The sequence below is a fragment of the Drosophila tropicalis genome, unplaced genomic scaffold (genome assembly GCF_018151085.1).
Source record: "Drosophila tropicalis isolate 14030-0801.00 unplaced genomic scaffold, ASM1815108v1 contig_593, whole genome shotgun sequence".
Classification (NCBI taxonomy): domain Eukaryota; kingdom Metazoa; phylum Arthropoda; class Insecta; order Diptera; family Drosophilidae; genus Drosophila; species Drosophila tropicalis.
In genome coordinates, this window is record NW_027173070.1 from 13,759,995 (window position 1) to 14,022,387 (window position 262,393).

Here is a 262,393-nt window from a genome sequence, read left to right on the forward strand (position 1 = left end):
TCAGAGAAATATTCTGTTTTTGGCAATTTTCAAAAAGATTCCAGTTTGCATTTGGTTTTCAGAATTTTACGCCAAAGCTTAGCAAAAATTTAGAAAAAAGTTTACAAAGTTTCTCCAATAAATTGAACTACATCCAAGATGAAATTGTTCAATGTTTTTTTTTTTTTTTGTAATATAGTGTTTTTATTTCAAAATCGTATTTCATATCCAACAAATTTTCAATGAACATTACACATTATTTCATCGCTTCATTACGATTAAATAAAGTAACTCGGAAATCATCCTCGACACATTATCGTTTAATTTTTTTTTTTTTTGCTTTACATACAAACACATCTCGATTTTCTCTGTATATAAGTATAATATAGTATGTACGTATATATTTTTGTTGTTTGTATATATAATCGTATTTATCGTTTATGTATAATATAGTATACATTATGCAAAAAACAATGTTTCTTTTTTTTTTATTTTGTTTTGTTTTGTTTACTTTTGGTTTAATGCTTTGCTCTAGATATACAATTTTTAAAACGGTTTATGGAAAAGAAAAACAATATATTTATATTATTCAAGTAATATTTGTTTTTCCCTTCCCCAGCTGTGACATTTTTTTTTTTTTTTTTTTTTTTTGTTTTACATGTAAATGTTACAAATATATAGAAATGAGTAATTGAAATCAAATGTGTATATATATTCATAGAATTTGAAACTTGGTTTCGTATATAAAATAAAAAAGAAAATCAAAACAAAAATTATGGAAATAAAATGTTTTATATGCCAGGCATTTTATGGGAAATCAAATAATAAGAAAAAACATATGAATATTGTACTTTAAGTTTTAGCTAAATAAATATTGTGTTTTGTTTTCGTTTTTTTTTTTTTTTATAAATAATGCAAAGTCAATTGGTTACAAAGAAAAATCGTCATTGGCGTTTTAGAAAAAATTGCCTTTAAAATAAATTACAGAAAAACTAATTAAATGGAATTAAGAACTTATATATGTATGTATAAAGTTGTTCAACTTTTCTTTTCAAACTTAGTGCCATTGATATGGCAAAACTATTGTAGATATCGGTATATATATGTATGTATATATATATATATATGAGTGTATATAGCTTAAAGTAATGCTCGTTCGATATATATAGAAATGTTGTTTTTTTTTATATAAAGTAATCTTTAGGCTTATGTCTATAGTGCGTTTTGTGTGTGAATCAATTTTGAAAATTAGTTCTTGGGCGAAACTGTTATGAGTTTGTGTGGCGTCACTGGGGAAATCTATAACGAGAGAGAATGAGATAGAGAAAGGTAAACTATTAAAATCAATCTGAATGCAAAAAAGGTGTTTGTTGTTTGTACTGACCCACAGGGATCGACCCATATAGGTATCATCGTCGTCCTCAATCAGTCCCGATGTATGATGGTGACTCTGCTGATCGATAAATAGCAGCGTATCCTTGCTGCAAGTATTGGCCGAGTTGCGCAACAGCGAGGACAATGTCTCGCTGCATTCGCGCAACTTGTAATTGGAGCTGGTGGAGAAAGAGTGACGCAAACTAATGCTGGCGGCTGCTGCCTGCTGCTGCTGATGTTGAGTGGCATTTTCGACAGCCGACACACTGCTGCGAGATCCATGCCAGTTGTGATTACTGTTGCAGTGATTATGCAAAACCTGGCGTGACAATTGCAGGCTAGACGATAGCTGAGGTGTGGCTTGGCCATTTAAGAGGGCGGCGGCAGTTGGGCCATATGAGCCATTGAATTTATTCTGCAATGTGGATGCCGCCGTCACTGATGTGCTCAACGAACGTGGCGATGAACTGGATGATAACGATGCCACCGATGAGGCTGAACTGGATGAGGATGTGGGTGAAGCACTCGCATGGCCATTGGTCTTGATCTCGGCAATCGGAGATACAAGCTGGCTAACAACAGATGGTTCCTTTGGTATCACAAGTTCCTCTAATGCCTCCGATTTTAGCTCTGTGCAATCGTCCTCGTCCATGGCAAATATTTGTGTCGCCTCCTCTATGGCAAGTTCAGGCTCTTGAGGAGCAGTTGGTGGGGTGTCAACTGGCAGAGGATTGGATTCAGTTTTAGTCTTGTCCACATCAACATCAGCATCGGCGAAAGCCAAATCTTCTACATTGAGGGCCACCTGTTTGGGCTCCACCACAACGGTTTCCTCCACTTCCATGGGGGTAACTATAAGATGCAGAGTATTAACTATAAAAGTATTAGAAGGACACTCAATCAACTCACCTTCATCAGTATCCTGACAAACTTTGGGTATATCTACTGGTTTGGATTGAGCTTTCTCTGTAGGCGCCGCTGCTGCCTCTATCTCAGCAGCAGCAGGAATCGCCACCTCATTGGAAGGAGTTGAAGCATCTGCTTTCTCCTTTCCACTGTTGGTGGTGGTGCTAACACTTGTCGCTGGGGTTATCTTTGATACCCAGTGATCACCCGAATTCGAACTAGAACCCGAGCATTCACCGGCATCAACACTGCGCCGCTGATAGAACAACATGTAGGCCTCATTGTTGATAATGTCCTCTTCGATAGCATCTTCGGGCACTTTGCTTACACGTTGGTCATCGAACTTGTACCACTGGCGATCGTAGGGATTCTTACAAGCAGCCGTGTAATGTCCCGTTTCCAAAGTGTCACCCTGGTGGTAGCACACGGCATACAGATCGTAACGTGTATCCTTGGGCTCATTGCGAGAATTGAGCGTGGAGGAGCGTGAATCGCCCGAAGAGCGTGCCTTCTTCCAGAGATTTCCGCTATTACTCCTGGCATCTAAGCCCAAGGAGTTGCTATTGCTCTCATGGAAACCGCGCGCCAAGTGCGGCGACATATCAAAAGCATTCAGCGGAAATTTGACCATTGTGGTTAACTTGGCCGCCTGCGGACCCTTCGACTGATGCTGCCGGAAGCGTTTGAAATGCACTACCAAAATATCAGGCAATGACCACAGGCCCAAAGTCTTTACCACTGGCAAATATTGCTGGCAATGTGGACAACGCCATGCGTCCTCGGCACTAAGCGTCTCCGCCTTGGTATAGTGTTCCAGACACTGCTCCAAAGTCAGCGATGCCGTATCCTTTGGTTTGCTGGCACTCAGCCGAGCGACGCTCTCGTGCTCGACCAACTCTTCGTCGAGATCTTGCTGGAGCTTCACGAAATGATCCTCAGGGGAGCTCCATTCGAGCAGGAGCTTAATGTGCGGCGGCCCTGCCTCCGTGGAGAGAACCGACAAGGCCATATCAATCATTTCGGTGAGCAGAGGATGCTCCACCTGCTCTAGATAAGTGTCCGGATCGGCTGACGGATCCTGTAGTCGTATTCTGAACATATCGGTGAGAGGTGTGGCATAGGAGAAAACCTCCGGCTTGAGCAGCGTGGAAATTTCACGTAACATGCGTTTCTGCAGCTCCTGATAGGAGCAATCCCTTGGAGCTTTCATACTGAACGGGGCTCCGAAGCGTAAACACTCTTTGGCATCCTTGGCATTCTTATCCCTCTTAACATTGGCCACAAGGAGAAGCAGATCCGGCGATGGAGCCGCCTGACCTCCCGCCGAAACACTGGCTTTCTCTGCCCCATCTTTGGCCGGAGCCGGTGTTGTGTTGACCGACTTTGGCACTGGAGTTGCCTCGGGCACTTCAATGCAATAAATAGTCTCAATGCTGCTTAGCGTCTCCACCGGCTGCGTGTCATAGAAGACGCGCGTGAATCCCTCAGCATTCAGATCCACCAGAACCATGCGAGATGCCGATATGCCCGTGTCCGTTTGCAGTTGTTCACGGAGTGCGACAATTGGAGAACCTGCCGGCACACGCAGACCCATCTTGATCTGACGTGGCTGCTGTTTCATATAGACAACGGTAACGAATATCGTTTGCTGTGTCAATTGGGGCAATTGCACCGAAATGCAATGGAAGGGATCAAAGGTATTCGATTGCTTCTTGCAACGCGGACAAGTCAGCGAAGAGCGAAACTGAGCCTGAAACACAGCCTGAACGAAGCTATTATTGCAGCGTATATGATTGGCCAATGTCTCGGCGGCAATTATCTCATCGGAACGGCCATAGGAATTCTGAAAGCAACAAACGACATGTTGGATTAAGAAACTTTATTGGTTTCCATCTACTCACTTTTATGCTCTTATAACGACGCTTGCTGGCCGTATTTAAATCCTCATGCACCTTGTCCAGCAACCAGAATAGAAACTCCTGGGCATCATGCTGTGTGGAACTGCGAAATTGTGAACCATAACGGTCGACCACAGCCTTGAAGCCCGTGCTATGATCACTCTCATTGCGGCAGGTCCACAGAGCTTTTAACACATTGGCCAATTGTTCTGTTAGTTCACCCTTGGTGCCAAATTTACGCGAATTGATTTTATTTCGACGCTTCAAATCGGCCTGCAAAATAATGAATAGTGGAGAAAGTCAAAAGTAGTTCAAGTCGATGAGAAAAACTAATTTCAAACTCACCTTATACTGATCCAATACAAAATACTCGGCCAATATATCCGTATGACTGAGACACTGCAGTACTGCATTCATGAAACAGGTGTTTCCATGATTTTTAAGACCCATAACACCTGGCGTTTGATCAGCCGGCCATTGATAGCCACCAATGGGGGGCACACGTTCGGCACCACCAACCCCACCGCCAGCAGCTTCATTTCCCGTTGTCGTCGTACCCAGGCCAACAGCAGTTTGTCCATTTTTATTAGCCTGCAAGAAATGTGTAGAGATTTTCGTGGATTAATTGGATTGCAAGCCAGTTTCTAGCGGTTCACACTGCCAAATACATATATCTCTCCGCAGTCTAGACCTCTTATCATTATAACCTTGTTAGTAGTGTTAAGTAAATATTTAAAAACCAAATTACAGATACAGATATACACGTTCAGTTTATCTAAAGGTCGCTAATCAACTGGGTAAAGGGAGGCAATTGAGCGGAAAGTTTTGTAAATAAATAATTCAAAGAATGGAAGTTTTCATTCAACTTTAAAAAACAACAAAAAATGAAAATGAAATCAAATCAATTTCTCACCAAATTTTAAATGATTTTTAGGCTAAAAGTCTACCCTAAAGTAGACTTGGTCTAATAATATTATATATTACTAAACAATTGAGAATTTTTACTTAAGTTTTGCCCAGATTATTAATAAATTTTGATCGATTTATTACTCTGACAAGTGCTTATTAATTAATTGATTCCTACAACAATTTTTCTAAGGAAAATTTTTAAGTTTTTTTTTTCAAAAATCTATTTAAATATTCAAAAAGTTTTCGCTTTGTTTTTGTTCATGGTTAAATGTAACTTTTTTGACTGTAAATAGAGCACAGTCAAATAAGATATAAAATTTTTAGACAATTGCAAAACATTTTCCCTTTGGCTGACTTTTTAAACAGTTAACATTTTAAGTAACTGGGCTAACTAAATGGACTGGACTGGAAAGTGGAATGAGTTTGGTTTTATGTTAAATTATGAAACGGTTAAAGGTCATTTCGGTGTATGCGGTGTTGCATATGCATTAACCCCAAGGCTATTGGGGGTCAATGCTAAGTGGGTTTTATTTGCTGCCCATAGGAAATGCAAGATAATGACGAAAGCAATACTAACAAAAGAAGAAGGAAGAGCTGTTAAACGGGGCACAGATGTGCTTAAAAACAAAGCGTCATCAATCGATTTGGCAGAAGAAACCAAACAAAACAACTGAATAGACCGAAAAAACAAAGGGATGTTCGGGAGGGGAGGACCAGAAAAAGAGGCAAACAATGAATAGAGTTAGAAGCGCAAATCACAGATACAAAAGCCGGTTTCTACTCTACCAAAATACACTTACATACATACAAATATATATGTATATACATATAATAAATACTTATTTGTTGAAAGCGAAAACCCACGCAACAAACAAAGCAACACAAAAAGAAACAAAAAATCAACAGAAAAGAAAAGAAATCAACGGCATAATAGTCAATTGGCCAGACCTAAGTCAAACCTAAAAAAAAAAAAGGCAAACGATGGGCGTGGGCGATGAGTGTGTGGTTGTGTGTGTGTATGTGTGTGTAGGCGTCTTTAGGTCTCGCAGCAGAAGAATTGGCGTGTTTTGGTGTTTGGTACTTGAAAAGTTTTTTTTCCTCTTTATTTTTGGCATGGCATGATCATGACATTTAACCAAACATGCGATTACAACAACAACAACAACAACAAAAATAAAGTTGAAGGAAAAGCCATTTATTTACCTCTTTTCTGCGCCAGCATCCGGTATAGAATGGCACGATTTCTATAAGTGTTATACGATTACAGCCGGCAGAGTTATTATCCTCTGCAGACTAATAGACAAAACCAAATTGAAACGAAATAGACACAGGAAAAGAAGAAGAAAAGAGATGAAAATGTGTGGAAATTTAGTAAGTTAGTAATAATAAGCATAAGAGGGAGATAAAACATATACAATTGGCTAGACTTCGTGGACTCTAGAGTTTAGAATTGTTAACAAGAATAGATGATGGAGGCGAATCCAAATTTGATTGTGGCAGACGAGTCGAACTTATAAGCGTTTAAAGGACTAAGAAAGACTACAAATTCGTTAGTGAAAGGATATTGCTAAAATCCATCCAGAGACAAAACGTTTCTTTCCACAGGTTGATTTTAAATCTTAATTCCTCACGGGTATGGGTGATGTTAGCCCAATCAGGCATAATAATTGGCCTTTAAGTTTGTTCTTAAAAGTTTCTACTAAAGCTAAGGACCAAAGATTTACCTTTTCACTCAACATTTTCTCTCTAAATTTGCCATTTTGTTTGAGTTGTTTTTTGATGAATTCTAAAAGGCACCTATTATTATGTCCGGATTAACTTTTGGGTTAACCGACTATACTAATCTGTCATTGCTGGGACTTACTTATTTTACTTCATCATAGTACTCCCAATCTTTAAGAATACGTTTTCTGATCGTTAAACTGGAAATATAACGTTCTAACCTTCTGTGTAGTTACTGACTCTGACTTGGTCTTGATTAGATTCAAATACTTAAAATTTTTGGAAGCAACATGTAAATTAAAGATTTCAGATGCCTTAAACGTGTCCTCAATCAGCTCAATAACTTAAATATTTCGGTGTCCTACAATTTTTCTGTTAAATCTGGAATCTATGTAAATTTTCACTTTCCGTCAGTAGTCACATCATCAGCAATCATTCGAATCGTCAATGTTATTATTTGAGCTGTCACACTGTGCGTATACTTTATTGTGGACTAAACAATGACCTAGTGCGACCAGCGAAAGATTAGATTTTAGTAAAAGTTGAAGCTAACAAATGGGAAGCAAAGGATGTGTCCTGCTAAAGTCTATGACTAATATTTATTCAAATGGCAACAAATCTCTTGAAACTCTAGACGAAAGACGATTATTGTCCAAACATATGTATGTATGTATGTATGTATGTATACATATAGTCGACGTCATTAAAAGCTAAATGTCTAATTTTAAGAATAAAGCTAAAGATAAAACAAAAACCAAAACCAGATGCACACTTGAAAATTATGATTAATTTTCATATAGATCTTAAAACTTTGAACTTGTTATTCTGTGAATCACGTCATTGGCAATTTTCTGTGATTTTGCCTCAATGTGTGTGTGTATGTGTGTGTTTGTATTTGTTTTTTTCTTCTATTTCTTTGCAAATTGACATTCAATTGATGCAGCAAATAAGTGGCCTGATACTGCCAAGTTTTGCGTTTTTGAAAAGGGCATGAACTTGGCTTTTTAGAGTGCAAACAAGGCCAAAAGCAATGCAATGCAGAACAATTGGTCAAATGTGACAAAAGACATGATTTCATAATATGAATTATTGTTTGCATCTGCTTTAATTATATAATCTTTTGCGAATAATAAGCCGATTTTCTCAATAAACAAAAAAAAAAAAGCAACGACGGAACGCCAGAGCAGCCGGGTTTGAATTTAAGCCGTTGAGCTTAGTTCATTAGACAAACCCAATTAAAACAAGACAAAAACAAAAACCACGACGACGAACAAAACCTAAACACTGAAATCCTAATGATGTAAACCGAACCTAAGCTCTATAGCTTAAAGTGGCCAAGTGTTAGGTAGGTAGCGAGGTAGAGAGGAAAGAAATTAAAATATATATTTTTTTTTTTTTGCTACGATAACGAACCGAATTGAACTGAACTGAACGGAACGGAACGTCAAGCCTCAAATAAATAAGTAAATTGAGTGGAATTTTTACTTTTTTTCTTCGAACAGTCTCTGCTGACCTAATCGCGGCCAATATGTAAAGTATTTCTCACACACAGCTGGAGATGGAACGCAGAAAATGTATGTATGTATGTACATATATACATATTACCCATACGCCGCATATACCGGCTAAAGTTGAATCCCTCATCTTCTTACTTTTTGCTCTGTTCTGTTTTTTTTTTTTTTTGTTAATTGAGCTCTCTGCCTTGAGACTGGGCCCCGGTAATAGAAGTCTAACATCGTCGTTTGCTTTTGCCACTTGTCTCAATTTACTGTGGCAATTTTATCATCATCATTATTATTATTATTTATAAATTTAAGCACATTTCTCTCTTTCTCTATTTTTGTTTGTATTAAAGTCACATATATACATATACAGACTGCAAAAACTGAACAAGCAACAGGAGCATATAGAGAAGAAGCCAAGGGGCGGAAAGAGGAGACGACGCTTGGTTCGCCTCAAGTGGCAAGTTTATTGTTTATACTATACGATATGTGCTGCTGTTTTATTTTTTTTAGAAAGGGTATTATATGGGGGCTTTAGATTATTTGGCTAGGGACATTCGATATTTATATTCATTTTGGTCTATCTCTGAAAGATTGCTGAACATTTCCAAGGGACCGTCTGAAATTATTTTTAAGTATCCTTTTCAGACTGCAGGCCTGTAAATAGAATCAAACTCCCCTGCCTTCAGGTGAAATCCATAAAAGTGGAAGATAATACTAAATTTTATTTATGCTAGAAATCAAAATATAATTTTTCGAAACCAATTTAATTAGTTTAAGGCAAAAGTATGTGAAATATATTTCACTGTCATCATAACAAGTTAGTTAAAGTTATTAGACTAGTTTGCAAGTTGCAGCCAGCTTTGCCAATATCGTTTCACTCAGTTAAGATTCCCAACTAGTTTTCGCATTAAAGTTGTTTCGAAAATCAAGCGCATAATTTTGTGACAAATGGAAAAACTAATAAAATATTTAAGCATCCTAAGTTATTGTTCTATGTAATATTTGATATTAATTCTTTTGTCTTCAAGTTATTGAAATGAAAAGTATTTGTTGACTAAGAGTATTGCAATCAACTAAGAAACCCTGAAACTAATGAAACTTGGTTGACAAAATGAATTCGTTCAATTAATGTTAAGATTAAGACTTATTACAAATTTCTCCTAATTTTTTAGAGTATATTTTGATTCGTTCGTAATATTTTTTATCTTTGTTTACGTTTTGTGAAAATGTTTATTATTCCATTTAAACTGGAGTATTGAATTATTATATGATTACTTATACTGAAGTGTCGATTTTTGTCTGGCATCGAAAGAATTTCAATTGGTTGGTTAAAGCAAAATGGCTTGATAAGCCAGCCAGGCAAGTTTTTCGATACGCTTCGATACGATTAAAAACCGGAGGGGTATTGAATTGAGTATATGTGTTTAGCTTTACGTAACCCAAATACAAGAGGAGAAAAAAACAACAACAACAACAGCAAAAAAGTGCCACTAGATGCAGTTACGTTTTTAGTTTGCCTTTTTCTTTGTTTGTTTGTTTATTAAATAATTGTAAATAATTGAAGATAATTGTTGTTGCGGCTGCCGTGACGTTGTTATTTCTATATACAATCAGTGCTGACTTTAGCATGAATGAAAATTGGCTTAGCTCACTCGATCTCTATCAGCTCTCTCAGAGCTTTGGGACTGGTTCGACGGCATTTCATTTAAGCCCCCCAAAAAAAAAAAACTATTATTAGAGTCACCAGGCGACAGTCGCCTTATCGTTCGTTTTTTGTTCTTTGTCATTCGTCATGCCAAATCAAGCGAATTTCATATTCAGTTATTCTCGATTTGGTGCTAAGTTCAGGTGGCTGCCGTCGGATCACGTGACATATTCTATTGATACCGATTCACGTATTTTAGTCTTAATTGACATGAAAATATATTAACAAAATTCACTCACTGACAGACTGATGATTGACTAACCAACCGATCGGCGAAACTTGAAATGTGTTTTATTTTATTTTTGCACTGATTTTTCGTTATGTCAGACAACAGAGATAAGAAGCTCGCTCAATTGATTAGGACAGGCCTTGGAATGGATGGGACACCCGTTCTAGACTAGTTTAATAAATTTTACTCATGTCTGAAATCGATAAAATCATTTTTCGAAACTAATTAAATCGCTTTAAGCCAAAAGTATGCTAAATATATTTCACCAAGACTTTATCAAGTTAGTTTGGTTATTTCAATTTAATGATATAATTTATTTGACTAGTTTCCAACTTTGTTTTTTGATTTGCAAGTTTGTACACTTTCTTCATCTTTTTTTCGCTTCACTCAGTTACAATTCTCAACTAGTTTTAGCATTAAACATATGGTATGGGCTTTGCAGTTTTGAAGTCTGATGATAAGACTTGATTTTTGATAAGATTTATTGTCCTCAAGCCGTCTAAAAGCCATTTATTGAATGAATTGTACCAAAAAACTTTAAAAATAAAGATCAAAAAGTGTCATAAACGTTCCGAAATATACTAAACTTGTTAGAATATATTTCCTATATTCATATCTACAGCAACTAGTCTTATTTCCACAGACAGTTTAAGTTACGTCACTGCCTATCATTAGTTATAGATCTAGTTAGTTAACGATATAATTGCTTATTAATTTACATGCATTCAATTAAAGTGCCTCTTAATAGAGTTCCAATCAAAAACTTTACTCACGCATAGTTAAAACTATTTTAAACACAAATCTAACAAGTTATTCAGCTAAAAAACACTATTTATAACTTTTACTCTGCTTATTAAGCCATCAGTTAAGATTAAATATTGGCATATACGTACATCTATATGTACATATATAGTTTGAAGTGATTTTTTTTTTGATTAGAGAGAGAGAATTGACAAACAGATTTTGACACACTATCTAACAAGTGCGATCTAATAATTAGCGCATTGTTTGCCCACTGCTTTTACGCGGTTGGTTTACGTAAATGATTCTCACACGTGGTGTGAGTGGGGCAGGTGGGGGCTGGGCCACGCCTTCTTGTTGTTACGTTAAGAGAGCAAAGTAAAATGCTTTGTCAAGGTTGTGTCTACAAAAAAAAAATTGCCATGCGAGTGCTGGAAGTGGAAATGGAATTGAAATTGGTGGCTTCTCTAATCAGACCACCTTGCTTATCATTTTTTCGTGTACTATGTTGTTTTTTGTTGTTGTTGTTGTTGGTTGTGGGGGTGCGATATTATTATTATTAAGTACACACACTCTATAAATACGTGTATGTATGGAGAGGGAGGATGGTAAAAAGACCACGCGACGTTGGTCTATCTGGTATGTAGAGGACAAACGGTTGAATCATTATTAAATAAGTTAGTTGGGGACGGGCCCCGTTAACCGTAAATTTAAGTCTACGAGACAAGTTTATAAATCATGCCAGAGGGTGGGTGGTTGCTTGGGTTGAGATTTATATCTAAATATATATACATATATATGCTTAATTAAGTTAGACAATGACGTGTGCCTCGGTACCCTATCTATATACTATGTCTGAAAATATGAAAAGTTCATGGCCATTTGAATACACTATTTTTATAAGAAAGAGAACGAAATGTACGAAAAAAAATATTCGAAAATTTTTATTGTTTATGAGAGGCAAACGAAACGGGCAGCACCGCACAGCAAAAACATTTTTCAATTAGTTTGATCTCAATTGATTTTACCTTGAATGAGAATTATGAGAGAGAAAGCGACCACCGTGAGAGAAAGAGAGAGATTGTGCAAAAACGTGCAAAAACCGAAAACATTACGTATTTAGCCACTGGGCGGAAATACATACGCCACACGTCCTTCCTCCATAGGTGCCCCACCTCTTCTCCCACACTCACACGGCCATAGAAAATCAGCGAACACAAACAGAAACAGAAACTAGAAGGTAGCTGCAAATGCGAGATAAAGTGCGAGAAGGAGCAGAGATATTGCTGCCCCTCTGTGCCCTGTTACGTACTAATCTCTCATGCTCATCAACAAGTACAACAAACGACACGAGCCACGCTTAACTCTCTCTCTCTCTCTCTCGCTCGCTCGGTCTCTCTTTCTTTAGTTTACGGAAATATCTAGGAGAAGGTAGTCTCGAGGTAACCATCCATCCACCCTCCCCCACATTTCACGTGTTTTGAGAGATCTTCATAGTCGCCTCATGCAACTACAAATGGCATATTAATAAGTCATTTTTCCACTTGTCTTTTCAACTTGTTTTGAACATGCTTACAGCATGAATCATAAATCAAAAAGGCCAACCTATTGCAGTCAATGAATGAAGTAATTCTTCTCCGGCCACACGGTAGCAGCAACTGCCTCAACTTACACTTCAACACAAAAAGAGCAGAAACAAAAAAACAATGGACCCCTATTGCAACATTATGTTATTAACAACAACAATAAGTAGGTAGGTTTTTTTCCCCCTTTGTTTTGCTTTTTGCGGCTGGGAAAGGTGGTGAAAGGTGTCAAAAGACAGCAACAAAAACTAGGCGCAAAATATGAAGTAATACACTCGATTTGAATTTATGCATCAATGGTAAGGAAAAACTTGGAACAACTTTGGGTAATTTGAATATTAAGCAAATGCTTATATTAGAGTCTAATACTTATTTGATTTGGTTGTTATCTACAAAGATCTTATTGTTAGATTATTATAACGTTCAGGGGATTCGTAGTCTATCATAAATCCATATCTTATTATGGAAACTCAAATTTTAAAAGATCAGAGACTAGAAAGAGGCAAGTCTATTATTTTTTCTTTTTTAGTTTTTGTTTCAACCAACCAACTTTCTACAAACTAAATCCAGATCATATATTCATCTTATTTTTATAAAATGTGATCGAATTACAGCCTAAAGTGAGTTTAGTTAAGATTAATTATTTTCATGGAATAGATATTCCTTTCCTCTTAGCTTAAATACTAATGCAATGACTATAATTGTATATGTAACTGCACACAAAAAATATAGTGACCGAGATGAATCCCTTTCAATATAACAAACAGGACAAATTTTGCAAAATCAGAAGTATTTTTATAAAGATTTACTTCTCTGATTTATTCCAAATAGATGTAAACTCCAAAATTTTCACACAATTCGAAGAGCTTTCCGATTATTGTCAAGGATGTCTTAGCCATGTCAATTTAAAGTCGAGTGAATAAAAAGTGTCGAAAATTTAGTTTTGTTTGCTTTATTTATAAGTAACTTCATGACAATCGTTAAAAAAAAACCATGAGTTGAAATGAAAAGATCAAAACTTCGAACTCCTACTAAATTTTTGTAAGCAAAAAAAAGTCTGCAAAGTTTAGAAAAACCTTTAACTTTAACCTCATTGAATTGTTCTTTGTTTTCAAGAAAATACTCAATCCTAGTTTGATTGGACCAACTCTATAAATTAAACACTTTATATTTCTAAACACCCAAACACCCATACATATAAAAACAATTGGATTAATGGCTTAAAAGTTAACATTGTTGATAAACTTTATTAGAATTTCCAAGAAATCGAAAATTAACAGGAAAATCCCATTATTTTTTTTTTTATATTTTATTTGTTTTTGTTTTGTTTTGCATAATCTGTAAAAAGTATTTAATGAGCGTTTCAAATTGATTTTACTGTATTCTGATATCAACAATCAAGAAGTTTACTTATTTCTTTTTTATTTTGTTTTTATTTAGTTTCGTTTTTTTGCTGCTGTCTCGATTTCATTGAACCTCTTGGCTGTCTCGCTCCACTTGCACCCCCGCATTTGCCTTACCTCGCCTTTGCATTGCATTTCATTTAATTTTAATTTGGAATTCAGTTTTTGTTCGTTGATGACGACTAACGACTGGTTAGGTTATCATTCAGTCTGGGTGCGGGAGGGGGAAATTTGGAATTCAAAGCGTTAAAAAGGTCAAATAGTAAAATGTTTTCTAAGGTCTTGCCCTCTACAATTAATCAACAACAAAACAAGAACAATAACAACAATAGGCACAAGTTTATACATATATGTATACAATTTATTATTAGATCAAATTCAATTGCAATGATCTGCTGCTGAGTTGCCACTGGAATGCCATCATCTTCATATTATTCCACAATCGGAGGCACATCAACAACAACAACAACTATTACTGGCAACTGTATCTGTTGTCTGTTTGCCTTTTGGATTGTATGTGCGTCTATGTTTGTGTGTGTGGGTGTCATTGCGCCCTGCACTTGTCTTCATCTGATGGATAGATACCCTGCACCGTCACAATATAAAAAGGGTATATACAATTGTCCGGCAAGTTCTAGAATGTTAAACGTTTTCTCCTTCATCGGAATAAAGGGAAAGGCTACCAAAAAACTCTTTCTTTGCTTTTGTATAAAGAAACGTTTAAAACATCTCAAATAATTAGCTTTTTTCCTACAGGGTATCCGACAGTTCATTTCTTGTCATTACATTTTACGACTGGTTTTTCTTTTTCGGTGAAAATGGTTAGTAGGAGGAGATTTTGTCTTGTTTTTCTTTGTTGTTATTTTTCTTGACAAAAGCGTGGCACACATTTGTCAGTACAGGAATGAAGAGAAAGAAAGTAAGAGAACGAGATAGGGGGGAAACTACTCCCTCTCTCTCTCTCTGTTCCCTTTTCTTATTGTTCGGCAACTTCGCGCTCCAACAGCGCACGACCTGAAAAAATAAATTTTTTTCTTGTTGTTGTTGTTATTATTATTTGTTTATTATATCGCGAGCGAGCAACAAATGTTGCCAACATTTACACAAAAAAGCCCAAAAAAAAAAGGAAAAAAAAACTAGGGAAGCTAAAAAACACAATTTTATTTGAACAATTGTTGTCTGCGAAACAAAAGAGTTACCCTCACTATCCCCCTCAACACCTAGTTACACTTGCTAACTGCTCTTCCCTCAGTCCACTACCATTCTGTCTCTTCTATCTCTCTCTCTCTCTCTCTTGTAGAATAAAACAACGAAAATACATAATAATAATAATGAGACAGCAATTGTTTAAAAATAACATTAATTTCCATAGACTGTCCTCGAGCAATGATCATTTTGAATGTCGGAGAATTTGTATACATTTTCCATTCCCCCCTGTCTCTGCCTCTCTCACTCTCTCTATTGACCAATTAAAAATTGACTAATATAATTTTTATTAGAGGCCGTTAATGGCTCACAAAGAAAATCAGTAGCGGATCTACGAAAATGTCCTATATTTGCTTATCAATTGATCAAGGTGCAGACTTTGGGATGAGAAATCTAACATTTTCCCTTATTCTCTCCCTAGAGGATCTGCCACTTGTTCAAATTTGGGAAATTCCCTAAAATATTGATCAAAAACATTCGAAGGCCAACAGCAGGATTGGTTGAAGACTTAAAGTAATGCAGTTTTCTTTATGTTTCTTATTTTCTGATTAACTTTAAAGAAGGAAGGAAAGATCGATTTAAATGGTTTTTTGTCGGACTAAAAGATGATCGAAATCTATTGGGAAAACAAAAAATGACTAAAACCTTTTTACATTTTCATGCATCGACTTAGGGCCGGCCAACAAAGGGTTCGGTTTTTGTCTATCCAAAAACAGTTTTCACTGTACTTGGGTACTTTTTCAAAAAGTTGAATGCAACTGTACTTTGATCAGTTTATGGCATGATAATAAATATTTAAATTGCTATTTTTATACGTTGTTTTTTTCGGACAAAGAATTGTAAAACACATAATCAGCTCACTTTTCATAATGAAAGGTGATTTAATAATAAACAAATTTTAATGTCAAGGAGATTTACAAATGTACGAAAGGAATGAAAAAGTAAAATTTTAAAATCTAATTATTTGATTTGCCAATTACATCTCAATAATACCCTTAGAATATACTAATAAATATTTTGAATACCAGTTTCCATTTTCGAAATCAAATACAAAAATTAATGCACCTATTTAATATTAAAATAGATCAATCCATTATCACAGTTCATTAATAAGGACTTTAAAGCTAATTAACCGAATGAGTGGTGTACCCTTTCATAGGAGAGGGTATGGGATAAGACTCACAACAAAAGCGGCATTTGGGGTACGGTTAAGCTTGTCTCTTTGCTCTGTTATCATCGACAAGCCAAAAATATGACTCAGCAAAGTAGAAGACAACAACAAAAGCAAATGAAAAAGACAACAAAACCAAAAAAAAGAAACAAAAAAGAAAGAGGAAACAGAAAAAAAAAACGTACATGAAAACGTGGCAAAAGTTGATTTGAGGCCTCCTCTTCTATCCCAGTGGGTGGGCCGGCCATGCCGACACGCACATAACTCAGTCTCAGGAGTAAATTTCTTTCTTCCATCACACACATACAAACTCTCTCTCCCTTTCTTTGGGTGTGTGCGTTGCACAAAAAAATAACACACACAACTGGCGGGAGACGAAGATGAAGACAAAGAGATGCAGTAGACGAGCAAAACAAAGTCAACGATAAGACAGGCGACTAAACGATGCTGCCTGACCGAGCAGAGGCGTAGTTTGTAGGAGGGATTTCCTGCACTCTCCCCTAATTCGTATCGTATAAGATTCTACCCTCTTAGGCTAAAACTCTGCAGCAGCTGCTGCCTCTGCTGCTGTTTGCCATTTTATAAAAATATTTGATAAGATTCGAGCAGAGGCAGCGGCAGAGGCAGTTGCAGCTGCAGTGTCTAACAAAGAACAACAACATGGTTTATATAAATTTATTTTAAGTCTATTAATGTGCATATATGTATATAATATATACATAAATTTACTATAACTAAATGAGATTTTCAAAGAGGTGATTCAACTTACACCCACATTTATGCCAGAGCTCAGATGCTGGGCAATGCGATTTAGAAATTTCCTGAAGGACGAACGACGTAGAGCACGTGACCGTTTCTGGTTATTGTTGTTGTTGTTGCTGCTGTTAGTAGCAGTAGTATTGCTGCTTGTATTATTATTATTGTTGTTGTTGTTGTTGCTGGTGGTGACTCTTTCGGAGGCTGCTTCATAGCTATTGAGAGATACAATGCTGCCGCTGCGACCACGTCCGCCACTAACGCAAAAAGAAATGGCTGAATTGCTGCCATTATTATCCTTGCCGGCTGCAGCGACGCCTCCACCAGGTCCACCTCCTCCACCCACGCCTATTCCTCCACCTCCCTGTGCTGTGGTCTTGAATTTGCGGGACCAACGAAATGGATTGCGTGGCATTGAGAAGGCTCGGCGTATTTTTTTGGCGGCATTTGTGGCCAATGTGGAGGCCTGTGTGGCAGGAATGATTAAAACCTCTGACGTCGGCGCTGGCGCCGTCGTCGACTGCGACTGCGAAGTGTGGGTGGTGCTAGCGTCGGCATCGCCTTCATTTTGTTGTTGCTGGTGCTGCTGCTCTTTTGTTGTGCCCATATTCTTGCGCTCTCTCGCTCTTTCTCTCAGTATTCGTCACATATAACAACAAAAAAAAGGAGGAAAATTGCACTGTAAACTAACTAAACTAATTCCTCTTAATTGACGCCTTTTTCAGCAGTGATTGATGATTCCTATTTTCACGGAATTTTCTTTTTAAAGCACTTTAATTTCTCATTAATATTCTGATTTTTTCGCTTTGCTTTTCTGCTTCTTCTTCCTCCTTTTTGGTTGACCCAATACTTTCACTTTTTGTTGTTGTTGTTGCTGCTGCTGCCGCCGCAATTTCTATGTATATTTTTTTCTTTTCTCTGCGCGTTTTCGAAACTGTAGCACTTTGCGGGTTTTTAGTTAATATTAGTTATTAACGCGGATGCCGTCGATATTACACTTTGTTTTACGATTTCGCGTTTGCAATCTGTATTGCAGAGATTTATGCGGGTTTCACTTTGCGTTTCTTGTACAATCGAATTTATGCTGATTTTTTCTTGGCTCTAGATGCACGCTTCTTTTTTCAGTTAACAAAATATTTAATATTTAAACAAATTTGACATCCGCCCGCACAACCTTCCTATGTTACAAAACAACAACAACAAACCGATAGATCGATATTTTCCATCGCTTTTATCGAGTGGAGCCACTATCTATCTCGGGATGAAAATAGTGGGATTTCTAACCGATATGTTATCGGCTATCGATATACATAAATATGGGTAGTGTTGTGTTGTCAGTGTGACCAAATATTTAGATTTGCGAGTGTATTTTGGCGCAAAAATAGTTGGTTAATTTCTGCACAAATGAATTATTTTCCACATTACTATTCAATCGAGGACATTTTTGTGACGCAAGAAAAGGTGGAGTGCAAAGTTAACACAAGGCTGCAGCGAATGGGATTCTTAGATGCAGGAGACTCGCAAACTGACCACTTGGAACCGGGACGCATTGTCAACTTACCTCTCTGGTACATTAAAGAGCTTAAGGTAAACAATGCTTATTTCACCATCTGCATTCCGGAAATCTACAAAAATGTACACAAGGCCGTCTGCGAGGCAGAAACAACACACATTGAACTGGGGCGCTTACATCCTTATTTCTACGAATTCGGTCGCTATTTGACACCCTATGATAGCAATCATGTTATAGGGCGAATAATCTTTGAGACACTGCGTCAGCGAGTGCGTCATTTGCTGGACATATCAAAGAATGATGACCAGAGTAGGAGCAGCACGACGGAACATCGTTTGGATAACATTGAGGCCAATCTTCATATAGCGGGTATGAAAACTAATGCGCAGTATATCAAATGGCTGCAGATGTCCAACAATAATATTTGCATCTCCCAATTGGTGGAGGAGCATCAGAGAAAACGTTTGCGGGTCGATCATACCGATAGACAAATAGAAAGCCCACCTCAGTAAGGACATCATAGATATAAGAAGGTAATTTAATGTATTTTTAGTTACAATTTTATGGAAATATAACTGACAACTATGAAAAAATACAATTTAAGCCATTACAAGGACCAATTTTGTGTAAGACTTAAACTCAAAATTCCGATACATAAATTTTAAAACTGTGCTACCGGTAAAAATTATTTTATTTTTCTTGAAAACTGTTGCATATTTTCGAGCTCATGTTAAGTTTACTGGCACTTTCCAGATGGCGACAGTGGGCAAAATGTAGATAGCTATCTACTCAAAAAAAAGCCAGCTGCCCGAACACAGAGGCGCCATAAAAATATAATTTGAAAAATACTCATCATAGAAATAGACAACTGATACCCTTTAAAGAAATTTCAGTTTGGTCATTAGCTTAATAACAAAAAAAAATGGAACTTGATAAGAAATAACTGTGATACAAAACAAAAGAAAGACAACCTTTATAAAAAGAACACATGAATCCAGTTCCCTCTCCCAAGAGCCGTGCAGTGTTTTTTTTTTTTCTAAAAATTTAAGTATCTTGGAGTTGCAGCATTGCCATCACTTCATATCCCTCCTTACAGTTCATCTGCCTCATATTCTCAACTCGTAAAAACTTTTTAGTATTCATGGTTTCAGCATTAACGATGCCAATTATGGCAGCATTTTATTTTGTTTTACTTTATTAGCTTTAAGCAGAGCACGTCCCTTCCCTCAACCGTCCCATATGCCCCAGTGCCGCGACGGCAGAGATGCCACGCCCAAAATAGAAGAACAGACAAAAAAAATGGGAGCAATGGCTCCAAGAAAATTTAAACCAATCAGCAAGCGACGCTCAAAGAGTCTGCGCAAAAGAGAGAAGGAGAGAGAGCGATTGTGAGGGGGAGTGTGAGTGAGAGAGAGTTGCTTGCTCTCAAAATAACGGAAGCTGTTTGCTGTTTATGGAGTTGGTTTGGGGGAAAAGGAAGGCAATAAAAATGGCTGCTGCTGGTGCTGCTACCGTCGCCGTCGCTTTTGGCGTTAACGTTGGCGCTGACGTCGCCAATATCGTCTAAAAGTCACAATTATGGCCACTCATTCATTGCGGTGTTGGATGATGCAAAACAACCTCTAGGTAAACGCTTTGGCAGTGCCTCCCCGCCTCCCGTTCACTGGGACGGGATGAGGGAGCAGAGGAGTCTAAAAAGATTCCCCTAGCAGCGTTTCTGATGAGTGAACAGCAATTAGAGCAAGGAGGAGAAGGCCTCGTCTCGGCACAGTGTTTGACTTTATTGGAAGTTTATTGTGTGGAATGTTCGTCCTATTTATTTCCCCCACCCTCCCCGTCGTTCCTCATGTTGTTGCAGAGTGAAATCCTCTACCCCTACCCCTGACCCTCCTGTAATTGTTTTGCTCTGGTTTGCGAGGGTGTAAAATCCAGAAGGGTGGGAGATAGATAGGACGATGGGATGGGATGGTAGGGGGGATTCACCCGCTGACATTAATTGGTTGTGTACGAGCCAATTTGGTGTAAAAGGCGCAAATTGATTGCCTTGCGGTTTTAATCGATGCGCATTCATTCCAAATCACGCACATTTATCACTCACCCGTTCCAAGGACCCCCCCCGTGCACCCACACACACACACACCGACTCTTAGATCTCCTCTGCTCTTGGTTCCCGGGAAGATGCGCCACATCTGCGCTCTTTATAATTGCCAGCAATTGGCCTTTGGGTGAGTAATTAACGCTGCTTCCTCTGTCATCCATACGCTGTTCCTCGCTAAGCCAGAGGACAATGGATTTCTCTCTTCCTTTCTCTCTCCCTCTCTTTTTCTCTTTTGTATTTAGGTTGTTTGTTTTTTAAGCATTTTTCCTTCTACCCCGTTATATAACCGGACCTAACTCCTCACTAAGTTGCGTATTTATTGCGAAACATTTTCTCCTTTCGTCCTCTACCTGGCCAATTGTTGAATGTCTGTTTTTTACGCGGAAGTTCGGAAGGATTTCTGTTGGATTTTTTGTTAATTTGTTAGCCAACGGATTGGCAAGAGGTAAAAAGGATACGCGAATTTCTAGGAATGTGGGCAAAAGAATGCAAAAAAAAAAACGCATAGGGTTATGAAATTTTACGCAAGCTGCCTTAGCAGCAGCAGCTACAACTCCTGACTAATGTCCTTTTGCCTTTTGGCCAAGGTCCTGGCAGACAAAAGGGTTTCTGCAAAAGTATTTATAGCGAATTGTATATCCTTCTCAGCCAGCAGGACTTCATAATTACACGCAATCAATGCATAATCTTTGCTAAAAAGAAAAAAACAAGAAACAAGAAAAAAGGCAAAACGATATTTCTTTTCTGTTTTTTTTCTTTATTTCTCTGACTTTGTGACTTTTCGTCCTTGGATGGGCAGTTTTTGGACAGGTATGGGTAAAAGGATTTGCTTCGCACGCCCCCAAGTTGCAGTTAATTGGCAGAAATTCTCAAAACAAACGAGAATAAACAAATAAACATAGCAAACGCGGAACGCGAAACTAAATTTCGGGGCCTTTGGGAGTTCAGGCTATTTGCAATTAGGCCTGAACCAGATTGACTTTCTGCGGATCATCTGGGGTAATCGGCGATAATCCCGTTACCAGTTGTACCAGAGTCAAAGGATTAAAGGCTGACTCTGGGGCATCGTGGGCCAGCCAAGTCAGAAGTCAGTCGCAAATGCGAAAGGATTAAAATGTTGGCCCGATTCGGCTGGCGGATTAGCAGGGGCGTGGCAGCCTGCTGCTGTCGTTGGTGTCGTGGGTGCAGGTCGATCTTGCAGGTCGGTGTCCTCCTTGTTCTCTCCTTAGCAGCGGTTTCTGCTGCGGGTAACGCCCTTAATCCGTTTACGCCCCGAAATTAATGCAAAACATTTAGAAGGATTATCGCCCTAAAAGGGTGAGGAGTAAGAGTTCAGTTGAAGTCACCTTTAACTGGTCGCGAATCCTTTTTTGGTCGTAAAAGCATGATAGGATTGCTAATTCGTCTGCTACTTGTCGTTCATTCTCTTGCCATTGTCCTTACTTTGCGATTTACGGCAAAAGGATTTGCACATCTTCGCCACTTGGCTGTGGTAAACAGCGGCCAGCGGAATCTGGGCCTAACCCGAAACAGGCGAATTTTTGAAAAAATATTCACAAAATTTCACAAGGCCCAACAATTATGCATTTCGGGGAAGTGATTAGCATAGCCCAAAAAGGCAAAAGAGTTGAACTAAGAAACTGAGTCAGAGTCCTTTCTGTCTCTCTCTGTGTACCTCTCTCTCACTCTGGCCTGAGAGGAAGTGGCAGGACATTCCGTTCAAGTGGATTCCTACTACTTAAAACTCAATTAGCTAAAGGCAAAACGGAAGCAAACTAAATGGCGCCATCAAAACCCACCAACAAAGCCGCAAAAGACATAAAAAGTCTAAAGATCGATAAGGCAAAGATCTTAGAGATCAGTCCATACACATAACCAAATATATATAGACCACTCAAGACCCAAGTCGGATGTGAGGGGAAACTGTGAAGTGAAGCAGCAATTATGTTTGTCGTCGCTTTTGATCTCCATTCCACCAAAACACCCAGAAACCAAACCACTTACAAGCAGATGCAGATACAAATGTATCTCAAAAACGATGAAACTCTCAAGTTGATTTAAGCATCGTTTAATTGTATGCTAATTGATTGGCATTGTCATGGATATTGAGTGGGAAGGGAAATGGAATACATATTTATTTTTAGCTCCCCTTCCCCACTACCACCAAATAGTTCCGGGTCCAGCCAATCCAAATTGAGGGAGCAAGCGAATGCCTTTTGCTGCTTCTCATGTCAATCTCAACGGCCATTTTGAATATTTTTCATTAAAAAATCAACAGTTACAGAAAGCGCTTAGCGTTTTATTGATGCCATCATAAATGCTTAATCCCAAGTCGAATTCCGGCTAAGATCGCGCAGATTTTTTCTACAACATGCTAAAAAGGACCGCAAAAACAGGCAACACACACACACACACAGAGGGCAATGAAAACGCAAATGGCCTTTTCGAAAAAAAAAGAGAAGCAACTCACACAACTAATAATTGGAAAAAACTCAAGGCCATTACTTTTTGGTCAGACGGCTGGTTTTTGGTAGGCCAATTGCTCTGAGGCGTGACCACCTTGCCTCAATTAATCTCCATAATTTGCATGTCCGAGTCGGTGCAGTTCAAAAACGAAAAACGAAGCAAACCATGGAATTAGTTATAAGGGGGAAAATGCCGCTAATGGTGCGAAAATTCATGGGAAAATTATGCATAGCGGAAAAGCGCAAATTTGTTTTTGATCTACACAAATCATTGATTGTATCCTGCGGTTTTCCTCAAATGCAAACAACTTGGTCGAGAGTTTGTGGAAAAGGCACAGCCCATTTATAAACAATTTCTGTCAAACAAACCCTGAAAAAGTCCTTTAAAAACTTGTGAATTCTTTAATCTTGCTTTGGTTGAAAATCAATTGAAAATGTACTTGCAAGAACGAAATATTTCAAATATAAAAAGGAATTCGTGTAAAGGGAAAAAAAGATTCATAGGATTCACTTAAAACAATCGTTTATTTGCATATAATAGTGTTGAAGTAGTTTTTAGTGACAAAATTTTCTAATCAGTTCCAATGTGGTTCAAAATCTAAGGAGTTTTGAATATGGTCAAACTTCATAGTCGAAAATGTCAAAGCATTCCTATATGTATATGTTTTCTAGAGGCAAAAATACTTTTTAATAGTAAATGTTTATTTTTGTTTTTTGGGGTGGCTATAGAAAATACTTATCAAGAGGATTATATACATTTAGATAAAGCCCAAGCTAACGAAACTACAGCCAAAAGAACTTGACTTATGAAAATTTTATAAACAATTGTTAAGATATGCCTTAATATTTACATGAATCTCTGGAATCTCTCCTTGCCCTGACAGTTTCCACTGCACACTTTTTCTTAGCTTGATCCTTAAAGTTTTACCCTAGGCATGCTCCTCTTGATGTGCTGGATGTGATCCCTTCTTGTAATCAATTTCAAATCTTTTCAGGGTCAAATTTTAAATTCTAGAAGACAATGGTCTTACAAAGAGTAGCAAGTAGAGAAGTAGTAACCTGGAGTATTCTCTTGAGCAAATATGATGGAGTGGGTCAAGGAATTGTTCATCAAGATGATTTCTGTTAAAACAATCTGCCAAATGATTAGTGGGTGTTCATAATTTTAATGTATTAATATCTTGAAACATTGTCCTTAAACTAAAGTCATTGTTCTTCAATTTATCCATAGAATAGTATATCGGCATTCCAAAGGAATTGAATTACAGATTTTCTAATTTCTACAATCTTCTTTAAAAAAAAACCATTACAGACTTTATAAATCACTATATATATGTTTACAGCAGAAGAAACTAAGTTTATAAACAAAGCTATAAGTAGGTTTGACCATTTTTTATCTATATCTGAAACATTGATTGTAAAAAGAGTTTCATTATAAAGATTTACTGTATACGTGGAATACTAAACATTGATTATTCAATGAAAATGAAAGAAGATATATCTAAATATGAAGAAAAAAACACAATTCTATCACTTTCAAACTCATTTAGTTTTAAAACGTCTTTTGTCATGCTTTTTATAGTCATATTTTATAGTATAAAAAAAAGGATATTGTAGGCAATCCTTTAAAATATTCTAAAAAATTTTAACCATTTTGCACCATGGTCAAAAATTATATGAAACTGAATTTAGATATATGAAATTCAGCAATTAAATATTTAAACTTTATTTTCTCACTCATGTAAAGGGTAGAAGGATAAGAATCCTCTATCCTTTTTGTTAAAACAAATCTAAGAATATGTTTTTCATATTTTTATACCCTTGCAGAGGGTATTATAAAATTGGTCAGATGTTTGTAACGCACAGAAGGAGACGTTTCCGACCCCATAAAGTATATATATTCTTGATCAGCATGAGAAGCTAAGTCGATATAGCCATGTCCGTCTGTCCGTCTGTCCGTCTGTCCGTCGGTGCGTACGCGTTTTACTCAGCCATCTTAAGAGCTATCGGGATGAAATTTTTTTTGGGAGCTTTTTTTTTACCCGGGTGAGATAAAGTATGAAAATCTTTGGGATCGGACTACTATATCATATAGCTCTGGAACAAAATTTTTTGCAAAAATTGGAGTATCCCCATGAAATTTACCAATATAATAGAATTTGATATAAAATCTCAGATCCCAAAATTTGACCCTGATCGGATAAATAGAACACAAGTTACAGTCTATATAAATCGGTTCAATCGCTGCCGGCAGCTCTGCTTGCTGCCTACTACGTCACCATCTGTTAACAGAGCACATGCATACACACACAGACGCAACGCTACATAAACTGTATGTGTATGCGTGCGTTGCTTTGCTTAGGGAATGAGGGAAGAAGAAGAACAAATTGTACATAGTATGAAGAGTAAAATTGTTTTGTTTGTATATTAATGAATTGAGTTGCAGAAAAGAAATTTTGAACATGTGAAATTATTATTGTCAAGGACTGCAAGGGTATATAAACTTCGGCATAGCCGAATTTAACTTCTTTGATATTTTTACTTTGTGTTTGTGGCAAAAAAGTAAGACATAATCCCAATCGAATTATAAGTAGATTGAGAATGATAATATATTTATGATTTCATTACTTTTGTTGTGTGCTCTGCCAAGGAAAAGTAGGTAAAAGTAGAGGGATGGGGAAATGACACATGTTGAAGAATCCTTGATGCACCTTTGGAACTCAGCTGTGACCCTAGGTTTACTTTTTTTTTTCCTTTTATGAGATCGTCCAATAAAAAAATCATATTTTTTTGTTGATCTTTTTTTACGATTGCTTTCACTGACAATTGAAAAAATAGGAAAAAGTCATTTTCGTAAAAAAAAAAAAAACGAAACGAAATGAAACTAAAGTAAACTGAAATGAAATTTTGCACACCGCAGCGAGTCAATTTTTTTATAACCTGCCCATTGGACAAGGTCAAAAAATGATTGGCCAGATTGTTCCGCTTCCGAATTCGGCGAAATGAGATCCTTAAAAAAAAAACCTAAAAACCTAAAAACCTAAAAATCTAAAAATTTGAAACTAGAACTAGAATTCCAATGCAGTTTTTTTATGATCCTAAAAAACGGAACCAAAAAAATTATCATTTGCCAGCATTTGCCGCTTTTGTTGTCCATAAAAATGTAGGTAAAAAAAAAAAAAAAAAAAAACGGACGAAAAATTGGCAAAAATCTAAAGAAGAAAGAGGACGAAAAAACGCATCTCTTCAACATAGACAATAGGGTCAGCAAGGAAAAATGTCCTGTAAGTCACAACATGAAATTTCATAAAAACTGATTTCATTTTTTTAGAATCCAGTTCGCGAAATGAGACTGAGAGTGAGTGGGAGAGAGAGAGAGAGAGAGAGAAGGTGAGTCCTGTGGCTTTACGATGGCCATTAACGCCCTAAAAAAATAACGCGAAAAAAACGAGAGCTGTAAATCATGGTCATTTGGTGTATATGAAACCGTCATCGTTTGGACTAAGATCTAAGACTGACTTTTCAAGCAGCAAAGTCAAACCGCAATAAAGTTGACACGTTGCGCGCAGGACACAGGCGGCAAGCAGGATGAGGACTCAATCTTGGACTCTTTCGACTTTGGCGACTACATAATGTATGAGACTCTGTATATACATATATGCTCATCCCATTTGGATACATGTATACTTGGTGTATATATGTACATCCTTGACATGCGCAATGACCAAACACAGCCACAGCCCATCCCTCACCATCAGAAAGAAAGAAACGAGGGAAGGATGGAAGGAAGGACTAGTCCTGTTCGGCCACACCAGTGATTGCCGCAATCATTCTAGTTTCATTATCTCAGCTACAGATTTATGGCCATTGCTGCACAATCTCCGACGACGTCTCCGTTGACCCTAAAACTCCAACTCCAACTCCATCTCCAACTCGAAAAGTTTTTCGGACAGCCGCAGCATTCATCAAATGGCAATTGATTTCTATTTTCGATTTATTTTCGCCTCATTTTGCTACCCTTAACATAAGGAAAATCCAGTTACTCGTGTGAGGGTTGGCCCGATATGCTTATGGGATATGGAAATGTATTTTGTTGGCAAAACATTCGGCGATTCGGCAATTTGATTTTGATTGTTGCGATTATCAGTTGTTAATATCCATGAAAATGATGAGGCTGGCAAAATGTCAAAAGCAAGGCATAGAGGGAGACATTTAGTTTATGTTAATGGGGACAGCGTGCAAATTGGCCTACAGCCAGATCCAACTGATATATAGTCCAAGCGTTTTAGGTATAATATTAAGAGGGACAGAGATATGACCAATCCATTCAGACAGACGACAAACGAGAAACGAGTTTTGTTTCGGGTGAGTTGTGTGTGCGTAAAACGTGTGAAATTATTTCAATGCTGGCATCATCATTTTACAAAGATGTTTATTCATCTTCTCCACATACAGAGGCTCTTGAGGGAGATTGCCAAAGAGGAGACCTATTGGCATAATCATAAAACATTTTCAACGTCGTTTAGTGGTCTGAGTCGGCTCTCTCTCTCTCTCTACCTCTCGTTCTCTGTCCATATGTTTCTCTCTGGGATTTTGTTTGATTGTATAACACACAAGTCTCAGATCTTTGCCGTTTAAACCTCCGTGGACAGCCACGCCTCAAACTTATAACTCCCTCTGCATCTCTCTCACTCTCTCCCTGTCTGATGATCACTTTATATAGTACGTATTCAATGACAGTTAGTGTGAATTTCATACATCATAAAGAACCCAATTCCCAAAGCCATTCCCCATACAAAAGCTGCCTTTTATCGGTTTAGCTGCGATTTTGAGGCTGTACGGGAAAGTGCCATAAACCGCAGACTCTTTGAATCTTTTGGGTCTTCATCTTCAACTTTAACTTCATCTCTGGCTGAGGTGCTAATTCACTATTAAAAGAAATCAAAGACAGTATCCGAATCCATATGTCTATGAATCTGTAAACCGAATCCTTGGCTCACTCAGTCACTCACTCATCATCATCTGTCTGTTTTGTGCGCACCAATAAAACTTAATTTTGTTTGTACTAGAGTCTTCAGATTTGTTAGAAGGAGTGAGGCTAGAGAATATATTGTATGTCTATGCCTAACATGGGTGTAGGGATAGGGTTTTAACCGTAACGATACACAAATAAACCTCGTAATGCTGAGAAAATATTGTTTAAAACCAAATTTCCATTTGAATTATTTAGCAAATTCCCTTGATAACAGCTAAAGAAAATACTTCTCCTTAATATTTGACATTGTTTCCAGCTCTTTTGTTAAATGAAATGTTTTACTTTATACAAAAATATTTATATTATTGTTTAAACAACAAAATGTCTCTAAAATATGTAAATATACAATGTAATAGTTGTAATATGGCTTCAAAGTCGGAAAATTTTAAAGAAAATATGAAATTTAAATGTTTTTTTTTTTAGCTGTAATTTACGTAGTTTCAAGTTTGGTAGTAAGAAAAAAACCATTCAGATTCATAAAAAATTCAAGATTTTACCTATATCTTAACGATTAGAGCTGATGCAAATAAACTGAGTGCAGATTCGGGATAAGTACATTCAAATCAGTTAACAACTTTAGAAAAACTCCATCGAACAATAAAAAAAAGGTTCGATTTTGTTGAACTGTTCAATGAATGAAAAATAACTTCAAATTAAACAATTCAATTAATAAAGTTTCTAGGAAGTCATATAGAATATAATTTAAGACACTCTTCAGAACTAATTTGTGAAACATTTCAGTTTTACTTTTTTATATAGGTACTTATTGTTATTATTATAATAAGTAAAGAGATATATGTAGTTGTTGTAAACATCAACCTAACTATATTTAACAGGCACTGGCAACTAAGGACTTCGGCTACATCCATACACCAGCCGGGGATTAGAGCCCGGATATCCTAGTAAGTTGTTCAGTTGCCTAAATGACTGGTCCCATTTTGACAAGTCATCTAACGAGGACTGCATTTTAAATACTTAAAACTAAGCATTACTTAAAATATCATAGGAATATTCCTAAAGATAATGAACTCTTTAGAATTATTATTGCTTTATTATTATAATTATATTTTCCCTGTCATAAGTTGGTAATATTTGTTGGAACTTGCGAAGTGCAAGGTCCTGTCACGGTCGCCAATGTTTGATCTGCCCAGTTGCTCAAAAGCATGTGGAGTGGAGTAAGGAAAAATAAGTCTTCTCTTCGAATTCCAGAAAGAAGTAATTTTTATATTTCGTTTTCATGAGTTAGAAGCTCTTCATGAGCCATGTAACAGAAGCCTTTAGAACATAGATCATTAATGATTTCGTTATTTGTTTGTTGTAAACTTATAAGTAGGTACTTTTCTTAAAAACATTTTTGAATAATGAATTATAATAATTAGGTATATAATTCCCTAAAATAAAGAAATTTCTGATAAATTCTTAAAAATATGGTAACTCATTGCTAAAGTTTTAAAGTATTTCTTAGCCAATCCATTGCCTTTCTCTTAAGAAAGAAATCTCCAACTACGGCCATGGAATTTTTTGTTTTTTTTTTTTTCGAAAATCTATTGAATTATGCATTGTTTTGAGAGTGTGGGAGAAGTTCGTTCTCATGAAGTGGCAGCCATTCATGTTTATGTTCGCTTCCCCATGCCCCCGACCAATCCCATTGATTGCCCCAATAAAATCAGTTCGACAAAAGCCACCAAATTAGATACAGCCGCCTAATTGATAATAATACCACATTTAGAGCCAAAGTGTGTGAGAGAGAGAGAAGGCCTGGAAATTGTGTTAACTCTTTGTAATTCTGTTTGTTCCATTGTTTGTGGACAGCTGCATCAGCTACAGCTAAGACCAGCTGATGTCCATTCTGCGTCTATGAATCCTCCTGCTAATCCATCTCAATCTCCATGACTCCAAAGTCATCTACTTACAATTCGCTTGAGTTTTTTTGTTTTGTTTTTTGTGATTCGCATAATTTTTCAATAAACAAACTGATGATTTCTACATTTGGTGAAAAACACTGCTAATCCCCACATGATTAATTATCAACCTGCTCGACACGCCCTCCCCTGGAACACTTCTGTTTTTGCTGGCAGAGATTTTGTTTTGCCTTTTTTTGGCAGTTATTTTTTAATTTACTGTTTGCCTCGCTTTTGGTCTCGCCATTTATCTATCTATCTGTCGTTCGGTCGGTGTAACCTTTTGTTCCCCAAGGGCTCAGCTTACTGCCCCGCCCCGCCCTGCCCCGCGTCTACAGCTCTATCTTTATTATCAAATCATAAAATGTTGCCACTTGGCTGCAGCATCCCCCACGCGGAACGAAAAAAGAGCAAAGACTCTCGGGAAAGGGGTGCATCATACTTGAGGCAGTCAATTTTTTATGCCCTCCATCCATGGCAAGTGTCAAAACATGTTTTGATAGAGACCAAGCACAATTAGGTTTACGGATACGGGAGGGTTGATTGTTGATTATCCTTGCCGCTTTCCCCTCTCCTCTCCTCTGCTGGGTGTGAGTTTTTTAGAAGCAACTATTGGGAGGGGGGAGAGAAGCAATTGACACCCCTTTGAGGAGCAATTGAAACACATGTTTTGGGCACGGGCAATTACATTACAATTTCACTTCTCTCTCTCTCTGGGTGTGTTATCCTTGGGTTATCCTTGCTTATGATTTCTTAATTATGACACAAAAACAAACAGACGGCACTGACTTTACTGACTCGAGGTGACAATTAATGAGCACAAGGATAAATATTGACAGCCATTCACCAGGCAAACAGGGACACACACACACACACAAGGAGGCAACCTGCCTGACGCGTGGCAGGGAGGCCCATCATCCAAGGACAATCAGCAGGCGGCCAGGCGGAGTTCGATTTGCTTTAATCGCATTAATAAGCAATTCTTCGGGTTAGAGGGATGAGCATCGACAGGGACATGGGCTTGTGCCAATCTCCCGTCGTTGCTCCTCTCCCGGTTTCGGTCTGTGCTCTTTCCTGCACTTTCAGGTGAGTGTCCCCCGGCCAGAAGACGAAGGTCGTTCTATGGCACGCTCTCACTTCAATTTGCTGCAAGTTCCCTACAGAGCAAACCAGACTGTGAGCGGGTGAGCGAAGGGAGGGAGGGATGTTACCTATAAAGGTGCGGCAGCTGTCTTTCGGTTTCTCCACTGCTAATCCAACTCTCAGTTGGGCCATAAAAATTGAAAGAAGAAAAAACAAACTAGAATTGCTTCAGGTAAGCCAAACCCAAGAGAGGGCGGTTGGCGGTGGGTGGGCGTTTGCGTTGGGTGAGGGTGTGGCTCAGGTAAGCAAATGATAAAAACGGTTTCAAGTAATTCTTCATTTATGAGTTTTTTTCTAATTTATTTTTTTTTTGATTTTGTCGTGGCAGCTTAAAATTCTAAACTACATTATCAAATTAAATTCATAATACAATCAATCCTCAATAAATAATAGCTTAATGTGACTCTACACACTGAGAGAAAGAGGTGAAAGGGGGTGGGGGTGGAGGGGAGTAACTCTAATTTGTACAATTCTTGAGGGTAGGAAGGGAGCGAAAAGTGAGGAGGGGGTGGGCCTACGCCTCAGTCTTGTAGGGCTTGAACAGCTTTGGCTTGGGCTCAGATATCATCGTTGGAGGCGGCGACATCTCAGATGCTGGACGCTTGGCACTGGGCATAAGCAGACCAGGAGCAGGCAGTGGGCTGCTTGTTGTTGTGGTCGTCGTTGTGGCGGAGCCGGAACTGTTGTTGGCGTTCAACTGAATCGGAGCAACTGCACGCAAAGGACTCAGACTGCGATCGAAGACCTTGGTGTGATCAGAGCCGACGGGACTCAGAGACAGTGTCGAGGAATGCGGCGACGAGGACGATTGCAAATCCAAAGGCGGTGTCTGGGTCTTGGGTACTGAGAGAGCGGCATAGCAGGAGCTTGGTGGCATCACAGCAGCAGCAGCGGCGGCTCCCAACATTCCAGGATAACCCATAGGTCCAGCAGCGGCGGCTCCTGCAGCACCCATCATATGATGCGGATGCATGTGAGGAGCTGGTGGAGCTGGACGCGCTGGTATGTGATATGGAGCATAACGGTATTGACCATAGGGCGAATGTCCGGGCACTGGCATGGTGGGCATGCCGGTGGCCATCATTGGATTGGCTGCAGCAGCGGCGGCGGCAGCAGCGGCAGCTGGAGCATAAGGAGGATAGGGCATACCCACGCTATTGGCGGCGGCTTGCAGGATGGAAGCGGCGAAAGCGGGATCCGAGTAGACAGCGGCATAGGGCCAGGCGACGGCAATGCGCTGGCGTTTGTCCTTCATGCGGCGGTTCTGGAACCACACCTTGATGGTGGACTCGGGCAAATTGAGCTGGGCGGCCAACTCACAGCGACGGGGACGGGAGACATAGTTCTCCTTGTAGAACTCCTTCTCGAGACGGGCCAACTGATCGCGTGTGAATGCAGTTCGATAGCGACGAACTGATGGATCAGCGGGAATCTCGGAGTTGCGGCTACCATTCAATGAGTTATCCGGACTGGATAGGCACTCTGTAAAAGCAAAGCAAAGAGAAGCAATTGATTAGTAAATTGTCAAATGAGAAGTTTTCTTATAATTTTTAACTTACCATTTGGCGAAGGTGGCGGCGTTTGGGGTTTGCCATATTGTGCGGAAATGAGATCAACAACCAACGGTTTCTGATCCACCGCGGTGTTGTCGTGTTGATGTGCGTGATGATTCTCCATGTTGTAGGTTCTATATCCGTGCATGGTGATGGTGATAGCGAGAGAGTAAAATTCTTCTTCTGGGCGTTGGCTCAATGGAAGCCAAAGACGAAACTTAATGAGAAACGTTCCTTAAACTGTGTGTGTGTGCGATGTTCACTCTGCGATGGTTACAGCTCAAGTGTGCCTCTCTCAGTCAACCCCGCAACCTTTTATACCTCCATGCTCGCTGTTCGCTCGTCGCTGGCAATGGCTGTCTTCTCGCACTCGGCCAATGAGAGGGCAGGTCGCTGAGACTCTGGTGTGTGAGCGAGATGGAAGATAGCAGCGGTGCTAATGTTGCGGTGCTGACTGAGGATGCTGGGCTGGCAATTATGCGACGATGAAGGCAATTACGATGCCGGAACAATGGACCAGAAAAAAAACACACACAGAAAACAGAGAAATGCAGACCTAAAAAGCTCAAGGCGGGTGGGAGCTACCCCAGAGAGAAAAAGAGCTATACAGAACGAGTGGGCGTTCTTTCTCTCTCACAGAGAGAGGGACTACTTCTTTTGCTGCTGCTGCTGCTGCATGGCTCGTCTTGTATTCATAGCGTATGAGCGAATCTTTTGTTTCACTTGAACGCCAGCGGGCAACTCCACAGGAGCGAATGAGACGTGAGTGCCCCCTTAATAATGGGATTTTATCAGCTTCATCAAGAATGATATGGCATAATGCCTTCTCTGCCAGAGTCAAAGTCATAGCTGGTGGTTGCTCTTGGTCTTGGTTTGGGTTGAGAGTATCGATCGTCTGTGGACCAAATTATTTGCGCCTTTTATGAAGTCTTAATATTCCGCACGTTTAACAGACTCACACTTGATGAAGTCGCAGTCCCAGGGATGAACCCAAAGTTTTTGCCCCTCTCCCCCTCAAAGTGTAACCATTTTTGTGTATGTCCATTATAATGAAATATTTACTTGGCTTCTCTTTTCTGTTTTTGGGTAGCTAGAAAACTTAATTTGAAAAGTTTCCATTTTGTTTGGTTTTGTGGAAAATGGGGGGTTGCCTTTCAGGAAAAGCATTTATTATGATGATACAATCATGTGCGTCTTGATGTGGAGGCAACTGTACTTTCAGCTAAAGATGGAGCAAATGCCAACGGTCGATGGGGTTAGTCTACCTGACCCATTCCATCCCATCCCATCCGTAAAGAGAGTGAGCTCTCTAATCCCATCGACATCATTATGCATTTTTATGACTTTCTAATGAAATTGCCAAATGGGATCAGGATAGAGAGTTCAAGTCAAGCCCCTAGGACTAGTTAATCCCACAAACAAATAACAAATAAACAAAGTTGTGGAAACTCCAGAGGCAACCCGGTCAGTCGATTGCCTCTTGGTTACATTTAGTTTGCTTTTGGCTTGGCTTTGTCAAGGTAAAATTCTCTATAAATGCAAAGGATACATATCCATATACATATATATGGATTGAAAGGAAATTGAGAGCACATCGCAGCATGTTACCAAATCCAAGTTGATTGTTCAAGATGCTGCAATAAAATCTAACTCGTCGGAACGCCGCGGAAAGCGAAAGGCAACAACGACAACGGTGAGGAAAGTGAAAAACTCATCTGAAATTGACTAATAATCTTGCTGATGGCAAACGGATTAACGTAACCTTCAACCATTGCCCAGAGGACCATTGTTGCCTCAGCATTCCCAAGTAACTATAGCATCCTTCCTGCTCTAGTTTGCCCATTCCATGAGTTAGTTAAAATTATTGGGTTATATTGCGCGGCAATTTGCATTAACTCGCTGAGTCTGGCTGGATCCGACCTGAGTGAATATATATGTATATAGAAATCTACCTGGCTCAAAAACCTGGAAATTGACCTGGTAAATGCCCAAGTCCAAGCCTTCCTGACTGACCCACTGCGAACCCTACCCGCAACCTTGCCTATTGTGCATTCATGGGCTTTTTGTTTGATCTCAGTCCGTCCAACGCGACACTGCGGCAGCGACAGTAAATACCCTTTATGACAGCTCACACACACACACACAGTGAGAAGACCTTTCACTGGCGAAAGTGTCGGACATCATCAGTGTGATCTATCTACCTGATGTCATAGATCCTCAGTTCAGTTCACCTCAAAACTCAATCCGCTCTGAACACTTTCCTTGCCTTTTCTTTCCCATCCCTTCCATGCCTTTCCTTCCATTCCATTCCTTTCGTTTGTCAGTACCGGGAAGACTCTGCTCTCAGCGTTTGTTTGATTTTTATGACACATTTTGCACTTACAAAGCGCCGATCTCGCTGATTATGGTCGTCATCATCGGGAAATGTGTGTGTTTAGGAGTAGATGCAATTTGCAACATTTTTGTTTTCCTCCCGTCCCCTGCCTCCTTTTTTTTCCTTTTGCAATAAAAACCTTGAGGCCATTGGCAAATAAATGACTGAATAAATACAATTCGTTATTTGTGTGATAAAATAATAATAAGGATATTTATAATTATAAAACCAGCATGCAAATTAAAAAGAAAAGCCTAGCTAAAAGAAATTTGTTGCAAAGACTTTTTGTATCGAATTTGTTCATTGAGTTTTGTTTAATGACAATAATTTTCTTTTTAGAGCCTTTATCCGACACAATTTGTGCCAATATTCTTTCTTCATTTAAGGATGAAGAAGGAGTTAACTAATGTCAATCTTACTCTAAAAAGTTTTGCCAATGTATTCTTTTTTTATTAAGTTGTAATTCCCAACTAGTTTTGCCCTTAATATTTCATAGACAACATTTTCGTAATAAATACAAGTTCATTTTGGAACTAAAGACAAATGGAGGTTAAATATTTGAATATTAGTATATCTTTGACCATTCTATACTAATATTTTTTATTATTGGCTATATAGCATCCATTAATATACTTTTATAAGAGTTTAATAAAAATCGGAAGCAGATTTTTAAAAAAGAATTTCAAAATAAAGGCGATTTTAACAATCTATTTCAGTTTTATATGTGGGACTTCTATATTTGCATAGAAAATTCTGATTACTACATAAATTTTATTGAATACTTGGAAATTTGCAAAATTCTCTCTTACATATATTTAAATAACCAAGTTTTAAAGAGTTTCATAAGGCAAATTTGTATTTTTTATCAAAAGAAGGACTCACAATTAGATGGAGATTTCTATTAGAAATATCAGAGTTTTAGAGAATGATTAGAAGAAGAATAATATTTCCTTTATCTCTTTCCTTTGGTATCAGCCACTGTCATAACTTTATACAGTTCGTTGTGGAATATATATATTTTTTTAATTTCTTAATTTCTAAGTCATTAATTTGATTATTTACATAAAAATAAGAATAGCTTTAAGTTGTGTTATTTATTCTTTTACAATTTTTTAGCTTAATTTAAATTTAATGTCCTTAATTTTATAATTTATACAAAATAATTTATAAGAAATCATATATTTTATATAATTTTAAGTTCTTTTATGCCAAGATGATGTTATTTGGGATCTTGTTTAACACAATCTAATACGGATATAATATACTACGATTCTCTAATTTAAAAGTGGAAAAGATTCATTAAAAGAAATTATTATAGGAATATATTTAATTCAATAACTGTGCGAATAATATTTAAAGATTTATAATATTTTGATCTAGTTAATTATTTATCTTTCAAGGTAGTTCAGGATAAATCTACTTGGCCCAACACTTTGCTTATGCTAATGCCAATACAACCTTGTAAACAGCTCGAAAAGATCTCAATAAAAATATGAAAGTGTATCCTTCGAAAAAAAACAACAACAAAAATATTTGTATATATTTGTAGAAAATTTAAATTATGGCCACAATTAACAGGTAAGTAGAGCAATATCCATATAGACAACTAGCAAACAACCTTGTGGAAAAACTCTGAGACCATAAAAACCCTCGTCCTGAAGAATTGAAGAATTAAAAAATTAGAGCATTTCGTTGCGTTCGAGGAAAAAAAGTAGCGCAGCGTAAAAATCGAAACAATGGGGACCAACAGTGGAAAACAAAAAACAAACTTGATCTAGTTTCTAAATACCGTTCAACGCGACAGGATATGGATGTTACCGAGAAATGGTGCCCATAAAAATCTGCATATACCATAATTTTTCGTTGCAAAACAATGGAAAACGAGATCATAAAATATGAACGAAGACCTAAGGCAGCACAAAAATCGGAAGAAAACCGAAACAAAAAACTGATCTAGTTTTCTAATGCTGTCGAGGTCGTGGTCATCGTCGTCGTCGATGCAAAGCGATCTCCTCGCAGAGTGGCGGAGTGGCCCGCTGTGGGCCGTTGTGGTCGTTGATGTCGTTGTTCTAGTTCCGCCGAAGGTTCTGCACTAATAAAAAGGCGCGTCCAGATCACCTACCTACCGTTTGCCCGTTTTTTTTTTCTTCCTTCTTTTTCCAAAGGTTCGTTCCAATTTTTAGTGGAAATGCGAGCGCGTAATAAAATGAGACAAATACAGGACCCAGGACCTGGGTCAGGTCGTAGTAATTAGGACAATTTGTAGGTCAGCATGAGCAAAGAAAGAAAGAAGAAAAAAAAAACAAATGTTGCTGAAAAATTAGACAGACACAATGGAAAAAACTCATAAAAAGAGCACATAAAATTTAAAAATTGGCTCGCGTTTTTTCTTTCTATTTTTTGTTTGGTCTACACTACGAGCACGAGCCTCTAAAGAGGCCCTAAACAATTGTGCCAAATAATTAGGTGAGCGATTGTCCTGGCATTGTCAGGATATGATTTGGTGGTTTTCTTTTTTTAAGAATGGAAAAATGGTAACACGAAAACGCAAAGCACCGCAGATAGTACTTATGGACCAATAGGCTACAGAAAAAAACCGAAAACAGAAGTAATAGACGACAAAGAGATGAGATCATAATGAGATTGAAAAGTCTATAAAAAATTAATGAAAAAACTAATGGAATATTTGAATCTTAACATCGTTTTAATTTCTTAGCTGTGTTCTTATGTATTTTTCACTTTTCAAAACCGAAAAACCAATGAAAACCAAACGGAATCTAATCACTATTCTCTTCTTTCTGCGAAAAGCGGAAACTTTGCCCCTTAAAGTATGCAAATTCATAATTTTATGTATGCCTCATATATTAAAAATGATCTATAAACAAAATTATTATATTTTTAAAGGAAATGCGAAACTTTCTTTACATGCTCAAGCGAATTCTTGAACTTTAAAGCATACTTTTTAGGGGGCAAAGTTCACAACATTCACAGCCTCCAACTATGTATGTACATATGTATGTAAGTGTTTAACTTGATGCATTGCACAATGACCACAATTATTTGCCTGAAAGGATTATAAGATGAATTAAATGAAAAGTTAAAGTCAAAACTATTGCTAAGAATTACATTGGTCTTCTTTGATAGGACACTTGGGTGTGGACTTGGTTTGTTGGCGGGATGCCACCACAAAATGGAAAATCAATCTTTTACGTTTACTATAAATACAGCGTATTGCGGTAGGAGACCCATCAGGCGGCGGCACAGATTGTGACCTTCGGACACCGAAACAGATTCGCCAACAAACACCGCTGGAAAGCCACAGAGCACAGCAGAACCACTCCGGTATCTTTGGCAAAAGAGATATTGGGCTGTCGGTAGCCAGTAGTCTACCACATTGACGAATCACATCAAAGTGGAACACCCAAAACATCTCAGCTCATCCTTGTTTAGTTTAGTTCAGGGTCAAGCGTCCTGCCAACAGATATGTCAAATCATAAGAAAACAACGACGACAGGACCACTGAATGTGTAGAATATGCCGCCAAAGGCATAGAGAAGAAGAGAAGAAGCAATAGACCCACAAACAGCATCTTCTTACCGCAGCAAATTTGTGCTCCGACTGCGCTGGAACAGCGGGGAACACCATAATATTTTGGTTGCTCGGCATGGCTCGGTCTAGTCAACTACCAGTTTTTGGTCCTTTTCGATGGAATTCTTCACAGTGCCCAGTGACCAGTTTTTATTCATTCAGCAATTAGCCACGGTGAGTGGCGGTTTTTGTCCGAGCGTATAGATAGAGAGTCCTGTGCGCCGCAGGACGACGACCATCTTTCAACAGTGGCGGCACTGGCAACGGCAACAGCAACGGAGCACTCACTCGATGGGCTTGGCGTAAATTTGTGAAAATTAAGTCGTTCCGGTTAGGCCTATCCAAGAAATTGATGGTTGGTTTTGATATTTTTAGGTGGGACTTCTGTAGCAATTTTATTTGTATCGTAGGTGTTGTATTTGTCAACATTTAGCCAAGAAAAAAAAAGGCAACAGAAACAGAAACGGGTCAGTGGCAGTTGGATTAGGCGATTTGTGGGCATGGCATTTGAAATGCCCACTGCACGACTAATTGAGATACGCTCTAAAAGAAACTGCAGCGGGAGAGATACATAGATAGAGGTAGAGAAAAAAGGCAAACATAAATGTAGCACAGGATGCTTAAGGATGTGTTAATTTTTTACTAAGCAGAACTCACATTGACCTGACCTAAGTAGGTAAATTGAGTCTCAATTGTTTGTATATTATGAAAATATTACAAGTTTAATTGAGAGATTACAATAAATAAGGACAATTGATTTGTATTATAATGGTCGATTTTTTAAGCTTTAATTTATATATTTTGTGTGAATTGAGTTTGATCATAACTGTTATCAGTTATATAGATCAAAAACTGAAGCACAAAGAGGGTTGTCAAAAAGATACTACAATTTTTAGAACCCCTCTTCCTTGGGTCTTACCATTCTCTATTATTTTTGCGCATATTTTGGTAATTTTCCTTGCTTACCAATGGAAATTTTTTTAAAGGATAGCAACAGTCTATAAAAATAAATTTTTAAAATTTCGTTTCATATGGCGCTTCTGAGTCCTTGTTCGTGTAGATAGCTATCTACATTTGGCCCACTGTCGCCCTCTCGAGTCATATACTCAGTAATTCAGCATAAAAGTATGCAACAATTTGTAAATGTACTCAGAATTTCTGTTTCCCGGTAGCACAGTTTCAAAATTTAGTATTAAATTTATTATTCAGTGGGATACGATATCATTAACAAATTCACTATGGAATATGTACTATTCATCAAATTTTATAAAATGTATAGATTCTGTAATAAAATAACAAGGCGTCCTTGAGTTTGGAAAAGGAACTTCGTAATCCATTCAATTTCCAACATGTTTTCGAATATTCCAAATTCAAATAACTTATTTCTCAGTAGGGTGTCATTTTATTTGATTTTGTTTTGACCTTCATCTTGCCACTGGATGTAATCGTTTGAGGCACCGCATCGCTTGTCCAGAGAGTAATAAAACCGCATTCGCCTCCGGTAAACAAAAGATTTCGTTTTGCATCAAACAAACTATCTCGAACAATTTGCTTATTGCCCGTGAAATTGGCCAAGGGCTGGAGTTTTTTCTTCATGACACCAACGGAGCGCAGAATTTCCCTATAAAAAGTAGGTGAATCAGAAACATATTCAACTTATGGAAAAATATTGGCCTACCCGTCTTTATGATTTGTGCCGGCAAGAAGAAATATACTATTATCCGTCATATTGTGCGCATTGATCAAGTTGAAGTTTCCAGGATTGATACGCCTTATGCCTGCCACTATTTCGGGGCGTTCGAAGGAGACGATCTCATCACCCTCCCCGCATTCATAGCTCTTGAAATCGTTAGTTTGTGTGATGCATGAGATGATATCTTTCTCATAGACATTCTTGTGCCAATTTAAACGATAGACGCTACTCTCTGTATTAATGGTATTTTGTAAGGCTTCATCCTCATCCGACTCTTTAATATCAAATATATTAATTAGCCCATCAACACTGCCCGAGCACAAGATATCTGGATTATTCTTGTGAAACCGCACACTGGTCACATCTTTCTCATGACTCTCAAAGAAAGCTCCCATCTGCTTGCGCGTCCTTACATCGAAGAACAGGAGAAAGACATTACTCATGTACTGTTCCGTGCCGCAGCAAATAATCCTTCCGTTGGCATTTGAATCAAAACTGGTTATAGATTTGGGCACATCAAAGGACTTTGTCTTGTACTCATATTTGGCCTGTTCCGCAGATGTACGCAAGTCGAACAGACGCACCGGGCCATCTGTGGAGCCCACCAACAGCAGATTTGGAGTATCGTCCAGGAAACGCAGTCCGCAAATGCACACTTTACTGGCCTCGCCATTATCCATCAGATTGTAGGAATTCGAAATGGACGACCCCGCCGAATTAATGTCATGAATTTGCACGGCGTTGTTTGATAGACCTACGGCCAGGCGTGTGAACATGGTATCCGCACCCAAACTAAGCACATAATCCTGTTGCAGGGATACCGCAATCTCATCTTTGAGATTAAATTGAAATGGGAACTCTGTTACCACATTTTCACAAATATCCCCATCCTCCATCAATTGCGCCTCTTCTTCCTCATCGTCAGAGTTTGGTAACTCTTTCTTGACTGCGTCTGCAATAATTAACTTATTAGATCCAATAGAAGTTTTGCAAAAATTTTGCTCACTCACCATGGCAATATTTATTAAAATTATCTGCCATTATAATAAATTAATAAATAGTAAACAATAAGAAGCACGCGTTTGCTTACTTCAGTGCTGAACAAAAACCACAAAACGACAGAGATGCCAATTCGGCGAGTATTTTTTAACCGACTCCCACTATTTTGCTCGTCCCACTATTATTTGCGATGCGGGCGCGAATGTTTCAAATTTACCTTTTTTCAGATATTTCAACCTAACTGTCGTTTTTGTAAATGAAAGGGGTAGGGTAGTACTTAAATTTTCTGCCAATCGTTGCTCAGGCTAACTTTGTGTTTAACATATCAACATAAATTGTTTGTTTTGCAGATTATAATTTTAAAATTGAGTGAATTGGTCTAGAGCTATGAGGTAAACTCATTCTTATCACTATGAAGATAGAACTATAATTAACTTTTATTATATCTTAGGTACGATAATAAAAATCAATAGCTCTATCAAAATAAACCGGATTGTCGTGCCATTGCCTTTGTGGAAAATTATTTGTGCAATGTGGCCACCAAGGTTTGGCTATTCACCGATCAAGAGCAGAACAAATTAACTTGTAGATTTTACCTTTCGGCTCAGTTAACACTTTTCTACATGGAGATCGCAAATAATAAAACTTTCTTTTATTTTCACACAATAATTATATGTTTTTCTTGTTTAATATCGTCTTATAGTTCTTTTTTTTTTTTGTTTTCTTTTTACAAAAGTAAATTTTTACAAGAAGCCATTCAGAATGTGTTTTTGTTTTCGTTTTGTTTTTTTTTATATATTTTTCGTGTTTTGTATTGGTTTTTGCTCCATAATTTAATTAATTATATGTACCTAAATATTCTGTAGTTGGTTTTCAAAATGTTCGTTGAGGTTTCTTGATTGCTTGACTTGACGACTATTATCTGCCATATACGTACATACATATATGGACATTGATTTCTATTTAAATGTAAAGGTGTGTGTATGTGGTCGTATATATGTACATATATAATTATGTATACATATATATTTATCAATTATGCTTACATAGGTCAACAAAGGATTTAAATTCCTGCGCAGTGTCTTTTAACACAAAGAACTTTTTTTTTCAACAAGCAACTTTTTTTTTTTGTATTTCAATATTTAAGAAGATATATACTCTATATATGCATACATATATGTATATGTGGGAATCCTATTCACATAAAGTCATCGTAATCATCTGTAAAATCATTGCCATACTTTTGGTAGCCATCAATATCCTGAAAAATAAAGGACGTTCAATAGATTAATTGAGTAAATTCTTAAAAAGGACTTGAGACATTATCCTACATCATTTTCAGTGCGCAGTGACACCTTGCCCTTGCCCTTGCCAATGGGTTTCTTGGTGTTTGCCTTTTCCAATTTAAGTTTTTCCGAATGTAAGACCTCCACACTTATTTTGACCTTTTTAATGTCCGCAGCACTCACTGTCAAGTGAAACAGATTAGAAAGATTACGAGAATCGTACACACTCTGGGGTGTTTAATTAGTACTTACAATTCACACATATGCTACGCACTAGATCCTCAACAAATTGTGGAAAATGTGGCGATTCCTTGAATTGTGAAATTTTCCAGCTAAGCGTATCACCGAATTCCTTAAATTCCTCTTTACTATCCGGATTGAAAGACTCCAGTCCACCACTTATACTCGTCACACCAAATGTGTCCAAGGTGTGTTTCATATCGGATTCCTCTTGTATTTTCTTTACACGCAGTTTTTCGGCATATTTCTCTTCGGGCGTTAAATTCGCTAAACGTTTCTCTTCCTCCGCTTCTTGGAGTCGCTGAAAAATTAATTAACATAATTAAATTTAAATTTCATTATTTATGCAAAATTGTGTGTTACCTCCTGTTCTTCTAGTTTGGCTTTAAGAGCTCTGCTTGGCTTAGGTTTGGCTGGCACTTCTGTTTTTGTTGGCTTCTCTTCGTCCTTTTTCTCCTCCTCATCCTCCCAGCTTTCCTGAAAAAACAAAAAAGATACAAACAATTCAGTATACAAAAAGTGAACACGTGTGCAATATGTGAAAGTGAAATCAATTAAACGAATGCAAAGCAAAACTCGTTTTGACCAACAGCAATAACAAAGACAACAACAATAATAAATAATATTTATGCTGACTGTTGGGAAAAGGAAAGGTATTTTGTTTAGCTTCATTAAGTACTTACCTTAACATCCTCATCATCATCCTCGCCCTCCCACTTGTTTATATTGTTATTGGCTGCATTTGGTCGTATGACAACTTCGCTGTCTGCTGCGGATTCTGCCAGCAAAAAGAGAATCAACAATTTTATTGGTTAGTTGGTCTAAAAATATACATCAAGGTTGGCTTGGCCAGGTAGCCTGTCCACTTTGGATCTTTCACGGGGATGACTATAAGTTTTGAAGTCGATCGTTACCTTGTTAATGGTAACAAATGAGATGAGTTTTAGGGGACTCAAGCGCCACATGCGCAGCGCCCACGTTTATTTTTGATGTCTCAGATTTGCCAGGTTTTTGATGACGCACCCGCGTGTTCCCGTTCCCAATGAATGTGCCACAAAGCACTACTCACCCCAATCGTCTGCCATGACTATTTTTGTGTGTTTGTGCTTGCAAATATGTTGACTTTTGTGCTTAATGAACGAATTACGTCCAGGTTATTTTTTTTTTTTTAATATTTTCGGGAAATTTCCAAATCTAAAAAAATCTACATTGACATTAGTGTTGGAAAATCCATCGATGGCACCATCGATATTTTATCGATTATTTCGAGTGGATTTGTTGCCCTGTGCCGCCAATTAAGTGGGCGAATTCCTTATTGCGGTGCGAATTTCATGTGGGCGAATTGGCATGGGCGAAGCAAAAGAACAATAACAAAGAAAAAGAATAAATAAAAGAAAGGAACAGTAAACAGTGTTTACAAAAAAGCATAACAAAGAAAATAAACAAAGAAAAGGATAACAATGTCCAACGGAAACTTGACCACTGCTGTGACTTCATCTCCTGTCCTTGCGATAACGGATTGTTTCGACATCGAGAAGGTTGCCGAGCTCTTTGAGAACAGTCTTTTGGATGGGGACGATGTACTTTTGGATGCCTACTTGGCTGCCTATGAGGAAATAATGAAATTTTTCCAACTAATGGGAAGCGTTTTCAGCTTTGTCAGTAGCGATGTGCGTACCAAAATTGACATTCTATACGATCTTAGACGAACGGACACGGATGAGGAGAAACCATTTGAGAGTATAAAGGCCATGCTGCTCCATGAAAAGGATAATAATTTACTTAAGAAAAAGGGTTACGTATCTGGAAGTCGCACGCTTCTGAGATTGCATCGTGGCCTGGGTTAGAAAAGACTGTTTTGTGATGTGTCACTCTTGAAGCTCATTCCTTATCTTTTTCTCTCCGTCTCTTTTAGAGTTTGTCTATGAGTTTTTGGATCGCGTTCAGGGTATCATGGATGCAGACAAAACCCATGATGTATGCAAATCGGCCTATGACGATACATTGGGTAAGCATCATCCGTTTCTAATTAGAAAAGGAGCTGCCCTGGCCATGTATGCCATGCCCACAAGAGGAGATCTTTTGAGACGTGTATGTGACGATGTTCCAAAAGCCATAGAGAAGCTTCCAGCTATGTTGCAATATACTCGCATAGCATACGATCGCACAGATGAGCTCTATACGGTTCACAACTTGCATTCTTTGCCTTAGAATAAGTGTAAAATCAATTTAAAAGCAATTTATTATATATATCATGCTTTATGTTAGTCAATGAGATTGTCATGTGTTGTTCTATTTGTTTTAGCATTCCAATTATTATTTATAATTACAAATTAATATCTATTAAACAATTAATTGCTGCCTTGCCCCATGGCTGTGCTATGTCTATCTAACAAAACCAAATATCACTCACATTACTTATGACTAAACATTAGATGGTCAATCTTATCTAAACTTGGCTAGATTTCTCAATGGGACCTAAAAATAGTCGGACGGAGGACTATGACGTGAATGCGTAACAAGCGTGTCTACCCGATAAGAAACAAAAATATGCAACTATTCAAAGTTTGTAAGGCCGACCAAACCGGAAATCTTCCAAGACTTATAATGGCTCAAGTAATTGCAATAATGGCCGACAATCATTCACAATTGTATTGCAGGCCATTTCAGCTATAGATTACGTCTATTTCAATATCTCTCATATCAGCTCTATCTGGTAACCAATCGTTTTGTTTGTACGGCTCGGCTAACATTTCGATGATGTCTTTATCAGTGGGTGCCTAGTGCAAAAGCCGTATAAGATGGTGGACTCTTTAAGTAAATACTATCAACTGGGCCCAGACACTTAAAAGCCATCGAATACGTAGTTTTTGGCTCATTCGTTGTGAGGTTTTCGTGGCATGGAGCAGCAACATGAATTCGTCGTATAAAAAAGAAAACGTTAAACGTCTAACAAATCCGTTTCTGAAAGCGAATTTCCTATCAAAATGGTTTTTTGTGTGAGTTAATCTAAACGGGTCGTTGATGAAGGTGAAGTTTAATACCCGCAAAAAAAGTGATCAAGAGTGAAATTTGTGCATAAATTAAGCGTTTAGACTTCATCGAGACGAACAAGACTAAATCAATATAACCTATAGATATTATTTTTAGACAGTTTTTGAATAGGTGTGGAAATATTTTAAAATATCATTAAAGTTATAATTATTTGAAGTGTGGTTTTCATATCCGGATTTTCCCCAGATTAGGGCAACAAATGCCAATAATCTGCAAAAATTCAGATCTCTATATACATATATATGTATAATTTTGCAAAAATGTTTTTCAAATCGCGACGACTTAATTGATTTATAACTTTTTTAAAATCAGTTAGAAATTGACGAAAATAAAGTCTGAAAAAGGTCATTAATCCGGCTTTGGTTTTATACCTAAAGATTCAAAAAGTTAAATTAACAATATAGATTCTCCACAGGAGATATTTTTTAATGTATGGTCTATAGAAATTCTGGATCTCCTCCTTGATTCAAGATAATTCTTAGTTAACCTCTGCAGGAAATGATTTACCACCAATATTTAATAGTTTTTCCCAATGACCTGTCCATGGTCACGTTTAATGGGACCAGAATTAAGTGGTGTCTTCTTTAAGCCTTGTGTCTGAGGTGTATTTGATACGGATGACTACCGCAAATATTGATAAGATAGTGGCCCTGGGAATTGACAGTTCTAATCACACTCATTTTTTTAGCTGGATGCGGTCGTTGTTTCGTAAGGGACGTCATGAACAATTGGATGCAAATGAATTGTACGAACATTTGCCCAGTTTCGATAGTGAATCTCTGGCCGAGGATTTACAACCGCATTGGGAGAAGGAGAGACAACGCAAGAAACCCAATTTGATGCATTTAATATTTAAAGTATTTGGCTGGCAATTTGTTCCAATTTGTGTCCTGTATTCCGCCCTAGAGATAGCCATACAGTGAGTGAGATGGAAATTCTGAAAAACTTTTACAATAGATTTATTATTCTATTTGTCATTTAAAGCGCCTTTCAACCTCTGTTGCTGGGAGGATTGATCTCGTATTTTGCCCAGGGTCAGACGAGCATAAGCAAAGAGAGCGCCTATATCTATGCTATGGGAATAGTGCTCTGTTCCTTGGTGACCTCACTGGTGTTCCATCCGTTTATGTTCTATGTTTTTGCGCTGGGCACAAGGATACGTCTGGCATTCGCTGGTCTGGTCTATAGGAAATGTTTGCGGGCCTCTGTGAGCAGTGGTGAGAGCTTGGGAGCTTTGGCCATTTCCGTAATGTCCATTGACCTGCCGCAGTTCGATTTGACCTTTTACTTCTTTCACGATCTGTGGAAGGGTCCAGTGGAGGCTGTGATTTTCGGTTATATAATGTTTGTGACAGTTGACTGGACAGCAATTATAGGAATAGCATTCATTGTATTGCTCATTCCGCTTCAGGCCTGGGCAGCTAAGGCGGCTACACATTTCCGTTCCCTCTCGGCGGAGCATCGCGATGAGAGAGTAAAGCGGATGAGTGAGATTATTACTGCTATTCAGGTGATCAAAATGTATGCTTGGGAGAAATCTTTTGGCCGACTCATAGCCGAGGTGAGGAAATCGGAAGTGCGAGCCATACGGGGTTCCGTGAGCATCTATGCAGGACTCCAGTGCACCAATATGATTTCCAAGATTTCTCTATTTCTCAGTCTGATTGCCTATGTGTATACGGGAGAGGTGGTCACGGCCCGCAAGGTCTTCATACTCTCCTCGTATTATAGTCTTCTTAATGATTCGCTGCTCCATTTTTGGCCCTTGGCTGTAACTACTTGGGCCCAGACTTTGGTCAGCGCTCGTCGTGTGTTGGAGTTCCTAAAGCAATCGGAAAAACCATCTACGGAAGGCTGCTGTCGAGATAATCCTGGGCTCAAATTGGACTCGGATGTGGTGAAACCTGCTCCTTATGGACGTCGTCATTGCACCAAAAGTGAGGTGAAATCCCTTAGCTTTGCCGAAGTCAGTGCCAGTTGGGATAAAGCTTCTGTTCAGCAGCGGCGTCGTTGTCACCTTGACAGGATTAGCTTTGCCATCAAAGCGGATCAATTCGTTGGCATTGTTGGCAATGTGGGATCGGGTAAGACCACCCTACTTCATGCCATATTAGGTGAATTGGAGCTACTTGAAGGACGTGTGGAGATTCATGGAAGGATTAGCTATGCCGCGCAACAGCCTTGGGTATTCCAGGCCAGCATTAGGGAAAATATTTTATTTGTGGAGACCTTCGATGAGGAACGCTACCGAGCAGTTCTTCATGCCTGCCAATTGGAACGGGATTTATCCCTACTGCCACATGGAGATGCCACCATAGTGGGTGAACGCGGCATCAGTCTAAGTGGTGGTCAAAAGGCCCGCATCAGTTTGGCTCGAGCTGTGTATAGGCAGGCGGATATCTACATCTTTGATGATCCATTAGCTGCCGTTGATGCCCAGGTGGGTAAGTTGCTAATGGACAAGTGCTTTCATCGCCTTCTCCATGGTAAAATGCGCATTCTGGTCACCCATCATGTCCAGCTGCTAAAGCATGTCGACCACTTGCTCCTGATGGAGTCGGGTAGGTTAACCCAGCAGGGTTCCTATGAGGAACTCAAAGATATCATAAGTCAACATGCTGTTCTGGATCTGGAGGCAATTGAAGCAGATAAAGTTCAAGTTAAACGAGTCCTCAGTCAAGTCGATCGCACATCCAAGCAGCTAGGTGAAGATGGAGCTAATCCCGACAATCCTAATGACGAAGCTTTTGCCGAACATCAAGAGCAGGGGGGCCGTCTCCTTTGCCACTTACATGGCCTATTTTCGGGCTATGAATGCCCCTTTGCTGGTCATCGTAGTGTTTCTGCTGTTCATTCTGGCCAGAGCCTGCCAAGCGGCCATGGATATATTCATCTCACGCTGGGCCACTTGGGAGGAGAATCGTGATAATGAATTTGTCGATGAATCCACGCGAACACAAATGGTCACCTGGTATACTGTGCTTTTGCTTTGCACCTTGGCCCTTTACTTGCTGAGGACATTTGGATTCTTTTTCATGTGCCTGCGAATCTCTTTGAGGCTTCATGATCAGCTCTATCGTGGCATTATACGCTCCTGGATGTACTTTTTCAATACGAATCCTTCGGGTCGAGTGCTGAACCGCTTCTCCAGCGATATACAAAATGTGGACGTCTCTCTGCCTCAGGCCATGATGGATTCCCTGCAATTCCTGGTGGATGTGGTCGCTGTTCTTGTGATTGTGGCCATAGCCAATTATTGGCTGCTGATACCAGCTGCCATCATGGTGATCCTCTTGTATTTGTGTCGTGCTTACTACATTGGAGCCAGTCGCAGTCTGAAGCGTATCGAGAGTTTGAGTAAGAAGATGGCATACTTCAGAATTCATTAGATCTTAATCTCCAAACTTTTTCCATTGCAGCTCGAAGTCCCATTTATACCCATACGAATCAAACGTTTCATGGCCTGACTACCATACGCTCCTTGGATGCTTCATTAGAGCTGGAAAAAACTTTCCACGGTCATCAGAATACCAACTCGACTGCCCTCTTTCTGTATACGAGTGCGAATCGTGCATTTTCCTTTTGGACAGATCTCATTTGTGTGGTCTATATAATGGCTGTGACCTTTAGTTTTCTAGTCATTCAACAGAGTTTCTATAGTGGTGATGTCGGCTTGGCCATTACCCAGTCCATGACCTTGGTCATTATGTGCCAGTGGGGCATGAGGCAAACGGCGGAAATGGAGAATAATATGACCAGTGTGGAGCGTATATTGGAGTATGCACAGACACCATCGGAGCCCGACTTGGTGACACCGGAAAGTGTGAAACTATCTGATAGTTGGCCGCAGGCAGGACATTTACGATTTCAAGATCTCAGCATGCGTTATTCACCCGACGATGCTTGCATTCTCAAGGGGTTGACTTTTGAATCACAACCCATGGAGAAAATTGGCATTGTAGGACGCACTGGAGCCGGCAAGTCATCCATTATACAAGCCTTATTCCGGCTAGCTCTCAATGAGGGCACCATTGAGATTGATGGCCTGGATATAGCCACATTGGGCCTTCATGATTTACGTAGTCGCATATCGATAATACCCCAAGATCCGGTTTTATTTTCGGGCTCGTTACGTTTCAATCTGGATCCCTTTGGGCAGAAACCGGATGATGCCTTGTGGTGTGCTCTAGACGATGTGAAATTAAAGAAATATGTAAGCAGCTTGGATGGTGGTCTCTCCCATACCATGCAGGATGGTGGCTCCAATTTCAGTATGGGCCAAAGGCAATTGGTGTGTCTGGCCAGGGCTATTCTGCGAGACAATCGAGTGCTTGTCATGGACGAGGCAACAGCTAATGTGGACCCGGAGTAAGTAGCAGAACAAAAATATCATAAATTTAATACTAAATTATCCTAATCTTTTGTAGAACGGATACATTGATACAGGAAACTATACAAGCAAAATTCAAACATTGCACGGTTCTGACCATTGCCCATAGACTTTATACGGTAATGGGCAGTGATAGTGTTTTGGTAATGGAAGCTGGCAAGATTGTGGAATTTGGTGCACCTCATCAACTATTAAAACACAAAGATGGAGCTCTATTGAAATTAGTTAACCAAAATGATGTGGTCACAGTGAAATATTTAAGAAAAATAGCAGCCGAGGCTTTCAAGCGGAGACATCAAAGTGATGCATTCCATGAATCGGATGAAAATGAAATAGAATGATTAAGGATTTCGGGTACCAAAAAGTGGTAGTTAACTGTATTTACATAGCAGTCACAGCTTAAGCCGTGAAGCTATTTTTTCTTTAGGTATTGTAACTAAACATTATATTTATATAGAGTTCGGCACTTAAAAACAAAGAGACTCTAAACACGCACACGCACTTGATGTATAAAGGTATATAAAAACATTGTAGTGAAATTCTCGTACATTTAAAATAACATTAGTTATAGGCGATGTATATATGTATATATATATATAAATGTGTATAGGATAAAACTAACTTTCAGATCCAACTCTGATATGCTCTCGAATGATAACGCAAAAAATTCATTTAAACTATTTACACCAAAGAAAAAAACATTGAAATATGAAAATAAATATGCTAAGTTAAATTGCATCCGATTCCTGTTCAGATTCCTGCTATTCAATCCGTATACGTGTAACCGAACGTCGCAGGGAGCCGCATTCCTTGATAACTAAACGCAATAGCAATACCATGGCTATAATATCGGATATTATAAGCATATAGAAGACATTCTGCCAGCCCGTGTTTGAGATAAGGCCAGCTAATAGTGGTCCAACGGCAGCACCTATTGAACCAGTGCCATCTATAATAGCTGTAACAGTCGCCAAAGCATTGGAATTGCCCTCAAGTGAACTATGCTGGCCCAGTTCAGCACTCACTGAGGTCGTAATCAGGGCATATGGACCATTCACAAAGATGCCCACTGTTATGAGCAGTAGCGAACTGATAGTGACTGACAAGGCACCATATTGTTGATACATTAGCAACTAAAAGAAAAGCAATCGAATTTTTTATCTATCAACATAAACTCAGGTCAAGAAGTTGCTTACTATGGGCGAGGCTACAAACAACATTCCTGTGCAAATTGTGGCCGACATTCCCGTCAAATCGGCCAAGTAACCAGCTGTTATAGCTCCCAAAATGCCACCAACATCGAAGAGGGTTGACAGATCAGCGGACAGCTCTGGTCCCAAGGTACCTGCAATATAATTTTACTTAACACATTAGTTTTTATTTCGAAATGTTGGAACAATTACTTACTGGAATACTGTATGTACATGGGCAACCAATACATAAAAGTATAGCTAACCAATTTGGTAAAGAATAGGCATAAGGAAAACTCCACGACACCGGGAATAAACAAAGCATCAATCAGACCAATGGGCTGTCCATGATGGTTTCTCGGTGTATTTTGTGCAGGTCTAGCCAAAATGGGAGTGCGTTCATTTGGCTGTGGTCTGTAAATAATTTCCTGCAAAATAGATCAACAAGTATTAATTGAAATATTGCTAAAAATAAAATTGAAAAACTTACACTTGCATTATGACGCGCTTCCTCCTCATCATTATCATTGTTCTCTGCATCCGACTCATTGGTCAGACGGCGCTGTTCATGCTGGCCGTTCTGTGGATAACAACCAACAATCTCCGGTTGATCGACTAGAAATAGGAACAATAAAAATCCAATGGCCGCAATTATAATGCCTGGCACCACAAATGACATGGCCCAATCGGTTTCCACATAATGAGCGGCTATCAGTGTGCCAAGGATATTGCCTATCGATGTGTGGCTGTTCCAAATGCCAAAGATCAGACCACGTTTGGATCTGCCAAACCAGCGACCCACCAATGTAACAACACCAGGCCAGCCGGTGGTTTGGAAGATGCCAGCACCGATTTGTACTAAGATGAAATATGAAAGACTATGGATATTAGAGGTTCTCGCTAAGCCAAACATATAGGTAAAGACGCCCGTTAGGATCATGCCCATAGATAGAAAATAACGCAACGAAACACGTTCGGCTACAAAGCCGGACATGAACATGGCAAGGGCATATGTGAAAAGGAAGGCCGAGTCCAGCATCCCAAATAAAGTGGAAGCATCGGGTCCATCTATTAAAATAAGAAAAATGAGAGTTAACACAACAGCAAGCGAAATCGTAAGATAATCAACTCACTAAATGGTGCATATCCGCAATCTAGAGTGGTAGAGCAATTTCCTTGTAGAACCGATTTAACCACCGATATGGGTTTACGGGTCATATGATAACAGGCATAGGCCAGGAATGTTAGCACAAATATTGACCCCTTGAAGCTGTTGTAAGCATGAAAAATATGTAATTGATTTTACTCTGAACACTTCTTTAAGGTGGAGGAGCGCTCTTGCCTCCGTACTTACAGCAAATCCTTGCGGACATGAACACGTGGACAGCATTGTCGGGCGAATTTCTGGACTAGTTTTATGCCAACGGGTATATCATTGTAGTTGTTACTCATTTTGCGCGTTCTCACTGCTGATCCCAGATGTGGTAGAGATCTCATCGACAGTTGTACCGCCACGTCCAGCGATCAGATCCTGATTGCTGTTTCCACGGCGTTCTTCAAGCTGCATTCAGGGACAGCGAAATAATACCAAGAATTAAAATAATTAACAACAGGTAGTTGTGGTTTTTCCTCAGGTAGAAGAAGTAACTGTAAACTCAACATCTGGCGGGAGGCCATAAAGTGTATTGCGATGTTTGTACTTTGTTATCGCTTTTTAGGTTTCACATTGACTCTAATTTCGCATACATCAGCAAAAAAAAAAGAAAATAAATATAGTTTGCCTCATTCCCCCTCTCTCACTCAGTCTCTCTCTGTCTTACTCACACACTCTTACGGCTCCTCCAAACAACAAAGAACGATAACGTGAATCAGACAATTTTTAAACATAATATGCGGGTTTCCGCTTTTATCAAATTGCTTTGTTGGCAAAAGTAAAGTTTTGGTTGTAAAGTTTAAATTAATATTTGTTAAACACTTTTTAAATGCATGGCATTTGTATGGAATTAAAATTCACTTAAAATTTAAGCCACATCCTTTGCCCCAACAAGTCTCTAACATCCTGCATGACTGAGAGGGAATTTCCTTAATGTCGCAGAATTACAATTCATAAAATTGTTTTTGTTTAGATTTTTTTAAAAATATTTTATTCATTACGTTTAAATTGTTCGTTTTTATATTTTACTTTATACTCGATTGAATAGTTTAATTTCATTTGCAAGAAAACAAACCTTTTGGATTTTCCGGTCTTTCCACACATTTACAGCTATCTTGACAGCTGTTGGAAGTGTTTCACAGCTGAATAAACATTAATAATGAATTCAAAATCTCTTAATAATAGGTTTTTTTCTTCTTTTTTTTGTTTTGTCCACTTCCACTTTGCTCGTTCTCTTTGCTCTCGGCTTTTGGCACCAGTGTAGTATTTTTCAGTGTTGTTTAACGTTTTACCAAGTCAGCTGTTTGGTTCGAATCGAATGTTCGGCGTTAGCATCTGTGATTGCACACTGGCGCCACACCAAAAATGGCGGGTAATTTAAATTTATCTAAATGTCTTGTAATAAATAGAATCTTAAAAGCTCGCATACCCTTGCCAATTACGCTTTCCTTATTTCTTTATCTTTATCTTTTTACGGTCTACAATTCTAAGGATTGTTTATGACAATTTATGACAGCTGTTTTTTTTTTTTTTGACAATTGCGCTAAAAAAAAGAAGTTATTGTTAAAAGTCATTGTTTTCGACCGATCGTTCCTATGGCAGTTATATGATATAGTCACCCGATGTTGAAAAGTTCGTTAACTTGCCGTTTGTATGGGAGCTGTACGGATCAGAATCCAGCTGACCGTATATAGAAGCAACAAATTTCAGCTCTGTAGCTCTTACTGTCTAGGAGGATTAACTTATTCCTAAAATATTACAACCAATAATAGGAAGTATATACATATATACAATTTTGGGCGAGAATTTCCTTAGTAACAAATTCCGTTTGTATGTTGAAAACTTTTGTGATTTACACTTAATTGCCAAACACATTTCATATTTACCTTTAGTCTCAAGTCTCTCTGTCTAGTCTCTGGTTACATCCCCTCGTTCATTCCATTGAGATCATGTGCTATTATTATTCCATGTGACACGCGACCGAATGAACAAACAATTATTACTCACAATCAGTTGGATTTACTTTTAGTTGCAGGTGCTTGCTAGTGCACATGACTGGAACTTCTTCAGCAGAGGTACTCACTCAATAGCTCTAAGTAAGACGGAAAATGCACTGATTCTTTATTATCATTTTTTTTCAGCAATGACATGCTAATTTCTTGGAAATAATGCCAAAAACAATATACAGAAAATTAGAATGAACAAGCATGTCAGTTCATATATTTGTAAGTCTATCCAAGTGCTAATTAGTAGCAATTGTATAAAATGACTTGAGTCGAAGTACTTTATCACACTTGACTAACAGCATTTGAACTGAGATCCAAAGAAATATTTTAAAACTAGCAATAATAATTGTGACACAAAATGCTGAATAACAAGGTGAGTTTGCTTGATTAAAGTGATTGATTTGGAAAGATTATAATGCAAATGAATTGTCCAAAAATATAGCAAATATTGAAATCAATGGCCATAGTGTTAACCATTAATCTGGTATTGGCCTATCCCCAGGAACAGCAGAGGCAAAGACTGATACAAAATGATGATAATAATAATAATAGTAATGAGGCAGCCAGTCAAACTCTATCGAACATCTATAGATATGAACGGACTTTAAGCCGCCTGAGAAGAGCTCTCGAGGAATTGGTCTATGAAGATGAGACAAATGATGACATGGATTTGGCTGAGATCAATGTCTTTCGACCCCTTTTCCGTTATCGTGCTGAGATAGCCAAACAAGTGAAAAATCCCCAAAGGCAATCGGGCTGAATAACGTCCATTTAGCCATATAAAAACATTATTAGACTTATTCATTCTCATTAAACACACACTTTTTGATACCAAACACTCACACACACACACACAAACAATCTCTTTTTAGTCATAATGTAATAAAAGAAAAATGTGAAAACATTTAAATATTTATTTATATACTTTATACATGTTTTAATTTTGTTTTTTGTTTTCTCTCGAAAATATCCACAAATGATTAAGCATATATACATACATACATTCAAACATACAGAGAGACACACACGAAATTTCATATAATTTCTATATAATTTTACACACACATATATATATATATATATGTAGGTGTATATATAAATAGTTATATTATTATTGTTTCATATTCATTTGGTTTGTTTCTTGTGGTTCCAAAAATTCCTTTACATTGCATTTTAAGTTTTATATATTTACTTGACCTAAGGAAGACACAAAGAATACAAAATGAAAAAAAAAAAAACCAAAAGAAACATCTAAACACTTTAACTTTTATATGTATATAATTTTTACTTTTGTCCACACAGAAATGACTGAAAAATTTATAGAAAGGGGGAAGGGTGAGGATAAGAACGTAAACGTTCCAAGAACTTCAAGGCTTTGAACCTTGGCCTATAGCAAAATTCATAGATAGTTTATAGTTTATGAAAAATATTCAAGTTTTCTTTTCTTGTTTTGTTTTAGTTTTTGCTCAGAGCTTAGAAATTACCTAGTTTTATTATTTTATTTGTTTATAGTTTTGGTTTTCTTTTTTGGTTCCATAAAGTTTCAACTGGCCTGCTGCTCCCATGTTGATGTTTTGTTCTCGATTTTTTTTGGTTTTTGTTTTTACATTAAATTTGATTTAATTTTTGATTATCAGGCTTTTTTTTTGGTTTTGGTTTTTTTTTTTTGGAAATTTTTGTTTCGAGCTAAACGAAACCTGGCTTAAGATTAATTTCATTTTCAATAGATGAGCCCATAATTGTTGGTTGTTTGGTGTTTTTTCATTGCGTTGAAATGCATTTTACATTTTGTTGTTGTTGTTGTTGTTAATTTTACAAAACTTGCAAATTTTCGCAGTGCTTGAACTTGGAGTCCTCCTTGCCAAGGATCCAGGTTAGCATTTGGCGTGCCTTCATACTGGCTAACATAACGCTGCGACTCTTATACCAATGTGCAGGAGAACTTCCATCTCGGGGGCCCTGCAAATCGTAGTGAAATAGATATATACATATAAATAAATTAAGGATATAAACTTAAGACTTAAATCAGTGAGTGGAAGTGAGAGAGATGGGGTCAATATGCATGTATCCCTTTGACAAGCTCCAATTGAATTTACATTAAACATTTACATTTTGGAGCTTGGCCAGGCATCAAAATGGAAAACATAGAGTTACATTTATTTATATGTATACATATATATATAAGTAGGATAACGGGAAACAGTTTCTAGCCAAAGAATTTCTCTATATAAAAACATGCTTTCTATTGGTTAAAAAGTTATTTCAATGTGGTTTAGTTGGAGTCAGTTCTAGTTCGGTTTGTTTGGATTTGGTTTTGGTTTCGTTTGGTTTGGGGGGCTTACGAATTACTTACCCCATCATCGGCTTTTACTTCAGTCAAAGATTTATCAGTTTCTATAGTCTCTACATTCTTTTGTTCTTGTTTAATTTTAGTCTTATCTTTGTTTTTTGGATTCAGCTGTGAAATCGATTGGATCAAACATTTATTACATAGTATACAAAAATTTCAAGTTTTGATGTAGAGAAGAATAGTAGTAGAAAGAGTAGTAGCAATACACAGATCAGTTGGAATCAGTTTTCAAATATATATCTAGATTACATTACACCAATCGAATTAAAAAAAAAAAACTAGTTGTAATCCAAAGATCTAGTCTAACCACACATCCATTTACTTAAAATCGAAAAAAAAAACACGAGCCAGTTTTCAAAATCTACATGTATTTACCTGCAAAAGATTTTGATCCTTCTTCAGACGGATCTGGGTTAGGGTTCCAGCTAAGAGCTCATCGCAATTGTGATTGATGCCAACAGAAACCTCTATGAATTTGGCTCCAAAAGTACAGGCCAAACATTTTCCATCTATATACGAGATCAAGAATATATATATATGAAACTCAAGTCTAATAAAACATTATTTCATATTGAAGGATTTAAAGTCTGTTTATGTCTGCTTTTGCTTGGAATAAGAATTTTGTTTCTTATCTATTTTCGCCTATCGACAATGAAAAGTCTATCGAAATTGTATCATCACTAGCAGAACAATTTAACCCTCGGAGTTTTTAATTACTTATCATTTAATTTAACCAATAATCAAACTTTGAAAGTAAATTAGGAATTAACAAATGGAAATTTATAACTTAAATAAACTTTTCAAATGAGGCTCTATTAAGTATTAATGAAAATGTAAAAAGGTATTTTGTTTTACATTTTGTTTTTCTTTAATAAATATTTATAAAACCTTTTTAGGATCTTCTGGAAAACTATCTTGGTTCACAAACGCAACAAAATTGTGGAAAGCAAATACGGATGGTCTCCTTGGACCGATTAAGAACATAGAAATAAAAGATTAAATTAATGATCCTTTAGGACTCTTTTGAATTCGAAACCTTGGACAAATTGTGAATCAAGTTTGTGAAATGTTTTTGGCTGTCTGAGCTTATTTAAAAAATATTTATATTTTTGGAAAACAAATTAGAATATTTATTTGTCATCTTTAAAATTTAATTATCTTATCAACAAATTCTGCAGGACTACCTATTACCAAGTACCCTAGTCTGTCCTCTGCTTGGAAAGGAAAAATGTATCTTTGCTTTCCTCTCATGGTCATTTAAAGATTTTAAAAAGATTTATTGCATTTTTGCAAGTGTATTCTAATGACTCCAAATCATGTTTAGCGGCACTTAGTTAATGGTATATATTTTTCTTACCTTGCGCTGAAACGGCTCGTGAGCGGGCCAAATCAATTTTGTTGGCCACTAAAATGGTTGGTCGATGGCGCAACAAATCCATGTCCTGCAAACGGGATAGAATTTGCTTGGCTCGCGTAAAGGACTCCTTGTCAATGCAAGAGTAAACCACCAGAAATGCATCCGCTTCCTCGAGTTGCTCCTGCAACAAAGAAAACAACAACAACAACAACAAGTTACTCAACAAGTTTTGTTTCGTTCGTGACTCGAAAAGGAGAATAATAAAAAAGATTGTATATATATTTTAATACTGAGTTTTTATGGCAGCTAAGGTGAAATTAAAAAGTTCCTACCAACAGCCTGAAGTGCACGCCATGAGAACGAGAGGAGAGAAAGTCTTTCTCTTTATTTTCGCGTTTTTTTTTTTTGCATTTTCTGCTCGTAAAAATTAAAATGATGGCCACTTGGAGCAATAACGAGGCGAGCAAAAAGGAAGTAACAGAAAGAGACCGGGGGCGAGAGAAAGATAGACAGAGAGAGGAAAAAAAGAAAAACTTTGACTTTTGGAACTTTTTATTCTGGTAAGGACGTGGCCAATTTTAATGATGTTCATTTTATCAGGCCTACTTCTGTGTCTTTCTTTCTCTCTCTCTCTCTCTGTTCACGTTCTAGGTCTACTACTTCAGCTCCAATTGGCTCCACAGACAGTACAGGATAGGACTAGGAATAGGAGAGGACATTAACAAGTGCATATTTGATGAGGTGATAGGTGGGGGGATAATGTACACTTTCAGTAGGTGGGCATAATTATTTATGGATACTATATATTTCCATTTAACACACGCAAACACACACACACATAATGACTAATAATATGAAATTGTATATTTTTATTGCTTCGGTTTGGTTAATTACTTTCCCAGGTATTTTTCCTTCTTTACTTATTATATTTCTTATCAAAATTTTTCTTTCAAGATCGTTAAAAGTTGGAATAAAAAATGATGATTTCTCGTATCATTTGATATTAAGTTTTTGTTTCTGTCATATGGCAAAGGCTTAATAAATTAAATATTCCAAATATTTCGAATTCATTGAAACAATATATGCATATTGAAGGTTTTTTGTTTTTGTTTAGAGATGTTTATATAGGAGCTAAAAAGTTTCCTATCGGCTTTAAGTAAATGCTCCAAAGCATCTCTATAATTACGTATACGCCATGTGCTCCTATATGAATAATAAGGTTGGGCGTAGACAAAACAGTTTAACTATTTCCTTCTTGTATGAATATATTGAATATAGATAAAACAGTTTAAAAAAACTACTTCTTTTAGTCGTATATACTAAGTTTTAACAACAAACAAGGCTTTATGGCAAGAATTTGGCGATTGGACTCAAAACACTTTGAGCACTTTTAATTTTTTATTACTTAATGACTTAATACTTTTCCAATTATTATTATCTTTTTATGTCATGTTTGACCAACTATTTGTTTTGTCGAAATTTACTGAAATTTTTACTTAACTTTTTGCTTTTTCAATACAATCTTTGTCGAAAAAAGGGTTATCATAGTTGGGAATTGCCTATATGACTTCTTTTTTTAGAGAAAAATGGAGACAAGTTGTAGCTGAATAAAAACAATTTCTACCTGTTCTATCAAAAAGTAACTCTAGACAGGGCTTTAAGACCCTAAAGGGAATAATTAATAGACTTTTTATTAACACTTTTTGCCAAATAAAATCTATTCTCATTATATTCCCTAAGTAAATCCCAATTTTATGTCAGAAATTCGTTTCGGTCCTACTTGTTTTTTCAAAATTGTTGAAGTGAATCATTGAATTGTTGTTTCAAAAGTATTGAATTGAGGGTAAATATCGATTATTTTCTTTTTGCATAAACATTTTCAATTAGATAACTTATTTTCCTTTCGGCCTATATATAGATTTCTTGCTTGCCAACCATTAAAATTTAAACATATAAAAATACTAAAATATGATAAATTTCGCTCATTTGTTTTTCAATTTCTCTTTGTTAGCCATGAAACGAAAGAAAACAAAATAATGAAATGAAAACACTTTCGTTTTATAAATACTCTGTCAATTACGCTATCTACTCATTCGCTTTCCTTTTTTTTATGACTCGAATTAAAAATAACACCAAATATATGTATTAAAAATATATGTACAGACGGTCATAAAACTGAATGTTGGCTTTCTAGAGATTTGGAATACATTTTTCGTGAAATATATTTTTATTAGACTATTGGAATATGGGAATTTTGGAAATTTAGTTTACGGTATTGAGAACAACCCAGAAGTTAAACTATTTAAAAAAAAATTCAAACTTTCATGCGAAAAACCTATAAATCAGAGAGGAATTAATTGAAAATTATGAGGTAACCACACACACACACACACACACACACACGCTCACAAAGACTAAGGGAAAGTTTGTTTTTGCCATATTGGCAATTGAAGCCGACAAACTACCTGGACTGGGTCTAGAAGCCTTTTTCATTTTAACTATTGGCGGATATGACGATGCAATTTTTTGTTACACTTTTTTCCTTTTTGAGGGCGTTGAATTGAATGGGTAGATGGTTTCCTTTTGTGGCCCATAAAATGCCACGCCCGAGACCAAGCACGACGGGCACATCCGGCGCACAAATTTTAACGTTTTCGTGTTTTTGTTTCTCTGTTTGTAGTTGTTGTAAAATGCACAACACGTTGGCAGCGAACTTCAAGGTGTTCATGATTGGCACTGCCCTCGATGGAGCGGAGGAAGAGGGCATCCACGTCCCATTGCTGTTTCCTGTAGCCAGGTTTCATTTTTGAGGTACTATGCTTAAGTAATTCATTATTTGCTTTTTCTTCAACTTTCAACTTTATTTTTATTTTTTTCATTTTGGGACAAACGAATTGCCTTTAATTCGTAGTCGGTTCGGTAGATTGCCGCATTCCAGAATGGGATAAATTGTTGCCATTTCCTTTTGTTTGTCAACCCAAACAGAATGGGGGGGGGGAGGGAGAAATGGGTAGATTGGGTGGGTGGACAATGTTGTGTTTGCTGTTCTCCGGGCAGTGGCAGCAGCAGCGGCAAACACAATCATCTTCTTCTTAGCCATTTCAAGCCATTATAATTATGGTGTTCATTTATATTGCCCCAGACAGGCCGCCTTTGGCCATTTGGCATTTGGCCAGCAATTTGGCATTTTGAATTCGGAATTGCATGGTCAACTTGTTGTAGTTGTTGCCATTATGTCCATTATTTGCTTTATACTCATTGTGGCTTCTTAAAACGACCAACCTCTAGATAAAGATGCTCATTTCATCTTCAAATAAATGCAGCAAACCATGAGTTGATTATTTCAAGGTAATGGCAACTGGACAATTGTCTGAATATTTATAAAACTTAGCACACAGTTTAGTTAATAGAATACTGAACTTAATGAGTAGAAGTTCTGAATGCGACCGCAGGAAACAGGACTCTATGCCTAGAAACCTATTTAAAAAGAAGCAACGAAAAAGTGATGGGGACCTAAGAAACATATCAAAGATGAATTATGTAGATAACTTTCGAGTCAAACGACTAGTATATGACAAATTAGGTGAAAGATATAAAAGAGGTGTCAAGCTTGGTTTGATTAATCTGATTAATCTTGTTCTAGAAACGCTCATCTTGGAACCTCTTCTTCTGTATTTCCCATCAGAACATAGAAATTGAATCAAAAGTCTTGAAAACTTTAAACTTTGAAGAAATTGGCTACCGATTTCCGACTCTAATACAAATTACAGATTACTTATGTATGCATAAGCTTTATAAAGAGCAGGGATAAATGGAACTCCTCGAATGTTGATCCAAAGCTAATACCGAATGATGAAAGAGTTCAATTTTACCCCTAAAGTATGCAATAATCAGTCTGAAGATGCAGGATTTTAAAAAATCTCGTAGCTAAAAACGGTTCTTATTGCAAAACGTTCCTTATAGACCAATTTTTGAAGTCCTCATTTCCTCATTGCATACTTCAAGGGGCAATTGTAAGGATTGCAATTCATTGCCACTTCTTTAGAATGATTACTAGAACTATTTATGATCTCTTTATAAGGTTGCTTTAAGAAAAAATTAAAAAAAAGTTATAGAAGTATTTAAAAAATACTTCAATATTTGTTTACTTTTTTAAATTGACTGAACTTACTTACATTAAGTAGCTAGTACATCAAACTTAGATAAGAATTTAAAAATTATTTGTCAAATATTTACTTTACTGCTGGTAAAATTAGCCGCAGAATGAAGTAGTAAAGTTTGTTGTAACTTTGTTCTATCGTTTGACATGGAAATTTTGCATTTTAATTAGACTTGCAGGTAACTGCAAGGAGTCGCATTTCCCGGAACCAATCTTCGTCCTCCAAATGCCTTTCCCGTTCCCACATTTTGGTTTGTCCTAATTAATTCACTTTGCGCAATTTATGCTCGTCCAGTTGGCAAATCACTTTGGTCAACTTGAACGCCCTCGGGGTCGAAATTCTGGTTCTAGCTGGAGCTCTGGATGTGACTCTGGCTCGGCCTTATGCTGTCTGACAAGCTCATTTGTCTTGCCTTGCTAAAGTCAGAGTGACAGGCGTCACTCCTCCCTTTCGGGAGTGAGTGTGTTTGTGTGTGTTTGTTTGGAGTTGGGCGAATTAATGTTGAAATATTTACCAACAATTACCTAACACAAATACAAGAAACAAATCAAACATTTGTGCACTCACCCTGCTCTCTGTGTTGCCAGTAAGAAATTTTAGCTCCGATTCAGTGCCGTTCAGAATAATGGATATATTCTGTTCGTTCTCATCGCATTCTGCAAACAATACGAAAAGTCATTCAGCAAAATTTGTGCGTGTGTGTGTCTTTTCCGCTTTACCTGGCCCATCGTAAGCATTGATGCAATCGGAGGTCCTGAATTGGGAAACTAATGCCTGTTTACCCACACCTGCCGAGCCCAACATTTCCACCCGATAGAATTCCACAGGCTGATGATTTTCCTGTACATCTCCATGACCGAAACCGTTGCTAGTGCTGCCTCCATTGTAGCCAGAGCCCAAATGGAGGCTACTGCCACCTCCACCGCCAGAGCCACCGCCACCGATGCCACCACCCACACCGCTGCGTGGATGCAGGGGACTGGATGGGGCCAGACTATTGCTGCGCGAACGGCGACGTCTGAAGGAGTCACCACGATTGATGATGCCTGTGGAGGAGGAGGAAAAACAGAGAGAAATATGCTTATACAAAAAACGAATGCAGAACGTGACAGTTTTAAAGAAATCATCAGTTCCCAAACAATATATAACAATCATTCTTTTTTTTTTTTCGTCTTCCTCTCTGCTACCTTTTCATTCACTCATTCATTCAGTCTTTAAATTTATTTTCTGTGTTTGCCCGAATTTGTGTGCCATTATTTTTCAATATTTTCAGAAACTGTTTCTCCCCTTTGCCATGTTTGAGGTAAATTAAGAAATTAAAATTGCATTGGCAAATTAATTGGCACAAGGTTCATATATTTCCCATACCAATTTGAATATTTTAACACTTGCTGAAATTCACGCAATACGAAACAATTGAAGGAAGTTTCGAAATTCAACTTAGAGCTACCAATAATCCATCCGAATTATCCAATTTATATATAACTTTATAGTATTTTATTTCTCTTGATATAAGGTAAATGGTTAATGGCTTTATTTTTAATAACTTTCAAACTAAACGAACATTTTGATAAGTATTTCTAGGTTTCTGAACTTAAAATATGTATAAATTGAGGTTAGAAAATATAAGCTTGATCTGGCAACACTACAAATAGATCTTTGAGAAATGCTACTTCTGAATTGTGTGAACTTCAAAGGAGTTTTTCAGAGTTTCAAAAGGATTAAGTATGTCTATACGAAATTGGCCATCCTCTAAGAAAAACGAGGCAGGAAAGTAGATAGAAACTCAATCTTAGTAGCATCTCGACAAAAGTTATCTATAGTGGATCTGGACCAGATTAGATATTAGATTTTAGACTAACTAATAGAAGATTAGGAATTACATAGGGCAAAAACTCAAACTAGTTTAGCTATAACGACACAGAAAAAGGAATTAGTAAGGCATTATATCAAGAAAGTATCCGTTTTAGTAGAAGTTTCAGAAACAAAAATACTTTAGAAAACCTTTTTCCCTAGGGAACTTAATCTCAATGTTTTCCCATTGAAAATTGTCTCGCTTTTCCACCCATTGGTCTGGCAATGGGTTAAGACATCGAGAATACATTATTTCGCATTGGTCTGATGCCTGTTTATGTAAGTATACGATTTTGTGTACATTTAAAATGTCATAAATAGACTTATGGCCTGCCTTATTGCAATATTTGAACATTTATTCGAGATTTTCTCGCACTGCATACATCCATTTCGCTCGCACGATCTCTACGCCTGTTGTCTATCTCTTTCCCACTAATAGCTTTTTGTGGTCATTAATTGTGAACATTTGAATTAATTACCGAAAAATGTATCTAAACATTTACATTTTAGGGGGAAATTTTTGTTGATGGGTAGCGGTAAATTGCGAGGGGGACGACCGAGATGGAAAAAGGGAGGCGATTTCGTCCGTCATCATTGGAAAGCCATAAAATCGGGTTCTCTGTGTGTGTGTGTGGGTAAATGAAATGGGTTAAAACAAAAGGTGCAAACTGCCTGTAATAACAAATTTTTCCTTTGGCCAACAAAATTTAGTTTACCCAAATTCCATTGGCCGTGTACAATTGTTATTTTTAGCTGGATTTATATACATACATACATACATACATATGTATTTATATATATATATACATACATATACAATATGCATAAATATATATGTTTATATATATGACTAATTGGCAACAAATAAACAAAAAGGAAAAGCAAACGAAATTTTGCAATTTCTTTTCTTTCCATCAACAGAAATCGAAAAGAAAAAGGCAAAGAAAAATCAATTGTTTTCATTTCATTTTCATCTTTGATCTGTTGCTGTTTGTTTTAATAAAGAATAACTGTTTAGGAAAATAAATGGAGCATTTTATACGACGATTGATTTAAAATTTGTTCAGATTCGAGTGTTGCAAGAAATGTTGCACATGTTCCCCAAAAATTAACATTAACATTAAGATTATCGGTGAAGTAAGCTCAAGGTTATGCATCATTTTATCTTGTATAAATATATATATACTTATATACATGAGTAGAGTCTTGAACAATGTGCTAGAATTTATGTGGGAGTGTTGAGATCCACTCACAAAATTTTGACAGAGAGCATAAAAATGATTTCCCATTTGATTATTATCCAAACAAGATGGTAATCTCTCTGTAGTTACATCTATAAAGCAGATTTCTCTTTTTCGAATAGTTAAAAATTTCGAGAAATTATATGTTCTGATAGATATATAATTAGATTTTTGCAAATACGAAATCCTTTGGCTAAAAGTTAAATAAGGATAAAAGGTCTTAAGTAAAACCGAACGTTTAAGCAGGCTATAGGTCAATCGTTTGAGGAGATTTTAAAGTAGGTTGTCAAGAATCACCAAGTTCTATTGCCACAAACTTTGTTTAAGAACTTCATAATTTCAAAGGGCCCACTAGATCTTCAATCTTAAAATTAGTTGGGAGTCATAACTAAATGAAGTAAATAAAGATTGGCTCTAGATATGGTTCAACAGACAATCTACTTACTTTGTGTTGCCTTTGAAATAATCGTAATCTAGATAGAAGTTTGAGATAAAGTTAATTAAATAACAAATCGAAGATGCTAATCAAAGATTAGCATATATAGAAGCACTTATAGTTTTAGAGCAATAAACTGACTTGACTGAGTAATTACTTTAAGTATTTACAATGATTCCCTAAAATTATAATTATAAAAGGCTTATACTTTCTGGTCCTAGTTATGGTTAGACTCAACAAATATAAAAAACATTATTAATGTAATTAATTTATTAAGTGCACTTATGAGTGAAAAGGAATTGTTTATTTATAAACTTGAAAGTGGTCCTTGAAATATATTTGTTTTTGTTTTTGCTGAAACTGCTGTAACCGATGATTAAAATCGAATGTCTGTCGTCTGTTGGTCCTCGTAATAATTATTATTTGCAATTCCAATATAATATTGGCATGTGTTTTATCTCCACATTGCTCCACTTGGCCCAGGGACTGTGTCACTGCGGACACTGCGCCTTCATTCAATTATAATTCAATTTACACAGAGTGAAGAAGAGGCCGTCCCACGCAAAACTGTTCCACATATGTATATTGGATATACGGACGTATATGTATGCCTCCTCCAGGATACGGCATTGTTCAGTTTTTAAGTGTTCGATTTTCAGCCGTTTTTTTTTTTTTTCGTTTTTTGTGCTGTTTGCGAGCTTTTCGTTTGTTGAAATAAAAATTTCATTCATGACGCTTTATTGGCTCATGCCGCTGACTGACACTCCGCCTTCGTATATGCGTATCAATTAATCACTTTTCAGTACCATCCCCTCGATCCTCGGTGGTGGTGTTACCCCTTTCGCACTGTCCCCATAAATGACCACCGAAGTGATTGAATCAATGTCCATCTGGCCTCAAAAAAGGCGAAAATTTTCAACCGTTTTCAGTGGGGGCGCAGTTCTGACGAAGTTTTTGCACTTGTACAATCCGTAAACATAATTGATGGGCTGCGGCTGGCAACCCACTGGTTTCCCCCCTTCACCACCCTGCACCTTTTGTGTGTCCTCTTGCGGGTTTTTATTCGTCAGCGTATTAAGTTTAATTAAATGTGCGCACACATGACGCCTTCGAAGGCAGCTTTTGGCTTGTATTTGAAAGCAATTTAGTTGAGTAAACGCAGACACTTCATTGAATTTTAATATGGAACTGTCTTTTAAGACATGTCCCTGGCTTGCCATCCTTACAATATAGCTCCAAGGATGAGTCCCCACAGGCCAAGGGACAGGTACAAGGACTGAGCCTGAGCCAGAGCCACAGCCCCAACCAGAGGACGAAGGCACTCTGACAATTTAGAACAGAAAACTAACTATGTTACAGGCAGACAGAACAAAACCGTACAAAACAGCTCCGAATGTCTAATACTCTATCATTAACAAGAATGCAAGCAGGGTATATCATAAATTATTTCAAAATGATTTATATGAGATAATAAATAAGATAAAGAATTCTTCTTAAAGATAAATGGGGAACAAGAATTCCATTCTATTTTCATAGATATTCTCTTTGAAATTTGGTTGGATTGCAAAATTGCAGAAGATAAATGAATTCGCATGAGAGAGATAACAGGTGAGAGATTACCTCATCTATACTGAAATAATATATTTAAAAAATCACAAAATCAACTCAAAATACGTATTCCCCCATTTTTAGGGATATACATATGTCCTTTTTATACTAAAAGACAACAGCAGTTATAAAAGTTGGTATTTCTCCAACTAAAGATCTATTTTTCTCCTTTTGCCTTTAAGTGTTGGATGAAAATTTCAATCAAAGGAGAACCTTATGTATGTCTCATTCTCTTTCCACCTCTGCCAGATAAGATTCAGAGTTTTGGTTTTTAGTTACATATAATATGTAGGTACATACATATGTAAATATATGTATGTGTTCGAGTCTAGTGAGTTGGTGAGTCTGACGTCCTGTCAGAAGAGCTGCTTCCTTCATGACTAAGTTATGACACCTTCTGTTGCTAATACATGTTCTCAGACCTCAGACTCATGCTCAGATTCTTGTCGACTGTTTGCTGTCATGTTTGTGTGAAGAGCTTCCACTGTGGGTGGGCTTAAACACGTACTTAAAGCCAACACCAATATGCATTTATGCATGCAAACACACACCACATAGTACATCCCATTAGGGCAGAAGGAGGGAGGATACTAAATATCTATCTATAGTCACCGCCTGGCTGCTTGTTATGGAGTAACAATAACAACGTGACAGAAATGTACAACAAAAGGAGGCACAAAACAGAAGTTCTCTCTTCTCACGAGGATGCCATTAAATGTCATTGATATCTGTCCCACTACCGCAATCACCCCCCTCTCTCCTTCTCTCTCCCCCCTTCTTTACATAATAATAGACTTTTTGAGATTTCAATAGATGGGATACGTTTTTGGGGCCAAAACTAACTATAATTCCAGAGCCAAAATGCCCTTTGGGTTTCAGCTTGGCCCGCATTTAGTATAATCCTTAAGATCTTGTTGGCCTTTTTGCTTGATTTTGAATTTCATTTTGAAATTAATAAAATGTCCAAGCCCCCACTCGTCACTTACCTCCCTTGGAGGCACTAAATGTGCGCAATCTGTCCACATCTTCATCATCATCGTTGACGCGCAGGTGATGCATATTCATTGTGGGTACGTCCAGGAAGGCGTTCGATTTCCTATGTCCTGGAAATGACAAAATGTTTTCAAAAATTTTAATTGAATTCATCATGATGGTTTTTTCATCAATTATTTCAATTCCATTTACAGTTCACACACTTTTGGCTCTTGGGCAACAAAATAACGAAACATTTTGATTTGTTTGCCTTGTGAACTGGGTCAATGGTTCTTTTCCTTCTCGTCTCATTGAACGTGCTTCCTGTTGATAATTAAATCAACATTATTGGTAAAGAAATATTGTAAATTAAGGGCAAATTGTTTTTTCTTTCTTTTACGTAATTAAGCTTGTAAAAATGTTCACCTTTGCACAGTGGTTTGTCGGTTAAAACATAATGAAATTTTTGTTTGAAATTCGAATCCGAATTTTGTTCTTTAATTCTTTAAAAATGTGTGTGATACTTTTGAAACTATCTTGTTATTGTATTGTTAGTTAAAGAAAAGAGAGAGATAAATGTTATGGGTTTTTTTTTTTTTTAGTTTTATAAGCAGTTAAAGTTGTTTTAGAGGTACACACACTTCTCTCACAGTTTTTTTTTTGTCTCTTCTTTTTTAAATATACTTGAAGTTTAAGAAGCTCTAGAAAAATTGCTAAAAATATAAAAGTTTCTTGCATAAATAACTACACAAAGTGCTCTTTATTGAAAAATATCAACTTTTTCATACAACTTTTGCCAAACGAATCCCTGTGCATTGGTGAATCAATGAACTTTGTGGCAAAGAGTAAGTTTTGCTCGGCCAATCAGTTGATTACTTATCCATATTAAATTTCCATTTAAGCAATAAACTAGAGGAAATCACTTAAATGTGGGAGACTAATAAATTTTAAAGAGATTGACCCCTCTTGAGTTGAGGATTTTGGGAATTTGCAGTAATTAGTAAATAAAGCACGTTTGAGTGAGGGTTTCTAATGGTATCTAATTCGTGCAGGTGCAATAATTGAATTAATTTGTATAAATTTATTATCAAGACTTGACTAAAATTTAATTTTGTTGTGTCAGAAATCTCTCTGTGGCTTAAAGTTGTCAAGTTGGTTGAACAATTGTGACAATCTTACACCTTGGACGTTGAGATAAGCTGTCGCCAAACTCCTGCTGTTAGCCACTAAACCATTTATGGTCAATTTTCCAATGTCTTGGCCAAAGCCCAATGTCCTGCTGTGAGCAATTTGGCTGAGAGCTTCCCGTGTCTTGTGTTGTATTTGGGGTTTTCGTAGTCGTTTTAATTTTTTTGTTTTTTATGTGTATGTCGTGTACATAAAATATCAGAACTCAGCACTTGGCTAATTTGTTGCCCGTCACAACATTTGATGGACCCAGTATTGATCATTAAACTGAGTCTCGTTTCTTAGCCTAACCATGGGTTTCCTTACCGTGCGGCTGTGGTCGTCGCTGCGAGAGTTTACGTCTTTGCGGTGGCGTCTCGGTTTCGCTAAGACGTGGCTCACTGGTGCAATAGGAGCGGGTCTCCTGGAGCGTGTGTTGTTGCTGTTGCTGCTGCTGTTGAGCCTGGGTGCGACGACGAACCTGCAAAATGCCAAACGCAGACAAATAAATAAACCGATAAAACTTTCTTCATCCAAACATCCAACCCACCCCCTCAAACATCCCATCCCGAACATCCATCAATGAGATCTGCATTCCCCAAGGCTATCAGGTCTTTGATTTATGGATTGCGGCAAGATTTTTTCTTCTTCTGCATTTGCCCTTTGGCAAATCGAGTGAGAAATTAAATTGCATTTGTTTTGTCACAGCAAAAAAATAAAGTCCGCATAGAAATACGGGAGTGGAGTGCAGCAAATTGTCAGAAATCTGGTCACTAAACCACTCATAAATGTTCGGAAATTTGTTTACCGTTTGGTTTGGTTCCTTTGGGGTCTGTTTTAAAAGTTTCTTGAGGCTTAAACTTTTTAGATAGATTAGATTCCATTACCACTCAAAGACATTCCCAGCCGGAAATTCTGAAAGTTCTCTGCTTTTTAATCAATAAAATAATCAATTTGTTGGGTAAGTTTTACAAGGTTTTATGCCAATGAAACTTTCGTTTCTTTGCTGTCAAATTGGCAAGCATTGATGTAATTCCTCTTTATCTGTCATCAATTCTTTTCAATAACCCTCTTTGGCTTGCAAATCCGTCCCTGTCAATATGTAATACCATAATTTATCGAATGAGTTGACATTTGGCACGCTTTGCCGTCTGCATTTGCCTTTGGCACAGCCTCTAGGCGACGTCCGATCGCCTCCACCCCCTTTGGCTGAACAACTTTTCGCTTTCGCTAAATAAATGTCAAGGTTAGCCAGGCCGGACACTTGAGTATACGTAATCGTGGATAGGGTGAGGGGGATGGGGGGCTGTCCTAGCAAAAGGGTCCACTCAAAATGCAATCAGCTAAGCATTTGTTTTGCAACACAAAAGTTTGCCTTGCTCTAAATCCTGCGAATGGGTCGAGAGCTCAGTTGACTGACTGTCTGACTGACTGACAGCCTCCAAGTGAGAGCCTGTGGCAGTGTCTCGGGACGGAAATGTGTCAGCGACACGACGAAAAACTAATTTCAACACCTGTCTCCGCTTCAGCAGTGTCTATCGATGCTTCTTTAGAAACTTTTTGGTCCATATACTATACACACATACACAACACACACACATATATACACACACTTGGATGGGCTACATGCAAAATGTCCAACTTTGTTAGCTGACTTCCGCTTCACAAGGGATACGATACGATACGATACGATACGATACGTTGGGAGTATTTCACATTGCGTTGGAATGTTGCACGCCGGAAGCGTTTGTTACCATCGCGTTAGCTGTCAAGTGGCTCATGGATTTGGGCCACGATGAGAGTTGGGTGGGTGGGAATCGGGTGGCCTAAAAGGCGGTGAGTTGGAATGGATGGCGTTGGACCGGCCATTAGGCAAGCTGTCAGTGTAAATGTTTTGCCTGTTTATTTAGTGGCCGCTTTTTGCTCTTTTTATGGCCAACAAGCACACCACAAAAATACACACACCCGGACAACCCAACGCACACACACACACACATTACTTGAGCTCTCGTGACCAGTAATTGCTCGTCTTTCTTCCTTTCATGTTTAGTTGCTCTACTTTCGCCTGTAACTCTGGCTTAATCAAATATTCCTGCATCGCCTGGACGAACGGAGTGCGCCAACGGGAGAGTTTGGGGGGCTTGGTTATGGTTAAGTATTTGGTTTTCGGTTCGAATGCAGTCAACAAGAGACTTTGCTTGAGCAAAATTAATTACTTCCTGCTTTTATTCGATTGTCCTTTCAGCTTGTCTTCAATTTTGTAGCAACTCAAACGATTTAATCCCCAATTAGTCCTTTTTGCCACAAATGGTTTTACTAGAGTTTTTATCTCCTTACCAAGGGTATTATAATTTTCCGATGATTTCTGCTAGACAAATCTAGTAAGAAGAAGACATCCAGTCCATGACAAGGATAATTGAAAACTAATGAATAAGCCTGTTTGTAAACTAATTACTATTACTATACAGGGAATACGGAACACTTAATCTGAAAGCATAAGAGCTTAAATCATTATGCAACAACCAATATTGTTACTGATCTAAGAACGTGAACGGGCCAAATGTTAGTCCTTTATTACAGGAATCTATCTCATGGCTCCTTCTGGTCATATTCGTATACCAATCCAATACCTTTAAGCCGTTTTCAATTTTAAAATATTTTTTGGCTTTGTTGTACTTTAATCTGAGCATTTTACATAAAACTTTTGCCGTTTCAGTTGTCGCCTGGTGATGATGGCAAGTGCCTCCATATGTCTGGCGGTGATGGGGTTGGGGGGGAAACGTATTATGGAATCGACAGTACTTGTACTACAAAGTTCTTAACATTTTCTTCTTTGTTTTGCTGCTTAGATCTGTGTGATTCAGTGACTCCCCTTGAAACAAACCAAAAGTCATTTCATTTCGTAGTCTTGCGGATTTTTCTTACGTTTTTTTTTCTTTTGCTTTCTGTATTTATATAGCTGAGAACTCATTACAGCCACGCCCTCACAGGTTACGCCCATATGTGGGTGTGCAAGTTGTGATGTGATGTGATGTGATGTAGTGTTGTTGTTGCTGTCGTCGACTTGGAAACTTTTTCTATATAAATTACCAGCTTGGGGCACAGGAGCATCAACATCAACGTTCCCTGTTGTCATCATGGCCATGTTTATCAGGACATTTTTAGCGCTTGCTGAGGCGCTTGCTCTCTTTTCTTTTTTGCACATTGCACATCGTTTTGTGTGTGTGCTAATAATGCCATCAGGAATAAAGAACAAGCCAGAACCAGGGACAACTCATACGCAACGTATGCCAGGACTCAAACGTGTGCTCAGCTCTCTTTGTCCTCGCAGCGGCAGCAGCAGCAGTAACAGAAATTGAATTTGGCCAGAACATAATTCAATTTACACTCCCTGTCCTGGCACAGATCACACACACACACACATGAGCATACCAATTGAATTTGAAGGAGTCATCATCATCCTTAGAAGAACTTAAATCTACTAGACTGGACTTTAATATTTCCATTAGGTCTAGACCAGATTGATAACGAGTTAGATATCTTTGAAAGAGTTGTCAGTTGGATACAAAATTGGAAATGTTATGTGGAATATTTTAAACATTCATAAACTAAACAACATCTTACATATTTTGCACAGTTGTCTCTCCGAAATGGATACCAAAAACCCACAGAAAGTTAAACATTCAGTCAGAATGGTTTTAAGTCCAAGTTCACATCAAGTGAGCCTTAAAGAAAGCGAAATTGTACCAGCTATAAGTGAACTTCAACAGGGGCAGGATCTAGAGTCCAGGGTGTTGAGAGTTTTACTCCGCATGGAGGAGGACTTCCATGCTTACTACAATATCTGGCTCAAGGAAATGGAGATTCAACGTCTGGCGGCAGACCACCTCTGGCATTTGACCCAACACTATTTGATATTCATGCAAATGGACACGAACTGCAAATGTCCCCAGAACTATGCTATTGAGAGTGAGGAGTTGATTATAAGCAAATATCATTATAATTATCAAATCATCATGCATTCGACTAAGAAGTTGGGCAATGCCGTTGCCGAGATGCGTCCGGATCTTTTGGAATTCCGTAAGAGATGCAAACAATTGGATATGAAGGCGGAGACTCCGTTCATTGTGGGCGATGCCTTTCACAAGCCAATTCAGTTTTTCATGGATTTGGTTGAGGAACTCTTCAGCTTTTTCCATGCCGGATATCTGAAAATGGATTGTGCAATACGTCAAATGGATCCATTGGAGCTGAATAGCGTGGAGACCTATCAAAAGTTGCTTGCATCTTTCGAAGAATTCGCGGAGTATATGAATCACAATTTGAGCTATTGCCGTTGCCTATGCCTGCCACCGAAATGCCACCAGTTTGTGCCCAAGGCGAGGCATACCGATCATGCTGAGTATGCCAGGCGTGCCAAGAAGAAACGTTGCGCCCATCGTTTGGTTCGCATCATGAAGAAAGGCATCGTCGTGGATGAAACTCAATCGCAGACGATGGGTAGTCACCTGGATCCCGAAACGGCCACCCAAATGGCACGCCAGGAACAACTAATGTCCAACATACTGCTGGCATTTATGCCCTCTCAAGGCAATCGCAGGACTATTGCTTCAGAGGTTCCAGTTGAACCATAATCTGCTACAAATTGCATTCTTACGTGCAGGCAACTAAATATACATATGTATACCAAAATGCTAATGATGTTATTCCGATTAGAGTTACACGCAATCTCCAGGACCTTTTGCTCTTTCCGTTTCATTAACATTATTTTAACTAGCAATGGGCAAAACTAATGCACCAGATTGACTTGCACGATTAACCGCTAACCTTTGTACTTCGCCGACGAAAGAACGTTATGTAATCGATTTTAAAACGATGGCAAATTTGCAATTACACACGCAACACTCTGTAGGCTGTCATGTGAGTGCGGGTTTTGCTGTTGCTTTTCCAATACTTTTGACAATTGACATGCTAAGATTTATACTTTGTGATTACTGTGATTACTCTTGAAGAAGTAGTTAGAGATGGGCTTGACCTTTTGCAGTGGCGGATCTTCCTCTTATAAGGAGGAATTACCCATTTGGGGGGGAGGAAATTGTTCTCTTTGAAGAGTAAATTGTTTTTAGATATGGAAATTCGACTAGTTTTAGGAGGTAAATCTTTGTTTAGTTAGAGAAGGAAATTTCCCCGATTTTTCGCCGGAGAATTCTGAATATTTTGAAAGTAATCTCAAAAATTTGGTTTGGTATGACTGACTGCGCTTAATATAGTCTTTCTTAAAATCGATGTTTTTGAATCTTTTAGAGATGAAGATAGATTCGATAGATATATTGAAATATCCGATATTATAGGTTAAGTCGAATAATCATTCTTTGGATTCGAATCTTTGGATTTTGATAGCATTTCTGTGAGTAAGACCTGATTTATATATTCAATGATGAAATACTTAAATTTGTTCAAAAAACTATTAAAAACTTTTCGAATTCTTTAGAGATAGGTAGTTATATAGGTTATGTTGAAAGTTGGAAGTATTGAAGGAAGATATACGTCATAAATATATAGGTTATGTAGAATTTAGGTAAAAGATATAAAGGTAAATGACTTTCCTGGAATTCTCATGGCTAAGTTGGCTAGGTCTGACAAAGTTCACAATAGAATTTTCGGAAATATATGAGAAAAATGGTTTTTATAGGTTATGAAGAACCTTCGCCAAACGATTCTCCACTTGGAAAAGCTAACGGTTTTGTTGGTAGAGTTTATTTTGAAAATAACAATCCTTAGTTCTAAAAAAAAAGGGTCAAACCGCTTTTTTTTTTTAGGTTATGTAGGCAAGTACCGTATAGAATTCGCCATGTTTTTAAGTTCCATAGACGATAAATCAGGTCGTCGACAAATTTGACAAACCAAACATTGGGCCTTCTGCCAAGAAACGGAAAATAAAACAAACAGAAGCAGAAACAGAAAAATAAAACAATCTGCAGATGTGGGAAAAACTCCCAAAAATACATTGTGAAATTTGTGCAAAAATACATATTACCATAAACAATTGAAAATATCTACTTTGTAAGAAAATATTTGGCCAAAATGTGGAAGCAAAGTGACAGGCGACAGGCGACAGGCGAGTAAGCATGACATTTTCTACAACTAGTTCGCTATGTATCTCTGTGTTTATATATCTGTGGGTATATAAAGTATATATGTATGCATCTATGTACTTACCGATCTGGCACCCGACGTGATGCGAGCACTTTGGGATCGCGTGGCCGGCCGGCGACGTCGATAGCCCGGAGTTCCACCCTCGGGTGTGGCGCTGCCCGAAACGGAGGGCATATTGTGAATGACCGTTTCAATGCTGGCCCCGGTGGCACAGATGGAGGCGCTGCGTGTCTTCTTTTGCATGCGATGATGCATGGGGGAGATGTCGTCGACCATTTTGCGGCTGGTTGTTCCTTTGGCTAGTTGTTGTCCTTGTGTTTGTCTCCTTGTGGCCTTTGGAGAATTTAGATTGGTCTCGTTGCGTTGTGTTTGGTCTTTGATTAAATGAAATTCTAATTGCTTGGAGCAGCTACGACTTTTCTACAATGCATTTCGTGCTGATGTTGTTGTTGTTGTTGTTGTGGTTATTCGTGGTGCATAATTCATAATCTGAGTTTTGCTTTGGTGCACATTGCTGCAAAGAAAACAACAAAACAAGAAAAAAGCCATAAAAGAAGAAGCCAAAGAAGCAAATGAAAATAACATTTAAATAAAAATTCAAATTAAAATCACAGATTTCTCTCAAGTATTTTTCCTCTTGGCCAAATTGTATAAAAATAAACCAAGACAAAGACATAAAGAGTGAATGAGAAAGAGAGAGAAAGGAATGGAAATAAAATTCTGTAGCAGAATCTAAATATTTGTAACAACATGCAACATAATTTGCTATGTGATTTTTCATTTCGCTTTCGGCCATTAAACATAAATATTTTTACTCTCTCTCTCTCTTTTTGTTCTGTTTCTTCCATCTCTATTTGTGTGAGAGCTCTAACAATTTATTTTTAAACAGGTTTCCACTTTTCACGCGTCTAAACCAAAAACTGGGTCACTCATGCAAACGGACACAGACCACACTGCACCCCTCCACCCCACATACCCCATGCCAGACTCGAGACCAGACCCCAGACCAGAGATCCGGACCACATCAGACCACACACACACACCTACAAAAACATAACAACATGGAACATGGAACTGGGAACTGGCAAATAAATGTTGATGTACTCTCCAAAAAGGCAGTCCAAAAAGGGTTGACTACTATCCTATCATCAATAAGGTTTCTGTAAAAGGTGCCCCTCTATATATTTTCTTTTTTTTGGGGATTTTCTCCTCGCAAAATCGATCAAAGCCTAAGAAGAGGGGTGTGCTTTAAGGGATGTTTACTTTTGGGATGAATATTTAACATATTTCATATTTATTTCGTTGCCAATCATTCGATTGGAATGATGCTTTGATGGGGTTTCACTATTATACCCTGGAAAATGGTGTCATAAAAGTATTTTTCAATGATGGAAGGTAGATACCACAATGAAGTTTGCCCTTCCATTATTACTAAATATAAGGTGAGAACGAAAGATAGGTAAAAAACAGAAAGGTGAGAATTTATATAATTAACTAAATAATGTATTATCAAAGTACAAGAACAAGTTAATAAAAGTTTATAAAAACTATTAAAATACAAAACAATTTCATAAATTTTCCAATACTAAATGAAATTGCGTTCTATAAGGCATCTTCTAAGAGAAAAGATAGAAAAGTTTCAAATAAAATAACAAATTTTTACTCTAAAGTTTGATAAACGCAAGAAATGTTAAACACAAAGAAGAGAAAGGGAATAAGGATGTGAAATTGACATAACTGAAAATGTCTTTTTAATTTAAATAATAGATTATTATATACATATGTCCATATATTGACCTTCTTGATGTTATTAAACCATCTTCATCGTAAACTTCTATTAAACTCGAGTCGATTTAAATGCAAGGTATAGTACAGGGTATTGACAAGTCATTATTTTTGACTCAACAAAGGCAAACAGACTTTAAATATCATGGTTGGATATAGAAAAGAATTCCGATTGCTTCATCATGATGACTCTTCTCTGGCAAACAATTTTTGGTAAGGCGTCTATGACGTCCATTCGAAATGCTTGTTCTTTCAAGTGTCCGCCGTATTTTTAATCACATAGTCTTTAAAAAACACACTCACACTCACAGAGACTAGAAAATTATAAAAATATACTAAAAATAACATTTTCCCTTTGCATCACGGAACGAACGAACATCAGAGTGAAAGAAAGAGTGAAACGAAAGGCAACGAAACTTTCTAAACATTTCACAATTAATGATGTAAATAAAGTAGTTTTTTTTTTTCTTTCATTGATGTGCAAGAATCTTTGAAAGTTGCCAGCTGAGTGGATGAGTGGATAGTGGATGATTCTGAGGGTGAGGCAACAGTTTGAGGAAGGTGGGGAGAGATGGAGAGAGTGGCTCTGCAGCAAGTGGCAAGTTGTAAGTGGCAAATGGCATACGGGTAATGGAAAATTGCAACTCGTATCGCAACATACTTCTTCCTCTCAGTCACTGAGTCACTCTCTAATTGACACTAATTGCCATTTGCAGGATCTTGGCGAAGACAGCGAAAATGAAATCCATTTCCTCAGTGGACCCCAAGGCAAATTTTCCAAAACAAATTCAATTTTCCTCCTCGAGAAGACGGTGAACGGGGGAGGAAGTAAAGAATAAGAAGATGCGGCGGATGCGCCATGCTAATCAAAACATATTTGTAATCCATTTAGAATCTCCTCAAGCTCCCCACAATGTTGACGTGCATCATTAGCTGACGAGCGACCGACCCAAAGGTGGTCCGGCTTCTCAAGTGGCTCTAATTGAATTATATTCTTGTACGGTTTAGTGTCAAGCCCAAGCACATTAGATAGTCAAATTTAATATGCCATTTTATGTTTCGAACATAATTCATTAATTTTTGTATTTCATACTAGCTAAATGGGGAAGTTAGATGAACTTAGTCTCAAGGTTTTGGTAAAACTTTAAAACTTTGAGGGGCTTTACATATTTCCTTTCCTCTGGCTCGGAAATTTAATGGCTTTCAAAGGAATTTCCAATGTGACTTTACGCTTGATTTGCTAAACCGAAAAACCCAGTGATGCAGGGAACAAGAATACAGCAAAAAAAAAAGGGTACATGGTTGATTTTGATCTCTCTCTCTCTCTCCCTCTTTGGGTAGATCCAGCTGTGCTTCTTACAGGGAGCTGACCTATTCAGTCGTGCATGAAACTGCGTGTGCCACAGATGAAGTTGTCCTCGTTGTTGTCCTCGTCGTTGCGGTCCCTTACTTTCATCCTTTTTAACCAAACGCCATTGTCAGCAAATCCTCCAGCCACCATTCACCCACCATCTACCATCGATTCAATTCTGTACTCGCATATGTGGCATTTGCCTTGTTTGCATTCAATTCATGCCACAGGCCTCTACTGACTAACAGGACCAACATACAGCCATTAGCAGAAATCTCAACTCTCTAATTGACCCCGACAGTGGTAGTAGCTCTAGATCCTCCCCTTCTCCCATTTGCTGGTTGATTAGCCATTGTAGGAGGAATTCAAGGGACATTTTTGTTGGTTTGTTTGCTTTTCGGGTTTCCAGTTACCAGTCTTTACAATTCATTTTCATAGGAGAACATTTCATTTTATTGAAGTCAGGCCACCTCAAATGATGACAGCTGTGTGGGATTCCAAGTAACTTAAGTTATCAGTGAGAGAAGTTGAGATAAACGTACAGCAACAACAAAAAAGTCGATAAATGTCGCTTGATATGGCCTGATCGACCGAACGACCAAAACGACGACCGTGGGGGAACCCACTTCCCCTCCTCACACCTGCCTCTTTTTGCAATCTAGAGCCAGCCCCATAGCTGCTCAACTGAATGGAAACTTGACAACAATTCAGCACACAGCATGGGCAGGGAGAAAACAGCTCAAAATGTGTACCAAAGAGGGCCAAAATTTAACAAGTTCTTGGCGACAGTTGCGAAAATGCTAAAGGGATATATTCTCTCCTTCGAAACATGCAAATTTAATGAACGGTTTCGGTTATCTACTTAAGTTTGCAGACAGACTTTTCACCCAAGCGCAGCTAACAACTCAGTCTAAGAGTAAACCTGTTAGTTGAATCTTAAAAACAAAACTGGCAAAAGAACTCGATAAGCAAAAAAGGATTATCAAACTTTTAATTTCTAGTATTCTTTACTCAAGTAGAAGTTTTGTTGAAGTCAGCTGAAGTTCACAATTCTCTTATTCGATTTAAACAATTTGTGTTTTTTCTGAAATAATTATTTCAACTAAGCTTCATGATTAATAACAATATTTTATAGGTATTACTATTTGAAAAATGTTTTACTTTATAGTAATAAAATAAAAGTGCCTTACTTTCTTCTTTTAGGGAAGAAAAGGCAATTTCTTTTGTTTAAGTCCTAGATTTTCCTTCTGCCAATTGCAACTCCTAAAAGTAGGCTTCCTTTTATGCCTTTAAATTAAAGTTAGAGCTAGCTCAACAATTGTCAATGCTATTAAGGCTTTAAAGCTTGATCTGCTTATTGACTGGCAAATATTTCAATTCTATTGTTCACACACACACACACACACAAATGCACACACATATTTGTGGCCAATTGTTGTTGGACTGCCATAGGTTATGTTGTCTAGAGACTGGGGCAAACATACAGACATATGTAACTACATACTTCCTACTGTTCTGTGGCCTCTGACACTGTTGCTCCTTTCTTCTATTTGTATGGATTTCCCTCTCTCTCTTTTCTTTTTCATCCATCTATCTATCTCGCTTACCCACAAACGAGTACTAACTATGTTTGGCTCTTTTGAGCCAACGTTAACATTTTTATCGCTTTTATTTTCCTTCTTTTTTTTCCAATGTCACCGTCACCTGTTGGATGCAGTCGGTGATAAAATTAATTTCAATGGGCCACAGGTTGCTGTGCCGTAGCTGCTTCGGCTTTAAAGGTCATGGACAAATGGAGAAATAGAAAATGAACAAGGAATAGAGGAAAAAAAATCAACATTTTTGTGTCATTTATCAACATAAAAATTCTCACAAAAAAAAAAAAAAACAAAATACAAAGTGAAATCAAATTAAATTGGTTTGTTTTTCTTTAGTGATTTTCTGTTTACTAATGAAAACATATTTGTGATACTCAAATAAATTATCTTGCATTTAGTTTTTTGACAAGTCGCCGCACTCTTGGCAAAGCCATAAACATCTATACCCAAGAAGTATATATATTATATATGTATTCATCATGTATATATATGTATACATTTGGGTGTATTTAGAACTTTTTGTTTCATCAAAACGAGATAAATATTTGTGATATAATCATTAAATTACCCAAAATCTCCCATTGGTCACAAAGAGCAAAACATTTGACAAAAAAAGATGTATAATATTTGGTTTGTCACTGACTTTGAAATACTCTATATCAAAATAACATAATAGACTATATGGATTTCTGCTTATCTCTACTTATTTCTTTTCCTTGTCGTATTAAAACCTATTTTGTTTACCTTTCTTCATATAATTGAAATATGAATTAAGTTTTATCAAACAATTTCTTCTAGTCTGAAGGTAAAACACTGTTAATAAGTCCAACTGCTGAAGGTAAATACAAATTCGACATGTAGATTTTCAACCTTTCCACCTTTATAATCATCATCTTCGAATGTCTAACTGGCACACTCTGCGTATACGCTATGTCTTATTTCTTCTACTCTAAAGTTGATTAATCTTCTATCTACTTATAAATAAAAAAAGTAGATATTAAAAATGCCAATATACCCCTTTACTTCGTAGGGGTAGGGTATGTAAAATGGAAAATTTAATGGCTGGGTTATTCCTAGTTCATCTCAGGGCTTATCATTCAATAAATCGATGATGAGACAAGAGGTAGGCGATGAGGCTGTGTTTCTAGATTTTATTTTTGTCAAAGATTTTCCAAATCGTTGCACAAATCGTGCTCAAGGGCAGGATTATGCCGCTTCACAGACACACACACACACACAGTCAGAAGGAGACGGATCTAAAGACAGAGATAGAGAGAGAGAGAGAGAGAGGGAGCATTGTGTCTGCTTAGTTTAAACTTAACGTCTTTTATGATGATTATGATAAGGCATATGTGTGGGTTGGTAAGTGTGTGTGTGTGTGTGTGTGAGTGTGAGTGGGTGCCTTTCACCTTTTGTGCTCCTTCTGCTTTTCTTACTTGTGAATTTCTTCTCCAGGATGAGCTCCAATTGCTTGTTATTTTCAATTTTAGATTACCGCCTGACTCTGCCTTCTCTTTTTCTCTCCTCCTCTCTCTCTCTCTTTCTGTCTGTCTTCTGCCTTTGGGGCGCAGATGTTTACACAAAAATTCACTTCATTTAGTTTTTTGACAGGGATAAACACGAGGATAATCTAAAGCTGCTTTTGATGTCCTTGTGCGTGTGTTTATATAACTGTGTGCGTCTGTGTGCCATAATTAACTAAAGTCGATGCCAAAGAAAATTGAGGAAATTTACAATTTTCTTAATATCTTATTGTTCCAATCGAAAGGCTCAGTAATCGAAAGAATCGAAACCATATGAGCGTGTGGCTTCTAAAAGAAAGTCCTTTCTTTGATTTCACATACTCGAAATACTTTGGGGGCGTTCCTTTCTTTCTTGCCTTTTTTCTGTTGGATTTTTTTTTCATTTTCTTTTTGTGGAAATTGATTTGGCTTAAAGTTAAGTAAAATCACAAGCCTTAAATGCCATAAAGAAAGAAACAGAATGGAGAAAACGAAACTGACAGAGGTTTTAGTCTAACGATTTAAGTTGTGTATCTCCTAGCATCTCATTTTCGTCCTTCTTCCACCCGTTGTCTCCATGTGTGTGTAAATATTTATGTTAGTTTTGAGGTTGTCTAGCGGAAATGTTGTTTGACATACTCTCACTTGTCCATAGACGACTATTCCCCAACTCAATTGTCACTACCAGTCCAGGACTTTAGTCACGTTCCTCATGACATACCCTTTAGTTAAACGGTTAAAGGGTTTACCATGGCTCTTTGAATTTAACTAGCCTTTAAAGGAAGACCTTTGTAGATGTGAGGACTAAGAGCTGGCTATTCTAAAAAGAAACTTTCTCAAATCTGAATTGTTCAGCATTAATTCATTAATTTCTTTCGAGATCTATTTGTTTTATTGAAAAAGTTCCTACTAGGAATCACCTCAACAATGCCGAATCATTTAATATAAAGTAATACAAATGTCGACTCTCTTCTCCAACATGTTAAATTGTCCTTTGTTCTATCCATTCTTTAGTTTTTTTTTTCCTCTCTGCATAGTTCAAAGGAACATTTTCATGTTCCGCATACAGGACACAGGACCACACACGAACGAGGGCCACAGAGGAAGGCGACAGTGTCAACTACAACTACAATATTTTGTCTCTCCTTTTTTGCATCTTTTTTTTTTTTTGTTGTTGTTGCTGGAACAGACAATGCCGCGACACGAAACCCAGCTCATCCTGCATCTGACATGACATTTTGGGACCTGTCCTGGAACTAGGGACAGCAACTACGCTGAAGGGCTTACTGGCCACATGTTCCTCTTGGTTGGATGGTTGGTTGGTTGTTTGGTAGGTAGAGTGCACCTGTGCTGCGGTTGTTCTTTATGGCCAGGACGGGCCAGGCCAGGTTTTTAATTGAATTTACAAAATTTTCGGTTCTCATGGGGCAAAAGAGATCGCCTAAAAGCATACTACGAATTTCATTATATGCGGTATATACCCTTCAATATTCCTTTTGTAATGGAATTAGTTGGAAATTTGATTTGGCCATTAAAGCCAAGGTGGCCAGTATGCTATCAGTTGCATGTACATACATACATATGTACATACATATATGGAAGGATTGTGGGCGTGGTTGCAAGTCGCGTGCCGCCACCAAAAACACACACACACACAGAGACAGAGACATTTTAGTTTAATTGGCAAACAGAGCAATGAGCAACTGGCGCACTGCAGTTAAATCAAATGTTGCTATTGCTATTGTTGTTGTTGTTGTCACTGTGTTGACTTGGTGGTTTGATGGGTGTGGTTGTAAGTGTGAGTGTGATTGTGGGTGGCTAATGTGGCAACCCATTTGAAGTGTGTGTGTGTGTGTGTGTGTGTGTTGTGTGTGCTTTGATTAGTCCCCAGGTCAATGGGGAATTGTATTACGATTTTATCGCCCATGATTGGTGGCAATGTTGTTGTTGTTGTTGTTCTTGTTGCCTTTTTATTTTTTCGTTGATTGAACTAAGAGCTCTGCAAGTGGAAAACATTTTCACTGTATCTATCCTTTTGTCTCTTCCTCTCTCTCTCTCTCTCTCTCTCTTGTTCTCTAATTGTGTTTTTATTTTTGGGGATTTCTTTGTTTGTCCACAAGTAGCTTATAAATTTATTTATTTTTGGTTTTATTAAACTATGCAAATATTTATATAAAACTTTGAATTTGACAAAACTTTTTCGGTTTTAAAAAAAATTGATATTTCATTTTGTTTTTTATATTTGTATATGCACATTAGATTCAGCTTAATTCATCATTTTAATTTATCAGAAAATCAAACATTTTTCTACCTATTTTATATAAAGTTTTTATTTAATTCCAATTGTATGACAAATAGTTTTGACATAAATATAAAAGAAATTAAAAGAAAACTTTGGCATTGTATAAAATAAATCAAGATTATTAAATAAAGTAATGAATTTGTTTATCTATTTAGGAATAAAAACAACTTTTGTCTACTTCAACTAATTGTTATTTCTGGTAAAGTTCAAACTCTATTTAAACTTTTGCTATATTTAAACTAAGGCTATATTAATGCACTTCCTTATGTTAAAAGACAAAAGTTCAATTTAATGCTATGCGAATATTTTATTTAATTTCAAACAAAAGGGGCATCAATACTCGTTTAATCCGTTTGAGATTTAATTTCGTATTCTTTCGACACTTTCCTTTATCGGCGGGGCTGAGTTTTCTTTCTTCGATGCTCTCGAAAAACCATTTATCTTGTTAGATGCCTTAAAAATTGATTGTAATTTAGCCATTTGCCCCATGAGAGGGTTTCAAATGCTTTATGGCACCCAAAAGACTTTGCTTTCCTTTCGAAATAATCATTGCAAATGCCATTCCATTGTTGTTTGTTGCCTCTTCTTTTCCTTTTTTCTTGTTGTGTATTTTTATTTGCCTTAGCTGGACACACACACACACACACTAATACACACACAGAGAGCGAATGTTGCAATAAACTCAGCTGCTACTGCCAACGGAAAAGTCAACGTTGAATATTTAATGCGCCTTTTGGCATAGGCGGTGAGGCAGCATCAGCTCGCGCCAGTGTGGCGTATGAGTGATTTTTTCTTCCACTCTCTTGCCCCGGACGGGGTTTTACGATGCGCGGACAACGACAATAGGACTAAAAGGAACAACAGCGGGTATAAAAAAAGGCCAAAAGCGATTTTCCTGATTATAATACAAAGAAAAAAACAAAAACATACCCAAAAAGAGGAAACAACAAAATCAGCGAATATATAAACAAATCGAAAGGGTAAAGTAGAGTGGGTGTGAGACGACAAAAAGAGGGATACATTAGAAGGTAGTAGGAAGGAAGGAAGTAAGCGAAGGGAAATAAAACTGGAACAGAACTCTCGAGACCTTCTGTTTTTGCTCCTTTTCTTTTTGTATGTTTTGTATATGGGTCATGACATTGCAATTAGGCCTTTAATTAATCAGAATGAAAACATTTCATTCATTCGGTTACTACTTACACCTGGTATATCCTTCCCGGTCCAAAATTTCTGAAGTGTTCCTTGGTTCCTCAGGTGATAGTTTTAGCTCTCTGTTTTCTAACGTGTTGGCCGGCAATTTACGTTCACGTTCTGTCTGTTAGCTAATGAGCTGCTTCGTTATCGTTACCGTTCTCTCTATCTTGGTCAATATCCCCAAAAAAAAAAAATACAAAACCGACATCACCCACAAAAAAATATGAGTTAATGTGTCAGCGCGGGGGACCCGCTTATGTTTTGGGCTTATATTTGGTCGATAATTTGTATCAACACATTTGCATAAAACAACACAAAAATAATGAAACTTTCGCTAGTTGGTTTTTTATTTTTTGGTATTTTGTTGGAAACAGATTTCCACTTTTGTTTTTGCGATTTCTTCCCGTTTTCTATTTACTTTTTTTTTTTGCACTTGTTCACTTATTTTTAGAACTACTTTTATTTTTGTATATAAAAATTGAATTGAATTTTCCACTAGGAAATATTGCAAAATGGTTGATTTTTTTTGTGTTTTTGATTTGAGTTTTTCAAAAATTTTGCCGTCTATTTTGGCGTACGCGTTTATTGTATTCCGTGTCCGCGTATATTGTTTTGAGGCATCCGATCCGTGCCAGCGCCGTCGAGTGTTTGGACATCAGCGACGACGACGACGACGATGTGGAGGTCGTTGGCAGTTCGTTTCCACAGGGCTTTCGCCTGTGACGACATAGAAAAGCTTTGTGTCGTCATTGTAAGCTTTTATCCCCCCCCGGCCCTCTGGGCCTTAAGATTTGCCTTTTTGTTTGTGTTTTTGCTTTTCGACTTGTTCGGCTTGTTTGTTTATTTACCCCTCTCCTGCCCGTCCCCTTTCGGCCATTCGTCCTGCTTTGTGCTGTGCTTTGCTGTGTGTGTTAACTAGAGACTTTATTTCGTTCGTTCAACATGGAGACACTGTATGGATTGCAACGTTTACAGCTTCTTCCTTTGTTTATAGCGCGTGTTCTCTCTCTTCTCTATCGGCTGGCCGTTGGTTCTTCTTTTTTGTCGGCTCTTGCTGTTTATGAGGTCCCAAAGAACAAAAATACTGACAGCCAAGCATTATTTATATTATATATTTGATATTTTATTTGACTAAGTGTGGGATTTATCCATGCGCCATTCTTTTTCGATGAGTGGGTTATATGTACTCTGTATAACTGCACGATTTTTGTATGCTGTTTATTGTACTTTGAACTTTGTGTAAACATAGCATTAGTCATAGGGAATCTGCATATTGCAAAAAATAGACTAGATTCCTTTTTTGTTTGTCAAACGCCGTTAACGCGGCGTATGAGTAATGTTTAAATACATGTAGAACTATGGCTAGGAAACACATAATTTCTATCCCACATCATATTTAGGCATCATTTAATCCACTCTCTCTCTAGAAAGTCATCACTCAGTTTTAAAGTTGTCATGATAAAATGGGTAAACATGGCGTATGAGTGCTGCCCTTAAGCTATTATTTCAAGTTGAAAGGCTGGTGTTTTAGTTTCATATAGTCATAAATACACTGGGCAGACGGAGTAATTTCATTATGTATCTATAGAAAATATCTTTCAAGAACTTGATGGAAACTTTAAAATTTGTTTTAACTATTAAGGTTTGGCTCTATTCCCGAAGTTTTAAACTGAGTAAGAAAAAATTCAAACCTGGAAAAGATTCCGTTTATAATAAAGTAGAAAATGTTTCTACAAATGCGTTTAAGGTCTGTTTTTTTTAGCCCTTTTGGGTTTGATTTAAAGTTCACTTTAACTAAAATCACATCAAAAGCTAGTAGAAACCACTAAAGGACATAAAATACCAATCTTCTTTGACCACTCCCCTAAATTATCTAAAGTTAAGCTTACTCTAAGAAGTAAACCTTTTTTCAGATTCCTTTTTTTAACCCACCAAAACTACTTAACAAATTTAACCCATCTTAAAGTTGCTCATTAAATAAAATGAAGATTCCTTTTCGAGTTTAATGATTCGCACATAATACAATTCGGTGAACAATAAAAATCTTATGGTTAACTTTCACTCGGCTCATAAAAATAGAATAAATTTTGGGCTAAAATTGAAAATTAAGTGCTCACCGTTTCGATGAAAATAATTTGAAATCTGCAAACAACAGCTGCTGGCCGATTAAAATGATGTTTACAAAGAGAAAAAAAATTACAATTTGTTTGGCTTACAAAGCAATGAAAACTCATTTAGACCAAATGCAATGGGAATGGCAACAAAATGCATTGCCAAGGCAATTAATCAATTTGCCGAAAAATGTCAGAGACCGCAAAGCAGACGAAAAACGAAAAGGGGGAAAAAAAACACTAAATATTGCGCATACGCCATGGGTTTTCGGGATTTTGAGTTCGCGACTGTTGTAACAATATGTCAAGTTTTATTATGATTGAGCATACTGTGTGTGTGCATGTGAGTGTGTGTGGGACGGCGAGGGGGAAGGAAGGGGGACTATGTCGGGATGGGTGGACTGCCGGTCGATTGGCGTGCAAACGGCAACAGAAAGTCAAATGGTGTCGCCGAGAGTTTGCCACGTGTGAACATCGGCATGGCCCATATCTTATCAAACAGGCAACTCATTGTCTGTCTCCCTCTTGCTCTCACACTCTGTTGCTGTCTCTGTCGCTGGCTAAGTATATGTATGTGTTGGGGGTTTTTATCATAAGCTATGATTTATTTATAGAGGCCAGCCAGGTGACGGCTATTGCCTTTTTTTCGCCCCTTTTCGCTTGTCCTCGCTCAAGTTCGAAAAGCTGTCAATTGATTTACTTGACCCAAATGCTTGGCTAAACCTAGTTTGCTTTTCTTTTTTTGTTGTTGTCCTCTTTGTTTTGCGGTTTTCCTTCTTCATTGTTGTTGCTATTTCCGTTGTGGCGAGGCGAAAATGCGATCAATATTTGGCAGATACAACAACAACACCCACCATCATCCTTATCGACCTCGAGTCCTTTTAACTGGTTCTTCTCTTTAAAGCATTAAGCTTGCCGCCGCCGCCTCCGCTGCCAGTTGTTAAGGACCATTTTGTTTTGGCGCCCTCAGGTGTCAGTCAATTAGAGAGAGAAATTCATTTACACAGATTTGGCGTAAATTAAATTTATGTAAATTTTTCCCGACAAAAACTTTTTAATTAACCGCAACTTCTGCCAAAAAAATGCAAAAAAAAAAAATGAAAAAAAATAAAAAAACTCTTGACTTTAATCTACCTAATCTATGCAAATGTAAATCGCACACCTGTCGACAATCCCTAACCAAAATTAATCAAAGAAGAAGAACCACAGCACCTTTAATGAGTAACAAGAAAAGATTTGCCACTTGCCACTTTCCACTTGCGATTCGGTTGCTTTCTACTTAGAACTTACAACTTTTTCTTTTTCTATTCAACTGTTTCCTGCGGCTTTCGGGGTCTTTTTGTGCTACGCTTTCAACCGCAGCGCCTAATTGCAGCCCTCCTAGAAGCCTCAAGGGGAAAATTTAATAACTACGCTCAAGTAGGGCAAAATTACCACCAGCATGTGAGCCAAAACAAAAAAAAAACCCACCAAAACAGAAAGGAGAAAAAAATTAAGAAACAAAAAGCAACCACATTTGAATCATTGCCTAATGATATTCATGAGTTTGTTTTCTAGACACACACACACAACCACACGGAAAAATTTCCATTCCAAATGAATGGAAATATCCTATGTGGGTAGATGCCTAAGGGCCAAATACATATACATAAATCAGGTGAAGATACATACAATGAATCTATGAATGTGGTTTCATTTGCGGTGGCAGACAACTTGTGGTTGGCATTACTGGGCCACAAAGCAATATAAATTTTGATCAAACAACTTGTTGTGACTATTAATTGACAACAAATTTGACTTTATTTGTGTCTAAGCTTCAGGAAACTTTGCATGGCTTGGAGGGGGTTAGGGATCCAAGAAGTTCTCATCAAATCTCTGGGGGTGGGGCATGGCATTATTAAAAAAACTCAATATGTAAACTACTCACAGAAACGTTAGAAAAGTGATTTGTATTACTTCAAATGTTAACAGTCTTGATGCCAGGTATAACCATAACTCAAATATTGCCATAAGACTTTGAAATTGATCGTAGTCCAAGTAGACTTCTAAGGGTTAGAATATGACTGTTTTTTAGACAAAATATTATTATAAGTAATCTAAATGAATACGTTTTTAAAAGAAACCTTCAAAAGAGAGATATAAAGCCCTTTCCAACGGATTAAATGATATCCTGCGGTTTATGTCCGTTTAAATGGAATGAAAATTGGGCTTCAGTTTTGCCAGAACTTTGTTTGGCCATGTATGGAAAAGGTCGATAATATATTCAGCATTTTATGTAGATATTGAATGGGAACATCTTTGACATTAAGGGATCTTTTCGCTTTAAAGAAGGTCTCATAAACTGATTAAAGTATTTGATTGTCTGATTTTATTTCAAAGAGACCTTTCAGTATTTATATATAGGGAATAGGTAATCAAACCTGAGCATCCCCATTTTGAAATCCTTTACGACTTTTGTTTGATTTAAGATTTTGGGTAACTGAAAAAGGATGTGGTTTGTAGCCAAATTACTTGTCTTGAGGTCAAGACTATATCTAATATGTACATTTAATGCGTAATGTGGTTTATTATTGATCAAATTTGCATAACTAGAAAACTTTGTAGTCGTTTGATTTGCCATATTTGTGTACTTAACGGTAATGTCCTATTTTATTTCATTATTTGAATACTTTAGGCAAAGATAAATATGCCATACGCACACAAGCACACACACACCCACACAAATACATTTTATAAATCATGGCCCAACCGTCGTTTAAGTTGAGTTTTGCGTTAGCCCCCTCAAGCAGACGCCAAATAAGAGCCAAAGATAAATTGTGGCTGTAAAAGCGAAGCACTTCACATAGCCAACAGGCACTTTATCACAAAAAGGAACACAAAAAAGAGTCGATTCAACAGGTTCTTTCCCCTTTCATCTCTTTCTCTCTTTTCGATATGTGTGTGGGTGAGTGTGAGTGTGAGGGGTGGGTGATTTGGTGGGTTGTTTGTGCGAGTGAGAGATAGTCTATCATAAAAGTCGCTGGGCGCGCGCTGATTGAATAAAAATTTCATTAAACGCACATTTTCTAGTAGCTGAAAGCATTTACCCGCCCAAAGGCAACGAAGCTGGCTAGCTGGCTAGGGGAAAACGGAAAAGGACTCTGGTTACGGTTTCACGTTCACGTTCTGTTTCTGACTTGATCTCAATCCACTCGAAAAATGCCTGACAGCAGCTTTGCTGCCGTTTATTTTAATTGCCAGCATTAGACGTTCGCTGATAGGCTATAAAAAAGCCTCACAGGAAGGCAGGCAAAAGAAAGCAAAGCCAGAAAGGAAGTCAAATGGCAAAAGATGTGGAAGTAGTAGAAGGTGGCATACAAAATAGGGAATACTGTGAGCCTGCGCAAAGTTTTTTTCGCCTCGTTCTTGTTCCTTTTTTTTGGTGCTTCTTTGTTTTACGTCGCCTCGTCGGCTTCATTTCCGCCATGCGATTTGGGCTTGGATGATGGGGTTTCGTTAGGCGGCTAATGCCAATGCCATTGAGTTTTTGCGGTTGCTTATTCGGTTGTTAAATCGTTTTTATGACGTATTCCCTGACAAATATTTTGGGGGCTGCCGTTGATGGCCCAATACATCAGGCCCACACTTTCATAGCCATCCCTTAAGAATTTTGTTTGTTTGTTTTAAGCAGCGAGTGTTTGGGCAATTTCACAGATTTATGCATCATTCAGGACTCTGGCAGGAAGTCAGCCTGAGTCTCTCGCTCTCTCTCTCTCACACATTCTGTAGATTGTTTGATTTGAAGCTTATCAATGCCGTAACATGGGATTACTTATGTATGTGTGTGGTTTTTGGGAAAAGTTTTTTAAAACTACATATTTATAAGCACACAAAACATAAGTCCATATAAATTGTTTTATGAGGATTTTGACTCACGAGTTTTTCCAACAAACTCACGAGCTTTTAGCCAATACAAGCACAGAGAGAGCTTCTGGCTTCAATAAGAGCTTTTGTTGTTGAAAAGCTATTGACCTGGCCAAGAGAAATAACGGCAGTTTGAATAGCTGAACAAAAGATCGCAAAGACAAAAGTTAGAATGGATAAGATTGTTTGATTTTTAGCTAATCTACTTTTAAATGTTTTGTCTAGGCCATTTTATTGCCATTTGTCTGCCTTAATAGAGTACTTAGAGTGAGAGACGGAGAGTCTATCTGTTGGTAGATATGGAAATATTAACACACACACACACACACACACAGAGACACAGACAGGTACATCTGTCTACCCAAAAACGACTCTCTTGAATCTTTAGCACTTTGGCTAATTTTCAAGCACTCAGCGGAGAGCGAAAGAGAGAGAGAGGGGGAAGCGCGAGATAACAACAGGTAAACAGCACACAACAAGTGAGAGCGGCTTCCTCTCCCACATAAAATGCTCTCACTCTCTCTCTCTCTCTCTCTGCTTTGCGCGCGCGTCACAGGTAAAATTCAAACGGTGCCTTGGTAACGTATTTTCAGCGATCTTCTCAGAATGGCCCTTCAGGCCAGAGAGCAACAGAGATGTCAAGTGTAAACGTGCAACTGAGCAAGAGAGACAACGCTACAAGCAGCCGGAGAGAGCAACAATGATTGTTGAGCGTGGCCCAAAACCGAAGCCATGGCTAAAATCGGCGTCAGTTGCTCAACGCGTTTACCTGTCCTCAGACGTGTTTTCCCGCTAAACACGCGCACGTATTATCCCCTCTCTCTCTCTCTCTCGCTCGCTCTCACTCACTGGATACAACCCTCTCGCTTGCACTCGGTAAATATTTTTGTGTATTTTACATGTGTGTGTGTGTGTGTGTGTATATATTCAATTTAATTGAATGGAAAGAAAGCCAAGTTATACGAATGGTATGCAAATGCAAATAGTTGCGTGATAAAAAGTGAAAAAAATAATTATAATAATTGAATAAAAGTTGAATAAGTTACTTAAATAGCAATTAAAAGGCAATAACAACAACAACAACCACAACAACAACTATAACTCATCAACTTGATCAAGGTGCACACACAACAAGGTGAGTTTGAACTTGACGAAGAAGAAGCAGAAGAAACAACCCAAAAAAAAACCCAACAAAAATTACAGCAAAAATATTTAATGAGCGTGGCCAAACAGCTGTGTATGTGTGTGTGTGTGTGTGTGTAGTGCCTGTGTGTGTGTGAGTGTTTCAAAATTGCACTTGAAATGCCAAGAACAAAAGAAAGACTAAATGGGTTGAGGGGGGCGAGAACTTAGCCAAAGAACAGAGCGGAAAAATCTCTCTACAAAACGGTATAAACGTGATTCTTTTTCCACACGTAATGGCCAATTAACCATCTCCATCCTGCTCGCACCTTATGCCCAAGAGCTCTCCGGACGGTGAGAATTTTCTTGGCCACCAATTTCAAAGAGGCTGCTGGCTCTGTGCAACTGTACACCCAGCGCAAGACTCCACAGAGACTCCAACCAACAGTCTCCTCCTTGTCAACGCATTTTAGCGACTTCTACCCGAAAAACTTGCATGAAATCAAGCGTATGGACACGATCAACCAGCCAACAACGACAAAACAGAAAACATACTATAAAAAAAAAAAAACGCAAATCTGGCGCAATTGAGCGCGAATGGCAAGCCAGAAAAATAAAAAAACAGCAAACCACATACATATATACATACATACACATACATACTTATACATACTCGTATTGCATAGATTGCCGGCCTTAGGTTTGGCTTTCGTCGTCATCGTCATCGTCATGGTGATCTTTTCACTGAATGAGCCACATTCCGGTTTGGGTTTCAACAACAAGCATCCCCCAAAACCCACACACACACACATACACATACAGAGACATAGTCACTGAGGCAGCTTCCATTCCATTTCCAATTGAAAAGCCAATCCCTCGATTGTGCCTCCATCCCATGAAGGCATTCCTCCCCCCTCCCCACACGATCTCCCCAGTGCTTGCGCGATCTCAAAAAACATGTTTACCAAGAGCCATGCTACAACGACTTTGAGCCACAATGAAAGAAGAAAAAAAAAAGCAACATAGCCAGTTTTTGTTTTTAGACGTTGTTTTTTTCCCCCCACTGTTCGCTGCATTCCAGCGATCGCTGCGACCCAAAGGAATGCCACTCGACCATCTTAGTTTTTCGTGGTTTTCGGGTACAAAACATTCCATGAGAACGAAAACGAAAAGTGTGAAAAGTGAAGCGCGAGCCAGCGAAAAAAATAAAAAACAAAAACTTTTTTTTTATAAGCCGCCAGCCACCACTTGAAGTTGAGCGCCATTTCCTTTCCCTTAACGAAAAAAACGAAAAACACAAACTTTAACTTTAAGCCAACAACCGAAACCTCTCACTGCTGGTTGGTTGGTGGTTGGCGGTGGTCACTGCTCTTTCTTGCCTGCAGTCTGGAGCTGAACTCTTTTTTTTTTGGGACTCTGAAATGACGAAAAAAAGTTACTGAACCTGCACGTTTTTTACATGTAATGTGAGGTCAGTAACACTTTTGTTTCAAACATTTAACACGCTCCGCTCCGCTCCACTCCGCTCCAATCCGCCTTTCGTGTGACTGACTGGGTGAGTGCGTGTGAGTGTCGGATTTATGACGTCAAATGTACATTTTGTTTTGCTTTTGTATTTAGTCAAAGTCGTTTAATGAACTCCCAAGTCAACTTTAACTCTTGATTGACAAGCAATTTCGTTTTCACATGATGGCTGAGGAAAATTATCGGCAAGCACTCAAAAGTAGTTTTCTAATTAAACGAAATGAATTATGTTTGGTATGACGTTTTGTAAAATTATTAAAAAAAAAAAACATCAAAGAGGAAATGCAGTAATTGCACAAACAAAACAAAAAAAAAAATGATTGGATCTTAAGGGAAAAATTTATAAGTAATTTGTTTGAGGGGTCTAGCTAGTTTGGCCAGTGCCGGATTAAGCCAGCGCCGGGGCCTGTTGTATCCAAAAATTCCAAAAAATATTAGCTTTCGGTGTCTTAATGAAAATCACTTAATAGAAAATGACTTTCCAATGTGAAAGTAAAAACATAAATGAGAATGAAATTCGCAAAGTTAATCGGATTTTTTTAATCTGACTTTTTCCTCAGACTATGTTTTGGCTAAATTCTAACCGATTTCCATAAGTTATTTGTCAATTAAGTCTGAACTTTGTATATAACTTTGAACTTGAAATAATGAGACAAAAACCCCTCAAATCGACTAAATTAAAGCATCATAAATTAACGATTATTGGTGTAATTTGCAGTTCATTGGCATTATTGCATCTTTTGAGACGATTACCTGATAATTTGCTTAATTTTTAAGCCAATTCAAATATTTATATAAGAAGTATTAAGATGAGATATCGAGAATTGGTGCAGGGCGACTGTATGACTAATCCGTGAACGTGTATAGGTTTGGAATAACAAACAGTCAGATCTAAAAGTAATCGATAGATACAATAGACTTAGGTAAAATCGATTTGGCATTTAACAAATGAAAGTTACATACAAAAATATGAGTTATTTAATATTTTTATATGTTGTATTTTAGATTTCCAGCTCTCTGTCAACAATTTTTTGCTACGATTTGAGTGAACAATGATTCTCATTTTTATCTGAACTATAATGCTAGCAGTAGCCATAGGCGGTTCTAGGACTGTAAGATGGAAATTCGTCCCTTAAAGTATGCAACATACATTACTAATTGCTATTAACAAATTTTTAACTTTTTCATATGCATCGAAGATTCTTGTTTATGCACAGTATATTCGAAAAGATCTTTGAATGCTTCAAAAGACGCTTCCCGGGGCTGCTTATTGCATACTTTAAGGGGCAACGTTCACCCATTTTACAACCCTAGATTGTTTTGTTCATAAGAAACTTAAAAAATCAAAAAACCCAATCATATTCTCTAAAAGTGGCTAAAAAGTGTCTTTAAGATCTTTCAGATTAATCCTAATTCTAAAATGTGACATTTTATGAGCTTCTTAAGTAAATCAAACACAATTTTCACAATCTTAAACTTGCTGATAATTATTATTTTGCTAATCTGCTAATTGCATAAATTAATTAAAATTGTATCAAAGTTGAGTTTTAAGTGCATTAATAATTTCCTCGTTCCGCCATAAAATAAACCGAAAAACTTCTGGCGCCGTTCAATGGTAAGAAGCAAATGAAAATGAAACTGAAAAATAACTAAAAGTCATGACGAGTTGCTGTTCGTCTCACTCCCAACTAAACAACTCCAACTTCAGTCTGCAAGTGTTGTCAAAAAGAGGAACACAAGGAGGAGCCGTCGTTTTTTTTTCGGAAACCTGTCATCAGCAGGAAGGAGAAATAAAGCTGACAGTTCTCTTTCAAAAAAGATATCCAAACGAAGCGTGCGAGATTTTATTTTATGCTTTGCGCCCTCGAGAACTGGATATATAGTAGGCAAATGTGATATCTCTGTCCCGCTCTATCTCTGTGTAACTGGCTTTAGGTTGGGGAGGGGGGTTTGGTTTCAGTTTCGGTTTCGGTTTCGGCTTGGGAATGGGCTTGACCCACCCGCAAGCCAACTAGTTGCATGGCCAACACAGAAAAACACATGCGAGCCGCACCCACACTAACACTCTTCTTCGACCACTACTCCTCCCTCTGCCCACCAAATGTACTTTGTACTATCCTGACTATTGTCCGCTTTTTTTCTTTTTTTGTAAAATTTTTTTGTTTTTTGTCTTTTTCGAGTGAGTTGCCAACTTTCATCATATGTGGACTAGGCGGCGGGGCAGATGGCCGGGGCGGGCGGGTATCAGTTGTTTGAGAGGTGTAGGCAAGTACACACACATACATGTGTAAGTACAATCATTACGCGAGTTTCCTATGTAAATATTATATGCCGTTTGTATGCTCGAAATTCGAGCCAAAATAAAAACTTTTTTCAAGACCCATCGCGAAGTTGGGATACCCTAATAAGTGAAAATTTAAATAGAATAGTTTTCAATGAAAAGCAAACGACTTGAAAGCGATTGCAGTAAAAAATTGAATTAAAGAATTAACGTTATTAAGTATATTGTTAACAATTAGGTAACTACAATGAGTTCATGGCCCATACACATTAGGAAACTGTAAGATGAAAATTCTTAAACAATTCGACGATCTGATTGATTTGGAAATATTGTGAAGACATTTCCAAACTCAAGAACTTTCAATATCCACCGAGAAGGTTTTGCCTTAACTATTAGGTATAAGTATAGTCTAGGTTCTGGGAAAGAAAGACTTTAGTATTGGCTAGGCATTAGTACTATTTATGAAAAGATTGTAAAGTCAAAGAACTTTGATTCTGTGGAAAGAAATTACTTTGTACTGTCTCAAATTATAGTGTTTATTTGCTGGAAAGTAATTTGAGCCTAACAATCGATTTCAGAATGATTTTTTCTTCCAGTTTTCACTGTAATAGACTTTTCATTCGATCTGAAGTGATATTTGAGGCGATATTTAACTTCAGGAAACTTTTGTTCATGTTTAAAGACTTTAAGAAAGAAACTTATAACTTTAAGATATTCAAATGGACAGACAGGCAATAGATCAACGAGACTTATGGTAACAGCTATTCAACGACTTGATCAAGAATATATATATATGTACATATGTAGGTATCTATTATATAGTCATTTTGCTTTGCATTGCAAACTTTTGATTAGAATGAATGTTGTTAACCTTTTGGCAAGGGCATTGTTGTTGTTGTAAAAAGAGACTAAAAAAAGGCAGAAGAGAAAATGGAAATTCATTTTCTCGTTTTTGTGGGCGCGCGAGCCTCGTGTCCTGTTTGTCATGCATATTACAAGGACCTCTAACCACCCTTTGTTTGAGTGTGCACATGTGTGTGTTTGTGTGTGTGTGTGTGTGTGTGTGCTCTATGGATGCTGTTTGTTGCTTGGGTTGAGGGGGTAAGGTGCAAAAACGTTTGGTTTTTATGTCTTTTGTAAAATTTTATTTAATTTTTGAATCTTTTATGAAAAGTTTAATATTTGTTTTTCATGCTTGCGATTTGCATAATTTGCACAAACACACAAATACTCACACACGCACATGCCCCATTATATGTGTATATACAGAGAAGTTGGCCTCCATTTTGTGGGCTAGCAAGTGCTACCTGCAGGCAGAAAAGGCGAAACAAGGTGGTTGGGTGGCTGGTTGGTTTAGGGGCAAGGAGTCAGCGGATAGAAGGAAGTCGCTTCTGCTGCTCGTCTGCGATATATTTTATGAATGCAAATCCCTGTTCATTCGGATTTGCTTTACTTACTTGCGGATGGAACATACACCCACACAGAAGCACACAGAAGCACACACACTCACATACTCACACTTTTGATATGACTCTTTTATATGGTAGCGGCGGAACGGGGGAGAAAGAGGAGATATAAGTTGCCTGCGTTTCGTTTTCTCGTTTTTTCGTTTTTTTTTTTTGGTCCATTTTCTTATTCATTCATATCGCAGTTTCATTCATGCGCTTTCTGAACTGAATATTTATTATTATTATGTCTTTCCATGCGTTACTACACCGCAGACTTACCACTACCCCGGCCCCACCCCCTCTCCCCTCTTTCAATGTTCGTCTCGCACTTTTTTGTATGTTCAACTTTTATTTTTTATTTATTGTATTTTTGGGGCTTGGCTTAAATGCGCTTTGCAGATATTTATGCCTGCCTTGAAATGGGGCGAGGGAAGGCGGCCAAAATATGTTTATTTGACATACATACTAACAGCCCTCGGGTGACATCCCCCCACCCATTCAAACCACTCCTCTCCTCTCATCCGCCCCCCCCGTCCCATTTAAATCTGCTCTTCTGGCTTCTGTCTGTCTGATTTTGCTGTTTTATTTTATTGTTTGCCTTTGGAATCAAAGTTTTTTGGTTTAGTTTTGTTGGGATTATCCAACGACATACAAAAAGAGTTGGCTTTGTGCCACGCCCACGTCCCCTTCCCTCCCTAGTAGTGTAGTTAAATATATGTATATATATGTGTGTGTGTGTGGAATTCATTTTCCCTGACAAAGCAATTTAGTTATTTCGCCGCAATCGAGTTTTCATTTTTTACGCGCTTTTTTTTTCTCTCTCTCTCTCTCCCTATCTCTGTTTCTCTACACGCAGTTGGCGCAAAAATAAAAATAAAGAAATTTATTTGAAATGGAAAACACTTTTACTAGCATATGGGGCAAACATTTCTATAGTTAAAAATTTAATTGAAAAATAACCTGGAAAATGGATTTTATTGTTTTGTAACTGTAATGAATGAAAAATTGTCTTGAAAGGTCAACAATTTCCACTTAAATGGACTTTAATTTAAAAGAAATCATTCTTTTTTCATATAGGATTACAAAATGTTAAAAAAAAATGTAAACTAAATCAATTAAAGGTAAATTTCAAAGAATTCTTTCTATTGACAAATTAAATATTTAATAAACGAATTTAAAAACTATTTTTTGCGATTTAAAAAATCAAAGAATTTAGTGAAAATATTTTATAATAACATAACACTAATATAAAAACAAATATTGAGATATGAAAAGTTCAAAAAATGCTTTTGAAATATACAAAAAATTGTATAAATTTTGAAATTTTGAACTTATAACAACAATAAAAATAAACATTCCATGCAAATGTTAAAAAGATCATTTAAAATAAATTTTTCAAAATAATAACACAATTTTTTGCAATTTTTTTTAACTTGTTTTAACTTTAACTTTTAAAATTAATAAATCAAAAAACTTTGGTTTACTTGAAAAAGGAAAAAATTGGTGACAATAAAATGTAAATTTTTGTTTAAATTGTTTCATTAAATTTATAACAAATGAATTTATTGTCGACTTTATTTAATTATCTACTTATCATCAAATTTTGTATGTTTAATTCATTTTTCGGTATAAAAATTATTACAATTAATTTTAATGAATTTTAATTTACAACTACAACAAAAAGTTACTTAACGTATAGAAATATATCCATATTAAATTTATATACAGTTTTGTTTTTCAGGGAATTTGAAAAAACCCCCTTATAAATAAAATACTTTTGGTTCTTAGCCATATTTATTGAAAATTTATATCTAGTTCGTTTTAGCCTCTATTATAGCCTCTTTGACATCACGTCGTAGAATTTTGCCATTTTTATTTTTTGGTAACGCATCTGCGAAATAAACTCCGCCATGCAATTCCATGTACTCCATGTTCAGGGTCTTGGCCACATGCGTCTTGATGTCTTCTTTTGTCAGGCGTTTGCCCGGATGAAGGACAACCAAGGCAGCAGGGGCATCGCCGAAATGTTCATCGTTGATGCCAACCACACAGACTTCCTGCACTTCGGGCAACGAGGCCACCACAGTCTCTATCTGATTGGGCCAGTAGTGGAAGCCACGACACTTATAGATATCCTTTTTGCGATCCACTATGTAGAGATTGTGATGCTCATCAAAGTAACCCAAATCGCCGGTGTGGAACCAGCCTTGTGAGTCGAATATCTTTTGCGTCTCCAGTGGATTTCCGTAATAACCATTCCACTCCTTGTGGCCATTGTGTATGAGGATTTCGCCGACTTCTTTAGGACCCAGAGACATGCCGTCGTCGGATATAATACGTCCTTGAGCTCCAGGAATTAGTTTGCCCACCGTGTTGCCAAATTTAGCAGCTGAGAAACTTGCCGAAATGGCTCCACTTTCGGTTGTGCCATAACCGTAGAAAAGGAAAGCCGATTTGGCTAGTTCTTCCATTTTCCTTAGAGCATTATCCGATATCCAGCCTCCAGATATGAAGACCACACGCAGACTAGTCAGACGTTCAGCTTTGGCAAGCGGAGAGGCAATTAACTCTGCCACATGACTAGGATCCCATGCCGACCATGTTGACTTTATATTTCTCAATGATGTCCAGAAGGTCCTCCGTGGTGTGTTCCTTGTTGGTTATGACCCGAGTGCAGCCAACGCCCACGCCAAGAAGCATTTGTTGTAGACCCGAATACCAATCCAATGCAGAATATGAAAATATGGCCATTTCACTTGTGTAGATACTGTTAGCAAAAAGGGGAAATCTATGAATCCTTTGCAAAATATACATATCTTATGATCCACTTACGGCACTTCAATTAAATGGAGTAGCAAATAATTAGCCATGCAAACCGCTTTTGGTAGACCCGTAGTTCCGGAGGAGCACAAAATGGCCATAGTTTGGCTCTCTCCCAAAGTCAAGAATTGTGGCCTAAAGAAAGGAAAAGTTGTAGGCAATCTTAGGAGTCAATTTTGAGTCAACTTACTGGAAAAACATTTCCGTTTTGGTGGGCTCGAATAGTTCCTCCACATAGACAACATCTTGTATCTTGCCATCGAGGGTTATCAATTCTCTTTCCCAACTAGAGCTGGCATCTTTGATTCTCTTATAGTCGCCCACCTCACAGAATATAACCTTTGGCTTGGTTATGCTAAGGATGTGACGCAGGATCTCTGTATTAAAGTGTGGACTAATGGCATGAAATGGTGTTGTATTGTAGAAACAAGCACAGGCAACTGCCGTCTGATAGGTGTTAGTTCTTGAGATCAAACCGATCACATCATCTCGTCCAATATAACGTTTACGCAAATGTTGAGCTATGCGCACAGACCAATTGAGCATATCCTGGTTTGTGGTGGCCTTACCATCAACTGCATTTAACTAATAATAGGATAAAGGATTACATTTAAGAAAGTTTATTAAATTTTCCCACAAGGTAATCTTACTTCGCACACATTTTTCGGAAAGGATCTGAGTGCTTTGTGTATAACACGGCCAACTGAACAATCCTGGTGATACATGGGCAAACCCTTAAAGCCACTCCACACTTTCTCTTTCTCATCGTAGGTTGATTGCATTATAGCATCCATTTTTAAATTTTCCCTGTATTATAAGTTCTTATATGTTGTCGCAACGTTGGCAAAATTAAGTATAACAGCTTTTCGAAGAGAAGCTCCCATTAAATAGATTTTGTTTCAAGGGCCCCCATTGGAGGTCTCTAATCTGCAAATGTTATACAAATGTTAATCATGATGATCGAGCAGTTTTTGGTTTTTTGTTCGATCAGGTTTGTTAGAAAGTTCAAAACCAAACAAAACACTAAAAAAAGCTCTCAACTTCTAACCGTTACGAAAACTTTGGACTGATTCGCAAGCTGATGTAATTTTTAGCCAACATTTGAAAAGAAACTTTCGGGTTTAGGCTGAACTTTGGCCTATCGAACCAGCGTTTAGTACTAAACTTCGATTAGCTGACTTTGCATTAATTAGTTTTGATGAATAAAGATGATGATAGTAAAATACTTAACAAAGCAATGATTGTGGTCTATCCTGACCTGACTCAATGAAATTGAATAACAAAATCTATATTGCCATTTTATCTAATATTTAATTACTGTGTACAAAGTTTGTTTAAAATTGACTATCAGCCGATTTGAAATCAAGTTTGCTTTTGTTTATGATACGATAAGATTGACTGTTATTGAGTTGAATGAATTCATGAGTAGTAAATTCAAGTGTGCTTAAGATAATTGTCAATTGCAAGTTATTTGGCCCTTATAAAACACTAGGCAACACAACTGAGATTCTATTTGGTCGTTTAGATATGAGTTGAGAATTTGTCAGTGTTTCTATGAGGCAAAATAGGGTTATATTTTGTGACCATATAAATATATGGTAAGCTCGGAAAATTTTCTCTCCTTTGAACCGAGGTTTTTCCTATGAAACAACAAAATAATGAGCTTAGTATGCGACTGATATTTGTATTCCAAATGTTATGGATATATCAATACGATGCCATATTTATCATATTTTTATTGTGGTCTAAGGTTCTTAATTCTTTCGAATCGCAAATTAACCTAAGTTAGCCACATAAAATGGAAGCTGGATATGTCAATCGGACATCTTAATATTGCAATCAATTAACTTAAAAACTATTGCTCCAACACTTCGTAAGACTTAGAAGTTCAAGTGACTATATACAGTTTCCCTAAATATTATATATACATATATACATACATATATAGAAATTGAAACTCTCTTCTAATTATATATGTCAGTCCAATGGGATAACAAAGTAATATTGTAACATAAAAAAGGACTAAAAGTAATTATTGGGCAAACATTCGTGAAAACATTTATCACCTTCTGGTTAAATGGAATTTCCCTGCAATCCTCATTAAAGGAGAATTAAAATTTCATTAAAAATACCAATTAAATGTAATAAAATCTCCCATGTGTGCACACTCCAGAAATACGCGAGAGTCAGAGAACCCTTTTACTGTTCCTCACCCACTGAGCCACTAAGTCACCACAAGCCGACAAATTGACCCACATTATGAACTCGTGCATATAATCCCTTTATTTTTTGGTAGCTGATGTCCTCCGATATGATATGAACAATGGTTATACGTATATATGCATATCTGACCTAAGAACCTCAACATGCCAACCTTCAACCTCCCAACCTCAACCTCAATTCCAACATTGTGACTGGGTGTCTGTTAGTCTGTCTGTCCGTATGGCTGAATGGCGATATGCAAGCTCCAATCCTCTCCTGGAAATTGCCTCGAATCCTTCACGCTTCATCAATTCGCATTATTGTTGCCATTGTTGTTGGTAGAAGGATGAGATGAAGGCACAAGTGGCAGAGGGTTTCCCCCATTGAATTGCAAATGTAAGTGTGTTGTGTGAGTGTGTGTGTATGTTTGTGTGTCTGTGGGTTGGGTGAGGGCCTCTGACGCACATGCCGGAACAGAGACCGCGAAATGCTGCCAACTCTCGAAAGCTGCGTACTTAAGCGAATTGCGTATTTATGTGTGTAATCGCAACTCATCATTTTGGTTCCAGATGGGGGCGGGAAGGGAATGTCGGCCGGAGAGGTAAAATGGGTGTGTATGTGTGTGCTCTGGTTGGTTCGTTCTGGTTGATGTCGCCTGCTCTGGCGTCCACTGATGGATTTCCGTCTGTCTGTTACCTTTTTGGGCTGCCATTACCTGGAATGTGGTTCAGTCTCGTGTTTCGGGGTTTTTCGGGCTACTCCAAAAGGTTTTGCTGCCGATTTATTTACCATGCAGCCACTTACATATTTTATTGTCACTTAATGTACAGGAGCTGTTCTCAAACTATGAGCAAGTGGCCAACCAGGCATCAGGTTCAAACCAAATGAGAGTGCCATTTATCTAGCTATTTACTCTATTTTTAGTGTCCTTACTTCATGATTTACAACACTTGATTTACCGACATGACTACAGCAATTTATATGACAGAGGAGACGCAATTGGGCGGGAGGCAGGTAGGAAATTATGCATCCCATAAATTAAACCTTCATTATCATTCATTAGCAGGGGCATGTGCAAAAGGGAGAGGTAACATTATTATAGGGGGAGCAACTCAATGAAGTCAAGCATATATTTTTATATTGCATCGATTTTTTGACTTCATTTAAGTTTAAGCTTGGCATTTTAGTGGAAAACAAAAAACAATTAGATCTAATTGTTTTTACAAATGAGTTTTTTATGGTTACTTTAAAAATTGCGTTCGCCCAATGGAATTGGCCTTAAGTTATATGAATGATAATAAACTGATGACATATCTTTCAGAGTGTATTTTGGCATTAACGATCAAACTCTTTGTCATTCTATGGCTATAGGGTATTTAAATTACAGGCAAATATTGACAAGGCAACTCATTCGTCTTTCTTTGTCAATTTTTATAAGCTTCAAATGTTGACTGAGAGGAAAAAAATGTAGAATCTAATAAAGAAAATTTGCATTATCAAGAGATTTGTCAGGTTTTCATAGATGAATTTCGTTAGTTTTAAGACAAAAGCTGAAAGAATATGTCTGAATCTTAATCCGTGACAAGGGAACACCTCCGAATTAAGTATACGCACAGTTAAACACTGAAAACATTTTTTAACTTGTACAACAGTAGTAAGTTCTTTAGTTTAAACCTTAAGCCCAACAGAAACATGTCTAAATGTTTGTTACTAATTTAGTGCGCCTCAAATATAATTATTTTTCAAAAATAATAACAAATGAAACATATCAGACGGATTTGAGTTTTTGTTAGGAAAGAGTGCCAACTTATCACATTTATCCAGTTAGTGTGAGTTAAACTAAAGCTTACATTTGATTATGGTTATCACTTATCACTTTTAATTAAGTTTTCCATTAGGCCATTGTTTGTTAATCTTTTTCCATCTCTCTCTCTCTTTCTCTCTCTCTGCCAACTGTTTTGCTATTTGCCTAGATAAAAAACAAAAATATATAAAAACACAAGCATAACTTTTTTTCATTTTGGAGAACAACAATTTACTCTTTTTTTTTTTGCTATTTGTTTAAGGCCCCCAAACGACAGCAACAAAAATGAAAACTCGATTGTTGGTGTAATTTGTTTTGCATTGTGTTTTCATTTAATTAAATTAACTTGATTTGCTTTGGCCTCTACTGGATAATGATAGCCCCACATAGTGGTGGGCGTGGCGTGGCCCTTATAGTAGTTTTTGTCTCGCTCGCTCTTTTCATTACATTTTCCCCACTCTAATTTTTTTTCTTCCGTTTTTTTTAATAAACCAAAGCGATGCTAAGGGCTTCAGTAATTGAACAAATTGCCACAAATTTGTTGGCTATATACTTACTTATTATATATACAAAATATATATGGATTTTCCATTGAAAATGTGTTGGTTTTTTTTTTGCTTTCCTTCTTTTTTTTTTGGACGAAGGGCTCAAAATTTGTGCAGAGTCTTTTCATTTTACTTTCTCTTTTGATTTTGTTGAAAGCGTTGAAACAGAAAAGCGTTTAGATGAGTGGAGGGGGGTTCATGGTGGTTCCACTTATTGATGACCTTCGACGAGCGAAACGAAGCGAATCAAATGGGAATGGGAATGTTCCACATTGCGTATACTTGATGCTTCTTATGCTCAGCTTCATTCAGCCATATTGTGATATTGATTCATTGACAAAAGCTGTCAGAGAATATTGATTGATTTATGAGCGGCCTCCAACTCATCACACACACTTACACACACACACACACACAACTACTATTACTACCTCCTTCTCTGTTCTGTCATCTTCTTTCGCTTCACTTTGCTTTACTCTTGTCTGAATGAGTTGTTTCAGTTGCCTCCAGTTGCTGCCGCCTAATGACATTTGAGTGAAGTGCTTAAAACAAATCGCTTCCTGCCAGTGTTCCATCCTTACGGTAATTAAGTAAGTTTTGTCTTTTGACTTCCCTGAACAGCCTACGACCTCCCCAACCTTCAACCTCAAAGCCCCCAACTCCTCCCACAAACCAATACTCGTAGGGCATTTTGTTGTGTTAACCGCATACTTAACACGCAAATAATTGAGATGCCCGGAGAATAATGCGAATTGTTGTTGTTTATGAGTGTGTGTGTGTATAAGTGTGTGTGTTTGTGTTTGGCCAAGCGTCTCTTGGCATCTGCCTATTCAAATGCATTCCCAGATACAAATACTGATACAGATACAGATACAGATACATTTATAATGCTCATACATTATCGAACAAAAGCATCGTACGTGCTATGCTAGTTTTCCCATGTTACGTGTACAGTCAAGACTCGCAATGAATCTCTCTTTAAATGCTTAATGACTCAATTGGTATTCTAGTTCATTCAATTCAATCTATTCTTATTAAACAGATTAGATTTTTAACAGGAAATATATTTATTTTGCTTTCTCCGATAAACAGTTTTTAGAAAGTTATTTACAAAATCTTTCTAGATCTAAGATAAGTTTAAATTTGGCATCTACTTACATACTTACATCATACTTATGCCTTTGTTGATGAACGCTAGAATATGCAGCAAATTGTAATATGAAAAAAACCGATCCCCCTTTTCAGTCTTGTAGGCATCACCTAGTCATACTAACATAAGTCCCACAGTGGATCCTCACACTACCAAGTTATCTCAGTTATCTACATTTATAAGATCCACACACATACATGTAACCATTTAGAATAAGCTAGCAATAAGATACTCAATAAATCAGTTCTTGTGCGACAATTGAAAAGTAAAGACGTGTAGCACAGTCTTCGGACAGGCCCATTATAAAAGCCATTTACAGCCCCTCAAGCTCCACACCTGAGAATGTGCTTGCCTCTAAAAACTTATTTCTAAAAAAATGATTAAATTGTTTATCAATGTTTATCACAAATAGTTAATAGTCTGGGCACCTCAAGACAGGATTTGTTTCTAAAAATGTCTGCAAACTTTGTTAAAATGTTTGACTAATTGTAAGTTTTTGACTAAGCAAACAGAGTTAAGAATAAAATCTATTTTCTCTTGTCCAAAACTATGATTCATTCAAAAAGTCACGTAGTTTATGAGTAACGTTCATTACAGCAGTTTCTTTGATTATATTTAAAGTATGGTTAAAATCATGTAGAGAAATTGCTTAACTAACTAGTTTAGATAAACCTGTGAGACATACATACATATGTATGTATGTAGGTAATTATCCCATAAAGGGTGGAGTGACTAACTTAGTCTTAAAATATATGCCATAAAAAGGCATATTTATAGGTTTAAAGAAGGGAAATGCTTCTTTCCTCTCCAAAAGAAACATTACTTTCCTCCAAAAATGTCAGATGATGAACTTTTCGAACGAAATAATCGATTTTCTCCAAGAATCAAAGCCTAGATTTGTCTATTATAAATATCATATTTATAAGGTTATCTTAGGATAATATCATTATTAATTGAAACAATTGTTTGTTTAGACTCTGCAGGGTTCCACTGTGTAAGCATTATGGTCATAGCCTTTAGGATTTGCCTCGTCTGCTCTAGAATCATAGACTCACACACAACTATTTTAATTAGCTGGCTGCCTGCAGGTGCTACACATATATGGGAAAGGGGGGACAACCAACTATCACATCATTTTGCCAACCAACTATCCCTGTGGCATTTCGGTTAAATGCAAATAGGAAGCGCATTACTGAAGAGCAACAAAAACAATTTTCAGATTCAATTCAATTTTACCATATTAGATTTTCAACATTAATTCTCATTAAAATTGCATTCATTGTGCGGTGAATGCAGTTTTTCCTTTTTGCTTTGTGCTTTTCTGCCTTTTTTGGTTTACTTTTTGGTTAATTTATGTAAAACTTTGACAACGGAAATGGAATTTGATATAACCCACATTTGGCTGGCTTCGCGATTCGCTCTCTTTCTCTTTTTGCTGTCAGCCAAATAAACACCGCAAAAGTTTTGCTTTTGTCTAAATGAAAACACACACAAAAAAAAAAAAAAACACACACACACACATTTCTGTGTAGTTAAATTAATATGCATTGCTATTTTATGCCACTCATTCCTTTGATATACTTTTGCCATTGCAGGCAATGAATGCACTTTTCAATAAAGGTTAAATAACAATTACAAATATATACATTATTATTTGGTTTTGTTTTTTGCGCTGCTTTAAATGCGGTTGTATTGAAGGGATTTCTGTGGTTTTCTGTGCCTTTTTATTACACAGTCATGAAAGGTGAGGAACGAGAGAGAGGATATATGTATATGTCTGATTGGAAATGGTTAACGGGCATTTATTTGCCTTTCCTTTTGACGGAGTTGATTGATTTCTATGGCAACCGTGTGGCTGTTTGACTACGACTAACTAAATAAGCCAAATTGTTTGTAGAATTTCCATGCAGATTAGTTGCATATTCAAATTGAGTTGAGTTTCAGTTATTGTCATGGAAATTGTACAAAATTTATGGCCAAATGTTTAAAGTTTATATTGCCCGCATAATTATCTTAAATTTAAACGACTTTCCTGACATTTAATTGATGTATTTTTCTGTTTATTATTTTCTCCATTTTTCAGCTCTTAAATATGCATAGAGAATATTCTCCATTAAAGTTTCAAAGTTGTTTGTGAAAAACTTGAATAAATAACACTTGAATTATTGACATTTGGTGCTCTGTTTGATAACAGTTTAAAAATTCATTAAAAATATTGGTGATTTCTTTAACACTCTAACCATTTAATTTGTTGTTATTAATAGACCTCTAAATTACTTGGTTTAAACAAATTGTCGTTTGTATTTTATTATTTTTCCATTTTCAAACACGGAAATTTTTAGGTAATCTGCCTTTTTTTTTTGGACTATATCTTGGCCAATTTACTAACCGATTTCCAAAATTTATGTCTCAATTAAGTTTAACTTTAGCATATTTAAAGATGGCATTAAAAATTTGTTTATTTAACAAAAAAAAAATAATTTTTTCCCAACTCCTAAAGGAAATCATGAACATCAAGATTTTTTTCAAATATTGACAAAAAATTTAGTTGTCGGAATTTTAATATTACTTAATACTAGTTAAAATAAATATACTTTATTTTAACTTGAAAATAAAGTCATGGATTTCTCAAAAAAACAAAAAAATTCACTAAATTAGAGCTTTATTTTTTTCCATTTTTTATCTCGTTCGATATGACAAGTTTTTTTTTATCTTAGATTTAGGACTAATTAAAATTAGTAAAATACTTGGCTTGATTGTGTGTGTTTTTTTCAGATTAACCTACATATTTACAAGTTACTAATTAGCGTGATTAATATTTCAAATTAACTTTGGAATATAAAAACATTAAAATGAGATTTCAGTTTCTAAAAGCGGTGCAGGTTTCGGCTGAGAATTTTCAAGAATTTTTCGAATTTAAGAAAATAAATTTATGGGTAAATGAAATGAACTTTAAATCCCCAAATAAACTTTATTTAATCAACTTGTCAGTGATAGAAAATCCTTTTCAATGCCCTGAAAGTGCAAGGTTAATCCTTTAGTCATAACTAACCCTGCACTGCTAAGGACTTAGTCACATTTAAATGTTCTATCATTGATCTAAAGAAAATTTTTATTAGTTTGATCCTTACTCTTCCAAATTAGTATTAATTTGTTGTTTAATTTTTCCTTAAAAACATTTCCTTACTCCTTTCGTTTTGACTTTGCTAATTTTCTTTTTTTAATCTTTTTTTTCACATAATTTTCCTTGATTATTTATTAATTTGATTTGTTTTTATTAAATTGTAGATTTTGTAATTTATTTTTTTGTATTGTTTCAAATTCAATTAATATTTTTGTAACAGATTATTCCACTCTAATGCCGATTTGCAATTTGACCCAATTGTTTTGTCCAGATAAACTAATTTTCTTTGTGTGGTTAATCAAATATAAATAATTATAATTTGATTTCAAATTATGCCAATCTTTTGAAGCTCTCTAAAAATGTTTATCGAATATTTTTGTGTTGATTTGCTTTGTGGACTCTTTTGCAAATTTGATGGCTTTCTTTTCAGAGCATTTCCGGTTTCGTTTTGGTCAATCGAAATTTATATTTTTGCTTCTCTTCTTTTGGCAAATTGGCATAGCTTCGTTTCGTTAAACTTTTTTTTTGCATGGTTTTTGGTAATATTCGGTTTTTCGTTTTGTGCTTGATTCTCTTTTTTTTTTTTTTTTTGTTGTCGGATTTTTATTTTGCCCCTCTGTGGGAATTTGAATTTTTGTGCATTTGACACGTTTGGCACGACTCCGATGCCCGATGCCGTTGATGTTGATGTTGCTGTTGCTGTTGCTGGTGTTTATGGCTTGTCGTATGTTGGCAGTGAAGTGAACAGAAACACCAAGTTCGTAATGGTTGATAAAACAGAGAAGAAAGGGGGCAGAGAGACAGACAGAGAGAGAGAGAGAGAGCGAGCGAGATGGTTTAACATGGGTGTGATTTTTTGGGGATAGCGAATTTTGAAGGGTGTTTGCTAGTTTCTTTTATACAGTTGGCACCGTTGAGAGGGGAAAAAAGTGAGAAAAGTGAGCGAGAAGTTGTCATCAAACATGCAAACTGCATTCAAGCAAAATTGCCAAGTGGCTCAGACAAATTGTAATAGGGTGGCCACCCTCCACCCCACCCCACCCCACACAAAATGCATTTGCATGAGTGTTTCCTTTCAAATAGAGGGAACACCCTATATGCATATATGTTGTCTGCTCAGTAAATTCAATCAAAGCCCTGGAGTGCTAGAACTTTTTTTCAAATCAATCTGAAAAAGTTTCTAGATAAATAGCTATCAATTCTCAGATAGATTAACTTCAGCTGCCTTTCTTTTATATATGTATGTATATGTTTCTCAATTCTTTCTTTCTCTATTAACAACGCAACAAAAACAGAAAATTGTCAAAAAACTTTACAAATAACCCAAATAATACACAAAGGAACAACAAAATGCGGGGATTTAGGGGAATTTGCATACACCCAAACACAGGCAAACACACCTCAACCCACACTCGCCCACACACACACACACACATACACACATACTCACATCGATCGACCTGCCCCCTGAGAGATTCCGATTCCGATCAACAAGCAGAAAATTTTCTTCTCGTCTCAAGTGAATTTTCAACTTTATTGTTTTGTTGTTTGGCCCAGACCTAAATGCTTCCTTCATCCACATATAACTTAAATACCTTCTACTCCTCTTACCTCCCCCTTCTTTAACTCACTGCTTCCTTCACTTCGTCTTGTTAGCCCACAAGCTGGACACACTTTAAGCCATGCATAAAACTTTTCACACACACAAAAATATAAAAAAAAAAGAAGAAAAAAAAAACTGAGCAGTGGATAAAACTAGAAAGAAGTTTCAACATGACGATAATTTTATACCCTTTCAGGAAATATATTTCCAATTTTAATATAGATTTACTTATCAAAAATAAAAAGAACTTTCTATTTTATTTACTTTAAAGAAGATATAGATCTGATTTTATAGGCAGTTTCGGGTTCTCCTTCAATGTCAACACTTTTCTGTATAACTGTAAGTTTTCTATGTAGACAAAACCCACCAAAATTTTAATTTCAAATGTTTTCAAAATCCTTTCTCTCTGCAAACCTAAAAATATTTTGTTAAACAAACAAAAATTTCCCACACTTTAATGTTAATTAGTTTAAAGTTAAGACAGTGAGAAAAATTAAGTCAAATCAACATAATTTGGAGAATTATTTTAAAGATTGTTGTTAAAATTTTGTTTTTCTTTCTTTTAGCTTTAAAAAAACCAAATTTGTTTATTGTTTTAACACAATTGTTTTTACATATTTCAATCATATAACGTATTTTGACATATTTTTGAAATATGTTGAAGTTTTAATTGAAAACTGATTTGATTAAATAGAGTTTAAGGTAAACAAAGTTATCATAACCCTTTACCAAGAACCCTTTCACCGATTTTCAGTTTAAGCCAATCTAAAAAAACTGGTGATTTTGAGACATTATCTAAGCATTGTAAACTTCTAAACAAAATGTATAATCTCCTTTTTAGCAAGGGTAGAAAGAGAGCCAAAATAAAAAAAAAAAAAATAAAATTGCTGACAGGAAACTTCCAATCAGAAATGAATTACTTTGAAGTGGTGAAGACTAAACGGGGCTATGGGCTATGGGGCAGGGTGAGGAGAGGAGTGGAGCGGAGTGGGGCAAAGGGAAGACCGCAGTGTCAAGTTTAAGAAGCCATGAAATAACATTAATTTGTTGCAAATTCGCTTGCCAAGTTTTAAGTTGAATTAATTTGATTAGCTTATCGCTCGTTCAAAGTTGAAACTTCATCACCACCAACAGAATTTCAACAAGAATGAACGAAATATCCCAAATATATATATAGTCTATGGCAAAGCCAAAGAAGAATGGTTGTTGAATGACTTTGAAAATTTTTGTTGATGGGTTTTTGTGTTGATGTCCTCTCTACATAGGAAAAACACAAATGCTAACTGGCAACTGGCTTGAATCCAAAGATGGAACTGAAGCTTAAGCTGGAACTGGAAGTGGAGTCATGCAACAAACAAATACCAAATAAATTCTAACTATGAAAGAAGGATGAAGGAGCAGTGTGGGTGGCAGGAAGAGGAAAGAAAGAAATTGTTGACTTCGTTGCGGCATTGGTTGGTGGCGTGAGTTGAGAGTATTTCCGTTTCCATTGCCACGAAGACGACAATTCAAATTTTATTAGATTACATGAAATTTATGTGGCAATCAACTTAGCACAACAGGAGAGAAAAAAAGGCGAAAAACCAAACGAAAAATGGCAAAAAACAAATGCCAAAAGTCCGCAAAGAAAAAAAAAATCACCCATCAACAGGGCAAACAAAAATTTGTTATTTTAGAGATGTGTAAATAAATTTTAAGTATATTATTGAATGATGGGGCAACATTATAAAGAAGAGTTTTGGAGAGTCTTAAATGAAGTTTCAACTAAATTTGGTATATGTATTTGAAGGATTTTTTGTAAAATTTGATTCAGCTTTAGGAATTACAATGATGAGTAAGAAAATTACAATGATTCTTTTTTAAATGGTCTGAAGAACGATAACTTTAATCAAAAGAACAATCAGCTAGATATAGTTTTTAAATGAAACTGGCTGAGTAGAGTCTAGTATTATACTAAGGTGGATGCTAAAAAAGGTGGAAAATCAAATGATTCTTTTGCCTTATTCAGGAGCTACTATATATGATACTAGATCCTTCTTTGGGTAGTTCAACATTAATTTCTATATATAAAAATGAAGATTATTAGTAAGATATAAAAAACTGGTCATTATCAAACTTTATCAGATTCAGGGGTTAATTTTTGGCTTTCGAGGGATTCGCCACGTGTTTTAAGTGTCCCTTAGTTTCCTGAAGTGGCCATGCTTCCAGTTTGAGATGTGTTTAAAAAGAAATCTACTACAGCCTTGGCAAATCGCAATCGTTTTACTTTTTTGAGGCTTAGATTCTAAGATGCTAAGAGTCTCAGTCAAGCATCTCTAAAAGGCGAATGAAATTGACAGACAACAGACAACAGTCATTCGGTCTGTCTCTGTTAGACAGTCGTCGTTTTAATAAGCCAAAGCAACTTTCCCATTGTGCCAAGCTCAACTAAATAAGTCAAATAAAAGAGTAAAATTATTTTTTACTTTTTGCCAGATGTAGAAGCGTATACACTCGTTCTCTCTCTCTCTCTCTCTCTCCCTCCCTCTGCTGGAACTTTTCTAGACCGAGAGAGAGAAGAGAGTTTTATATTTCATAAAGCCAAAAACCGAATTCAGTTTCTTTTATAGTATATGTACTTATGTATATGAAAGTATTGTATGGGTATCTAAGGCAAGTGCTTGAAATTGATAAGGTTGCCAGCAGGCTGCTGCTGCCAGATGGGTGGATGGTTGGCTGGATGCCTGGGTTAGGAGGCTTGTATAGAGGTTTGCGGTATTGTTAGCACGCACATACCAATTTCACTCCAACCCGCAGCCCCCTAAAACCCCGCCACACTCCATTCCCCCAACAACATTCATCTTTCAGCAAAACGAAAACGAGAACGAGAGAGAGAGACAACATTTTTTCGCATTTTTTTTTTTTTGAAAATACAAATTTAAATTGTGTGGCCTTGCTAAATGTATTTGCTCCAAACACACATCCACACCCACACACACACACACACACATGCCCCTAACCTGCTGCCATCTCTTCCTCTTTGGGTGTTTCTGATGCCTGTCTCCTGTTACTCATGTGGGGCAACCAATTCTGGTTATATCTAATGATTGTTTGTTTGTTTGCTTTCTCTCTCTTCCCTGCAGATTGGCTGAATCTCTAACGTCATGGTATGAAGGAACCGACAAACACTTTGATGAAATTTAAAGGGCCCCTAGTTCATTTTTTAACAAAAAACCCAAAGGGAAAAAAAAAAAAAAAAAAACCCAAAAAAAATTAAAAAAAAAAAAAAAAATTCCCCCCCCCAAAAAAAAAAAAATTTTTTTTAATAAAAAAAAAAAAACCCCTAAATAATTTACCCTTTTTCTTTTTTTCTTTTTTTCTTTCCTTTTTTCCTTTCTTTCTTCCTTCCTTCCCTCCCTTCTTTCCTCCCTTCCTTCCTTCCTTCCTTTTTTAAAAAAAAAAAAAAAAAAAAAAAAAAAAAAAAAAAAAAAAAAAAAAAAAAAAATGTATATGTGTAGTATGCACATGTTCAGCATTATTGGAATTTTGGCCACGCCCTTACGCCCCCAGAACATAAGTTTTTTTAAAAGTATGACATAGAGAATCAAATTTAGTTTTTATACCCGATTGTAAGTGCCAGTGCCTAGTTCATTCTTTTTTTTTAATAACTCTAAGACAAAGACACCACACTCAAACGGACGGATATACATACGTACGGAAAACTCTTAAGCTACCCGAACCACACAAAGAAAACTTGGTTACAAAAAACAACAAAAAAAAAGGGGGAAATGTCAGGACCAAAAGTCACAAGTCAAGAAAATGCAACCAAGTGGCGGTTGTTGCAATGGCAAATGTTGCAGTTGGCGGTGGAAAACAAAAAAGCAATCTAAATAAAATGTCAGGTGGCGCCATCTGTGCGTGAGTGGAGCATAGTGGGAGCTCCACTGCGAGATCTCATATAACATGTGACACAATACGAGTGGGTAGTTTTGCGAGACTTGCTAAAAATTAACTACAAATATTTTTCCCAACTCTTAAAGTTGAGAAACACCGAATTGTTGATGCTCTCTAAACTAGCAAAGACAAAAATATATATACCTAAGTTAATATCTAAACTATAAATAGAATAAATATTGATTAGAAGTCTCACCTTAATTAGCAATTCGATTAGTTTGCTTGAATAGCCTTCTTTTCCATATCATTTCACTCCTTTTGCCTCATTAACTAGACTTTGATTTAAGGAGAGAGATTTCAAATCCTTGAGATTTCTTTGATTTTTATTGATTTTTACTTTAATTATTCGTTAATTAATTAATTACCCTAACCTTTTCTCTATGCCAATTAAAATATGCGTTTTAAATATAACCTCCCAGACCCTATCATGGGTACAGGGTATACTATTTAGAGTTTTTAAAGTGACTCTTGGGGACAAGTGTGTGTTTGTTGTGTGTGTGTGTCTTGTGGGTGGGTGGGTGGGTGGTTGGGTGAGTGAGTGAGGAGAACGCCGTGTACGAGAAAATGATATTGCTATTGCTCTGAAGCAAGCGGTAATTGTTATGTAAATGAGTTTTTACAATTTTTGCTTACCCAGAAAGGTCAGAGGCGTTGTGATAGAGTCAGAGTTGAAGTCGGAGAGATGGGATGGCAGATACAGGACAGGCCCAGTCAGAGTCAGTCAGCAATTTTGCGGGCTAAATACACACATACAGACTGAAAGTCACGAGTGTCGACGGACGCAAAGCCCTCTATTTTAATTAGAACTTTGAGGTTGATTTCTTAGAGTTTTACTCAAATCAGCATCCTGGTAAAATCCAGAAATCCTTTGAAATTGGCTATGAAATTTTGTATTAAAATCTGGTAAAAAATTTTAACTTTGAATGCTGGTAAAGGTTTCAATTAATCTATTATGTCTTTAATACAAGATCTAAGTTTATTAAATTGTTTTTAAAGACCTCAGTCGTTTCTGTTTTCTGCATAAATCTCTTAGAAATGTAGTCCATCCATTTCATTTTCTGACTCCACCCCTAATATACCCATTGGATTGCTAGGTATTCAAAAGTTTTGTTCACTTTTGTCTTGGTAAGGCTTTTGGGTGCATGCAAACGGCAACTCGGACTCTACGTCCTTCCCTTAGAACCCCCTACACACATCTCCTTTCTATTTGGCTGCCCCCCTTCCACCCACTTTCTTAGTCTTTGTGCTCTTTGTGTATGTGTGCATGCCAAGTTCTTTTATAAAATTGCAAATCAGTTTGAAAGTCAACGACAGGTTGTTTTTAGTTGTTGTTGTTGTTGTTGTTGTTGTCATGGTTGTGCTTTCTACTCCTCCTAAATACATGTTGTCGTTGTTGTTGCTGTTACCATAACAAGCCAACAACTGGCCCGCCCATTTCCTTGCCCCTCTATCCCTCTACCTCTTCCTCGACCTCATCTCATCTACTATTCAACCAAACAACGTGTTCTTATTTCTGTTTTTTTTTTCTTTTTGCTGTTTTCTTGTGGTGTAAACATACGAATTTATATGACTGTATTTAGTAATAAAGTTGCTCTTATTCTTGGTTGTTGCCTCACTGTTTGGCCAGAGCTGATTCCTCCACTCTCCCTCTCTGCTCTCTCTCGTCTCTCTCTCTCTCTTTCTGTTTGTCGGTTATGCCGGTTTGTGCCGTTAACCAACGTTTCTTGGCCATCTTCGTCAGTGACTGCTTCATTGTTGTTGTCATCGTCGTGGTGGTCTGTGGCCTCCGAAAAGTTCCTTCCGCAAGAAGACACATTTGAAAGTTAATAACCGTTTAGCAACTTTCGAGTAAAGCAAATGGAATTCTTTGGCATCGGGATTACATGACAATTTTATGGCCAAAACACTAGAACACATTTTTGTGGGGATTATCAAATTGATTTCATTTTATGTGGCATACTTTCAGGGGGTGAAATTGTCAAAGAATTTCCTAATGAAAATGTTGATAAGTTCCTTGCAAAGTTGTTAAGACCAAAATAGTTTTTCTAGATTTTTAAAAACTTGACCAAAAAAAGAAATAGATTGAGAATTTTAAAAAACTCAATGGCTTACTAAGGCTTTTGGAGTCCCTTTCTTTGTTTTTATCTAAGGAAAAGTGGTTTTTGATTTTTAAAGAATATTATTCTTAACTGATAGTGAACTAAAAATTATGTTTATTAAATGTTATATTTGAACAAAGTTTATTTTCAGTTTAAAACGCTTTACAGAAAACAGATTTTTGATAGTGAACTAAAAATTATGTTTATTAAATGTTATACTTGAACAAAGTTTATTTTCAGTTTAAAACGCTTTACAGAAAACAGATTTTTGAAACCGATTTACAAGTATTTCGCAAATTACTTTTCGACCTTTAAATTCTATATTAGTAAGAGGTTTAAATGATTAGTTTACAACTATGCAAACAGTTATCATAAGAGATATACAAACATAATTAAATTCATTACTTTTATATAACTAATTCAGCCAACAACTGTTGAGTTTCACTTGGGTTTATTACACCAAAGAACTTTAACAATTTGTATTTTTTTTTTAAATGTTTTTTTCCATTGTATTTTTTATCGATTTTTTTTCAAAGTTTTTCATTTACTTTCATTTCATTTTCCTTTCATCTACTTTTTGTTTTCATAAACTTTAGCCAGAGTATGCATGAGTTTATTGCAACATGAAGAAGGCCAAATGTCTGACCATTTAAAAGAATATATATATTTTGTTTGAGCCAAGTTGACTCACTTGTTTTTCAAACAGTTGAAAGTAGTTTTTGAGAGTAAGAATCACATTTTATGTATGAAATAATTTGCTATTTATTAGATAAACCGGCGTAAAGCCAACAATAAATAAGTTGAGTTTTGCCTAAAAGTGGGCAAAGTAAGGGCATAAACTGTTTAGAAGAAGTTTATGGGTAACTTTCTTGGCAAAGTTTTGTGTTTTGTGAACAAGGTTTCTATTTATTTTTAATAAGTGTTTAACTCGAAGGCTTAACAAGTGACCCCAAAACCTAGACGTTCTGCTCATGTGTGTCTATGATCAAATATTCGAGTAAATTTCTTCGTGCCTGAAATCAATTATTTATTTGACTAATTATGACAGAATGATGTACCTAAGTGTGGCCCCTTTAACATGAGTTTTCCATTTGCCAACTGGGCAAATAACCTTGCCTACAGCTTGTGTGTGTGTGTGTCTGTCAGAGTGTTGGCCCAATGTCATAACCTATTGCCATTTGGTATATGTATACACACTTACATACATACATACATGCATATGTATAAATTGTGTTGTATGCCCTCATGTGCCTCATGCCGGACGTTTTTTGGTAAGAAGTACTACATACAATATTTGTATTAGCCTATTTCCTTAAGTGCAACGTCAGCTTGGCATGGCCAACTGTTGTTGCCTCTTCTTGGTGGTGGTGCTGCCAAACCCAGGGAAAAGACAAACAACCTACAAACACACACAAATACACAAATGAAGCCAAAGAGAGAGAGAGAGAGAGAACCAAGGGAGAGTCACGCACAGACCAACCATGCAGATGTGACTACCGAGAGGGCTTGAATTTTTAATGCAAAAGCTACCATTCTCAGCGGCATATTTACATTTGAGCTCAATGTCAATTGTGTTTATAAATTAATTTGCAAAAAGACATATGTACATACATACATGCATACATACATATACACCCTTAGCCATAATATATTGTGAATGGCAGAGGGGTCAAAGGGGGTGAGGGGAGAAAAGATGCATTGCAGCAATGGCATTGGCAGCTGGAGTCCTCCCTCGACGACAAACGAGCATAGCAAAAAAAAATATATATATATTTATATAGGGGGTCAAATCTAGCTGTGTGTGGCGGCAAAACCCAAAATTCTCCTACACTCCAATGCTCTTTCTAGGGAGCCATAAGTCATGGTAAAAATAAATAACAATTTGCTTCAATTTCCAAGGCGTCTTAACCCATTTCGATGGCCTAGGTGAGGCCTAGGTGGAAAGCCTTTCTAGGCATTGCAAACATCTCGGTTAAGCCCATATACTCCTTTTTCGAAAAGGGTAAAGAAAATTGTCAAAGCGGCAAACAAGCATGCCTTTTGTTTAGAGGCCATTATGAGGCTTGGGCTTGGGCCTCGGTTTCAGTTTTGTTTTAACTGCCACTGGCAGGCAAGCAACCAACAGGCAACATCACATATGGAGTCAGAGTCCCTCCTCAACGCCATCTTTATCTCTCCTGACCTGTAGACAACGCCAACGACAACGAGGACGAGGAGCTAATGTCGCATTGTTGTGTACATTCATTGTATGTTTTGTATGCGTGTGTGTGTGTGTCCCCGTGTCGCCATGTCCTGTGTCCTCAGCTGGCGTGACAGGTTGTTGTCGTCGTTAGACGTTAGACGCATGCTTTTGTCTCGTCTATACGGCAGCTGCCATCAGAGTTGGAGGTCCTCGTAAATATTTGCGCACAAAAGTCGGCAATGATTTGATGCACACACACACAAACGCACAAACGCACGCATACTCCACACACACACACACACATAGCCAAATAAAACTAGCTAAACAGCTCGCTGCAAATAAAAAGAATGAAGCAAAGAGAAAGAGAAAAAAAAGACAGCCTAGGCCCCAGCAGGGGATAGCTAATTTGAGCAAAAACAGAATGACAGCGACATCAGGAACAGCCACCGACACACTATCTCGTAGGAGTCCTACTGGCACAGTGGGACTTGGAATTCCTTCAAGCCATTTAAATTTGTCACTAGAAATTATTCAACATATTTGTGTCTGAATAACACAAAGAAATTATTTGAAAAGGAAGATTTGTTTCAATTTAAAAGCAAAGATCAAATTTATCCTTGGACCTATTCGAAACTTAATTAGATTTGATTTATGAAAGGATTATTCCTTTCCATAGATTGGAATTCAAGATATATTGCAATTTCTATGACAAACATTTGAACTTGTGTAGAACATCTTGGAGGGAGCAAATCCATTTAACCCATTCTTCTATCATAATTCCATTCTCCATGGAATGCTTTGTGTTGTCTCTGGGGGAAATTTTAGTTTCGTGTAACAGTAAATTATCACATATGTAAGTATTAATGGAACATAGAAATCAACTTGATAACCCAGCCCGCACCACTGCGTCCCCTGCCGCCAAAATGTGCCTCTCTCACTCTCTCCCTCTCTCTCTGAAGAAACTTTCACTTGAAATCACTGTGCCTGCCAGCCAGCCAGGCTGCCTGCTGTGAAATGGTTGAATAGGAAAAGAGACCACGATGACGACGAAAGGGAAGATGAAGAAGGAGCAGGCACGCACACAACGCACTTCCTTCTTGCAGAATTCTTTGGCGAAATGCAAGTGAGCAAGAGCAAGAGCAACCAAAACCTACCCCAATCCAGACCGCCCCCTCTCAACACACATCCAACACTGCCCTCGCCCTCGGATGCGATGCAATCGGCTTGCCTTCGTTTTGCCGGTCGTTTGGAACTTCGTGTGCCACTTCGTTTTTTGGGGGCCCAAAAGAAGGAAAGACGACGATGACGACGACGACGACCGAAAAACACGGCGACAACATTTAAAGCAGCAGCAACCGTTGCTTTCAGTTGTTGTTGGTGTGCTGCTTTTTCGGACGGTTTCAATTTCATTTTCAGTTGTGCATCGACTGTCGCCCGCGTAACACAACGTAACGGAGAGACCGTTTGAAATCGAATTCGCGAATAACGTAACGCAAGACGAGAATTTTACGTTAAAAAAGCGTAAATATTGTCGCTTTGCCGCATTGCCAGTGTGTTAGTAGATCACCACTGTATTGTGTGTGAGAGGTTTTGTGTGTGTGTGTGTCTGTGTGAGCGGCGCGCATTTTGTGAGTTATTAAAATGCGATAAAAACCAGTGAATCGGTAATAAAGCGCTTATCTTTGGCCGCAATTACGACAACATAAAGGGGAAAAAGAGGGGGGCGGAACATAGAAGCGCAGCGGGTGCCAGGCAGCCGGCTGCCAATTATGCCGGGTAACATGGTGCTGCAGAGGGGGTCAGGGGGGGCAGAGGTAGAGGTGGAAATGAAGTCAATTGTGCCCGCCCGCATCTGTTACAAATGACAGCAAACAGACAGACACACCGAGTTAGAGCGAGATGGAAATAGAACACACACAAAATACAGTTTTCTGTGTTTTCCTTCTGTTTTTTTTTTTTTTCTTTTTTTGCGCTGCTGTTGTTGTTCCCATCCGTCTCCCATTTCAACAGCAGCAGCAGCAGAGCCTAAATATATGCTGTCAGTGGCTGCTATGCTTTAGTTAATAGTTGTCTACGTGTGTGGCATATTACACACATTAAGGCATAAGCCAACTACCAACCACCTACCCAACCACCTATCACCTACTCCACTTACACCTTTTGAGTTGGGTATCCCTCACATGGCATCGCATCGCACCGCTCACACGCTCGTCCATAGACGTGGCCCAAAGTAACTGCCTCATTAGGGGGGAGTCGACTCTGCCATATTAATCTATTAACCCAAAAGTGGGTGTAAATTTGTGACTTATTATCGTAAGTGAATTGTTTTTTGTTTCCCTCTAAACTGATGGCCAAGATGACATTTCGATCAATCTCTATACTAAGTGCCCATTCAAAAGAATGATACAAATGAAAGTTGATTTACTAGCCAATTGAAGGTGTTTATAGCCATATGGGAATCAGCTGGAAAACAAAAACTTCTGGCAAATTTTAAAAAGTTTTCTTATGTGGGATTTGAAGAAAAAGATGTAGGCTATAATTGATAAAAAGTGCGATAGTGATTCATTAAAAGGGACAACTGAATTATATTGTATTCTTTTCGACAATGAATCAAAAGTAAAATTTGAGTAGTTAATCAGATATCATTGATGGTCAAGCAGTAGGTAAAAAGGTCAAAGATATAACCAAACAGTTAGGTTATGCAGAATTCTTCAACAATCTTCTCCACTTTTAAGAATATATCTTACATATAATTAGAATTAAAAAGTAGCCCATATGGTTTAAAGCATTTATGATTGTTTGACTAGAGTAAAACATTTAGTTTCTCTGTCTTTTAATTAACACAATCAACTAAACTCTTTGAGTAAGTCTCTAGCCAGTATTTACCTCTTGAACAAAACCTCTTCTCGGAGCTTTGTGGATAAAATATAAAGCATGTATGTATATATGAATGGGTATATGCCACAGATAAGATATGTGTGTTTTCTCTTTTTAAATACATATAAATAACATGACTAAGTGTCAATGTGTAAAGTGAGATCAATGACATGAACTGCCCACTAAAAGAAAGCCAACACCGTTTTAGCAAAATTTTAATAGGCAAAATAAACTTATTTAGTCTCATTGTTTTCCTTAACATGCAAAACTGATGCAAAACATCGGAATTAAAATAATAGACTTATTCAAAAAAACATTTTCTCGAATTATAGCCATGTCTATTTATCTATCAAACAAAACAAATAACAAATATGTCTCAAATAAATACTAACAATTGCATTATGTTAAATTGTACAAACCAAAAATAAACATTTTTGTCTTTAGGTTTCTGGTTAACTTTTCTTTTCTTTTTATTAAGAAATAATAACAATTTAATGATAATAACTAGAAAATGAACAAGATGAAAGTTAAACTTGTTTAACTATCTAACATTTACCTGTCTTTCGTGTAGATTACGCCACGCCCCCCTTTTAGAACCATGTCTCTGTGTTTGGTGTTTGTTTTTGTGCCTGGCTTTTGCTTCCGCTTCGAGTATCTTGAAAACATTCAAAGTATCTTTCAGATGTGCCACTTGCCGTGTGCTACTTTTTTATTATTATTACTTTTTTTTTTCGTCTGTCTCTTTCACTTTCAGTGGGTTTTTTTTTTTTTTTTTTTTTTTTGGGTGTTTATGACATTTAAATCAATAATGTCCCCCGCACTTCATGTTGCGCGTTGCAATTCGGTGCGGATTTGTAGGTTCCCCGCAGAGAGAAGGCAGATCCGCCCACTGTTTCCGCCTCCTTGTGGTCCTGATTCTAGTCCTGGTCTTGGCTTAAGTGCAATATTAGAAAAGGTGACTCTGTCGTTGCCCTGAATTTGCTTAATGAGCGCAATTTTTATACCTACTACACCTAGATATATAAAGTATATGTATATATAAATTCTTTTTGCCATGCAGCTTTTGCCGCAGATACTTGCACACACTTATTTAACGCTCATACGCCCCGTTGGCGGCTTACATTTTTCTTTCTTTCACTACGCCCCCATAGCAAGGGCAGGTTGGCGGCTTTTGTTTGGTTAGGCAGCAAGAGAATTAAGAACTGATGGCTAACAAGACGGGTAGAGCCAGATGAGGGAGAAGATGCACGCTGGCAGCAGGTCATGTGGCTGCTGCATAAATTATGTTTTGTTGGGGATGTGTTTTTTTTTCATATTTTTTTCTTATTTACCAGCATTGAAAAGGCATGCATCGTCCTCCTCATCGTGCCTGCGTAATGCCTTCTCAGTTAACTAAATTTTAATGAAGATGCAGACAGTTCCCTCTCATTTACTCTGCCTTCTTGACCAACTTTGTGGCATTTTAATTTGTTAAGTGTGCAACACACACACACACACACACTCTCTGTCTTACTCTCTATCCTCTTGACCAAAGTGTCCAAAAGCTGCCACAATTCTATTTAAATTTTTTTTGTAAGCTTCCGCTCCCTTTTTCTTCTCCTTGGCTCTAACTCTTGGCTCATCCTCAATGTTTGGTCAATGTTTTAATCGAAAGTTACATAAGAACAGCAACAACAACAAGAACGGCTACAACAAAGAAATATTTAAACATTATCTACTCGGACCATGTCCATGAATTTGTTAATTAAGCTTAATGTGCAATTTTAGCTCGAAAAGGAATGTGTGTGTGTGACCCAAGTTGTTCAACCCCAAAGAACCCCAACAAAACGAAACCGAAAACTCCTTCAAAAACTGAAACTGAAGCTGATTTAATTTAAATTTCGTGTGTAGAAAAAAAAAACGTACAAGAAAAGGTGCCAGAAAGAACAGTAAATGTCTTTCCAAATGTTTTAAGGGATTAGAGAGACAGAGAGAGAGAGTAAAAGAGAGTGAGATTTTGGAGATTTCTTAGCCATTATCTTGGCCTGATGCTCATAAATTTAAACTCATTTTTTAGTGCCTGCCACGCAAAAGGGTCGCAAACTTTTAGATTGCCAGATAATTGCATAATTTTTGAAGGTGTTTTTCCAGAAGTTTTCTTTTGTTTAACAAAAAATAACAACAAAAAACATGGCCTAATCCACAAGGCCTAACAAGTTTGTGTTTTTTCCTCTGTTTTTTAATGTATTTTAATGACTTTTTGTTGCACTTTGAAGAATATTAATCAAATCTTTGAGAAAAGCCTTCAGTTTAACTTTGAAAAACCTTGAATAACTGCCTTAAGTAAATTGAAACGAACATTTTAAATTGTTGTACATTACAATTAAAATTAATATAAGAAAACCTACAACAATAATGCTTAAACATTAATGATTATTACGCATTTTTCGAATGATGAAATGAAATAAAGTAAGTAGATTAATTTGCTTTTCATTTGTTCGAATGAGTGAACACTTCTATTTAATTATTAACTAGGAGTTGAATTTAAATTTCATCAACATTTTATTGACTGTCAGATGGAAATTGTCTTATTCCTTCGTTTTTTAACTTTTAGCCCTTAAGGATTTGAATTCAAGGGCAGAAATTGTATTTGTTTGAATAAAAAGAAATGTTGGTAAGAGTTTTCCATCACATTTATTTTTTATAAGTAGTTTAGCTGGTTTTCCTCCATTTGCCATTGACTTTGCCTGTCGATTTATTTAGCTGACAATTATAGATCCTCTTTTTGCCTAGTCAGAGAAACTTTTAAGACTAAAACATTTCATTATTCTTCTTGGATGCCTTCACTCCTCAGCTCTGTTTTCTGTTCATTGCCCTATAACAATTTGTGGTTCCTCGGCATCTCCCTCAACTGACTGCCTACCTCAATCTTTTCTTGTCCAACTCTAAGGCCATTTGCTCTTAGCACTTCACTAATCTGTCCATTGTGAGACATTGAAAGTGGGGAGGCGTGGTTGGTCTACGCCTTTTGCCTCTTTGCAGCACTTCATAACTGTTTCTCTTATGCCCTTCGGTGGATGGTGGCAATGGCGATGTGGAAGAGGTGGAAGAGTAGGAGGTTCAGTTGAGTGAATTTACGGCCACAGTCAACACTCATGGTCAGCTTTAGTCCCAATGTTCATGGTCAATGAGCGGGTTCATGAACTTCAATGCACACAGGTTGCTTGGTGAAAGGAGGGAGGAGGAGGGAAATTTGGGAGATTGGGAGGCGTATTATACACCAGAGAGCATCCTTCACGATTACTTAATATTAATGACTCCTGGCCAGGGCCCAGAAGTGTGGTCAGTGTTCAGCGCTCAATGTTCGTTCCCTTGCCAAAAAGATTCTTTGGCGCTGATGTCGCAAATCTGTCCTCGTCGATGGGAAAGTTTTTTTTTTTTTTTTTTTTTGTTGTGTGCGCCTCAAGTCTCAAGTAATGAATGCCTTTTGTGTGTAACTTGGGTAAGAAGGAGGAGGACCAGATGGATGAAGCTGGAAACTGGCAACGTTTTATCTTTGCATTGTGTGTTCGACAGCGTCAACGGCGGCGGCAGATGGAAATATTTGCTTAAGCAGATTTAACTACATTAACTTAATTAAATAAGTATTAAATAGAACAGAAACAGAAACACAGATGATTGTATGCGGGTTTCGAGAGTGAGTGGGGGATAAGAAGGGGTTTGAGGTGGGTAACTGGGGGCGTATGCGTAATATTGATTGATTTCAAATTACAATAAATGCCATTTGCCTGGCCTGGTTATTGTAATCGTTGTGTTGTGCCCTAGGCATGGTTGTTTCCACCCCTTGCCAGCCCATCAGCCCCCCACCCATCCCCATCTCTCCTCCCTTTCTCTGTTCTCTGTTTGTGCAGTAAAGAGTTCAATTGATGTCGATTGTCAAGTTTGTCGACTCTTTTACCATATCTCTGGCTCATTCAGTCATTCATTCGTTCGTTGGTTCGTTCTATTGTCTCTGCCCTTAAGCTGTTTGCCATTGGTTTTTGGTTTTTGGTTCTTTGTTCTCTGTGTGAACATTGCGTAAATGTTGTTTTAATCAAGCACTTTGTTGTTGTTGTTGTTGTTAGTACTTGATTGCTCACACATTAGTGAAACGAAAGAGAGTTTGGCGTATAACACAGAATAGATAAGAAAAGGAAAGGAAAAAGCAAAAAGCATTGCCATCATAATTAACAATCCCAGATGAAAACAGCTGCCACAACTCCGCCCATTTTCCACCCACTTTCACTTCCACAACCACTTCTATTGCCATCCCAACCCACTCAAGGCCAACTGTGATTCTGCTGGTTGGGTGACCATTTTATTATATTTGTCTGTGCATAATGTTTTACCAACTAAACCAAAACAGAAAAAAAGAGGGAAAAAACAGAAAATGCCAAATGGAAAACAACTTTGTCTCTGGATTTTCTCTGTTTTTCCTATTCCATTCTCTAGTACAGGCTCTCTCACTCATTCTGTGTCTCTAGTTTGGTTTTGTTTGTTTGACAAAATGCAATTTCAATGCGCACAAAGCTAGAATTTGACTTTTTGGGCTAAGAAATGGAGAAGAACCTAAGAGAAAATCCATTAAAATAATTTAATGCATTTCATTTTGTGGTCAGCAATCGAAGTCAACTGAAACAGAAGCTAGAAAATCTGATGAATTCATCATTGATTGACTTAACAATTTAAAGCAGAAATGTGTTGCCAAGCTGGAGAAATAAACTCAAAGATATTCATTTTACATTCATTTTTCCTCCCATTTAAAGGTCATGGGCACAACTTGTGTTTGTGTGTTTGTGTGTGTGTGTGTGGAAGAGAAAGAAAAACTGCATATGAAAATTGCAAAACGGAAATATGCAGAAATTCTCAATAAATAATAAATGTGTAAGACAATTAGGTAACTCAATCTTTTTTGTGCAATTTAATATGCCATGCTGACTAAAAATAGTTTCTTCGAATAATCTTTTGCTCGTTACCTTTAGATGCCAATCAATCTAGCTTCCTGTCTCGTTCTTTCCCCGCCCCTCTTTCACTTTGATTGCAAGCAATTGCATTTCACTTCCATGTGTATTAGTGGCCGATTGATTACTAGTTTTGAGCTTCAAATGGAAACTAATTACAAGCAATGAAAGAACTTAAATTGACTCAACTTGCGTTTCTTCTTACTCAGCTAAAATATCTTTCTCACTGCTCACTCGGCGTATACTTGATATACTCGTAAGAACCTTTTGTGGCCACAAATTGTAAAAGCAAACACTTTAAAGAGATTTTCTTCATCTCGTTTTCCTTTCGTGCGAGAACAATAAAAGTTTACTTTAAAGAGACTGCAAACATTTCTTTGTTTTTTGTTTCCCTTTACAGGAAGGGTATATACATTTTGGACATCAGTTCGTAATTGTTTTGAATGTCTTAAGAAATAGATGAAGCTGATTAGAATGTTTAGACCCTATGACGGTTCATTTACTACTTACTACAAACATTCTTTAGTTCTATTTTGAATAATAATAAAGTCAAAGTTAGCCATATCAAAACTTGGCTAAAACTTGACCATTTAAAAGTTGAACAATATAGAACACAGCCAAGACACTTTGGGAAACTAATTTTTTAGCCAGTTTTTGCAAATTTTAAGGTTCTATAGTTTTACTTTTTAGATGATAGACTTTTCTTCCCAAATTTTAACTTTTAATTGCCATAAAAACCTGGAAAAAGTGGTTCAGATTATGATCAGACTAGAGCCTTTTTATGATGAGGTTTTTTGTTACTTTTAACTTATAAGTACTTAGATTACAATTATTTGTTTTAGATAATCACTCTAAAGCCAAGCAAAAATAGAAATGATCCTAGGGTATATAATTTTCAACATTGCTGAAATGTATTTAGCTTCTGGTTTTAATTAATTTATATTGTTTTACACATTGAAAAGTTTGCTAAAACAAAAAAAAAAAAAAATGGAATCAAAACCAAATAGATGCCAAATATTTGAGTGCAGCAGAATTGAAAGAATTGTTAACAATTCTATATTAAATTGTCTAGCTTTTGGAAGAAAACCAAAATGAGATTTCCCTTTTGAGCCATGATTTAATAAAATATTTTGGCCTAAATTTCTTCAACCTGTCTTGCTTAATTCAAACTTGTGCCTATTTGATTGGGGAAAAGTGAACCAAGTCGAATCGATATTCAGTTGGAGCACGCAATAACTAAAATAGACTGAAAACGCTAAAGGTAAATTTCAGTTGTAGGTTGATCAATAATTGTCAGATGGCAAACCGAAAACAAAACAACGGCAACAACAATAACAACAAAAGGAACAAAAAAAGGATGTTTTGAAACCAATTTTGTTTGAATGTCACGCATGAGTCTCTGACAGCTGGAAAATTTTTGGGCGTCATTCAAGAGAAATAATGAAGAGTCCTTCAGTTGTACGTTCGATTCGGTTCGGTTCGGTCAGTCATGCCGTGCTACTATCTAGTCGAATTGGCGAGCAATGTCCGTGTCTTTTTGTAGGGCAATTTGGGGGGCGGGGGGTGGAAAAACATTCCCCCAAAAAGGCAAATTGCTGCTTCATTTATTTATAATAATTACAACTGTAAAAAGTTTTAACAGTCATTTGAATGGCTCGTCCTGCTGACGGTCTAAAAGTTTCCCTTCAACTCAAATATGCAGGCTAATAGAGGCCCCCGTCTTGCCCCCCCCTCCCATTTCACCATGCCATTTGCTCCTACCCAGCAGAAAGCAGCAGAACAATTCCAAGTTCCAAGACCATCTCCTTGCTATCTCATCAATAATTAAGGAAAAGAAATTGAACTATTATTCTGCAGGCAATCACAGTTGCCTACCGACCCCCTCTCCCTCTTCCGCTCCTACCCCCTTTAGTTTGGTCCTGGCGGTGTTTGTGGGTGTAATTTAAATTTAATTTTTTGAATTATTGCATCCAATTTGTTGTAACTGTTGTGTGTTTGTGCGCGTGTGTGTGTGTGTGTGTTGGCCAGTTGGCCGGCCGACTGACTGTCTGCCCTTGCGTGCATAATCCATGATTATAACAACAACAACAACAACAAATAAAAACGACTAAAGTAAAAAAAATGTGCTTAAATTTTTAATGTCCCTCCCCTTTGGAACACACTGCTCCACATTTATTACACCCTGCTCCCCGCCGATTGTTCTCCCACGTCCTCTCAGTTTTTTTACTGTGTTTATTTTGATTTCTTCTTTTTTTTTTTTGTTTTTGTTGCTCATCATATTTCTTTTTTCGTTTTTATTATTTGCATTTTTATGCTTATATTGATTCAATTGCTTTCGGCCGTGTAAATTTTATGTATCAATTTGTTTTTTTGTTATTATTTTTACGTCAATTATTTAACAACCAACCGAAGAGTGAGTGGGTGAGAGAGAGAGAGACGGATGGACGATCATTGGGTGACCATTGGCTTGATGAATTCAATAAAGCATTAAATTGAAATTAACAATTTTTATAATAGCAAATCCAATTAAGTTGCAAAACAGAAGCGACAAAACTGAAGGGAAATACTTAATTCTATGTACTTTATCTCTACATTGTGAAGTGTGTGTGTGTGTGAGGAGTGCTTGGGTGTGTGTGTAAAAAATAATAAAAGCAAAAATCCATTTCCATTAATTTTACTGGGCACTTAATTAACAAAAATCATTCCGAAATGCCAATAAGCTGCAGTCGAGAAAAAAAACACCAGCAACAAGAGAGAGAGAGAGAGGAAAGAGAGAAAGAGAGAATAATGAAAAGGATGGACGTACAATTCTGTGGGGACTCGGCCTATGCGAGGGTTATATAAAGAGTTCGTGTTTCTATTAAATGTTTCTTCGAAACGAAATTTCATTTCAAATGGGAATAATTTTTGACAATATTTATTTAGTTTTAGTTAGTTTTAGTTTATTTCAAGGACACGACAAAGTCCAAAAACAGCTCGCTCTCCTTAATATTAATCTTGGTTCCTTTCCTCCTGTATTTCGTTGGTTCTATGCCTTTTTTGGATTTGGCTAATGTTAACCCAGACCCTGAGCCATTGCTCATTCTTAAAAGACTTTTTGCAAAAATATAAAAACTTAAAATTAAAGAAAATACTTCAAGGAATTGATTGAATCCAACTTTACCCCAAACATATATTGTTTTCAGAGTCAAGTTTTTGTGACTATTTAGTTTAATTTATTTTGACATAGATTAAGGCCTAGTAGCTACTGCTAGTAAGAAGATTGGCTTTAATTTACAATCACTGCCCAATCACATTATAAATAAATAACTTATTTTGACATTATTAAAAGTGTATTTTGGAAGATAACTTTGATTAGAATTGAAGATTTCTTGCCAGCTTAGGATGGTTAGTTAAAAACGTCCGTTCACTTCAACTGTCACTTACAGAATGTCTCTTTTATTTAATTTTTCTCGTGGTTCAAGATTATCTCTCTCTCTCTGTGAGAGAGAGCTTATCTTTATCTTAAGATCTATGTATTACACAATGGGTGTTATTAGTGTTTATCATCATCCTTCTACATAGCTTAAATATTACTACACCAGGGAAGTATCCAAGGATAAGCGCCGATCTAAGTAAACGAGCTGTCTCGAGCTGTCTGAGAGAGATTTCCTAAGAGTCTAAAAAGAATCTCGAATTATTGTAATGAGTTCCCATTGTGTCCTAAATTTTATAACTTTCTGGCTGACCTGAAAGGATTCTATATACCCCTTTTAACTTTTCTAAGATGTTATTGAACTGCCCTCGTTACTAAATTCTGCAAACTTTGGCCCACAACATAAATAAATTTAGTTCAATTAAAACATTTTTGTATGTTGATATATAAATATCAAACCAATTATTTTATAAACTAAACAAATGTAGAAAATGTGGAAGAGAAATTCCATTTATAATTGATTTTTGTGTGTGGCAATTTGAATAAAATTTAATTATGATAAATTACATGGAGAATATTTAACAGTCGGTTTGTTAATTTGGTTAAGTCTGTGACCTTGAAGTGCCACGCATTTATTTATTTTTCGTCTTCTTTTTTTTTTGCGTTTTGCTCTCATTTTTGCTCATTTGAAACCAAAGAGGTCAGGTCAGGGGCGGTCGGTGGGGGTTTCGGGCCAGTTCACGTGTGTGGCACACCTGCCACCTTTTACCCTGCCTCCCCCCCCTTCACCATCCCCGTCTCTACATTGGACCCCTTTTTGCCTTCACCCGGCATTTCGCTTTAATTACTCTTGCGGAAAATTGCTTCAACTCTCAACTTTGTTGAGTGTTAAGCGTTTCGGCACGAGCAAAACGAAAAAAAAAAAACAAAAAAGAACCTAAAACAACAACAAAAAAAATGAGGGAAAAAAAAGTGTGGAAAAAGAAAAATACATCGACTCTCTAGCTCTTCTTCAATGACGGTCAGTGGGAATAACTGGACAAACTGTTGGCCAAAAAAAAAAAGAGAAGGAAAAAAGTGAGAACCGCAACCGCAATAGCCACAGTCCACCAGTCCATGGGACTTTGTTGGACATCAGCAGAACGTCACAGCAAACGACCATCGAGAAGGGGCTAACATGGAGGGGTGCGGGGGTAAACGCAACCCAAACGTGAGAAGCCTTCGCGTGAGCGACGACTTAAGCCCTTAGAGCTAGCGTTTTGTTGTGCTTAAGATTCAACCGAGCGAACCTCCCTTAGCCCCTGCGGTGGGGCATCATCACCTTGCCGCTGCCGCTGTTGCTGCTGCTGCTTGACATGAGTGTACAAAAGTTTTTTGCCCAGCCAAAAGCCACTCGCAACTGAAACCACTTGGAACAAACCGTTTGCCGAAGGAAAAGTGCCACTAATGTCTGCTCCAGTAACTGAACCAGGAAAACCCCCATACCCAAGTAGTGAGATGATGGTCGATTGAAGGAGCAGAGGATATGCAGTCAAGGTGCTGTGTCTGTGTGTGTGTGTGTGTGAGGAATCCTTGTACTGAATTCAGCATATGCTGTGAGTCTGTGTGGTTACTGTGGATTGCAGGTGTCCTAGATCTTTGGTCGTTTCACAGTTTTAGATGTCCTCGTCATTTGTCTCTCATCGTTGCACACAAATTGCCAAAGTTGCGGACATTTTCGATAGAGGCAGAGAAACTTTGTTGCCTCTGGCAAATTAATTAAAATACAAAATGCCACAAAACATGCCCATTCCATTCCCCAGGACCAAAAACCAAAAGAGCACTGACTACCAGATTGCCAACCAACCAACCAACCAGCCAACCAACCAACAAGGAGATCAGTCGTCGTCCTAGTTGCGTTTTAGATTCAGCTGCTCTGGCATGAAACATGCTTCCGCAGTGCATATCCTGTTTGTAATCGATTTGGAAAATGTGCAGCAGCAGCAAGGACACAGCAGAAGGCGACAAGGCGGAGGCGTTGGTTAAAGGAAAAATGAAGTAGGAGAAAGAAAAAAAAAAGAAAAAAATTAGCAATAAACGTGCGAGCACGCGATGTGCTGTACCCGGTGCCCATGTCGTCACGCCAAAGCTCTGCTAAAGGACCAAAAAGGACTAAAATCAATAAAATGCTTGTTGCTCACAAACCAGCCAGCCAGCCATTTGGTCGGTGAGTCGGCGAGCCAGGCCCAGTCTGTGAGCCATTTATACAATGCCAGCAACATGGTCGCAAGTCGCCGAGTCGCGACTTTTCTCGACGTCTTTCAATGTACAATTAGATTGGTTTGCCCACCACTCCCCCTCTAGTGCCCTTCGTTAGCCTTCTTCTCTAACCCACACACACACACACACACAGCGTTAACTCCTTTATCGTTGCTGTGCAACATAAATAGTTGCGTTTTCTTTACTTCACAATTTTTATACCATTTTTTTTTTTGTGTTAGCGAAAATATTTGAAATTCCAACAAACTTGGCTACATAGTCCTTAACCCCTTCTGCATTCCTCTAACCCCAACCTGCCGCCCACTCAATAGCATTCAGTCTCTCTTTAGTGCTCTGGCACCATAAATGGCTAGAAAAATGTTAAGCATTTTGCTCGTTACATGCTCCAAATGCCAGCGACTTATTATTATTATGACAAACTTTGTTAATTGGAAAATATTCAAAAGAAATTGCTTTGCTTTTTGCGAATTTGCCACATCCTTGTCTCACGATGCGAAACAATTTTCGGTGGTTTTGCCTTCCTCCGTTCCCACAGATTGGGGCGAAAAGTTTTACCTTCATTACATATACATATATATGTTTCTATATATTGAAAATATTTGGACAGTTGGTATCTAAAAAGTTGATTTTACATTGAGAAATCTTTGGAAAGGATAAAAGTTGTAATAAGTGGAAAACTTTTCCTGTTCTATATGAGTTGAGGAGGCTAAAACTTTTTAAAGTCCTAATTAGAAATATCATGAGAAGGACCTAATTGATTCACATTTGTCATATGCTCTTGCTGCACATCCATTGTTTGGAGTTGATTTGGAATAAAAAAAGTTAAGAATTGGTAAAAGAACTCGATTGTAATGTCTTTTGTTTAGAACAAAAACTCAGTCATTGGTTAAATAAAAAGCCTGATTGACTCATTCTTTTCTCTTTACATTTGCTTACAATTTCCAGCTCAGTCTAAGACCAACGAGAAGCTATCAGAAATAAAGGATCTTCTATATTAATTCATCAGCTTCTAGTTCATTGCTTTTTCCAATTGATAGCCAACTGCATGGGAAGGATAAATCACTGCAATCCTTTGATGAAATTATCATGATGTTGAAAGCTTAAGTGAAAGTTAATGTTGACCCTTGTATTCGCTTGGGATTAAGTAAAGTTTTAATTTGATTTATGTTTTTTTGTAGAGTGTATCGAATTGAATTACCCATTCGAAAGATAGAAAAGTAACTCAAAAGGGAGACCTTTCATGTTTCCATTTCTCTTGAAATGAAGCTATATACTTATTTCATGTTTATCAATTTTTTGCCCATTTTAAATATTTGTAAATTGATGTCTTCGATTTGCTGCTAGCTGGTCCAACTGAATGGACCCATTCATACATATGTCTACTCTATATTGTTGTGGCGAAACCCTTCTTGGCTTCCTTTTTTTCTTTTTTTGGTGTTGTTGTTTGCTTGGTTAATATGTATATATCAACTGATTTGTATCTCTTTTTTTATATTTTATATTACCCCATAAAAGGGTTATAAATTGACTTGGAGAGTAAGTGGCTCGGAGCGGGTATTATGGGAGGAGGGGAGAAACGGGTGGAGGAGTTTCGACTGACTGGGTTGAAGTGAAATCAGTTCATGGTCCTACTGCAAATCCAATTGCGCTCCCTCTGTCCGCTCTCTCTCTCTCTCTATCTATGTCCTTTAGCTTCTTTTATGCTTCTCTGTGTATATCCTTTTCTACTCCTTCTTCTCGGTTTTTTTTTTTCTCTTCTACTGCCATTGATCAGTGGCAAATAGAAGGCAATCCCATGCAGGCCATCAATAAGTATGGCCCTGGATATAGAAAAGTTGAGATGATGCTAAAGCTGATGCCAATGTTGATGATGATGAGCATGAGGTTGGTGGTGTCATAGTGTGCGGTGTGGTCTAGTAGTACTTTGTAGTGCTTTCTGGTGGGGCTAGTGGCTTTCGAGTACTGTGAAGGCAATTGTGAATTGTCGTCGTTGTCGTCGTCGTCGACGTAGTAAATAGTTGAAAGACATGACGACATTTTATTGTTTGCTCAATGTTTAGCTCCTTCTCCGGTTTATGTGGTCTCTGTGTGGGTGTGTCAAGTGACTGTGGGAGGAAGGGCAGCAGTTGAGTATGAGTTCGGTCAATATGCTTAGCCCACTCTCTCACTTACTGACTTTCTACCCTATTATACCCTTTCAGTGGGTTAAGTTATATAGTTCACTCATTAAAGACTCATTATAAATCATTTAACTACTACTAGTTCATAATGTTGAAAGGGAAGAACTTTCGGACTATTGGCATGGATTTTTGTCGTTTGTTAAGGAATTTCCTAACTGACAGAGAGTTGAGAGCTAACCGAAGTGAGTGTATATCCCAGTCACTACAAGCAAATTGCGTCTGCGATATTACTTTTTTCTAGTTCTACTTGACTGTAATTGTAAGTGCTAGCGATTATGTACACGCAACTACTACTACTACTACTGCTAGTATATGCCTTTAACTGGTGGTGCCTGCCAATGCCATTGGCCGGGGCATTGGGGGGACTAGGGCTAGAGTTATGGGTGGTGATGGGTTGTGAGGGTTACCCCGTTGCGTCAAGCACTGTTATTGTCACGGCTGTTGGGCGCTGCCCGTTGCCAATGACAACCCAACAAAGTACACACACCCACACACCCAAACACACACTCCCTTCAGCCTCTCCCGTTCTCTGTCAACCAACTCATACAAAGTATGCTTTCAATCAGGCAACACTGAATTGAAAATCCATTAACGAGTACAAGGCAGAGGCGTCATCTGGTTGGGTGTGGGTCCTAGCCATGCCACGGCCATTGCCACTGTCACTTCCAATGCAGCAGGAGCAAGTGGCAACAGCAGCTGGAGAAGGAGAAGGAGAAGCCATTCAAGCCTTGTTCGTTATATTTTGCGCTTGAACAATAAAAACAAATTTTGTGCTCAGTGTGTGTGCGAGTGCTGCATATGCAAAAAGGACTCCAAGGACAATATTTTCACACACACACTTGCACACACCAATATCAATAGAAGTGAATGGCAAATGCATTTTTAACTAAATATAGTTACATCAGCAATAAATTCAAAAGGTTAAAAAGTGTGACCAAAAAAAAAAAGCAAAGAAAATAAAAACAAAGAGACCAAAAAGTGACAAAGAAGTGTGTAAAAGAAAGAACAAAAGAAGGAGACAAACCCGCCATCGCCATCATCATGCTAACCTGCGTCTGTCGTCCCGTTTCTGGCAATCTGCCAAAAATGCCACACGCCTCAATGATGCCCCAAGTGCGAGGCTCTTCATCGTCATCGGCCGTATCGGCATCAACATCATCATCATCGTCATCGCCATCAGTTAGCCCCACTGCCACCAGCAGTCCCCATGTGGATCTGGTGGTGACCTGTGAGCCCAAACTGAATGTGAGTATCCCTGCCACCACCAAGACCAAGGCCAAGGGCAAGGGCAGATGCAGAGGGAGGGCGGGGGCAACAATAATCCATATTTATTCGAGCAGAGATGAAGAATGAAAGCTGTAGAAAAAGTCAACCAAATTAGCTTACATTTTTCTCACACACACGCACACACACACACACCAAGACATAGATACATATATATACGTACAGATAAAATATAACTTGATTTATGACTGACCACCAAGAGAATGAGAACCAAGAACGTTGACAACTTTGACTTTGTCTTTGACTTTCAAATTGGATTGGAGCTGGGTCTCGGTCTGTGAATTTTAACGCCTAAGATTACGATTATAAATTGTAAAATTTCATTTTCACTTTTGACAAAGACACACGCCCAAGACACATACACACATACACACAAACATACACACACTTACTGAGGACACCTTTGAGCTTATCGCCGTCTAACGATCTGTTTCACACACTAAAAAAACTAATTCCATTTTCCCCGCTTTCTCTTTTTCATTCTCGTTGGCAGGTGCCCAGCAGGCTGACGTCAGCCGAACTGAGGGCGATGGCTTTGCGACAGCAGCAGCAAATCGACAGCCAGCACCAGCTGCTGGCCACAAAGGAGCAGCGTTTGCGCTTCCTTAAATCGCAGGAGGTGCGCAGCGCCGTGGCCAGTGCCGAGGGTGAACGATTGCGTCGTCTGCGGGAGCGTGTCGAGGCGCAGGAGACCAAACTGCGACGCCTGAGAGCACTGCGGGGTCAAGTGGATCTGCAGAAGACCTACAATGTAACACTGAGTAAGTGCACTAGCTAGCCCAGTAGCAGCAGCCAAACGGAGGAGGAGGAGGACGAGGTGGATGAGTCCAATTGAGTTAAGCACCACATGCATCCTCAAGGACATGTTTGTGTAGGGCGAGATGGGGATGGGTTGGGTTTTAGCTGGATTAACATGTGTTAAAACCGTGTTGAGTGGCGATGCCGCCGCCGCCGCCATCGCCATCGCCATCGTCCTGTCTTCTGTCGTTAGTCCAACCCCTTGTGCGTGTGAGGATTTAATTTATGTATGTGTGCCACTTTGTTGTCCTTTATGATTGCCTGTGGGCGGTCGACAGTGGCCAAGAAAGCTCCCTCCCATTCAATACAACGCCCCTATTATGTTAATGAGTTTATGCCTTGGCTATGGCTGTAATTAGTTTAGAGGGATGGCGGATGGGGAGGACAGGCAGCTTCCTGTTTTTTTTTTTTTTTTTGTTACCATTTCCTCGTCCATATGTGACCAAGAAGATAGTGCTTGATGACAACTTGGCCAACGAAAAATATGCAAAACGTTTATAAAATATTCACCATAAAAAAGGGACTCTCCCTCGCACAGATTAGAGGCAGAGTGACGGAATGGCTTGGAACAGGAGCAGGAGACTAACATTTTGATTAGGGCAGCTTAACCCTTTAAAGGCCACACACGGTGAGACACACACACACACTCATATGCAGAGACATTATCCCTGACGCATATCAGACAAAAGGTTTAACGATTTATTTATACGACATTTTTGCCACTAAGCACTATGGGGATAAAAACTCAGATTTTTCGGGACGAAGCAAATGGAATGGGAATTCAAATTTTCTAGATTCTTATTCATTATTTGCTTTAAGAAACTCAAAATCTGTTGCATAGTTTTGGGCATCGTTTTCTTCTGTTTTCTTGAAAACTGCTTGAAATTTTAATTCAAAAATAAATTCTAACAATTGTCGAGCTAACAAACTGCACAATTAATTTCAATTGTGTTTTCATTTTCACTTTAAGATTGCTGAGTTTTTGTTGTATGATTTATGCTTGTTGATTGCTGTCGGGCAAAGCATCTTGTACACCTGCAACATGCATGTTCTTCAACAAATAAAACGAGAATTGGCAAGAGAAAAGAACAAAAGAGTAAAAACAGGTGCTTCTAGATAGTTTTGTTTACCACTTTTTCAACTATATTTTTGTGGTATCTCTGATTAAACCAAACTCAAGCTCAGTTGAAGGTACACGTCAGCAACAATGGCAACATCAAGTTGTTAAGTGGCCAGATAAAACGATAGATATCGAATTATATTATACATATTTTGAGGTAGTTTACTTTGATCGCGTGGGTTAATTGGAATTTAGTTCAAAAGCACTGCAATTTGACCCATAGTGCAGAAATTGTTACAGCAAAAGGTAGCTAAAGTTAAGGTAACTTAAAGAAATGGCCCCGTTTACCCCGATTGCCACTCCGTAATTCTGTGAAAGTTGCCAAAAGGCCATTAGGAAGCAGGACTCGCTTGAGTTATGGCTCCGCTAATCCGTTTAACCTTTTCTTTTTTTCTCTCTTTTTCTCTTTTTGGTACTTAGGCAATGACCTGGACTCAATTCGAGCCTTATTCAGCGAAAAGGAAAAAGAGCTAAGCCTGGCGGTGGCCAAAGTGGAAGCCCTTACAAGACAATTGGAGGAACTGCGTCGTGACCGACGATGTCCGGTCAATTTGCTGGCTGCCGCTGCCGCAGGCAATGGAGTCGCTCAAACTTTGCCGCCCCAGGCATCGCGGGAGCTAGAGAAATTGCGCAGAGAACTAATGGTAAATTGATGAGGGTGGAAGAGAAGGGAAAGGGGATTGCACTACAAAGTGACTTTTAAAACTCAATTTCCAACCGTTTCTCTTTTTGTCGCTGTATAGTACCGGAATCAATTGTCGCTGCAACAGGATGCACGTTTGCATATGCAACGCGAAGCACTGCAGCAACGTCAGGCGGAATTACGTTCGGTGGATCAGCGTATTTATGAGCTGCAAACTCGCCTGCAGCGCAAGAAACAGGCCAACAATCATCACCAGCAGCAACAGCAATTGCAGCAACAACAGCAGCAGCAACAGCAGCAACAACAACAGCAACTGCAACAGCAATTGCAACAACAGCAGCAACAACAACAACCACAGGCTAGCAAACATGTAGCTGGCAGCGTAGGTGGTGTTGGTGGTGCTCCTCCTGGTGGATCTAGTGCTGCTGCTGCTGCTGGAAGTGGTGGAGTCGCTGCCCTTAAGCAGCAATTACTACAGAAACAGGTCAACCAGCTGGCTGCTGCAGCAGCTGCCGCTGCCGCTGGTCGTGCCCGTGGAAATGTCGCCGCCGTCGAGCCATTTATTCATACACCGCAAAAGTCTACTATCACATCGACGGCCAGCTATTTGAGCGGTGGCAATATAATGAAACATGCTGCGGCAACGGCCAATACCAATCAGCAGAATCAGCTCATTCAGGACCTCACCCACATGAAAATAACACCGGGCAGTGGTTTCTTTGCCAGCTCTGTGCCAACTGCAACGGCAGCTACATCGGCGGCAGTCGCAAATAGTTCAAGCAGTGAAAGTGATGAATCCAAATTGGCCAAAAAACTACTAGCAGCCAACAATAGTAACAATGGTAACGGCAACTCCAATGCAATCAAGGTCAAAGCAACGCAGGCGGATCTAAGAAAACAGGCACAAACCGAAGCCATGGACAGTACAACGCATATTTATGCTGAAGTTGGGCCCAAGAAAAGAGATCGAGAAGCAGCAGCAGCAGCAGCGGCGGCGGCGGCTGCAGCAGCAGCAGCGGCAACAACAGCAGCGACAACGGCAACTGCCACAGAGACAACGTCAGCAACAACAGCATCTCCATCTGCCAGCACTGGAACACCCGCGATTGCTGCTCTTAAGAAACAATTGCTCCAGAAGCAGGTCAGTATAACCACAGGCGAAACTAGAGCTGTGCTTTGCCCCTTTAAGTATGCAACAGGCTGAAAAAGTTTTCATTTTCTCCATGCTTTTTCTACAACCAATCTTTGCTATGAGGATTATGTTTTATGCACAAAACATTACCGAATTTCTTTAAATAGCGACATTTTGCCCTCCTTATTGCATATTTTAGGTGGCAAAGTTCCCTCCCCAGATGAGCCACTGCCAATACAATTATAAATTGATCTCTTCAACCATTTTTATTCCTTCTCTTTCGACACAGGCTAGCACTAATAATGGAACTACCGCCTCCGCCTTGATAACCAAGCTTAATCAACAGGCGACGGGACAGCCCAAAGACTCCGCAGCGGAGCAAAAGAAAAACGAAGTTTCTGTGACCAGCGAAACATTATCCGAACGCAATCCTCAGCAGCAGTTAACCGTGCATAGCATGCCTCTGGGTGCGGTCAGTAAATCTGTGGCCATGGCTGCCAAACCGCTTCAAGTCCAAGTGGCAGTGCCACCCCGTAAACCCATAAGCAGTGTGGCGCCAACCAGTTCGACCACGAGCGCGATACCCAAAATGATAACCTACAGTCCGAAAGTGAATCGAGTGGCCCCAAATGTGGTTCAAATGGATCCCTCACGACCGGCTCTGCCCCCGAAGCCTAGCAAAATGTCACCCACTGAACAGGGATCACCAGTTGAGGCAAAGCCGAGTCAATCTCAGAGTCAGTCGCAGCCTCAGCAAACCTTTGGCCTGCAATCGTTGAACATCAATGATAATTTGCCCATCAAGGCCAAACCTCTGACCATACGAAAGCAACCGCTTTTCGAGCAACCTCGTCTCAAATCTGGTTCCAGTTCAATGGCTCCTCTGGCCAATGTGAAATTGCAATCGGGAAGAAAATCGGATGCGCCTGGCCCAGTTAGTCAAGCGACAAAGTCCTCACCAGAAATTTCACCTCAACACTCGCCCATTAGCAACTCCCAGTCGAGTTCCAGCGTCGATGAGACGGATCGAATGACGGCAGCAACATCAACGACAGGCGGTGCAACGGCAACGGCAGCTGAATCATTGGCAACATCTTCCTCCACCACATCAGCAACGAAAGCAACAAAACCCAAATTGGGCCGAAGGGTAAGCTTTGATCCTTTGGCCTTGCTATTAGATGCCAGTCTGGAGGGTGAACTAGAGCTAGTGAAGAAGACAGCCATGCAGGTGGCCAATCCCAGTGCGGCCAATGATGAAGGCATCACCGCCCTACACAATGCCATCTGTGCCGGACACTTTGACATAGTGAAGTGAGTAGAGTTAATCTCCCATCCCAGTCATCCCACAATTCCACGATTTCGTTTTCGTTCTCTTTTCCGTAGATTCCTAGTCGAGTTTGGTTGCGATGTCAATGCCCAGGATTCGGATGGTTGGACGCCTTTACATTGTGCCGCCAGTTGTAATAATCTCAATATGGTCAAGTTCCTGGTGGAGAGTGGAGCCTGTTTATTTGCCTCAACGCTATCGGATCACGAGACGCCCGCCGAGAAGTGTGAGGAGGATGAGGAGGGTTTCGACGGCTGTTCCGAGTATCTATACAGTGAGTGAGCTGGAAAATTATGCCAGAGAGAGTCTCTTATTAATTAAGTTATTGTCCTTAGGCATACAAGAGAAATTGGGCATCCTGCATAATGGGGATGTCTATGCTGTCTTCTCGTATGAGGCACAGAATGCGGATGAATTATCCTTCCATGTGAATGAGCCACTGATCGTCCTGCGGAAGGGAGACGATGCCGAGAACGAATGGTGGTGGGCACGAAATGCTGCAGGCGATGAGGGCTACGTGCCGCGCAACCTGCTAGGAGTAAGTACACACACATACATATGTACCACCAACCCACCCACCCATCCATCCATCCATTCATGGGACTGACTAATGCCTTTTGCATTCTTTTTGTAGCTTTACCCACGTGTGCCACCACAATCGCCACATTTCAGCGATTAGCAGTTAATACGCTTCACCATACTGAAGAAAAAGGCCGGACGACTTGTGCAGAAGCGTTACATATCCAAGTTTATCTAAAAAAGGCTGGCTAATTCAGAGCACGTTCTGCCCACCACCCGCCCCGCAACTCATTCGCCCACCCACCACGACGAGTCACATTTGTTATGAACGAATTATTTATTGCAGTTCATATAAAAATATTTTGTTATATTTTTGGTTTCTTTTTTTCTTTCCTGTTTACTTTTTGTTCTGCAAAAGCCACACGAAGGAATGGAATATCGACTCACACACACACACACACGATTGTCCTCCATATGGGCCTAAACATATGGTGTGGCAATTATATATATATATATAGAGTCATCTGCATGCAACGCCCAAAACACGCCTTGAATTAGCCTTGCCTTTCTCTCTGTCTCTCTCTCTCTCTATCACTCTTTCTCTCCTGCATACGTACAATAAATTAAATTCCATTTAAGCTCTGTAGGCTTAAGGTCTCCCTCCTACCCATTCCCTTATTGAAATTGTTTCAAAATTTCAAATTTTCTGTGCATAAATCTAAAAATTATTCATACATGTTCGCCATGTTAAGCAAAGCTGAAACATTTTTCATATAATAACTACAAATTATCTTTCGTCTGAATATTAAGTACTTTAAAAAAAACAAAACGAAACAATTACAAATATCTAACTGTAAGTATTTAAATACGAAAAAAAAACAAAAGAAAACGGATTCAATTTGTGATTATTTTTGTATAGAAATTACAAATTATTTAATCAGTTTTAATTCTTATCAAACAACAAAAACTGATTCGTTGAGCAAAAAGTAAAATGCCTAATGAATATAAACTTAAATTTAGTTGTACTTATATACATATATATATTTACATACTTACAAATACATATACATAAATACTTATATATTTAAAATTATAATATTATATTAACTTGCCTAATTCGTACCACTTATTGTTAGCATTAACAAACAAATACAAAAAGAGAATCAAAATCAAACACAATAAATATACAAATTCGTTGGAAAATAAGCAAACAAGAATCCAGAGCGCCTTTTGTTTTCGCAAGTACTGAAATTTCTTCAACTAAAAGGATTATTTTGTCTAAAATTACATATCCTTCAGGATCAGGACGAAACAGCTCCTCATAGCATGGATTAACATCTATGTGAATGATATTTGGCTAGTCCTGCGAGAACTCGATACATCCATGACTAGTTAATTCTTATTTTCCTTGCCAACAAAATTAAAAATATTATGTAGCATACTTTTGTGATGACATTAAATATTGCTTAATAAAGTTGGTCGACTTCGGTATATCATGCACCTAGCAAAACAACTATTTGGAATTATTAAGACCAAATATATAATATTCTATATAATGCGTATAAACATTATGACTTTTTTCCGAAAATCGTTTTTAATATTATTTATTGAGATTTCATTAGTAATCAGGTTAGTTTTCCAATGCGAAAATTAAAATATAAACTTTGAAAATTTGAAAAAAAATCCTAAGAAAATTACAGATATACAAAGCCAAGATTTTTTACTGATTTTTTAACTTTATTATTATTATTATTATAAGTATAGGATATAGTTTTAAACTATCAACCTAACTATATTTTACAAGCACTGGCAACTAAGGCCTTCGGCTTAGACGAAAACTACATCCATACACTAGCCTGGGATTCGACCCGGATCCTCGTTGTTCAGTTGCTCAAATGACTGGGTCACTTAGACACTCGTCTACCGGGACTGCAATTTTTTAACTTAACTTTTTCTGATTCTAGCAATTTCCCATAAACTAAGCGTTGACCAATTCTTAACCAAACTTAACAAGACAAATCTCGATTGAATCAGAATTTAGCGATAACATTCGAAAATTAATTTCGGCTCGTAATAATAATGATCTAGCCAAAACGATTTATTAAATTTTCATCCAAAAATTTGTTTTTGAGGTGGCAGATCTGATTCTAAGTTAACTGTTTTTGACAATTTTTGATTTTTTTGTGATTCCGCCTTCTTGGCTTCAGACTATATTTTGGGTTTATATTTATTAGTTGTTCCGATTTCAAAAAGGTAAAATGCAGTTTTATAGAAGTTTTGGCAAGGGACATCCAAGAAAATCATGTTATTTTGTCGTGCGACACAAACCAATAACCAACAACCTATAAAGTACAATTTTCTCGAGGCTATAACTCAGAAGGACCTTGACCGCCTTACCCAGGATATTCTTCAGTTGGCACTTCACTTTCCAGCACTTGGACTATCGATTTGTAGGCAAAGTCATTTGCTAATTACTCCTTAGTAGCACGCAGCAAATTTATTCGACTATTTGCAGTTAATTAAAATGGTTCAGTAATAAAAGGCTCGAACCAAACCCTCATTAGAGCCTTTTAACCCCCCTTTAACGTCCCACATATGAAAACACATTTCATATTTTTCACTCCCTAATGTTCTAGTTTTAGTGCAACGCTTTCAATTAGAGAAATGTTCACTTTTTCAGGTTTTAAACATTATTTAACCAGAATCTCATCTATGTATATTTCTAACACAAATTTAATAGCTTATTGTTAGATTCTCTTATATTTTGTCTCATATAGAGAAATCAAATGTAGGTAAGAGTCCGAGAGTACAGCTCATCATCAGCCAAGTTCAGTTTGTTGTTAGATCGGAGATTGAGAGGACTGAAAATATCGGACGCGGTTCAGATCAAACGCAAATCGAAATAGTTAATTATTAAATATATTCTCCTCCTCTAAGCAAACACGCAAAACATTAATCACAGTCTGTTTTGACATAAACTGAGTATATACCTGAATATATACAATTATAAATGATTAGGCTGTCATCTGGAACTGGTTGCGGTTTCTGCTACGCACTCAAAATTTAAATTGAAATACAGAGTATACACAGAGAGAGAGAGAGAGAAAGATTCATCTTTCCTTCAGGTTGGTTATGAAATTTCATTTGGTATGCTGTCTTTTACTGGCCATGGCCCAGCACCTTCTTCTGTCACCTGCCGAGGGGGCAAAGATATTGGCTGTGTATGCATTTCCAGGTGAATAAATGTGAAATTGAATTGAAATGAGGCAAAATGTGGAAATGGAAATCGTAATCTCGCTTCATTCTGCTCTGTTTTGTTTAGGCAAAAGTCATTATATGATGCACACAGCATTGATAAGAGAGCTGATTGAACATGGACATCAAGTGACCATGATAGCGGCCTTCTCCTTGGAACAGCATCACTTGGGTAGCAATTATACGGAAATATTGATAGAGCCAGTCTATGATTTTTGGCATGATGGTAAGCAGGGATAAAAGTATTATCTTTCAGTTCTTATCTTGGTTTGCTTGCCCACAGTGAAGCTAAATTTTGGTGCCCAGCATTTGTTTGAGTTGACCCGCATGACAAATTATGATTTCCTGCAAATGCTGGAGATAATTGGACTAAAGACCACCGAGCATGCTCTCCGCCAGCCCAGAGTGAGGGACTTGATCAATGCACAGGAGACAAAGGGAGTGTTTGATCTTTTGCTGGCCGAGCAATTCTATCAGGAGGCCTTTTTGGCCTTGGCCCAGGTTTATCAAGTACCTGTTGTGACCACCAGCACATTGGGCTATGAGAATCACATGAGCCAGATGATGGGTCTGATAACGCCCTGGTCGTTTGTGCCTCATGGCTTCATGCCATTTACCGATCGGATGAGTTTCTGGGAGCGTGTCAAGAATAGTTATGCCTCGCTCTACGAGGATTTGGATCGTCTGCTTAACTATTTTCCCAAAATGGATGCCCTAACCGAGCAACACTTTGGCACTGTCTTAGGTGAGTTGGCAAATTGGTCTTGTGTGTGTGTGTGTGTGTGTGCCATGAAGTTAACTTTAGTTATTCAGACGGCAAGGTGCCAAAGGTCAGACACATGGAGAGGCAAATCTCAGCCATGTTGCTCAACAGTCACGCACCACTGACCACGGCACGTCCAACTGTGGACACAATGATTCCAGTGGGCGGTATGCATATATATCCCCCCAAGACATTGCCCCCGGACATGCAAAGTTTTCTCGATGGGGCCACAGATGGTGTGATTTTCTTCAGCCTGGGCAGCAATGTTCAAAGCAAGGACATGCCCGAGGATATGCTGCATTTGTTTCTCGATGTCTTCGCCTCACTCAAGCAGCAGCGCGTCCTTTGGAAATTTGAGGACAAACGTTTGGGACAATTGCCAGAGAATGTGATGATAAGAAAATGGTTCCCACAAGCAGATATTCTTGCTCACAAAAATGTCAGGGTTTTTATTACCCACGGAGGACTATTTGGCACCCAAGAAGGTGTCCACTATGCTGTCCCCATGCTTGGCATACCCTTCTATTGTGATCAGGTGACTACTCAAAGCCCTCTCCCCCTTTCGCTGACCATTTTCTCTCTCTATCTCTGTGCTTTCAGCATTTGAATATGAACAAAGCGGTTTTGGGTGGCTATGCCATTAGTTTACATTTTCAATCGATTACCAAGGACATTCTCACCCAATCGCTGCTGCAACTACTCCACAATGCCACCTACAAGGCAAACGTGCAGCGTGTGTCCAATATCTTTCGCGACCGTCCAGTGGAGGCTCGCAAGAATGCCGTCTATTGGATTGAGTATGTCATCCGACATCAGGGAGCTCCCCACATGCGTTCGGCTGGTCTGGATCTCAATTGGTTCCAGTTCTATCTACTCGATGTCATTGCCTTTGTGATCAGCATCGCTTTGGTCTCTCTCTCCGGTATCTGGTTTGTCATTCGTCTTTTTAAAGGTGGTGACAAAAGGCAAAATAAGTTTAAAAAGCAATGATTTCTATATCAATTCACTCACACTTATTTCTTCAGAAAACCTCATAAGAAAAAGTCTTTGTATTACATTTCTATTCCATTACTTTGTCTAATAACTTACTTATAATCCATTTATCTATAGTTCCAAGTCTTTGATTAAGGCCTCTCCCCATTAAAGTATCAGAAATATCAATAATTTGATTTGTCCAAAATAAAACTGGTTAACGTTAAAGCTTAAATATTTTAGTTACGAATTGTCTTTGTGACGTCTTATTTGACAAAAACAATACCCAAAGTGTTCGTCTATAATGGAGTAAAAAAGTACTTTGACTCAACTCGGAATGCCCAACTAATAATGCCACTAATACTTTTTGCCCAATTTTGCCTTTCCTTTTGATATTTTGTAATTTAAGCCAAACAAACAACAAAAATTGAAATGAAAGGGCAATTTTTGACTGGAACGAAAGCTATAAACAAGTTTAGACTAAAGGTAATTTGGATTTCTGGCTATAAACCATATGTTTCTGAATCGCTTGCATACTTTGAGGCTGCCGTTTTATTTGATGGGAATTTGTTTTGTGCGCTTTATTACCAAACTCATATTCAAATCACTGTAAAAGTAGAAAAGTTAAATTGAATCTTATTCAATTCTGATACATTTGTTTCCAATTTCTTCATGCGAAACAATTAAATGCTTAACGTATGTTCGATCTTAATGGACTACCAATTATGTTTGTTAATCGACATAAAAACAATGCCCAATATAGGTTTTTTTGGTTTTCTATGTACTTGATATTCTATTGGAATTTGATAAATTAAAAAACAATCCAAAATAGATTTAAAATAACAATCGTTAAGCCAACATTTCCAAGCATTTGTTGATAGTTAATTGATAACCGTTTATAGAGGAAATCCCATTTAATCAATAGTTCGCGCATTTAACCATATATTTTACATAAATCAAACAGTTTATGTTAGATCTTGTGATCGGAATGTTACCTAAATATTTTTTCATCTCTGCTATCTCTGCTCTGTTGCTTTATGTAACTGTAAGTGTTTGTTATTACGTTCCTTTCAAAAAAACTCAACATTTAATCGACGATTTAAGATGGCAGCAAAAGTGAAGTTTACCAATGTTAAGTGCGAAACGTATAATGAAACCTGGGTTACTGTCCAACAATGCCGACTACGAGCAGTTAGTCGCTATAAGACCGTACTCAATATCGATGGCACCTTCCACTATCCGGCGACTAAAATCAATATTAGACTACAAGTTCTGAAGAAGGCAAATGGGTATAAACCTTGGCTGGTCGATGCTACCATCGATGCCTGTGCTTTCATGAGAAGACGTAATCACCCAGTGGCTAAGATTTTTCACGATTGGATCAAGAATTTCTCTTCAGCTACTCACACCTGTCCTTATGTGGTTAAGAAGAATGAATTCGAAATTTCATGGATATTTTATCTAAATAAAATAAATCTATTTCCAGGGCCATCAATATGTGAGAGATTTCTATTTGACACCCGATCAAATACCTTTACCTTTGCCCACCGGTGACTACGCTATATTTGTAACTGGGATATTTTCGGACGTACCACAATATGCCGTCCATGTATATGCCACTTTTGTAGAGGATTTGATTAAGCAATGAATAATTTATAGAGTATAAACAAAGTTTACACTAACTGACTCATATTTTGTATTGTTTTATTGATGATTATTGTGAATAGATTGTGGATTGTCCTTAACAAACATTTCGACCATTCCATTAGGATATCTAGTTAACAATATTCATTTATGAGCCATTTGTTGAAATGTGTTAAAGATATTCATATTTAGGATGGTTACTTTACTTGATTATAATGAGAGTTTACTCAGTTTAGTAAGCTTTTCGTTCTATGGTTTCTATGGCAGCTAAATGTTTTCAATTGTCATATGTCAATTTTGCCATAAATCGCTAAAAGTTAATCAGTTATAAAACCAACTTGTTTGCTATCGATTCGTCGTCTATTTTTTGTGGAAAGAACCGAATTAGACTTCATTCTTCATATTTCTTTAATAAAACATTAATACATCGTTGAGTTTGAACCACAATATGACGATATGATATCATATGATATCATATCATGATATGATATATCTTCCCAGAAAACGGTTTCGTAATATTCTTTCTAGTTTTAGTTCATTATAAACAAATTTAGCTGCAAATACTTGTTTTTCATTTCAGGTTAAACATAATTTATCAGTAGGTACATTATCAGTATAGAATATCAGATACTTACAACAACCGTTTCCACCTTTAGGAAAGGACAGATAAGCCATTAAGCTGGTTTATCAAATGATATTGGCCTTAGGTTTAAAAAAGATTTTTGAAAACTGACATGTTGATTCATTGTTCCCTCATTTACCAAAAATCTGAAGTATTTTCAAAATTTCTTAACCTTTTGAATCTTGAAAATATTTAAACAATATTCGATGGATTCCATTGATAAATTTATTTGTTATATTTGTCTAGTTTTTATCGTAAGCTGCAAAAGCATAGAAAAAGCAAAGATGGATTACTGATTTTGAAAATTTATAAATTTACTTCCACTTTTATGAGGTTCTACTGTATTACATTTTCACCTCAAATTGTTATTTCTTATCAAAAAAAAGAGATATTGAAAAGCATTCGGCATCATTTGCATTAAGGTAGGTTAAGAAGCTTTATCTGTATTTCAAATAAATTCAACCAAAAATATAACGATAAGTTGGCCACCTACTAATCTTCTCTCGAAGATTCGAATGACCAACAAACATATGTTTTTACACACGACAAAAGTTCATAGCAATAATAAGAACCGAGAAACCTGATTTACGAATTTCACAACAGATAACAAGACGAAAAAAACAAAACTACCTAATCGGACGGACTGCCCGGTAGTTCCCTCTGTTTAAAAGATCGCTTGATCAGTGCTCCGAGTGCCGCGGCATGAAACGGTTCTCTCAGTCACTCTGGAGAGTCTCGTGAATAAATTTGTTTAACTAATAAAAACAATTAATTAAAAAGTGTTTCTTTGGTTTTTGTGAGCTTTTGCTATTTGAAAGCTGTCTGCCAACTATTTGTGGAAAGTTTCACTATTTTATCAAACGAAAATTTAATAGGTCGCGTGTAAGTTAAACGAAAAACGGTTAGATTATTTACTTAAGTGTAGTAATTGTGATTATCTTATCTATTTTAATATTTGTTTTTTGTTACAGAAAATGAAAATCAGTTGGCAAGTGTTTCTGCTTGCCCTAGTGGCCCTACATCAATGTGATTTGGGAGCAGGTTCAAGGATTTTGGCGGCATTTGTTTTTCCGGGCAGAAGTCACTTTATGATGACCAATGCCATTATACGGGAATTGGTTAAACGTGGACACGAAGTGACCTTCATAACGCCGTTCTCCTTGGCCAAGGAGAATCTGGGAGCCAATTATAAGGAGGTCCTGATAGGTCAATATGACTTTTGGCCAGAATGTGAGACAAAAAACAAAACTCGTTTATTTTGGCTTCTTAGACTAACATTTGTGAATTTCAGTAATTCAAAAAACAAATGCCAAAAGTGTGTTGGATATGAATGAAGTGTCCACTCTTACCTTCATCGAAATGGTCAATACCATGGGAGTAAAGAGTACAGACTTTGCCTTTGATCAGCCCGAACTGAAGGCTCTGATCGATGAGAAGAATAAGACTGGAAAATATGATCTGCTGCTGGCTGAGCAGTTCTTCAATGAGGGAGCCCTGATATTGGGTCATCTGTATCAGATACCCACAATAACCGTTTCTACTTTTGGTTTTGCCAACTACATGAGCCAAATGGTGGGCATAGTTTCACCCTGGTCATATGTTCCTCATGGCTTTATGCCATTTACCGATCGTCTGACTCTGTGGCAACGCATTCAAAATATTCTCATCTCTGCCACGGAAGATCTAAGGCGAAAGTTCATCTATTATCCACAACACGATGAAGTTTTGAGGAAACATTTCTCTCACAGACTTGAACGAGTGCCCACGATTAAGGAATTGGAGAGTAATATATCCCTTCTGCTGCTGAACTCCTACATGCCATTGGAGACACCAAGACCCGTTTCGTACAACATGATTTCCGTGGGAGGACTTCACATACAACCAAATAAGGTGTTGCCCGAGGATTTGCAAAAGTTTTTGGATGGAGCCACCGATGGAGCCATCTATTTCAGTTTAGGATCACAGGTGCGCAGTGCGGATCTTCCGCCAGAGAAACTGAAGGTGTTCCTGGATGTATTTGGTAGCTTGAAGCAGAGAATCCTGTGGAAATTCGAGGATGACAAATTACCCAATCTGCCAGCCAATGTAAGAGTACAAAAATGGATGCCCCAAAATGAGATTTTAGCCCATCCGAATGTCAAAGTGTTCATTGCCCATGGCGGACTCTTTGGTACACAGGAGGCCATCAATTATGGTGTTCCCATCCTCGGTATGCCCGTCTATTGTGATCAGCATTTGAACATCAATAAGGGCAAGGCGAATGGTTATGCCTTGGGTTTGGATTATCGCACAGTAACCGAGGAAGAGCTAAGATCCTCGCTGAAGGAACTCATAGAGAATCCATCGTACAAGGCCAAGATGGAGCAGGCTTCACAAATTTTCCGTGATCGTCCTCTGGGTGCCATGGATACGGCCATATATTGGATCGATTATGTCATCAAGCATCGTGGAGCTCCGCACATGAAGGCAGTTGGAGCGGATTTGCCTTGGTATCATTTCTATTCATTGGATATTGTGGCCATTGCCTTGACCATCATCATCTTACCCACATTGGGATTACTTGTTCTTTGTCGTCGTCGTTCGAAATCTTCTTCTATCCCGAGTCCAAAGAGAAAGTCGAAGAAGAATTAGAACCAAAACCAAAGAAAAACGTTTAATTAAATAAAAATGATGTTACAATTAAGTACATACAAGTTCATTAAGTAGTTTGCAGTAAATTTCTCAATTTATAATTCCTAATACATTTTTCTCAACAAATTCGAACAAGGCTGACAATTAATTGAATAGTTTTTAGTTTTTTGATTTGAGCCTTCGGCTAATCATCAATCCAGCTAATACAAAAACCTTTTGCTGTGTGTGGGTGTCATGGGTGTGAGTGTGTTGGTGTGTGTGTGTGTGTGGGGTGCAATCTCTACTGGCTTATGACCATGGTCTTCTTAGTCTTCTTCTCCTTCTTCTCATGGGTGATGGTCACTTCCTCTGCAAAATGAAATGTGTTCATTGATGTGAAGGGCCTGAGGCGATGTTACTTACCCTCGAACTTGTGGGGCAATTGCTTGATGGTCTCAATTGTCTTGACATTCTTCTCGCCCGGCTCAATGATTTCCTCTTCGTATTCCTCAATGATCTCCTCTTCGTCGGTATCATCGGGATTGGCCTTGGAGCTGGGCACTGGGTCGAAGACAGTCTTAACGGCCTTCTTCACGATGCCCTCGGAGGTCACAGTGGTGTAATGATACTCAGTGCCGCCTTCAATCTTAATGGTCTCCACGGTGGTTACATCTCCAGGATTCTCGGATGGGACAATTTTCTTAGTGCCCGATTCGGACTTCAATTTCTTGGTTGAGGTAACATTCTTATGCTTCTCGGCATCCTTGAGGGTCTTCTTGTATTGCCTGATCTCCTCTTCGGTTAGCTCCACTTCCTCCTCCTCGTACACAGTCTTGCTGGTGGTGATGGTCTTGCCGGACTCGAGCTCCGTGGAATAGGTGTACTCCACACCGCCGGGCACACGCTTGGAGGCCACAGTTGTGGTATCATTCTGCACGAAATCAGCAGGTGGTGGTGGGGCCGATGACTTGGTCTTCTTCTTGGGTTTCTTGTTGCCGCCCTCCGATGAGGTCACCGCCTTGATGCTCTGCTCCTGCAGCGAGTTCTTCCTAACCGTGCGATTATTCTCGGTGATCTCAATGTTCTGGGTAACACGACGTGTCTCCTCAATGGTTGTATCCTCGCGATAGTTCGACTGCTGATCGTTGATATTCTGCACCACATTCTTCTGCTGCTGCACTTTCTGAACAACACGGCGCGAGGATTCAGTGGAGTCGGTAGAGTCCACCGATGACTTGCGCGTCACATTCTTTTTGGTCTTGTTTACCTTGGTGTTGGTATTCTCATTGACCTCTGTGGGCACCGAGTCATAGAAGGTTTTGGTGCGCATGCTGCGAGTTCCGTCCTCGTTAATGGTGGTGTAGACCTCCTCGTAGCCACCCTCAATGGCACGGGTCAACATGGTGGTACGCTCATCAATGCGTATCTCCTTGCCCAGGCGAGTCTTGATGATCTTCTTGTTGGCCTGCTCTTTGGCCAAGTCCGCTTCACTCACCGGCTTGGGATCCCAGAAGGTCTTCACCTGAGTCTTCACCGTGCCATTCGGCTGAGGAGTGGTGATGATCATCTCATAGCCTCCATCAATAAGCTTATACTGGGTGCTGGCCCCGGTGGCATTATCGTACTCGATCTTACCATCCTCAATATCGGCGGAGGTCAATAGCTCTAAATTGTGATTAAACTTGGATTGAGTGTATTGTTCTTTGTGCGTGTGAGAGTGTGTGTGTGTGTGTTTCTTGTATGTGTGTGCGGATTCTTTTAGCTGGCTTTTATAAAGCACTTAAGGCATAATTTAGTTCTAGTTACTAATTCTTTAAGCTAGGCATCTCTATTTACTTTACAGCAATTCATTTTATTGTACTTGATTTTTCGTTGTTTCTCGTTGCGTTTTGTACTTTTTTGGTTGGCCCTTTTTTCGTTGTTCCTTTAGACATGCACTGCCTCCGGCAATGTCTCTTGCTCCAGCAATTTCAGCCGATGATTGGACATCTTGGCCAGATGCGGCAGACAGCTGTAGTGCAGGAGCAGTTTAAGTAATTGCTATTTAAACTTACGCAGCGTTCGTTGACGGTTTGCCTTGGAGGTGGATGAGTTGGTCGAGGAGTTCTGGACCACAATGTGCTGGGGCTTCGCTTGTGGCTGCTGTGGTTTTGGTGGCGAGGTGTTAGCATTGGCATTAGTTGCTGTCTCCTGTGAGGAAGCTTGCTTAGCCACTGTTGGATTAGTCATAGCTAGTGGTTTGGGTGGGTTAGGGGCAACTTCTGCTGGCTGTGTCAATGTCTCGGCTTTTGGCTTTGTCTCTAACTTGTTGGCCGACAGCTGCCGTTGCAGTTCGTTTGCGGCTTTGGTTAGCAATTGATTATGGCTTAGTATTTTATCATTATCATTTAGGTTATCTGCAAAATGTTAGGTAATAGTTTAAAGGGGGTGGAAGGGGAGGGAAGAACGGTTTAGACTTCATTTTCGTAATTAATAAAGTGATGATGCTTGTGATGCTTGATGATTGATTGATTCAACTATCTATATATATATAGTATCTAACGATTTGCCCCCTTTCAGTGTTTTGTGCGTGTTTTTTTTTTAAAAATAAAAACTGAAAAATCAACTTCAAATTAATCACATGGATGGCGAGAGAGAAGTTTGGTTTTGTTTGTTGTTTGGATTGTTTGTTAATTAAACTTACATAAACTAAAATAAAAATGCACATTTATAAACAAATAAAGTTTTTTGTGTTGTTGTTGTTGTATAAATATTAAGACAATATTTGTTTTCCATGTAAATTATATAACATAAATTTGTTTTTATAGAATATAGGAAAAGAAAATATAATTAATATATAGATAAATGTTTAACAGTTTTGCTCTGAAAAACAAATATTTACGTTCAACAAGCCATGTAGAGCATAAGGAGGAGAAGAAGAAGAGGGGCACACATACGCAGACACTTACACCTCAAGCACACACACGGGCACACAGTCAGAAAAATGGCACAACAATTATGATGTTCTTTTTTTGGCAACATTTAGTTTTTCGACATTTACATTTTATTTTCAATTTTCACTTTTAGAGGGAGGAAAATGGGGAGAAGAATGGAGGAGGGGAGGTTGTATGAAGCCACAAATCTGTATATAGACACACACACAAAAAAGTAGCAAAAAGAAACTCGAAAAAAATAATAATAATAATAATTATAAAGGGCAAAAGTACAAAAATTTTCAATTAATATACAATGAAGTGTAAAAGTTTGTGGCTAGGCTAAGTGTGCGAGTGTGGGGAGGGGGATGAGTTGAGTGTGGCAAGTGTGCCAAGTGTATTGCCGACACATACACTCACATGTGTCTACACACACACACACACACATCCATCTAGACGATGTCAAGAGCAACGAGTGGAAAAAGTTTAATTTGAAAACTTAATTAAAATTTTCTGTGGTTTTTTTTTCTCACTCATTTGTAGATGTGTGTGTGTGTGTGTAGGTGTGAGTAAGTGTATGTCTAGGTGTGCGTTAGTAGGTGTGTTTATATCTTTGACACTTGAAAGCAAGTGCTTTCTAATTATTTTATTACGAGTCATGTCAATTGCAAATTCAATTTATTGTCCTTGGCCTTGACATGGCTGCTACAATTGATAGATATGTATGTGAGTGTGTGTGTCTGTGTGTACGTGTAGGTGTGTGTCTGGTTGTTGTGTGTGAACGTAAAATTAAGTGGCAAACAAAACGACGTATGACAAACGATTTGCTTTTGTTTTGTTTTGTATCTATGAACTACCAGTTTGATCAGCCTCCTTTTCTGCGGGCTTTGCCTCCAGCGTTTGCGAGATTTTCTTCCAGATATTATCAAAGGAATCGGCTCCCGAATAATCGATCTGTCCCGATTCCCAGCATTGGCGACGCATCAGATTCTCATAGGCCTCCTGTTCGGGTGAACGTTGTTGGCCAATTTGCAGCTGTGATAAGGCACCAGCCAGGCCAGCCTGAAAGTATGCAACACAAAATGAATGTAGGTCGTTTTCTTTAGAGATGGCAGTAGGCCAAACGGTGGAATGGTGGTGGGGTGCAAAAGTGCTGGGTTTTGTGAGGGGAGGCGTTGAGGGGGAATACTAAACATTAATTACATGCACTTTCCAACTACAAAACTAAATCTATAGTATGACATTCAAATGTTAGTAATTTTTTAGTATACATATATACATATCAAGACGAGACCACGTGGCGTATGATTAATGTGACACAAACAAAATGCTACTAAAGGCCATATAAATCATCTCCACTGAATGTGATAGACTCCAGGCTACTTGCTGCCGCTGCTGCTGCTGTGACTTGTCCTTGTGGCAGATTACCATGTGATATGAAAGCGGGAGCAGAAAGAGCAGAAGGAGGAGAAACTTCTCATTGTTGATGATGAGTGACTGCAACCAGAAACGATGACATGGTGTAGGGAAATGAACCAATGTGTGAGATGAGTAGAAAAGAGACGGAGATGAAGGAGAAGAAGAATGACACACTGACACTGACAATGACTATAACTATGACAATGACAATGACGCGTGTTGGAGGGAGGACACAAATTCCGAATGCGTATATGGTGCAAAAAACATGACTAGACAGACCATAGATAGACAAGGTGAAGTTGCAAGTTGTAAGGTGCAGGACCAAAGACCATTTAAATTACACACACACACACACACATACACATACACCACTAGCTAAGGGGTGGAGAGAAATGTGGATATGTGGACGATTGGAAAGGACAATTGGGTTAAGGCTGGTGTCATTCTTACTACCTCAGGCTGGGTCTCGGTAGCAGCTGCCGTGTCTGAGCTCTGTGTATCTTGTACTTTTTCATTTGTGTTTTCTGTGTTTTGTACTGTTTGTTGTTCTTGTTGTTGTTGTGACATATTGGTAGTGGGCGGGTAGGTGGGCGTGGGCATGGGCATGGCAGTAACTGGTAAAGACATTTCATTTCTATTTACATCTATCGAAATGGAGTCATCATTGAAATTGGCAAAATTGGCAGTGATATTATGTGTTGGTTCATTTTGTGGTTGAGATTGATTTTGAAATTGTGGTTCATGATAATCAGATTGTGGTTGTTGGTTACATTCCATTATCATCGTTTGCAATCGTCGGATCATCATTATGATTTTGCCACTCCTGCTGCTCGCTCTCTCTCTTCTTATCGAGATTCTCATAGTAATCTGCCCAAGGATCATGAAATTCACGCAAATATTGCATATGCTGCTCTTGCTGATGATGATATTGTTGCAGTTGCATTTGCTGTTGCCACTGCTGATGTTGCTGCTCGTGATCCGTCTCATGATTATTGCTCGAGTGCGTTATGTTTAAGCGAAGGTACTGAATGTTGTCGAATTTGTTAGCGTAACATTCGATATATATTTATATAAATATTTATATGCAAATCAAAACATGTTAAAGAAGACAGAATGCGGGAGGAAAATAAAATAGTAAAGTAAAAAGAATATATAAAAAGAAATCATAAAACAATTTAATGAAATAAAAAGGGGCAACAAGAAGGGTAAAGAATATAATAATCCAAAACGATAAAGCATTTTCCAGACCTAACCACAATATAATCTAAACAAAATGAAACTAATTGGAAAATTTACACAATTTTGAGCTTAATTAAAGAATACTATATATATTTTACAATAACTATTTGAGTCATAGAGTCAGATTCTTAAAAATCTACAATAAACCAAAAATATTTCAAGTTTTATAGAGTCTCAACATAAATATTCTTTTCTATTCTCTCCTTCAACTACTTTCTAAAAATCAATTTCAAACATTTTTGCAATTTCTTTTTACGTTTCTAAAGAAAGAACTAAATATTGTTAGTCATTATATTCCGACTTACTTTGAGAATTATTTTGAAATCTTTTAAAATCATTTAAATTTGAATACTTCTGATTGGGTCTAACGTTTCTCAAGAAAGAACTTAAATTAAGACTTTATGTTTTTAAAGCAAAATATTATAATTAATTATTTTAAAAACCTTTTAATGCGCAACTTGGTAAATAATGTCCCTACATCCTGCGGCATATGCTCATATTTTAAAGGCCTTCAAAGAATTTTTAACCGATTTCAAAGAGGTATTGAAGTTTAAGGGTAAAATGTTCAAAAAGATGTTCAAAAAAAGTACAAAATTTTGGAACTTTTGATAAAAATTCTTTTAGAAACTAATTTGACTAAATATAAGTCACTAAACCCTTTCTAAGTTAACGTTCAAATGGCCAAGAATCGTAAATTTTTGAAAAAGTTTTCGAAAATGGGCTATACAATTGATAAAGTTATAGATTTTGATGCCAGATGAAATCAGATATTCATATCTGTATCAGAGTTCCAAAGTCAAAGCTAAATCTATTTCATTTTATAAAATTTGTAACTTAACTTTTACAACGGCTAAAGTTTTATAAAAACAGACCCTAAAGATATTAAATGAGTTAATGAAATTATTAGGAATTATAATTTGAAAAACCTCCGAATCCTCTCTTCTAATTGAAACTTTTAGCTGTTCAAACATTAAAATTGTTCTCTTTGTATAGGTAAAAGTCTTTCTATAAACGTATTTGTTTTTGAGAGAAGATAAGAGGGTGGGGTGGGCGGGGAGGCCCACTCCCCTGCCCACTCGATGGGCAATTTCGATTTATTGAAACATTGCCGTGGCACTCAGCCAAATCGAAGCAAATTAGAAACAAAAACTAACACAAATAAATAAATAAAGACAGCGAACAAAAAGAAGAAAAAAAATAATGGGCAAAAAGGCCATTAAAGAGGCCAATTGAGGCGTGTCACCCGCCTCACTGCCGATCGAGAAAAATCAACAAAAAGCCGAGAAAGATAAACTAAGCAGAAAAAAAAAACAATTAAACGAAATACACGAGAGTTAAGAGGTGGGGGGAGGTAATGGGAGAAATGATGATGATAAAGAGGTCAGCTCAGAAAAATTAAATGCAAACTTTGGGATTTTTTTGTGTTATTTACTTTTAAAATTGTTCATAATGCATATTTACGAGTATTTACAGTGTGGCAAAACTAATTTGCAGTGTGCTCTAATTTGGGAATGCAAAGATCTACATATAATCATCATCATCATCATCGTCATCGAGGAGATTGGCTTACCTCATTATTAAAAGATTTATGAGTAGTAGAATTATCACTAGAAGCAGTTCCTTGCGTTTGCTTTTTGGGTATTTGCGAGCATTTTGTTTTTTTTTTGGCGGGGCGGAGGGAGGGCAGAGAAAGTTAGGCAAGCAAATCGAAGTAAACGAAGGAAGGGGTAAAATCAACAATGGTTAAAAATTGATTGATTTCAGATTTTGACTTTTTTTAGTTGAACTCAAGACAAAAACTCAATGAAAAAAATTTACTGACTGATTTCAAACATTTCTTACCATATTGTCTGAGAGAGATTGATGCACTTTATCACAGAAGATATTCCACCAGAGCTGAATCAGATCCTTGGCATGGGCATAGTCAGAGGAAACGGAAACCTGTTTGCTCTCTGAGTTGAACTGCAGGAGCCATGGTTTCAGTTTGCCAGCAAAATGCAATATCTTAATCTTATCTCTGAATCTGCAATGAGAGAGAAAGAAAAGGAGGAGAAGTTAATGATGGAACTCCGGGTTAATCCCCTTTCAAATATTACTTACTGTTTGAAAGCGGGCAGATAGCAATAGGAGGCATATGCTGTCACATTGTAGACAAATGGCAAATGCTTCTTAATGTCAGCTGTGGCCCAATCGGCAAAGTATTGATTCAATAGACCCTGATCACCGCCATCGAAGCTGCCATTTTTAATGGCAAACTCTGTGATCTGAGTGAAAGTCTCCACGCTGGGCTTATATACAAAAACGCCAGAGTTAAAGCAATCTGGCCAGCTGACATCGGGAGCAGCCGAGAGTTCCTCACGCTCGAATAGCTCATCGCAGTTTTGCAGAACCTACATAGAAACGGATGAGGTCGCTTCTCAATGATTGGAGTTTGTTATTCTCTTACCAGTGTATCAGCATCCAGGAAGACACATTTCTCGAATTGCACCAGACGCCAGCAGTGCAGCTTTGTGAAGGTCACACCCAGTTCGGGGCGAGAGAGTAATGCCAAATTGGCAGCATCCTGTGAGTCCAATACATTCACCTCTTGTACAATATTGTACACGTCCTTCAGTCTATCGCGCATTGCCTCCGAAACGGTGGGTGTGACCAGTACTGCCAGTTGATGGGCGGTGCCCGCCCTCTTTAATGAATGGGCCAGCACCAGGGCCCCCAATGAGTACGTGTCATTTGTAGTCAGTGTCACCCAAGCGAATTCTATGAGCAGAAACGGAGACATAAGATACAATTAGAAGGCTATCTATAAGATCCACACTCGCATCTGGGTGTGTGTTTAGGCGTCTTGTGTGTGTGTGTGTGAATGCAACAGCTGGCATTAGTCTGGATTTTGGACAGCAGCAAAAGTTATAGATGGATATATAAACAAGCGAATCTTTTTTCAATTTTCCTTCTCGTCTTCATTATTTCTTTCTATCGTCAGATATATATACATACATATACATAATATATTCATTAGGAAAAACATTCCTTTAGATACAGTCTGTCTGTCTGTCTCTGTGTGTGTCTCTGCGTCAGAGTTCTTAGTGGGCGGGGCCACGCGGCAGTCTCATGCAAAATAATCTGGCCGGCTCTTTTGGCATTTTCATGCCCCATTTCGGTTCTTTTTGTTTGAGAAAAATAACCAAACATTCAAGCAATGCAAAATAGAGTAAAATTTTTATTTCAAGCGCATTTTGTGTGAGTGTGTGTGTGTCTGTGTGTGTATAGCAATTATAATTTTGCGTAGTTGGCATTTAGTTTAGCTCATATTATATAGAGAACAAGAATGATTATTATGCTGTGGGTGTTGGGGATTGTCAGTGAATTATAGACATGTAAAATTTGTATATATAAATTTCAATACCTGTTGAAATTAGTTTTTAAGGTAATTATATGTACATATATTTATATATATTTAAGCATAAAGAACAAATATTTTTAAATATATATATTTTCAAATATTCACATACAATAAAATGCCTTTCTATTTAGGGCATTTGCTTATTTTGAATAAACAGTTTTAAATCAACGAGTTCATTTTAAATATTAAATTAAAAATCTGATGTAGGGGTTAACACTGTTTTAAAGTGTTGAAAAATAACTGCTTTCATAGCGCAGCCATCAATTGAGCACTGTGGTAACACTTTTCAATAGTGTTGAAAAATCACTGCTTTCATCGGGTAGCAGTTAAGTGTGGCAACACTTTTCCATGGTGTTGAAGGTGGGCGAATCTTTATTGAGTGTTTGGAATGTCAGTTTATGACAAATTTGTTTTGTTTTATATGCAAAAATTGTGTTTTTCTTTATATACACATTCCATTTTAAAATGTAAAATATCTTTGAGTCATTATACTCACAGTCAGCAGGTATGACTAAAGTATCTTAATATAGTATATAGATAAATTTGTGTTCTTTTGGCATGAATTTCAACTAGTTTATGCTAGTTTATTTCAAATTAGCTCAATAGACTGATCGTTTTCTTTAAAATAGACTGGATTATAGCTAAGATTAAAGCCACAAATGTATATTTTTACAATATATAGAATACTTTATAGAATTCTTTAGATAGTGTGTTATACGTACACATATATACACAATATATATATATACATTTTGTCAATATTTTATTTCATTAATATAAAATTAATCATGCAATTCTATTGGTTTTGGAAAGAAACAATGAAAAATTGATTAAAAAATAAAAAATAAAATTCATTAGAGTTATTATTGAGATTAAATTAAAATGGTATTTTTTTATTATTTCCAATATGATTATTGACAACAAATTTCGAACATTATTTGTGTTTATTTTTTTCTACAATTGTTTTTCTTTTATACAGTTTGTTTGAACTAACTTTAGTCGGTTGGTTGGTTAAAGATTAGTTTAGAAAAGCGCACTGAGAGAAGCAGTAGTAGAATGTACGAACTGTGGGGGGAAGGGATTTGGGGACTAGGGAATTGGCAGAGGAAAATACAGTGAATTAAGGGAATCAAGTGGAATCAAACTACCTTCTGTGTGCTACGCATGAGAACAGAGGCAAGAACAGGCGGCGGCGGCGGCGGCGGTTGCTGCTGCTGCTGCTGCTGGTGGTGGCTGATGGAGATGGGCAGAGGCTGTGGCAGAAGTTGGTTGAGTGCCTCTCATCCTCGAGTTGCATGTGTGCACTTTATGTACAGAAAATGTATCTGACGGATTGGTTTTTGGCGAGTGGCAAGTGCGTGGGTAGATGAAAGATACATATGCGACTTCTCAGCGCTTTCTTTTTCTTTTTCATTTGTTTTTTTGTTTTCTTTTTTAATTAGCTATTCTTTATGATTATTGTTTTTGGTTCCTAAAATAAAAATGAAATCATTTACTTGAGGGAAAACTAAAATGATTTGCAAATAGTAAAATGACTTACCGGATTTGGAAATACAATGGAATTAACAAAAAAAAAGATATATGTATATAACAACAACAAAAGATCACCGAAAGATAATAAAATATATAGGAATTTGTATATCGAAATCGTCAAAAAGCAAAAGTGAACCACAAAATCACAGACGTCATAAATTTCGATTTAAATTAAATAAACAACACATTCTCCGTTCTAAAATTAAACAAAACAACTGTTGAAATTGTCAAACACTTTGAAAATACGACACTTTGACGCGACATTTGTCTTCACGAATATATATATCTAGAAGTATGTTTATCTATATATATTTATCATTAAGTTAATTATCTTACAGCTGCCCAATTGTTTGCAGTGTATCTTTAGGTTACTCTTAAACTAAAGCTCTTCTCCCCAACCCCCAAGACAAGCAAAAGCTCGTAAGAGAGTCTTTGCCTTGGAGCTTGCGCAGTGAATTTCCCTTTCCTTTCCCCCACCCCCAACCCGCACTTGTTTGATGGCACAGAGAGATGCAGATTTTTATCAGCTACGAATGCCAAGAACACAATAAAGCTGATAAAAGTGGACAACAAAGAGCAGGAGACTAAAATGTTTATTCAGCCGGTCATAGCATGTTCTCTTGAATGAATGAATGAATGAATGAATAAACGATGATGGGATGAACCCCTCCCTCCTCAAAGCCCAAGACCAAAAGGACGTAAGCTACTTGAATGTGTGAAAGTTTCTATACTCTTTCGAAATTGTGATATCTCAAAAACCCTAACTAAAGACAAGAGGCACGAAATTTACTGCAAGTATATAATAACTAATTTGATCAAACTAATATAATTTCTTAACTTTAAGTAATTTTAAGCAATATACAGTGGAATCTGGTTATAACGACGCTCAAGGGACCGACGATTTTAATCGGTATATCCAGAAGACGTATCTAACCGGAGGTCCTTTCATAGAAGTTCGTATTGGGACCAACCAATCACTCATCGAACTTTTGTCGCTATAAGCGAAGTCTTTATAACCGGACTCTACTGTAAAACCTTTAACGGTATAACCTAAGGTAATAACTGTACTTTGAACAATAACATTTGAGATTTTTTAAACTTTCTTCATTTGGAACCACATAAATTATCAAAATATAAAAGAATCAACACTCATTCTCCACTAAATTTGTCGACGTATTTCCATAATTGTTTAAAACTTATCAAAAGCTTTTACGATTATACTAACTTTTGTTCCTGTGGAATCGAGATTTTGAACTCTAATTATAATTAATGGTTTAATACTATGATTTATAACAGAAATATAAAGGTATAAGTATCTATTGAGTATGGAGAGCATCGTTGCTCGTTCTTAAGAATAAAGTTGAAAACCAACTGTTAAGGTTTAAGTTTAAGAAACAAACTAGCTACCGAACACCATCTTCTAATATACATTCTGATTTTAAAAGAATTCTGAAATTCATGAAATTCTCTTGCAAAGACAATTATTTATAGTCTCAATAATATAGTGAATTATACTTATACTTATGATTAAAATCAGTCCTCTAAAGAACACATATTAACTAGTTTCGAGTAATCCTAGTTGTATAGTTGCCTGTCTATGCTCATTAACAAACTATGATGTTCTCTTCTATGAAATAGTGAAAGGACCCTTCAAGCTAGTGGTAAAAAATGCATCAAAAGGCAAGCAAAAAGTCAAACTCGTTTCAGGGTCGGAACTGGACATGCCTCATGCCTCAGATGCAGTCAAAAGACAGCAGCCGGCAACCGGCGAGATCAGCGGCGACACCAACGCAATGAAAAATCATTAAACAAAACCAAAAAAAAGGAAACGCGAAAAGAAATTGCAAAATGGCAAAACGAGTTCTGCGAACCAGAATGATATGGACGCTAATTTTTTGTGTTTTCTGTATCTGCTAGATACATTTTGTGTAAAACTAAAAATAGATTGAAAATGAAACTGTAGAGCCGGTCGAGGATGGCGATGGCAATGATGATGATGATGGTGCTGCTGATGCTGCTGGTGGATGGATGCATCAGCAGATACATTTTTAGAAATTCAATCACAGCAAGGGACCTTCTGCTGGAGCTGCAGAGAGTTATTCTTATGATTTAAAATGCGGGCGTAGCCCATTAAATTTAATGCAGAACAACGAAAGAAAATGTCAAGAAATCCCATGTGTGGGTGGGCGTTGAGCCAAAAAAAACAGAAAAAAAAAAACTGAATCGAATATTCTCGTGTGGAAAATTCTATTTAATTTTTATATTTGAGAAATATATTGTGAAAATTTGTTAGCGCCTGTCGCCAGCCAGCCAACTAGCTAGAAAGATTATGTATATATATATTTTTATATATATACAATTTTTTTTTGTGCTAAAAATAGTCTCATTTATTAATTTTTCAACAAAAAAATATATGTATGTATATATATTTTATATGTACTTCTACTTGATCTATGGGAGATGCGGAAATTGAGCTAATATATATTGATAAGCCGCATCAATTTGCCTGGCGCTAGTAGGTCATGAAATCAGAAAATCAATATACATATACAAAATAACTGACCTCCCCCTAAGAACCTCCAAGCTTAAACACAGAGAGAGAGAGAGAGCATAAATCAAAGAAACAGTCTCCCTTACCTCCTCCTCCGAAGCTCCCTGCCTAAATGGGTCTCTGCCTTTTGCTCCTCCTCTTCGTCAATCAGGCTCACATAACAGTTGGAGCTTAGGTTTTTTTTGGTTTGCTTATCAGTTTGTCAACATTTTTCGCATACTTTTTCATAAACACAAACAAACGAAATAAGAAAAAAAAATCAACTGGACTGACGTTCGAGCATTTAATGCGCTTTTTTGCGCTTTCTCAATCAAAATCAAAGAAGAAATCTAATTCAAATTGCTACTGAGCAATGTATATATGGATGTAGGTGAGCGAGAGAGAGAAGTAGGCAGAGGCGGGCAGACTAGGCAAATGTGCTATTGAAGGTCAGTAAAGGTCGTCGTTGTCGCAATTTACTAGCCACAAGTCTTAGAAAGCATTGGGTAAGGTGTTCTAGAACAACAAAAACACCAAAAACAAAGCCCCAAAACCTTTAACTTTGTCTATATTAAATGAAAGTTCACATGGAAATCTAAACCGTTTAAATGAGATATGCAATTTCGGTTAGCAAAAAAAAAACAGAAAGTAACGATGGAAAAACGCTTTCGGCAGGACTTGCATGCATAATGCTTACAGGCTCACACACACAGTGACACACACACACACTGAGTTTTCTTCTTCTTTTTCATCTTCACTTTTTGCCGAAAACTTACTGCTCATTGTGTTTGATTTTTTTTTTTTTTTTTTTGTTTAAGTTTAAACACACGCGGAACGAGTCCTTGTAGATTCTTCTTTATATATATTTTATATATATATTTATTTGGGTGGGTGGGGCGTGCCCGTTTAAGCTTTCACACAATGGGCGAGAGCGAGTCAGAGAATATATATATATGCAGAGAGAAGAAGAGTCGGGAAGAGTTCCGGTTTTCTTTTCGGGGTGGGCTGTTCTGTGTTCTGTTCTGCGTACCACGAGCGACGACGAGAAACTGAATTTGTTTCGAATGCGTTGACCAAATGAAAAGTTTTGATGCCAGTCGCAGCCGGTGGGAATTGTCTCTGTGTGTGTGTGTGCGCGCGTATGAGAGAGTGTGGGTCTATGTGAGGGTGTCGTAGAGGGGAGTCTGACGATGAGGAAGGCGCCAAAAGTGAATTTTTGCATTATGCTTGCTTGAATTTCATTTCATACATACATATATTCCATTACGCCGGCTATTTGCTGGACCGCAAAACGGTGACGAGAGAGAGAGAGATAGGTAATAAGCGAGAGAAAGAGCGTGCACAAGCAAGAGAGAGAAAGTAAAGGTGAGAGTAAAGGTAAGTGCGAAACTCAAAGCAAAGCAAGTTTTCGATTGACATTTGCAAACATTTCTCTCTTCGCGAACGAGAACACGCTCTAAGAGAGAACAAACATAAGAGCTTATAAATGCAATAAACTTGTTGCATTTCTACTACCTTTCAAACATTTTCAAGGGTAACATTTAAATGATATGATCAATCAATGAAAAATGGAAATATTGGTTACAGTTGCCATTGAAATAGCAGTAAAAATTACAGCCGAGTAAAACAAACACACAAACACATAGATTTAGATAAGAAGTTGGCCAGTAGGTAAACTATTTTAATCGAGCAAAACAAATGCAAAAATGTAGATAAAGACGCAGTGGGACATTATTGGTCATATAAATGACTTTTTCTTTTTTTTGAAAACAGACAGTGTCTTCACTTTATTTCAATAAATTTAAAGATTATTTGATATTAGTCTAGAGGCGAGTAAGTCGTGGCAAAAATAAGAAAAATCAGTAAGAATATAAACCAAAGCCTACAAAATATATTTGCTTTTAGTCAAATAATTCTTTTAATTTAGTTTACATCTTCTCAAAATTCACAAACTACGGATTGAAAAAAATATTTATTGCTTTTCATGCGTTTCTAGGTGCAGCTATTACGAGTAAAAGAAGTCGCCTAAAAGTATGCCAGCATTTATTTAGCTTATCGCATATTTAATATTGTACATATTTTATAGTAATATATGTACATACATATGCTTTAATAGATAGATTGCTATAAAATATATTACATAAACAAATATATACAAAATCAAAAAACGCACCTACCAATTATGCCAATTGTAGCATCGGATGTTTAAATTTTAAAGGAATACACAATCGACGTATAAGCATCTTACTCACAAACTCAAATCCGATTTCACCTGTTTGTGTGACGAATTTGCATAACCGTAACTCATATTCATATATTTCCAACCGTTTTTTTTTTTAATATATTTAAACCTAATATATCAACGAAACCATTCATTTACATCAGGAACTTAAATTAATAAACCAAAAAATTGAAATGTACTGTAGTGTGGTGTTCCATAATAGCAAAAAATTTTAACAAGTTGAGAGGTGGTCTTATGTTGTTCTACCGGTTTAATTGATTTGCTGCATCCAATTCATTAACGCATACCTTTATAACAACAACAATTTTACCAATCTCACAATTTTTTACATTGAATGCGGCGGCAACAATCGATTATTTCCGACTTCTTTCGATTTACTATCGACTATTTTGAAGTCTGCCACACTGTAAATAAGTGTTGAAAACTGATTCGTTCTTTGGCGGCAGATATTTTAGATTTAAAATCAAAAACAGCGTAAATAAAATGTATTTTTAAACTAATTCTGTAAATTATGAAATATTTTCAAACATTTATTGACAGTTTTTTTGATTTGTTTTAGTGGAGGGTTTTTACTTAAGCTAAAGGCACCTATGCAATAAGCTCCAAAATGCATTTCTTAAAACTTAAATTGTCTACAAAACTTATAGAAATTCTGAACTATTTGAGCTGGTCATGGTTTTAGTAGTTTTAGTTGTTTTTGGTAATCTTTTATGGCAATTCGTTTTGTTGATAGGTAGTCGATTTTCCCTAGCAAAAAGCATAATAAATAACTAACTGGCTACTAAAATAAAAATATAACTAAACTAAGTGATTAAGTGTGCTAAGGTCTGGCAATATCACAGTGCAGCGGCTCATCATCCGTTTTTGTACGATTGATGGCATTGCGTGGGGAAATAACAAATTTCTTGCGGTCCTGTACTTGGCTATGACGACGTCGTTTGGCCCGTTTCTTGCGCCACCTGTGGACACAGTACCACACCACTAGAAAGAAAGGAAAACCATTTGTCAGGGATAAGCAGGATGGAGAGCGGTGGAGAGGGGCAGATCTCACCTAACAGCACAAAGATGACACCACCAAAGCAGCCAGCCCCAAAGAGCCACAGGCTACGCGCCTCGGCCAGCTCCACACTTGTCTGGCAACTGTGGAATGTCTCCGAGTCTATGGTACGATTGTAGGGCAGTGGACACACACTACTGTCGAGTTTCTCTGCAAATGGATGCAAAATTCACACACATTTAAATTGGTCATGAGCCAAAATTAGCCAAATGGTGGCAGCTGCTTCCTCATCATCATCATCATCAAGACTACTTACCCATGCAAATGGGAACGAACTTTGGTGGGCCTGCATCATAACTAAATGATTGCCGACCTGCTGGCAACTGCACGGACTCAACTGGGTCCTTGTCAAATCGATGACACTCAAATGGCAAAAGTTTGCCAATCTATCAATGTTGAAGTTATGCAACGGATTCATTGAGGCATTCAATTGCCAGAGTTCTGCAAAATAAGCAACAATTTTACTCATTTCATCTCATGGCGAAATGAAGCTATCACTTTGAACTACTCACTTGGCAGTATGCCCAAATCGGGTATATCTTGCAATTCACAATTGGCCACATTCAAATATTCCAATGGCGCTTGTATTGGCTTCTCTAGTAGTTCCAAATCCAGAGATCTTAACTCATTACTATCTATATAGAGATTTCTCAGTCGTGGCAGTTGAAAAAGTTCCATGGGAATTGTAGTTAAACCATTATTCGATAGATCAACTTCCTGTTAATCAGACGAGAGCGAGAGAGAGAGCGAATTAACCAAGTTAGTTCAATTAATTCCAATAATTGATAATTAGTTGTTTTGTTCACTTACCTGCAACGAAGTTAAAGGGGCAAATGTGCCCGGCTCTACCGATAAGATCATATTCTCATAGAGCATTAGAAATTTAACATCTGTGTATTTGGAAAACGAACCACTTTTCAATTTCCTAATGCGATTGTAAGATAAATCTAGAACCTGTAAAAAGACACAGAAATTCACAAAAATTAATTTAGCAAAGTCATATGGAAGAATTTCTATGTAAATACATATGTATGTATATATTTATATTTTTATTTATCTGCTGATATTTGTATGTTTCCCATCATGGGTGTAGCTTGGGAGGAGCTTCAGCTTTGCCCTAAAAATTGTATTCTATGCGTGGAAAATGGGTGAGGTCTCTACTTTATCTATGACCCAAACTTTTCCCAATTCTAATGCCAAATCAATCAATATAGCCCAATTCAAGTGAAATATTTAGATTGTACTCCAAACTAAAGGCTTAGAACCAAATCAAATCGTTGTAAATTTCCATATTCTTACCCACTTTAAGCTGTTTTGAGTTACAACTTCCTGACACGATATTCATCCCTTTTCGCTACGTCCATGTATTGCAGCTGCTGTAGAACTTCTTTATTCTTTAATTAAGCTCAATTGAGGCTTGGTTTTTTTTTTTTTTTTTTTTTTTTTGTGGGGATATGAATTAAGTTACGGGTCGTGCAGTTTTATTGGGTCAAATTGACCTTTTATGCCCATTTACAGAGCTCCCCCAAGTATCTACATTTATGAAGTATTACTCACCTCGACTGAAGTTTTAAGGTTCTGTGGCACCTCCTTAAGGTCCATGTCATAGCATCGTATGCGTAAAAGTTTCTCGATTCTGGCATATTTGCATTTACGTTCCTCGTTGGTGAGAAAACCAAAGGCCAGCATGGCATTTAGGCTATATAAAGACACTATAATCAATACTATCCAAGGCAGTTCCATGCTCTGAAAGAGAAAACGAAACATTGGGTTTGGGAAGTGGGTGGTAAGGGCGGTGGAGGGGGGAGGATTAGTAAAAGTTATCCAAATAAATTTGGTTGTTTTTCTGCGTGTTTTGAGTATGTTTTTGTTTTTAGAGCGTGAAAGTGTTTATTGTGTTGCCTGTGATTGAAACTAAAATAAAAACAATAAATAAAACTAAATTAAAACTACGGGCCAACTGTTGCTTTAGAGAACGTTTATTTTCGAATTAACAAATTACAAGATCAATGCCGTGTGGATTGTCTATTCTTCTCCCCCTCTCTATGGCAGAATGTGGGGTAAGTTCTGAGGTCGGTTCAATTTCAAAAGGCATTCAATCAAGCGCATCTCCCACACCTTGCACTTAACTGACCACAACAAAACAAACACAAACAGAAACACACAACAGGTGGAACCTCTCCCTCTGTCACTGGGGGAATGGCCAACTGTAGGTCAACTGTCTGTCATAGAGGGGCAATATTACGTATACGACACTTAGTCAAGGGAATTACTGCCGCTGTCATATCATCATTTAAGGATGATTCGTCAGCACAAAACCGGAAACTCTCTTTACACAACAATAGAACCAACTGAGTCACTAGTTAATATTTCTATTCTTTCTATTGAAGAATTCTCAAAAATTTCTATGCGGCTCGTTTCTTTTGTCATGTAGTATGTACATATGTATGTATCTTATCATATAAGAAAATTATCTATTAAGTCAACATCAAACAGCAACGCCAAAGAAAGGGGGACCCACCATAAATCATATAGATATTATAGAATCATAAACTGAACATTTTCTTGTTTCTGATGTCTGCAAAATTGGGAACGTGTCTAACTAAGAAATCACAGCAAAAATAAACTGATTTATGACCACAAATCACTATACACCTTTTTGATATCATTGTATCGTGATATTTCGAAATTGCATTTACTTTACTGTATTATTTTGTGTCATGCGCCATTGAAATGCAATTTTGTGAAAAACTTTGACTTTGCTTCGGTTTCGGTGCTTATAAATAATACTTTGTTACTTATTGCGTGATTATATTGTGAAAAACAAAATGAAATCGGAACCCTAGTTCTGATGACATATATCAGATGCAACTGGAGAAGGGCAAAGACAATGGAAATACCTCCCTCTAGCATAACTGTTGACATATACATATATTTTAAGTAATTATTGTACTCAATACTCAAGTTCGAGTGAATCTAGAGATTTACATAGTATTTTGATATATAGCAATCCATATGATTTAGGCAAGATTTAAACGGAAAGTAGTTTTAAATATAAGTATACTGAACTTAAATACAAATTATATTCCAACATCCTCAATAAACATTTTTAACTTTTTGACCTAGAGGATCTATATAATAGACTTTCGATCTATAAGAAGTCTAAATATTTTGACATACAATAGCTTAAATATGTCAACAGGTTTTGAAATACATAATTACTATAATACAAATCGAATTCCATTAAGATTGTTTAATGACTAATTTTAAGATTAATCAACTCATCCAACTGAATCAAAAGATTCATGGCATCAATGTAATAGACTTGCGGCTTTTCATAAATGATCCAAATGCTTATAACAACAATTCTATGCAATATCTTGAAATGTACTCAATTTTTTAAAAAGAAAATATATTCTAATGTCTATTTGAGTTGAAATAAAGGCCGAACTTAAACACCAGTTCTAACCTATTAAGCCCTTTTGATTCTGAGACGGATCATCTCTTCCATCTATTGACTGAACCTAAAAAATTACATAGTTTTCCCCAACAATGTTATAGTATTTCGATTTATAATCAATCCATAAGATTTTAACAAGCCTTTTGTAGAATATTTTGAAAATGTAAAAATTTTTTAAAAGGAATAAAGTAAAAGTAGACTTTTTGATGACTAAATTCAACCAATTTATGGACTTTTGATCTAATAACTAGGAATGTTTTAAAATAAAAAGAGTTATGAAAAGTATTTAGGATTAAGGTAAGTTAAAACTATATATTAGTTACTATTTAATGACTTAATTAACTAAATGAACCTTAAGAATAACTTACTACAATTTCACATCAATGTTATAGACTTTTGATTGATAAATAATAAAAAATTAAAATATCTCGAATATGTCAACATTTAAAGAAAATAAACGAGTTCTTAGATGTTTTCGAAAGCTCCAAAGATCAGAATTACATTCATATTTTTGGAAGAAATGCCATAATACAAATCGTATTCCATTAAGAATATTTGATGACTGAAGATCAATCAACTCTTCTCTTCCAACTTTTGCCAAGTGTCACTACACTCTCTCTCTTTGATTTTGAAATGATATGACACCAAAAAGTTCTGCTGACTTGAACAAAAGATGGTTTAATAAAAAAAGTATATATTTATATATTTCTCTATTTACTCAATATTTATGTCGCATAAAGAATGATGAATAGGTCGCTCATATATCAGAAAATGAAATACTTTGTGGCAGAATTAAGACATATAACCGATAAGGTATTTTTTGGGCCATTGAAGCAGGAAACAAAAGCAACACACAATTGAGTGTATTAATCAATAATATGGCTAGTATTTAGTATAACAATAAAAAAGCGTAACAAAAACTCATTTTAAATTATGATTCATGAGGCCAATTATAGGAACTAAATACATATATGAATGTAAGTATATATATCAGCAAAAATAGTCGTTGTCTTTGCTTGAAAAAGGAAAATTTTGCTTCACTTAAGATTTGAATTTTTCCCACAAGTCCAGTGGCAATTCGTTGGGTGATCATGTGGGGGGGAGGTATGTACCTCTGTCATTAGAGACCTCTGCCGAATCGGCAGAAATTGAAGCACCCCAAGACCCACACACACACACACAAAGCACTCAAACACAGACACTTGTGGAACACTGACAGCGACCGCAACAATGGCTATAAATATATTTCATAAATTTGTTCTTATTTCTTTTTGTTTTTTGTTATTTTGTTGTTGGGAAAATTTTCAAATTAAAATTAACAAACACACAGACACACGTCTGTCTGTCTGTCTGTCCATGTCCATGTCCATGGAACCACCAACCAACCAGCCAACTGCAAACTTATGGCACACTCTCTTGTTCCATTTTGGTATTTTAATATTTTTCATTCTTTTTAAATTTTGTTCGAAAAGAAACATTTCACAGAAATTGCCAATAAAAAGGGCTAAATGTTACCAGTCGGAGGGGGTTGGGTTGGGGTTGGGGTTGAAGATCCAAATGGAAAATGAAAAGCTACTTTAAGCTATAAAAGAGATCAGAGGGAAATGTCTTGCGCCCAAAACCCCCCACCCAATTCGAAATGAAAAACAAATCTGTATTGTTAGACTGGAGATGATGATCTCTGGGAGGTGGGTGAGATGGGATGTGTTGGGTTGGGGATGCTTGGAACGGGTAAAATTTATGTTTCTCCACTTTTGGCCGCATTTGTTTCCCATATTTTCGATATTTATTTTTATTTATATATTACGATCCAATCAAGAGTCTCTTCTCTGTCGAACAAACAATACAAAATGCCAAAAATGAGAATGAGAATGAGGTGCCAAGAAATGGGTTACATTTGGGAAGGGGGCGGGAAGCAAACAAAGTGTCGGCCCATGGACATGGATTACAGCCGTTCGTTTTCATTCCTCACAAATGATGGATATCAATGTGAATGTGCCCCCAAATAATATTTATGCCCGAAAATTCGGATGCCAGCGATTAGGTGGGATCTAAAATAACATATAAAACAAGCCCCAAAAATATTCCAAAATCTTGTTGAAAAAAGAAAATAAAAAAAAAAAATAAAACTTTAAATTAGTTTCAAATATTTTAATAATATTCTAAACATTTGTGAATGGATTTATGGGCTCTGATGATAGTCTTTGTCACTGTTTGTGGGCGTCAGGCATAGTCGTCCCCCCCCACCGCCAAGCTCTCCCCTTGCTCCTGCCCTCCAACAGGTGGGTTTGTTTGCTGCATAGAAAGATTTATTCACATTTCTCGCACTCGTCCATGATAAAGATTTATCTGTTTGGACTTCTCGTTGAGTCCCCTCATCTCTGATGAAACACAGAAATTTTCGTGCTCTGTGAGGGGGCATTTCTTTTTACTGTTTCTACCTTCTTTTTGTTCTGTTTTTGAAAATGTTGAGTAACTCTTATCACAGCACGTCAAGTGGTAGTTCGTCAAGACCTTCTCTTATCAGTCGACCCTAATTTTTTCCTCCATTTTTGTTTTTTTTTTTCTTCTTATTGAGCTTTGTTTTTCTTCTTTTTTTCTTGTGCCTTCAACTAACAGAAATTAATTGAAATAAAACAACAGCAACAATTGTAGACCGTCTACTCATTATTTTCAATTAAATACAATCAAGAAAACAATCCACCAATATATACAGAGAGAGAGGAAGAGAAAGAGGGAGAATACAAAAACAGACGCCTGCCAAAACACTTGTTTCAAGAAGAAGATGAAAACCTCTTGCCAATTGTATACAAAAAGTCACAAGTCCGGCTTGAAAAATTGCAAATTCTTAGTAATCCAATTTCGTATTTGTTTATATGTACTTCTTTTTGTGTTATTCTAAAAATACTATGTTCTTAGAAAAAATAAAGTTTCAATTTAATAATAATAATAATCAAGAGAAGAGCTTGAACTTCTTGAAGTAAACTACTGGAATACACTTACAAATTCGGGCTCCTAGTTTCAGACATTCTTTGCTTTTATCAGCTCTATGACTATCTTATCCACTTTCGACTTATGACTCTTTTAATAACTCTTAGAATCATTATATTAGTCAGCCACATTGTGAAGATTAGTGCCACCTTCCCGAGAAGATAAGGCCATGAGTAGTAATTAAGATCAATTTGCTTTTTTCTTTTGGTCTGTGATCTTTCTCAGTGGTGCGTTACACACTTTCGGTTTCCATTTGCTTTAATTTTCTGCCTCTTTAGCCAATTGAATTCAATTTAACTGTACAATCCGATTAAACGACTTAGACCAAGGGTTACATACATATACATTTCAATGCTAAGTTACTTCTAATTAGAAAAAGCAAAAGCTAAATGCAGCTGTAATCGAAATTGTGCAATCGTGTTGCTGATAACCCTAGAGCAGACCCCTTCCATTGTTTATTCCACTTACCTCTCTTAGGTAATCCAAGTTTTGTGATATTGTATTCCCATTTAAATAGTTTATAATCCTCTGGCAGTAGTACTATATAGATGCACATATATCATTCATTCTATATAATTCATTTGATTTTTGATATAATAAATCTTCACATATAATACACAAAATATATAAATATGTTTCACACAAAAATACAATTTCAATTAACACCAAAAACTCGCGGGAATGACCACAGGCCAAGCGACGATCATTTAAAGAGCAACCGTTATAAATCGACGGCAATGGCGGCGACGACAACCGGAACCATTCAGTTCAGACTTTGTATTGAAATTTAAAATATCACGACGATCGTCGTTCGGTCTTTTCGCTGCCTTTCGGTCGTAGCCGAAAACTCTCTCTCTCTATGTGAGGCGAAAAACAAAAACATCGATAAAGAGTGTGGGAGAGGGAGGTAGGCGGTCGGAGGTGGTAAATGAAAATTGAAAATTCACTGAGAGCAAAAGATCTCGCTTTCTCTCTTGTGTTATCTCTCTCTTTTAATATTTGGTGCTAAACGGTGATAACAACGAAAACTGTTATACTAAACCACAGAATTGCTGTTGAATTCAATTGTTTGGGTTGACAACTTAATATGTTTTATATACCCTTCAGTATAACTAACAGATGGAGTTCATTTAGTCAACATAAGAGAGAAATTATTTAAAAATGTATATGTATGTATGTTTATATAACTTTTAGATAACTTTCAGATCACTTCTTCATCTAGAGGTAATACTCTCTTATACAAACCCAAATTTTACAAAACTCAACTAATCTGTCAAACAAAATGTAAAAGAATTACGGAATTAAATATAACCTCTGGTTCCTTTATAGTTGATATTAGCCTTAAATATGAATAGGTACTTGACTAATGCTACTAACGACGAGTGAAAGTTACCAAATCGTGAAAATTCTTCCTTATATCTGTTTTATCATATCATCTGAAGAGATCTCACTGAAAACAGTAGAAAAAGACTTCAAATTGTGATGAATTCCAGTTTCTACAGGGTATAAAGCTTATGGAATTCTTGCTTATATTAATTCAAAATTTACTAAACATTTAACAATTTAGTGTTAATTTAATTAATCGATGACAAGATGTCAACCGAAAAACAAATATACATTTTTTTGTTGATTAATGAAGCATCCACGTTTAGCTAGAAATATAAATTTATCATCAATGGGAAAGCCAAAAGTAGACAACATTATTATTTTCGATAATATTTGATGGCTTCTTATCGCATCAACTAAACGAAAAGTGTCATGAACTTGGCGATCCTTGAGTTTGACAAGGTTTTAAGACACTTTTGAATTTTAATCCCATTTTTGGAAATTTCTAAGTCTACTACTTATGGGTTTCTATGGCTCTCACCCATGCAGACAGTGGGCTAATTATATTTACAATTCTCCTACCTGCTACTCACTCAATCAGGTAGTCTACTTTAGGTAGGCAAATAAATATTTTCCATAGTGTGTTTTTTATTGGTTTTTATTTGTTTTCTTTCTTTTTGTTTCATTTATTTTACAACATTAAAAAGAAATGGTAGAAAAATATGACATCCTCGATAAAGGTAAATTTTTGTATATATATATTTTATATATAAACCTACATTCCATTAGTTTATTAAACTGTTTAGTCTTCGCTTCGCATTGTGTATAAATTTTTAGTATTACATTGAAAAAGTATAGAAAATTAAATGAAATCAAGTAAAAGTTATTCTTTGTTTTGTTTTCTGAAGAAGTATTTAATCAAAAGGAATAAAAAGTAAGAAAAATAAAATAAACCAAATATAAAGATGTAATAAAGAGTAAATAAATAATAATTCTCATGAAATATTGCAATATATTCTTCATCAATTGCTTCAAAATTTCCTTCATCTCGATTCTTCTCCTCTCCATCTTCATCATCTTTTTTTCGCTTGGTTAGCAAGCTTGAGCAAAAAAATTAAAATTAATAAATCGTCCCGCTAACAAATTGTTAGTCCAAAATTATCTAAATGTTCACATACCATTTTTTTTGGGTTTTGTTTTTCGTTTGTTTGTTGGTTTTTTTTTTAGGATTTTGTGTTTTTTCGTTTTTTTTTTTTGTTTGCTTTTCTTTTGTTCGTATTTTCATTCGTTTTTTGTTTAATATATATATATATTTTTTGTTTTGATTGAAATAATATTGAAGCATTCATTTTGGTTTTCCGTGAAAAATAAATGAAGCCTTTCCCTTCTTGGCTAACAACATTTTGATATTATATATGAGCCTTCTTTTTGCCATTTCCTTATAGCTTGAATAAGTTTTCAACTCATCCATCCAATGTGGAATTGGTTAATACAACGTATGCGTTTTGGTCTTGACCAAACTAATCACAATATTCTTGCAGATATATTGCAAAACATATATTCTTGAGTTGGGGGGAGAGATTTGAGATTTATCTCCCTCTTTCTATTTGTCCTGTTGACGTAACTTCTCGTTTATGCTTGTGCTCTGGTAAAAAAGCTTAACCACATGATTGTCTTTCTCCTTGATGGCCAACACTTCAACCTGGAATGTCTCGGAGAAACGCTTATCGATAAACGCTTGCAGATCACTCAGATTACACTTGGATATGGTGGCTGCATCCAGCTCACAGTGTTTGCTGTAGCGCGGCAATTTAGCCAAATCCTCGGGCAATTGGCGGAATTGTTGGGTCACAGCATTATTGCCGAAATCAATGAAATGCACTTCACACTTGCCCTCATCGAGAACTTTAACAATTTCGGCACGATAAAAGACCTCATCCTCGGGAAATTGGGCAACACACAGAGCGCCAACCTTCACATCCGTGAAGGGGAGCAAATCGTTTTCAGCATCGAGCAATTTATCAGTGATCTGCTCCAGAGCAGGCACATCCTTCTCCATTTGCACATAGAAGGATGTGGGATCGTCATATTGAACCACAATGCAATTGTGAAGTTCTGCTTCGAGTGGTTTCTGCACGCCAGCCACTGTGCTGGCCAGTTCCTGAGCAAAGTCCTTGTAGTTGATGAGCAACTTTACCGCATGAATGTTCTTCTCTGACTCATCTATTTCAGTATTAATCTCATAGACTTCACCAAAGTGTTGCTCCAACAGAGCATTGAAAGCTTCATTTAGCTTCGAGTCGGGAATATCTTGAGGCAGATCACTCAATTGACAGTGCAGAGCCAAAGCTGTAGTCAAAAGTTCATTGGGGATTTGATAAACCTGCTTCACATGAATTTTGTTACCATAATCAATTAGGAATACCTCAAAATCTTTGCCATCATCTTGGATTGATTCAATACAGCCACGGTAGTGACAGTTGTCCTCCTGCGAGTACACAATGCACAATAACTTCTCCAAAGGTTTAGGCAAAATCAGTAAATCAGAACTCTTTATGTTCTTTAGCGTCGTCACGACATGATCCAATTCCGAGGAGTTCTTCTTGAGCTGTATATAGAAACTTTTGGGTGAACTGCCATGTGATATGACGCATTCCTTGCTGTCATTTGCCTTGGCCTCGATTAACTTGAATTCACTCTCCAAAAGCTTCTGCAACTGGCCACTCAAACTGAGGCCATTCACTTCCTTGATATGGGCATTAATAACTGGAGGATCGGATGTCTTGTTGATGATTTCTATATTAACTTCACCATTACATGTATCCAAAAGGGTGTCCAGCGCCTTGCAAGTCATGGATTTATTTTTCTCAAATATGGGAGACGGCTCTAGGCTATAGGCCTCAGCCAGGGGTTTAATTTGGACTAGATCCGGGGATAATTCATATAATTCTTCTGTCACAGTCTCATTGCCATAGTCTATAAAGACAACGCGATATTTGCTATCCAATAATTCCACGATTTTAGCCCGATAAAATTCTTCATCTTCTTCGAACTGAACGGCACACATCTGGCCCACTTCTGGAGCAGTCTTTTTTAGTTCCATCTTCTCGCCATTGAGCTTCTTGGAAATATTCTCGATAAGTGCGCCATTTTCATGCAATTGCAGGTACAAACAATAGACATGATCCACATGGGTTATAATGGCATTCATGCGAGCGGCTGACAAAGTCTTTGCCGGGAATTCATCAAGTGTTTTGATGGTTTTTTTCGGGCAAAGTGCCAGCAATTGATCTATAATATTTACTTCATCGAGTAAAAGATCAATAACGACATGATCCTTGGCTGGTTTCAACAATTTCGTGGTAAATACCAATTCACCTTCTCCTGTAAATTCAAGAAATTTGGCTTCAGCCTCATTGGACCATTTGGTATAAGATTCCGGCAACTGGAGTGAGCATTTCTTTGACAATTTGGGTAATTTAGCAATCTCCTCAGAGAGTATAAGACATTTCGTTGTGATTGAAGTGTTGCCATAGTCTATAAACAGAACTTCATACTGAGTTTCATTTAATTGTCTAAGTAACTCAGCACGGTACCACAATTCATCCTCCTCGAACATAGCGGCCACTATTTCGCCCTTTTCAAAACGTTCCAGAGGCTTCAATTGCTGCTCTGCATCCCGCAAATACATCTCAATCAACTCTAGAGCCTTCGAATCACGCTCAAGCTGTATGTAGAACTCACAGATTCCATTCACATGCGAGATGTAACAACTGCAATTACTTTCCACACACTCCAAGGGTTTGGCATAGCCATCGGCAATCAGTTTCTTTGCCACATCCACATCATCTATGTAAAGTTCGACATAGCTGGGTGTCTGATAGTCACCATGTGTCAAATACTTATAGCGTAAGATTTTCGAAAAGGAATCGTTGAAAATGCCATTTGCTGCATCCACCCAATCGGATGTGCCATTGGGGGCGATGGGCAGAGCACATGGTTGACAGAAGGGACTAATGTGCGAGCACATGCTTTCCTTCACATCCGTCGTATCCGAGACGCAATCGGTGTTGCCAAAATCAATAAATTGAAGGACCATCAACTCGGCATCGATGATGCGGGCACGGTACCAATGCTTGTCCACCGAGTAAAGTGAAATGCAATCGCCTCCATTAACCGCATTCGACAATTGCGGCAGGGAGCGCGAGATAATCTGCAGATTCTCCTGCAGTTTATGCAATGAATCGAGAATATCAATGGGATGCACAAAGAAATGTGCAGGATTATCGCAGTGACTGAGGACGGCAGTTTCCATGCCCTTATAGCGATCCTCCTGGGGTTCCTCCTCCACAACAGCTGGCGGGGTAGTGGGCACTGACGAAACTATGGGCTCGGGCTGCGGCTCAGGCAGGACAATTGGCTCAGGTGATGCAATTGGTGGCTCTGGTGTGGGAGTCGGTGTTGGAATTGGTGTTTGCTGTGCTGGTTTTGGAGCTGCCTCTACCACAGGTTCAATGACTTTTTTCACTTCTGGTTTATTTTGGGGTGGAGTCTTCGCCGCTTTTGGTGAGGAGGCAGCTGAAGCCGGCTTGCTCTTCTGTTTAGTCCTCTTCTCATCATCATCATCTGTGGTTAGATCAACCATTTCAATGTATTCATAAATATGCGGCTTATCTTTCTCCAATTGTTTGCGCATATAATCCAAATCTCTGCCTGGAATAAGTTTATCCATCTTAAGGACATCTACCACGCTCTGATTGTTTTCTAACAAAATATCTGCCAGCAGATGGTTGCGACGCACTTCGATGGGTTTAACAGTGACCACTTGCTCCTCCAAAATTTCGGCCACCCTGGCCATTAATTTATTCTCATTGCTGTGCTTGCCAAGAGGTAAATTAATCTCGATCGCATAGCCACTAGCATTGACATAGAATTTATCATCCAAAATCTTGATGTCCTCACGTTTTACCTTCTCTGTGTTGCCATAGTCTATGTAAATGACCTCCACTTGAGCTCCAGTTGAATCCTTGCTCACCACACGAGCCCGATACCAATTATCATCTTCACTATGGACAGCGCATATTTGTCCAGGCTCCAATTTTTTTAGGCCTTTTCCTGAAATATTTAATAAGATAATAATAAATTGCTTTCCGCTTTGAAAATATCCTTTTAATTTTACCGCTAGATTTATAATGCTCAAACATGTCATCCAATAGTTTTTTCATTGAAGCTTCCTGAGAAATGGGCTGGACAAACACACGATAGGGCTTGGCACAGTAAACCACACGTGCCTTAAAAGTTATAAGCACCACAGGATGACCGCACACAAAAGCGCTACGATCCTCTTTGAATAAAGGCATTACAGGTCTCAGATGTACTCTAAGTAGGTAGTGAGAAATAATTATTATCAAATCGAATTGACAACTAAAATCAGACTTACATATTATTCTCACAGACCGATTTGACATTAAAAGCAAAGGATTTGCCGTCATAGAACTCTTTGAAACGTCTAGCCAAATCTGGGTTTGATTTCACAAATTTGGCATCATCATAGGAGCATAGAAAATTGACATCATTATAGAAATCCAATTGTATTTTAAAGTTGCTCATGTCACGTATCGAAGTAAATTTGCCACGAACTTGCTGACCAGCCAGCAAACTAACTTGTACCTCTGCAAGAACATGTTATATAAAGTTAATAAGAATTGAAAGTGAAATACAGTAAAAACTCATAAAGTCGAACACCCTTGCGACAAACAAAATTGTTTATCTGTGAAGGGAAAAGTTTCACTGTGTGTATATGATTTGTTACCTGGAGAAACTTCATTGAGGAATCCCGCCTTGACCAACAAATCTCGTAAAGATGCCCCATTGACCAGCATATTTACAATATAAAAACTATTTTGATTGCTTGTGTGTTTGGATAAAAATTCACATTCTAATTTGGCATTGACAGGAACAAATTTATACATGCGATCGACAATATAGAGATGATCGTAATTGCTTAGTACAGTGTGGAAACTGCAGCGATGGGCCAAACATGGTGGTTCGGCAAAACGTTGCTCCAATTGCCATACATCTTCGGATGTAACAGTCATCAGGCAACCAGTGTCGACGCAAAAGACACGATATCTACGGGTCATATGATTGCAGGCGACGACTGTGGCACGCAAAATGTTATGTTCTTTGCGCTGACGAACAACAACAGTGGATCCGACCTTTAATTGCAGGGTTCTGTGTGGCTTTTGGCGATAGAAATCTTTCATTTCACGTTGCAGTAAATGCTCATATTTGCTGGATAGAGATTTGCACACAACGTAGAACTGGAAGGGCGAGACCCACCAAGATAGGCTGGCCACATCTTTAGATGGAATTTTTAATTCTTTCAGGGCATAGGACTTGTCCAAAGGCACATATTTTTCTGCCTTAACGGCATTGGTAGATGACGATTCCGATGACCCAAAATCGCTTTCTACGCCACTCGAACGTTTTATACTACTATCCAAGGTGGACTTTTGTCTGATTGGCTTTTGAGCAAAGCCTTGAGGAGCATTTTGAGATCGTTGCTCTTGACGTTGTTGCTGCGACTGGTCTTTTTGTGGCGATTGAGTCGGACTGAAACGTCTAGAAAAAGAAAAAAAGGAGAGCAATTGACAATTTGTCCAATTTAAATAAATTAGAAAACTTACAAAATCTTATTTGAGGCTTCCTTTTGCCCATTTTGTAGACGTCCTCCTGGGTTACGGCGATTATTTTTGCGTGGCGAACTCATGCTGCTGGTATAACTGCTGGTGCTTTGCGTCTCAAAGCTGGAATCCAATTTATGGGGCACTGTGCGCTTTACCTCTTTCCTTTTATTATCCCTGGAACTATTCGAGGCGGAGCTGCGTTTCTCCCAATTGTCGTTGGTATTCTTTACCCGTTGCTCATTCTGCTGCTGCTGCTGTTGTTGCTGCTGTTGTTGTTGCTGCTGCTGCTGCTGTTGTTTTTGCTGGATTTGCTGCAACTGTTGTTGGTGTTGCTTTAGCAATTGCATGCGATCCTCGCTCTCCACTGTAGTAGAGTTCACAACGTCTCCCTTCTCCAGTTCAGTTTCGGAACGCGTGGCATTGAACTGTCCCTTCTCTAGCGACAAATACTGTTCAAATGGCATGGATAGTTTATATAGCTTCTTCATTACATTCAGATTCTTCGCCTGGAGATTGACCACATTCAGACCATCGGGTTCTATGCGAAAGACACGCACAGTAAATGTGCGTCGTCTGATATTGGATTCCTCGGCCAGCATTTCAAATTGATCGGTAATCTTTTCCAGACTCAACTCGCTGTTCTCGAATCCCTTCAAGCAACATTTCACGGCCTGACGTGGCATCTTTAGATGCTTCTCGGCAATATTGCCAATCAAGTGACGTTTCACCTTTTGCTCATAACCAAAATCCACATGTTTCACAATAATTGTCGAATCAGCCACACGTAGAATCTCTGCCCGATACCATTCCTGATCGCATTTCACTATGCAGGGGGCACCCAAGATCAACTGATCTGGCACCACCTGATGTATGTTGTAATATGCAAACATTTCATCCATTAGCTGCTCAAATTCTTTAATATTGTCCACCTTTTGCACATAGAAATTGCTGGGCGAATCAATATAACGTATTTCCACTGCATCATCGTTTTGCAGTTGCTCCGCCTTGGCATAGGATTGACGGGAATTCTTTAGTTTTTTTAACACATCCAACACGTTAATAGACTGAAAAAAATTGGTTAAACGTTAAAAAAGAATCACCGGGTTTTATCAATTACTAACATTTTGATTTAGCTGACAGGTTTGAATAGCACCCACACCCTGTGGCGCTTCGACAGTCAATTGGAAGGTCACGTATAAAACGGTGCTTCTAAAGATGCGTTTCATACTCTCATCAATTGGCTCCAGAACGAGTTTCGCTCCCGCCAAGGCAAAGCGAAAAGCAAATGGCTTAATGTTTAACAACTCAGGAGGTATTTGGAAAAGATCGGTAAGAGCTACCATCTCAGAATTGCCATAGTCCACATAGACGACACGATAACGCTGGGCATGTGTTGCGCTAACCAGAGCGCGATAGCAATGACCATCCTCCGAGAAACGTGCCACACACGCTGTGCCCACCTGGGGCAACTGAGTCAGCGGTTGCAAACGCATGCGTTCAATTTTGCCCATCAATTGGGTTAGCTCATCCACCGAACTCTTCAATTGAACCCAAAAGAGATGCGGACCATTCTCCACATAGCTCACAATGACATCGTAGGTTAAACCCACGGAAAGACTTGTTGTTCGAAAAGCCGGAATAATGCGGGTTTGCGCCGGAGCAGCAGGTTGAGGTTGTAGAGCCGCTGCCGCTGCTGCTATCAGCGCTTGTGGAGGAGGCGTAAAGCGGGCTGTAGTATAATTGAGCACCGGCTGGGATGATTTCAATTGATGCATCAAAGGTAGAGATGGCGGCTCAATCGGTTTGTTCAGGCGAACATTGTAGAAATTATTCACAGATCTCGGATTAAAATTAGCTTTGGGCACATGTGGAAGATTAGCAGCTGTCTCAATAGGTTGCTGCTGCTGATAATTGGCACGATTCTGGTAAGGGTTTATTGGCCCTGTCACGGGTTTCTGTACTGTCTGCGCCAAAGGCTGCATCACATTGGTCTACAAAAAAGAAAATATAGGTTAGTGTTTTAAGATTGTGGTTATTTCCAACTCGAATCCCTACCACATTGGCCAGTGGAGTTTGTAACTTTGGTACATAGTCGGGGGCATCAACATTTAGATGCCTTGGCGGCGTTATGGGTCCACGCTGCTGCTCCAATCGTGCGGCCAGTGAACGCCTGGCGGCCAATTGTTCTCTGGCCATATCAGTGGGGGTTTTTGAGTGTATATTATTATTGTTGAACTCCAGCACGGGCGACTGTGGCGGCCCAGCTTCTTTCCACAATTTCTTGCAATGATCCATCATTAGATTAGTGGGCACTGGAGCCCCGATTTGTTTTTGCTGCACCAGAAATTCGGTTAAATCGAAATCGTTCCAGTTGACATTTACAAATTTTTGGCCACAAATTTGTTCGCTATGCACATGGATGCGAACCATCTGATTGACAATCAATTGACGTACTGTGGCCAAATCACTAGCCTTTTCCCAATCAGAGCAAATTCCCAGTACTATATATTGTGAGCAGAGGAGGGGTATATTCTGTAGAAGCTTCGGCTGCTTCGAGAACATCAACTAGAAAAGAGATGAAAAGTCAATTTAGCATTCGATCCGCATGGGGACTTTACTTACATCATGACTATCCACAGTCTTGGTATAGCCATATTCCAGAAAATCAATCGTTACGCTCATACCACTCCCCTTATCTGGAGTAGCGCTAACCACGCGTGTTCGCATGTATTCCACATCTCCGGGAGCTGGCCCGTTGGTGCGCTTAAATACGCAAAGTGTGCTTGGCGTTAGGAGAGCTTGCTGTCGCTCCAATGACCAAGACGGATCGATGGCAAAACATGTGGGCAGCACCTGTTCAATGCGTGTGCTGACCAAAAAGGCGGCATCCCGATTCGCCTGGCCAAAGATTTTGAGATAGGGGCCAACATGATCAATATGGGTGATGAATAAGTCCGTCCCTCCTCCTCCACCATTCATTGTTGCTCCAGCACCAGCTGCAGTCGCAGTCGGCGTCTGACCGTTCATGGTCTGTGTGTGTGTTCGCTGGAAGAGAAATATGTATTTATTTAATATGCGTGGCACACACAGATGTTCAATTTTAATGAAAAATAGAAATGCCAATATGTGTCGCCATTTGGATTTAACTGCAATTTCTGTACACACACACACAAGCACACACTCGCAAACTTGCATTTTCTATGCAAATGAAGATAACCGTTAATTCTCTTTGATATACATATGTAGGTACATATCTGTATGTAATTAAAGGTTGCAACTCTACCACATAACATTCAAAAATTCCAGTGCAGTTGTGTGTGTGTGTGTGCGTATGTGATTACACTAATTAACAAATTCCAATCCACTTACGTTTTTGTCGTCGTTGTCCCAAGCAAAACTCTGAAGAAATGCGCCCTGCCCCCCTGCTAGAAAAGTGCCACTAATCCCACTCTCTCTCTTTCTTTCTCCTGTTTTCTATTTCTTCTCTCGCTATTAACTGGACGGCGTTTTTATGTTTTTCGGGGTTTCTTATGTGGCACTTTTTATTTACATGCAAATGGGGCTTCGACTTTGTTGCTTTTTGGGGCTGCTATTCTTTTTGTGGTAGAAAGTTTTGCCAGTAATTTGATTTTAATTAGATTTAATGATACGAAATCGCCATCAGGTTGACTGTGATTTCTATATCTATTTTTCGGAAAATTCAGTCTTTTGAAAATCTGCCAGTGTCAACTAAGTTGGCCACCGAGTTATGGTTTTTGGTTGTAGTTATATCATTAGAAAAAAGCAATTAATGAACGCGAAAAAGAATTAATTCCAAAATAAAATATCTTTCAGCCACTCCACAAGACAACGACGACACTATCAACCTAAAGAAAGACTACGTTCGATACATAGATTTAATCGATAGTGATGAAACTTACTGTTGATTTAACGTTTACCAACACTAAGCTTATCGATAACCCAGAAGGGCCGCGCAAGTACGGCCACTCTAATTATATTTAAAAAAAAATACTTAATTGAATAAAACAAGTCGCATTTTCAATTTCATTAATTTGTTTTTATGGTATGTTATGTATAGCCAAGCCATTTGAATTTCTTATATTTTGATTACACAAGTTTTACAATTAAAGTTATAGCTAAAAATGATTGCATTTTAAAATTGTTCATTTCGTTTACACATAGGTAAGAGATTTATGTATATATTTTGCTAAGAATCTCTGTATATATAATAGTTTTTTTCTTTTTTTTTATTGTTACTTGTATACACATATATGCATATGCATATACATAGTTAATCAACGTTTTTAATCGTATCGTTAATTAGTTGTTTTTTTGTTCATTTATCTTTCAGATCCATTTATAAGGCGCATTCCAAAATGGTTGTTCTGTAGAGCCGAACTCAATCTTGAATCTAATTGAAGAGAGAGGATTTTTTTTGTTTGTTTGATATTTGTGATACAACAAAATTGCAATTGCAATTGCTAATTGAGTTATGCATATAAATAATTGAGGAAACAATTAACTGAACGAACTAACGAACGAACGAACGAATTAAATTCAACAAATGTAAAGCAGAAGCAACGATTATGAATGAAGAGACAGAAAGAGTATTTCGATAAAGTAAAGGTATAGTATATAGCATATGTATATGTATGGTATAGAAGAGTGCTGGGAGCGATGGCGATGGGCGGCGAAATGGAAACGACAATAAACACATGCACCACAACAATTGACATCTCTTAGGAGGTTTCAACTACTAACAACTAAAAAAATGGAGACTACATTAAACTTTAATATCTAACCAAAACCCAGCAGCCCGTGGCCTCGTCGCGTCTAAAGTAGCGCGGTCGATTGTCCCTGAAGACGGTGACAGCGGGGAACTGGTTCTCCTGTATAAATCTTATCGTGGCACGCGTCTGCAAGGAAAATAAGAAAAAAGGAAACAATTCCAATTAGAGTTAGTTGGCAGGACACTAAAACATCATCGCCTACATGGAGTGCAAAGTGTGGTGGCTCTACATCGGGACTGGAGGACAAATGTTGTAGCAGAAACTCATCTGTCTGGGATAGCCATAAATCCGCTCCTCTCAAGGGATCATAGTTAAATGGACCAATACGCAGCATTCCCACTGTTGAATCATAGACATCCAAAACCTAAGAATTTAAATTGGATTAAAACAATTGAACACTCTACTTGAAGTCCTTAAACACCCACCGATTGAGCACCCATAAAAATGCGTGCATCACGTAACTCCCGGTCGGGTCCTCTGTCCGGAAAAGTGGCCGGAAAGATCTCACCAGTCTTGATATTAACACCAACGCCATAAATAATTGGGCAGTTGATCTCACCACGCAACATGGTATTCAGTTCACCCACACATGCCTGAGTCAGATCAATTTCCAGATGATGCTTGTGGAATGATTCTACATGAGAAATAATAATTACTTGCTAGTCCACTTTCTCTCTCTCTCTTTTTCTCTTCTGTCCCTTCTCTCACTTACGCATAATGCTGAAAAATACATCCTCGCCGTAACCCTGCGAATCCCGATAGCCACCAATCAACTGCAACTCGATGCGTCCCTCTGGATAACCCAACGCCAGTTCCTGTACACGTGAGACCATAGTGCATACTGCCTCATCCACGCCACTGCCATCGAAATGGGCCAAAGCCACAGCGCCAGAGCCTAGAATAAGAGGTAATCTAATTAGGATGATGCCACTTAATGAGCATATGACACTTACCCGAATGCCTTACAACAACTATAATACAGGTGGTGGCATCGTCGGCACCAATGATGTTGATATTCTTATCGTGCGGGGCAGCAGCCGCCAATTCCCTTTGACCCACATATAACAAACCGACTGGACCGACAGATTTGGCCTGTATGGAATGCAGTTGCTGGGCATAATCTCTGTACACGGGATGCTGTAGAAACAAACTGTTGGTGTCCATGGGGCAGTCATCCTGCAGCACACCATTCAATACGAGCACCATCCTCCTTCCTTGGCCTTCTAGTTGGCGGCGACGACGACGACGACGGCGACTTGAGTTTCAATTTCAATTTGTTGCCTTAAAGACAAGTAGCACGAATCTGCAAAGATATTCAAAAAAGAAAAAAGAAACCCAAAAAGGGGTTTAGAGTTTAAAAATTAAAACGAACTGAAAGTGGAGTTGGCAAGTTGGAGGACGAGGAGGAGTGAAATAAAATGTGAATATATGTATATTGGGGCTTGACATAGAATCCAAAGGTAAACTCCGGCCACAGAAGCAGCATAAAAATCAATTTACGATGCCCGCGCCAAGACCAAGTTGAAGACACACAGATTTGCATGCTTGATAATAATTTTCCTCTTGGAATCACTTGGTCTCCCTCCCTCCCTCCTCCCTCCCATTTGGCTCGTAAATATTTTCTTTGCTTTTTTTGTTGTTGTTGTGTGTATTCACAAAGTACAAGAAATACTCACGAGCGAATAAAAATGTCAAAATGTGGCCAGCCTGAGGCTGAGATCTCGGAAATTGGTTCTCTCTGTCTCTCTGTGTTGAACCAAACCAGAGGCGTTACCCCATGGGGGTCACCCTCAAATTCCCCCTGCCCGTCCTACCCATCATCATCATTAACTCTGGTAAATCTAATAAAAACAATTAGAAGACCATTTCGGGTTCATCAATTGAGCAGACTGCTAGAACCGTGGCGTCAATTGGATCTCTCACCCGGAACGCGTTCCAAAAGTCACAAATGTCACACGAAAGTTAATAACAATTAAGCATTGTGAACAAATGTTCATATATATATACAACTACGTCAAGTGCTACATTCCATAATAATTTAATTTAATTACATATTTGTTTTCACTTAACGAGGGAAATTTTCTGTAGACTTTAAGAAAATGTTGTAATCGAAACAATTTCTAAAGATTCTCAACCATAAATTGCTCAGAAAACTTGATCAAGTAAATCAACTTCAAAAGTTATCAATTTTACTTGCATTTTGTGGTTTTAAAACGTTTTCAAAATTTCAACTTTATTTCGAATTGCAATTTAAAAATCAAATTTATTACTTTATTTTCAATTGTTAATTACATATTAAAAAAATGTTGGAACATTATTACAATTTGCAATATTCAATACTCAATGTAAAGCTTTTGATCCCTTTGGAATCCTTTAAATTCATAAGGAATTGTTTCTAGATTTTGTGTATATATGAATGTTTATGTATACTTATGTGTGTTATAATTTTTTTATTTAAGACTTTACAATTAGTTGATAAACTTTTAATGAATTCAAATTTATAGTTTTAGCTTGTGTCATTATTTTAATCTACTTGCGTTATCAAAAAGCTGAATTTATTTTTAAAAAGGCAAATAATCATAATATTGCGAAACTATATAGTTTGATTTTTTTACGCCTGAAGATTTACTCTTCAAAAAAAAAACTTTGAAAACGTATTTATTTAGTCATAAGTCATAATATCATTCCCCTATTGGTTTGGGCAAGATCTCTAAAGAATCAGCTACCGATTTCAAACAAAGAACTGGATGAAGATGTTCTTCTTGACCATAGTATGACGATTTGAGGGAAAACTTCTAAGGGGAACTTTGCTAAAAATAATATCAAAGATCCGAATGAGAATGTGTCACTTTGATTGCAATCAAGTCTACAGAAGTTCTGAATAGACTTAAATAAAGAGTGCTTTGATTAAAAACATTAAGCCTCGTTATAACCAGATTCTACCAGTATAAAGCAATTGATAAATGACCAAAACATTGCCGATGTTTAGTAATAAGTTTTACCAGTAGCTACTGCTGCTGCTGCTGCTTTTGGCTGACTTGTGAGTAATTGAATTATATATCCCAATGTTGAATTGCCTCTAGTAGCAACTAAAGGGAAAAGAAAACAACAACACGGAAAATTAAGATGAGTTCACGTAGTTCAAGTGCACCAGCAACAACAACGAGCAGAGAAGATCAGAGACGAACTCATAAACATAAATGATTACATGCAAAAACCCAAAAAAAAGAGGAAAAAAACAAATGGAGTAGGGGAAAATGAATACAATTTCCCGATTCTGAATCATATTTCTGTTTGTTTCTCTTATGGTAAGTGGCTAATTCTCCATGCAGAAAACGTTTTCCACCAAAAAAAAAAAGTAAACCTCAGACAACACTATTAACTTGGGCCAAAGGGAAAACAATGCAAACCAAACAACAACAACAACAACAACAATAAAAGAAGAAGGAAAAAATAGAATTTGAAAAGTCGAATAAGCCAAACTGAAAAGCAGCCTCAAAAAAAGAACTCCAGACAGACTCCTCTTCTCAGCCAGAGCAAGTTTCCTGTTGTATCTGGTGGTGCTGCTGATGGTGGTGGTGGTGCTTAGTGGTTTGGTTTGGTTGGTTTTTTTTTTTCATTGTGGGCTCTGTAGCAATTGTTATGCTGGGTTATGTGTCTTGCCTGGAAGCAATTTAGCCGCGATCATGCATGAATCTTGATTAGATATTCAACGAGAAATAATTTGAAAATGATGACAGTTGGCGATAGGCGCGCGCGCGTAGAGAACCACGAAAACCCACGAATCTCTTTTCTTTTGCCAAGAGTTACTCGAATTCGCGATCTAGGTGAGGCATGGTAAGGATTCCGAAAAGCCTGACCGAGTTTCACTTTGAAACTAAAACCCTTTTAGTTTTTCTTCTTTACTATGCTTTCTGATTAACAATCGAACAGAACGTTTTCTATACTCTAACTAAACTAAGAGAGTATTCCAATTTGTGACACTAGTTTGCCAAGACAAAGTCGTTTCAATTGTCTCCAATTAGGATTAGCAACCTCGAAGAAGGATCACTTATATTTTCAGAGTCTGAAGGAACTATAACTCTTATTTAAAAAAAGTCTTTGAAGTTCAGATAGAAAAGACTTCAACATTTGTTTCTTTCAGAAAGTGTTCCAGTTTGCTGAAGGTTTTCAAAATATTCAGCTTGAAAGACATTATTTAGAAAAACTTCCAGTCTAAGACGGTTTTAAGTTTGATAAAGAAGAAATCCTACTTCTTATGGTTAGGGAGAATATCCGTTTTGTCTACAAAAGTTATTTAAGTTCTGTGAAAAAAGGTTGCCCAGTAAGAGATTAGGCAAGGGATTCACTTTCTTTACTTTCCTTTCTTTATCAGAGTCGATTTCCACATATTCAAGAAAGATTTCCAGCTTCTAGACTTTCAAGGGCTTTAGTGTAAAAGAGTATAATAATTTTGCTATATTTCAATGATTCGCTTTTCTTATTTGAGGTATTGTCAATCTAGACGGGCGGTCTTTTGGCAGACAGTTCGTGAAGATAGGTTCCATTTGATATGAATAGAAGTCTTTGTCCTCTCTCTCTATCTCACACTCACTGTGTCTGTCTCTGTCAATGGGAAGTCAAATATCAGAGTTCCATTTGGAAAATTCAAGGGAAATGCAGTTCCCAGCAAAGCAGCAGCAGTTGAGTGCTTTTGTGGTTGTTTGGTTTGGTTGGTGATCGATGTTAAGGCCATCAGAAACGTTTCAATTCATTACGCGTGGCGACGAGTCTATTACGAACGAACTGGCACAATGTCTACTCCGCAGTCTACTCCCGTCTCCATCACCATCAGCACACCATTGCCATCGCCATCTCAATCTCCGGCATATAGCCGTCGCCATTCGACTTTATAACAATCACAAATTATGGGTTTGAGAGCAAAAGAAAATGATCTTGTAGATTTAACACTGATAGCCAGAGCTGTGCCATAGCCATAGCCATAGCAATAGCAAACAGGTTCCATTTAACTTGGTTGGCCACATGATTGATGGCAACTTTGACGAGAGGAACACACCGCAACACACAGCCAAAACTAAAACCAAACCGGCAGCACCAACAACACAGTAGAACAGTGGAAAAACTTGGCAGTTTCAACTGCTGTTCGTTCTGTCCAGTTGTCCGTCCATCTCCTCCTGGCTGGTTGCTGGTTGTTTGCGCTAATGTAATTTACACCCCACAAACGTACACTCTCACACACCGGGGATTTGCCGTTGGGCAGCTCCATGCTCTGGCCATGCCATGCCATTCCGTCATGTCCATTTGTCCAAGAACATGCTGGCGCACATTTCAAATTCTTAGTGCTTAGTGCGGCGGCGGCGGCGGCTGTGGAGGCCCTTACACGACAATTGTCAACAAGCGCGAACAAATTTCGGCCAGGCCAACAACCAACTCGTTGTCGACCGGTTCTTACTTCACTCGGCAGAGGCTGATCTTCTCAAGAAATTTTAGCAACAACAACAACAACAACATCGGTGGGCGGTTTAGTTGGTCGAAATGAAGAAATTGCAGCAACAACAGCAAGAAATGTTGCACATGTGACACAAGACGCAAGACGAAACGTAGAAGAGAAGCGGTTGGGAGAGGGGCCCCGTCTTTAAGCCGCGTTCTTCCGGGTTCGTGATTGCTGCTTATGTTGTTGCCATTGTTGCAATTGCTGTCAGTTGTTTCTGCTTCTGCTGCTCTCCTCAAATGCGGAAATCCTTAAAGTACACAAAAAAATTGTTGCCCCCCTCCCTCTTTCCACAAACAAAAGACTTATTTAAGAAATTAATTTCAATCTTTTTTTGTTTTGTGCTTTTAATCGATAGATAGCTTGTCCACTCCCTCTTTCTCTCCGTCTTTCTTCTACCTCCTACACTAACAATTTAATTTGGCCCAAAACCCATTGTGATATTGGCTTAGATCCAAACGTGACTGCCAATTGACTTCCACACAAAATTTCGCTTTGGCACGCAAATATCGTGAGTTTTTTTTTGTCCCAAACAAAAATGGTCACCAGAAGAGCACTCGAAAAAGCAGGAAAAAAACGAAAGTTTTACATGAAGGAAGGAAGCTGTGGCTTTTCGTGTTACAACGTTTTTATAGTTGACATTTTTGGCCATGTTTTTCTTGAAGACCAAACTCCTAAGAGTGTCTGTCTATGTGAAATGTGTGTGAGAAACGTGTTTTGTAAATCGAAAGAAGAGTTTTTGTGTTTTTTGTTTTTTTTAATTCTTTTTATTTTTTTGGTGAATAAAGCTCTAATTAGAATTGTTGGTCGTGCAATTTTTAGTTAAGAAATAAAAGGGTCGATGAGTCCAATTCACAGTCCACACAAGATCAGTGTGATGATTAATGATCTTTTTGGCCATATGGGGGCCGCTCATTATACCATACACCCATAGGGTGAAATGGTATATTAAAGTCGCCAAAATGTATGTAACAGGCAGAAGGAAGCTTCTCCGACCCTATAAAGTATATATATTCTTGATCAGGATGAATAGCCGAGTCGATCTAGCCATGTCCGTCTGTCCGTCCGTCCGTCCGTCCGTCCGTCCGTCCGTCCGTCCGTCCGTCCGTCCGTCCGTCCGTATGAACACGCAGATCTCGGAGACTATAAGAGCTAGAGCCACCAAATTTGGTATGTATACTCGTGTAGTATGCACATGTTCAGAGTTAATTGGAATTTCGGCCACGCCCCCTTACGCCCCCAGGAATCACATAAAACTGTTTTTCTTAAAAAGTATAACAGCTAGAGACATCAAATTTGGTTTATATACTCGTTTAGTTGGCGCGCAGAAACTAATTGTTTAAACTTTTGCCACGCCCCCCGCCCCCCCTTCCGCCCCCGGAATTTACATAAAACTGATTTTCTTAAAAACTATGACAGCTACCGACATCAAATTTGGTATGCAGACTAGTTTAATAGACGCGCAGAAACTGGCTATTTAAAAATTTTGCCACGCCCACTTCCGCCCCCGCAAATCAAACAAAACTGATTTTATCAAAAACAAACAAAGCTAAAGTCACCAAATTTACTATGTATACTGGCTTAGTATTCGCGCAGAGTATATATATTTTCATATTTTGCCACGCCCACTTCCGCCTCCATAATTAAGAAAAAACGATTTTCTCCTGTAGTTTTTTGACTATCGCATTCAAATTCGGCAGACTAATTAATCTTATCTATTTCTACAAAACTACCAAATTTTATTGAAATCGGACTAGAAACATGCAAAATATGCGTATGAACGTATTTTACTACGCGGTCCACAAGGCCAGAATTGGCCGTTGGCTAGTAGCGGCGCTAGAGTGCTCGTGTGTTCGTAGAGTGAGCGAGATAGCACATACTATGAAACATGTAAAAACAATTTAAAAGACATACATATGTACATTTGGTTTTCGAAATTTAAAAAAATTTGTTTCACCTGGTGTATGGTATACCCGAGTCGACGAGTCGACTTACTTGCTTCATTATATATGTATATACGTCATCACTTCAATCAATTTAAAGTTCCAAATCGAAAATAGAAAATTATGCCCTATTCTAGCTTAAATTTTTCCAAGTTTTGCAACCCATTTGAGAAATGGCAAGACATTTTTTTAAACGACACATTTAAAACGCTCCAAGTATATATCTTTCCATAATAGGCTGATCGGCTGTGGTTGTTGGTGTTGTTGTCGTTGTTGGTGTTGCTGTCGTGTAGTACGAGTATTTGTTGGGTTTATTTTCTTTTTTTTTTTTTTTTTATGGCTGCTTATGCAAATTTGCGAATTCGACTGGGACTGTGACTTCGCCTGGGACTGGGACTGGGACTGGGCACTTGGTACTTGGAGTGTGCGTAAAACGTTTTGTTTTTTCGTCGTTTTCGTTGTCGTTTCATTTCCATTGCGCCTTTTGTTCACATAAGGGGGCTCTGGTCGACTCCAAAAGCATTGCTAGTTGCTGTGTTGTCATGTCCAGTAATTAGCATAGAGAGAGACCCCAAAAGTCGCCGTCGTCGTCGTCGTCGTCGTTTTTGTTGCCTTTGACAACTGCGGCGCTTTGTTTGTTCTCCTCCTAGCGGTCTTTTTGCAGCGTGGGTAGAGCTGCTAAACTGCAGTGCTGACCATCAAATAAAGTCACCTTAAGTTAGGTGAAGTGGGGTTGAATACACAGGGAAACTACGTAAACTCATCTGTATAAACAACTATCCATTACAATTGTTTTTTTTCCTTTTTTTTTGGGTTGGAATGTGTCAAATAAATGCAATACCTATAAAATTTGAGTCATTAATCAATGTGCTAAACATTATTTATAGCAATTTGACGACAAAGGCAAAGGCACATATTTATAGTAGCTATTAAGATGAGTTGCATATTAAGTACCAATTTTTAATTGTGCATGACACTGTTCTCTTTAGAACCCTATTTCGAACTTCTACGTTATACTATATAGTAATTTGACGAACGATATATCCTATAAACATAATAGAGTTGCCTTATGATGTAAAGATATTAAAACCGATTTAAGTATAAATTACAGATGGGATATTTTTTTATATTTAACATCCTTTTTTTACCTGAAATAAGGTATTTCTCATTAATGTAGATTTCTCCATGAATAGTTTTTAACTACAGTAGAATCCAGTTATAACGACGCTCAAGGGACCGACGATTTCCGTCGTTACATTCAGAAGACGTAATAACCAGGAGGTACTTTCATATAAGTTTGTATTGGGACCAACCAATCACTCATTGAACTTTAGTCGCTATAACCGGACGGATGTCATAAATGGAGTCTCTAGAACCGAATTCTACTGTATATGTTCTTGTGGTACGATCCGATGAATTGCCAAACTTTAGGTCAATTAGTTTAATACAAAGTTTTAGTTCCATATCTTTCAAGTTAAGAGGCACAGACGAACTTCGTTATATCAACTCGTCTTCTTACTCATGAGTCACATGACTAATACCCTCGTAAAAGGATATGCAAATTTCTCAAATATTCTATAAGACTCACTTTTCTTACCCTCGAACATCTCGCTATTAAGTATTACTGCCACATATAGAAATCCTTAAACTATTAAAAGAAAGTTCTTTTATAATGTGAAAATATTAAAACTGAGTTCAATATAGACAAAATTCTTTGCAGACCTTGACTTTTATGATAAAAATTCTCAAAATTGCTAACGCCTTGGTAATGCCTGTTGTCGGTGAATAAAAGTTCTTAAGGATACTTGAATGGAATTTTGGTTTTTAAAAAATGCGCCATGTTTTTCGTGGGCTCATTTTGGTTTTTATGGTCAAGTCGACATATACACAACATCAGCGGCATCCGCTGCGGCAACAGGGGCAACAACAACAACAGCATCAGCATAGCTGCAACTGCAACAGCCCCCCAAAAAAGAGAGAGAAAAAAACGACAAAACATTGGCGGCAATCGAAACGGCTGGCATTTACAACATGCCTACAACGTGGTAATGGCAACTCAAGGCACAGGCCCAGGCTTTAGCCCAGGCAAACCGAGGCGGCAACTTCTCGACATCGGCATCTCTTTTTCGTTTTGGTTTCGTATGTTTTTTTTTTTTCTTGTTTTGGAATACCAAATTTTATAGCGGTACCACTGTTAAATATATATATATAAGATTTTCCTTCAACGAAAGCAAGCTTTTTGGCTTGGCTAGTTGCCTACAGTTGGCTACGTGCGGGGGCGCAGGTTTGTTTTTATAGACGTCCCTCTCCCATCCCCTCAGTCATCCTTCTGTCCATCCATCTGTTTGTCTGTCCGTCTGTCTGTCTGTATGGTCTGTCCAAGCAATTGCAGTGCCAGTGTTGGGCTAGTGCCGAGATGCTGGCTTTGGCATTCATTCCGCATGCAGCACTATAATTTATAACAACTGCTGGAAGGCGCTCGCCAAATCTGAGCTTTGCCATACGCGTTGGCTGCTGCTGCTGCTGCTGCTGATGCCGCTGCGTTCATCCTTTTGTGCGGCTAAGAAATTGCAGGGCATTGTTTGAATTTGCTTTTGTATACCCTACATTGGGCATAGGGTTAATAGGTTTGAGTACCAAACACATTTACTTTCAAAAACCATGTATGTATAAACAAAGGGCTAAGCTTTAGCTTGTCAAAGACTTTTTCAACACTGTCTAAGTTCCAAAGGATTAAATTAGTGTTGATCAACGTGTAACAAGTTCTAAGATAGAAGAACTTCTTCTTAGGGTATTTACAAGTTGTCTCTTATTTTCATTACATCTTTTTTTGCAAGAAATACCGTGGAGTGGCGGGGCACGCCTCTATCTGCAATGTGCGATCTATTGCGATGGTCGCTTTCCTTTGAGCACGATGGGGACGACGACGATGGTGACCATCTAATGGCGGGCGGACGCAGCTTTTGGCGGGACTTGGTCTCTGTTTCACCTGAGATTGATAGCAGTTGACGTCTGTTCGGCTCTTGGGCCGACGTGAATGAGTGCACTCTGTGGCACACTGTGGCACACAAAAGACTGTGAATAACTTTTATGATTCGGCCAGGTGAAATATGACCAAAGAGAAGAAGAATGAAGAAGGTTACTCAAGCTTTCCTTGATTTATAGGAAGCGATTGAGCATTTCACAAATTACAATGTCTCTGTCCAAGGCTTTGTCCTTACTCCAACTCTGACTCCCTGCAAAATCGTCATCATCATCATCATCATTGTCATCATCGTCATCTGGTTGTGCAGTTGATTGAATCTTTTATGAGTGGATTTAGGAGCCAGCGTTGAAATTAAATATTTATTAAATCGAGACCCACACACACACACACAAACACACACACACTCTTGCACAATAGCATATAAATCAGCTTAAAAACTATTCAATGAATATTCCAATCAATAGACCAAACACCACACAACCTGGACAGACCACTAGAAGAAGAAGGAGGAGGCAGAGGAGGAGGAGGGTGGCTAAAAATCTCTGACCTCTGAAGGAAATTAAATTTTATATCATGTATATTGTATGTGTTTTTCCCCGAACGGATTAAAATGTAAGTAAAAGGCAAACGAATTTTTTATGTGGGTGGGTGGTAACGATGTTAAAGTAAGCTCTTGATTGGATAGATTAGAGCTAAATTGGATTTTCACTTTACAAAATACAAATTACATTATATACACACATACATCTACATACATAGAAGACAAACTAGATGCATGTACTTGTATGTTCAATCTTAAAGACAACCTTTCAACTCTTCATGGAAATAAGAAGGTTGATGAGAGCGATGAAGAGGAGGAGGAGGGGTAGGATGATAGGGACAACTTGATGAGTGGTGGTCAGACAGACAAGGTGGTCGGCCCTATTGTTCTCAGATTACACTGGAGACTGGACCCAAATCGAAAAGTACAAATTGGGTTGAATGGGGTTGAAAGTTTAGTTTAATTAATTCGACATTCGGCAAGGACCTACTACAGGACCTACAAAGCAGGCACAGTCCAAGCCTCCAGTCAACGACACTCTGACAGTTGACTTAAAAGAGGTGTGTGTGTCTACACACACACACACACACACACACACTTGTCGTCAACAATCGTTTAGAAAACACGACAAAGCTCTAATAAACAACAGGCAACTCACATAAAAATTTGCTAGCCAAAAGAACTTTGACTTTTAACCCAAGTGAAAAATAAAAACACACGACAGAAAAAATAGTCAGTCGGAGTCTGGGAGTCCCACTCACTCTATCTCGTAGATACTTCAATTAGCACTTTGGACACAGATATTAGTTGGAAAAACAGTTACTCCAATTTTTAATGGCACATCATAAAACCAGCAACAACACCAACAAACACACCAAATATATAAAAATGGTCTTGAGCGAGAAGAGACATCTTAGGAAATCCGCATAGCACCTAGCATCATCTTTCTAAAGGTGAACTTTAAGAAAAAAGGCTATAAAAACCAAAAAGAAAACTATAGTAAAACCCAATTACAAAAGTCGTAAAAAACTTAACATCTTCAGTCAAAAGATCGCGTCGAAAAGGAGAGAAAAAGTTCCCTCCTCTTTCTTATGCATTATCATGACTCATTGAGGAAACAAAATAAATAGCATATGTATATACAGTTGCAAATTATATAGATTATATACATACGATTTCTAAGAAATATCTCATTATATATAGATTTCCTGATAGTGCCATGCAAGTTAAAAATACGTGTTAATCTTAGACAAAACATAAACAAAAACTAGAAGGAAAGACATTCGGATTATGAGATCTGTTAAAATTGCTTTAAACTATAGTTAAATATAGGTTTTAGATCTTTTGAAACTGAATCATTATAAAATCACGTAAATGATCTCATTCAAATGAGGCAAAGATATTAAAAAAATTAGCATTAGAAATTAAGCAAACTGAAAGATCTTTCAATAAAAACCATTTTTAACGATCATTAAACTGAACAATTTGAGAGAAATAATAATAAACTTTTGTTCAATTTATGTATATAGTTTGAGTGTGATCTCATGGTAATTTTTTTAAGTAAAAGTACTTAAGATATAGGAATTATAGGATACACATACATATGTATTGAACTAAAGTTATGATCTCATGATATATTCATATACGTTTTCAAATAGACTGAAATAACAGTTAACATACCAAATGAGATAAGATAGAAAACTCATATTTATATTAAAGATCAAAGATATTATTGATTCCAATGGGATCTCAAGAAGAGATATAAAATTTAGAGCAAAGAATAGTCAACATTTGGTGATTTGAAGAAAACTCTTAAAATGACAATCATTTGTTTTTCCAAAGAAAAAAAGGAAGGAAATTTCACCTTGAGGGCAAAAATTATATCTAATTTATATTGCCCTTATGTGAATAGTGTATAAGATAATGTTTTACCTTATGATCATATGGGATGGGAGGATTGTTGAAATATCTTGATATTAAACTCGTTCTGGTAGATTGAGAAAAAGAGAGCCAGACTCATAAAAATTATTTTTAGCTGGCTAATATTGATCATTGTCCATTGGGTAACTTGATTGATCGCCAAGGATAGTTGCAAGAGACTTTGACTAAGACTAAGCCACAGAGCAAAGCCATGGGGACGACGACGACGACGACGATGATCATCATCATCGATGGGGACGGATCAACGAAATAAATTGTTGCTACATGTATAAGACATCGTGTACGACAAGTTAAGACAACGATCTGATCGCCTCTGCAGAGTCATCCACGGCACTTCCCCCCAATTCCACTCGCCTTTAACCCACTCCAGCTGCAGCTGGTTCCATTCCTTTGCTCTACCCACAAGTAGGATCTGTGTCTACAGCATCTGCATCTTTCCCTTCCTCTCTGCCTCCCTCGCTCTGTCTATCTGTGTCTCGGAGTGGACATTATTACGCGGTGTCTATATCATTAATTAATTTAATCACTTGTACATGAGTTTCAAAGAAAAACTAGCCGAGGCAATGGAAAATACTCTGTGGCCAAAAATGTTAATAATTTTCTACGCAACAGATAGAGAGAGACAGAGAGAGAGAGAGAGGGGAAACCCCTTCAGGCAAAGTCAATATTCTATAGCTTGTGATGAGACGCCAATGCAAGGGAGATAAGACCTATATATATGTACATATGGAGACTAATATATAGAGACTTCTATATAGAGATTTATGATACATATTTTCTTTTCATGTGTATAATCAAACCTTATCAGCAGCAACAGTTGAAGCAGCAGCTCATAAATATTTTACGATCAACGAATTGTGTGGAGATAAGAAAATATTCTGAATTCTGAGCCTCACTTTCTCGTTTTGGTTATCTTTCAAATGGAATCTCTGACAGGAGAACGAGGATGAGTTCTTGATGGAGGAGGAGGCGTATGGAGGATGGAGGACTTACATATTAAATTAAAAGATTCCGATTCCGATCCCCAAAATGCACTTTGGTCACTCTCTCGCTCGCAGTCTCTCTTTTTTTTTTTTTTTTGGGAAATGTTTACACTAAATTCTCACAATTTTTCACTAAGCCGTCGGTTAATTTGCAGGAATTGCGGCTATATACATATATATAATTTTCATTTGCGCACCAATAGCACTTGCTGAGAGTTGAGATAAATATACCGTAGGTATATTTATATTAGGTATTTTTTTTTTTTTTGTTTTATTTATTTTTTTTTTTTGTTTTTCTCTTGGCAGCAACACCTTCGAAAACGTCCAAATAGTAGAAACACGGAGAGAAAACCGCGAGAGACACGCGTTAGCTACTAAAACCGGACTGAGACTGAGACCGAGATGGGGCCACTGAGCCGACAGCGACTCGAGTCGACTCTAGAGTCTGGCGAATACAAAAAAGAGCAGCGCCAGCGCCAGAGCCTTAAGTCAGTCAGTCCCCAGTTTCCAGAGTTGTGGAGTATTTTGAGTGCAGCAGAAGCAGGCAGAAAGAGAGCGCATGCTTGCTGCCTAATATACACCCCCCTCTCCCTCCACCCATCCACTCATGTTGCCACATCTCAGCTATTCTGGCTATGCCATGCCGGCTAACCCAGCCAGACAGAGACAAATAGTGGAAGCAACACGTGTTCTTATCAGTTGAGTGTTTTCCAGCTTGAGTGACCGAGTAAGTGAGTGAGTCGAATGGACAATAGCTGATAGTACCTCATGGCTCACTCAACCCAATAGAGCTTTGGGTTCGTTTCGGTTTTAAGTCGTGTCTTTTTCTTCTTAATTTCATTAGATGACATACTGATGATGCTGGTCCGAGTTTGGGGTTGAATGCAGTTAATCACAATTGGTCGAATGACCAGTTGACGGTCATCCGAATGTAATACAAAGAGAGCTGACGTTGCCCCTATTTGTGGTTGGACCACAGCCAAAAAAATACACACACACAAATGGGTTTTAAATAAATGCTTGTTTGCGGCAAATATTCTAATGGATTTTACGCCCAAAAATTATGACAGGAATGACGAGAGGACGGGGATGCAGTCCATCTGATCAATCAATTGATGTGTAGACACAAAAATTTCTTTAAAATTAATTCGAACAAACTGTCATAGTTAAACATGGATCTTTTGTTTTGTATTTACAATTCAAACTGTTAACAAATTTGATATTAAAGATTCTGAATTATAGTATTTAAAGAGCTCAGCCCTTAAAATGGCTTTAAATTGGGTTATCTAATACTTAACACAGTGAGAAATATAATTGTTTGTTTTGGGCAGTGAAATTTGTCTACAATTTGGACATTTTACAAGTTAAGGAGATAAAATATTGTCCTTGTATAGAAAATTTTCCTCATATCCTCCCAGAGGATACTGACTGAACGTGGTGCTAAGATCAAATAAAGCTTTAAGCTGGAGAAATCTGCTTAAAACTTATTATCAGCTTATTGCTGATAACTGTTAACTTGGGGGTATAGAGAGGGTATAATTTTAGGCCTGACTTAGCCTTGCGATCCTTTACTATTTAAGTGGTATTTCTGATTAGATTATAGAACAGTTTTGCTGATTCGAGTTTAAGGGTGTTTTAGCAAGATTTTCCTATAGAGTGTCTAGTTTATAGAATTTAAAAAATTAAAGAGTCTTTTCAAAGGTCTCATATTATTGTTAGAAATTGAGCCCTTAATAAAACAAAAGGTACTGGAGGGAATTTGAATTAGTTTGATTAGCTTGATTAACGGACATTGGTACATAGACATACACATACAATGTATATCAAGTTTTTATTTAAGTATGTTAGAACTCGTTAAAAAAGCTTTAGAAGTCGTTAGGAAAATGGATAAACTCTGACAAACTCTTAGCAACCAAGTCTAACTTAAAGCAAATCCCCAAGTTACCCCTTCCTCGTTATGCAATGACCAGGCAAAGATAAGATACCAAACAAGAGATCTTTGGCACTACGCCAAGTCGTTTGGCATTATGAATTGAAAATTAGAATGCCTATCTAAGATAAACGTAAATGCTATCCAATGGCTAAAACCAGAGACTAGCTGTCGTTACCTTTATCTCTGTGTCTGTGTGTGTGTATTATTATCTATCTACATAGTCACCTTTATTTACCTGTCCCCTACCAGCCCACAATCCTCTCTGTAGAGTTTTGCCTGATATTACAAACCTGCAGTCAATTGCAAATACATTTGTAATTTGTCAAATTTGGTAGCCGCGCACAGCGCTGGAAGATAAATTAATTTCGGCATCGATTTGATCGCTTGTCTCCCCCTCACTACCAGTCAGAGGGGTGGGGAGAGGGGGGGGAGTTGGGCTTAAGCCGAGTGTTAGAGCCACAAGCCAACATCAACATGGACAACACTGACTCTGGCTTTGATCATTGTAAATGTGCCTTAATGACCAATGGTCAGCAAATCTCATTTTTTGTCGTCGTCGTACACGGACCGCATGCTGGCTCACACACACACACACACACACACATGGAGATAGAGATTTGCCTGAGCATGGCCAGGTTGGTCAGGCAGTCAGTCCGTCTTCCGAAAAATAATGACCACTGTCCACATGGTGCAAAATTAGACATATTTCCCCCTCTTCTTACAAACGCCTTTTGTGGCTCACCTTTTCTGCATTTTCAACACCACAAGACAAAGTTTACATTTCGATTTGGTTTTGGTTTTGGCTCTTGGAGAAATGACATTACAAATTGTGGGACATTTGTCTAATTAAATCCCCCCCATGCTCCAATAACCAGAGAAGCTTAGATTACAATCTCTCTCCCTCCAGAGCCCGGATGCGTAATGGCTTTTAGTGTGAAAAGTGCAAAAAAGTTGCAATTTGTCGCACAAAGTGATACGAAAAACTACTTAAAACATTGATGGGTAAAGGATGGCGGAAGGAAAACAAATATGTAAGTCGAGTCCTGATGGAGATTCTCGAAATAAAATTAAAAAGTGAAGAATAAATAGGAACCCATTTCATGTTGCAATTTGATGCTCAATCTTATGGGTTGTAGATTGAGATGCCTTTCCTCGTATCGATTCATCATTTATATTTTGGGATAACAAACTACTTCAAGGATGCCAAAAATAGAAAAAAGGAACAAAAAACTTACGGAGAATGGTAGTAATTTTTCAAAATAACACGTTAACTATTTTCTTTGTCTTAGGCTCAATGTTGAAGAACTAATAGTTGTATTAGTAAAATTTGGATCGGTCATTCTATATAGGCAGATTAAGTAGTAGATTTTAAGGGGTGAAATCAGTTTGAAGACAATTATACATCACCATGTGTTCCTCATAAACCTTTGAATTAAGAATCAGAAAATTTCCAAAGCTTAAATTAAAAGTGAATATTTACTTGGCTTATAGCAAATTCATCTCCAATGCCATAATTGCTGCTAAAGAACCCAATTTTATTTTTATTTCGTTAGTACCATAAACATATGTATAGGAAATTATGTTAAATAGATTATATGGAATAAGTTCTAGTGAATAAACTTAATCGTGATTTACTATTTATGTAACATGGCAAAATTATAATGCAATCTATAGGCAAAAATCTGTTTGACTAAGTTTCGTAAAAGGCATCAAATACATAAAACACAAGACAAGTTCTTTTGTTTGCAGTTAAGTCAGTTTTTAGAGATAATAGTTTAAAGAGGTAAAGGAAAATTGAAACAGCGACATTTATAATATATAAGATTTGCTTTAGCTTCCTCTACTTTATAGTTTTAACAGGCATTTAATATTTGCTCGATTTTGAATTTAAAATATTTTCATTTTATGAAAATGTGGAATTGTGTTAATATTTAAAAGATTGTTTACTTCTTTCTTTGAAGGGAAAATTATCTTAAAATGCAGCCAACCAAATCGCTCAATATTCTTCTCAAATACTATCCTAAAAACTCTTAATATTTATTAAATCAATGGATTTTGAATAAAATAATTAGATTTCTGCTCGACTAAAAGGTTCTTCAATCAAGCTATCTAATATTAAGCAAACGATTTCTAATCAATTGAGTTATTTATCTAGTGTAGAAACTATCATACTCTTAGCTAAGCCCATTACTTTTTATGGTGTCTTCTTTACCCTTACTCTATAAAAGACGTTGGGGTCTTTTTTACCCTTCCTCCATAAAAGCCAAGCATTGTCGGAGATCAATTAATCTTATCAAGTTTTGAACTTAGCTAGATTTTCTCCTACCCCACCCCCATTTCTATGTGTGTGGACAACAATTGTCTAGGCCTGGAGTGACGCTTGATTGCGCTAATTGGCTGCCATCGACCATTCGCCCATGCATAAAGTGACGATGACAAGACAAGATTCATTCATGACTTGGGACATTAAGTCACTCATTCATAAGACAAGACAATCATCATTTCGCATATTGCAAATGATGAGTGAGTGAATGAGTGTTCCTATAGACCGGAAGTTCTTATTTGATGGCAAATAATTGTAGTTGATTTTAATCAAGTTCAAAAGTGTTAATTAAACTCGGTTTGAGCAGAGAATAACAAAAAGGGGAAAAGGGAAAAATGGATTTCGATTGTCAAATGGGGCAAAGAAAAGTATTTCCGTTTTAGTTATGAGAGCCTAGACCAGCTGCTGATCCACCTACTTACTCTTTTTCTTTCGGGTTCCAGTCACATTTCAGATCAGTTCACTTGGGCTTGGGATCAGTTCAGAGTTCAAATGAAGGCAAAAATATGTAAATGCAGGGCGCTTGCGTGTTGAGATAAAGAGCAAGGGAAGGCGGAAAATAAAACAAAAAAAAAAAAAACGAGAAAAAACACAAGAAAACAGAAACGATTTCAACTTCAATTTCCAGCTCAAGTCATAAACTTGGCAAAAGGGAAGCGGGTCACGAGCATTGAGGAGGAGGCAGCAAGCTAAATGCTTGTTAAAGGGCGTGCTCGAAATTGTTGTTACTGTGTGGTTCAGGGTAAAGCCACCAGGATCGCAACCTACAGATATTGAGCCACCACATAACAAAGAGAATCCACCAAACAATTCAATAATCTATTTTGCTTTATAATAGAGTTTTCGTATACTTTTTAGATTCTCTACCATATTTTTATATCAGATAGTCAAAAACTGAAAGATTATTGGAACTAAAGGATAAAAAAGTAAAGATGAAAGAGTTAATAAGTTAAGGATCTTTCAAAATGAATTCAGTGAGATTTTCAGAAACACTTCATGGTCATATTCGTGATCCGCTCCTGGCAACCACAAAAACAAATCAGCCACATAAGAAGGAAAAGAGAAGTGTGCGAAGTGGTAAAGGGAGCCAAAGCAGCAGCAGCGGCAATTGGTAAATTCGATTTGCAATTTTACAAATGCGGCTGCCGATCTCTGCCCGATCTCAGTGGGTTGAGTAAACAATTTTTGTGAATTTTTTTTGTTGTCGAGAATGAAATGCAGCAGTCGTCAGGAGTCAGCAGCAGCAGCAGAAAAAGTTGATTTGCAATTTCATGGCAGCAACAATTTGCACCTCATCATTATCCATTATCATTATCCATCCATCCATTCCGCAGCAATCGTTCAATCAGCTTCTCAAAGGTCAACCCCGGAGCCTGGCACGTGCAGGTGGTAAATGTACCAAAAATACAACAACAGCAAAATGTTTCATCCTATCTAAGCAAACAAAACAAAAAATATTCTATGCTTGCATTTTATATCATTTTTTTAAAAGAATTTCCTCGCCCATTTCTTCTATGGGCCATAAAGTTCTTATCTGCAATCCTCTCGGACTGGGACCAGGAAGTTTCATGGCTTCAACATGGCAATGTAAACGAAAAATTTTTGTTAGATAAATAATGCATATCTCACGCACTGGCTAGTGGCTCTTTGGCCACTTTAGATCCTTGCTCAGTCCGGTTTAATGAAGGCCTAGATCCCACAAGCCCACCGACCAGACCAAGTCGACCAAGAGAGGGAGACAGACATCTTCAATAGAGCAACAATGGACAGCAGCCGCCCAGCAAAAAGAAAAAAAAGACTAGCCAATTTATGCCATGGCTTTGGGCTCGAAGATTGGGCTGGAGCTGCGTGTTGAGCGGGTTTCTTTCTATTTTTTTTTTTTTTTTCGATTTGGCGCGATTGCTGGGTTTAATTTAAGCCCGCCTGGGCTAAAAAAGATTCATTAAGTTTTTATTTTCTTTCGCTTTCGTCTTTCGAGTTTTCTATTTACTTTTTCCCAAAGATCAACTTATTTTCGGCTGCTGCAAGATTTACACCAAATTGCCCTGGTCGGGTGTAATTGAAGGCTTCTACGGATTACCGTTGGCTTACCACTTCAATACTCCTCCACTCGGTTGTGTCTTACTCCCCCACACCCACTGTGGAAATTGGTTCATTAAATCTAAACGTTTGTTTGCGCAATATATATAGAGAGATCTCTGGATCTGCCAGTTGTAAGCTTGTCTCCGATTTAGAGGCACGACTGACAAATCTGGGAACTCTTTAATTAGTTATTAAGCAAAAATAACTAACAAAAATTTATGGGTCCAAACAGAACGGGTGTTTTTGTTTTATCTACCCAAAAACTACTAATTTCATTTACTATTTAAGCTACTTTACGATTTAGTTATATTTTAAAAACAAAATTATAATGAATTTAAAGACCTACTGCTTTAATTCAGGACAGCATTAACATTTAAAAACACACTAAAATAGCCTCATTACTAGCTTCAAATCGATTCAAAACCATCCCCAGTTTCCCTTACAAACAGAACACAATTTCAAAGCTTGGCATCGATTTCATTTACCCTAATTAGGATTATGATTTAAGAGCTGGGCTTGAGCTTGTTCGCCCTTTTGTCTCGCTCAATTAACGTTCACATTTGGATCGGTTTGGTTAATTATAAATTATAAATATTTATCCACCATATAGGCAATTGTTTGTCTAAATAATTTGTTAATGAGCTCCTGCAACCAATGGGCCATCTGCACGCAAGCCACCAAATGATGATAATGATGATCCCCCACCTTACCGGCTGACATCACCCACAAGAATTTTCTCTTCATCTCAAAACAAATTGAATAATTTCCTTTATTAAACTCTTTTTAATAGTAAATACGTTTAAGCGTAGCTCAAGAACAAACCATAAGGAATAAATATTAAAACAAAATCACTGCACCTGGATTCGATTTTTTAATAAAAATTCCTAAGCATGTTGGTAAACATAAAAAATTGTTTACTTACTCAATTTCATATCAATGGTTTCCTAATAATATAATAAAGAATCACTTTTTATTGCTTTGTTTATAACTTTTAAGGAAAACAACAGCTGTTGCCAGTGTTGGTAAGCATTTTACATTGCGCTACGTTAAGCTTTACGTGACTCGCAAATGATACGTCCGTTGTCTTTTGCACTGTTGAAAAAAAAGATAGTCCCGCAAAATTTTAATTTAAAATTAAAAAGTTTTTGGTTTTAGTCGTAGTGTTTGCAATTATTTTGAAACATGTGCTTATATTTGAATTTTTGAATAGAAAGCAATAAATAATAACAACATCTTTATATAACTTAAATATGTGAAAACTTTTAAATAGGGGGGGACTATATAAATTATTTTATCAATGCAAAAATTAATTTACATGGATTGAACAAGCATAAGTAGCTCCTCTTTCAAAAAGTTAAGATCAGCTGCCGCTGGGGTTGGCATTCCAGGAACGTTGAACAGCAAAAGAATATTTGGAATGAGTCTACAAATTTAAAAATATATGTTAACGTGTTTCAAAATGGGAAAAATACAACTAAGATACTTACTTGCAGTCATATAGAGTCTTTTCCATATCTTCATCGCTAAATTTGCCCTCACTGGTGGCTATAAGATTGAATTCCAGTGTCTCATCAGCCAGGCAAGACTGTACAAATTCAAATATGTCGGAAATTTTCTCATAAACATTGAAAGTGCCCTAGAAAAAGAGTATATGAGTCATGGGCTGATTACTTAATTGAATGACTCACCTGTATATAGAGACCATTGGGAAACTTGACCCTAACGAGACTATAGCGATACATGCGCAAATTACGCTGCTCCTCACGCTCACGCATGGCCTTGGTCTTTAGAATCTGGGCACTTTCAATTGCCTCGGCTCGCATTTGCTGCTCCTTTTTAATTTCCTCCGGCGAGATCCTATAGAAATCATCGGGTAAAACGACACGTCGGGCCTGGGAAGGCAACAACACCTTAATATTACGATCCAACTCCAAGTGTATTAGCTCCGAGTTCTTTAAAGCATCTACTAAAGTGGGCAGATCGAGACCTTCCTCCAGGTTTTCTTTGTCCCACAATAGGAAGGGTTCGTCATCAATCTGCACTTCGCGAAAGCCGGCTGCCTGTAGAACATCCAAAGCTCCCTCGACATATCGCACCTTGTCACTGAAGATCTTATTTGACATGCGAATTTTGCAGAATTTTTCCTCATCCGGATTCTTGATGAGATTTTCAAAATACCTAATCAAGGTAGCTACACAATCCTCTGCTTTCTCTTTAATATTGCAATTATGTATGATCAGGCAGGCAGTAAGGCCACGATCTGTCTCCAGTTGTTGGTAAAGAAATTCCTTAATCCTCGCTTTCCATAACTTTTTCTCCAAAACCTCGTCACCAATTAGTGGGCAGCGGAAGAAGACACCTTGACAGGCCAAATTGCGATTGTCCCCGCCAGACGAAGTACTCGTAGTGGATATGCAGCCTGATGCGGCATTAGCCAAATCCTCTTTTTGACGACGTTCGGCCTCTAGTTCCCGCTTAGCTTGAGCCTTAATGGCGGCCAGTGAAGTGTTAAATTCCCGCGAGTCCTTCTTTTCAATGCGATTCAACGCTGCATTAGCAGCGGCTCGTGCCTCATTACTTAGCTCGTTCCGTTTGGGTGGGACATATGCCTCGTGCTTATGACGTGAACCGCTAGGAGCTGCCTCCGGCTTCGGAGCATTCAACTTATGGCCTGCTCCCATTGAACTGCCTCCTAACTTAAGCTGGAATTGTAAAATGATAAAGAACAACAAATCGCTGGAAGATGGTAACAATCGGGACTTACCTTAAAGGCGGCCTCCTCCTTCTTTTTCGAAAAGAAACGCTTTATCTTAGACATTGTTGTTGCTGTTGTAACGGTTTTTTTTTAGTTTAGATTCTCGGCGAATGTTCTTTGGGCAATTTCAATTTGGCCACAGATAATTTAAGCTCCTCGATTTCCTTAAGCGTGCCTTAAATGGTATAACATGATGTATCCTAATACATATTCCAAATAAGATATGTATCTAATCCAAAACTTACTTGGCTTGACAAACTTCTCGGTTATTACTTGACCGTAGGTGGCCCAGGAGTAACCAATTAATACACACGTACCAAGCACCAGAACCAACAACACTTTCAGCAATGTCGACTGCAATGGGGTAAACTCAATGGGGCTGGAAAAGTCTACAATAAAAGGTTCAGATCCCAATTTAACTGCAGCTTCTAGAGCAACGCCAGCAAACTTCTCCACTTGTTGGGCGATGGTCTGTAGGGTTGAGTTAAGGGTTTGGATATATGAATCGATACTCATTAGGGCCACTTCTTCTATCTGTTTGACTGTTTGGTTAATCTTGAATTTGACGAATCGGTAGGCTCTTTGTTTACTAGCTACGCATTTCAAGGAAAAAATATTTTTTTCTTTACACGCAGCTGTTTAGTGGGACCGTTTTACACAAAAATGCCAAATTCTTTTGATCTTTTACGTGGATGGCGCGCAATTTAAAACTTGTTAAAATTTTGTTGTGTTTTTGTACTTTACTACAAAATGTGTTTTAGATAACTTGGGTAAAATGATTTATTAGTAGAAAAGACCTTTCTCAAACACCCTAAAAAAAAGCAATTTGTTACCTTTTTAATGATTGAAACAAATTCAATTTGCGTTGGTTTTTGCAGCTGGCATATAAAATGATTTTGTTTTTCTTTATTAAGCTTACAATTTAGTCACGGTACAATTGAGCATTAATTGCGCTAAAGATGTATGAAGCGTTTTGCAATATGCAAATTGTTGATAATTTTATAAATTTATAAATGTAGTTTTAACTAATTGAATTCATTTTCTTTTCTGTGATATGTGTTTACGCGAAGCCAAAAAGCATTGATTACAATTTCGTGTGTATAAAGCGTTTTCTAAAATTTGTTTCTTAACTAAAACCTAAATTTGTTTCTCTAAATTAATCAACAATAGAGCAGTTTTAATATCTAGTATATGTGTAAATTTCTTTTGTTTGTTTGTATAATTCGTATAAAAGCGTCGGTTGCCTTGGATTTGTTTTAAAAAATTGAGCATAGACATATATAATTAATACTTAATTAAAGTTTACTTGATATGATGACTTTTCTTATACTTAATACAATAATTATCAGATAGGGGACTAAGCATAGATCAACATCGATTAAAAGCTATATCCATTGATGATGGAGAGGAGGAAGGTTGGGGGCATTAAGCGTATTACATACATTGATTAAAATAAATTAATAAAACAACTTGTTGAACAATCACAAGATAAACATAACTTTGCATTTGGACAGCACAAAAAACGGATACAACGATCCAATTTGTGTCCGTAATTAAATGATATAATACGAGTAGAGTATTAAGCGTTATACGGTGGATTATTTTCAATCTTAGTAACTAATTACTGCTGCGGCGATGGTGAGTTTCGTTGTAGAACATTATTTATTCGCATTCTCAGGGGAGAGAAATCGATTTTCTTGAAACGCGGCAATGATGCAAACTTCTTGGTATTACCAGTTGATGATGTGGCTCCTCCTGCTCCAACTACACCAGTTTCACTCGAGACCACCGATTGTGTCATAGGCGGTGCTGGTGCAAGGAGTTGCTTATCCTTTGCCACTTTACTTGGTGAATTACCAAATTTGGCCAAAGTTGCATATTTCTGAAGCAGACGTGTGGCCTGTTCGGCTGCCTGATAGCAATTCTCATAATCATCTCCCTTGTCTTCGGTGGCCACTTCAACTAGTTGCTCTTGTGGCTTAGGAGACGATCCTTTCTCTTGGCTATCATCGAATTTGAAGTCAATATTCTTGAGTAGACTTAAATTTAAGACATCTCCTCCTGCTGATCTTTCCATCATTAGATCATTTTCGTTAATATTATTATTATTGTTATTATTATTGTTGTTGCTGTTGGAGCTAGTTGGACGCTTGCCGGCATGGGTAACGGCATAAACACCCTCGGAAATTTTATGGGCGGCAGTCTTTTTGTTGTTGAAACTCTTAGTCTTATGGCGTTGTTCAATAATTTGCTGTGGCGATGATATATATAGATTCTCTTTACGCTGACGACTTAATTTAGAGCCAACCAAATGACGGAGATTCGATGATGGATGATGATGGCGCTTCGATTTGAGGGAATCACAGCTATTGGGATAATAAGAGGGTACCTTATCGTCAATACTAATAATGGATTTCCTAGGCGTTTGATAGTAATCCTCCTCGGCCTGTTCCGCCTGGCTGACACTGGACATATTTTTGGGTGTACCCTTTTGAGGCAAAGTTGGAAGCAACGGAGATTCGGTGGGTGTGCTGGAGCTTAAGCCAAATTGTACTTGACCCGTTTGCTGTTCCAGTTCTTGGGCCGCTTTGATGGCCAGCAAATTCTCATAAAGATGCTCGGCAAAACCATTGCCGGATACCAATACGTCAGTGTTATTTAAGGAGCTGGCATTATGCATGGGCTCATAGATGGCACTTTCATTAGTCAATGTTAAGGATTTATTTGTGGTAGTCGGCGGTTGAAGCACCTGCTGCTGCTGCAATTGTTGCTCCTCTGTGTTTACGTGACAACTGCTTGAAGATGAGGTATACGATTTGGTAGAGTAACCCGAAGATGTGGATGAACCGGTACTGCCTGTACTTATTTGTGGTGGAACTGCAACACCCTCCTGCTCATCTTTTTTTTTGATGGGAGCCATCACACAGTAACCGGTGAGATCGTCTACCAAAATCTTATTCTTATTCTTCACCAGACTACTATGAGGGACCGCTCCATGGGCGCCAATTAGATTAATTGTGGATGTATTACAGGCAGAGAAATTAAAGTTGTGCGGCAACTGCTCGGACACATTTAAACTCTCAAGGGAATCGGCTTTGGTGATCAAATGCCGAGCAATCTCAGCCACCAATTGCTGTCTTGTTTCCTTATCATCCACAGGCTCGATGGCCGACTCATCCAAGCTTATGTTGAGCTCCACATCGCTGACTGACTCATTGGTGGTAAGAAAAGCCTCACCAAAAGTGTCCAAAAAATTGAGCTTGGAGAGATCAGGACTGGAGAAGCTATTACGTTGTGATTTATTCAATTGATTCACACTAGAACGTTTCAATGGCGGAGTTGGGGCATTCTCATAGAGAATGACTTTCTCTTCCTCCTGTTTTTGCTTGCCACTTCCAAAGATGTTATCCAACATATTCTTATACTTCTTTTTCTTGGCCATTTCCGACTCGGGGTTGGTGGAGCAACGAGGAATCTCACTCAAACCTGGCTGATTACACTCGAAAGTGTTGATCCTCTTGCGATAGGGATGCGCTTGGGGCAAGGGCGGAGGAGTAGGTGTTTCCATTTCTTTGGACGGCTTCATCTCCTCATAGATGCCTGAGGCCAGGGAAGCTCTGGAGATGCGACTACCATCAAAGATTTCCTCATAGATTTGTGAGACGCGAGCGGAAATATTGCTCGAATCCAAATGACTGCTTTCAGGTAAATTGGGCAAGGGTCTTGGTATACGACTCAGTCGTCGTTGCTCGAGAAATACCTGGCGATAGAGTTCAAGATTTTTAATGGATTTCTTTACCCATTTCATGTGCCGACGACAAGCCAGTTCCGTTTCCAAGGCAAAGTATATAAAACAATCACGACGATTCTGCATCCAAAATAGTCCATATGAGTGCTGCTTGGTGCGCGAGGTGGCCAAACTTATACTGACGCCAGGAACGTTAACAGAAATGCTTAGCAGTTTTGCAGACTCATTAAATTTCTCGGACCGATCGGGATGTTCTTCTTGGAAACTCAGACGCAAGAAGCAGGGCACACATTTGATGGCTTCAATTTTTACCTGACATCTGGTCCATGTCTTATAGCGCAGGGCCAGCGCCCGCTTGTCGTGTGTATCCAGTTTGACATCGAGACACATGGAGATCTCATTGTGATCCATCTCGGTGGTTTTATTTGGCGGTGGTAAGTGGTGGCGACGTTGTGGTTGTGCAGGTGGATTTGGGTGGGTTGTGATGAGTGATTAAAATGAAAAGTGGTAATAAACTCCAAATCTGGGCGAGATTTTTACATCTTTTTTCTTCTAATTGCAAAAGTGAGCTACCAGATCTTGGAATTTCCTTGCGAAAAGGATTTGCGCACACTACGTCATATACTCCCTTATGCCCATATGACACGCGAATAGAAACTGCAGAAAAAAAAAACAGATTTTGTTAATGTATACTAATCGGTTACAAAGTACTAACAAATAGTTTGTGCAGACTTTAGCCTTTAACGAATTCCATTTTGAAATTTGTTACGAGCGCTAGTATAACAGACAGTAAAGCAGTGTTGGTTAGCCATCGCATCGGGTATATGTAGTGTCATATTAATGCAGTCAACAATGCTGCCAGATTGGTGGACGCTTCAGCCAACCATAACGAAAACATGGAGCTGAAGGAGGCACCTGCTCCGCCGCCTTCAAAACGGTTAAAACGTCTGGAGCCATCCATAGGAATAAAAGCTATTCTCTCCGATGACTATTCCAAGGATATACCCCTTGTGTCTGCCTACTCTTGCCAGCTGGAAAGTAAACAGCAATTGCAGATTGTAATCAAAGAGCTCTCCCAGAAACTGCCTCATTTCCAGCATTTAAAACGGGTTAATGACAGAAATGTACTGTTATGCCCTACATCCGACATAGAGGACACACTGGAGCAGCACCTGGAACGTTTTGCTTTCAGTGAGGAAGTTCTCCAGGCTGTGCTACGACAAATTCAAGTGGTGGAAGTGCCCTCCATTGGCCCACGCTTGAGAACACAATATGAGAAGATGCTTAAGTACTGGCCTTGTAAATTTCATCCCGATCACTACTACGAATCCCTGCAGAATGGTAGCAATTTCTCCGCTAATCAAAGAACTTTTCACAACCAAATGGCTCAGTTGCTCCAGAAGCTGTCCACAGAGATAAACTCAGAGCAGCCAGTGGGCATTTGTGTGGATCCTCGTGGTCCCAGTATAGTGGCCATAGCTGGTTCACAAATGGACTCTAAAAATCATGAACATTGTCCCATGTCTTTGGTGGATTTTGTGGCACGAAGTCAGAAAGGGGGAGCTCTAACTACGACTGAACAATTTGTAGAGGAGCCAGGTGAAAAATTAAGTGGCATACCCAAGAACTACTACGAGTACCTTAAAAGAAGTAACGCTTTTGTGCATTTGCTATGCGGAGCAGAGGTTAACCGACAGAGTAGTGATCCCATTGCGGGTACTGATAATCTTTCCAAATACGGACCCTATCTCTGTACTGGCTATGACGTCTATTTGCTTCAGGAACCCTGCCTCATGTGCTCCATGGCGTTGGTACACAGTCGTGCCAAGCGCATTTTTTTTCTCAAGACATCAGACAATGGAGCACTTCTCACACGCTTCCAGTTGCATACGGTAAAGGAGCTAAATCATCATTATGAAGTGTTTCAGTTTACAAGAGAACTGGACATTACTTGATAACAATCAATAATTTGTTTTTTGTTTAATAATTTGTAGATTAACATTTTTTATAGTAAACTTTCAATGTCAATTTTAGGCGTTTGTTTTGTTGTTGTTGTCGCTGTTCGTGTAGCAGGCGAATTGATCAATCCTAGTAAGTGACAATCAGCTTCCAAAATTGTGATATCCTTTGAAGAGCCCAAAAATTTTGTAGACAGCTCCAGATCCTTGACACGAAGGCGAACTCGAGCTCCACGCACATAGTCACTGCAGATAAGACCGTAATTAAAAAACCGAATACCAGATACCACTCGGTTACTTACCTGCCATTCTTAGCTGGTCGTGTGCATACACAATGAAATTTCCAACCAAAGTCTATATACAGATCATCACCCACCACATGAAAGATTTTTCCATTCACCACCTTGCCCTCAGCACTGCCCAACTGCAAATAGAAGTGTATATTATATAAACATTTTTGGAACAGTTGGAGCTGAGTTATTGGTTTTCACTTACGTCTATGAACTTGGATTGGCGTAGCAGTGAGGCAAAGGTCTGATTATCCTCTGGGGGCAGCTCTGGTGCTGCTGGAGCAGTGTACTTCTCAAATGCTTTGGCAAATCCTCCTTTTTCCGGCTGGTCAGATGTTCCACTAACATTTGCGGCTTCACTATTTAGCAGGGTTTGAGCCACCGATAATTGCCTAATTCTCATGTGGCAGGGGCAAGTCCTGCTAACGGACCGGCTTATTTTATACAGCAAGGACATGGTTTTTTTAATACTCCTAAAGAACGTTTTTTGCGATGGCACAAAAATCGATGACGAAAATCGATAGCATTTTATTAGTTTTACCAGGTGCTGCCAGATCAAGAGAAATTAGTGGGAAAACATCTGGCAACACCAACACACAAAAAATAAATTAATAAAATAGCTTAAGTTTTTTATTTTCGCCCCATATCATGGCCAACAATTACTTGCAGCCTGTTAATAATCATTTCACCGATGACTTTGATAAATTAGCTGATGTGGATGATGATTTGTTTCTCAAGAACACTCGCCCCAAGCCCAGCCAGAGCCAACGCAGCACAAATCCATTCGAGAATGATAACGACGATGGTGACGAAGACTCCCCCACTGCCTCCTCCATAGCTGCCCAGCGTCAGGCTTACGCTGAAAAGCGTAGAGCAATCGAGCAACGTACTCTGGACTCGACAAATAAAAGTTTAGGTAACGACATTGAGATTTACATAATATAAGGGGAGGATCTAACTAATTGTTTTTATTATCATTCAGGGTTGCTCTATGAAACTGAGGAAGTGGGCAAGGCCACGGCGGTGGAGCTGGCCAAGCAACGGGAACAATTGGAAAAGACCTCGCAACATTTGGATGAAATTCAGTCCACTCTACGATTTAGTCAACGTCATTTAAATGGTTTGAAAAGCGTTTTTGGTGGCCTGAAAAACTATTTATCTGGAAATCGTGATCAGCCTCCGACGGCCACCGCCTCACCAACAGGTAGTCAAACATCTTCGCAAGAAGCAAATTCCAATATAGCCAGCGGTAGCAGCAGACCTGCTCCACAGTCTCAAGCGACTTCAGCAGCGCAGCGTTATGACAATCATCCAGTAAGTCGTCTACGTAGTGAGGCCAGTTCAAGCAGTGCATCAATGCAACAGCAACGGGGCAATCCCTTCCAGGCCCAAATAGATTCCAATCTTGATGAAATGTGCGATAATCTTTCACGCTTAAAATTCTTGGCCACCGATCTGGGTACTGAGATTGAATCCCAAAATGATCTGCTCGACAATATGAACTATAAAATTGAAGATGTCGACCTTAAGATGACCAGGAATAAGGAGATAAAATGATTTGAAATTAATTAAACTTAATGTGAGAAAGATGTCGACCTTAAGATGACCAAGCAGAATAAGGAGATAAAAAAAATGCTGACAAAGTGAATTCTGAAATTAATTAAAATCTTTAATGTGCATATATAGCTATAAATAATTTATTCATATGTATGTTTGTTTAGCATTCCTCATTTATTCGTTTATTTAGTCTATTTGTATTGTTATTTTCGTTTAAGCGTCAATATCAGTTGGCATATACATATATTGATTTATACCATTATTATATTACAATTATACTTTACATATACATATGCCATAAGTGTTTGCTTTATTATCATTGTAAAAGTAAAAAAAAAGAAAAACTTTAACTTTTAATATCTTATAGTCAAATGCTGTATTCTTTGTTTTTAGAGTTTTTCTTTGTTTATTATCTACATAGATCAGCTCTTCGAATAAGACTGCAGCGTCATACAAGTACAATGAAAAGATAATAGCGACTAGACAAACATTTCCAATGTAGATAGGCGGATGTGCCTACTTCAGCTATAACATTTAATTATTCATATTAAGAATAAACTTTTTACCCGTAAATCCCTGAAAACTAAGAGCTGCTTTGGCAGACTCCTTGAACTGCTCTAGAGGCACCATATCACATTCTGGTCCCACAAATTTTCCATCCTCCATGAGTTTTAACAAGTCCTTAAACATTTGGATACGTTCAGGCTTATCATGGTTTCTTGTATGCCAATCTGAAACTGAGAATCCTCTAAATGCCAAGTCCTTAAAGATCAATGGACCAGTGGGCACCTTAATGGGCTCGCGGGACATGCCACCATAAGTGACCATAACGCCATGGTTACCGAGATGACGAGCCAGTTCGGTGGCACTTTTTCCCGCCGACACAATTAAAGGCTAGTTTGGGACGACGGAATTCACCGGATTTAAAGATAGAGGTAGTCCGAATCTCTGATTCAGTGAGTATTAGGGAAGCTCCCAAGTTTTTCATTTGATCTCTTAGCATGTCTATCTCCTTTCGATCACGAACAATCCCAATGCTTTTAAAGCCCCATGCGCGGCACAACTGATGCACAGCCTGTCCCACAGCGCTGTTGGCACCATTATGCAAGACAGTATCCCCAGGTGAGAGATGGGCAAAGTCTTTGAGCATGCGATAGGCTGTACAGGGATTAATGTATATAGTGGCTGCTTCAGCTAAACCTACTTTCTCGGACACGACTAGGAGCTGATCCTCTTCGTATATGGTGTGAGTGCTCCATGCTCCTGCGGTATTGACTAATGGAATAACATGCTGACCATTCTGCAGACCTTTGACCTCACCACCAATGTCAATAATCTTGCCTACGAATTCACTTCCTGCGACAGTCGGCAATTTCGGCTTTATGGGATACCTACCTGGGACACAGGTATTGTTATAATTACATTGGTGGTCATTGTGTGATTAGTTCTCACCCTGTATAATATTGACGTCCACCGGATTGATGGGTGAGGCGAGTATATTGACTAGAACTTGTTTATTCTTGGGTTTCTCCACCTTTCTTTCTACCAATTGCAATACGTCTAATGGTTCACCATGGTGCTCATATTGCAGGGCTTTGGCCAATACGGACATGGACCGACCCAAAGTCCGCGAATAAGGAAGCATTGCTGGGCGCAACATTTCTTATTTGTTTATTTTGATCTTGACTTTTTTTCAGCAATTGTGCTTGGCACCTCCCCACGAAACAAAAAACAACAAAAAACCAAACAATAACAAAAAAATTTGCCGCCAATTCGCTCGACTCTCAAATCCAACAACAACCATATGGCCGAGTTCGCCCGAAATGTACTATTCGCCGTAACCTTTGGCCTTTCGATAGTATCGATATCTGTCACTATCGATAGGTTTGACGATCGATATTGTCACCATCAATAGTTTATCTATCGATATCGTCACCGTCGATAGGTTTGCATATCGATATTTGTCAAAGCGGGCAAAGATTTAATTGTTGCTAAAGACGTAATTATTTGTTGAAGAAGAAGTACACTTAAGATGGAGGAAAAATACGGTGAATTTGGCACTCAACTGCTCAAGACACCTGTGTCATTTGGGTAAGATTCAAGTGGATTGCAAGTGCTTCATTAAGCACGTGTTAAACTGCATCTCTGGTTACAGGGAACTTATCGACACTGGAGCCCAGTTCGAAGTGGACCTGTCGTCTGCGAAAGATGAGTTCAACATGATGGACATTGATGACAGCGACGATGATAATGAGCTGGATGTAAACAATGAAGAGCTCGTCTCGCCTTGGACCCATTCATTTGAGGAACTAAAACGCCTTATGGTGCCCTTGACAGAGCACATTCATAAGCGCATTACACGCAAGGGTGAGAAGGAGCTTGGCTTGGTGCCGGATAAGGCTCGGGTAGCTGTGCGTTATAGTGCCTACTGGGAGGGTGAGGGTGCTCCCTTTGACTCGTCATTGCTGCGTGGAACCAAATATGAATTTGAAACTGGCCAACATATGGTCATCGAAGGTCTAGAAGCTGCTGTACGCACAATGTATCCCTTTGAGCAGGCCGAATTCATTATTTCGTATCATCTGTTGTTTCGGGACTTGGGTTGCCCGCCCAGAATCAAGCCCAAGGCGGATGGCTTATTCAAAATCGAAGTTGTGAATTTTACTCTTGTTGGCGATCGCGAAGCTTTTGAGAAGCTGCATCCTGAGGATCAGAATAAGTTCCATATTGTATATCCCAAAGCACTAGATATGCACTTGCATGGAAAAGATTGCGTAAAACGTCATAAATACCAAAGTGCAATCACAGCCTTTGAAAAAGCCATCAGTTCACTCAACTATTGCCGCCTGGCTGATGATAACGATGAAACAAAGCAAACGACTCTTCTGATTACTTTATATGTAAGTCGGTAAAATTATTTGCATTCTTAAATTTATGATTGTTACTTTTAGCAAAATCTAATGGTCTGCTACAACAAATTAAACCGACCACAACGTGTCTGCATCATGATGAAAGCCCTAAATCGCATAACAAAAGAGAATCCATCTGGAAAATCTCTTTACCATCATGGTCGTGCGCTGGCCGCCCTTGGTGAATATGATCGTGCACGTGCGGATTTTCTTCGGGCTCAAGAAAAGCATCCGAATAACAAGGAAATATCGGACGAAATACTTAAATTGGATAAACGAATTACTAACTACAATCAATCCTCACGAAATATTTGGACTCGAGCATTTGGTATCGAGACGAAGGAGACAAATACAAATTCATTATCATCAGATGATGAGGATGTCGATGAACATCATAGAAAATTCAAAACTGAATGCGATGCAATGATTAAACAATTTGCTGAGACATCAATTGAATCGCTTGGCTTATCCCGTAACTCATATACGGCCAAAGAATTTCAAATTCTGCTCAAGTTGGCTAAAAAGAACAACATGGCTTTGAATGCATCTCGCTTGAACGAAGATGTCATAACACTAGCCAAGCTAAAGATAAATTGAATGGATAGTTTAGAGTTCAATTGAATTGAAGTTGAAAGTGCCCTTAAACATTTATTTTTACTCTTAAGATGAAGCCATTTACTTTGCATCTCTTCGACTTAATATTTCACCTGTAAGCCGTACCTATATTTAAAGGGTATCAAAAATATGTAATCTCAAAACATTGCCAAACTGAAAAGTCTTAGCTATGTTAAAAACTTATGGAAAGCCAATGAAGTTTTTAAAGTTCCTATTCATAAAAATGAAATATTAGAGCCAAATATAAATATACATATGTAATGTATTATAAACCAAAAATTACCCTCAACATAGTATGTAAATTATTTTCATTTTTAAAACTTAAGTTTAGATCTGTTTTCCAATTTCACAAATATTAGATAGTAGATAAATAGGCCATCAATTAACTAAACGTTCTGTTTGGGTTTTCATTTGTAATTCTTTGGCCAGCTGTCGATGTAGGCAACACATACAGCCACAGTCACTAAAATGCTTTGGCTCTAACACATGAACATGGATTTCCTGTAGGTCCAAATTAGTTGGATTGGTGGTATATGTGGTTGTTAGGGTTTCCCTTTTTCGCATTTACAAAACAAACAACTGCATATAAAGAAGCCTAGAAAAATATACAAAAACTTGAAATGACCTGAAATCAATATAAATGAAACACATACTTACAAATGGTGATAATCCAAAGGCCTAATATTACAAATAGCCAAGACTGATGACCAGTAATGTACATGAGCAACTGATGATCGCCATCGGCATTGCTTGAATTACGATTAAACTTGGTTGTTTCTATGCCCGTATAAAAGCCCATAATATTGTGTATCATGGTGACATTTACCAAATCTGCCAGGACTCTCTGATCTTGTGCGGCTAGGAGTATAAAAGCAATTCCCATCATAATTCTTGCGACTTGTTTTGCTGTTTATCGAGTGCCTGACTATGGACAACTGTCGTTCTGAAGTCAAACTATTTCATTTTTTTTGGTGTGGCGATTAAGATAAGAAAACAGAACTTAAGTTTTGTTAAAGCATATGTTTTTAGACAAATGATTAAGATAATGTGTTGTTATTTGCATTGCTACATGTCTTTATTGCAGGAAGAAAAATGAAGAGCTAAGGAGAACTAGAGTTAATGCATATCCATGGGACTGCTTAAAAATGTATCCACTGGATTCTGTACGACCAGGACAGTGATTTTACCATCAGGCAATATCATGACCTCATGTAATTTAGTTCGCACCCGCAGCAAAGTCAATTTCTGTGGCGGATCCAACCTAGTGAGAAATGCCGAACACTTTTCACGCAAATTGTCATACAAACAGGCATGCTGCAATGCATCCTGACTTTGCATGGTGGTCTTAATGGGCACACCGGAACGATTCATAATAAGAACCTCTTCGACACCTGGTTTCTCCAGCAAACGGCGTTCCACTTCATTCACATAGCTTTGAGTGCGCTTGGACTAGTGGGCATAAGAGAGGATTACAATGTCTACTAAAGAGATTCCAGAGATTTCTAGATTTTTACCTCTGCATCCACACTTGACTGCATTTTGCTTTTAAAAATTCCTCTACAATTCCGTGTCTTTGTTAAATTTTTAACCACATATGTAAGTATACTTTAGTGAGATATTTACAATGATTTTTAAATCGTTACTTGCTTTGTTTAGTTTTATTTGGACAACAAATTCGATATTTTTATAAACTAATTAATGTCGAAAAGTTGATTTGTTAACATATTTTAAATAAATTAGTTTATTAGTCAACACAATATCCATTAGCTGTTGCCGAACACCATTTATAGCCATCCAGTTCATCCATTCTGATCGAATTAATCAAGTTCCCAAGTATTAAAATCAGGGAAATATACAAAACTTTAGCCATTTCGAGACTTTTGCTTTCAAAGTATTGAGATTAAGTATTGTAGAGAAACGACCAAATGAATATTTAAATAAATTTACAATTCGTTACATTTAACTTGCCAAAGCAAAACAAATCGTTTAGAATTTCATTCACATGACCAAAACTAAAATTAGCTACAGCAACGCTGAGATCTTTGCTGGTGGTGGGCGTTAAGAAGCGTTCCGATTCTTTGGTTTGTTGTGTGTGATTGCGGGTTCAAATCCGCTGAGTGCCGCCGTTTACTAGTAAAGTTTTTTCTCCTCTTCTTCTATTCACAATATTTGAAGCCCCTCACTTTGGCCGGATTAATTTCTTCATAATTAATGCCGATTATGCGCGAGGTGGTAGAATACATGATGGTGGGAATTCGCCTTCGGTGCCCATAACGGTTTACTTAAATCCGCGGGAATACTATCATCCTTGTTTCCCTCCACAAAAAAATAATTTTTTTCTTTAAGTATTAGAATTATTATTTTATACACATTTCTACATACCTCAATATTCAGTGTATGTATAAAAACATATAAGGAACTTATAAATAAATAGGTAATAAGTAGTAGATACTACTAAGTATACGGTAAATCTGTCCTAAGTCCGCATCCGCTCTAGCTATTGAATTTCATCTTGAATTTCGATTAATAAATCATAAGTTTCATGGGATTTCAATATTATTTTCATTTTCAATATTATGTGTTTTTTCGGGTTGATAGTCCTGCCTGCAATATGTTGCCTTTTCCTCTAAAATCAAAACTGATCAAAACGACAGCTAAAATTTATTTTATTCTGGTTCTTGGTTCGACGACCTATTTACTCTACTGCATAAGAAAGTATACCTACATAGATAGATAGACAATCTATTTCATTAGACGATTGTCTATCTATGTATTTATGTATTTTAGGCAAAAAGCTTAAAATAATTTGATTCATTTTAAGTCAAAATGGTATATTAAAGGGGCCAAAATGTATATGCAAGAGGCAGAAGAAAGCTTTTCCGACTCCATTCTTCATCAGCATTAACAACCAATCGTTCCGACAGTCCAAAATGACAGTTATATCTCGAGAAATTTAAAAGTTAGAGCCAACAAATTTGGTATATACAGACTCATCTATGTATCATCTCATATATTGTAGACTCATCTATTTTGGTACAGATATCAAGTTTATATCAAATTTATTCCCTCCCCGGAAATGTTTAAAATAATTAATAAAAACTTAAAATCGGGCAGAAAATAGCCAAGTTATTTGTATGAAAACTGGCGCTATAGAGATCATGTTTCTGTAAGAGATGCCTAAGTTACTTACTTTTATTTTGCAAGAACGAAAATTGTTTATTATATTGTTAAAATTTCTTAGTAAAATGGGAAAAGCTTTCTCGCAGAAGGCTCAAAAAATGTTTTTTAAAGTGTTCATATGCATGATTTTCTGTTAAAATTGATAAAAAATTTAACATACCAACGAGTTTCATCCTGAGTACATTGACTTCTAAAGTTTATCGTATATAAGGTTTTAAGAATTTTTATGGAACTTCATGAAAATGATAACCAAGACACAACGAAATTCAATTGATTTATTGTTAAAAAGAAAAGATTCCTCTAATTTCTAATTTCCACCCTTTTTTTCTCTTTCACAAAAACAAAATTTCTTCGATTTTTGTCTCATATTCTTTCATTTTCATTTTATTCATAATTTGTGGCTAAATAGTTATTCATTTGCCTTATTAAATTAGTTTTTATTCATTTTCATATAGCACATTGTTTTTCAATTTGTTTTTTGTTTTATTGTCCACCTCATGTTGCACAAGTTCAGCTTCAAAAAATACAATCAGTTATTATATTTAGTTATATTTTGTGGTAAACTTAACAGCAAAAGCCTAAAAACTAATTTATTAACTAATAGCAAAGTTTCTGCTAAAGACTAAAGGAAAAAAAATATATATGTATTTATTTATAAAATGAATCGAAACAATAAAAATATATTAATATATATGTATTTTTAGTTATTATTATATATAATAGTAAACATTTATACAAACATTTAAAGCTAGCTAAAAATTACTCGTAAGCACGCAAAATACTTGGAATTTATGTTGGCAAAATGTTTTAAAAATCAATTTCAAAACTCAAACTCAATCTCACATTCATACACACTTAATGGCAATTCCATTCACACGCTTGCCATAACTCTCTCTCTCTCTATATATATATATATAGTAGTCTAGATATTATATAGTTTTAAGCGCAAATGAACCAGGTTTCATTTTTGTTTTTTTGTTTTTGTATTCGTGTGTATACAAACATACATATATAGGGTGTATTTTTATTAGGTATAGTGTAGAATTGGATAAGGTAGCTTTACAACGACGGATAGTTTGTTTCATTTTGTGGAGCGAAGCTTTTTCTTGTTTGCCTTTTGTTGTTTTCTTTTTTGCTTGTCTTTTTTTTAGTTTAGTTTAGTTTAGTAATACGTCTCATGGGATCCATCCAAACATTGGCTGGCCATGTGAAGAGTTAATGTCTGATAGGGCAAAGGTTTGCCCAAACTCAGATTTGCAGTTACATAGACCAAGTAACTAGAACCAGGTATAAGATTTAATATAGTCTCCGTCTCAATGTTATCGGGGCTGTAATAACAGAAGAGCAAAGAGCGAATCTATGGTTAGTCTGCGCCTTAAAGTATGCATTACTTTTGCTCCTTAGCTTAAAATTTGTCTATACGACATGTTTCCCTTAGTTCTTTGCTTTTCAATAGTTTATTATTTCTTTGAAACTATTCACTTTTCGAATAACTATTGCATCCTTTGGTGGGCAACTTTTAATAATTTTCCTTTCTTAATGCTTTACTGAAATAAAACATTTTGTTTTCTCATTGATTTACCTCTTTTGTTTCTCCCGGCAACCGACCCATACGAAATTTTTCTGTTGCATTACTCGTTTGGGTGTAAAATCCATGCAGTAGTTGGTATAATCTACTACGCTACGATTTCTCTGGGGCAAGTTGAAGACTATGATGCAATAGCTGAATAAAGAAACAAGATATCTGCATTAGAAAGGAGTTAAGATTTCAAAGGTTTCCCACCCACCTTAGGGCTCGTTCATCTGGTGAACCATTCCAGGCTATGGTTGCTCTATTGCAACGCGTACGTACATTAAATACCGTAATGTTCGATGGTAATTCCGGTAAATCGCGAAACAGGGGTTCACTACTCAGGGCCACCAGGACTTTTTGAGCTCGCAACGTTTCATCCTCATTGCTGGGCTCGAAACGCATTAGATATCGTTCCCCAGCCTTTACGCCTGTCTGCCTGATGTAGGTGGGGCAATAGAATGCATCCGTTTTGGCTATTTCCTTTCTTTGCCTTAGCAATCGAACGCGTATTTCACTGCCAAAGCAGGGCAACAGCAAATGACGCATATAGGCAGGTGTGGTCGCTGTATCCGGCACTTTAAAACTATAGATCTGAGCGCCATGTTGACCATCAATCTTTAGTAGGGAGAGAGCCTGTTGCCGCAACACTGTTGGATGCGTACGATTAAAGCTGACCTGAGTGCTACCCAGAAGCATGGTAAGATTCTGACGATTCTGATGCACACCATATAGATCCAATCGATAGTTGCTCTTGGGCAAAAGGCGTCGCAGTGTCTGCTGTCGCCTCTTTCCCGTGCAGACTATGTGCAAATTGTGACGTGGATTAAGGCGCCGTTCATGTTTGGCCGGTGTCGACCAGATAAGACTCAGCAGATTGTTCTCTGTCGAGCAGCTGGTGGCTGCCATGGCAAAGGAACGCGGCGACTGCTCAACGTAGGCATTGACAGCCTCACAAAAGTTACTATAATTTGGTGGCTCGTTCGTCCCAACAATACGTTGGATAACCAAACAATAATGCATGGCATGGTAATCAAATTTACTGCCAATAAAACAAATATATCCATTAATTACTCCGATAGGAAACATTAGAAAGTATAACTTACCTATGCTCCCATTTAACAATCATTTGACGTTTTCTCACACGATTCTGGGTCCTTATGCTGATGCGATGCGTCGAATTCAATAGGGGCCAATTCTGTTGCGGATGCTTGGCAATGGCTTCCACTTTGAGGGCACCGCTCTGGCGTGCCTGGACAAACAGATCATAGTGACCGCGTAGGGCACAGGGTAGTACCAGGCTGCCCACGGCTGTGTCAATGCCAGGTGCCACAGCGGCTGGTCGCAGAACATTGGCTGTTCAAAAAAAAGGATGGCAAGACAAAGTTGCAAATGCTGATGTACATGGAGACGTTAATGTGGTACCTTACCTGTCTGATTGTAGTACATCTTACGCCCCACGGGCGCCGAAAAGAGAATCGTCAGTGGCGTTGAGATGTTCAAGTTCAGTAAAAATCTGCAAAAAAAAAGCGAAACGAAACGAAAAACAGATACAGAATGAGTGAGGTGAAAAGGAGTAAGTGAACTGTTGACGCCCTTTGTCAAAAATCATGACACTAAATTATCACACGCAATTTGTTTCGTCGCTTGGGGACGACATCGTCAACAATTCAGATGGACGACAACGTCCAAGTCCAAGTTAAGTGAGTCAGCGGGTTTGGTTGCTTCTTTTTTTCCTTTTATGTTTTGTTGGCTCAGAAAATACCTAAGACTTTTAGAACGAGGTATGCCAAGCTTTCGAAAATTACAGATACATATTTATTTTCTCAGTTAGTTAGATCTGATTCGTTTTTTAACACAGAGAATAGCTTTAAAGAATCGAAATTCACTATATGGCTTAGCTAAGGTAAGTCATAAGTCTTGACCATCGCTTAAGACAATTGTGAATTTACTCCTATACTTCAACCATTCAGGAAAGGGAAAAACTTGAACTTCCTGACATAATTGACATTTATATCACAAGAGTTTTCTGACTATAAAGAGACCATATCTCTTTTGACACATATTCCCTTAACGAAGTGTTTCCTAGGAACTTAACCCCATGTACTATATACATCAAAACTTCTAATCCCTTTGAACTAAATTCAGTTGAATCAGTTTTTGTGTCGAAATGTTATCCTTATATGCATATGATAGATCCTCTGTAAGAAGAATGACCTAAAACCAGGAGCTACGATTGGGATACTCTTATTATATTAACCTAGCTATCGTATTTGGTAATTATGAAGTTCTCAAACTATCAGATATTGCTAAGAAGATAGCTATGATTAATGGAGAATTATAAACTTACAATAAGGTGCAGAAATTAGGCAAAAGGGAAGGATTAATCAATCTGCATTGAAGTCGATGATCGACATTTGACTGTAAGATGTCCATTAGAATAAAGACTAGAACAGTCTTTCACACCCTCAAAACATAAGACTACCCACCCTATTCTCTAATATATCTATCCTTAAAGGAAAATAAGCTATTTTGTTAAAGGTAAGCAAAATTAGTAGAATCATCAGTCTGTCTTTGGTCGAAATGGGTGGCTTCTCTTCTACTGTCTAATCTACATCTCTAGCCTGGAGAGGTACCGAATGCCTTACCTTCGGATCGGGGGTTTTGATTGTCGTTCAATTTAAAGTAAATTAATCATCTTTATTCTAATGATATTTCATATTTTTATGTAAATCCAGGGTATTCTAGTATTCGAAACTTCTTTGGATTGGCAACAGTTTGATTTCTTAATTTGGTTGCCTCTTGAAGGGTTGCCATTACTGCAACATTGTTGCAGTCAAAGATTGAGTCCAAGTGCTTGGGACTGGACTCGTTTAGTTGAGTTTGCTTCTTCATTTTCTTGTTTTTGTTGTTGTTGAAAGTTTTTGTTTTTGACTTTTAGTTGTTGTTTTGTAATTAAATGCGAAATTTACGAGCAATTTTTCTAATGACAAAATGCCAAGACAAATGTGTCCCTCGTTTCACCCACACACACACAGACACACACACACTCACAGAAGACTAGCCAGTTGAAAGAGGCTGGGGAATTGCATTGGTAGCGCCATTGCAGCAAATGACTCATTGACTTGGCTTATGGCTGGCCATCTCAAGTTTTATGACCGGCTACTTCCGGCCAACGCCATTTTGCTGATGTCCTTTTCATCCCATCCGTTTTTTTTTTCTTTCTCATTTCGCCCCCGCAACTTTTATATACACATGGGGATAAATTTTTGGCTGCTACGCCAAAAGGTTCCCAACTGTTTGATGGAGTGTTTTAATGCATTCCCATTGTTGCTGTTGGCGGCCGCCATTTTCCCTCGATTTCAGATTTCACATCATGATGATGATGATGATGATGATGGCGTTGATGGCGATGATGGAGATGGGTAACGGCGTCGGGGCGCCGCAGCGACTGTGCAAATATTTGCTTTAATTTAAGCCTTGCATGTTGCAATTGCAATTCTTTGTTGCTGTTGTTGTCCCTGCTGTTGCCTGCATGATGACAGCAGTCAATTATATCATGGCAAACATCAATTTTGGCTAGTAACTGAAAGTTATGGGTCATAGGCGATGGTCGAATGCACTTTGCCACCTTGCCAAAAAGGGCAAACAATATTTAAACATTATTGAACATTTTTCATACATGTTCCTGCAACATCGTTCAGTTTACGCCATTCATTAATAAGCCTCCGCAATTCATTGTAGGGTGCACACTTAGCAAAGGACAGTAGGCTTTTGGTTGAATTGGGATTCACCTAACCAGTTGATTTGTCCGTGTTCATCACAACGCTTGCAAAAATGTGGTCAAAATTTCATATTCTCGTATTCTATGGCCAGTCAGTGGGCATTGTGGTCCTGGCCATTGTAAATCCATCGAACGATTCAGCTAATATGGTTATCTATATGCTGCCAGCCAAAGATATTGGTCCCGAGACCTGGCTGGCTGGAGTCGATTGCCTAGATAGCTTCGCTCAAATCTTCTTCTATCGCAATCCTCAGGAACGCTTTACACGCGCCTACAATCTAATGCTAACGAATGCCTTTAATATGTCCTCGCCAGCTGCAGAGATCCAGGCAGGATTCAGCAAACGCATCAACGAAGCAGTCACCGACACAAAGGAACCCTTGCGGCAAGAGTTCTTTCAATTGCGAGTCGTCTCCGATCATATGATATACGAGAGAGCCAAATATTTCGGTGAGATACTCCTTTCGGATAACTATGTGATTGTTGTCGATAGTGTGGACCGGTTTGAAGCTGATTATGAGGGACTATGTGAGTCAAATGCGTTCGTGGAATCCTGGAGCACGTTTCCTTGTGCTATTCCACAATGCCCAGCTGCGTGATAAGCCCTGGCGTGTGGCTTCTCAGATCTTCAATGACCTCATGCATAAATTCTATGTGCATCGCGTGGCCCTAATTTATGCCAACTCATCGACAGATTACAATCTTCTGGTGAATGACTACTATAGCAATGTGGATTGCCGCATTTTGAATGTCCAGAGTGTGGGACAATGTCACAATGGTTCCCTCTATCCCAATCCAGGAGCTGTGCATGCCTCCATGTCGGACTATCTGTATGGTTTTAGTCCCAGAAATTGCACTTTCGAAGTGTGCGCTTCAATAATGGCTCCATTCGTGGAAACGGATTGTGTACTTGGCATTGAAATGAGGATATTGGGCTTTATGAGAAATCGTTTGAATTTTCAGGTAAGATGTTACAACAGGAAAAATGTTCAGGAATTTTTCCTTCTCAAACTGTCGAATCTTCTTTTAAAGCTATGCTTCAAAGCTTCATATTTGCTTTGCGAGTAGGTTTTTATTAAAGCATCCTCATAAGTATGCAATGTTTTATAAGTTTTAATTCCTTATGATTTAAAAAGGTGTCTCACAACTCCCAAATAATTTTCATCTTTTAAAATGATATCCAACTCAAATTTTGATTAATATTTTGTTAAACTTTTTTCTAAAGTTTGTTAAAATATTCAAATTACGAGTTATTTCTATTATTTGTTGCAGACAAATGTTAACTGCTCTTATGATAATCGCGGTGACTTGGATGATAATGGTGAATGGAATGGTCTGCTGGGTAAATTGAATGAAAATGAATGCGATTTTATAATCGGAGGCTTCTATCCGGATAACGAAGTGGCGGAAAACTTTTGGGGCTCTGATTGTTATCTCCAAGATGCCTATACCTGGTACATAAAGAAAGCGGATGTTCGTCCGGCCTGGCAAGCAATGTTGGGCATATTCGAAACAGATACCTGGATTTGCTTCATCATAGTCTTGTGGATAAGTTGGTGGTTTTGGTTTGTTTTAGTCAAACTGCTGCCCGAGCCCATTTACTATCAACAACTGAGCTTGACAGCCATTAATGCCCTGGGAGTGTCCATTTCGGTGGCCATTCAAGAGCGTCCGTTATGTGTAGCTACGCGAATGTTCTTCTTGACCTTGACCATCTACAGTATAAATGTGGTGGCCACCTATACATCCAAAATGATAGCCACATTTCAGGATCCCGGCCATCTGCATCAATTGGATGAGTTGCATGAGGTTGTGGCTGCTGGCATACCATTCGGTGGACACGAGGAGTCGCGAGATTGGTTTGAGAACGAGGATGATATGTGGATATTTAATGGCTACAACATTTCAGATGATTTTAGTCCCTCGCCATCGAACATGTTGGCCGTTGAGAAGGGCAAACGTTGCATTTTGAGTAATCGCATGTTCATTATGCAGAACCGCCATGCCGATGAGGTCTATGCCTTTCCCCACAATGTCTTCACCAGCTCCATACAGATGATAATGAAGGCTGGATTCCCATTTATCTACGAGATGAATATGATTATTCGATATATGCGCGATGTTGGCATATTCCAAAAGATTGATGCCGATTTCCAATATAACAATACATATTTAAATCGCATTACAAAAATGAGGCCAGAATTTGCATCCCCTGCAATTGTCCTGACCACAGAGCATTTGAAGGGACCGTTCTTTATACTCATAGTGGGTGTCATATTTGCCTCACTGACATTTCTTGGTGAGCTAATGATCTTTAGACACTGTTATTTCAAACCCAGGAGAGAACACGGGGACAAGAAGCAGGCACAGGGCAAAAGGTACAGGAAGAGGAGAAATAAGTGGCAACATCAAGTTCATGCGGCTCCGTCCATACGATTTACTCCTGTCAAACGTCGCAAAGTCCTCTAGAGATGACTTAACACGAGTCGAAAAAGGAGCATTTCACAACGAAAAGGATGAAAATCAAATGAAATCTCTTTGGCAGTGTTTCTGTCTTCAAATGGGAATAAAATTGTTTGTTTGTGCCTTTTACAATGCATTTTTTAGCCCTTTGTTATGTGATCAATTAAAGTTTTTAAAATTTGTGATATTAATCTTTATTGTTATAAAATTTAAATTAAAAAACTCTTAAAGGACTTGGATTCAAAATGTGGATTTTTAAAAGGGAGTACTCAGGAATATCCCTTTGAGACTAAGTAAATGGAAACAGGACTAAATTCCTTGAACTTTGATTCGTTCGTGTCACGCTTGCATCTTTCTCTTTCTCAGTCAGATTTTACTTCTTGTCTGACTAGACAAACAAGGCAACTTAACTAAGCCAACTAACTCATTGCTTGCTGCGATAAAAATTGACTCAATTCACATAAATTTTGCAATTGAGAGAGAGGCAGACAACATCAACTCCAACCAACAGGCAATCGCAACCCCAATCCCCCAATCCGTAAACACCCGCCCACCCCCCACCAACCCCCGATCCCCTGCAGAAATATCAATGTTTTTTTTTTTGTTGTCGCTGTCGACGTTGGTCTTGGCTCTCTTCCTCAACGTCTGGCCATGTCTGCTGTTGGGTCTGGATTCGAGTCTGGTCGCTTCTGTTAGTTTTCACGCGAAATACTTAAAACAAAAAAAGAATCAGAGACAACAAAAAACAACAAAAAAAAAAAAGTATTCTATTTTTGCATCTATCCAAAAGGAAGAAGATGAAGCGAAGGGTCGGTTGGTTGGTTGGTTGGTCGTTTGCTTGTCTGTTCAGATGACTCCTTCTTATCACCACCTCACTTTGGTCTTGTTCACTTCTTTCTTTTTTCCATTTTTGTTCTTTTTTCTGAATGAACACAAATATCAAAGTACGTATATTGTACCTACTTAAGTAGCATATTTACCGATTGTTAGCCAAATGAAATAAACTTGCACAAAATGTAGCCAAATAAAAATAAAAAACCCAGAGAAACCCAAAAACTAAATTTTGGCTAATCCAATCAGATTTGTGTGTGTGTGTGTGTGTGTGTGGGCGTGGATGAAATTCGATTGAAAAGTTTTGTTCCAAGAGATTAGATAGCAAATGGTAAATGGCAAACAAAAAGGTCCTGTAAAAAATATGTGACAAACGTTTGAAAAACTTTTTGTTCAACTTTCCATAAACAATGTGAAGAAAATTGGTTGAACGAATCAAAGTCGGGCAATGGGGTTTGATTCACTTTACTGACCGATTTGTCATAGATGTTTACACTATTTTGGATAAATATGAGTCAATTAGTCATTTTGTCCATCTCTCATTTCACATGGTTTCAAATGGTTGTTGATGTTCTACCTTTAGATAGTATCTCATCATGTTTTGACCAATTGTTTTCCTTATGAATGATTCAGTTTCAAATAATGCCCAATGTGTCTATTACTCACACGCAAAATGGGCACACCGACACACACACACACACACACACACACAGACACACATAGAAGACACTCACTGACAGTCAGTAAGCACTTAGTGTTTGCTTTTTGCAGATACATTTGTATATATATTTCATTTGGTGAAATTTTAGACTATTGAACTATGGCGCTTCTGTCTTCTATCTTCTATATAGTATATACATATATGTATGTATATATACAAGTGACGGACCTAAGACAGCTCAACGACGCCCGTGTGTCTGTCTGTTCCCTATGGTTCGTTTGGTTCTTCTGTGTGTGGTTGATTCCAATTTTTTCTGTTTGCCTGTCTCGACTGAGTATTTTTGTATATTGCTTCTCTTTCTTTTGTGTGTGTTTTTTAATTTTTGCTGGTTTTATTTTCTTATTTTTGTTGTTGTTGTTGTTGTTGGTTCTTTCACAAAATGCTAAAAATACTATATATAAGATCTATAAGATCTTTTGTGGCGACGCAAAAAGTCGTTTTGGGGATGATGCGAATAATGTTGGTGATGATCATGATGTTGTCTCTCATCATCATCATCATCATCATCATCTATTATCATGCGGCGGCAAGGTCTAAAAAATGATGCAGCCTGCGTTTTATGGCAAATTGTTATTGTTGTTGCTGTTGCTGTTGCTGCCTCCTCCACTGATTGTTGTTGTTGTTGGTGTTGTGGCTCCTTTGATACGCTTACAAATAAATAGTTTCACGCCATAAAAACAGTGTCAGAGGCTCACTATGGCCCAGTAGAGAGCCAGCAGCAGCAGCAGGAGCAGGGAATGGACCGAGGACTGGGAATGCAACTGGGCGGGAGATGTGGGGGCAGAGTGGGTCGGTCGGGCCAGTGCAATAAAAGTTGTTTACATCGCTTTTAAGCCTGTGGCGCACATAAAAATGCAACACCAATAACAAAAACATCAACAGCAGCAACAATAATAACAACAACAATAACAACAAGAAGAACATATTAACAACATTTCGCATTCAACACCCTGTATTCATCTACATATAGCAAGGTATAGTATAAGCTTAATCACAGAATCACCTTTTACTCGAATTTCCCTCTCCAATTTTTTTTCCCCCCCCCTTCAATAATCATAATAATATTGCTAAAATAAACTGACATTTATGACATATTTTTATGCTGTCTAGCGCCAATTTCATTTTATGTTTTAATACCAATGAAAATTTGCGGGCTAATTAGTTTATGTTTATTTTATTTTTTGTAAATAGGACAAAAAGGTGACTCAAAATTTAACACTTTTCTATATGATATTTTTTACCACAGTCAGTTAAGTGATTACCTGTGGCATTTATAAAGGGTTTTCACTCATTCATAGGATATATTTCAAAAGGTTTTTCTATCCTACTTAACTGGCTCATGTCCTGACTTTGATCAGCAGGAAATGTTTGGCCTCCGTATCTTAGTTTAGGTACAAAGTGATAGCTAATAACTAATAATCTAATAGTTTTCATTGTGTTTAGTTTTTTAGTGCCTTTAAGCAAATATCCTTTTAATAATAACTATTCTACTGATACTGATATCGGAACATTTAGAAAACAATTTAATTATTTAATTAAGAATTTCACTGCCATTTATGTAGGCCAAATTTTATATTTTCTGATTTATTTCCATCATTCCTTTTCTGAAATACTAACTCTGTAGGAATAAAATTGTTTAACTGTTGATAAACAGAGCTCTTGAATAATAATTGAGTGTTTGTTAATGATGAGAAACTTCTAAGGACTTAAATACAACTTAAGATACTTTGAAAACTATGGAAAAGTTATACATTATATATATATAGAAAGTTATATATATTATGTATGTTATCAAAGAATATTTCGAAGAACTTGTTATATTTGAAGTCTTTTTATTAAAATTATATAGGGGTATACTATGTATATCTTAAGTACTCATAGAGACTCGAGAATAATTTTTCTTACTTATGGCAATTAGGCCATCACATTGTGCAAAACTACTGAAGATATTTTCGAATCCGTGCTGGATTCTGTAGAAGCTGCAAACCAATCTTAATGAAGAAACTCATTCATAGTAATTAGTCTAATATAAAAATTTTCCTTAGGCCAGGAAGTTTCTCTTATTAACACTAATGCTATTAGGTTCCTTTTTTAAGCCTTTTTTCAACTCACATTTTGACCTAAATCTAGAATGTATAACTAAAATTAGAGGAAGGAAATATTCCTACGAAATAAAGGAGTATATCACATTAGATATATCCTTATCCTCATTTTAATAAAATTGGGAATTAGAGTAACTAAATGTTTAGTATATCGAAAGTAGATACTAAAGACTTAGAAGTTTATGCAATAACACCAAATTCCATTATAAATAGAAACTCAAGAAATCGTACTATTAGTTTTGGATCTTCGGCAGACCAGACTTTTGTCCAAATTTAACAAATTTATTCTATTCAAATTACCTCTAATTTTCAAATTAAAAAGAAGATCATAAAATGCCACAATGCAATAAAAATGTAAAATACTTTAAATGTTTTTTCAAGTCTATCTAAAGTCCGTCAAGCTCGTTGTCATTTCAAAAGGGTATTCAATTGGTCTAGACATCATCAAAGTCTTTTATATTATGAGGTTGAAGAGTTTTTTATTTTTATTTTGGAGTGTTTGTTTTGTTTGTTTGTTTTTTTCGATTTTGATTCTGTTGATTCCGGGCTGCTGCCCATACTAGAGAGTACAACTGCAATTGCAACAGCAACAACTGCTACAGGTGGTCGTTGAAGCGGCAAGTGGCCCAGTCCCAAATCGAGTTGCATTTCCATTTTACACACACACACACACACAGACTAGAATCGGGGGAGCGCATATTGCGCCGTCGAATTAAGTCGTAAAATTAATATTTATGATTTGTTTGCGCAAAAGTATTAACGGCTATGCGTTGATTGGCAGTCAGGATACACTGGGACAACAGGCTGTAAGTGGGGAACAGAGAGAGAGAGAGAGAGAAATAGATGTGGAGAGAGAGAGAGACGGTTAACTTGGATGGATGCTGTATGATTTTAGCAAAACTCTTAATGACTGCACGCGCCATAAAGTGGTCGCTCCTTTTCACACGCTCTTAGTTTGAGATCCAGCAACTTGAGACGAACATCACGTACTCTGGATCTAAAGCCACAGAGACTTGGTCACTCGAGATGCAATTCAAATTGGAATTGGAGCAGTTGGGCTCGCGCGACATTAAAACCCATATACACACACACAAGAAAAATGGAAAAGCATCACCGAAAAAAAGCAGTTGACGACAAGTGACAAACCAAAGACATTAATTTGAATGTTTGCCCGGCCATTCTATGCCAAATGATCAAATGTTATATGAGCATTTGCTCTGTGGCAAACAAATAAAAAGAACAAAACCAAAAAAAACCAAAATCCAAGAATTAAACAAAAAAAGAATAACGAGAAAGACTGTTTGCACGTTCACTCTAGATGATGGAAAAAAGAAATCCCTGCCAGAATGCCTAAGCGAAAACGTGACAGGCCTCTCTTGACCCACCAGCCCAAAAAAATGAGCCAAAAAGAAATAAAAACTACACCCTACACCAAAGCGTGGCAAAATGAACGAAAAGTTACTCATACGCCACGTGCAACACCAAGAAGGCACTGTGGTTGCATTGCTAAAGAAAACATACAAAAAAACTGAAAATGGTAATCAATTTCGAACACATTGATGAGGAAATTTTGAGAAATTAAAGCGAATTCTTGTCTAGTTATACTAACTAATTAATGAGGTCGGAAATAAGCACAATTATAGGCATGTATGTATGTGGTTTTTGAAGGCATTTATAGCACTTGCAATTCTAAGGTTAAAAAAGTAACTCTCTCTATGGCTGCATTAACTAAACTACTTCTATAGAAGTCCTCAAAAGGTATAAGGTGGTTATGTGATAGAGCAATTTATTCCATTTAACCCAGATATGAATAATATGCTAGATTTATGTATGGGCAACCGTTTCTTAGGGTTTTTCGAGCCTAAGACAACAGTTTTTGTGTTTTGTTTGCGCTTTTTTGGGGCACTGTTCGCTTCTTTTGCCTTATTTTTTGGGGGGGTAGCAGCTGTTGGCAGGAACGAAAAACTTACTCACTAGACAAACAACAAGACCAAACACACGGACACGCAAATACTTAAACACACACATACACATTCCCATTTATGGGAACTGTAAAAATCTGGCGTTGGTTTTTGTTTGGCCAGCCACACGTTGTGGTTATAAATTATTTTTTTTTCTTCTCCCTCTCTCTCTCTCTCTCTCTCGTTCTTTCTTTTTCTGTTTCTTTGAGGCGTCGTCCTTTTTTCTTTCGGTAGGATATTTGTTTGGCCATAATTTGATTTGTGTGACAGGCGGCGTCGCCAGCGCACTTAGACGTATTAGTAGCAAGACAATTCAGAACTTACCGTTTCTTTTGCCTCTCCTCGAAGGCTATTCGCACCGGCACATCCACATAGAGATCCTCGACATCATCAATATCCTTGAGCATTTTATGATAACGCTGCAGCTGCGGACAACGACGAGCTGATGAGCTAGTGGCAATGTTTGAGTTTGCATTTGTGGACGGAGGCGCTGCCGCTGATGACTCAGATGACTCAAAGAGTATTCGATTACTGGCTAAAGGTGTTCGGTAGGCAATCTCTGCCTGCAGTGGTAAAAGTTGCAATAGCAACAACAATGGTGGCAGGATCAAATGTCCTGGCAGCACGGCCAGGCAATGCCGTCGCATATTTGTCTTGTTTGCTTTTTTCTATTAAATGTTCTGAACTTTTCACTCGATCTAAAGTAAGGAAGTGTGTTTTGGGTAAGTAAATGAGTGAGAGGAAGGATAATTGTTTCTATTGACCAAAAACTTTGAGCCGAAGCTAGGTTAGTTCCCTTAAAATTTATTGGTAGACCAAATATTTCTATTCCTATTGCAAATAAAACTTCACCCAACTATTCCTTGAATCTATATTTATAGTTGCCATTTATTTTCAGCTGCAGCCATCATTAAGGCTTAAATCGTTTTAGCCTAATCCTGCTAAGCTTTAGTCCTTCACTCTACTTGTCACACACACACAGATACAGGGGACAAAGGGAGAGAGCAGAGGCTGGAAATTCTTCTCCCTGTGATGTTGTTACTCTGCACAATTAAGGCCTGTCAAACCTTTGACACACGTCGCCGCCCCCCACCTACTGCTCCTTGTTTTACTCCTCTGCTGCCCCTTACTCATCCATGGTCTTCGCCTGCGACAACTTCTTACGAAAAAGTAAAGACGACAAGCAAAAAAGAAGAAAAATTAAACATAAAAAGAAAAGAGAAATTCTTCGTTTCTTTCGGCATTTCTTGTGTTTAGGGGGCGGGTGGCCAATTAATTTTTGGGGCGCATTTTTTGTTTATTTTTTGGCTGAATTGATGGTCGGTGGGGTGGGCAGGGGGTGCGGGCGGTGCAGTGAATCGATTCCTGGAACTGTTAGATTTGCTAATTGCGGCCACACGACCATGAAAGCCACCACGCAGCCAAATAACATCAATTAAAGTTCTGCGAATTTGCGTGTGCCGCAACAATTGGTTAGGGCCACACAGACAAAAAGCAGGGGGTAGAAAGGACAGGAACGGGCAGGACGGACGGCTGAAAAGGGGGTTTTGTGTGTGTGTGTGTGGTTCGGGGCCACCTGTGGCTGGGTGTGTATGTGTGTGTGTGTGTGTGTGGCTCTAGCAATTAGCCCACCTCTCACTCACTCAGTTTCACAAGCACACAAAGGATGAGAGTTAGGGAGAGACAGAGAGAGAGTGAGATAGAGAGAGCGAGAGTCTTTGAGAATTCTATTAAAGCACTTTTGCACTCGAGAAATTTGTTTCACTTTTTTTTTTTTTTTTTCGTATTTTTTGCATGCGTAATTTAATTTTGTTGCTTTTGTTTTACCGTTACTACCGTTATCTAGCGGTGCTTTTAGTGCTGCCACTTCACACACACACACACGACTGTGAGTGATTTTGTTTTCCGGGTCCTTGTCACCATACAGACACGCACCAACACACCAACACACACAGACACAGACACTCAGAAACGGTAGCAAAAGAACACGCAACGGTTCACAACAACACGGCGGAAATGAAGAGAATTCGTTTTCGTTGTCGTTGGTCGTCTGCCTGGTTTGACGTGCAAACACAAAATGCCCGAGAGTCGTGCGCAAAGAAAACCAAAAACCGAGCAAAGAGCACAGAAATCGTAATACCGACGCCAGCAGCAACGTCAGCGTCATCAGCAGCAGCAGAATGGGCGACGTCAACGTCAATGCTAGCGGCAAATGGCAAAGTCAACGCAGGCAGAACGCCAAAAAAAAGAAGGAAAAAGAAACCGAAGAGGCTCCAAGCACGAAGACAATACGAAGTCGCTTCCCCCTCGCACACACACACACACAAACTGAGACTGAGACTCACATATACACTAATACGTATAACTTTTTTGTTTGTTGCCTTAATTAATGCGCTGGCTCTGGGGCCCTGCCCCTGTCCATTGATGAGGGCCAGTCCCTATGCTGTCCCTCACCTCCCCATCCTCTCCCTCCTCTGCAGTAGATTTGTGCGGATTTCTGCTTTTGTTTTGGTTTTTTTTTTCTTGTTTTTTGTCGCGCCAACATTTGTCGATTTTTGAATTTCGTTTTCATTGAAAACAACAACAGCAATAACAACAACATCAAATGCGTTTTGATTTTTTATGTGCGGCACGTGACTTTCAATGCAAACATTGAGCGCCACTCGGCCGCATCCCGGCAAGTGAAGTTGCTGCTGCTTCTGCTTCTGTTGTTGCTGCTGCCGCCACCAGCCACTGGTCTTTGCCACTGTGGTGCACCCACATTGTAATCCAAGATGCTCTAAACACGGAAGATAAACATTAGATACGAACAACCACAGGCGCTGAGGCATGGCCTAGTCCACGCTTAAACTTGGAAATTACCAGTTCCCTCCCCCGGTCTCCCTTTCCTCCTCGACTTTTCCAAGTCGGCCACGAGAGGCGAAAATGTATAAATTTATGCCGTACAACAATTGGCATTAGTAATAATTTAGTTAGTTTTTATTAGTCGGTTGTCGGTAGTCTTATCTCTCTCTCAATTGTCGATTGGAATATCCTTTTTATTGAAGAGAGATGCTAAAATATATAGTTTTACTTTACATTTTTAAGCAGTGATCGCAGGATCAAAGTAAAAGAGATAAAGAAGTTAAAACAAAAAATAAATCACTTTAACTTTATTTTGGCTATTAAGGATAACAAAGCATACAACAACCATTATTTGCAGGGTATATCCAAGTTCTACTTCCATTCTAGAATCAAGAACACACAGCGTAGTTTCTTGACTCGGTCGGTATGTCATGGGGTTTTGCCGTGTCCTTGATTCTTTCCCTCCAGAACCTAAATAGATTAATAGTCGCTAACAAAACTAAATGATCCGGTTGGTCAGTTGAGCTATTATTTCACAAGGGGAACCTCGGGTGTGAGAGATATCGATTGTAATTAGTTCTTAAAGTGATATAAAATACTTCATCATTTGAGGCTATGTGAAATAAACATATGTCGGATGGTGTTGGTTAAGCGACTAATATGTCAAAGCCTTCTAGTTAGTTCCAATAAATTGACAGGTGTCTCAGTTGTAGCCCTGGAAGTTGCTTGGAATGTTAAATTTGGAAGGTGACAAGCATCTAAGCATCTCTGAGGGCTGTCTTCAGGTCAGATCCTATATAAAGAAGGGCCTCTAGCTAGAGAGCTCAGAACAATAAACCCCTGGGAACTAACCACACAGTTCTAAATAAAAAGTGATTAAGTTAAAAGTCAATAGTAAAAAGTTTGAAAACATGAGTGACAAAATAATAAAAGTGTTAACGCTCCGACTCATATGTATGTATATAAATTTTTCTAATAAAAGTTCTGTGAGTTTTAAATAAAACTTCGAAAGTATTTCATGCATCTCGACCGTCTTACTGGCTAAAGGTCCTGCCTGAAATCGGTGAAACCCTGGATTAACCCGTTTAAACTTTGCATCACCTCATTTAGCAAAAGTTTATTGTTTTTATACCCTTGCAAAAAGGGTATATTAATTTTGGTCAGAAGTGTGCAACGCATAGAACGAAGCATCTCCGACCATACAAAGTATATATATTCTTGATCAGCACGACGAGACGAGTTCAACTAGCCATGTCCGTCCGTCCGTCCGTCCGTCCGTCTGGATCAACGCAAACTCCTCCTAGACCGTAAGAGCTACAGAGGCGAAATTTTGCACGTAGGCTTGTATATACTGCAGGCGTTGTATATCTCGGATTCAGCCGGATCGGACCACTATATCATATAGCTCCCATACAAACCCCAAAGTCACGAACAGTGACTTTTCTCAATAACTTCGTTATTTTCTATGTTATTATCGTGAAACTTAATATTAGAGAGTTTATTACGCTTATAAACGACTGTGCCAAATTTGATCAAGATCGGATGACTATATCATATAGCTCCCATAAAAGGAACGATCGGTCGAAAACAGTGACTTTTGTAAATAACTTCGTTACTTTTTACGCGATTGCTTTCAAATTAAACATTTGTTAGTTTAGTATATCTGTTAATGACTGTGCCAAGTTTGATCAAGATCGGGTGACTATATCATATAGCTCCCATAGGAACGATTGGTCGAAAACAGTGACTTTTGTAAATAACTTCGTTACTTTTAACGCGATTGCTTTTAAATTAAACATTTCTTAATTTAATATATATGTTAATGACTGTGCCGAATTTGATAAAGATCGGTTGACTATATCATATAGCTCCCATAGGAACGATCGGTGGAAAACAGTGACTTTGATCAATATCTTCGTTATTTCCTAGGCCTTGTAGGCCTTTCTTTCTCAAGCTTAAGCCTTTTTAGATAAAACGTTCTTCCACATTGATGGCTAATAGGTAAGGAAAGAGTTACCAAAAAAGTTGCAAGGGTATACAAACTTTGACGCGGTCGAAGTTAGCCCCGGCCCTCTGGTTATTATTTACCTTTATTTATATAGTTGGGGAAACTTATTTGTTAAGTTTTAAGATAATCTGATGGTTCATCATTTGAATCGGAGTATTTTTTGCTATAGAATGTTAATTCCCCATATCCCGAATAAAGTAAACTAAAGTCCAAATTATTAAAACGATTTATTACATTTAGAAAACCAAAACAAAGCAAAGAAATAAAAACGATTAAAATTAGACCATATATAAATCCAAAAATTAAATAAAATCTTTGAAGTTTCCGAAATGCTTTTCGTTTTTTTGTTATTTGTTCGTTTTCCAAATATGATATCAAGGAATTTGCAAGGCATAAACCGCATTTACTTATGTAGCTATATATATATTTGCTGGTCTCAGCTTTGTCAGCGAGAAAATCCAAAACGTAAAGTTGTGAAATTATGCTGACTTGAGATTTTTTGTTGTTCTTTTTTTTTTTTGTTTTTTTTATGTTTCTTTGAGGAGAATGCTGACACCAGGCTGGGTGGGACGAACCTACCTGCTGCTTGTTTGGGGGTTTTCCCAGAATTCTGACAAAAATATATATAATTTTTTTTTTTTTTTTGGGGGATTTCTTTTTCTGTTTTGGCTATATGACAGGAAGGAAATGAGCATTGCGTCTCGTCTGTTTGTCTCCGACAAATGAGCAGTAAATTAGTTGGAAAAGCTGTGTGGAACAAAAATCTTAGTGACTTAATCAAAAGAATGACATCGGAGTGCAGTGGAGACATACGGCAAGGCAAGGCAAGGAGTGTGTGTGTGTGTCATGGGGGAGGGGTAAAGTATGGGAGAAATTGGAATCTGCGGGTGCAAAAACGAGATGAGTTGACGAAACAAGAGACAACCTTGAAGGCGCCTCTAAAGCGCATAACTCAAGGGCCCACGGCAGAAGAATAAAACGACAACTAAGGGACTTAGTTCGACGTATCCAATCCAGTCCAGTGCAGGCCAGGCCAGGCTAGGCTCTCACTCTCTCACAGGCTCATGCATAATGCAAGGCAGCACTGACAAGCCAGGTTTCCATTGCATTGGACTTCAACTCCAACTACGACTGGACTCGGACTCGGACTTTGGTGGTGGCCCCGTTGTGTGTTGCATTTTCAACAAATTAATTATTGACAAAAAAAAAAAAGGAGAATAAAGAAGAGTAGAGTGTAGCTGAGTAAGTAAGTGAATGAAACTGACGATGGTTGATGATGGCGTTGAGTTTCGAAGATGAAGATGGATGATGGCCCACAGATGAAGGCTGTTTAGATGAACATGTGTGAATACTCATAAGTGCCAGCTTATCGACGCGAATGAATAATATTTTCGTGATGTTTTCTCTCTTTCTTTTGTTGAATTTTAAAAGACTCTATTAGGTACAATGTGAAGGATTCGCTTCATTTGCCTGACGACTGACGACTCACTGGCTGGATGGCTGGCTGACTGACTGACTGACTCGATGGCTGACTGAATGTCTGTCAACCCAAATCGATCAGCAATTTGCAAACTGCCAAACTGCAACTGACATGCCAACAACTGACTAAGAGGAGAGAGAGAGAGAGAGAGAGAGGAGAGAGACCCAACCTACCTCACCGCGTTGCCCAAGTTTTATGGATACAACATTTTTGCCTCACACTCACACTTCATCAACGCGAAATGATTGGCATGCCAACGTCAACGCAAAAACTGTAGGGGGTGGGGGAGGGCGGGGAGGGGCAGGAGCTACAGAGGGTGTGGGGGGTTTGGGACGTCAGCGGTGGCGGCAACGTTGGCGGCGACAGCCTCCGACATGTGTAAAAGGAATCGTTTAAAATAAATGACAGCAGCGCCCCCCCGGTTACTCCCTATGCCTGCCACCCGTACCCCAGAAACCCCTTTCCCCCTCAAAATCTATACACTTGGACTTTTCTCCACCTCTACCTTTACTTCACTCCGCTTGTTACCTTCCTTTCGTCTGCATAATTACCCACAGAGACGAGAGCCTGGCCATACGGCAGATCACAATAATCAATACGGTTGAAGCAGGAGGAGTGGTTGGTCCCGCGGGGGGAGGGGGTGTGGGGTTGGGTATTACCTGGCCGAGTTTTTGTTGTTGTTCTTGTTGTTTGTTTTTTTTTTTTTTTTTACTCTCGTATCCACATTCAATGACTGGACATGGTCAGCATGTGCGTGTGGTCCACTTTGGAGTTTTACATGCATTTCGGTGGCTCTTTGGGGGCTTCGTTTGAACTTCAGATCTCAGGCCTCCACGGCTGCGGCTTGGGCTTGGGCTTTGAGTTTGTTTTGAGCCTAGATTATTTGTTTACACGCAGCTGGCCCTAACAACAGCAGCCAGCAGCAAAAACATCAACAACAACAACAATTACAATCACAACAACTAGGGCTGCACAATGTTTGTTGTGGTAATCTATAACTAAATCAGTCTTACCTTGAATTCAATCAAATCAAGGCTACCTTATTTCCACCCAAAGGACTTTAAACGAGTAGAGCAAAGGGATATTCTGCTCATTCTTAACTTGGCTTAGTTTAAAATTTAAAAGAAAAAAACCTTTCTTAAAACTGCTCGGTTAAGACTTAATCATAAATTTTATTTTGTTAATTTAACCAATTTGGCAGTACTAAAAAGAACTTTAACTACCACTACTAGAAACTACTTAGAAACTAATAGATATTGAAGTACCCAATACATTCAATTCTTAGGTAGCATTTTCTCTCAAACACCAAATATGTATCTCAAATTTATATGTGGTTAGTTAATCATCTAATATTGAAAGGACTTACCTTTTATTCTTTAAGTCAGTTCACTTTTTGAAAATATAATTTACAATACCTTTTCATTCAATTCACCTTAATCTTAGGCTCTTGGAAATACAAATTTACATTATCCGATGATGTTTGTTATCTACTTCGAATCAAGAGCTTTAATATCTCTATAAGAATAATCAGTTATCTCGGTGTTTAGGCCAATCAAAATGGTTTTGTCAAAAGTAAGTATTAATTGCTTAGTTTTTAATTCCATTCACACTTAATGCTTTTAGTTCGTTTTGTACTTAACTTTGCTTTAAAAACTCTTAAAGATCTTATCTAAAAGACTGAAGAATAATAAAGAACGATACCTTGGACAACTCAGAATGCAATATCTATCACATTTCATTCCAGGATGTTGCATAAAGATTTGCCATTCCACAATTTGCCTAGTAATCCTTTGACTTATTTTATAATACTGAGTTGGTTTTTAACATCGAACACTAATAATGATTCATAGATAATAATCGAATGAGAGAATGATGATGTACTAATGATGTAAATTAAACATTTAAAAAGAGAAGCAATACAACATTTAATAGAGAAATATCAAGAAATTGTGTTTAACAAATAAAACATTAAACTTTTTGACTAGTTTTAGGTTCAAATTTAAGCTAGTTTACCAGATTTCCTTACCTATTCACAATTAGTATAAAAACTTTTAAGATTTTGCTTCATTCTGGCAAAATTTCGATGTCGGCTGCAACCCTAGACTAAAATTTCAATATTGACTAGTTTTTTGTTTTTAGCACATTACGACACCAAAGACAGAAAGGAACAAAGTCTTGAGCCGGGGGCAACAAATGAATTTGAGCAAAGACAACACCAAACACCTGGACAACTGTTGCTGCCGTGTGCTGGCTGGTGATGATGGAGCTGATGGTGTGTTCCTTTTGCCCACCAGTTGGTGTGATTGACGACTGGGCGTGGCTTCAAACTTTAAGTTTGAAAATGAAGAAACTTTTTTTTTTGTTGCTCTGCCGAGTCTCCGACGTATCCTTTTAACAAAAGCCCAGCGAAAATTGTCAACTTGGCACGCATTTTATTAAATGAAGGAATTTTCTTTAGCTTTCGTTTTTTTTTCTTCTTTTTTGGGTGGAATGGAATGGAATGATGGCTAAAGTCAGGGCCTGCTCTTGCTGTCAAACTTACGCAAAACAAATCGAAAAAGGCCAACGCACACACACACACCCTCCACACCCTCACACATTTATACAGACGACAAAGAGGAGGATAGGAAAAACGAAAGGAACACCCAAAAACAAAGTGAAAATTTTTTTAATTGCATTTTTGCCAACTGTCGCTGAGGATTATTGGCAAGCAATTCATTCCGCCTGGAAATTGCAACGAAGCATCTTTTGTGCAACACAAAAGTTGCATTAGACTTGGTAATGGATGGGCTAGGGATGAGGGCGACTGGAGGATGGGGAATACGGAATGGGACAACACGGAAAGAACCAGCATCCGGGCTGGTCCGGTAGCAATTGCGCATTTTGCCTTAAGTCTGTGAATAGGATAGAATTTTTGTAAGCTGAATAGAAACAGGATATTGCTACTTATGCTAATGAAAAATTGGCCAAGGAATCTGAACAAAGGGATGAATATAAATACGAGCCGAAGGAATACCATCATGGAATGGATGGAAGAACAAGGACAACTAATCTATGGCCAAAAATGATGACACAATGCGGGCTAAATAAGTCAAAGGAAAGGTAATAAAAGAATGTCAGGCTAATCATCATCGTCAGCGTCAGGTGGGTGTAAAAACCGGTTACAAAAGACTCAATTCAAAGGATAAACCGAAATAGAACATCTTGACCGGGAGAAGGAGAAGGCCCGAAGCAGTTCTCTGCTAAATTCTTTGTTACTAATTTGAAAGGTTATATTTAGAAAGGCAAGTCAAAGGATTGGAATGTTCTGGCTACTAACTCAACCAAAAATTTCTTAGACTTTAATTATCTTTTAAGTACTTTTCCTACTTTGAAAAACTTTACTCTACTGGAAACATAATTTTGACCTAATTTTTAAATTTGATTTTCATTTATCAAGGTTTTCTTATGTCATTAAAGCTTGCATCTAATATGCAGTTAATTTTAAAGTGATTCGATTATGTTACTATATTTTTAGGTAACTACTTATAACTACTACTTATAACTACTACTTATAACTACTACTTAAACCTACTACTTATAACTACTACTTATAATGTACCCATCGAAGAAATTTACATATATTCTGTCTAAGAAATACATACAATTTAGGTTTCGTTAGACTTAAATCTATAAACTTCAATTGAGTTATTTCAAAACTTTTAACCCATTTTGGATTAGACTGAAAAAATGTTTAAAAGTCCAAATTTGTGTTGTAAAATCCCATCTTGAAGTTGACTTAAAGTGATTTTTATATTGTAATATTCTAGATTATATAATATTATAAATTTATTACAATAAATAACACTTATTTGGATTTAAAAGTTGTTAATATTGTACAATATTTTTGATAAAAGCTAAGATAATTTTTTAAATTTTATAGACCCCAAGAAATTAAAGGGAAAAGCTTTATTTTATCGTCAAAGTCAACAAATCAAAATAACTAGATGAATATTTCCCATTAATTTAAATATAATCAATGCGTCTAATATTAAATTTACAATTACCATTATAATTTGCTTAGCTTGTTAGCAATTTTAATAAGGCAAATGGAAGAGTTTTGATCATCCTCTTCCTTAAGGCTGTCTATATAAAGTAAGAACCAATTTAATTACAAAAGAACAGTCCAAAGGTTTGAAATGGAAAAACAGTTTTTATTTTATGACTTATCTTAATACCTTAAAAAAGTAATAGTAAAACAGGAAGTGAAAACTAAAAAGGTAGAGAACACTTCAAAAGTTCAATCGGAAATCGGCTCGTTGACATCCAAACTTAGTCTGTGGATCAATGGAGATCTACTAAAACTACAATTCTGTTGTTATCGGTTCGAACCCCGACGTACATACATGGCCAAAATTGTAAACGAATGGCTCGAAAATCAAAGTTTTCTGAAGATGCAGAGGCCGGCTCACAGCCCAGATCTAAAGCCGATCAAAAATCATGGGCGCTACGATAATCTGCCCAGGACAATGGGCGAGCTTTGGAGTCGAGTCCAAGCGGAATGGAGCACTCTATCGCACGGATTGATAGAAAAATTGGTGGAGAGTATGCCCAGGAGCAATAATAGCGTGATTAAAGGCAAAGGCCTTTGAACTAGTATTAAAAACATTCCTCAATCCATAAATTTTGTTGTACGAGCAAAAATGGATACTTGCTCATTTTAAGTTTTTTCAGGATTATTTAAGCCAAAGAGGGGATAATAAAAAATTTTTTTGTTTTTCGTTTAATATATTATTAATGGATTTTTGTTAAAAATTTGGATTCGATCAAGGCATTTTCCTGGGTTTTAGAGCCACTCAAAGTCACAGTATCGAAACATGTATCCGCATGTGCTCGCCACTGTAAGTGGAGCTTGCCCTGATGTTAGCAATACTGAAAGGTAGTTCCGTCGGGGACAATGGAAACGATCCAAACTGGATTTACATAAAGAACTGATGTGTAAGGATCAGGCTTCTAACTTTAGTTAAGACCTGAATTGATCACGTACATATAATATGTTCTTATTAATATAGTTATTAGATGGTGAAAAACATATAATATTGATGAGAAAAAGAAGACAGATTTTAATCCTTTTGACCAAATTGACTTTTACCTTCAAAAATTTTTAACTAAATAATTACCAAATAAGTTAGCAGCGTTTTTAGGTTTATAATTTTAATTTGCTGTTAATTTGCTTTCGATTTCGTTGAAATTCTCTTGCCTCAGACTCTCTAATCACAACCCAACTCAAAAATCGCCAACTCACAAAAACTTAAAAGGAGCCACTCAACCCAATTAGTTGGACTTTTCATGTGATAAACAGTTAGATTTGCCAAGAACCACAGAGAACAGAGGATGGAGGAAAAAACAGAAACTTGAATTGGAAATTTGCCTTTGAAAATGTTGTTTTTTATTGCTGTTGTTGTTTTTGGTTTTGTTTACGCAAGTTGATGATGAGGTAATGTTTGGAGGGGTGGACCATGAAGGGGGAGGAGCTGATGCTGGGGACCTCACAACGTTGTTTTCGCTTTCGATCGTGCCTGAATGCCAGTTGAGTGTGTTTGTGTGTGTGTGTGCGAATGTGGGTTTGGGACCCATTCTTGGTTACTTTGTTTTGATTCCCCAAAAAAGCAAAAAACAAAAAAGCCAAGTTTGAAAAGGCGATCGCTTAATAACGTTATTTTCTCTGGTCATTGTACTTTTAATGGGCAGCAAATCAAACGCAGAGCCCGCGCGTTTTTGCCCCTGGGCATTGCCTATTGCCCCAACATTCGAATCGATCATGATCATACAGTTGCTGGTCATGATGATGATGATGATGATCATTATTATCCTCATCGTCATGATCATCATTGCAGGCTGTCCCTTTTTTTAATACCCTGTAAACCAAAGGGGAGAAGTAGTCCATATCTTTCGATTGTAGTGGAATTAGTACAAATATTTCAAGTATTTACTTAATTAGCTTTCCTTTTTGGCCTTAGAAAAGTGGCAACTAAATGGAATAGAATCGAATCTACAAACATTAACAGATTTTTGGTCCAGTAATGGGGACTTATCAAAATTTTCAATCACAAAGGAGAAAATTATTCAAATTGCTAACGTTTTGTGGGAGCAAGACTTTCCCCAGACTCCTCCCTGATTCCGTCTATGCCTATGCCTCGACTAATCGTCAAAATACTTAAGAGATTTTCTACTTTTTAAGTAGTTTTGGCGAATTTAAGTATGCTGAATGAACAAATTCCTTTGGGCTTGACCATTAATTAAGAATTCTTTCTTGGTAAATTTTCTTCAAATTTCTTTTTCAATCTTCCAATGACCAGGAATCAATCAATTGAAGAATAGAAACTGTGTCAAATGATTTCTAGACTAGAAGAATATAAAGTTGTAGTAAAAATTAGTCAAATTTTAAATGTTTTACTAGTGTAGATCGATTTTAAAGGTTTGTATTTCATTTTAAAGAATCGTCTTTGGAAATTCTTGATTTAAATTTAAAGTTGAAAGATGGATGATTCAAAAAAATATACTATTAACAAGTTTATTAGATGTTAAACATATTTCATGTTCACTTTAAGTCTTGTTTGAGTACGTATAGGGTAACGAAAAGTCGGCTATTGATTCTGTAGGGCGGCATCATTTTAGGTTTTGTTTTGCTCTCGTTGTTGGTTGCGTGGCAGCAACAACTTATCGAAGCTCCTGAGATGATAATGATGATGATGATGATGAAGATGTTGCTGACGACGACGGAGACGACGATGATGATGATGGAATATGTAGGCTCTTATAAACTTGAGCTTCTGGGTGGCGACGCATAACAGCTAACACACACACACACACACACACAAACACACGAAGATCTTTCATTGCATGACCAGCAACCAAAACGTTTAAACAAAAAAAAAAAGAAAAAACAACCGAAAATCAACACAAGCAAAAAAAATGAATGAAAAAACACGATAAACACGGCAAAAATAAATTGTGTGTAGGTATGTATTTATTTTATTTATTTATGTTGTTGTGGTATAGCAAAGCAAAGAAGAAAAAACAACAACAACAAAAATTAAAAATTAAAATATGTATGCGGGGAACAACAACAACAACAACATAATCAGGATGACAACAATCAGGAAATATCATTAACGACAACTAAATTGCATTGTTTACATTGTCAACATGGCCAGGAAGCAACAACAAAAATAACATCAACACCACCAACAACAACTGGCATAAAGATAAAAACAAGACTTTTTGGCAAAAATGTTTTTCGTGTTGGCAAGCCATTTGAGTTAATTTCAAAAGAAAGTCCCATATCCAACATATGTACACAGATTCAGTTGAGGGCAATCTCTGAGCTAAGGAAACGAAAGTGAAATGTGAATTATGCAAAATTTAAATTGGCCAACTTAACTTGAAGTAACTCGCAATAGTAAGGAAACTTGGCAAACATTTTAGTTCCTAAAGCAGACGCTTATTTAAAAAAATTGTTAACCCTTTCAGGACTTAATTACAATGAGAAGACTGAAAGAATATTTGATTGCATATTACGATTAATATGGCCACAAATATTGACCAAAATCCATTTTTAGTCCTACGAATCCTCTATAGATTTAGAGACTCTGTGTCTTGTGTTCTTTTTTTTGGTTTTTTAAGACCAAGTCCACAGGCCATATCAAATTGAGTTAAATTTAAAAAAATTAAAATGGAACTAAATTTGTTGAAGAAATGGACAACATGTATAAAAATGAATTCTATCTACTCTCTTTGTTAGGACTATTATTTAGATTTGTCTGAGAAATAGAAAACTTGCTAACTTAGATAATCTTTTTAAGCACTATATAATGTTTATATTAACTTGTTGAAAAAGCAAGAAACAGTCAAGAGCAACCAAAGATATATCAAAATACCCAATCTTATATGTATATATATCTGTAAGAAATTAAAAGAAATTTCCTCCTTTTATTACCTTTTTCATTTCTTTATATTAGCTTACCAATTAAGGAGATCGCACAGTTGGGATTTTGTCCTAACTATGAATATAGAGCTCATAAAATCTATAACTAAAAGTATTATAAATGTTATGTCAAAACTGTCAAGTCTGTAACTGTTATGTGAAGAACAAATTTTAGTTAATTCTCCTTAAGTTTTTAATGTTTTTTAAAGAATGTTTCATCATATTAACACGTGAACCTCTTTCTGTTAGTAATTAAGACAACAATGAACAAAATTATATAAATTGATCTAAATTTGTTTTGTCTTCATAACTAATTCATAAATTGTTTAGGGTATACAAATATCAAAAGTTATTTAAAATTAACCATTTGTGTTGTTTTTGAAATAATCTTCTTTTTCAGGTTGACCTCGAGGTTATTTAGTAATTTTATTGAGATCTGCTGTTCTCCCATTGAAATGGTAAGCATAATGAAACTTCAACCTAATGTTTATGAAAGTTTATTAATAATAATTTGTAATAACTAAGCAAAGAATGTTATATATATGTATGTATATACATACATGTGTCATTGGTTGATCTATTACGTTGAAATGGGGGATATTTCCGCCTTAAAGTATGTACATACATACATTTGTGTATGGTAGTTTTTCCGTATGCCTTTAACCTAAGTTCTATGTTTCCCTTTAAGGATTATTTTTCTTTTCTTCAAACTTCTTAAATTTTTTAAAAAAGAAATTCTTTGACTGCTTATTGCATACTTTTGGTAGCAAAATTTTCTCATTCCACACTACTAGATACATAGGCATATCTACATATATCAGAGTAGTTAAAGTGAAATGAACAATCGTATCAAGTTTCATTTATTCTACTAAGAATAACAAGTTATAGTTTTTTATCAGAAATTATTTCAGTGACAGAACCTCGAACGAAGCTCTTAAAATTTTCTATTTCCAAGACCTGTTTAAACAGAATGAATATTTTCTTTAAAACAAGTTTTAACTAAGTGCTAATATATAGTTCAAATAATTTAAGCAGGGTAACAAATTTTATAGCCAATCTGCAAATAAAGTTTCGAACGCAACCCGAAAGTATGCTATGAAATAGACATACGAATTCGGTAAGTAAATTCGTTAGACACATGTATAAAGTAAAGTTAATAATCTTAATATTCTGTTTAATTTTGTGCACATTTATGATCCGTTGGAGTGTCCTGTTTAATGACCATTTGCAGTATATTCAAAATTGGCTGTCAGTTAAGTGAACTGTAAAATGTTTAAATTGGCTATCCTTTTTGGCTGGAGCTTAAAATTGATTGAAATTATCAGCTTTGGTTTTTGGCATATCTACATATATATGTACATATGTATGTATATATCTCTCTCCTCTCTCTCTCTCTCTCTCTCTCTGTCTGTCTGTGGCACTATCTGTCCATCTCTGTCTCTATTTGTGCCGCTTCAGCTGCAACATTAAATGGGTTAAACGAGCCAGTGTGTCGTCGCTGGCATTTGCCAAAAAGGCTTACGCTTGTTACTTAATTGGATTTGGGTTAAGCTACAAAATTACCGCCCAACATTGTGCACAATAACAATAAAATTGTAGTCTCACATATATGTATGTATGTGTGTGTGTGTGTGTGTGGGTATATGTGTGTATTTGTGTGCGTAATGAAATGATTGCCTCAAATCTCTGGCAGCTGTTCTTATCACACACAAAACACATTCTGTCAGTTGTGTATGCCCGGCCATGTTTGGAGCGTGTCAGAAATCAGAATCGGAATCATCATCGGGTTGAGCGGGGAACTGGAGGCGGCTATCGAGGGCATCATTGCATGTAATTAGCAATGGCAAACGAATTGCTTGACAAAATGCCAAAAACCGATAACAAAAAAACAAAAAGAAGCCACATTTAAGCCAAACCATGCGACAAACGGCAATTTGTCAGAACCAAAACCAGACCAGAGGCAAAATTTCAACCGCAAATGCAAAGCAAACAATTTAGCAAATTGATAAAGGTTCAGCAAAACAAAGCTAACTAACTAGCGATTTTTGATTGCCAAACCAGAAATAGAACAACCGCAGCTTAAATTTGTTTAAATTTAGATTTATTAAACTATTATAGTAAGCGAGTTATAAGGTACTGACTATGAATTAGCAGTCGACTCGATTTAGAGACCTCGAAATCCTATTGAATTGCTAGCTCTGCCTGAAAAGTATACATAAATCTAGATCATTCTTAATAACACCACCAAAAGATTAGTCACCTCATAAGTTAAAATAAAAATTTCAAAGAAGCTAACTTCTATGCCGAAAGTTATACACTCTTGTAGTCCTGGGCCATAATATTTTTACATGTTCCAAACTATTTTTCTTTAACTCACAGACAAAAGATTTCAAAAATATCAGTTTTAGTTCTTGTTCTGCTTCTTCCCTATCCTCTTTTACATGCTGGCTGCGACGGACGGAAGGAAAGACAGACATTGCCATATCGACTCAGCTTCTCATGCTGATCAAGGATATACATATGTACATAACTTCTTTGGCAGCTAGGTTTTATTGACCAAACAGACATCGAATTGGTATAATCCTTCAACTAAGGTAAGGACTTGGCCTTCTTTTAGAGCATCGGCTGGAATATTAAATCTAGCCCAATGCAAAATCTCACGATATCTCGGTTCACTACGGCTAGGTGCATCCGGGTCGACCAAAAGCAGAGTATAGTATTGATTGCTCACATCCTCATTCTCATCCAAAAGTCTCTCCCATGTGACTGTTCAACTAAGGACGATTTTCAAAGGAGATGCAAAAAGAAAAGAAAACTCTTTTTCCTATTTGTTCATCAAACTCGAGCTGGCAAATAAGGAATTTCCCTAATCAAGCAATTATGTCATTCTGTAATTATCCTTTCAGTTCTTAAGTTTCTAACAAAAGAAAAAAATGGTAATGTAATATTTATTTTATTTGCATTTTGAAGGAATTCTAGCTTTCCTGTGGTGGCGAGGGGCTAAAAATGAGAATATGTAGCACTCAAAAGTATGCAATACGTTTAAAAAGTATTCATTACTTGCAAGAAATGTATATGTATGTTGAAATCTTTTAACTTTAAAATTGACTACAAGCTATGTTGGCTTTGACACTTCAAAACTTTTTCAAATGTTTCAAAAGCCAATCCTTAAAATAGGGAAATAAATTTGGTTTTCTAAAGGCGGTACAAAGATTCCGTTAATTTAGTGTAATCTTAGCATTTAGCAGATAGTTTAAAATTTTGCATTACTTCACTTTGTGTTGCAGCAATAGTTTGAAAAAAATTTGCTTGAGAATATTTTGAGAGTAATTCAATTTTTGCCTCGTCATTTATGCGAGTTTACTGTGCCAATGCCTTAATGGTGCTGCCAGAGAGAAAACGAGACAAAAATGAGATGGAGAGAGGAGGGAAAAAAAAAAAATGAAACTACTTCACTTCTGGCATTTGGCATTCAAAACACAACTAATGCTTCCAGGCAAGTTGAAAAATTTTGACATGCTTTTTACATTCCCCACTCCCCCCAAAAGTCTCCAACATCGTCATCTCTTCATCTCTCTCTCTCTCTCTCTCTCTCTCTCTCACTCTCTCGCCAAGAGCAGCAACTGAAAAAGCCTCAAACTCCATTGGGGTCGTTACAATTGGGAACGCTTCTCGCACAGTTCATGGCGCTTGAGCTACATCTTCTGTTTCTGCTCCTGGCCGTGCTGGGCAACATGTTGGCATCGCTTGCCTGTCTATCTGTCAGGATATTCTTATATAAAACCCAAACCCAACAACAGTTATGGTTATGTATTTTGTTTCACTAGCTCGGTGTGTGTGTGTGTGTGTGTGCTTGTTCCATTGTTGTTGTTTCAGTGTCAGTTCTTTTTTTTTTTTCGTTTTTTGCGTGCGTTAGTTTTGTTCGCTGTGGCAACATATTTCACTGCATAATTTCCTAGTAGTGCCTTGTAACGCATGCAAACGACAATAACACCAACAACAACAACAACAACACAAACAACAAGAACATCAACACGAACAGGAACAACAATATTACGAGCAGAGAGCAAAAAGGCAGTGAACTAAAAACTTGACAAGGGACAGCCACACAGACACAAAACGTCCAACTGACAGTTGTCGTTGTCTCCTGTTTCCTTCATTCTTCTCCTCTGTGTGTGTGTGTGTGTGAGTGTGTTTTTTTTCATACTACATTTACCATTTGCATTAACTAGGTAACTAAAATGGGTAGTTGGGGATTGATTCAAACATGAAAAAGTGAAAAATAATTTGTGTTCTCAATTAGAGAAATCTCTTTAATAACTTGTCTAAGCTCTGGGATCAAATTCTGTTGAGTTGCTATCAATTACCTTACATATACACATATGACATTCAATGGGTTGGAACTCTTGCTTTTTTTTTTAAACTTTTTACAGATTACCAGCTAGTTTTTGTGATTCAAAGTAAGTTAGAAAGGTAAGGTAAGGTGTTAGTAAGGATCACCTTAAGAAATAATGAAAATTCAATTGTATTTTTCTCGATTAGTTGATCCACACAAATAGTTTAAATTTTCAGCTTTTGGACACGGCCAAAAATGCATCTGAAATTGCGCTGAGATCAATTTCATACATTAGATTAAAATTTTAGAGTATATCAAAGATTTATTTGATTTTACATAGTATATAATAAGTCCAGATTCCAGAGCAGAGAAGTTAAAGATTAGAGATTATAACTTTAGAAGCTTTCTTTTTGTTCAATTCGGTTTGAAAACAAACAACAAAATATTATTTATAAAACTCCATATTATGTTTACTTTTACCTATTTGAAATTTGTTAAACTTTCAGTCATTTCTTTAGAATTTTACAAGGTTTTGAAAGATTTGCTTATATTGCTCAATAACAGTCAGTTCAGTTCTTTCTTTGGAAACATAAAGATCACTTCAATTCAAGGAAAATTTACAAATTTAATCATTACACTAATTTACATCAAAAATGAACCTCTGAATGAAAGACTTGTCTACAATACTCTGATATTTCAAAAATAAGTAATGTATTTTAAATTCTTAACTTTGTCTGCACCAATTACCCGATATTGATGATCTATGCTCCAATTACTCACCAACATTATATCTTTTGTCTCAAAAAATTTTGTAATATTTTTTTACTGTTAAAAAAAGACACTGAAATTTAGAGTTGATTGCTGAAAGCTCACAAAACTTGCAGTTAATATATACCTATACCATTTATCATTGTTAAGACCAATTCAAGACCTTTCGATCGATGTGGACAATACGGTAGAGGTGGACAATACGGTTCTCAAACTATATATAGAGGAATATGTGAATCATCTGCCCAAAAACAGGGCTTATGAAAATTAAACGGATTTAACCATAGATTTTCTCGATTCGGAGGTTTACTTAAAGCCATTTATTTTGTTAACTAGAACGAATAATTATATATTCAAATCTTGCTACTTTTGAAAGAAGCTAAGTTAAGATAAATGAAATCATAATGTCACAACGAATCATTATCTGTTGTCTTACTTTTGGGAACACACAGTTTTAGCTTCTTTTACTAGATCATATAAAGGGTAAGAGATATGTCTGGTCATTCTGATCATCGCTATGCCAGCTTGCCATTTTTACATATTTATTTTTTTTGTTGGTTTATTCTTGCTTTTGTTTCGCCTTGGCTTGTTATCATTTTTTAATAACATTGTTGCGCACAGCGGTAAAAATTTGCATAAAACACACAACGGGATATGGACAAGATATAGGGAGAAGCAGACGAAAAATAAGAAGAAAAAAATAGGAGATGAAGTTGGAAATGATGGCCGGGCCGACATGTGGTATGAGTAATTTCTGCTTAAGCACAAGACAATGACACGAGAGTGCGCATTAAGTGAGTAAGGATATGCGTCTCGTGTGTGTGTGTGTGTGTGTGTGTGTGTGTGGAGTGGAAATAAAACAATTTTCATACAAATTCCGTGCATTTGCATGAATTTCATGCACTCCAACACAGAAATGTGAAGCGACGTGCGATGTCGTCATACCGGTCTCGCCGCCATCGTCGTCGCCGCATACGCATCCTGATTCATTTCGTCACGAAAAAAGAAGAGTGGATATAATGGAAACAGTGTGAGAGAGATTTCGCCTAACGAAGGCATCAAAGCATGACATTTAACTTCCTTTTCCCACCCCCCTCCTTATCGTTCGGTCTCACGGCACTCCATTGCTCTAGTGGAAAAACTTTTGAATCAAATTTTTGTATCTTTTTTGCTTCTTTTTTCGTTTTTTTTGGCAATAATCATAAAATTTCACTGCATATGAAACAAAAACCCATAAAAAGTCGACCAAAAGGAGAAACGTGATTGCAACATAAAAGCGTCATTTACATGCCGTTGTCCTGCCACTGACTGCTTTTTCGTCCTGCCCCATTTGGGGCAGCTGCGCATGCGCTGCAAACTTTTCCCGTTTACCATTTGCCGCCTCAATAGTTTTGCCCCACTCCAATTCCCCCCTCAACAACTTGCCCGTGGGCTTTATTGAGGTTTTGTTTAAGCTTTTAGAAAGAAAAAAGTTTTTTTCGACTTTTTTTTTTTGTTTTAGCTCTCTGTGTATTTGGCCGACAGCATTTTTGCAATTAGGCAACAGTTTCCTTCTCCATTTTTATTTTTTTTTTTTGGGTTTTTTGGGATGTGTGTTTTTAGTTTGCCAAATGCAATGGAACTTTTCATTTTTGGGCCACAGTTGCGCTAGGAACTTCCTTCTCATTTTTATACCCTCTAAATATAGACCTTAAAAAGGGGTATATTCAAGAAGCAATTAAGATCTAAGAGGATTAACACAGGGAGTGGAGTCGAAGGCAACTAAAAAGTAAAAAATTTAAATTGAGTTAACAAATAAAACAAAACAATTTATGGAGATTTTTAAAGAGCTTTTGTTTTAAATGTAAAAAAAACATAAAACTAAAGAAAATCTTTAGTTGAGATGAAAAAATAGATTGATCCCTGATATACCCCTGACCTCCCTATATATTTGAACCGTAACTTAGCCATTCATAAAGGTAGCTAAAACAACAACATGCAGACGGCCAATTGACAAACTCACAACTTACTCTCTCAAAAAAAGACTTGTTAAATAACTTTCCATAACAAAAATATATCAATTTATATGAACAATGTTAGTTTGTAATCCAATTCATTGGAAATTATCGACAAATAAATATGATTGACAGTAACATAAGACGCAAAAACTGAAAGAGCTGTCAAAAACAATGCCATCTAAAAAAGAAACCTTTTGTAAAACATATTACATAACTTGAGTAATAAGGACTCAATTCTTGCTAACAGAATAACATACTTAATAAAGCAGTTTGTCTGTAAAGCGCTATCTCAAGAACCACCAAGTTCTCTCATCAGCAGAATTTGCTAACCACTCCAGAATTCTTAGACCATGCAATTACACGAACACTAAAACCAGTTAAGAATTGTAACTGGGTGACGCAAACGAAAAAAAGGCAAGCATAGCTTACAACTACAATTAGTTCATGTTTCGCGTCTGCTTCTTTAAAAAATTAATGATAATACCAACATATCTAGACATACAAGTATGGCAAATGGCAAGCACCATTCGGTCTTTAGAGTCCTATGTCGTTTGTTAAACTTTGTACCATGAACTAGTTCGTTTTGACTTTTACAATGCTCTATTAAATGAGTCCACAAAAACAGAATGTAGATTACAAATTTCTATTTTATACATAGACTTCAAAAGCGGAATATGATTTAAGCTTAAGAAATCAAGTAAGCAATACATACATATATGGCTTTATATATATTGTATACATTGAATAGGGATTCTAGAGATGACGGAAATAAAACCCAATCTTGATTTAGTGAACTCAACATTTTAATTGAGTTCAACGGCTAGTATTTACCCTTTTCAAAAACATTTCCTTTATTCATAACACAGCCATTTCTCAAAATATTTATTATTCTTAACTAATGCCAATGAAACTTTAACAAATATACAAATTATTTAATAAGAAGACAAACAATTGTCATGTCTTTAACATTTATATAGAATTCTCTGAACACATTTCAAAGTCCTGAAGGTATTGTCTACCTGTGGGAATTTCGATTGGATTTACATGACGTTCATTTTGTTCGATGTGAAATGTTTGTTACTTGGGAATTCATGGCTCCATCAGGATGGGCACTTCAGAGACAGTAAGTGACTAGGTACATCATTATGCACTCTAACGAAGCTTTTACAATGTGGCACTTTTGTTGTCGCACAGTAGAATAAGTTAAGTGAATCACGTACTGGCTATAATTAAAAGATTAAACGAGGCATCGAGTAAAAGTTGAGATGAAACAAAACATTAGGGATATACCTACTTACTTAGTTAGTTGGAGCTACTTGCCACACGGTATCCACAAGTCGATGAGTCGAAGAAGAAATTACTTTTCTGTTTAGTTTTAGTTTTTTTTTTTATTTTTGCCCCCATTGCTAACAGCATTTTCGGCACACCACACAAAAATGGTGCGTAATTGAGACTGATTGTGGTGTTGGGGGGATGGGGAAGGGTGTGTTATGGGAAAGGCTGTAGAACTTTAAGTGCTATGTGGAACACTATTTGGGGATATTGAGATAGTTGTGTGTGGTTGCCTTGGTCATTCAGTGTAACACAGAACCAAAGAGAGTGAGATGAAGTGGAAATGTTTGAAAAGTTTTGTAAAATTAATCATATTTAATTGGAAATAGTTTTTATCCTTACTTTCTTCTTTGGTTTTTTGTTTTATTTGTTTGTGTTTTTTTTTTTTAGTTTTTTGTGGCCTGTGGAAAATATTGAAATATTTGCAACTAAATTGATTTTCTTACAAAATGTTGAAAACATTTGTAATTGCTTTTTTGAACAGAAATGTTCAATTTATCACGTATATGTCTTTGCAAATATTTACTCATGTCTGTCAACAGAGTTTATGTGTGCGTGTGTGTGTGTGGTTAGAAGACGAGAGAAGGTGGAGGCCACACCTACACAAGCACACAAACATATAAACATGGAATCGTCTTATTCAGTCAGGCAATCTATTTGCTTATTAAACTTCTCTGCACTTCATTCAATTTAACACCAACTCTCTAGGCTTCTCTATCTCCTGGCTCCATTTGGTCCTGGCTCATCAATATGAGGTTCGTGCCACATTATCAAATGTATTTATTTGCCAAACAGCAGCAAACTAGGACCCTTAAGGCCCACACACACACACCACACACACAAACATACATAAAGATAAACTAAGACACACTTATCGCTGGTCAAGACGAGATGAAAGATAGAAGACGACGACGATAGAAAGGCCGCTGGACACGCTCTAATACGTGTATAAAGAAAATAAAGGACACTTTTCTTCTTTTTTGGGTGGCTAAGGAAAAATATGGCGTACGTTGACAGCTTAACGTACATAATTAATGTGACAATCTAAGGATATGTGCGTGAGTCCCTACTCTAATAGATACATATGTTTGTATATGTGTGTAGATGTTTTGTGTACCTACAAACATATACATATCTAAAAGTTTATGTCCATGTGCATTCGCTGGAGATAAACATGTTGCCAAAAAATGTTCATTGACATTAATTGCAAAAACACCAACACACACACACACACACACACACACGCAGAAAACTAACAATCCACAAACAAAAACCAAACGTCAACTCATTAAATGACACAAAAACAAGAAACGGCCATAAAATACCAATAGAAACTTCTATATCGTATATATATTT

The 262,393-nt window shown here is 37.6% G+C and overlaps 29 protein-coding genes across 41 annotated transcripts; 11 read left to right on the forward strand and 18 right to left on the reverse strand.

The window, feature by feature from the left end:
* Positions 1-1,201: 1,201 nt before the first annotated feature.
* Usp15-31 (Ubiquitin specific protease 15/31) lies at positions 1,202-18,279 on the reverse strand. 2 transcript variants are annotated; one of them, XM_068289848.1, is made up of 7 exons: positions 17,101-18,279; positions 6,270-6,359; positions 4,503-4,748; positions 4,161-4,430; positions 2,263-4,102; positions 1,364-2,205; positions 1,202-1,278 (listed from the first exon to the last, which is right to left on the reverse strand). In XM_068289848.1, exons 1-7 carry the CDS (start codon positions 17,692-17,694, stop codon positions 1,228-1,230), a joined length of 3,933 nt encoding a protein of 1,310 aa, XP_068145949.1. In that variant the 5' UTR covers positions 17,695-18,279; the 3' UTR covers positions 1,202-1,227. The 2 variants fall into 2 exon arrangements, with proteins under 2 accessions (XP_068145949.1, XP_068145950.1); XM_068289849.1 differs by lacking the exon at positions 6,270-6,359.
* Positions 18,280-18,437: 158 nt separating this feature from the next.
* On the forward strand, positions 18,438-19,220 carry LOC137577083 (DNA replication complex GINS protein PSF3-like). Its single transcript, XM_068290463.1, has one exon. The coding sequence runs from the start codon at positions 18,492-18,494 to the stop codon at positions 19,110-19,112; it is 621 nt and encodes a 206-aa protein (XP_068146564.1). The 5' UTR covers positions 18,438-18,491; the 3' UTR covers positions 19,113-19,220.
* Positions 19,221-31,681: 12,461 nt separating this feature from the next.
* On the reverse strand, positions 31,682-33,005 carry eve (even skipped). Its single transcript, XM_068290394.1, has 2 exons — positions 32,802-33,005; positions 31,682-32,724 (listed from the first exon to the last, which is right to left on the reverse strand). The coding sequence occupies exons 1-2, from the start codon at positions 32,941-32,943 to the stop codon at positions 31,757-31,759; spliced, it is 1,110 nt and encodes a 369-aa protein (XP_068146495.1). The 5' UTR covers positions 32,944-33,005; the 3' UTR covers positions 31,682-31,756.
* A 6,929-nt stretch (positions 33,006-39,934) lies between these two features.
* Positions 39,935-41,578, reverse strand: LOC137576641 (WD repeat-containing protein 89). Its single transcript, XM_068289874.1, has 3 exons — positions 41,461-41,578; positions 40,436-41,402; positions 39,935-40,378 (listed from the first exon to the last, which is right to left on the reverse strand). The coding sequence occupies exons 1-3, from the start codon at positions 41,489-41,491 to the stop codon at positions 40,144-40,146; spliced, it is 1,233 nt and encodes a 410-aa protein (XP_068145975.1). The 5' UTR covers positions 41,492-41,578; the 3' UTR covers positions 39,935-40,143.
* A 669-nt stretch (positions 41,579-42,247) lies between these two features.
* eIF3j (eukaryotic translation initiation factor 3 subunit j) lies at positions 42,248-44,220 on the reverse strand. Its single transcript, XM_068288811.1, has 6 exons — positions 44,045-44,220; positions 43,659-43,753; positions 43,339-43,452; positions 42,988-43,276; positions 42,781-42,917; positions 42,248-42,710 (listed from the first exon to the last, which is right to left on the reverse strand). Exons 1-6 carry the CDS (start codon positions 44,058-44,060, stop codon positions 42,648-42,650), a joined length of 714 nt encoding a protein of 237 aa, XP_068144912.1. The 5' UTR covers positions 44,061-44,220; the 3' UTR covers positions 42,248-42,647.
* LOC137576004 (ceramide-1-phosphate transfer protein) lies at positions 44,104-45,378 on the forward strand. The gene is made up of 2 exons (XM_068288813.1): positions 44,104-44,817; positions 44,891-45,378. Exons 1-2 carry the CDS (start codon positions 44,436-44,438, stop codon positions 45,184-45,186), a joined length of 678 nt encoding a protein of 225 aa, XP_068144914.1. The 5' UTR covers positions 44,104-44,435; the 3' UTR covers positions 45,187-45,378.
* Positions 45,379-45,825: 447 nt separating this feature from the next.
* On the forward strand, positions 45,826-51,534 carry LOC137577215 (probable multidrug resistance-associated protein lethal(2)03659). The gene is given in 6 exon segments (XM_068290618.1): positions 45,826-45,974; positions 46,718-46,948; positions 47,014-48,796; positions 48,798-49,386; positions 49,449-50,397; positions 50,457-51,534. Coding segments are annotated over 6 exon segments (3,942 nt in total). The 5' UTR covers positions 45,826-45,888; the 3' UTR covers positions 50,761-51,534.
* MFS16 (major facilitator superfamily transporter 16) lies at positions 50,768-54,023 on the reverse strand. The gene is made up of 7 exons (XM_068290619.1): positions 53,838-54,023; positions 52,964-53,170; positions 52,743-52,879; positions 52,100-52,677; positions 51,827-52,037; positions 51,616-51,764; positions 50,768-51,552 (listed from the first exon to the last, which is right to left on the reverse strand). Exons 2-7 carry the CDS (start codon positions 53,104-53,106, stop codon positions 51,181-51,183), a joined length of 1,590 nt encoding a protein of 529 aa, XP_068146720.1. The 5' UTR covers positions 53,107-53,170; positions 53,838-54,023; the 3' UTR covers positions 50,768-51,180.
* A 1,037-nt stretch (positions 54,024-55,060) lies between these two features.
* LOC137577200 (uncharacterized) lies at positions 55,061-55,692 on the forward strand. Of its 2 annotated transcripts, none has more exons than XM_068290598.1 (2): positions 55,061-55,141; positions 55,211-55,692. In XM_068290598.1, the coding sequence occupies exons 1-2, from the start codon at positions 55,127-55,129 to the stop codon at positions 55,526-55,528; spliced, it is 333 nt and encodes a 110-aa protein (XP_068146699.1). In that variant the 5' UTR covers positions 55,061-55,126; the 3' UTR covers positions 55,529-55,692. The 2 variants fall into 2 exon arrangements, with proteins under 2 accessions (XP_068146699.1, XP_068146700.1); XM_068290599.1 differs by having other exon boundaries at positions 55,065-55,141; positions 55,271-55,692.
* A 595-nt stretch (positions 55,693-56,287) lies between these two features.
* Positions 56,288-86,450, reverse strand: Rgk3 (Rad, Gem/Kir family member 3). 4 transcript variants are annotated; one of them, XM_068290593.1, is made up of 10 exons: positions 85,808-86,450; positions 76,133-76,583; positions 70,241-70,394; positions 68,761-68,877; positions 63,355-63,681; positions 63,203-63,291; positions 58,476-58,656; positions 57,494-57,627; positions 57,122-57,226; positions 56,288-56,727 (listed from the first exon to the last, which is right to left on the reverse strand). In XM_068290593.1, the coding sequence occupies exons 2-10, from the start codon at positions 76,343-76,345 to the stop codon at positions 56,581-56,583; spliced, it is 1,467 nt and encodes a 488-aa protein (XP_068146694.1). In that variant the 5' UTR covers positions 76,346-76,583; positions 85,808-86,450; the 3' UTR covers positions 56,288-56,580. The 4 variants fall into 4 exon arrangements, with proteins under 4 accessions (XP_068146694.1, XP_068146697.1, XP_068146695.1 ...); XM_068290596.1 differs by lacking the exon at positions 76,133-76,583; XM_068290594.1 differs by lacking the exon at positions 57,122-57,226.
* Positions 73,470-74,605, forward strand: LOC137577199 (uncharacterized). Its single transcript, XM_068290597.1, has one exon. It carries the CDS (start codon positions 73,495-73,497, stop codon positions 74,545-74,547), a length of 1,053 nt encoding a protein of 350 aa, XP_068146698.1. The 5' UTR covers positions 73,470-73,494; the 3' UTR covers positions 74,548-74,605.
* Positions 86,451-121,076: 34,626 nt separating the features above from the next.
* Positions 121,077-143,058, forward strand: ASPP (Ankyrin-repeat, SH3-domain, and Proline-rich-region containing Protein). The gene is made up of 9 exons (XM_068288849.1): positions 121,077-121,206; positions 136,259-136,607; positions 137,140-137,407; positions 138,985-139,208; positions 139,308-140,348; positions 140,629-141,650; positions 141,723-141,940; positions 142,002-142,204; positions 142,301-143,058. Exons 2-9 carry the CDS (start codon positions 136,404-136,406, stop codon positions 142,343-142,345), a joined length of 3,225 nt encoding a protein of 1,074 aa, XP_068144950.1. The 5' UTR covers positions 121,077-121,206; positions 136,259-136,403; the 3' UTR covers positions 142,346-143,058.
* Positions 143,059-145,037: 1,979 nt separating this feature from the next.
* On the forward strand, positions 145,038-152,198 carry LOC137578173 (uncharacterized). The gene is made up of 10 exons (XM_068291823.1): positions 145,038-145,420; positions 145,508-145,666; positions 145,724-146,185; positions 146,254-146,738; positions 146,804-147,190; positions 148,280-148,597; positions 148,662-148,784; positions 150,216-150,323; positions 150,413-150,671; positions 150,733-152,198. The coding sequence occupies exons 1-10, from the start codon at positions 145,318-145,320 to the stop codon at positions 152,070-152,072; spliced, it is 3,744 nt and encodes a 1,247-aa protein (XP_068147924.1). The 5' UTR covers positions 145,038-145,317; the 3' UTR covers positions 152,073-152,198.
* Positions 152,069-166,004, reverse strand: LOC137577978 (uncharacterized). The gene is made up of 3 exons (XM_068291579.1): positions 165,861-166,004; positions 152,475-153,716; positions 152,069-152,420 (listed from the first exon to the last, which is right to left on the reverse strand). Exons 1-3 carry the CDS (start codon positions 165,865-165,867, stop codon positions 152,353-152,355), a joined length of 1,317 nt encoding a protein of 438 aa, XP_068147680.1. The 5' UTR covers positions 165,868-166,004; the 3' UTR covers positions 152,069-152,352.
* Gyg (Glycogenin) lies at positions 154,424-166,006 on the reverse strand. 4 transcript variants are annotated; one of them, XM_068291583.1, is made up of 6 exons: positions 165,861-166,006; positions 160,068-160,378; positions 159,722-160,011; positions 159,464-159,644; positions 159,192-159,251; positions 154,424-154,447 (listed from the first exon to the last, which is right to left on the reverse strand). In XM_068291583.1, the coding sequence occupies exons 1-6, from the start codon at positions 165,865-165,867 to the stop codon at positions 154,439-154,441; spliced, it is 858 nt and encodes a 285-aa protein (XP_068147684.1). In that variant the 5' UTR covers positions 165,868-166,006; the 3' UTR covers positions 154,424-154,438. The 4 variants fall into 4 exon arrangements, with proteins under 4 accessions (XP_068147684.1, XP_068147681.1, XP_068147683.1 ...); XM_068291580.1 differs by lacking the exon at positions 154,424-154,447 and adding an exon at positions 154,758-156,025; XM_068291582.1 differs by lacking the exons at positions 154,424-154,447; positions 165,861-166,006 and adding exons at positions 154,758-156,025; positions 162,170-162,186.
* Positions 166,007-167,835: 1,829 nt separating this feature from the next.
* On the reverse strand, positions 167,836-175,596 carry Lapsyn (Leucine-rich repeat activity-regulated protein at synapses). Its single transcript, XM_068290077.1, is given in 8 exon segments — positions 167,836-168,307; positions 168,378-168,533; positions 168,640-168,666; positions 168,669-168,824; positions 168,896-169,100; positions 169,194-169,337; positions 169,941-170,129; positions 175,303-175,596. Coding segments are annotated over 7 exon segments (1,035 nt in total). The 5' UTR covers positions 170,127-170,129; positions 175,303-175,596; the 3' UTR covers positions 167,836-168,146.
* Positions 175,597-177,212: 1,616 nt separating this feature from the next.
* On the reverse strand, positions 177,213-186,719 carry tud (tudor domain containing protein). Its single transcript, XM_068291396.1, has 9 exons — positions 186,219-186,719; positions 185,472-185,894; positions 184,905-185,414; positions 183,971-184,840; positions 182,850-183,913; positions 181,973-182,784; positions 181,601-181,832; positions 181,340-181,539; positions 177,213-181,275 (listed from the first exon to the last, which is right to left on the reverse strand). Exons 2-9 carry the CDS (start codon positions 185,874-185,876, stop codon positions 177,764-177,766), a joined length of 7,605 nt encoding a protein of 2,534 aa, XP_068147497.1. The 5' UTR covers positions 185,877-185,894; positions 186,219-186,719; the 3' UTR covers positions 177,213-177,763.
* A 165-nt stretch (positions 186,720-186,884) lies between these two features.
* On the reverse strand, positions 186,885-208,891 carry Ntan1 (N-terminal amidohydrolase 1). 2 transcript variants are annotated; one of them, XM_068289417.1, is made up of 7 exons: positions 208,785-208,891; positions 188,593-188,942; positions 188,352-188,534; positions 188,065-188,273; positions 187,842-188,003; positions 187,652-187,765; positions 186,885-187,260 (listed from the first exon to the last, which is right to left on the reverse strand). In XM_068289417.1, the coding sequence occupies exons 2-7, from the start codon at positions 188,843-188,845 to the stop codon at positions 187,249-187,251; spliced, it is 933 nt and encodes a 310-aa protein (XP_068145518.1). In that variant the 5' UTR covers positions 188,846-188,942; positions 208,785-208,891; the 3' UTR covers positions 186,885-187,248. The 2 variants fall into 2 exon arrangements, with proteins under 2 accessions (XP_068145518.1, XP_068145519.1); XM_068289418.1 differs by lacking the exons at positions 186,885-187,260; positions 208,785-208,891 and adding an exon at positions 201,535-201,912 and having other exon boundaries at positions 187,458-187,765.
* A 205-nt stretch (positions 208,892-209,096) lies between these two features.
* On the reverse strand, positions 209,097-210,768 carry Gint3 (GDI interacting protein 3). The gene is made up of 4 exons (XM_068289315.1): positions 210,627-210,768; positions 209,551-210,564; positions 209,350-209,498; positions 209,097-209,285 (listed from the first exon to the last, which is right to left on the reverse strand). Exons 1-4 carry the CDS (start codon positions 210,678-210,680, stop codon positions 209,174-209,176), a joined length of 1,329 nt encoding a protein of 442 aa, XP_068145416.1. The 5' UTR covers positions 210,681-210,768; the 3' UTR covers positions 209,097-209,173.
* LOC137576299 (uncharacterized) lies at positions 210,652-211,331 on the reverse strand. The gene is made up of 2 exons (XM_068289316.1): positions 210,863-211,331; positions 210,652-210,792 (listed from the first exon to the last, which is right to left on the reverse strand). The coding sequence occupies exons 1-2, from the start codon at positions 211,131-211,133 to the stop codon at positions 210,713-210,715; spliced, it is 351 nt and encodes a 116-aa protein (XP_068145417.1). The 5' UTR covers positions 211,134-211,331; the 3' UTR covers positions 210,652-210,712.
* A 145-nt stretch (positions 211,332-211,476) lies between these two features.
* Positions 211,477-214,960, reverse strand: sced (scrambled). The gene has a single exon (XM_068289314.1). It carries the CDS (start codon positions 214,774-214,776, stop codon positions 212,239-212,241), a length of 2,538 nt encoding a protein of 845 aa, XP_068145415.1. The 5' UTR covers positions 214,777-214,960; the 3' UTR covers positions 211,477-212,238.
* A 259-nt stretch (positions 214,961-215,219) lies between these two features.
* Positions 215,220-216,398, forward strand: LOC137576837 (probable inactive tRNA-specific adenosine deaminase-like protein 3). The gene has a single exon (XM_068290163.1). The coding sequence runs from the start codon at positions 215,262-215,264 to the stop codon at positions 216,318-216,320; it is 1,059 nt and encodes a 352-aa protein (XP_068146264.1). The 5' UTR covers positions 215,220-215,261; the 3' UTR covers positions 216,321-216,398.
* mRpS28 (mitochondrial ribosomal protein S28) lies at positions 216,313-217,126 on the reverse strand. Its single transcript, XM_068290165.1, has 3 exons — positions 216,819-217,126; positions 216,626-216,747; positions 216,313-216,569 (listed from the first exon to the last, which is right to left on the reverse strand). Exons 1-3 carry the CDS (start codon positions 217,068-217,070, stop codon positions 216,371-216,373), a joined length of 573 nt encoding a protein of 190 aa, XP_068146266.1. The 5' UTR covers positions 217,071-217,126; the 3' UTR covers positions 216,313-216,370.
* Positions 217,127-217,179: 53 nt separating this feature from the next.
* On the forward strand, positions 217,180-218,463 carry Snap29 (Synaptosomal-associated protein 29kDa). Its single transcript, XM_068290164.1, has 3 exons — positions 217,180-217,529; positions 217,596-218,137; positions 218,210-218,463. Exons 1-3 carry the CDS (start codon positions 217,262-217,264, stop codon positions 218,258-218,260), a joined length of 861 nt encoding a protein of 286 aa, XP_068146265.1. The 5' UTR covers positions 217,180-217,261; the 3' UTR covers positions 218,261-218,463.
* Positions 218,343-219,911, reverse strand: LOC137576836 (enoyl-[acyl-carrier-protein] reductase, mitochondrial-like). The gene is given in 3 exon segments (XM_068290162.1): positions 218,343-219,046; positions 219,048-219,565; positions 219,623-219,911. Coding segments are annotated over 3 exon segments (1,068 nt in total). The 5' UTR covers positions 219,831-219,911; the 3' UTR covers positions 218,343-218,704.
* A 191-nt stretch (positions 219,912-220,102) lies between these two features.
* On the forward strand, positions 220,103-221,973 carry shu (shutdown). The gene is made up of 3 exons (XM_068289395.1): positions 220,103-220,261; positions 220,326-221,070; positions 221,122-221,973. Exons 1-3 carry the CDS (start codon positions 220,203-220,205, stop codon positions 221,674-221,676), a joined length of 1,359 nt encoding a protein of 452 aa, XP_068145496.1. The 5' UTR covers positions 220,103-220,202; the 3' UTR covers positions 221,677-221,973.
* A 771-nt stretch (positions 221,974-222,744) lies between these two features.
* Positions 222,745-223,580, reverse strand: LOC137577780 (dynein light chain roadblock-type 1). Its single transcript, XM_068291327.1, has 2 exons — positions 223,209-223,580; positions 222,745-223,143 (listed from the first exon to the last, which is right to left on the reverse strand). The coding sequence occupies exons 1-2, from the start codon at positions 223,230-223,232 to the stop codon at positions 222,811-222,813; spliced, it is 357 nt and encodes a 118-aa protein (XP_068147428.1). The 5' UTR covers positions 223,233-223,580; the 3' UTR covers positions 222,745-222,810.
* Positions 223,581-225,680: 2,100 nt separating this feature from the next.
* nord lies at positions 225,681-240,371 on the reverse strand. 4 transcript variants are annotated; one of them, XM_068290085.1, is made up of 7 exons: positions 240,301-240,371; positions 238,631-239,004; positions 227,875-227,960; positions 227,551-227,800; positions 226,662-227,486; positions 226,457-226,597; positions 225,681-226,202 (listed from the first exon to the last, which is right to left on the reverse strand). In XM_068290085.1, the coding sequence occupies exons 2-7, from the start codon at positions 238,951-238,953 to the stop codon at positions 226,037-226,039; spliced, it is 1,791 nt and encodes a 596-aa protein (XP_068146186.1). In that variant the 5' UTR covers positions 238,954-239,004; positions 240,301-240,371; the 3' UTR covers positions 225,681-226,036. The 4 variants fall into 4 exon arrangements, with proteins under 4 accessions (XP_068146186.1, XP_068146184.1, XP_068146185.1 ...); XM_068290083.1 differs by having other exon boundaries at positions 240,143-240,365; XM_068290084.1 differs by having other exon boundaries at positions 240,134-240,365.
* On the forward strand, positions 230,282-232,697 carry Ir60a (Ionotropic receptor 60a). Its single transcript, XM_068291326.1, is given in 3 exon segments — positions 230,282-230,731; positions 230,733-231,191; positions 231,501-232,697. Coding segments are annotated over 3 exon segments (2,106 nt in total).
* Positions 240,372-262,393: the final 22,022 nt, after the last annotated feature.

Coding starts and splice junctions, on each gene's coding strand:
- LOC137576299 (XM_068289316.1), bottom strand. CDS start 211,133: ATGAGTATCGATTCATATATCCAAACCCTTAACTCAACCCTACAGACC. Junction 210,793..210,862: donor CGAGAAGTTTGTCAAGCCAA/GTAAGTTTTGGA, acceptor ATACCATTTAAG/GCACGCTTAAGGAAATCGAG.
- Usp15-31 (XM_068289848.1), bottom strand. CDS start 17,694: ATGGGCACAACAAAAGAGCAGCAGCACCAGCAACAACAAAATGAAGGC. Junction 4,749..6,269: donor GATGCTGGCGCAGAAAAGAG/GTAAATAAATGG, acceptor CATTTCTTGCAG/GCTAATAAAAATGGACAAAC. Junction 4,431..4,502: donor TTGTATTGGATCAGTATAAG/GTGAGTTTGAAA, acceptor ATTATTTTGCAG/GCCGATTTGAAGCGTCGAAA.
- sced (XM_068289314.1), bottom strand. CDS start 214,776: ATGGATCACAATGAGATCTCCATGTGTCTCGATGTCAAACTGGATACA.
- Snap29 (XM_068290164.1), top strand. CDS start 217,262: ATGGCCAACAATTACTTGCAGCCTGTTAATAATCATTTCACCGATGAC. Junction 217,530..217,595: donor CTCGACAAATAAAAGTTTAG/GTAACGACATTG, acceptor ATTATCATTCAG/GGTTGCTCTATGAAACTGAG. Junction 218,138..218,209: donor ATAAAATTGAAGATGTCGAC/CTTAAGATGACC, acceptor AAAGATGTCGAC/CTTAAGATGACCAAGCAGAA.
- LOC137577199 (XM_068290597.1), top strand. CDS start 73,495: ATGTGGAATATTTTAAACATTCATAAACTAAACAACATCTTACATATT.
- LOC137576004 (XM_068288813.1), top strand. CDS start 44,436: ATGTCCAACGGAAACTTGACCACTGCTGTGACTTCATCTCCTGTCCTT. Junction 44,818..44,890: donor GAGATTGCATCGTGGCCTGG/GTTAGAAAAGAC, acceptor CGTCTCTTTTAG/AGTTTGTCTATGAGTTTTTG.
- tud (XM_068291396.1), bottom strand. CDS start 185,876: ATGAACGGTCAGACGCCGACTGCGACTGCAGCTGGTGCTGGAGCAACA. Junction 183,914..183,970: donor CCTGTCAGCTAAATCAAAAT/GTTAGTAATTGA, acceptor AATTTTTTTCAG/TCTATTAACGTGTTGGATGT. Junction 181,833..181,972: donor CCTCAATGAAGTTTCTCCAG/GTAACAAATCAT, acceptor ATGTTCTTGCAG/AGGTACAAGTTAGTTTGCTG.
- LOC137576641 (XM_068289874.1), bottom strand. CDS start 41,491: ATGGCAGATAATTTTAATAAATATTGCCATG. Junction 41,403..41,460: donor TTTTAATAAATATTGCCATG/GTGAGTGAGCAA, acceptor TAATTATTGCAG/ACGCAGTCAAGAAAGAGTTA. Junction 40,379..40,435: donor GGCACAAATCATAAAGACGG/GTAGGCCAATAT, acceptor TACTTTTTATAG/GGAAATTCTGCGCTCCGTTG.
- LOC137577083 (XM_068290463.1), top strand. CDS start 18,492: ATGAATTATTTTCCACATTACTATTCAATCGAGGACATTTTTGTGACG.
- LOC137577780 (XM_068291327.1), bottom strand. CDS start 223,232: ATGCAGTCAAGTGTGGATGCAGAG. Junction 223,144..223,208: donor AGTCAAGTGTGGATGCAGAG/GTAAAAATCTAG, acceptor TATGCCCACTAG/TCCAAGCGCACTCAAAGCTA.
- mRpS28 (XM_068290165.1), bottom strand. CDS start 217,070: ATGTCCTTGCTGTATAAAATAAGCCGGTCCGTTAGCAGGACTTGCCCC. Junction 216,748..216,818: donor GCCAATCCAAGTTCATAGAC/GTAAGTGAAAAC, acceptor TTCTATTTGCAG/TTGGGCAGTGCTGAGGGCAA. Junction 216,570..216,625: donor CGACCAGCTAAGAATGGCAG/GTAAGTAACCGA, acceptor TCTTATCTGCAG/TGACTATGTGCGTGGAGCTC.
- Rgk3 (XM_068290593.1), bottom strand. CDS start 76,345: ATGGTCGACGACATCTCCCCCATGCATCATCGCATGCAAAAGAAGACA. Junction 63,682..68,760: donor ATTTAGTGCCTCCAAGGGAG/GTAAGTGACGAG, acceptor CCTCCTCCACAG/GCATCATCAATCGTGGTGAC. Junction 63,292..63,354: donor CAATGCTTACGATGGGCCAG/GTAAAGCGGAAA, acceptor TATTGTTTGCAG/AATGCGATGAGAACGAACAG.
- Ntan1 (XM_068289417.1), bottom strand. CDS start 188,845: ATGGTGCTCGTATTGAATGGTGTGCTGCAGGATGACTGCCCCATGGAC. Junction 188,535..188,592: donor AGTTGTTGTAAGGCATTCGG/GTAAGTGTCATA, acceptor CTCTTATTCTAG/GCTCTGGCGCTGTGGCTTTG. Junction 188,274..188,351: donor TGTATTTTTCAGCATTATGC/GTAAGTGAGAGA, acceptor TTTCTCATGTAG/AATCATTCCACAAGCATCAT.
- shu (XM_068289395.1), top strand. CDS start 220,203: ATGGAGGAAAAATACGGTGAATTTGGCACTCAACTGCTCAAGACACCT. Junction 220,262..220,325: donor AAGACACCTGTGTCATTTGG/GTAAGATTCAAG, acceptor CTCTGGTTACAG/GGAACTTATCGACACTGGAG. Junction 221,071..221,121: donor CTCTTCTGATTACTTTATAT/GTAAGTCGGTAA, acceptor TGTTACTTTTAG/CAAAATCTAATGGTCTGCTA.
- LOC137577978 (XM_068291579.1), bottom strand. Junction 152,421..152,474: donor ATTGCCCCACAAGTTCGAGG/GTAAGTAACATC, acceptor TTCATTTTGCAG/AGGAAGTGACCATCACCCAT.
- Gyg (XM_068291580.1), bottom strand. Junction 159,645..159,721: donor TATCTGCCCGCTTTCAAACA/GTAAGTAATATT, acceptor CTCTCATTGCAG/ATTCAGAGATAAGATTAAGA. Junction 159,252..159,463: donor AATCTCTCTCAGACAATATG/GTAAGAAATGTT, acceptor ATACCCAAAAAG/CAAACGCAAGGAACTGCTTC.
- eIF3j (XM_068288811.1), bottom strand. Junction 42,918..42,987: donor GCGTAGCATATGTGTGAATT/GTAAGTACTAAT, acceptor TTCACTTGACAG/TGAGTGCTGCGGACATTAAA. Junction 42,711..42,780: donor CACTGCGCACTGAAAATGAT/GTAGGATAATGT, acceptor TTTATTTTTCAG/GATATTGATGGCTACCAAAA.
- LOC137576837 (XM_068290163.1), top strand. CDS start 215,262: ATGGAGCTGAAGGAGGCACCTGCTCCGCCGCCTTCAAAACGGTTAAAA.
- nord (XM_068290085.1), bottom strand. CDS start 238,953: ATGCGACGGCATTGCCTGGCCGTGCTGCCAGGACATTTGATCCTGCCA. Junction 227,487..227,550: donor ATTGTTAAATGGGAGCATAG/GTAAGTTATACT, acceptor TTTTATTGGCAG/TAAATTTGATTACCATGCCA. Junction 226,203..226,456: donor TGCCGGGAGAAACAAAAGAG/GTAAATCAATGA, acceptor CTGTTATTACAG/CCCCGATAACATTGAGACGG.
- MFS16 (XM_068290619.1), bottom strand. CDS start 53,106: ATGAGATCTCTACCACATCTGGGATCAGCAGTGAGAACGCGCAAAATG. Junction 51,765..51,826: donor CATGTACATACAGTATTCCA/GTAAGTAATTGT, acceptor ATTATATTGCAG/GTACCTTGGGACCAGAGCTG. Junction 51,553..51,615: donor TGTTTGTAGCCTCGCCCATA/GTAAGCAACTTC, acceptor CTTTTCTTTTAG/TTGCTAATGTATCAACAATA.
- eve (XM_068290394.1), bottom strand. CDS start 32,943: ATGCACGGATATAGAACCTACAACATGGAGAATCATCACGCACATCAA. Junction 32,725..32,801: donor GCCGCCACCTTCGCCAAATG/GTAAGTTAAAAA, acceptor TTGCTTTTACAG/AGTGCCTATCCAGTCCGGAT.
- LOC137578173 (XM_068291823.1), top strand. CDS start 145,318: ATGAAATTTCATTTGGTATGCTGTCTTTTACTGGCCATGGCCCAGCAC. Junction 147,191..148,279: donor AAAATAAGTTTAAAAAGCAA/TGATTTCTATAT, acceptor CGACGATTTAAG/ATGGCAGCAAAAGTGAAGTT. Junction 148,598..148,661: donor CTCACACCTGTCCTTATGTG/GTTAAGAAGAAT, acceptor ATCTATTTCCAG/GGCCATCAATATGTGAGAGA.
- ASPP (XM_068288849.1), top strand. CDS start 136,404: ATGCTAACCTGCGTCTGTCGTCCCGTTTCTGGCAATCTGCCAAAAATG. Junction 136,608..137,139: donor CCTGTGAGCCCAAACTGAAT/GTGAGTATCCCT, acceptor TCTCGTTGGCAG/GTGCCCAGCAGGCTGACGTC. Junction 141,941..142,001: donor CTGTTCCGAGTATCTATACA/GTGAGTGAGCTG, acceptor TATTGTCCTTAG/GCATACAAGAGAAATTGGGC.
- Gint3 (XM_068289315.1), bottom strand. CDS start 210,680: ATGTCTAAGATAAAGCGTTTCTTTTCGAAAAAGAAGGAGGAGGCCGCC. Junction 210,565..210,626: donor AGGAGGAGGCCGCCTTTAAG/GTAAGTCCCGAT, acceptor TTACAATTCCAG/CTTAAGTTAGGAGGCAGTTC. Junction 209,286..209,349: donor AAGACTCTATATGACTGCAA/GTAAGTATCTTA, acceptor TTAAATTTGTAG/ACTCATTCCAAATATTCTTT.